This window comes from Kogia breviceps, chromosome X (assembly GCF_026419965.1).
Source record: "Kogia breviceps isolate mKogBre1 chromosome X, mKogBre1 haplotype 1, whole genome shotgun sequence".
In the NCBI taxonomy this organism is placed as follows: domain Eukaryota; kingdom Metazoa; phylum Chordata; class Mammalia; order Artiodactyla; family Physeteridae; genus Kogia; species Kogia breviceps.
This window is the reverse complement of record NC_081330.1, coordinates 60,937,671-61,226,028: the sequence shown is the minus strand read 5'-3', so window position 1 is coordinate 61,226,028 and position 288,358 is coordinate 60,937,671. Positions and strand designations below refer to the sequence as shown.

The window sequence follows — 288,358 nt, the reverse complement described above, 5'->3', positions numbered from 1 at the left end:
GATAATATTCTCACAATTTTCCAGCTTTTATTTCTGTCTATCACCCTGACTTCTGGGTCAGTTTTGTGTCAAAAATGGCTGCTTCTGAAACATGAGCTCTGTCGATTGGAATTTTAGTTCTACTTCTGGTGTTGGTTAGGACAGTACAAGTGCTCTGAAGTCTGAGGGCATATAATTTATCCTTGTTAAATCCAGATAACTCGAACTGGCAAGACAGAGACAATTTTGCCTTCAATAAGTTAGCAAGGGTTTACAAAGAACGAGTTGGGCCAAACTAACCTCATTTTCTTTTTTGATAGTGTGAATAGTCTGAAAGATTAGATGAATACCTTATAGCTAGCATATCTGAATTGAACAAAACATCATCTTCCTGTTGTTAGGACAAAGTGTGGCCTGAAGTAATAGGAGGATTTATAGTTAGGTAACCAACCATTCCACCAAATGTATTAATTAATTAGTTGTTGACAATAGTAGAAAGTTATAGGCTCTCCTATTTTATCCACATTGCTATCAGGGCCCCAAAATGAAAATAGAAGAGGAATTCTTTTTAAATTGGCAGATGACAAAACTGGAAGGGAGAGCACATGAGTGTGATGCCAATCTGAAAGGATGGATAAAATCTAGCCACATGAAATGGAAGAAGTAATTAATGCAAAATATCTTAGTTTATGAAATTATCTATACAAGGAGAACTGCCTTAACAGCAGTATCAATATAGTGGTCACTGGAAGGTTTTTTTGTTGTTGATCGTGAGCACAATAAGCTGTTGGAAAAAAAATCCAGGAACAGAAAACACCACCACCAATAGACAAAGCTAATGCAATTTAAAACAAAGTTAATGTCATTTAAAACAGTACAGTCCAGATCAAGCTCTTACACAGTTCTCTGAATGGAGCATACCATATACACTGTGTAAATATTTGAGGGAGGGCACATTTGAAGAATCAGGACATTGACAAACTGTATGTAAACAAAGGTAGGAAACCATCCTTAAGGAAGAAACTGGAGAGCTGAGAGTTGGGGAAGGGGATTGTGCACCCAGTAGCAACTTTCAAAAGTTTTAAGGTCTGAGAAATAAAGACTGATTTATTCTCATTTTGATTAGCTAATATCTAAATCATCATTAATAGCACTGTCAGTGTTTTAATAACTGAAACATGAGACCCATGTGAGGTAATGTAAATCAGATTCTTCCAGAGTGTAAGTCACTACTTGCTTATATACATGATGTACTTTTGAGATTTTCTCTTATTCTTTCAGATATTATTATTGTATGCTCTCATTTAGTTTTAAACAATAGTGACATAGTTCAGGAGCTAGAGGGATTCAAAGTTAGGGCAACTACCAAATTGACTTCTATAGTTAGGGAGTTGCTTGATTCTGGAGAGAAGCTGAGCTATACCTGTAGTTATGGATAGATAGAAGGGCCATATCACAATTATGAATGAGAAGAAAAGTAGGTAGGTAGTCTTTCTAGGTATGTCTGTGCTCAATAACTTGCTTAAAGGTAGGGTCATCCCTAGGATATTGAGAGCCCTAGGGGAATCACGTGTTGTTCTCCCTCTCTCAACATTTGTGTTACAAGAAATAACAAGGAGTCTGAGAGTGAAAGAGTAGTCACTTAGTGGTCAGCCTCAGGGCGCATGTATGAAGGAGAGGAAAGGAAGCCACACCTGGCTGCTGTAACTTGGAGCAGCAGGTGGGGGTGGCTGCAGAGGGGGAATGGGATGTTTATGTGTTTGCATACATATGCTTCAGGTCTTTTAGTATCAGTTGATGAAATGCCTCCCTTACTTTCTATCTGCCCACAGGGGTACCTAAAACTTACAACTCCATGAAGATCAGCACCGCTTGTCATATTCTAGGAACAGTTCTGCCTACTGACTAGGGGAGAGAAAATGTCCATTTTTCAGCTCACCTTAACAACCAGAACAATGCTTGAAGATAATGATTCAAAGAGAGATTACCTGCTTAATCTCTGAGTCTCTCTGTTTCTGAATGCCAATACTGGTGTCCTATAGAGCAGCAACCACACATCAAATGGCTGGCTGTGATCAAAAGACAGCCTAGTGGTCCTCATAAGGGGTGTATAAGACCTGCCTGTTTATTTCCAGTGTTCTGCAGGAAGAAAAGTCAATGTTTGGCGAGGTTATCAGCTTGAATAGCAGAAATAAACATTTTCTGAAAAATGGAAGAATAAAAGAAAGCAATAACCAGCAACTGTCTGTTAGAAAAGAGATTAGAAAATGGCTGCTAAAGAAAGCAAAGTTGAATTCTGGAAAGCTCTTTGAGTGTACTGAGAAAAAGGAGCCCCAGTCCCCAGAAATAACCAGTGACAAGTTAATCCTTCACTCTGGGGATTCCACGCTTGTTCTAAGAACACTCTTGAAAAACTACTCACCACAGAGAAATTGGACTTTGATAGGCATCCAGAGGCAGCCAGCCTAATTTGGTGGGAGGGCACAGGACAGGGAAGCGGGAGCCTAGTTTTTTTAGTTCCAACTCTGTCACTGACTTGTTTTGTGACCTTGAGCAAGTTCCTTCACCTCTAATACCGGATCTAACCACCTCACAGATGTAGTAGAACACAATGAAATCACAGAGGTGGAAGCACTTTGCAAAGCAAAGAGCACTGTACAAGTGTGAGGGATTATTATCCAAATAGATTTCATGCCAGCCCTTCTGGTATCACCCTCGAGGCCTCCTCAGCTTTGGCACAGGATCCCCAAATCCCTGGTTGTTCCCACCAAGTCCTACCTGGCTTGGGAACAGAAGTTTTCACCACCCCTCCCACCCAGCCTTCTCTTGCCAGCTTCCTCCTTAATGATGCCAGCTGAATTTAACTATTCTTTATCAGCTTCAGTCTCTCCTAGAGAGGTCCAGTCCTCCTCAGGAAAAGACTCCATCTTCTATAACACCAACAACTCTTCAGGCGCAAACTACCTATGTGGTAGGTGTGAAGCAGGGGAGAAAGAAAGCTGGAGCACTCTCCAGGGGAGAAATCTGTGATTTGAGTGAAACTTGCTTGAGAAGCTCTCAGTGCCCAGAACACACACACACACACACACACACACACACACACACACACACAATCTTAATGAAAGGCTCAGGCTGTTCATATACCATAGTAATCAGAAATCTTACCTGATTGCTGCTCTCTGATCCTGAGCCTGTGCTGTTCACTCTGTCTGCCTTCTCTCTACCACCTGTGAAGATTCTAATTCAATGCTGCCCATTTATATGCTCCTGGGAGTGGCAGGACTCCAGGAATCTCTGTCCTCACCAATTGTAAGTCAGAATTCCCAAAATTTTGACCATGTCCAATTTAAACCTGTTTATGTAGACATTCCATCAGTGTTGTCAGCTTCCTAACTGAAGGCAGGACTTGGCCTCAAAATCAAGAAGCTGCTGTCTCATGCCTGCTGTCAGACCCTGTACCTGGGTTCCCCAGTTCCCACAGACAATTCCTCTGGAGAACAAGTCTCACACACAGGCAACATGAGGAGAATAAGAGAGAAGTCAAGTCCTACAGAACAAGGGGCTTAAGTGTATAATGGATCCAAAGGGAAAAACTAAGGTCAGAGACCCGGGTGTCGTATTAAAACAGAGGGAATAGGATACGGACAAAGTTAAAATAGGCAGTGTGTTTAATGCTTACAGATCCAGGCTTGGCACAAGAGCACATACCAAAGAAGGGTCCTAATACTCAAGCAGAATTTGGTAACTTGACATCCTAACTAGCATGAACAGAAGTGGAATCTAAAGATAAAACACAGGGGGAAAACAGGGTACAAACTGAGTCTAATAATAGTGCCCTAAGCTCTGATACACTCAAATAGGTCCCCACAGTACAGAAGCCATAATATGTCTGAAATTCTTAGGCTGGGAGTACCAATTTTCAGTATCTCATCTGGTATAGAAAAGCAAGAACTCTAGAGAAGGAAGTAGGGCTATATAAGGATTCAGAATTTAAGCTCAAGCAGGGTACAGGGTTCTGGGGTATTATACTGGGTCTAACTAAATCTTTGGACAAATGCCCTACCTAGATAAAATATAAAGATTGCCTTTCTGGTTTGAAGATTAGGGTATCCCAACCCATATTCAGTCTTGGATGGCTTGTAGGCAAAATACTTCTCTTTCTATCTCTTGGTGCTCTCTATTGCTTCTTGATCATTTACCTTCATACTTATTCCAAGTTCAGACTAGTTTGTCACAGAATATAACTCAGGACTTGGGATAGTATGCCAGGAAAGAGGTCTGCTATGATAAGTCTACTCTTCACCACATGTCAATGGCCATAGGGGACAAGAACGGGAAGGGAAATAGTATTAACTCTTGGCAGGACTTGTGATGGTAAAACTCGTCCCTGCCAGAGGTGTCTCGGGACTATATCTGATGTAGACCAGCCTTCTCATTCAGAAAAACAACTATACGTATCCCTGTTCTCCATGGAAATTAGAACTGATGAAAGCATTTGGCAAAGTAGGGGCCAGGTTGTAGCAAAATACCATGCCAAGGGCTGAAGGTGTGAAATGGTGACCATATGTTGGAATAGATTGTGTAAAGAGAATCACAGGAGAAAAACTAAATTTGTTCTCAAGTGGCTCCATTTAAAATAACACCCACACGAAGCTTTCCTTGTAGAAGCTGGCATAGTGCCTACTTAGCACAGAGCCTGGCACATTGTATTGTAGGCACCCAATAAATGGTTTTGATTGAATAGAATTATAAATTACTCACTAAAACAGCCAGGCAAAACTTTCCAAGCTCTTTAATCACAGCTGTTAAGAGGATGTAAAGTTGTAGTAAAATTCCTCATATATTGAATCAACTACTTTGAGAAGTTATTTTACATAGCTGAAGTTTTATTTTTATCCTCTCATTATTTAAATTCCTCAGTTATGTACAACTATTTCCTTGGGTCTAATGGGAAAAACTATCTAAGACCCACTGAGATTAGTGGGCAATGGAAGAAAGAGGAAGACAACCAAAGATAGGAAGGAATCCAAGCTTCTTAGAGTGGAAGAGAACTATGCCTCACCTTGCTAATGTAACTATAAAAGCATATTCTTGCAAAAAACAATGGCTAAGGGAAAAAAAGCGGTGGGAATATATTCATGGAATTTTTTTTTTTTTTTTTTTTTTTGGCCATGCCGTGCAGCTTGCAGGATCTTAGTTCCCTGACCAGGGTTTAAACCCCGGTCACTGCAGTGAAAGCGCCGAGTCTTAACCACTGGACCTTAAGGGAATTCCCTTCATGGATTTTTTTTTTTTTTTTTTCGGTATACGGGCCTCTCACTGTTGTGGCCTCTCCCGTTGCGGAGCACAGGCTCCGGACGCGCAGGCTCAGCGACCATGGCTCACGGGCCCGGCCGCTCCGCGGCATGTGGGATCTTCCCGGACCGGGGCACGAACCCACGTCCCCTGCATCAGCAGGCGGACTCTCAACCACTGCGGCACCAGGGAAGCCCCCCTTCATGGATTTTTAAAGTCAACAATTACTTCTCTAAACTCTCTTGATTATATTCAATATAAGCTCCTCTCCCAATCAAGACTATTCTAATTCTTCTTTTAAAATTTTACTGAAGTATAGTTGATTTATAATCAACTGTATAGCAAAGTGATTCAGTTATGCATATATATCCTTTTCCATATTCTTTTCCATTATGGTTTATCACAGGATATTGAATATAGTTCCCTGTGCTATATAGTAGGACCTTGTTGTTTATATTTCTTATATATAATAGTTTGTGTCTCCTAATCCCAAACCCCAATCCTTCCTTCCCCCACCCGCCTTCCCCCTTGGCAACCACAAGTCTGTTCTCTATGTTCTGTGAGTCAGTTTCTATTTTGTAGATATGTTCATTTGTGTCGTATTTTAGATACCACATATAAATGATATCATATGGTATTTGTCTTTCTCTCTCTGACTTACTTCACTTAGTATGATAATCTCTAGGTCCATCCATGTTGCTGCAAATGGCATTATTTCAATCTTTTTTATGGCTGAGTAATATTCCATTGTGAAGATATATATATATATATATATATATATATATATATATATATATATATACACACCACATCTTATCTACCCATTCATCTATCAATGGACATGGACATTTAGGTTGTTTCCATGTCTTGGTTAACAATATTCTAATTGTTTAGTATGCTCTGCCCCATAAAATAAAATAAGATATTGGACAGATGTACAGGCCTAAATTAAGGCATAGGCTGGTTATGAAGGAAAGCAGATTCCAGAGGCTTAGAGGCCTGAAAGTTGTCAAGAGGATGAAAGATGTGTAAGGTCAATTAGCTTTCATCTGAGAGCAGCATCTATTTGTTTCTGGTTGATTTTAACCTATTTGCTGGGGGTGGTTGTACAGGTGTAGATCACAGCCAGAAGAAATTATGAAGATTATTGGTGAATTCTGCCCGTACTAGCAAACCAGTGTGAGAGATAATAGAACACTCCTGTCTCTTTTTACCAGGTCCCTTCTCTGAGAGGGAAAATAGTAGTCATTAAACATCTTATCCTGCAACCTAGTGCCACCTCTTGGGGCCTATCTCTTGGCTGAGCTCACTCTTTGTATTTCCCCAAGTTTGCTGCCTTTCCCATCCTCCAGTTCCTCTTCCACTGACTGTTTTACTGTTTCTCCCCTTTCTGCATAGCCCTCTGCCCCTAATTTCTTGCCTTTTCCTTGGCTCCCTGGGATATGTTGGCCTCACAGAGGTATCGCCAATCACTTTCTTTAAAGTCATTTTAAACCAAGATCTTTCAGGATGCCCTTGGCCCATATTTCATTTATAAACTGATAAATATCAAGTTGACAGGAAAGACTGGACACAATCAAAATCAAATCCAAATGTTGAGAAAAATTTTCCACCTTCTCATTTAGTATTTTTCTAGTTTCTTAGTAGTATTTTTCTTTATTCTAATTGTGAATTATGCAGATTTATTTGAAGGACATTTCTTCTTCTGTATTTTATCTACTATATATTTTAAAATGTTGAACACTAACAATGTTCTAAGTAATAATAACAACATTGAATACTATAATTCAGTTGTATTGGGGAGGACTTGAGGATGTCTCAAAGAAACTCTTGATAAAGAAGCAGCCTAGGGTAGAGGAAACAGCACTGAACTAGTAGTTGAGATCTCCATTCTAGTCCCAGATGCATCATTTAATTCCTGTGTAACTTTAGGCAAGTTACTTTCCTTTCCCAGCATAACAACAGCAACAATGATAACAGTTTATGTGTATTGCCTATTTACTATCTGCCAAGCAATGAAAGAAGCACTTTAGATGCCCTATTCTATTTAATCCTTACAACAACCCTACAAGATAGAAGCTATTATAATTAATATTTGTAGTTTAGGTAACAGAAGCTCAGAGAAGTTGAGAAAATTGCCCAAAGTTTCACATAGCCTAAGACTATGGATGTTTTCAGAACCAAAGTTCAAGCAGCTAGTAAGTATCAGAACCATGATTCAAACTCAGGTACATCTGACTCCTTAGTTCACACTTTTAACCAGTAGGAAATGCTGCTGCTTTACAACATTTTTTGGAGCCTTAGCTTCCACATTCATAAAAATAAGGGGATTGGGTTGATTTCTAAAGTCCCCTGTAGCTCTAACAAGTTAAGAGTCTCCTATCAAAGGAATATTGAAATCTCCAGTGGCAGCTAAAATAGCAGCTAAAAGCCAAAAACCCCACATCAGTTCTTTCCCTTACATTGTATGAAAGGGCCATGGCATGCCAATGCTTTTCTTAGTGATGTTGAGAAGAAGGAGGAATGTTTTGAGTCATAGGTCAAGGGAGGGAAGAGCCTAGCCTTTCCATCAGGAAACCGAAAAACTGGGAGAAATGTGCCACTTTTCAGTTCAGATATAAAACATTTGCCAGGGGATAAATAAATATTCTCTTCCAAGAGTGAAGGAGACCAACCCTGCACAAATTGGTAACCAGTAACAATGTAGCAAACAGCCTCTGAATCTACTGAGAATTCAGCCAAAGGCTTGGCTTTCAAGGAGGGGAAGCCTTGATATATTAATTTCAGTGTCATAAATAACAAATTACTACCAGGGAGTAATATTCCAGAAGAGAAATTCATGCCTTTGGTTGACATACCAAAAAGGCGTGGAGCACTGGAGACCAAGAGTTATTCTGGGAGTTATTCTCCCTCTACATTCTCTTCCTTTAAGATCTTGCCCACTAACATGGCTTCAACTATCATATCTATGTGGACGACTCCCAAATCTATATCTGCAGCCCTATCCTATCACACTAACTCCAAATCTGTATCACAGCTGCCTCCTGGACATTTCCACAGAGACATTTAGATGCCACTTCAAACCCATCAAACGTCAGATTTATCACCTTCTGTTCCAAGCCAGTTCCCAATAAAGTGGGAAATATGTTTTGACATCTATAAGGACAAGTACAAATATAAAGTATTGTTTTTCTCATTTAGGGTCAAGGACAACATTGTTTACCCAGGTACCTAGGCCTGGGACTTTGGAGTACTTCTCCAAATCCAGGCACTTACTAAATCTAGGAGATTCTTCCCTTGTGAGATCTCTTGTATCTGTTTCTTCCTTTCCATTCTCAAAATCGTTACCTCTAGACTGATGAATTCTAAATCTTTATCTCTCACCTTACATAAATGAATGTAAATATGTAAAGTACCTGGCATACAGTGGTGATCAGACAGTGTTAGATGCACTTTTAAGTACTAGACATACTCAACTTAGATGTCTATCTGGCACCTCAAACTCAACATACTCTTGACTGAATGAATTTCCTTCCCTAAACCAGCTTCTCCTGATTTCCTAGTGTCAGTTATTGACATCATAATCTATTCACTCAAGTCAGAAAACTGAGGGTGAGTTTTCTTTGAATTTGTTCCCTCTCTTGGTACCTACATGTAATTTCTCATAATGTCTTATCAGTAGTCTCTGGTATTTCTTTCAATATGTACCCTTTTTTATATCTTCATAGGCACTGGCCTAAACAAAGATCTTTTAAGATCTGGATTTAGCTCAACAACTTACTGTGAGATCTTGGGCAAATTATTTAACTTCCTTGAATCTCAGTTTCTTCCTCCGTAAACATGGAGTTGTTTTCTGGATTAAATGAGATTATTGTATGTATAGTTTTGATAATAGAGTTACCTCTGAAAAATATATTCCCTTTCCCCCTCACAATTTTCCTCTTCTTAAAGTTGTTTAAAGTGTAAAGTTAGGCAGCTGATTTGAGATCTCAATGTAGGCATTTATAGTTACAAACATCCATCTGAGCACTGCTTTTGCTGTATCCAGTAAATTTTGTTATTTGAATTTCCTTTTCATTAATCTCAAAGTATTTTCTACTTTCCCTAGGATTTCTTCTTTAACCCAGTGGTTGTTTAAGAATATATTGTTAATGAAAAAAAAAAGAAAGAAAGAATGTATTGTTAATTTCACATATTTGTGAATTTTCATTTTCCTTTTGTTATTGGTTTCTAGCTTCAGCCCACTGTTGAGGGAGAAGATACTTTGTATGATTCCAATCTTTTAAAATTTATTAAGACTTCTTTTGTGGCCTAACCTATGGCCTAGGGAAAATGTTCAATCTGCACTTGAGGAGAATGCACAGTCTGTTGTTAGGCAGACTGTTTTGTATATGTCTATTGTGTTTAGTTGGATTATAGAGTTGTTCAAGTCCTCTATTTCCTTATTGATTTTCTGTCTAGATATTCTATCCATTACTGAAAGTGTGAAATTGAAGTCTCCAGCTATTCTTATAGAACTGTCTATTTCTCCCCTCCAGTCTGTCAATTTTTACTTCATATATTTTTAATCTGTTATTAGATGCATAAATGTTTATAGTTGTTATATCTTCTAGTTGTACTGAACCAAACCTTTTATTAATATATAATGCCCTTCTTTGTCTCGTGTAACTGTTCAGATTTAAAAGCAATTTTTACTATATGGTTCAAAAGGATACATGTACCCCAATGTTCATTGCAGAAGTATTTACAATAGCCAAAACATAGAAGCAACCTAAATGCCCATCGACAGATGAATGGATAAAGAAGATGTGGTACATATATACAATGGAATATTACTCAGCCATAAACAAGAACAAAATAATGCCATTTACAGCCTAGAGATTGTCATACCTCAGTATGACATACCTCAGATGTAAGTCAGACACAGAAAGACAAATATCATATGATATCACTTATATGTGGAATCCAAAAAAGTGGGTACAAATTAACTTATTTATACAACAGAAGTGGAGTCATGGATATAGAAAACAAACTTATGATTACCAGGGGGGTAAGTCAGGGGAGAGATAAATTGGGAGACTGGGATTGATATATACACACTACTATATATAAAATAGATAAGTAATAAGAACCTGCTGTATAGCACAGGGAACTCTACTCAATACTCTGCAAGGCCTATATGGAAAAATAATCTAAAAAACAAATAGTGGATATAAGTATATGTATAACTGATTCACTTTGCTGTACACCTGAAACTAACACAACATTGTAAATCAACTATGCTCCAATATGAAATTTTTAAAAATCTTTAAAAATATATTTCTCCTGTTACTTAGGTTATTAATTATAAACAGATATGTTAAAAGCTAAAATATTCCCCTGAATAAATTAATAACTTCATGACAACATTAAAAAAAAGAAGTGGTATATATATACAATGAAATATTACTCAGCCATTAAAAAAATGAAATAATGTCATTTGCAGCAACATGGATGGACCTGGAGATGATCATACTAAGTGAAGTAAGTCAGACAGAGAAATACAAATATCATATGATATTGCTTATATGCAGAATCTAAAATAATTAATACAAAAGAACTTATTTACAAAACAGAAACAGACTCAAAGACTTAGAGAATGAACTTATGGTTGCCAAGGGGAAAGGGTTGGGGGGAGGGATAGATTGGTAGTTTGGGATTGACAAGTACACATTACTATATTTAAAATAGATAACCAACAAGGTCCTACTGTATAGCACAGGGAACTCTGTTCAATACTCTGTAATAATCTAAATGGGAAATGAATTTGAAAAAGAATAGATACACATATATGTATAACTGAATCACTCTGCTGTACACCTGAAATTAATTCAACATTGTTAACCAACTATATTCCAATATAAAATGAAAATTTGTTAAAAAGTCATTTTTTTCTAATATTATTATAGCTATCCCAGCTACCTTTTGGTTACTGTTTGCATGGAATATCTTTTTCCATCCTTCTTTTTCAACCTATTTGTGTATTTAGGTGTAAAGTGAGTAATTTGTAAGCAGCATATAGTCGGATTTTGGTTTATGTCCATTCTGTCAGTCTCTGTCTTTTAATTGGTGAGTTTAATCCATTTACATTTAAAGTGATTACTGATAAAGAAGGACTTACTTCTGTCATTTTGCTATTTAACATATACCTTATATCTTTTTTGTTCCTCTATTCTTCCAATATTGGTTTTTTCTTTGTCTTGGTTAATTTCTTTTAGTGTAACATTTTGATTTCCCCTTTATTTTATTTTCTACATGTTTTAGTTATGTTCTTAGTAGTTGCCATGGAGATTACAGTTAACATTCTAAATTTATAACAATCTAATTTGAAATGACACAAAATTATCTTCAAGAACCATACCTTAACTCTGCTCCTATCCAGTTCCATCCCTCCCTTTATGTTGTTATTGTCAAAAATTAAATCTTTTTACTTTGTGTGCTCATTATCATAGATTTATAATTATAATTTTATGCATTTGTTTTTATAAATCATATAAAAAACAAAAAGAGAAGTTACAAACCAAAACTACAATGATGCTAGCTTTTATTTTTACCTATGTACCTACCTTTACTGGAGATCTTTATTTCTTGATATGACTATGAGTTACCATATAGTTTCCTTTCCTTTCAGCCTGAAGGACTCCCTTTAGCATTTATTGTAGGGGAGGACTACTAGCAACAAACTCCATTAGCTTTTCTTTATCTGAAAATGTTTTAATTTCTGCTTCATTTTTGAAGGACAGTTTTCCTGGGCATAAAATTCTTGGTTGACATATGACCAAGCAATTCCATTCCTAGGATTATATTCAAAAGAATTGAAAGCAGGGACTTGAGCAAGTATCTGTAAATAGTTGAGAAAACAAATTGAGACCCCAAAACATCATTTAAGAACTAATGTAAAGAGCAAGGAACTCAGTAGAATTGTTAAAAATCAAATTAATAAAATGAAGAAAAATTCTGGGGTAGTCACGGTGAATGAAAAGGATAAAGACAAATTAAACTAATTAGTTACAAAATAATACAGTTGGGATCAAAGATAATCTAAAATAATAATGCTGAAACAGAATAACTTCTATTCTACAATAAAAACAGAGAACATATTAGAAGATAAAACAGCTGAAAAATTTCCTGAAATAATCGAAGAACTACATTTGCAAATCTAAAGACTTTACTCTGTGTTCAAGGTGAATCTGACAGATATTGACTGGAATCAAGTCCTATCCTGATTATATTATTAAACAAGGATAAAGATGGCAACCAGGCACAGAAAGCAAGTCATATACACAAGGGGGGAAAAAATTTGTTGACATGGTACTTCTCCAGAGATACAGCTAATGCCAGAAAAAAATGGAAAAGAATAAAGTGTTCTAAAAGACATTCTGGTACAAGAATACCAGCAAAGTTTAAATGTAAATCTAACAGGCATACATTCTAAAGCATGAAAGAACTCAGACTATATAACTAGCATGATAACTTTTTTTAGAGGGGGAGAACTACCAAATGATAAAGTATTTCATTAAAGTAAAAAATCCTACCAAAAGATGAATGGCTGGTCAACTGAAAGAAGAGTGGAGAATCTGTAGGAATAGGACTAGTAGTAAACAGTTATTCCATTTAATCATATATATATATATATATATATATATATATATATAATATATATCCATTCATCTATTAATAGGCAGTTTACTTCCAAATCCTGGTATTGTTGGTAATGCTGCAATGAACATAGGGGTGCATATAACTTTTTGAATTAGTGTTTTTGTTTTGTTTGGATAAATACCCAGAAGTGGAATTGCTGAATCATCTTAGTAGTTACATTTTTAATTTTTTGATGTAACTCCATACTGTTTTCCATAGTGGCTGTGCCAATTTACATTCCCACCAACAGTGTAGGAGGGTTCTCTTTTCTCCACACCCTCTCCAGCATTTGTTATTTGTAGGCTTTTTAGTGATGGACATTCTGACTGGTGTGAGGTGATATCTCACGTGGTTTTGATTTGCATTCCCTGTTGAGTAGGGATGTTGAGCATTTCTTCATGTGTCTGTTGGCCATCTTCATGTCTTCTTTGGAAAAAGCTCTATTAGGTCCTCTGCCTATTTTTTAATTGTATTTTTTGGTGTTTTTGATATTGAGTTATATGAGATATTTATATATTTTAGATATTAACCCATTATCTGTTATATCATTTGCAAATATCTTCTCCAAGTCAGTTGGTTGCCTTTTTGTTTTGTTGATGGTTTCCTTCTCTGTGTAAAGGATTTCTTCCCATTGGGAGCTTCAAGAACAGTGAAGCATGAGATAAATCCTGTTTTGCCACTTTACTAACTATATGACCTTGTGTATATCACTTCCTCTCTGGAAGCAGACCTCAATTTTCCTATCTCTGAGGATATTCTTGAGATTTGTGAATCTCTGATACCTATAGGCCCACTTTTTCAGCAAAGCTGAATCTAGGACAAAGCTTCCTAATTGGTAACTACTAGACATCAATTTCCAGGCCTAATACTTGGCAAAAGTATGAAGTTAGCAAAGCTTATCTCTGAGATTCTTCTGTCTTCCTAATTCTGTGGGCACTTCTAATTTTGCTGCTTGTTTCAATTTCTCCCCCACTTCTTCCAACAGCTAACCTATAGTTCCTCAAAGGTTATCTGATAATAGTTTAAATGCTGAAGGTGGGGAAGTGGGAAGGGATTAGGGAATCATTTATGGAGAGTCACACTTTTGAAGTGTGACTATTTGGGGCAAAGAGAGTAGTCCATTTTGCTGGACACACAGGGTAGATTTCTGGGGGAGAAAGGTTAGATTGAGATCAGTTTGTGTGGGGCTTTATACCTCATGGTTGTGGCATTTGAAATTAATTTGATTGATAGTGGGGAGCCTTTGAAGGTTTTGTACTCGGGGTGACTTGAACAGGATGAAGCACAGTTCTCTAAAAAGCCTCAGTTAAAATGCAAATTATGTTCCCTGGGAGGGTAATGCATTAGTTCATTAGCACTTATTAACACCTTAGAGAGAGATTTCGTATGGAGGACCAAAGTGCCCTGAGGGACTGGGTCACAAGCACAAAACAGAGCAATATTGATTAGGAAGAAAAAAGGAGTAAACAAGTTTCAGAGAACAAGTAGTACCTGAATGTACATTGTAAGGTGGCCCTGGGCAGATGGAAGGCAGCAGGTAAACAGCACTAGGCCTGGGGTGAGAAGACATAAGGGCACCAAGAGTTGGGGTGCCAGGCTAGGTCCTGGGTCCATGTATAATGATCTGAAGACAGCTTCTGGCCCAGAAACAACTGTCTTTTCTGCTAGCTGGAAATCATACCATGAGAGATTCATTCTATAGTATCTGGAAACGCATTTATTTAAAGATACTTTGAGACCCCTAAGAAAACTCAAATACCACCAGGTAACAACACCTAGTACACATTTTTGGGCCCTTAGTTTCATCACGTCTCACAATCTCTCTTTTCACATCTGTAAAATGGAGATAGTGATGTTTTGCCTTGCTCATATATTTGAGATGAGAGAATCAGATGAGATGATAGATGATATAGAATGTTGTAAATGATAAAATGCTAGACCAGTATAAGAAAGGTTGAGTATTTTTTTACAGTTTTCCTTTTTCCCCACAGTTCTAGGCAGAGAGCTGGACATTTTCACATATGTACTTATTAAGATTGAATTGAAGTGAATTGCTGTAATTTAATATATTTTCACAAGGATTATATAAAGCTAAAAATCTTTAACAACAACAACAAAGACAAAAAAGCCCAATTTTAGGAAAAATAGTCCATGATCAATCTTAGATTCTGGAAGATATATTGCTTGAGAGAGAGCAATTATTTACCTTTACTTTTGTTGTAGCCTCTGCAAGATTTATGACTAGGCTGCTGAAGTCCAAGTTTGCTTTAGACTATCACACTTCCTAATTAAATGCAGGTTTAGAGTACTACTCTATGCTATTTAACTTTTTTTAATGTAGGGTTTGTTATTTTATTATTATTATTTATTTATTTATTTATTTTTGGCTGTCTTGGGTCTGTTTCTGTGTGAGGGCTTTCTCCAATTGCGGCAAGCATGGGCCACTCTTCATAGCGGTGTGGGGGCCTCTCACTATCGTGGCCTCTCTTGTTGCAGAGCACAGACTCCAGATGCACAGGCTCAGTAGTTGTGGCTCATGGGCCTAGTAGCTCCTCGGCATGTGGGATCTTCCCAGAACATGGTTCAAACCCGTGTCCCCTGCATTGGCAGGCAGATTCTCAAGCACTGCGCCACCAGGGAAGCCCACTATTTAACTTATAAAAAGTGATCTAGTACAATTTGTTTATTGAAGCTATTTTTGTATTTAATTTTAATATGAGAAAGTAGATAATTATTTTGCTCTAAATGCTTTATATCAGTAGTTATTGATTTCACCTTATCTGGATATATTCTTACTGAAGCTCTTTGATCATTCCAAGACTTTGTTTAAATTCAAAGGGAAAGTGTTAAAAGTCTTTAAATATAAAAACGTATTTTCCTGATCTTGAAGTCATGGTTAATCTTATAGGGCCTAGGTCCTGGTATTTCAAAGCACTCTGCAATGGGTTTGAAATTCTTCTACCTCTTAATCTTTCTCCTGGTCCTCTGCCTCCTTAACTACATACCAATCTGGCTGCACAACCCCAACACCAATGAACCCTTTAAATTGATATAGGTCAGTGAAAGGACATAAGTGTAAGGGAAAAATAAGATTTACCTATGGAAATCTCAGTTTTCAGAAGAGCAAATAATAAAATTTGAGTTAGCAGACCTGAGCTCTAGTCCTGCTCCAGATATTTACTATATTCAGCAAGTCACTTTCCCTTTCAGGACCATAGTTCCTCTATAACTAAAATGATTTACTGAGCTAGAAGATACCTAAAGTCTCTTCTACCTCCATCAATTGAATTTCCATGCATGAGAATATAGAATACAATTCTTCCCATTGGACTAGGTGAGTGATGTCAAAGGACATGCACATGCTAATTATTTCATTATGTTACATGGCTCTTTTAGCAAAAAATACTTGTCTAAGTACTCTCCTTGTTGTCAACTTTAGATACTGCACAAGGCCTTTCAGAGTACTTGGATTTATGTTATCTCATCACCCACACAGCAACATCTCAAAAAGTGTAACCTGGGGTTATCCTCATTAGAATCACCTGGAATGCATGTTCTACGGTTCCATTCCAACCTGCTGTAAATAATAGTATCCTGGGTCAGTGAGGACTTGGAATCTTCACCTTATCAGTGTCCTCAGCTGATTCTAATGTCCACTAAAGTTTGAGAATCATGGGATACAAAGTTAGAGTCATTCAAGAATATGTCAGATACAGGGAGAAGCAGAATAATCGTGCCTTGAAAACAGTGCTTGCTGAGGTGGGAAGAGTGTGGGTGAGGAGGTAGCACACTCTGTATGAGAAAAACAAATGCCTGCTTATATAAAAGAACATTAAAAACAATTGAAGAATATAGTAAGCTTGAAACTAAGCACAACATTACATGAGAATGAATCTTCAGAGGGGAAAAGTGAAATGAGAACATTTAACATTTTAAAAAATCACTCAAGTTAAAGATATTACACTTGTAGAGAGTACTGATAGTAACATCTTTAAGGTGTCCTGATTTTATTAAGGGGACTACTCACTACTTTTCCCCAGAGACCAGGAATGTGGCACTGGAATGTTAGAATTTTCCCTTTGGAAAGTGGGATTTCCCTGGATGCTTTAATAGCCAAATCATCAGGGGCTTCTCTGTACCGTGAAGTGCCAAGGTTGTCAGGAGAAATAATGGAAAGAGAACTAGAGGAAAAAGAAAATGTGAGAAAGAATATGGAAAATGACAGATGAGTTAGGGAAAGGAACTAATCAAAGAGAGAAAATTTATAGGAAGAGAAAGAGAAGGCTAAGCCATGTAAAATATTGAATAGAGACTGGGATTGAACAAAGCTGGAAAGGAGAAAGAGGAAAACTAGGTAAATGGTTTTCTGAGGAGAACTCTAATTTGTCATATGAAAGGAAAAATAGTTTGATTCTGTACCTGAGCTGGAATAGGGCCCACTGAAGGCCTTTTTGCCCATACAAGTGACTTTCTCCTTGAAGTTGAAAGCTGGTTTCAAGGTTGTTCCTGCCTTAAAACATCTTTAAGAACTGGTCTTTTTTCTTTTTTAAGAGAAACATTCAGAGGCCTTTGCACATGGTTGGTCATATATTAATTTGCCAAACAGACAAATCCTTAGAGATGGGTAACAGTGTTAGCCTGAGGTACAGTGATAGGCTCTATCTTGTGATTTGAGGTTAAAGGGTTCCCACTCAGAACCTTATTCTCCACTAGCCTGGTCTGAAATTCCCAGGAAAGAGTCACTCCAGTTCATTAGCTTTGTCTCAATAGTCTGTTAAAATGCAGATATCATTCCTGGAAGAGGTAACATATTAACCAGTTCATACCATTAACATTTATTAGTTTTCTCAGATTAGCTCTAGCAGGTTTGCTTGGAGCAAGGCCTGAAGGGAATGGGATAAATCCACAGAAGTTTAGATTTTTGAGGTGTTTTTTTTTTTTTTTTTGGTGGGAAGGTAGTTAGAAGGGCAGGATGGTATTGGGTAAAAATGCCATTGGTAATTTGATAGGGATTGCATTGAATCTGTAGACTGCTTTGGGTAGTATAGTCAATTTCACAATATTGATTCTTCCAATCCAAGAACATGTTATATCTCTCCATCTGTTGGTATCATCTTTAATTTCCTCATCAGTGTCTTATAGTTTTCTGCATACAGGTCTTTTGTCTCCCTAGGTAGGTTTATTCCTAGGTATTTTATTCTTTTTGTTGCTATGGTAAATGGGAATGTTTCCTTAATTTCCCTTTCAGATTTTTTATCATTAGTGTATAGGAATGCAAGAGAACTTTGTATCCTGCAACTTTACCAAATTCATTGATTAGCTCTAGTAGTTTTCTGGTGACTTCTTTAGAATTCTCTATGTATAGTATCATGTTATCAGTTTTACTTCTTCTTTTCCAATTTATATTGCTTTTATTTATTTTTCTTCTCTGATTTCCATGGCTAGGACTTCCAAAACTATGTTGAATAATGGTAGCAAGAGTGGATATCCTTGTCTTGTTCCTGATCTTAGAGGAAATGCTTTCAGTTTTTCACCATTGAGAATGATGTTTGCTGTGGGTTTGCTGTATATGGCCTTTATTATGTTGAAGTAAGTTCCCTCTATGCCCACTTTCTGAAGACTTTTTATCCTAAATGAGTATTGAATTTTCTCAAAAGCTTTTTCTGCATCTATTGAGATGATCATATGGTTTTAATTCTTCAATTTGTTAATATGGTGTATCACATTGTTGATTTGCACATATTTAAGAATCATTGCATTCCTGGGATAAATCCCACTTGATCATGGTGTATGATCCTTTTAATGTGTTGTTGGATTCTGCTTGCTAATATTTTGTTGATGATTTTTGCATCTATATTCATCAGTGATATTGGTCTCTAATTTTCTTTTTTTGTAGTATCTTTGTCTGGTTTTGGTATCAGGGTGATGGTGACCTCATAGAATGAGTTTGGGAGTGTTCCTTCCTCTGCAATTTTTTGGGGGAGTTTGAGAAGGATGAGTGTTAGCTCTTCACTAAATGTTTGATAGAATTCAACTGTGAAGCCATCTGGTCCTGGGCTTTTGTTTGTTGGAAGATGTTTAATCAGAGTTTCCATTTCATTACTTGTGATTTGTCTGTTCATAATTTCTATTTCTTCTTGGTTCAGTTTTGGAAGGTTATACTTTTCTAAGAAATTGTCCATTTCTTCTGGTTTGTCCATTTTATTAGCATAGAGTTGCTTGTAGTAGTTTCTTCGGATGCTTTGTATTTCTGCAGTGTCCATTGTAACTTCTTCATTTTCCTTTCTAATTTTATTGATTTGAGTCCTCTCCCTCTTTTTCTTGATGAGTCTGGCTCATGGTTTATTAATTTTGTTTATCTTCTCAAAGAACCAGCTTTTAGTTTTATTGATTTTTGCTATTGTTTTCTTTGTTTCTATTTCATTTATTTCTGCTCTGATCTTTATGATTTCTTTCCTTCTGCTAAATTTGGGTTTTCTTTGTTCTTCTTTCTCTAAGTGCTTTAGGTGTAAGGTTAGATTGTTTATCTGAGATTTTTCTTGTTTCTTGAGGTAGGCTTATATAGCTATAATCTTCTCTTAGCAGTTCTCTTAGAACTGCTTTTGCTGCATCCCATAGGTTTTGGATCATCGTGTTTACATTGTCATTTGTCTTTAGGTATTTTTTAATTTCCTCTTTGATTTCTTCAGTGATCTCTTGGTTATTTAGTAATGTGTTCTTTAGCCTCCATGTCTTTGTGTTTTTTCATGTTTTTTCCCTGTTATTCATTTCTAATCTCATACAATTGTCATCAGAAAAGATGTTTGATATAATTTCAATTTTCTGAAATTTACTGTGGCTTGACTTGTGACCCAAGCTGTGATCAGCCCTGGAGAATGTTCCATGCACACTTGAGAAGAAAGTGTAATCTACTGTTTTGGGATGGAATGTCCTATAAATATTAATTAAATCTATCTGGTCTATTGTGTCATTTAAAGCTTCTGTTTCCTTATTTATTTTCATTTTGGATGATCTGTCCATTGGTGTAAGTGAGGTGTTAAAGTCCCCCACTATTACTGTGGTACTGTTGATTTCCTCTTTTAGAGCTGTTAGCAGTTGCCTTATGTATTGAGGTGCTCCTATGTTGGATGAATATATATTAATAATTGTTATATCTTCTTCTTGGATTGATCCTTTGATCATTATGTAATGTCCTTCATTGTGTCTTGTAACATTCTTTATTTTAAAGTTTAATTTATCTGATATAAGTAATGCTAATCCAACTTTCTTTTGATTTCCATTTGCATGGAATATCTTTTTCCATCCCCTAATTTTCGGTCTGAATGTGTCCCGAGGTCTGAAGTGGGTCTCTTGTAGACAGCATATATATGGGTCCTGTTTTTGTATCCATTCATCAAGCCTGTGTCTTTTGTTTGGAGCATTTAATCCATTCACGTTTAAGGTAATTATTGATATGTATGTTCCTATCACCATTTTCTTAATTGTTTTGGTTCTGTTTTTGAGGGTCTTTTTCTTCTCTTGTGTTTCCCACTTAGAGAAGTTCCTTTAGCATTTGTTGTAGAGCTGGTTTGGTGGTGCTGAATTCTCTTAGCTTTTGCCTGTCAGTAAAGCTTTTGATTTCTCCATCGAATCTGAATGAGATCCTTGCCAGGTCGAGTAATCTTGGTTGTGGGTTATTCCCTTTCATCACTTTAAATATATAAATTCACTCCCTTCGGCCTTGTAGAGTTTCTACTGAGAAAGCAGCTGTTAACCTTATGGGAGTTCTCTTGCATGTTATTTGTTGTTTTTCCTTTGCTGATTTTAATAATTTTTTTTGTCTTTAATTTTTGCCAATTTGATTACTATGTGTCTTGGTGTGTTTCTTCTTCAGTTTATCCTGTAGGGACTGGCTGTGCTTACTGGACTTGGGTGGCTATATCCTTTCCCATGTTAGGGAAGTTTTTGACTATAAACTCTTCTAATATTTTCTTGGGCCCTTTTTCTCTCTCTTCTCCTTCTGGGACCCCTGTAATGCGAATGTTGTTGTGTTTAATGTTGTCCCAGAGGTCTCTTAGGTTGTCTTCATTTCTTTTCATTCTTTTTTCTTTATTCTGTTCCTCAACAGTGAATTCCACCATTCTGTCTTCCAGGTCACTTACCAGTTCTTCTGCCTCAGTTATTCTGATATTGATTCCTTCTAGTGTAGTTTTCATTCCAGTTATTGTATTGTTCATCTCTGTTTGTTTGTTCTTTAATTCCTCTAGGTCTTTATTAAACATTTCTTGCATCTTGTCAATCTTTGTCCCCATTCTTTTTCCGAGGCCCTGGATCATCTTCACTATCATTATTTTGAATTATTTTTCTGGATTTTGCCTATCTCCATTTCCTTTAGCTGTTTTTCTGTGGTTTTATCTTGTTCCTTTGTCTGGTACATAGCTCTCTGCCTTTTCATCTTGTTTATCTTTCTGTGAATGTGGTTTTTGTTCCACAGGCTGCAGCATTGTAATTCTTCTTGTTTCTGCTGTCTGCCCTCTGGTGGATGAGGTTATCTAAGAGGCTTGTGCAAGCTTCCTGATGGGAGGGACTGGTGGTGGGTAGAGCTGACTGTTGCTCTGGTGGGCATAGCTCAGTAAAACTTTAATCCACTTGACTGCTGGTGGGTGGGGCTGGGTTCCCTCTCTGTTGGTTGTTTGGCCTGGGGCAACCCAACACTGGAGACTCCCTGGGCTCTTTGATGGGGCTAATGTTGGACTCTGGGAGGGCTTATGCTAAAGTGTACTTCCCAGAAGTTCTGCTGCCAATGTCTTTGTCCTCATGGTGAGCCACAGTCAACCACTGCCTCTGCAGGAGACCTCCAGCACTAGTATGTAGGTCTGGTTCTGTGTCCCCTGTATTTACTGCTCCTTCCCCTGCATCCCGATACACGCACTACTTTGTGTGTGCCCTCCAAGAGTGGAGTCTGTTTCCCCCAGTTCTGTCAATGTCCTGCAATCAAATCCCAGTATCCTTCAAAGTCTCATTCTCTAGGAATTCCTCCTCTCGTTGCCAGACCCCCAGGTTTGGAAGCCTGGTGTGGGGCTCAAAACCTTCACTTCAGTGGGTGGACTTCTGTGGTATTAGTGTTCTCCAGTCTGTGATTCACCCACCCATTAGTTATGGGATTTGATTTTACTGTGATTGAATCCCTCCTATCATCTCATTGTGGTTTCCACTTTGTCTTTGGATGTGGGGTATCTTTTTTGGTGAATTCGAGTGTCTTTCTGTCAATGATTGTCCAGCAGCTAGTTGTGATTCTGGTGCTCTCACAAGAGGTCGTGAAAGCACATCCTTCTACCTTGTATATCTTCTTTGAAGAAATATCTATTCAGTTCCTTTGCCAATTTTTAATTCAATTATTTGGGATGTTGTTTTTGAGTTGTAGGATTTCTTTGTACATTCTAGATATTAACCTCTTATCAGATATGATTTTCAATTATTTTCTTTCATTCCACACGTTGCCTTTTCACTTTGTTGATTGTTTCCTTTGTTATGCAGATATTTTAAAGTTTGATGTAGTCCTATTTTTCTTATTTTGTTGCCTGTGGTTTTGCTGTCTTAGCCAAGAAATCGTTGACAATGCCAATGTCCCAAAGCGTTTTTCCTGTGTTTTCTTCTAGGAACTTTATAGTTTAAGATTTTAATTTTAAGTCTTTATTCCATTTGGAGTTAATTTTTTACATTATGTAAGAGAAAGGTCCACCTTCCTTCTTTGCATATGGATATCTTATTTTCTCAACACCATTTACTGAAGAGACTGTCTTTTCCCCCATTGTGTGTTCTTGGCGCCATTGTCAAAGACTAGCTGACTACACAAGGGTTTATTTCTGGACTGTCTATTCTGTTCCATTGTTCTATGTGTCTGTCTCTATGCCAGTACCACACTGTTTTGATTACTGTAGATTTGCATATTTTGAAACCAGGAAGTATGAGACCACCAAATTTTTGAGTTTTCTTTTTTTAGATTGTTTTGGCAATTTGGATTCTTTGAGATTCCATATAAATTATAGAAATTTTTTTCCTCTATTTCAGCAATAATGCCATTGAGATTTTGCCAGGGATTGCACTGAATCTGCAGATTTCTTTAGGTAGTATGGACCAGAAATTTATTTAGGTAGTATGGACCAGAATACTATGGATATTTCTATAATATTTAATAGATAGATGGTGTAAATGTTGGTAACCATTGTTAAATACTGTTATATATGTTATTTTCCTCTTTTTACATGTGAAAAGTCTGGAAAATGGGAGGTAGGTTTGACTACATTTTAAACAGTGAGAAATAATTCTGCCTTCTAGTTCTTTGGAGAACTAGACCACACTACCTCAGTATTCCCTTTCCTGTCTTTAAGCAATAAGAAATAATGATTCTGCTCTGTACCTTCATAAAGAATACAAGGAGGTGATGTACATGAACCTCAGTCAAGAGATTGAAATCATGGATAGGTTAGCTCTCAGCCGGTTTGTGTGAACTATGGTAGAATACCTTTTATGCTAGCCAGCAGTGACTCCAGTAATATGATATCAGGGGACTATTGACTGGAAATGATCGTATTGAAGATTTGACGCTTGAACTGATATGGATACATAGCAGATATTGAAAAATACAGCCATAAAATACAATGACATCATATTAAGGAGCTGGTATAAATTTATATTTTGTAAATGAAGAAAATAAGGCCACTCTGAGGTTAGATGACTCATACAAAGTCATGTTAAAAATGGAAAGCTAGGGACTTCCCTGGAGGCACAGTGGTTAAGAATCTGCCTGCCAATGCAGGGGACATGGTTCAATCCCTGGCCCGGGAAGATCCCACATGCTGTGGAGCAACTAAGCCCATGCACCACAACTGCTGAGCCTGCACTCTAGAGCCCACGAGCCACAACTACTGAGCCCATGTGCCACAACTACTGAAGCTTCGCACACTTGGAGCCTGTGCTCCACAACGAGAGAAGCCACTGCAATGAGAAACCTAAGCACTGCAGCAAAGAGTAGCCCCCACTCACCACAACTAGAGAAAGTCCACACACAGCAACAAAGACCTAACACAGCCAAAAATAAATAAAATATCTTTTAGAAAATGGAAAGCTATGCTTGGAATAAAATCTGAAGTTCATAATCCCCTGATATAAACTGCAACCATTAATTCTTTAAAATATATTTCTTTTTCTGTCTATAATGAAATATATTGTCTATAATGTGCTCACTAGAAAGATTCCCTGAAGATATTAAAGCTGAGCCTACTTGATATCAAAATAACCAATCGATTCTGTCAGCTGGGTAAAAAGAATCTGTCAAACTAGTTGGCTGTATGACTCAATCAGCTGAGGAAAGCGGGCAACCTTTAAAAAGGCCAGCAAAATGAGCAAAATGATGGTGAGTGATTGATCACTGTTCTATCTTTGGAAGCCTAAAGTTTTATATCCCATTCATCTCAAGCATTGGATGAGGCTTAATTTGTGAAATTTAAACGAATGATACTGTTGTTCTCCTTAATGTTTTTTTTTTTTTTTTTTTTTTTAATCTGCATTCACTACAAGGTGGCAGCACAGCCATACAGATACATTCACATTGCTTCTCCAGAGGTTATAAATATTCAAGGTCACATTTTCTAAGACCTCCTCTGGGATTTCACTTCCTGTGTGTGTAAAATTTCTACTTGCACTTTAACTAGGTGTGAAAAGGTCAGGCACATTTCCAGTATAACTTTCAGGCTGACCTTTAGTGCAAAGTCCATCTGACTTTCTGAGAACAACTTAGAAAATTGCATTTTCTTTGAAAATAAGGTCAGAGTATGGGTGGGGTGTGTAAGGGAAAAGTTTTTCCTCCCGTCTTCTAGGTTCTTTTGGTTGGCTTAAGAATTAAACTGACATGAGACAGATTAAGAGGAGGAAATCACACAAAATTTTAATAACATGTATACATGGGAGAGATGTAGGAAAACAGAGTAACTCACCAAAATGACTGAAGCACTCACCTTAAATACCATCCTCAGCTAAAGACAAAAGGGGATGTTGAGAGTAAGGAGTCAGTTATGGAATGCCACCAGGCAAAAAAGCACAGTAAACAAGGGTAAGTTTGTTATTCAGATTTGTCCTTGTTTTTTCTGATAGATTTCTAGAGGTTTGGTCATTTTCCTCTTCCTGGTACAGAGAGGGAGACATGCTTACTAATGGAGATTTTTCTTATAAGTGTAAACATTGCTTACAAAACTGTAACTCCTACTTGGTTTTCAGAGCTTTTTCCCATGTGCTTGCTGTTTCGTAGAAAATAACCAGCTTAAAATAATTAATATGCCAAGAACACATATTTTGGGGTGGCAAATTCTACTCTCCTACAGGTGGAAGTGTTCAGGGAACTTCCAAGGAAAGGCAATTCCTTGTGCCTAGGCTCCTAGTGCTAGTGTTTGAACTAATAATCTACTGTTAAGGAAAGGTGAAAAACACAACTAACCATCACAGACTTAGCTTTTACATTGTTCACTACTCTTTTAGTGAAAAGAAATTTGTACTTCATTTTTATTTCTGTTCCCTCATGATAATTGTATGGCTTATAAAATTAGGATTAATTATTGTGTTAAACTAAAGAGAAATAACATTAAAGAGTATCATGAAGACTCAAAGACGGAGAGTACCATATCCAGTGAGAAGAAATTAAGAAAAGCTTCATGGGAAAAAATGGTGATTAAGACAAACTTTGAGATGCAGTTGGAGAGAATGGACTTGAGGGAGGGTGAGTAGGGTAAGCTGGGATGAAGTGAGAGAGTGTCATGGACTTATATATACTACCAAATGTAAAATAGATAGCTAGTGGGCAGCCCCATAGCACAGGGAGATCAGCTCGGTGCTTTGTGACCACCTAGATGAGTTGGATAGGGAGGGTGGAGGGAGACGCAAGAGGGAAGAGTTATGGGGATATATGTATATGTATAGCTGGTTCAGTTTGCTATAAAGCAGAAACTAACACACCATTGTAAAGCAATTATACTCCAATAAAGATGTTAAATAAATAAATAAAGACAAACTTCGAAAAATTAGTAGAATTCTAATTGATGGAGATGGAAAATGATGGGGCTGGTGCTTTCCAAAGAGAAAAAAATGGCATAAACGAGGAACAAAAGCATGAACAACATTAAGGGGTCAATTTTGGCCAAATGGAAGTTTCATGTGAGGAAGAATTCGGAGGCAAGACTGGAATGTTAGAACTAATTAACTTTCTATGGAAAATACTTTGTTCAGTAAGATACTACAGTAATTAGCAAAGAAAGTAGATCTTTATTGTAATATTTAAATTTTGGAGGATTTTTTTTTCCTTTGGCTGCATCACTTATAGCAATATGATGACCTATGGACAAACATTCACCCAACTAATTTTGTGAATCAAGCCTTTAATAGACTACCCTCCACCCCCTACCTTTGCCCCAAGAGTTGCACTTTTAAGGAGCTTCAACTAGCTAGCCAACATCCTTGCCTGAGTGGCAATGCTAAAGTTTTAGTGATATAAAATCTTTAGCAGTAATTAGTGAGAATGTATGGCAGAACAAGCTCTGGATAGACAAAGACAAAAGAGATCTGCTAAAGTTTGGAAGGGGGCACCAAAAATTGATTTGCAAATTTCTCAATATTGTCATAAATTTACTTGAATTTGTTGCAGGAAGGGGGACCCCGTCCAGGTCCTGAGAGTGATCTCTTGTCTAACACTCAGAAATGAATTGTCTGAGGAGACACATGTACTGACAAAGCAAGAAACTTTTTTGGGAAGGGGCACCTGGGTCGAGAGCAGAAGGGTAAGGGAACCCAGGAGGACTGCTCTGCCATGTGGCTCGCAATCTCCAGTTTTATTGTGATGGGGTTAGTTTCTGGGTTGTCTCTGGCCAATCATTCTGACTCAGGGTCTTTCCTGGTGGTGCATGCATCTCACAGCCAAGATGGATTACAGTGAGAAGGATTCTGGGCGGTTGGTAGGACATATGGGCTGGCGTCTCCTCTCTCCTTTTGACTTTTCCTGAATTTTTCCAGTTGGTGGCAGCTTGTCAGTTCCACATTCCTTACCAGGACCTCCTGTTGTTAAGATAACTCATGCAAGTGGCTACTATCTTGCCTGGCCAGGGTGGGCAGTTTCAGTCAGTGGTTCCCCTAACAAATTTACTGGTAAATCTTATGAAGACCCATGAAGTTCAATATATTATATTATCAATTAGTTATTTTTTACATTTTAAATGAACCCCTGAATAAAATATTAGTGTTAGAAGTGACTTTTTAAGATCATCCAGACCAGTGATTACCAAATGTGAGACCTGTCCTGATCTATTAGTTTTCTATGAGAAATATAAAAACAAATTCAGTTGTTCATAAACCTGAATTTAAGTAACTTTGAGAATTATATTTTCCTATAATTTCACTCTTATTAATCTTATTAATTTTGTTAAAGTATCTTTTATGTGTTGAATTAATGGTAACAATAATATAAATTAAATGTTTACTATGTTCCACGTGCTATTCTAAACACTTTACATATATTAATTCATTTAATCCTCACAATAACCCTATGAGGTAAGTACCATTTTGTTCCTAGTTTCTTGATGATGGCAATAGTAGATGGTAGAGTATTTTTTAAAAATTATCTTCTAAAGTATCTTTATTGGTAAGATAAAAATTAAGCAACCCCAACTTTGCACCCCACCTTTTTATTAGGTCTGAAAAATACAAAGAGAGAATAAATTATTTAAAAATTAAAGAAATTGAGGCCCCAAAAGAAGAAGAAAATTGCCCAAGAGCAAATAGCTAACCAATAGCAGAGGTCAGGACTAGCACTCAGATATTCTTTCACCTAGACTAGCCCTTTTTTCCTAATACCCTAAGTTGCCTTGCAAGGGAACTTTACAACTTTGTTCATGAACATGTTGAAAATGATAACGTTTGACTTTTTCCTACTGCACAACTCTGAGATGCTTTCCCCTGCCTCTTATAACAGTTAATTTAAATCCAGGCCCTTAAGCAAAATGTCAAAATGGAACCCCTTGGATTCTTAGTCAACTGTCATCTCCCTGTAGGAGAATCAAGGATCTTTCATTCTTCGATCCTCCCTTAACACACACAGCTGTACAGTGGGTATTTCTAATCATGATGTCACACCTGTCACTCCTCAGGTCCTGAAAATGTTCTACTCTGCCTTGAGTCAAAATAGCTTTTATGCTTTTGGAATTTCCTGCTGCAAAAGAGCTCTCTGCCTGGGGCTCTGACCTTCAGGGGATTGTGTAAGACACATATTATTAGTCCAGCTTTCCCCTGGGTCTGGTGTATTGAGAGACTTAGTTGAGAGTACTTTGTCCTCTGCTTTCTCGCCACCTGCATGCTTCACATATACACTTTTGTATTTATTTCTGATTTGGGGAAAGTCAGGACAACCTTGTCATCTGTTTGAGTTTACTAAACTTATGGCCACACCTGCTTCCTAAAAAATGTTTTTCTGGGTTATATTTATTTCTTTCTTTTAAGAATTAAATATAATTTCCTTTTAGAGAATGTCATGCTGCCCCTGGAGATAATTTGCCTCCCCAGGGCTGAGATGCCCAACTGTGTTACTTTGAACCTATTACAGGAACAGTGGAAAGAAATGAATAACATATTGACTATGGTGCTGTTTAATTTGTTTAAAGTGGCTCCCAGTTTCTGATTTACCATCTCAAAAACTGATTTGTAGCCAATATATAAAGCAGAAAATCCTATTCATAGGATATCATCTGAATTATGAATACTTTCCCTGGCTGAGAATGGCTAGAACCATCTACAAAGCAGCTACATGAGATAAAGATTAAAAGTCCCATACCTCATGGTTGTTCTCATAATTCTCGGTTTGTTCCCATCCATAAAGATGACTAAATAGCAGAATTCAGAGTGGGGTGGGTTTGAAAAAACTAAATAATGAATATTATGTTGGAAATTATTTTAGCAATCCTAGGGGAGATCGCAAGGGGATATATGTATGGGGAGGGTGGGGATAATTCAAGAAAAACTCATATTAGTAACTCTTCTCCTCACTGAATCTAGCCACATGTTAAAAAATGAGGTTGATATGTTTGTACTTTGCATTAAGCTATACCCACGGACTATAGAATGGGAACCTGGCTGTAGTGTCCTTGTTGTTAGCACTATCCAGATGGTTCCCTACTATACTGGGCAGCCTTATGCATAGAGTGAAATAGATGGCCAGCTCCATGCAGTGATATGAAGAGCAGTAAGAGGCAGCCCATCCCCAAAGTGTTGCCCCTTCCTTAGCTTGCTACTTCTATCAACAAAGGATTAAAAGCCCTTGTTAGAATATAAATGTTACCCAAAATGGGCAGGGGATTAGAGATTTACTAATTACAATCATTAGTCTCAACCATCTCAACTAGTTTTTCCTTGAGCAGGATTCTGAGAAATTGTTACAGAGGACAGGCAAATATTGGTGGTTGGAGGGAAAGGAACTGACAGTAGTGGTAAGTAGGAAGAGAAAATTGGAAATGAGTTTTTTTTTTTTTTTCCCCAGGCATTTCTGTCAGTGGAAAAGAACTGAAGTAGATGTCATGGAAAATTTGGAGATCTACAAAAACAAGAATGGTAACATAAGACTTTAATCTTGACCTTCTTTACCATATCTGTCCTCAATTTACCTTCTTGGACATACTAATTTAGGGGATACATGCACATCAGCCTAGAAGTCAGGATTTCCTGATGCTCTGGCTGTGATCCTGATCATAAAGAAGCTGCTCCTAAATGGGAGAGTTACAGAGCTAGCTGCTTTTTCCCCCTTCTTTAATAACCCATTAACAATGGAAACCTCAACGTTTCTTCTGCTGAGAAAGGACAAGTTCTGCTTCCATCCCCATCATCTCTTTGTTCTTTTCTAATTGTTATTCACCCCCAGCTTGGTTTCTTGGGATCAAACTTAAATGGACTTAACCTTGACTTTAGGCATGACTGAGGCTGGTTCCACTGAACTCTGAATCTTAAGATTTACCAGCAGACTGCTTAGAAGTCCAAAAGGGTCTCTAGGCCTCCCTTTGACCCTGCAGGTCTAGTGAGCAGTAAGATGAGAAGATCTCTAAGCCTCCATTGCCTCCTTCTCACAATTGTCTGAGCTATGTGCACAAATTTTACCTACACTCATGAAGATAATACGGAGGTTTTTACAGGGAGGAACAAATTGTCTGATGGGCCTTCAGAGAAGACAGAGTCAGTTTCATGTGTAAGGAGTAGAAAGTATTAATTCCCAGCCTCTGACCTAATTCCCTCACTCTCCTCTTGTGCTCTGTCCTGGCTTCTTGCCTTCTGAGGAAATTATTATTTTAGCAAATGCATTTTTAGAATTCATGTCATCTCTTCAAAAAGGAAAGCACGTGAGTCTGAGGGAAGGGTGTGTAGGATGGTTATGAAGGCTTTACCTGAAAAGATACAAATGACAGGATAATTTTGCTTTCTGTTGATTGTTTTGTTTCAGACTAAGGAATGATTCATCAACCAATTATAGCCAGAAGAAATGAACATATGAGTGGGCTTACATGAGAATAGAACTTCAGCCCCATCAAAGTTAGCTAATAGCTGGCTACTTGCTGGCTGTCACAGAGCACCCTGAAACTGTGTCTCTCTGCCCAATCTTCAATATAAAACTTCATAAGGAAAATAGGAGAGGCATAGGAAAAGGAGGACAAAATTGCCATATGACTAGATTCTGGGGGTTATAGGAATCAGGAGAATTCCTGTATCTGCATGGTAATGTATCTGGCTGATATCACAATGCTTATTTATAAGTTTCACAATGTTAGAGCAGATAGAATACTAAAATTGGAAGTACGAGCTCTGAGTCCTAGTTCTACTGCTGTTACTAACTGTGTGAATCCTTAGAAGAAAAAGCCTCTTCATTTTCTCCAGCACCAAAATGAGGTAGCTGGGTAAGAAGACCTCTAAGGTACCTTCCAAATCTAGTGTATTGTGGATATGAGCCTACAGTTTTCATGAGCAATCAAAAACTATAATAATCAAACAATATCCCAATAAGGTGACCCAGAACAAAATGTACAAATGTGTTGTGTTGGAGCCATTGAATTGTCTTTGAATTTTCTTTCTTCTTCTGAAGTTTATTCATGCTATTCTCTTAACCTTATATATACTTTACCACAATACCCCCAAATGTGCTTGTCAAAATCCTGCCCTCCTTTGAAGCCTAGCCCAAAGATTATTTTCCCAATTGCATTTTCTCTGATACTCTAAACCAGGAAATAAGCTCTCCATCTTCTGAGTGCCCGTAACACGTGATCTGCCTTTCTCTTATAACAGTATCCACAGCTCTTCATCTTGGTTGAATATGTTTTTTTTTTTTCTATTACCATGAGACGTGAGACTAGATCTTACTTATTTTAGTGTCTTCCACATTTTCCAGTACCTATAATATGGGATGTGTTCAATACATGATAAATTGAATCTCTTCAAGCCAATATTAAGGAGTATCTTGTCTCTCTGAAATGTGATAGCAAGTTAATAAAAGAACAAAATTATCTGCCGTGTTCAGAAATATGAACCGATTTTTAAGTGTTATTTTAACTTTGCATTTTACAACAATTTCAGACTTATAGAAACAGTTGCAAAGAATTATCAAGTACCCTTCATCAAATTCATCATACATAACCATAGCATGACTATCAAAATCAGGAAATTAACAATGATCCAATGGTAGTATCTAATATACAGACCTTATTTAAATTTCACCAATGGCCTCACTAATGTGCTTTGTGTGATCCAGCATCTAATTCAAAAACACATCTTACGTCCAATCATCTCACCTTGGAACAGCTTCAGCCTGCCCTTACAAGCCCTGCCAACAAATTTCTTTTCATTATTTTTAAAGAGTTTTCCCCAATGGTACCTTCAAGATGGCACAGGAGTAAGACGTGGAGATCACTTTCCTCCCCACAAATACATCAGAAATACATCTACATGTGGAACAACTCCTATAGAACACCTACTGAAGTCTAGCAGAAGACCTCAGGCTTCCTAAAAGGCAAGAAACTCCCTCATGTACCTGGGTAGGGCAAAAGAAAAATGAAAAAACAGAGACAAAAAATAGGGATGGGACCTGCACCCCTGGGAGAGAGCTGTGAAGCAGGAAGAGTTTCCACACACTAGGAAGCCCCTTCCCTGGTGGAGACAGGGGGGGTGGCAATGGGGGAAGCTTCAGAGCCATGGAGGACAGCACAGCAAAGGGGTGCAGAGGGAAAAGTGGAGAGATTACCACACAGAGAATAGGTGCCGACCAGCACTCACCAGCCTGAGAGGCTTGTCTGCTCACCAACAAGGGCAGATGGAGTCTGGGAGCTGTGGTTCCAGCTTGGGAGGTCAGATCGCAGGGAGAGGACTGGGGTTAGCTGCATGAACACAGCCTGAAGGAGGTTAGTGCACCACAGCTAGCCGGGAGGGAGTGCAGGAAAAAGTCTGGAACTGCCTAAGAAGCAAGAGATCATTGTTTCAGGGTGCACAAGGAGACGGGATTCAGAGAACTGCTGAAAGGAGTTCCAAATATGGGCACGAGCTGCAGTTATCAGCACAGACACCAGAAACTGGCATGAAACTCTAAGGCTGCTAATGCAACCACCAAGAAGCCTGTGTGGAAGCACAGGTCACAATCCACACCTACCCTCCCAAGAGCCTGTGCACTCCGTGACTGCCAGAGTCCTGTGATCCAGGGACAACTTCCTCAGGAGAACACACAGCCTGCCACAGGCTGTTGCAACATCAGGGTGGCCTTTGCCACCACAGGCTCACCCCACATTCCATACACCTCCCTCCTTCTCGCCTGAATGAGCCAAGACCCCTACTCAACTGCTACTTTAACCCCATCCTGTCTGGGCAGGGAACAGATGCCCTCAGGTGACCTATACGCAGAAGCAGGGCCAAATCCAAAGCTGAACCCCAGGAGCTGTGTGAACAGAGAAGAGAAAGGGAATTTTCTCCCAGCAGCCTCAGGGGCAGCAGATTAAATCTCTACAATCAAGTTGATATGCCCTGTATCTGTGGAATAGCTGAATAGACAATGAATCATCCCAAAATTGAGGTGGTGGACTTTAGGAGCAACTATAGACTTGGGGTTTGTTTTCTGCATCTGAATTGTTTCTGATTTTAAGTTTATTTTAGTTTAGTAATTAGAGTTTATTATCATTGGTAGATTTGTTTCTTGATTTGGTTAACTTCTTCCTCCTGTTTTTTTTCTTATATAGAGATATATATATTTTTCCTTTTTCCCTTTTTGTGACTATGTATGTGTATGCTTCTTTATGTGATTTTGTCTGTATAGCTTTGCATTTACCATTTGTCCTAGTGTTCTGTCTGTCCGTTTTTTTATTTGTTTGCTGGTTTTTTAGTATAGTTTTTAGCACTTGTTATCATTGGTTGTTTGTTTTTGGTTTCATTGCTCACTTTTTTCTTTCTTATTTTTTCTTTCTTTTATTACTTTTTAATTTAAAATTTTTAATAATTATTTTTTATTTTAATAACTTTATTTTATTTTATTTTTTTCTTCCTTTCTTTTTTTCTCTCTTTTTCTCTGAGTGTGTGGCTGACAGGTTTTTGGTGCTCTGGTCAGGTGTCAGGCCTGTGCCTCTGAGGTGGGAGAGCTGAGTTCAGGACCTTGGTCCACCAGAGACGTCCTGGCTCCATGTAACATTAAACGTCAAAAGCTCTCCCAGAGATCTCCATCTCAACACTAAGACCCAGCTCCACTCAACGACCAGCAAGCTACAGTGTTGGACACCCTATGCCAAACAGCTAGCAAAACAGGAACACAAGCTCACCCATTAATAGAGAGGCTGCCTAAAATAATAAAAAGTCACAGACACCCCAAAACACACCAATGGATGTGGTCCTTCCATCAGAAAGATAAGATCCAGACTCATCCATGAAAACACAGGCACTAGTCCCATCCACAGGAAGCCTACACAATGCACTGAACCAACCTCAACCACTGGGGAAGACACCAAAAATAACAGGAACTATGAACCTGTAGCCTGCAAAAACGAGACCCCAACACAGTAAGTTAGGCAAAATAAGAATACAGAGAAACACACAGCAGATGAACGAGCAAGGTAAAACCCCACCAGACCAAATAAATGAAGAGGAAATAGACAGTATACCTGAAATAGAATTCAGAATAATTATCGTAATGATAATCCAAAATCTAGGAAATAGAACAGAGAAAATACAAGAAATATTTAACAAGAGCCTAGAAGAATTAAAGAGCAAACAAGCAATGATGAACACCACAATAAATGAAATTAAAAATTCTCTACAAGGAATCAATAGCAGAATAACTGAGGCAGAAGAATGGATAAGTGAGTTGGAAGATAAAGGGGAAATAACTACTGCAGAGCAGAATAAAGAAAAAAGAATAAAAACAATTGTGCACAAACTCAGAGACCTCTGGGACAAAATTAAATGCACCAACATTTGAATTATAAGCATCGCAGAAGAGGAAGAGAAAAATAAAGGGACTGAGAAAATATTTGAAGAGATTATGGTTGAAAACTTCCCTAATATGACAAAGGAAATAGTCAATCAAGTACAGAAAGCACAGAGAGTCCCATACAGTATAAATCCAAGGAGAAACATGCCAAGACACATATTTATCAAACTATCAAAAATTAAATACAAAGAAAAAATATTAAAAGCAGCAAAGGAAAATCAACAAATAACATACAAGGGTATCCCCATAAGGTTAACAGCTGATCTTTCAGCAGAAACTCTGCAAGCCAGAAGGGAGTGGCAAGACATATTTAAAGTGAAGAAATGGAAAAACTTACAACCAAGATTACTCTACCCATCAAGGATCTCATTCAGATTCGACAGAGAAATTATAACCTTGACAAACAAGCAAAAGTTAAGAGAATTCAGCAACACCAAACCAGCTCTACAACAAATGCTAAAGGCACTTCTCTAGGCAGGAAACACAAGAGAAGGAAAAGACCTACAATAACAAATCCCCCAAAATTAACAAAATGGTAATAGGAAGATACATATTGATAATTACCTTAAATATAAATGGAATGAATGCTCCAACCAAAAGACATAGACTGGCTGAATGGATACAAAAGCAAGACACATATATATGCTGTCTACAAGAGACCCACTTCAGAGCTAGGGACACATACAGACTGAAAGTGAGGGGATGGAAAAAGATATTACATGCAAATGGAAATCAGAAGAAAGCTGGAGTAGCAATTCTCATACCAGACAAAATAGACTTTAAAATAAAAACTATTACAACAGACAAAGAAGCACACTACATAATTATCAAAGGATCAATCCAAGAAGAACATATAACAATTATAAATATGTATGCACCCAACATAGGAGCACCTCAATACCTAAGGCAAATGCTAATAGCCATAAAAGGGGAAAGAGAGAGTAACACAGTAATAGTAGGAGACTTTAACACCGCACTTTCACCTACGGCCAGATCATCCAAAATGGAAATAAATAAGAAACAGAGGCTTTAAATGATATATTAAATGAGATGGACCTAATTGATATTTACAGGACATTCCATCCAAAAACAACAGAATAGTTTCTTCTCAAGTGCTCATGGGATATTCTCCAGGATAGGCCATATCTAGGGTCACAAATCAAGCCTTGGTTAATTTAAGAAAATTTAAACCATATTAAGCATCTCTACTGACCACAACACTATGAGACTAGATAACGATTAAATTAAAAAAAAACTGTAAGAAACACAGACACATGGAGGATAAACAATGCACTACTTAATAACCAAGTGATCACTTAAGAAATCAAAGATGAAATCAAAAAACACCTAGAAACAAATGACAATGAAAGCACAACGACCCAAAACCTATGCGATGAAGCAAAATCTGTTCTAAGAGGGAAGGTTATAACAATACAATCGTAAATCAAGAAACAAGAAACATCTCAAATAAACAATCTAACCTTCCACCTAAAGCAATAAGAGAAAGAAGAACAAAGAAAACCCAAAGTTAGCAGAAGGAAAGAAATCATTAAGATTAGATCAGAAATAGTTGAAAAAGGAATGGAGGAAATGATAGCAAAGATCAACAGAACTAAAATCTGGTTCTTTGGGAAAATAAACAAAAGTGATAAACCATTAGACAGACTCATCAAGAAAAAATAGGGAGAAGACTCAAGTCAACAGAATTAGAAATGAAAAAGCAGAAATAACAACTGACACTGCAGAAATACAAAGAATCATGAGAGATTACTACAAGCAACTCTATACCAATAAAATGGACAACCTGGAAGAAATATACAAATTCTTAGAAAAGCACAAACTTTGGAGACTGAACCAGGAAGAAATAGAAAATATAAACAGACCAATCACAAGCACTGTAATTGAGACTGTGATTAAAATCTTCCAACCCACAACAGCCCAAGGACAGATGGCTTCACAGGCAAATTCTATTGAACTTTTACAGAAGAGCTAATATGTATCCTTCTCAAAATCTTCCAAACTCTAGCAGAGGGAGGAACACTCCCAAACTCATTCTACGAGGCCACCATAGCCCTGATACCAAAACCAGAAAAAGATGTCACAAAGGAAGAAAACTAGAGGCCAATATCACTGATGAACATAGGTGCAAATATCCTCAACAAAATACTAGCAAACAGAACCCAACAGCACATTAAAAGGATCATACACCATGATCTGGTGGGGTTTATCCCAGGAAGGCAAGGATTCTACAATATATGCCAACCAATCAATGTAATGCACCATATTATCAAATTGAAGGAGAAAAACCCATATGATCATATCAATAGATGCAAAAAAGTCTTTCAACAAAATTCAGCACCCATTTATGATAAAAACCCTCCAGAAGGTAAGCATAGAGGGAACTTATCTCAACATAATAAAGGCCATATATGACAAACCCACAGCCAGCATCATTCTCAATGGTGAAAAAGAGAAACCATTTCCTCTAAGATCAGGAACAAGACCAGGTTGTCCACTCTCACCACGATTATTCAACATAGTTTTTGAAGTTTTAGCCACAGCAGTCAGAGAAGAAAAAGAAATAAAAGGAATCCAAATCACAAAAGAAGAAATAAAGCTGATACTGTTTGCAGATGACATGATACTATACCCAGAGAATCCTATAGATGCTATTAGAAAACTACTAGAAGTAATCAATGAATTTGGTAAAGTAGCAGGATACAAAGTTAATGTACAGAAATATCTTGCATTCCTATACACTAATGATGAAAAATCTGAAAGGGAAATTAAGGAAACATTCCAATTTACAACTGCAACAAAAAGAATAAAAAACCTAGGAATAAACCTACCTAAGGAGACAAAAGACCTGTATGCAGAAAACTATAAGACACTGATGACAGGAATGAAAGATGATACAAAGAGAAGGAGAGATATACCATGTTCTTGGATTGGAGGAATCAACATTGTGTAAATGGCTATTCTACCCAAAGCAATCTACATGTTCACTGCAATCTCTATCAAACTACCAATGGCATTTTTCACAGAACTAGAAAAAATTTTTCACAGTCTGTATGGAAACACAAAAGACCCCAAATAGCCAAAGTAATCTTGAAAAACAAAAATGGAGCTGGAGGAATCAGGCTCCTGGATTTCAGACTATGTTTCAAAGCTACACTAAACAAGACAGTATGGTGCTGGCACAAAAACAGGAATATAGATAAATGGAACAGGATAGAAAAACCAGAGATTAACCCATGCACATATGGTCACCTTATTTTTGATAAAAGAGGCAAGAATATACAATGAAGAAAAGACAGTCTCTTCAGTAATTGGGGCTGGGAAAACTGGAGAGCTACATGTAAAATAATGAAATTAAAACCCTCCCTAACAACATGTACAAAAATAAACTCATAATGGATTAAATACCTAAATGTAAGGCCAGAAACTATCAAACTCTTAGAGGAAAACATAGGTGGAACACTCTATGACATACATCACAGTTAGATCCCTTTTGACCCCCCTCCTAGAGAAATGAAAATAAAAACAAAAATGAATAAATTGGACCTAATGAAACTTAAAAGCTTTTCCACTGTAAAGGAAACCATAAACAAGACCAAAAGACAACCCTGAGAATGCGAGAATATATTTGCAAATGAGCAACTGACAAAGGATTAATCTTCAAAATACACAAGCAGCTCATGCTGCTCATTATCAAAACAACAAACAACCCAATCCAAAAATGGGCAGAACACCTACATAGACATTTCTCTAAAGAAGATATACAGATTGCCATGAAAGGGTGCTCAACATCACTAATCACTAGAGAAATGCAAATCTAAACTACAATGAGCTGTCACCTTACACCCATCAGAATGGCCATCATCAATAAATCTACAAACAGGGGAGCGAGAAGATGGTGGAAGAGTAAGATGCAGGGATCACCTTCCTCCTTACAGATACATCAGAAATACATCTACATGTGGAACTTCTCCTATAGAACACGCACTGAACACTGGCAGAAGACCTCAGACCTCCCAAAAGGCAAGAAACTCCCCACGTACCTGGGTAGGGCAAAAGAAAAAAGAATAAACAAAGACAAAAGAATAGGGAAGGGACCTGGACCAGTGGGAGGGAGCTGTGAAGGAGGAAAGGTTCCCACAAACTAGAAGCCCCTTCACAGGGGGAGACTGCGGGTGGCAGAGGGGGGAAGCTTCAGAGCCGCAGAGGAGAGTGCAGCAACAGGGGTGTGGAGGGGGAAGTGGAGAGATACCTGCACAGAGGATCCAGAGGATCGGTGTGCCGACCAGCACTCACCAGCCCAAGAGGCTAGCCTGCTCACCCACCGGGGTGGGCGGGGCTGGGAGCTGAGCCTCAGGCTTCAGTCAGATCCCAGGGAAAGGTCTGGAGTTGGCAGAGTGAAAATAGTCTGAAGGGGTTAGTGCACCACGGCTAGCCAGGAGGGAGTCCAGTTGAAGTCTGGAGCTGCCGAAGAGGCAAGAGACCTTTTCTTCCCTCTTTGCCTCCTGGTATGCGAGGAGAGGGGTTTAAGTGTGCCGCTTAAAGTAGCTCCAGAAACGGGCGCAGAGCTACCGAAGAGACAAGAGACTTTTTCTTGCCTCTTCGCTTCCTGGGGTGCGAGGAGAGGGGATTAAGGGCACCGCGCAAAGGAGCTCCAGAAACTGGCGTGAACCGTGGCTGTCAGCATGGACAACAGAAACGGGAGTGGGATGCTAGGGTTGCTACTGCCGCCACCCAGAGGCCTGTGTGCGAGCACATGTCACTCTCCACACCGCCCCTCCCGGGAGCCTGTGCAGCCCACCACTGCTGGGGTCCCTGGATCCAGGGACAGCTTCCCTGGGAAAATGCACGGTGCGCCTCGGGCCAGTGCAGAATCATGCTGGCCTCTGACATCGCAGGCTTGCCCCACATCCGTGCCCCTCCACCCCCGGCCTGTGCCAGAGCCACCGAATCAGCTGCTTCTTTAACCCCGTCCTGTCTGAGCGAAGGGCAGACAAGCTCGGACGGCCGACATGCAGAGGAGGGGACAAGTCCAAAGCTGAACCCCAGGAGCTGTGTGAACAAAGAGGAGAGGGGGAGGTCTCTCCCAGCAGCCTCAGAAGCAGCGGATTAAAGCTCCAAATTCAATTTGAGGTGCACTGCATTTGTGGAAAATGTGAATAGACAGCGAAATATCCCAAGTTGAGGAGGTGGACTTTGGGAGCAAGATATACTATTATTTTCCCCTTCTTTCTTTTTGTGAGTGTGTATGTGTGTGCTGCTGTGTGAGATTTTGTCTGTATAGCTTTGTTTTCACCATTTGACCTAGGGTTAGACCGACCCTTTTTTGTTTGTTTGTTTGTTTGTTTCTTTAATAGAAATTTTTCTTCTTAATAATTATTTTTATTTTAATAACTATATTTATCATACTTCATTTTGTCTTCTCCCTTTCTTTCTTCCTTTCTTCCCTCCTTTATTTCCTACTTCCCTCCTTCCTTCCTTCCTTCCTTTCTCCCTTCCTTCCTCCCTTCCTTCCTTTCTTCCTTCCTCCCTTCCTTTCTTCCTCCTTCCCTTCCTTTCTTCCTTCCTTCTTTCCCTCCCTTCCTCCTTCCTTCCTTTCTTTCTTTTCTATTTTTTTCTCCCTTTTATTTTGAGCCATGTGGATTAAAGGCTCTTGGCACTCCAGCCAGGTGTCAAGGCTGTGCCTCTGAGTTGGGAGAACCAACCTTAGGACACTGGTCCACCAGAGACCTCCCAGCTCCACGTAATATCAAATGGCAAAAATCTCCCAGAGATCTCCATCTCAACACCAAGATCCAGCTTCACTCAAGGACCAGCAACGAACAGTGCTGAACACCCTATGCCCAACAAAGAGCAAGACAGGTCTACAGCCCCATCCATTAGCAGGAGGCTGCCTAAAATCATAAAAAGGCTACCAACATCCCCATACACACCACAAGACATGGATCTGCCCACCAGAAAGACAAGATCCAGCCTCATCCACCAGAACAGAAGCACTAGTACCCCCAAACAGGAAACCTGCTCAACCCACTGAACCAACCTCAGTCACTGGGGACAACCACCAAAAACAACGGGAACTACGAACCTGCAGCCTGCAAAAAGGAGACCCCAAACACAGTAAGATAAGCAAAATGAGAAGACAGAAAAACACAAAGCAGATGAAGGAGCAAGATAAAAACACACCAGACCTAACAAATGAAGAGGAAATAGGCAGTCTACCTGAAAAAGAATTCAGAATAATGATAGTAAAGATGATTCAAAACCTTGGAAATAGAATAGACAAATTGCAAGAAACAGTTAACAAGGACCTAGAAGAAATAAAGAGGAAGCAAGTAACGATGAGCGACACAATAAATGAAATGAAAAATACTCTAGATGGGATCAATAGCAGAATAACTGAGTGAGAAGGACGAATAAGTGACCTGGAAGATAAAATAGTGGAAATAACCTCTGCAGAGGAGAAGAAAGAAAAAAGAATGAAAAGAACTGAGGACAGTCTCAGAGACCTCTGGGACAACATTAAACGCACCAACATTAGAATTATAGGGGTCCCAGAAGAAGAAGAGAAAAAGAAAGGGACTGAGAAAATATTTGAAGAGATTATAGTTGAAAACTTCCCTAATATAGGAAAGGAAATAGTCAATCAAGTCCAGGAAGCACAGAGAGTCCCATACAGGAGAAACCCAAGGATAAACATGCCAAGACACATAATAATCAAACTGTCAAAAATTAAATACAAAGAAAACATATTAAAAGGACCAAGGGAAAAACAACAAATAACACACAAGGGAATCCCCATAAGGTTAACATCTCATCTTTCAGCAGAAACTCTACAAGCCAGAAGGGAGTGGCAGGACATATTTAAAGTGATGAAGGAAAAAAAACCTACAACCAAGATTACTCTACCCAGCAAGGATCTCATTCAGATTTGTTGGGGAAATTAAAACCTTTACAGACAAGCAAGAGCTGAGAGAGTTCAGCACCACCAAACCAGGTTTACAACAAATGCTAAAGGAACTTCTCTAAGCAAGAAACACAAGAGAAGTAAAAGACCTGCAAGAACAACCTGAAACAATTAAGTAAATGGTAATAGGAACAGACATATCAATAATTACCGTAAATGTAAATGGCTTAAATGCTCCCACCAAAGGACGCAGACTGGCTGAATGGATACAACAACAAGACCCATATATATGCTGTCTACAAGAGATGCACTTCAGACCTAGGGACACTTACAGACTGAAAGTGAGGGGATGGAAAAAGATATTCCATGCAAATGGAAATCAGAAGAAAGCTGGTGTAGCAATTCTCATGTCAGACAACATAGACTTTAAAATAAAAACTATTACAAGAGACAAAGAAAGACACTACATAATGATCAAGGGATTGATCCATGAAGAAGATATAACAATTGTAAATATTTATGCACCCAACATAGGAGCACCTCAATACATACGGCAAATGCTAACAGCCATAAAAGGGGAAATCTACAGTAACACAATCATAGTAGGAGACTTTAACACCCCACTGTCACCAATGGACAGACCATCCAAAATGAAAATAACTAAGGAAACACAAGCTTTAAATGATACATTATACAAGATGGATTTACTTGATATTTATAGGACATTCCATCCGAAAACAACAGAATACACATTTTTCTCAAGTGCTCATGAAAGTTTCTCCAGGATAGATCATATCTTGGGTCACAAATCTAGCCTTGGCAAATTTAAGAAAATTGAAATCGTATCAAGTATCTTTTCTGACCACATCACTGTGAGACTAGATATCAATTACAGGAAAAGATCTGTAAAAAATACAAACACATGGAGGCTAAACAATACACTAATTAATAACATAGTGATCACTGAAGAAATCAAAGAAGATATCAAAAAGTACTTAGAAACAAATGAAAATGGAGACACGATGACCCAAAACCTATGGGATACAGCAAAAGCAGTTCTAAGAGGGAAGTTTATAGCAATACAATCATACCTTAAGAAACAGGAAACATCTCGAATAAACAACCTTACTTTGCACCTAAAGCAATTAGAGAAGGAAGAACAAAAAACCCCGAAATTTAGCAGAAGGAAAGAAATGCTAAAGAATAGATCAGAAATAAATGAAAAAGAAATGATGGAAACAATAGCAAAAATCAATAAGAGTAAAAGCTGGTTATTTGAGAAGATAAATAAAATTGATAAACCATTAGACAGACTCATCAAGAAAAAAAGGGAGAAGACTCAAATCAATAGAATTAGAAATGAAAAAGGAGAAGTAACAACTGACTCTGCAGAAATACAAAAGATTATTAGAGATTACTACAAGCAACTCTATGCCAATAAAATGGACAACCTGGAAGAAATGGACAAATTCTTAGAACTGCACAAGCTGCAGAGACTGAACCAGGAAGAAATAAAAAAAATATGAACAGACCAATCACAAGCACTGAAATTGAAACTGTGATTCAAAATCTTCCAACAAACAAAAGCCCAGGAATAGATGGCTTCACAGGCGAATTCTATCAAACATTTAGAGGAGAGCTAACACCTATCCTTCTCAAACTCTGCAAAAAGGTAGCAGAGGGAGGAACACTCCCAAACTCATTCTATGAAGCCACAATCACCCTGACACCAAAACCAGACAAAGACGTCACAAAGAAAGAAAACTACAGGCCAATATCACTGATGAACATAGATGCAAAAATACTCAACAAAATACTAGCAAACAGAATCCAACAGCACATGAAAAGCATCATATACCATGATCAAATGGGGTTTATTCCAGGAATGCAAGGATTCTTCAATATACGCAAATCAAAAAACATGATACACCATATCAACAAACTGAAGGAGAAAAACCATATGATCATCTCAATAGATGCAGAGAAAGCTTTTGACAAAATTCAACACCCATTTATGATAAAAACCCTGCAGAAAGTAGGCATAGAGGGAACGTTCCTCAACATAATAAAGGCCATATATGACAAACCCACAGCCAACATCCTCATCAATGGTGAAAAACTGAAACCGTTTCCGCTAAGATCAGGAACAGGACAAGGTTGCCCACTCTCACCTCTCTCATTTACCCTAGTTTTGGAAGTTATAGCCAGAGCAATCAGAGAAAAAAAAGAAATAAAAAGAATCCAAATAGGAAAAGAAGAAGTAAAGCGGTCACTGTTTGCAAATGACATGACACTATACATAGAGAATCCTAAGGATGCTACCAGAAAACTACTAGAACTAATCAATGAATTTGGTAAAGTAGCAGGATACAAAATTAATGCACAGAAATCTCTGGCATTCTTATACACTAATGATGAAAAATCTGAGAGTGAAATTAAGAAACCACTCCCATTTACAATTACAACAAAAAGAATAAAATATCTAGGAATAAACCTACCTAAGGAGACAAAAGACTTGTATGCATTAAAATATAAGGCACTGATGAAAGAAATTAAAGATGATACAAATAGGTGGAGAGATATACCATGTTCTTGGATTGGAAGAATCAACATTGTGAAAATGACTCTATTACCCAAAGCAATCTATAGATTCAATGCAATCCCTATCAAATTACCCCTGGCATTTTTTCCAGAACTAGAACAAAAAAATTTACAATTTGTATGGAAACACAAAATACCCCAAATAGCCAAAGCAATCTTGAGAAAGAAAAATTCAGCTGGAGGAATCAGGCTTCCTGACTTCAGACTCTACTACAAGGCTACAGTAATCAAGACAGTATGGTGCTGGCACAAAAACAGAAATATAGATCAATGGAACAGGATAGAAAGCCCAGAGATAAACCCACACACATATGGTCACCTTATCTTTGATAAAGGAGAGAAGGATATACAGTGGAGAAAAGACAGCCTCTTCAATAAGTTGTGCTGGGAAAACTGGACAGCTACCTGTAGAAGTATGAAATTAGAACACTCCCTAATACCATACACAAAAATAAACTCAAAATGGGGTAAAGACCTAAATGTAAGGCAAGACACTATCAAACTCTTAGAGGAAAACATAGGCAGAACACTCTCTGACATAAATCACAGCAAGATCCTTTTTGACCCTTCTCCTAGAGAAATGGAAATAAAAACAAAAGTAAACAAATGGGATCTAATGAAACTTAAAAGCTTGCACAGCAACGTATACTATAAACAAGACCAAAAGACAACCCTCAGAATGGGAGAAAAAATTTTCAAATGAAGCAACTGACGAAGGTTTAATATCCAAAATTTATAAGCAACTCAGGCAGCTCAATAACCAAAAAACAAACAACCCAATCCAAAAATAGGCAGAAGAACTAAATAGACATTTCTCCAAAGAAGATATACAGATTGCCAACAAACACATGAAAGAATGCTCAACATCATTAATCATTAGAGAAATGCAAATCAAAACTACAATGAGATATCATCTCACACTGGCCAGATTGGCCATCATCAAAAACTCTAGAAAGAGGGTGTGGAGAAAAGGGAACACTCTTGCACTGCTGGTGGGAATGTAAATTGATACAGCCACTATGGAAAACAGTATGGAGGTTCCTTAAAATCTATAAATAGAACTACCATACAACTCTGCAATCCCACTACGGGACATATACCCTGAGAAAACCATAATTCAAAAAGAGTCATGTACCAAAATATTTATTGCAGCTCTATTTATGATAGCCAGGACATGGAAGCAACCTAAGTGTCCATCAACAGATGAATGGATAAAGAAGATGTGGCACATATATACAATGGAATATTACTCAGCCATAAAAAGAAATGAAACTGAGTTATTTGTAATGAGGTGGATAGACCTGGAGTCTGTCATACAGAGTGAAGTAAGTCAAAAGGAGAAAAACAAATACCGTATGCTAACACATATATATGGTATCTAAGAAAAAAATGTCATGGAGTGATTAGTGGTAGGATGGGAATAAAACACAGACTTACTAGAGCATGGACATGAGGATATGGGGAGCGTGTAGGGTAAGCTCTGCCGATGTGAGAGAGTGGCAGGGACATATACACACTTCCAAATATAAATTAGATAGCTAGTGGGAAGCTACAGCATAGCACAGGGAGTTCGCCTCTGTGCTTTGTGACCACCTAGAGGGGTGGGATAGGGAGGCTGGGAGGGAGGGTGACGCAAGAGGGAAGAGATATGGGAACATATGTATATGTATAACTGATTTACTTTGTTGTAAAGGAGAAACTAACACACTATTGTAAAACAGTTATACTCAAATAAAGATTTAAAAAATATCTACATACAATAAATGCTTGAGATGGTGTGGAGAAAGGGCACCCTCTTGCACTGTTGGTGGGAATGTAAATTGATACAGCCACTGTGGAGCACAATATGGAAGTTCCTTGAAAATCTAAAAATAGAACTACCATATGACCCAGCAATCCCACTACTGGGCATATACCCTGAGAAAACCATAATTCAAAAGAGTCATGTACCACAGTGTTCCTTGCATCTCTATTTACAATAGCCAGGACATGGAAGCAACCTATGTCCACAGACAGATGAATGGATTAAGAAGATATGGCAGATATATACAAAGAAATGTTACTCAGCCATAAAAAGTAATGAAATTGAGTTATTTGTGGTGAGGTGTATGGACCTAGAGACTGTCATACTGAGTGAAGTAAGTCAGAGAGGGAAAAACAAATACCATATGCTAACATATATTTGGAATTTAAAAAAATTGTTCTGAAGGACCTAGGTGCAGGACAGGTATAAAGATGCAGATGTAGAGAATGGACTTGAGGACACAGGGAGGGGGAAGCCTAACCTGGGACGAAGTGAGAGAGTAGTATTGACAAATATACACTACCAAATGTAAAATAAATAGCTATATACACTGCCAAATGTAAAATAGCTAGTGGGAAGCAGCCACATAGCACAGGGAGATCAGCTCTGTGCTTTGTGACCACCTAGAGGGGTGGGATAGGGAGGGTGGGAGGAAGATGCAGGAGGGAGGAGATATGTGGATATATGTATATGTATAGCTGATTTACTTTGTTATACAGCAGAAAATAACCCACCATTGTAAAGCAATTATACTCCAATAAAGATGTTAATAGGAAAAGAGGACACATGTTCCATTTGTAGTTGTCATGTCTCATAAGTCTCTTTTAAACTGGAATCTGCCTTAGTCTTTCATTGTCTTTATGAGCCTTGAAACCTTTAAAAAGTACTGACAGTTTTTTTGTAGAATGGTCCTCAATTGAGGACCTCACTTTCCTTGGAAAGAGAATATTATATTCTTGCATGACTGGGGACATTTGTGAAGTTTAAATTCATGAAGAACAATTAGCATAGTGCTTTGCACAGGAAATCATGTGTGTTTGTTAGCTGTTATTGTTATTGTAATAATTTAGTATCAATCTTGCTGGTAAGCTGATTACCATGTAGATGAGTGACAGAGCAAGGAAACTCCTCATATTGTTTTCCTGTGAACCCAGAAAGGGACTTAACAGTTAGCCCACTGCATGTAAAGGAGAGAATAGAGTCCACAACACATGGGACATTTGTCTATGCAATTCATGCAGTCAAGGTGGAGGCTTTCCCCAATCTTATTTTCCTATACTAATCCTATTGTAAAATATACCATTCTTATCCTTATGTTATCAATTGGACTTAAAAAATAATCTATGCAATAAAATATAAAGTCCAGAAATAGACTGAAACTACTTTATGTATATATAGGATTGTGGATAATGAGAGCCAGGCTTCTCATTGTGAGAGAAATAAATTACAAATAAGAAAAGGGGGAGGGCTAGAATGAACCTTGTGTTGGATTGGAACTGGTGATGAAATTCAGAGACATCAAAATGAATTCATGTTTTGTTTAATGTGTATACAGATGGATAGATACTGAAATAATTATAGATCTGTGTGCCAAGGAGGACCTAGAAGCAATGAACCCCAGTAGCAATGAGTATACCTAGTTTTCAGATCTTGATTTCTAATTACCTTTCTCTAATAAAAGGAGCCGAGACTACATGGAGAAATTCCTGATTCCAGGGCTGGGGCAGGGAATATAAAAAATGAGTGTGTAGCATCTTGTTGTCCCAGAAAGTAATGAAGTGCTCAATAAAGGAAGAGGGCATGTGAACGGTACAGAGGAGCCAGGCTGAAGGAGATCCCAATGGCCCAAACTAGAATAATCTGAGCAACGAAATAAATAATGACACTATTGGATTATAACACATAGCATAAAATAAATATTCCTCTGCCCATACTTAAGTAAATAAATGATTGGATAAATAAATAAATAAATGAGAAAGAAGTAACTCTTCCTTTTAGATGAATTTCAATCAATACATGTAGAAGAAATGATGGAAATTTAAAAAATCACTTAGGCAAACATCACAATAATAATTGTTGCAAGCAAGAATCTTAGATGGACGTTAAAATCAATGGGCAAAAGTATAATGAGAAACAGAATATCTGCATAATTTCAAAGTACCTCTCCCACAATATATTATTAGTTAGAAGGGGGTGGATAGTACCTATACAGTGTAGAAATCTCTCAGACACCACCTTAACCAAATGATCAAAGTTAACATGACCAGTGTAAGACATATGATGAATTGAGAAGGATATGTCACCTCTGTGGTGTTCATACAAAAATACATCTCAACCTAATCATGAGCAGGTTATGAAAAACAGATAAAGACAGAGGAACTGTCACAGCCCATAGGAGACACAGAAGACATGACAACTAAGTGGAATGTGGGATCCTCCTGGAGAAGAAAAAGTGTATTCTTATACAAACTGATAGAATTCTTAAACGGTCCATAGATTAGTATGTATGTATTGTACAATAAATAGTATTGTTTCAACATTAATTTCTTAGTTTTTCTAAACAAATATCTTTCATTCAATAAAACCCAGAATCTTTTGGTTTCCTATGTGAATATTTTCCATTCAAAATTCAGTAAACAGATTTCTCTTTTCATAGGGCATAAAAATTTTCCAAAACAGATTAATTGAAAATGGAATTATTTTGAAGGACTGTTGATTGAAAACTCCCAAGTGAGTAAAACTTAATCTAATACACTGATCTGGGGCCAATAGTACTTTTTTGGATAGTGTATTAGAAATTGATGACTTTAACATCACTAAAAATTATCACATAAAATGTACCATCACTATGGTTTAGATCTTATGTTAAACAGCAATACTACATTACACACAATATTTCACAATCTAGATAAATGTTTTATTGTGATTATACTTTTTAGTGGGGCCCTCAGCAGTGAGAGCATAGAGTCCTAGCCACTGGACAGTCAAGGAATTCCCTGATTATACTTTTAATTTTTTTGAATTTTTATGGTATCAAGTCTACTAAGGAATGAATCATTTATATTTCAGGGGAAGAAATCTGTTGATTGTCTACTTAAGAAGAGAGTAAAGAAGGTTTAGAAAGCAAATTTCTAATCTTCAAATGTCAGCCATCTCAGGCTTTGAGATTTCTACGGCAGGGTAGGTATTATTTACTGGTGTAGTCCAGAAGTATTATTGGTATCATTGCCTACAGGTCTTAGGAATCACATAAAAAATTCTGGTAAAACCAATGTCAGTCCTTGTGGGAAACTGTCAATGACAACAATGTGCAATGGGTGATGTGTGAACACATTCAAATTTGGTTGACAAAAAATATATACCTTAGAGTAATGTGTGATTAGGAATTAGAAACAAACAAAACTTAGAGAAAAACATTGATAAGCTATGCCAAAATACTTACCTGCTGTCTCATGTTCAAAACAAGAGTGCTGAATCAGTTATATGCTAACAACATGGGTGATAATTTAATTACTGAATTAAGTTTAATTTACCTTAAATTAGATAAATTAATAAATTGCCTGTTCAACAATCATTCCAAAACCCTACAAGTAAAGAAAGAAAACCTAGAGAAGCTTTAAGATGGCAGAAGAGTAAGACACGGAGATCACTTTCCTCTCCACAAATACATCAGAAATACATTCACATGTGGAACAGATCCTATAGAACACCTACAGAATGCTGGCAGAAGACCTCAGACCTACCAAAAGTCAAGAAACTCCCCACATACATGGGTAGGGCAAAAGAAAAAGGAAAAAACAGAGACAAAAGAATAGGAAAGGGACGTGCACCTGTGGAAGGGAGCTGTGAAGGAGGAAAGGTGTCCACACACTAGGAAGCCCCTTCACAGGCAGAGACTGTGGGTGGCAGAGGGGGAAAACTTCAGAGCCATGGAGGAGGGCACAGCAACAGGGGTGCAGGGGGCAAAGCGGAGACATTCCTGCACAGAGGATCAGTGCCAACCAGCACTCACCAGCACAAGAAGCTTGTCTGCTCACCTGCCGAGGTGGGCAGGGGCTGGGAGCTGAGGTTCGGGATTCAGTTGGATCACAGGGAGAGGACTGGGGTTGGCTGCATGAACACAGCCTGAAGGGGTCTAGTGCACCAGAGCTAGCTGGGAGGGAGTCCAGGGAAAATAGTTTGGACCTGCTGAAGAGCCAAGAGACTTTTTCTTCCCTCTGTTTCCTGGTGCGTGAAAGAGGGGATTAAGAGCACTTCTTAAAGGAGCTCCAGAGATGGGCATGAGATGCTAAGGCTGCTGCTGCCACCACCAAGAAGCCTGTGTGTGAGCACAGGTCACTATCCACACCTCCCTTCCCAAGAGCCTATGCAGCCTGCCACTGCCAGGGTCCCGTGAAATAGGGAAAACTTCCCCGGGAGAATGCACGGTGTGCCTCAGGCTGGTACAACGTCATGCTGGCCTCTGCCACTGCAGGCTCGCCCCACATCCATACCCCTCCCTCCCACAGGCCCGAGTGAGGCAGAGTCCGTGAATCAGCTGCTCCTTTAACCTCGTTCTGTCTGAGTGAAGAAAAGATGCCCTCAGGTGACCTACACACAGAGGCAGGTCCAGATCCAAAGCTGAACACCAGAGGCTGTGCAAACAAAGAAGAAAAAGGGAAATTTCTCCCAGCAGCTTAAGGAGCAGAGGATTAAATCTCAACAATCAGCTTGATGTACCCTGCATCTGTGGAATACCTGAATAGACAACGAATCATTCCAATTTGAGGAAGTGGACTTTGGGAGCAAAGATTTATTTTTCCCCCTTTTTCTCTTTTTTGTGAGTGTGTATGTGTATGCTTCTGTATGTGATTTTGTCTGTATAGCTTTGTTTTACCATTTATCCTAGGGTTCTATTGATCCATTTTTGGTTTTTTGGGTTTTTTTTTTTACTTTAAAAATTATTTTCTTAATAATTATTTTTTATTTTAATAAATTTATTTTATTTTACTTTATTTTATCTTCTTTCTTTCTTTCATTCTATTTTTTCTCCCTTTTATTCTGAGCCATGTGGATGAAAGGCTCATGATGCTCCAGCCAGGCATCAGAGCTGTGCTTCTGAGGTAGGAGAGCCAACTTCAGGACACTGGTCCACAAGAGACCTCACAGCTCCATAGAAAATCAAACAGCAAAAATATCCCAGAGATCTCCATCTCGATTCCAAGACCCATTTTCACTGAACAACCAGCAAGCTAAAGTGCTGGACACCCTATGCCAAACAACTAGCAAGACAGGAACACAACCCAACCCATTAGCAGAGAGGATGCCTAAAGACATAATAAGACCACAGACACCCCAAAACACACCACCAGATGTAGACCTGCCCACCAGAAAGACAAGATCCAGCCTAATCCACCAGAACTCAGGCACTAGTGCCCTCCACCAGGAAGCCTACACAACCCACTGAACCAACCTTAGCCACTGCAGACAGATACCCCAAAAAAAGGAAATTATGAAACTGCTGCCTGCGAAAAGAAAACCCCAAACACAGCAAGTTAAGCAAAATGAGAAGACAGAGAAACACACAACAAATGAAGGGGCAAGGAAAAAACCCACCAGACCTAACAAATGAAGAGGAAATAGGCAGTCTACCTGAAAAAGAATTCAGACAAATGATAGTACACATTATCCAAAATCTTGGAAAAAAATGAAGAAAATACAAGAAACATTTAACAAGGACCTAGAAGAACTAGAGAGCAAAAAAAAAAAAAAAAAAGAAGAACAAAATAAATGAAATTTAAAATTCTCAAGAAGGGATCAATAGCACAATAACTGAGGCAGAAGGACGGATAAGTGACCTGGAAGATAAATAGTGGAAATAACTACTGCAGAGCATAATAAAGAAATAAGAATTAAAAGAACTGAGGACAGTATCAGAGACATCTGGGACAACATTAAACACACCAACATTCAAACTATAGGGGTCCCAGAAGAAGAGAAAAAGAAAGGGACTGAGAAAATATTTGAAGAGATTATAGTTGTAAACTTCCCTAATATGGGAAAGGAAATAGTTAATCAATTCCAGGAAGCACAGACAGTCCCAAATAGGATAAATCAAAGGAGAAACACACCAAGACATATTAATCAAACTATCAAAAATTAAATACAAAGAAAAATATTAAAAGCAGCAAGGGATAAACAACAAATAACACACAAGGGAATCCCCATCATGTTAACAGCTGATCTTTCAGCAGAAACTCTGCAAGCCAGAAGGGAGTGGCAGGACATATTTGAAGTGATGAAGGAGAACAACCTACAACCAAGAATACTCTACCCAGCAAGGACCTCATTCAGATTTGATGGAGAAATTAAAATCTTTACAGAAAGCCAAAGCTGAGAGAGTTCAGCACCACCAAACCAGCTTTACAGCAAATGCTAAAGGAACTTCTCTAAGCAAGAAACACAAGAGAAGTGAAAGACCTACAATAACAAACCCAAAGCAATTAAGAAAATGGGAATAGGAACAAATATATAGATAATTACCTTCAATGTAAATTGATTAAATGCTCCAACCAAAAGACATAGACTGGCTGAATGGATACAAAAACAAGATGTGTATATATGCTACCTACATGAGACCCACTTAAGACCTAGGGACACATACCGACTAAAAGTGAGGGGATGGAAAAAGATATTCCATACAAATGGAAATCAAAAGAAACCACGTGTAGCAATACTCATATCAGACAAAATAGACTTTAAAATAAAGTCGATTACAAGAGACAAAGAAGGACACTACATAATGATCAAGGGATTGATCCAAGATTAAGATATAATAATTGTAAATTTCTATACACCCAACATAGGAGCACCTCAATACATAAGGCACTTACTAACAGACATAAAAGGGGAAATCGACAGTAACACAGTCAGAGTAGGGGACTTTAACACCCCACTTTCACAAATGGATAGATCATCCAAAATGAAAATAATAAGGAAACAAAACCTTTAAATGATACATTAAACAAGGTGGGCTTAATTGATATTTATAAGACATTCCATCCAAAAACAACAGAATACACAATCATCTCAAGTGCTCATAGAACATTCTCCAGGATAGATCATATCTTGGGTTACAAATCAATCCTTGGTAAATTTAAGAAAATTGAAATCATATCAAATATCTCTTCTGACTACAATGCTATGAGACTAGACATCAATTACAGGAAAATATCTGTAAAAAATACAAGCACATGGTGGCTAAATAATACACTACTTAATAACCAAGAAATCACTGAAGAAATCAAAGAAGAAATCAAAAAATACCTAGAAACAAATGACAATGAAAACACAATGACCCAAAACCTAAGGGATGAAGCAAAAGCAGTTCTAAGAGGGAACTTTATAGCAATACAATCTTACCTTAAGGAACAAGAAACCTCTCAAATCAACAACCTAACCTTATACCTAAAGCAATTACAGAAAGTACAAAAAATCCCCAAAGTTAGCAGAAGGAAAGAAATCATAAAGATTAAATCAGAAATAAATGAAAAAGAAATGAAGGAAACCATAGCAAAGATCAATAAAACTAAAAGCTGGGTCTTTGAGAAGATAAACAAAATTGATAAACCATTACCCAGACTCATCAAGAAAAAAAGAGAGAAGACTCAAATAAATGGAATTAGAAATGAAAAAGAACAATTAACAACTGACAGTGCGGAAATACAAAGGATCATGAGAAATTACTACAAGCAACTCTATGCCAACAAAATGGACAACCTGGAAGAAATTGACAAATTCTTAGAAATACACAACCTGCCAAGACTGAACCAGGAAGAAATAGAAAATATGAACAGACCAATCACAAGCACTGAAATTGAAACTGTGATTAAAATCTTCCAACATACAAAAGCCCAGGACCAGATGGGTCCACAGGGGAATTCTATCAAACATTTAGAGAAAAGCTAACACCTATCCTTCTCAAACTCTTCCAAAAGATAGCAGAGGGAGGAACACTCCCAAACTCATTCTATGAGGCCACCATCACGCTGATACCAAAACCAGACAAAGATGTCACAAAGAAAGAAAATGGGAGGACAGTATCACTGATGAGCAAAGATGCAAATATCCTCTTCAAAATACTAGCAAAATGAATCCAAGAGTACATTAAAAGGATCATACACCATGATAAAGTGGGGTTTATCCAAGGAACACAAGAATTCTTCAGTATACACAAATCAATTAATGTGATACACCATAGTAACAAATTAAGGGTGAAAAACCATATTATCATCTCAATAGACGCACAGAAAGCTTTTGACATAATTTAACACCCATTTATTATAAAAATCCTCCAGAAAGTAGGAATACAGGGAACTTTCCACAAAATAATAAAGGCCGTATATGACAAACCCACAGACAACATCATCCTCAATGGTGAAAAACTGAAACCATTTCCACTAAGATCAGGAACAAGACAAGGTGGTCCACTCTCACCACTATTACTCAACATAGTTTTGGAAATTTTAGCTACAGCAATCAGAGAAGAAAAGGAAATATAAGGAATCCCAATCAGAAAAGAAGAAATCAGCCTGTCACTGTTTGCAGGTGACATGATACTATACATAGAGAATCCTAAAGATGCTACCAGAAAACTACTAGAGCTAATCAATGAATTTGGTAAAGTAGCTGAAAAAAAATTGATGCACAGAAATCTCTAGCATTCCTATACACTAATGATGAAAAATCTGAAAGTGAAATTCAGAAAACACTGCCATTTACCATTGCAACACAAAGAATAATACATCTGGGAATAAATCTACCTAAGGAGACAAATGTCCTGTATTCAGAAAATTATAAGACACTGATGAAAGAAAGTAAAGATGATACAAATAGATGGAGATATATACCATGTTCTTGGATTGGAAGAATTGACATTTTGAAAATGACTCTACTACCCAAAGCAATTTGCAGATTCAATGCAAGCCCTATCAAACTACCACTGGCATACTTCACAGAACAAGAACAAAAAAATTCACAATTTGTATGAAAACACAAAACACCCCAAATAGCCAAAGCAATCTTGAGAAAGAAAAACAGAGCTGGAGAAATCAGGCTCCCTGACTTCACACTATATTACAAAGCTACAGTAATCAAGACAGTATAGTACTGGCACAAAAACAGAAATATTGATCAATGGAACAGGATAGACAGCACAGAGATAAACTCACACACATATGGTCACCTTATCTTTGAAAAAGGAGGCAAGAATATACACTGGAGAAAAGACAAACTCTTCAATAAGTGGTGCTGAGAAAACTGGACAGGTACATGTAAAACTATGAGATTAGAACACTCCCTACCAGCATAGAGAAAAATCCCCAAATGGATTAAAGACCTAAATTTAAGGCCAGCGACTATCAAACTCTTAGAGGAAAACATAGGCAGCACACTGTATGACATAAATCACAGCAAGCTCCTTTTTGACCCACCTCCTAGAGAAATGGATATAAAAACAAAAATAAACAAATGGGACATAATGAAACTTAAAAGCTTTTACACAGCAAAGGAAACCATAAACAAGACCCAAAGACAAACCTCAGAATGGGAGAAAATATTTGCAAATGAAGCAACTGACAATGGATTAATATCCAAAATTTACAAGCAGTCCATGCAGCACAATAAGAAAAAAACAAACAACCCAATCCAAAAATGGGAAGAAGACCTAAATAGACATTTCTCCAAAGAAGATATACAGATTGCCAACAAATATATGAAAGAATGCTCAACATCATTAATCATTAGAGAAATGCAAATCAAACTATAATGAGATATCGTCTCACACTGGTCAGAATGGTCATCATCAAAACATCTAGAAACAATAAATGCTCGAAAGGGTGTGGAGAAAAGGAAACACTCTTGCACTGCTGGTGGGAATGTAAATTGATACAGCCACTATGGAGAACAGTATGGATATTCTTTAGAAAGCTACATATGGAACTACCATATGACCCAGCAATCCCATTACTGGGCATATACTCTGAGAAAACCATAATTCAAAAAGAGTCATGTACCAAAATGTTCATTGCAGCTCTTTTTACAATAGCCAGGAGATGGAAGCAACCTAAATGTCCATCATCAGATGAATGGATAAAGAAGATGTGCTGCATATATACAATGGAATATTACTCAGCCATAAAAAGAAACAAAATTGAGTTATTTGTAGTGAGGTGGATGGACCTAGAATCTGTCATACAGAGTGAAGTAAGTCAGAAAGAGAAAAACAAATACTGTATGCTAATACATATATATGGAATCTAAGAAAGAAAAAAAAAAGTCATGAAGATCCTAGGGGTAAGATGGGAATAAAGACACAGACCTAGTAGAGAATGGACTTGAGGATATGGGGAGGTTGAATGGTAAGCTGTGACAAAGTGAGAGAGTGGCATAGGCATATATACACTACCAAACGTAAAATAGATAGCTAGTGGGAAGCAGCTGCATAGCACAGGGAGATCAGTTGGGTTCTTGTGATCACTTAGAGGGATAGGATAGGGAGAGTGGGAGGGAGGGAGATGCAAGAGAGAAGATATCTGGGAACATATGTATATGTATAACTGATTCACTTTGTTATAAATCAGAAACTAACACACCATTGTAAAGCAATTATACTCCAATATAGATGTTAAAAAAATTCTACAAACAATAAATGCTGGAGAGGGTGTGGAGAAAAGGGAACCCTCTTGCAGTGTTGGTGGGAATGTAGATTAATACAGCCACTATGGAGAACAGTATAGAGGTTCCTTAAAAAAACTAAAAATAGGACTACCATATGACCCAGCAATCCCACTACTGGGCATATACCCTGAGAAAACCATAATTCAAAAATTGTTGGACCAAAATGTTCTTTGCAGCTCTATTTAAAATAGCCAGGACAAAAAAGCAACCTAAGGGTCCATCAACATTTGAATGGATAAAGAAGACTTGGCACTTGCATACAATGGAATATTACTCAGCCATAAATGGAAACGAAATTGAATTATTTGTAGTGAGTTGGAGGGACCTAGAGTCTGTCATACAGAGTGAAGTAAGTCAGAAAGAGAAAAACAACTACTGTATGCTAACACATATATATGGAATCTAAGATGAAAGAAAAAAAAAAAAGGTCATGAAGAACCTAGGGTCAAGATGGGAATAAAGACACAGACCTAGTAGAGAATGGACTTGAGGATATGGGGAGGGGGAATTGTAAGCTGTGACAATGTGAGAGAGTGACATGGACATATATACACTACCAGACATAAAATAGGTAGCTAATAGGGAGCAGTCACATAGCACAGGGAGATCAGCTTGGTGCTTTGTGTCCACCTAGAGTGGTGTGATAGGGAGTGTGGGAGGGAGGGAGACGCAAGAGGGAATATATCTGGGAACCTATGTATATGTATAACTGATTCACTTTGTTATAAAGCAGAAACTAACACACCATTGTAAAGCAATTATACTCCAATAAAGATGTTAAAGGAGAGAAAAAAGAAAAGAAAAAAAGAAAGATAACCTAAATGTAAAATGTTATTTTTTTTCAGAATAATTTTCTCCCATAACTAAGAAGGGTACTAGCTGGTCAAGAGCTATGATCACCAACTGAACTAGCTAACTGCAGCAGTTAATGAGACATATAAACATATTGCCATTGGGACCACACTTGAGAAATCTGGAAAATCTGTTGCTCTCTACTTTCTGAACTTTTCCTTCTCTTGGCCGTATCCCTTTTTCACTCCCCTCCCCCATTACCCACAGGTCAGCTTCCAAGTGCTTTTTTATATGTCCCTTTCCCTATTTGAAGATGCCTTCCACTTTTTTCATGTTCCTGAGAATTTGCCTGGCACATGGTAGACACTGTTTTATTGAATGAATAAACAGATATTGGAGCATTAGTAGTTTAATTGAGGAAGACATTTTGGGAATAATTGTGCTTTCTCACCGTACCCTTAAATCACACCGTAAAGGATCCTCCTTCTTCTTATTAGTACAGATCTTAAAATCAGAAGAAGCATAAGTGGATTTAGAGTCCCTTAATTTTATTTTGACTTTCCAATGGCAAATTTCCTTTGACACCACAGACTAGATCAGAGATAGATTTGTGGAGAGAAAAGGTGTTTTGCTGACTTTGGTTCATAGTTCTGTTGACTGAAAAAAAATGCACAATCTAAAAGTTGAGAATCATGTTTTATTTGGGGCATTACTGAGGACCGTAGCCTGGGACACAGCTACTCAGATATCTCTGAGAAACTATTCTAAAGAGGTAATGGAGGATACTATATATATACACACACAATTTATTTATTTATTTATTTCCGTTTTTTGCTGGGAAAAATAAAGTGTAGTCGAACGTCAAAAGATTACTGCTAATAACAAAAAACAGACCTCTCAAGTTAATGATTTTAGTGCTGTTCTATGTATGGGAAGATGCGAGAGTATGGGCTCACTGAAATTATTCCTTTGATATGCATCTTAAGTATCTAGGACCAGAATCTTATTTTTCTACATTCTGAATTCCCCTCAGGGTACACTGTTGGGGGCTGCTGCAGTGGCTGATGGCTTTATGGCCACAACATCCTTTGTTTACCAAAATGGCAGGTAACATTTTGTGTCCACAGTTCAGATGTAAAACAAAACTCATTTGGAAGAGTGGTGACATGATAACAGATATTAACACTTCTTCATAGTCTCAAAATTTATTTGTTGGTATATCCATTCCACTGACTTAGTTTATTGTTTATCTGGCCTGAGTTAGGACAGTGAAAGACTTCAATCCATCTGACAAGTATGTCAGTTACAGCAGGAAATGCAATTTCCAACTCTCAGGGGAAGTCACACTTTGTTGTAATGACTAAAGCAATGAGAAAGAAGCAGATAGACTTGGGGTGCCTATGGAAATAGCAATGTGAGGCCAGTGACTCACACATCATAGTGGAGAGGGGTGTGTGCGTGAATATCATTGATATATTTTCTTCTGTTCAGAACTCCATTTCAAGGTAAGTCACTTGAAAACCAATGAAATGGTTGAACACAAGCCACCTTGGACCTCAATGTACAGTGCTTCTCAAAATGGCCACAGCTCTCTTTAGAGGAGTTGGAAAGGATATTCTTCACACTTTGATTCCTTGAGTTAAATATTTGGCTGACTTCTGGCACAAGTATCAGGTGAGGAAATGTTATACTCAGGGCCCTTCCACTTCTGTATGCAACCCATACTAAATCACTGGGTAAGGCATATCAATAGGCAGATGCCTGAGTGATATCATTTGGGAGGTTTCTTCTTTTTAATGGGAATCATAGATACCTCTAAAAATTAAGAAAATTAATACTAGTAACCTACCTAGGAGTCAGAAACTTCATGCAAAAGAAGTAGAGGGGTGTCTTACAGAACATGGGAATTCCAGAGGGTTTCTCACTCCAGATAAGAATCCCTGCCCAAGTAACTGGCTTGAGTCCATAGGGAGGTTTCTCCTCCCCCTTTTGTGGTTTTCCCTGTGCTCTACTCCCTGCTGGTGGTGCTTCTCCTACTCAGCTTCCATATCTACCTTAGAATTAGATAAGCTGGAAACCAGAACTCACTCTTACTTTTACTGCTACCCCTAGCTAGATTTTCCAGATAATTCCAGTTTCATGTATCCTGATTTATCTTGAGATGGTATTTGGTTGTTAAAAAAACACCTTAAGAAGAGGATTTGTTAAATTAGACACAGTTGTACTCCTGGGAACAGCAACACATTAAGCCACCCACACCTTAGGGGTATTTGTTTGCTAAATGACCAGAGGGAAGGTGGTATTAAAAGAAGTAAGAATTAGCTGGGGTAAAAGGTACAAGTGGCACTTGACAAATCCACAGTTTTGCTTAGGGCTGGCTTTGCTCTCTACCCTTCTACCCTTCTTAATTCCATCCCTTTGTTTCATAACCACCCCCCACCCCCATGGAGGTGTCTAACACATCTTCCTATGCATTTCTACCTTGGTTTCCATCCCTAGTTTTCAAACTTTGTAGGGTTCCCCAACCCCCACTAAACTCTGCAGATCCTGACAATGAAGTCCTTGATAATAGCTAATCTGATTATTCTAACTAAAGTGCTAATGGCTTAAGTGTTCTCTCTCCCTGATAGAGGGTTTGTATGCCAATGGATGCGTTTAATGACTTTACTGAAACCTGGGATGCTACCAATATTGCGTCCAGGCCACACTGTGTGCCAGTGGGGAAAGTAGATATTATTGAGACCCTACCCTTGCTAGTCTACTTTAACAACCATAAAAGAAGCAGTAAATGAGGTGGAGGAGGTGGTGAACAAGTGGAGGTGATGATGGTAATAATAAGAGCTACCATCTATATTGAATTGCTATATGTCAGATACTTGTACATGCAAACCTATAAGGGAAATACTAATTTAATTGACATTTTACAAATGAGGAAACTGAGGCACAGATATTAAGTGGTCGTGTCATAGTTCAAACCAAGACAATCTAGCTCCAGAGTACTTGAACACTTGCCCTTAAACATTATGTTATACTGTTTCTTCCTCTTTCTGTTTTTTTTTTTTTTTTTTTTTTTTTGGCTGCACCTCACGGCTTGTGGGATCTTAGTTCCCTGACCAGGGTTCCAACCTGGGCCCTCGGCAGTGAAAGCACAGAGTCCTAGCCACTGGACCTCCAGGGAATTCCTGACCATTATGTTACACTGTTTCTTGACATGTGAATTAGAGTTTATATATTTATTATCCTCACAAGAGCTCCACAAGGGAGCTATTTTAACGCCCATTTTACCAATGAGAAAAACAAGGCTTAGAAAGGTTTACTAACTAATTTGAGGTCAGATAGCTAGGAAGTAGTATTTTTGATGTTTGAACCCATGTCTGCAGTTCTAAAGTCCATACTCTCTACCATGATGGCACACTGCATCTGTAGGCACTCAGGAGACTTGCTTTGCATCTAGATTTTGCCTCTAAATCACTGTGGTACCCTGGCCAAGTCACCTTGTCAATTTTAAAATGAGAGGGTTGGGCTGAATGATCTCTAGTAACCTTCCAACTCATCTCTGTAGGCAATAGGTCTTTGCCCTCCGTGTTGTAACAGAGGATTGAAGATTACTAAACTTTTGCTTACTTCTCATGAATTCAGTGGAGGACATTGTACTTAGGTATCAATAAATGTCGAAAACACATCCTTTTTCTGCTAAGTTACTATAAGGGCTAGGAGGGTTTTACTGCACATCTGTAAATATGTATATGTATATATAGTTTAGTGAGAATGAGGTTTTCTATCCTATGATACCACTTTCATATGATGGTCAAGGCATTTCTTCTATGTTCAATAGCTCGTGGTAAATCATCAACAGATTGAAAATTTGTGAACCTTTTCTCTTCTTGACTGCCTGCACAGGGAGAGACATTACTTCTCATCAAACCCATTCTCTGAAAGAAAGTTGAATCTTCAAAAACTCATACTTTCTTTCCAGTTATTAAACACTATGTATAGACACTTGACACTATGAGAATGCAGTTCCTTCACTAATACAAAACCAATGTGTGATTCATTGGGCTTTTACCAACAGACAGACCAGCCAGCAAGTTATTATTTAAGTCTTTCACTTGTTTCGCACTCCCAATCAGAGTGCTTTTTAACAGTAAGTACACTAGGAACTCAACTTTACCAGGGACTAAAGGCCCTATATCACATTGTGAAACAAAAATCCCAGAATGCTAGCCTCCGAAGGAGTTTTGATATTATCTAGTCCATCCCCCTTATCTTAACAAATGAGAAAACTGAGCTCCAGAGAGGTCTTACCAAGTGTTTGGTCTTCAGAGCTTTTTCTCCCCCCACCCCATCTTCCCATCCCAAAATATCTTCTTGTGTCTATACCTTTTTCCAACACTTTCCTCCACCCTATATATCCAGTCCATGAATACTGGTTTCTGAGGATCCCATCTCATACCTCCTCCTTCAGTTTCTCCTGGACTTCACCATCCCTTCCCAGGTCAACCTTAGATGGAATATTAGAAAAACCCTGTTCAAATTATCAAATTCCTATCAAATTGTCAATGGCATTTTTTTATGGAACTAGAGCAAAAAATCTTAAAACTTGTATGGAGACACAGAAGACCCTGAATAGCCAAAACAGTCTTGAGGGAAAAAAGCGGAGCTGGAGGAATCAGGCTCCCTGACTTCAGACTATACTGTAAAGCTACATTAATCAAGATTGGCACAAAGCTAGATTAATGGTACTGGCACAAAAACAGAAACACTGATCAATGGAACAAGATAAAAAGCCCAGAGACAAACCTACACAGCTATGGTCAACTAATGTATGACAAAGGAGGCAAGGATATACAATGGAGAAAAGACAGTCTCTTCAATAAATGGTGCTGGGTAAACTGTACAGCTACATGTAAAAGAATGAAATTATAACCCTCCCTAACACCATACAGGAAAATAAAGTCAAAATGGATTAAAGACCTAAATGTAAGGCCAGACACTATAAATCTCTTAGAGGAAAACATAGTCAGAACACCCTATCACATACACCACCTCAAGATCCTTTTTGACCCACCTGCTAGAGTAATGGAAATAGAAACAAAAATAAGTAAATGGGACCTAATGAAACTTAAAAGCTTTTGTCCAGCAAAGGAAACCATAAACAAAACGAAACTACAACCCCCAGAATGGGAGAAAATATTTGCAAATGAATCAATGGACACAGTATTAATCTCCAAAATATATAAACAGCTCATGCAGCTCAATATTAAAGAAACAAAGAACTCACTCCAAAAAAGGGCAGAAGACCTAAATAGACATTTCTCCAAAGAAGACATACAGATGGCCAAGAAGCACATGAAAATCTGCTCAACGTCTCTAATTATTAGATAAATGCAAATCAAAACTACAATGAGGTATCACCTCACACCAGTTAGAATGGGCATCATCAGAAAATCTACAAACAACAAATGCTGCAGAGATTGTGGAGAAAAGGGAATCCTCTTGCACTGTTGGTGCAAGACAAGACACTGTCTTGTCTTGCACTGTTGGTGGGAATGTAAATTGATACAGCCAATATGGAGAACAGTATGGAGATTCCTTAAAAAACTAAAAATATAATTACTATATGATCCACCAATCTCACTACTGGGCTTGTACCCTGAGAAAACCATAATTCAAAAAGACACATGCACCCCAATGTTCACTGCAGCACTATTTACAATAGCCAGGTCATGGAAGCAACCTAAATGTCCATCGACAGATGAATGGATAAAGAAAAAGTGGTGTATATATGTATATATATATATATACACACAATGGAATATTACTCAGCGATAAAAAGGAACTAAATTGGGTCATTTGTAGAGACGTGGATGGATCTGGTGACTGTCATACAGAGTGAAGTAAGTCAGAAAGAGAAAAACAAATATCGTATATTAACGCATATATGTTGAACCTAGAAAAATGGTACAGATGAACTGGTTTGCAGGGCAGAAAATGAGACCCAGATGTAGAGAACAAGTGTATGGACACCAAACAGGGAAAGCGGTTGGGTGGTGGGTGTAGTGGTTTGATGATTTGGATGATTGGGATTGACATGTACATGCTGATGTGTATACAATTGATGACTAATAAGAACCTGCTGTATAAAAAAATAAAATTCAAAAATTAGAAAAAAGAAAATATACAAATGGCCAACAAACATATAAAAAGCTGTTGAAAATCATTAATCATTAGAGAAATTTAAATCAAAGTCATAATGAGATATCACCTCACACCCATTAGTATCGTCATTTTCAAAAAAAACAAAATAAGTGTCATGAGATTGTAGAGAATTGGGAACTCTTGTGTACTGCTGGTGTGAACATAAAATGGTGCAGCCACTATGGAAAACAGTACAGAAGTACTCTAAAAACTAAAAATATAATTACCATATGATCCAGCAATCCCATTTCTGGATATATATCCAAAATAATTGAAAGCAGGATCTCAAATAGGTATTTGCACATTTGTGTTCATTGGAGCATTATTCACAATACTCAAGGGGTGGAAGCAACACAAATATCCATCGACAGTTAAATGGATAAAGAAAATGTGGTATATATGTACAATGGAATATTATTCAGCCTTTAAAAAGAAGGAAATCCTTTCCGATGCTACAATATGTATGATCCTTGAAGATATGCTGAGTGAAATAATCCAGTTACAAAAGAACAAATACTGAATGATTCCATTTAAATGAGATATCTTGAATAGGCAAAATCATCAAAACAGAATGTAGAATAGTAGTTTCTAGGTGTTAAGGTGAGGGGAAAATTGGGAGTTGTTTTTCAATCAGTATAGAGTTTCAATTTTTCAAGATAAGGAAGTTCTAAAGGTCTGTTACATAGCAATGTGAATATAGTTAACACTTTACTAAACTGTCTACTTAAAAATGGTTAAGATGGTAAATTGTATATTTTCTGTCTTTTTACCACAATTTAAAAAATATTCTAGAAAGAATGATAAACTTATTTAAAAATAAAATTTATGAATAATTAAATGAAAAATCATTTTCATGAGATGTCATACTATATGCTCCCCAAATCATTTTAATTAATACTTTAAAGTTTCACATCTTCGGATGGAGATCAAGATGGCTTAGTAAGAGGACGTGGGGCTCATTTCTCTCACAAACACATAAAAATACATCTACATGTGGAACAATTCGCACAAAAAGCTAACTGGAAACTGGCAGAAGGTCTCCTCTATGACCAAAGCTGCAAGAGAGACCCCCACATAACCAAGTAGGATGGAAAAAGAAAAGGCATCAGTGCCCCTGGGAGAGATCTGTAAGGAAGGAAAGGTCCACAAAGGCAGACACTCACCCTTGGGAGACCCATTGCCTACTGAGAAATCCACTGGGACAAATAGGGGTTCTGGAAAAGCCTAGACTCTACTCAGGAGGAGCACATGTGCTGGCTTGCTAACAACCAGGGTGGAGAGAGACTTGCACTTGCAGCTGCCGCCTCCCTCCAATTCCCAATCTAAAGGGACAAACACCTTGGCCCACTCCACACCACAGACTGAAATGAGATCAGGGCAGAGTTGGTCTAGTTGTGCAGAGACAGACAAGGGCACCTGGGGTGTGATCCAGTGGGAACTGTAAAGTCCATTGTCAGTGCACACAGAGTGGGGGCAGGTCTGACTATGGTGAACATTGTCAGTGCCTGCACAGGGCAGCACCATAGGAATGTGCAGTGGTTGGGCACTGAATCTTGGGCAGACAGGCCCTGGGAGAGGACTTGACCTAACTACATGGAGAAAGTCCAGAGGGTCTGGAATGTCAACTCATGGTTCATGTCTTGGAGGGATCCTTCCACTCCCCAACTCAGCTTGGCCCTGGATCAGGGGCTGACAGGTGCTGGGAGAAGTCTGCCACAGAGACAGCCCAGGTCTCAGGCGGCAGCATGGCTACCTCAATTCCTGTAACCATAATGCCCCCACCCCAGCACCAGCCTATTTCACACCAAAGTCTTGCACCAGGTCTGGGACAAACACAACAGAGAAAGGGACGCAACCTTGGGCTGCTTCTTGGGGGAACCTTGGATGCCTTCCTGGGAAGTGCATTGGTGCACTGTGACCACAGAGGCCTTACTTGCTTCAGTAGTCACCTCCTTTAAGGCAAGTCATGCTCTCAAGGGCAATGGAGCCTGATCAAGCCCCACCCTCAGGGGTTCTACTCCAACAACTGTGGAGCAGACCACACTCCTGATAGTATGGTGGCAGTTTCAGAGCAAAGAGTAGGCCCCACCTCACATCCAGCATAGACTATGGACACCATAACACCAATCACAGCCCCTATCAAGGGGATAATGGCCAGCATACCCTGAGGAAAGATGTGGCTAGCATCTGTACTAAAACCAGCCCTTGCGCCAAAACTATTGGACACACACAGTCTACACAGGGAGGCTCCCACATAAAAACACTCCTTCAAGACCACAGTAGATAACGATTTCTCCTAAATTCATAGAGATCTGTCTATGAAGAAGAAGGAAGGAAATAATAAAGACCAGAGAGGAAATAAATAAAATAGAGATTTAAAAATAGGAAAGATCAATAAAACCAAGAGCTGTTTTTTTGAAAATATAAACAAAATTGATAAATATTTAGACAGGCTCACCAAGAAGAGAGAGGACCGAAATAAATAAAATAAGAAATGAAAGGGAGGAATAATACAAATACCATAGAAATACAATAAATCATAAGAGAATATTATGAACAGTTATATGCCAACAAATTGGACAACCTAGAAGAAATGGACAAGTTTCTAGAAACATAGAGCCTGTCAAAACTGAGTCAAAAAGAAACAGATAATTTGAAGGACTGAACAGTTTCACTGGGGAATTCTACCAAACATAAAGAGAAGAACTTATACCTAGCCTTCTCAAACTATTCCAAAAAATTTAAGAGGAGGCAATACTCTCAAGTTCATTCTATGAAACCACTATCACCCTGATACCAAAATCAGATAAAGACACTAAAAAAAAGAAAATTACTGGACAATATCTTTGATGAATATAGATGCAAAAATCCTCAACAAAATACTATCAAACCGAATCCAGAAATATATAAAAAGGATCATACACCATGATCAAGTTGGATTCATTCCATTGTCACAAGGATGATTCAACATATGCAAATCAGTCAACATGGTACACCACATTAATAAAAGGAAGAACAAAAACCACATGCTCATCTCAATAGTCACAGAATTTTGTTAACAAAATTCAGCACCCATTTATGATAACTCTCACCAAAGTGGGTACAGAGTGAACATATCTCAACATTATAAAAGTCATTTATGACAAACTCACAGCCAAAATAATACTCAAAGTTGAAAAACTGAAAGCCTTCCTGCTAAGGATGCCCACTCTCACCACTTCTATTCAACATAGTATTGGAAGTCCTAGCCAGAGCAATCAGACAAAAAAAGAAATAAAAGTTATCCAATTTGAAAGGGAAGAGGTAAACAAATACCCATGACATTTTTCACAGAACTAGAACAAATAATCCTAAAATTTATATAGAACTACAAAAGACCCAGAATTGCCAAAAGCAATCCTGAAGAAAAGGAAGAAAGCTGAAGGAATAACCCTTCTAGATTTAAGACTATACTACAATGCTATAGAAATCAAAACAACATGGTATTGGCACAAAACTGACATATAGATCAATGGAAATTAATAAAGAGCCCAGAAATAAACCCATGTACCTATGGTCAATTAATTTACAACAAAGGAGGCAAGAATATATAATGGAGAAAAGACAGGCACTTAAACAAGTGGTGATGGGAAACCTGTACAGTTACATGTAAATCAATGAAATTAGAACACTCGCTCACACCATATACAGAAATAAACTCAAAATGTTTTAATGACCTAAATATAAGACATTGACACCATACGACTCCTAGAAAAGAACATAGGCAAGACATTCTTTGACATAAATCATAGCAATATTTTCTTGGATCAGTCTCCCAGGGGGAAAAATAAATAAATAAAAGCAAAAATAAACAAATGGGACCTAATCAAACTTAAAAGCTTTTGCACAGCAAAGGAAACCACACACACAAAAAGAAAAGATAACCAATGGAATGGGAGAAATTATTTGCAAAAGAAGCAGTTGACCTGTGGTTAATATCCAAAATATACAAACATGACTCAATATCAAAAGAACAAACAACCTAATCAAAAAATGGGGTGGAAGACCTAAATAGACATTCCTCCAAAGAACACATACAGATAATCAGCATGCACATGAAAAGATGCTCAACATCACGAATTATCAGAGAAATGCAAATCAAAACCACAATGAGGTATCACCTCACACTCGTCAGAATGGCTATCATCAACAAATTTACACAGAATGCTAGAGTGGGATTAGAGAAAAGGGAACCCTTCTACACTGTTGGTAGGAATGTAAATTGGTTCAGCCACTATGGAAAACAGTACAGAGGTTCCTTAGTAAAGTAAAAATAGAGCTATCATATGATCCAGCAATCCCACTCTTGGCTATCTATCTGGAAAAAGATGAAAACTCTAATTCGAAAGATACATGCACCCCAATGTTCATAGTAGCGCTATTTATAATATCCAAGACATGGAAACAATCCAAATGTACATCAACAGACTTGGCTTAAGAAGATGTGGTATACACACACACACATACACACACACAATGGAATATCACTCAGCCATAAAAAGCATGAAATATTGCTATTTGCAGCAGCATAAATTGACCTAGAGATGATTATACTTAGTGAAGTAAGTCAGACAGAGAAATACAAATATGATATGATAGTACTTATATGCAGAATCTAAAAATAATACAAATGAATTTGTATATAAAAGTGAAACAGACTCACAGACATAAAAAACAAACTTATAGTTACCAAAGAGGTAAAAAGAGGGGTGGAGGGGTAAATTAGGGGTATGGGACTTACAGATACAAACTACTATACATAAAATAGATAAGCAACAAGGATTTACTATATAACACAGGGAACTATATTCAGTATCTTGTAATAATCTATAATGGAAAATTATCTGAAAAAAACCTGAATTACTTTGCTGTATACCTGAAACTATTACAATATTATAAATTAACTATACTTCAATTAAAAAAGAAAAAAAAGGTTCACATCTTTGTACACATTTCTAAGATACTGTATTTCAATCTTTAAAGCATGACTTAATTGTAACATTTGGCTTAGTCATATGATCTGTGTAAAACTATTTTATTACAGTAAATTACTGCAGTCAAAGAAGGAAGTGCAGCTCATTCAAATTTCTTCATCTTGTATTCTCAAATTTATAGTTATGCAGTCTCACTCTAAACATTATTATATTGGTCTCCTGACTCTAGCAACACAGGAGCTTTATTGTAATCAGGAGGTTCTCAGGAGTCTCAAAGGGTCATGTCATAGCAATTCACCTCTGAGTCCCCTCTACATTTTTCTTTAAGATGATAGGATACAGAAGATTACATTACAACTCTAAGATGCTATCATTTTATGCCCTCTCAACTCCTTGTATATAATTCAGCCATATGGAGGCAACACCCTTGTAAAACTGAAATAATCATTTGAAAATGAAGTGTCAACTTATTATAAATTATTGGAATTGTACAGTCAAATGAGTGGTGCTCCCTTCAAACTAATAACTTTGAGAGCTATGCGTTTTGTTCTAATGGTGCTACCTTTGCTCTAAACAATGCAAGAACTTCTCTTTTGGAGCTTCCAACGGAGCAAATTTATGAGCAACATGAGCAAATCAGTCCTACCACTTTATAGTCATGCCTCGTATAATGTGTGGAACAAAATGGCAGGACTGTTTCTCTCAGTGGGAACTCATCTGTGATTACATCCTTGCTACCATTATAAGTGAGGGAAAATTCAGACCTGGCTTAAATGCCCAACTATTTCCGAAGACTTTGTCTGATTCTCCTCAGTCAGAGGCAAACCCTCCCTCCTCTGAACTGCCAGAGTACCTCGTTGATACCTTCCTCAGGACACTGAGGTCATATTATTTTTGGTTACAGTTAATTCTACACCTTTCCCTCTTTTAAATAAAACTCCTTAGGAACATGTCTTATTTAGCTTTATATATCTCTCACAGAGTAGGCTATCAACAAATATTTCTTGAATGAATAAATGAATGAAAGACCCAAAGGGAACCATTTTTTGACATTGAATAAAAAATAAAGAAAAAAAAACCTTTCTGGGCCTCATCTATGAAATGGGAACAGTAACAATCACATCTAGTCCACAAGCATGTTGTGAAGACCAGATCAGAAAAACTGAAAAAATGCTTTGAAATAGCTAAATACTATAAAAAATGTAAGTTATTGTTATTAATTCATTTTTTTGTAAAAATGAAACCATTCAATACTTTCAGCACATATTTATTGGCATTGCAGAGAAATAAAGATGAATCTCACATCTTCACTGCTTGTAAGGCGTTTCCAACCTTCTTCGTAGCACTTTATCACTCCCTGAATTATATATTGATTATTTTTTTGTCTCTTCCACTAGAATGAAAGCTTTAAAAAGATAGAGATGCTGTCTATCATGTTTAATGCTGTATCCCCAGTAAATGTTGAATGAGTGAATGAATGAATGGCTATACCTAGGAGAGAATATAGTACTTTAGTCAGTATTCAACAAATATTTACTGAGTTCCTACTATGAGTAAGACACCAGAGGATCCAAAGGTGAAAAGGAAATGTTCGGACATCTAACATAGAAGGCAGAGTGTGAACAGAAAGTTGATAGAGTTATAAGCAAAGTTCTGTGTGACTCTAAAAGATTTCATGGAGTTGGCATTTAATCTGGACCTTGAAGCATGGGCAGAATTTGGGCCACTGGAGATGAGGTGAAAATATTTTAAGCAAAAGTAGTCTCATGAGCAAAGCATGAAAGGTAGGAAGGTTTAGGTACATTTGGGAAATCCAGATAGTTCAATATAACTGGAGCATAGTATCCAGAGGAAGTGAAAATGGTTGAATCCATACTGGGGAGGGCTTTGAATACCAGAATAATTCAGCTAAACAATATTCCTGTTTGAAGAAAGAGGAGTTTTGTACAGTATTGCTGGGAAGCATGGGTTAGACTTGATGACTTAGAAGTTCAGTTTGGACCCATTATTTCCTGACTTTTTAATGCTGTTGCCAGGGTTAAGTTATTTTACTTTAAAATCCAATTATAACAAAAGTTAGGGTCCGAGAGTTTGGTGTTATTCAAAGATATTTTCTGACCCTGTAGAAAACAGTTTTGACATGTTTGGAGAATCCCTTTTTTTGTTTTTGTTTTTGTTTTTTTGCCAGCAATGGAAAATCTCAGATAAAACAGAGAACAGCAGAAGCAAGACATTTCCTTTTGTTGTGTGGTCTTCATAACTTTGACCAGAGACTTACTTGTATTTTATCGTGTTTTAATTTCCACAAATCAGTACAAATCAAATAGTATCAAACTGGCTAAGAAAATGTAAATAATATTTTGAGCAAATGCTTTCCAAAGACTAATGATCAGAAGAAATATGTAAGAACGTGGTCACTAGAGTCAGTCTCAGCTGATTACCCAATTTCAAGGATAGTACCAATGCCTTCTTAGAGGAATATATGTGAACGTGAGAACAGTTCTCTTCTTTAGCAGATCTCAATAGTGAGATTTTTATGTCTTCATTCTAGTTTCACTTCATTTTCACACACACTCCGGTCTATAAAACATTTGGGAATGGGAGTTGTTGCTTTATTTGTCTCCCACTGAACATTTAAATAAATGAAAATGCAAACCAAATCATTGCTTTAAATAGTCTCCTCCTTGTACACCCACTCTTATGTAGAATTGAGTCCTTGATGTCTGCCATCTTTATCCATCCATCCATTCATCTATCTGTGCATCTATCCATTAAAAAAAGCATTTACAGATCACTGGCCGGGGGAGAAGATGGCGGAAGAGTAAGACGCAGGGATCACCTTCCTCCTCACAGATACATCAGAAATACATCTACACGTGGAACTTCTCCTATAGAACACCCACCGAATGCTGGCAGAAGACCTCAGACGTCCCAAAAGGCAAGAAACTCCCCACGTACCTGGGTAGGGCAAAAGAAAAAAGAATAAACAGAGACAAAAGAATAGGGACGGGACCTGCACCAGTGGGAGGGAGCCGTGAAGGAGGAAAGGTTCCTACACACTAGAAGCCCCTTCACGGGCGGAGATTGCGGGTGGCAGAGGGGGAAGCTTCAGAGCCGCGGAGGAGAGCGCAGCAACAGGGTGAGGAGGGCAAAGCGGAGAGATTCCTCAGAGGATCCGTGCCGATCAGCACTCACCAGCCCAAGAGGCTTGTCTGCTCACCGCCGGGGCGGGCGGGGCGGGGCTGGGAATTGAGTCTCAGGCGGTTCCCAGGGAAAGGTCTGGAGTTGGCAGAGTGAAAACAGCCTGAAGGGGTTAGTGCACCACGGCTGGCCGGGAGGGAGTTCGGGGGAAGTCTGGAGCTGCCGAAGAGGCAAGAGACCTTTTCTTCCCTCTTTACCTCCTGCTGCATGAGGAGAGGGGTTTAAGTGCGCTGCTTAAAGGAGTTCCAGAAACGGGCGCGGAGCTGCCGAAGAGACAAGAGACTTTTTCTTGCCTCTTCGCTTCCTGGTGCACAAGGAAAGGGAATTAAGGGCACCACATAAAGGAGCTCCAGAAACGGGTGCGAGCTGCGGCTGTCAGCACGGACAACAGAGACAGGTGTGGGACGCTAGGGTTGCTACCACCGCCACCAAGAGGCCTGTGTGCGAGCACAGGTCACTCTCCACACTGGCCCTCCTGGGAGCCTGTGCAGCCCGTCACCGCCGGGGTCCCAGGATCCAGGGACTGCTTCCCCGTTAACTGCTGCTCCATTAACGCTGCTCCTTTGACCCCGCCCTCTCTGAGCGAAGGGCAGACGCCCTCGGACGACCTGCGCAACAGAGGCGGGGCCAGGTCCAGGACTGTGCCCCAGGAGCTGTGCAAACAAAGAGAGGGGGAGGTCCATCCCAGCTGCCTCAGAAACAGCAGGTTAAAGCTCCACAGTCAGCCTGAAGTGCCCTGCATCTGTGGAAAACCTGAATAGACAGCGAAATATCCCAGGTTGAGGAGGTGGACTTTGGGAGCAAGATATACTATTATTTTCCCCTTTTTTTCTTTTTGTGAGTGTGTATGTGTGTGCTACTGTGTGAGAGTTTGTTTGTGTAGCTTTGTTTTCACCATTTGTCCTGGGGTTAGACCGACCCCCCCCTTTTTTTTTCTTTTTTTCTTTAATAGACATTTTTCTTCTTAATAATTATTTTTTTATTTTAATAACTGTATTTTACCCTACTTTATTTTCTTTCTTTCTTTCTTCCTTTCTTCCCTCCTTTCTTTCCTATTTCACTCCTTCCTCCCTTCCTTCCTTTATTCCCTCCTTCCTTCCTCCCTTCCTTTCTTCCTCCCTCCCTTCATTTCTTTATTCCCTCCTTCCTTCCTCCCTTCCTTTCTTCCTCCCTCCCTTCCTTTCTTTCTTCCTTCCCTCCCTTCCTCCTTCCTTCTTTCCTTTCTTGCCTTTCTGTTTTTTTTTTCTCCCTTTTGTTCTGAGCCATGTGGATTAAAGGCTCTTGGCACTACAGCCAGGTGTCAAGACTGTGTCTCTGAGGTGGGAGAACTAACCTCAGGACACTGGTCCAAAAGAGACCTCTCAGCTCCATGTAATATCAAATGGCGAAAATCTCCCAGAGATCTCCATCTCAACACCAAGACCCAGCTTCACTCAAGGACTAGCAACAAACAGTGCTAGACACCCTATACCCAACAAAGAGCGAGACAGGTCTACAGTCCCATTCATTAGCAGAGAGGCTGCCTAGAATGATAGTAAGGCTAGCAAGATCCCTATACACGCCACTAGACGTGGACCTGCCAGCCAGGGAGACGGGATCCAGCCTCATCCAACAGAACAGGGGCACTGGTCCCCCTAACCAGGAAACCTGCTCAACCCACTAAACCAACCTCAGCCACTGGGGACAGCCACCAAAAATAGATAGAACTACGAACCTGCAGCCTGAAAAAGGGAGACCCCAAACACAGTAAGATAAGCAACATGAGAAGACAGAAAAACACACAGCAGATGAAGGAGCAAGATAAAAACACACCAGACCTAACAAATGAAGAGGTAATAGCCAGTCTACCTGAAAGAGAATTCAGAAAAATGATGGTGAAGATGATTCAAAATCTTGGAAATAGAATACACAAATTGCAAGAAACAGTTAACAAGGACCTAGAAGAAATAAAGAGGAAGCAAGTGACGATGAGCAACACAATAAATGAAATGAAAAATACTCTAGATTGGATCAGTAGCAGAATAACTGGGGCAGAAGGACGGATAAATGACCTGGAAGATAAAATAGTGGAAATAACTACTGCAGAGCAGAAGAAAGAAAAAAGAATGAAAAGAACTGAGGACAGTCTCAGAGATCTCTGGGACAACATTAAACGCACCAACATTCGAATCATAGGGGTTCCAGAAGAAGAAGAGAAAAAGAAAGGGACTGAGAAAATATTTGAAGAGATTATAGTTGAAAACTTCCCTAATATAGGAAAGGAAATAGTCAATCAAGTCCAGGAAGCACAGAGAGTCCCATACAGGATAAACCCAAGAATAAACACGCCGAGACACATAAAAATCAAACGGTCAAAAATTAAATACAAAGAAAACATATTAAAAGGAGCAAGGGAAAAACAACAAATAACAAACAAGGGCATCCCCATAAGGCTAACATCTGATCTTTCAGCAGAAACTCTGCAAGCCAGAAGGGAGTGGCAAGACATATGTAAAGTGATGAAGGAAAAAAAACCTACAACCAAGATTACTCTACCCAGCAAGGATCTCATTCAGATTTGATGGAGAAATTAAAACCTTTACAGACAAGCAAAAGCTGAGAGAGTTCAGCACCACCAAACCAGCTTTACAGCAAATGCTAAAGGAACTTCTCTAAGCAAGAAACATAAGAGAAGGAAAAGACCTGCAAGAACAACCTGAAACAATTAAGTAAATGGTAATAGGAACATACATATCAATAATTACCTTAAATGTAAATGGTTTAATGCTCCCACCAAAAGACACAGACTGGGTGAATGGATACAAACACAGGACTCATATATATGCTGTCTACAGGAGACCCACTTCAGACCTAGGGACACTTACAGGCTGAAAGTGAGGGGATGGAAAAAGATATTCCATGCAAATGGAAATCAGAAGAAAGCTGGTGTAGCAATTCTCATATCAGACAAAATAGACTTTAAAATAAAAACTATTACAATAGACAAAGAAGGACACTACATAATGATCAAGGGATCGATCCATGAAGAAGATATAACAATTGTAAATATTTATGCACCCAACATAGGCGCACCTCAATACATAAGGCAAATACTAACAGCCATAAAAGGGGAAATCGACAGTAACACAATCATAGTAGGGGACTTTAACACCCCACTGTCACCAATGGACAGATCATCCAAAATGAAAATAAATAAGGAAACACAAGCTTTAAATGATACATTACACAAAATGGATTTACTTGATATTTATAGGACATTCCATCCAAAAACAACAGAATACACATTTTTCTCAAGTGCCCATGGAACATTCTCCAGGATAGATCATATCTTGGGTCACAAATCTAGCCTTGGCAAATTTAAGAAAATTGAAATCCTATCAAGTATCTTTTCTGACCACAACGCTGTGAGACTAGATATCAACTACAGGAAAAGATCTGTAAAAAATAGAAACACATGGAGGCTAAACAATACACTACTTAATAATGAAGTGATCACTGAAGAAATCAAAGAGGATATCAAAAAGTACTTAGAAACAAATAACAATGGAGACACGACGACCGAAAACCTATGGGATAAAGCAAAAGCCGTTGTAAGAGGGAAGTTTATAGCAATACAATCATACCTTAAGAAACAGGAAGCATCTCGAATAAAAAACCTAACTTTGCACATAAAGCAATTAGAGAAGGAAGAACAAAAAAAACCCCAAAATTAGCAGAAGGAAAGAAATTATAAAGATCAGATCTGAAATAAATGAAAAAGAAATGAAGGAAACAATAGCAAAGATCAATAAAAGTAAAAGCTGGTTCTTTGAGAAGATAAATAAAATTGATAAACCATTAGCCAGACTCATCAAGAAAAAAAGGGAGAAGACTCAAATCAATAGAATTAGAAATGAAAAAGGAGATGTAACAACTGACACTGCAGAAATACAAAAGATTATTAGAGATTACTACAAGCAACTCTATACCAATGAAATGGACAACCTGGAAGAAATGGACAAATTCTTAGAAATGCACAACCTGCCAAGACTGAACCAGGAAGAAATAGAAAATATGAACAGACCAATCACAAGCACTGAAATTGAAACTGTGATTAAAAATCTTCCAGCAAACAAAAGCCCAGGACCAGATGGCTTCACAGGCGAATTCTATCAAACATTTAGAGAAGAGCTAACACCTATCCTCCTCAAACTCTTCCAAGAGATAGCAGAGGGAGGAACACTCCCAAACTCATTCTATGAGGCCACCATCACCCTGATACCAAAACCAGACAAAGACGTCACAAAGAAAGAAAACTATAGACTAATATACTGATGGACATAGATGCAACAATCCTCAACAAAATAGTAGCAAACAGAATCCAACAGCACATTAAAAGGATCATACATCATGATCAAGTGGGGTTTATCCCAGGAATGCAAGGATTCTTCAATATATGCAAATCAAACAACGTGATACACCATATCAACAAACTGCAGGAGAAAAACCATATGATCATCTCAATAGATGCAGAGAAACTTTTGACAAAATTGAACACCTATTTATGATAAAAACCCTGCAGAAAGTAGGCATAGAGGGAACTTTTCTCAACAAAATAAGGGCCATATATGACAAACCCACAGCCAGCATTATTCTCAATGGTGAAAAAGTGAAACCATTTCCACTAAGATCAGGAACAAGACAAGGTTGCCCACTCTCACCACTCTTATTCAATGTAGTTTTGGAAGTTCTAGCCACAGCAATCAGAGAAAATAAAGAAATAAAAAGAATCCAAATAGGAAAAGAAGTAAAGCTGTCATTGTTTGCAGTTGACATGATACTATACATAGAGAATACTAAGGATGCTACCAGAAAACTACTAGAGCTAATCAATGAATTTGGTAAAGTAGCAGGATACAAAATTAATGCACAGAAATCTCTGGCATTCTTTTACATTAATGATGAAAAATCTGAGAGGGAAATTAAGAAAACACTCCCATTTACCATTGCATCAAAAAGAATAAAATATCTAGGAATAAGCGTACCTAAGGAGACAAAAGACTTGTATGCAGAAAACTATAAGACACTGATGAAAGAAATTAAAGATGATACAAATAGGTGGAGAAATATACCATGTTCTTGGATTGGAAGAATCAACATTTTGAAAATGACTCTATTACCCAAAGCAATCTACAGATTCAATGCAATCCCTCTCAAATTACCACTGGCATTTTTTACAGAACTAGAACAAAGAATTTCACAATTTGTATGGAAACACAAAAGACCCCGAATAGCAAAAGCAATCTTGAGAACGAAAAATGGAACTGGAGGAATCAGGCTCCCTGACTTCAGACTATGCTACAAGGCCACAGTAATCAAGACAGTATGGTACTGGCACAAAAACAGAAATATAGATCAATGGAACAGGATAGAAAGCCCAGAGATAAACCCACACACATATGGTCACCTTATCTTTGATAAAGGAGGGAAGGAAACACAGTGGAGAAAAGACAGCCTCTTCAATAAGTGGTGCTGGGAAAACTGGACAGCTACCTGTAGAAGTATGAAATTAGAACACTCCCTAACGCCATACACAAAAATAAACTCAAAATGGGTTAAAGACCTAAATGTAAGGCCAGACACTATCAAACTCTTAGAGGAAAACACAGGCAGAACACTCTCTGACATAAATCACAGCAAGATCCTTTTTGACCCATCTCCTAGAGAAATGGAAATAAAAACAAAAGTAAACAAATGGGATATAATGAAACTTAAAAGCTTTTGCACAGCAAAGGATACCATAAACAAGACCAAAAGACAACCCTCAGAATGGGAGAAAATATTTGCAAATGAAGCAACTGACAAAGGATTAATATCCAAAATTTATAAGCAACTCAGGCAGCTCAATAACAAAAAAACAAACAACCCAATCCAAAAATAGGCAGAAGAACTAAATAGACATTTCTCCAAAGAAGATATACAGATTGCCAACAAACACATGAAAGAATGCTCAACATCATTAATCATTAGAGAAATGCAAATCAAAACTACAATGAGATATCATCTCACTCCGGTCAGATTGGCCATCATCCAAAACTCTAGAAACAATAAATGCTGGAGAGGGTGTGGAGAAAAGGGAACACTCTTGCACTGCTGGTGGGAATGTAAATTGATATAGCCACTATGGAGAACAGTATGGAGGTTCCTTAAAAAACTACAAATAGAACTACCATATGACCCAGCAATCCCACTACTGGGCATATACCCTGAGAAAACCATAATTCAAATAGAGTCATGTACCAAAATGTTTATAGCAGCTCTATTTATGATAGCCAGGACATGGAAGCAACCTAAGTGTCCATCAACAGATGAATGGATAAGGAAGATGTGGCACATATATACAATGGAATATTACTCAGCCATAAAAAGAAATGAAACTGAGTTATTTGTAATGAGGTGGATAGATTTGGAGTCTGTCATACAGAGTGAAGTAAGTCAGAAGGATAAAAACAAATACCGTATGCTAACACATATATATGGAATCTAAAAAAAAAATGTCATGAAGAGATTAGTGGTAGGATGGGAATAAAACACAGACCTACTAGAGCATGGACTTGAGGATATGGGGAGGGGGAAGGGTAAGCTGTGACGATGTGTGAGAGTGGCAGGGACCTATACACAGTACCAAATGTAAATTAGATAGCTAGTGGGAAGCTGCAGCATAGCACAGGGAGTTCACCTCTGTGCTTTGTGACCACCTAGAGGGGTGGGATAGGGAGGGTGGGAGGGAGGGTGACCCAAGAGGGAAGAGTTATGGGAACATATGTATATGTATAACTGATTCACTTTGTTGTAAAGGAGAAACTAACACACTATTGTAAAACAGTTATACTCAAATAAATATGTTAAAAATAAAGCATTTACAGATTAGGTACATTTTCAGATACCACGTCAGGTAATATGTGTTCTGTGCTTTCTCTTAACAGAGGTAACTTACATTTATTTTCAGTATACCCACATGTAAAATCAAGAATGGGTATAGAAAGTAAACATATTAACCTATAGATGGATCTATTTAAAAACTTTTAAACATTTAACAATATACTGATTTATTTTAAATTCCCAGTAACTGAATGGATTACTTCAAGAGAAATGTCCCTTTTAAAGTCAGCTTGCTTGAGGAGTTGTAGTTAATCATTGAATTGAATCTTTCTTTCTCTCTTTAAGGAAGTGCAAGAATCTAAGTGTTAGAATGAACTGTGCAATCTGATCATTAAAAGGCTCATTTACTTCATTCTGTATGATAGACTCTAGGTCCATCCACCTCACTGCAAATACCTCAATTTCATTTCTTTTTATGGCTGAGTAATATTCCATTGTATATATGTGCCACATCTTCTTTATCCATTCATCTGTTGATGGACACTTAGGTTGCTTCCATGTCCTAGCTATCATAAATAGAGCTGCGATGCACATTGTGGTACATGACTCTTTTTGAATTATGGTTTTCTCAGGGTATATGCCCAGTAGTGGGATTGCTGGGTTGTATGGTAGTTCTATTTCTAGTTTTTTAAGGAACCAAGTCAGAAAGAGAAAAACAAATACTGTATTCTAACACATATATATGGAATCTAAAAGAAAAAAAAAAGGTTCTGAAGACCCTAGGGGCAGGACAAGAATAAAGACGCAGATGTGGAGAGTGGACTTGAAGACAAGGGGAGGGGGAAGGGTAAGCAGGGATGAAGTGAGAGAGTGGCATGGACTTATGTATACTACCAAATGTAAAATAGATAGCTAGTGGGAAGCAGCTGCATATAGCACAGGGAGATCAGCTAGATGCTTTGTGACCACCTAGAGGGATGGGATAGGGAGGGTGGGAGGGAGACGCAAGAGGGAAGAGATATGGAGATATGTGTATATGTATAGCTGATTCACTTTGTTATAAAGCAGAAACTAACAAACCATTGTAAAGCAATTATACTCTAATAAAGATGTTTTAAAAAAGGTTCATTTACCTACTATTCTCCAATGAGGAAAATCTATTATATTTGTTCTTAAATATATAGTGTGATTTTTTTGTTGGTTTTTAACTGACACAGTGATGATCAATAAAAAGAGCACTGAATTTAGAGTGAGAATTTTGGGTTTAATTTTCACTTCTATAATTTATTAGTCATATGACCAGAGGCAAATCATTTATGAGTCTCAATTTCTTTATTGAAAATATGAAAAATAAAGCTGCCTTGTCTACCTCATGAGGTTGTTATGAGAATCAAAAGAAATAATGGATATGAACACCCTTGTTAATCTGCCAAAGGCTCTTTAGCTATAAAAAGGAATTTTTTTCTTCTTCAGCATGCATATCCAGAAGGATCAATCTGTATTGGTTAAAGTTAAGCTGTTGGAAATTTTCAAAGAATTGTTGTAGAAACCTAAGGAGAAGAGAGATATTTCAAGTTAAGGGCAAAAACAAAACAAAACAAAAAAAACCCTGCAAACCCCCCTTATTTACATCAATGCATTAAGCAGGCTCAAGGTCATCCATATTTCCTTCTGGATGGTCTTTTTTATTCCTCTAATCCCCAATTCATCTATTTTGCTTTGAGTTTAAAACATGCCTGAGTAGTAGAGCTGTCCCTAAGGGATGGTGGTTATTACTCCAGGCCTCAGGATTTGTGTGTGTGTGGTGGAGAGCTCACTCTAGAAACTAGGAAGTGACTAAGAGAGGCAGACTATAGAGAAGAAGATGATGACTCCCTTAGATGATATTTAAACAAACAAACAAAAAAATAGAGGCCTAAGTCCAGTCCATAAACGTTCACACTAAAGTGAATAGACTGAAAGAGACATAAGGATAAAGATGGTTCCTGTCTTGCTAATAATTGTCTTAATGAGTGGCACATTGTAAATGTTTTATAAATATTTGTTCACTGACCTTCATCTTATAACAAAGGGAAGGACTTTCCAACTGTAACTAACCCTCCCACAAAGCCTTCTAAATTTGTACATTTTTTGTGCCTTCTTTTCTGTTTAATGACTAATTTAATCTAAATATAAATGTCTGAGGAAGAGCAAGGGGTAAAGCACAAGTATTGTCCTAGGGTTCCCAATCAAAATGCTTTTATACAAATGCTTTTGACCTGTTCCATTTCTGATCTGGACCAGTTCACCTCCTACTGGGAGGTAGGTGAACTGGGAACATCCCAGTTCCCCTACTCCTGGGATGTCACCATATTGATACCAAACTTAGTGTGTACTACTACCCAGTTCTCCCTCCTACCCCTCCTTGTTACCTGAATGAGACCTCAATAAGTTTCCAATCTGTGCACTTTCCCTCTGACATGGGACACTACACCCAGGAAAGGTCTTTCCTGGCATTGACGGACAGAAGCTGCTGAAACTGGAAAACCTGACTCTTGATGAGTGATACTTTCAGAGAAAGATCATGATCAAAATAGGGAAATGTAAAAACTAATAAGTAGAAACATCAATTAAAATAGAGTTGGGAGGTTAGAAAGGGGTGCTCTCAAGCCCTATGATGATAGCAGAACCCAACAGGAGGAAGAAAGTCTCCCTCTTCTTGCCTGGTAAGAGCTCAGCCAGTGAGGGACTGTAACAACTCATCCAATGAAAGGCACTATACTTTGAATTATCAATTCCTCCAATGGACTTTCTGTTTAACACAGCCATCCCAACTTCCTTTTCCCCTTTTTAAAAACGTTCTCCTTTGCTTGCTTTGTGGGGATTTGCATGTGGCTTGCCATGGTTGCAGACTCCAAATTGCAATTATTTGCTAATCCCAAATAAGCCCACTTTTGCTGGAGAAATAACTGACAGTCTATTTGTTTAAGATCAACGTTACAAAACAGTGTCTCCTCTGGCCTGGTGAATTTTAAAATGGTGTCCCTTTTAGGCTGCCTTCCATTCTGAGGTTGCAAGTCTTAACAAGGGGTGCACAAATTGCATTTCAGCACCCATTTTATCCCTTGCCTGGGTACATAGGTACAATGTGGAAACTGTACAATAATATGCACCATCACTACTCCCAATATTATCACTATCTCTTAGAGATAGTCCATACTCTTCTAGAAACAGCTCTGATAACTACTAATTACTGATAATAGTTTAATTTTCTTCTTTATTAGTAATTTCATAATCTTGTGGTTTAGCCTGCATAATAAAAGTATTGAAAATTTACTCTTTACTCTTTATTCCTTTTTGGGAATAGTCATGTTCTTAAAACCTCCATCTTTCTAAAGGCAATTTGCACACTGTATAAGGTCTATTTTATATTAAACTTTCTGCAACTGTGTAGAAAGTTCAAGTACAGTTGTAATCAATGATAGGTTGTTTTATAACACAGACATAGGGGAAGGCATAATTAATGTCTCCTGAAAATAGAAGACTTCGTTCTTTTTTTGTTTTAAGACCAATTGTTAAGAATTCAGGAAACAGAATATTTCTTTGCTCAGCAATTTAGAGATTTTTAAGGGATGTAAGTGACTATAGTTGGCCATTCCTAAACATGTTATTAGTTGTGCAGATCTCCAAATTTCAATAGGATGCTAATTTGAATAAAGTAAAATATGTGAGAGCTTCTTTAGTATGGTTTCAATATTTTAGTTTTCCTAGTATGTAGCTCAGGCTTCTTTAACTGTATAGAAATCCAGAGCAATGCCATTAGTAGCTCTACATTACTCCTGACTGATTATATTGCAACTGGCATTTTCTTTCTTTCCAGATGCAACAATCTCAGATATTCTACAGGAGAGTGACCAGGTTGGCTTTGAGTTTGGTAATGCTTATTGGATTCAAGTATTTACAGGGATTTTACATACAAAATGGAGAATTGCTCTGTGTCAATTAGGAGGGCAAAATTTGGATTGATATGTAGAAGTTATAAAAAGTCTGAATTTAATTCTTTAGAATGCTTGAAGGATGTCACAATGGAATAGACTGTATTTTTAAGGAGAGATCACTAGAAATGTCCAAGTAGAATCTGGAGGACTATATGCCAGTGATATTTCAAAGGATCTTTGTTGGCTTAAAAATTGATCTGGTGTTGTTTAAAGTGTCTTTCTAGTCTGAGGCTCTATATTGAAATTGACCCAGTGGATTTTGTCCATAGGATTAGTATTTTTAGAATAAGATATCACTATCAACAAGCATATTTGAGTGACTATTGTATATAGAGTACTGTATTCATTCTTAAAATTAGATATATGGTCACCACAATTTTTTGATTAGATATTGGTGAAAGACAAAACCTCCAGCCCTTAAGATAAAATGTGAGAAAGTCTGCTTTCTAAACATTGCATATTGTGATTCCATTTTGTTTCTGGCAAGTGTAAAACACACACACACACACACACACACACACACACACACACACACACACACAAAAGAACTACTAACTCTGGGAATAGGTAACCTCAAGTAGCCACTTAGCATGTAATTGTTTGGTAGAAAGGGTATAAGACAGTGAACACAAGATTCCTGGGTTCTATCCTGGCTCCTGAGTTCTTATGTAACTCTTGGACCTTGGACAACTTACTTTCCTCATGATAAAAAAGTTCAATTATATTCAGTCTTAAAATATTTCTGTGCTACTGTTAGGCTTTGGAGTGCTATGGAGACTCAAGAATATCCAAACTCTACCACACCAATCACCCTTTCCTCACTGTGAGGTCACTGAAAGAGAAACAATGGTAAATGAGAAAGTAAAGTGTGACTGTATTATTAACTGGGTTTGTAAAAACCTAGTGCTGAGATTAGTATAAAAATGATTGGAAAACAAGTTTAGACTGGGAACTTAACAGGGGTCTTTTTCCTGAGCCCAAATCAGTCAGATCAGCCACCAACTGGCTGCATAGTATAGCATATTGAAAAGACGTGCTTGAGAAGAGGTGAACAGGCATCAGTGGACCATGCCTTTTGACATTCTTAAGTTAATGGAAGGAGGAGGTAAAAAAGGTCCAGAGAGAGAGAGAGACAGAGACACCAACATTAATGATATTTTCACACATAGTTGTCCCACCCACTAGAAACAGGTGACCCAATTATTTTCCTAGAATCTGATCCATCAGTTGGTGCCATTCCTATTTGTGGATTGTTGTTATGTGTGTTATGTGTGTGTATGTGTGTTGCTATAGATAGACTCTTACTGTGACCTCAGAGGCCTACATCTTCCTTAGAAGCCTACATCTATTGTCATCAAGACATGGTTTTAGGGTGTGCACTAGGCACCGGTTGTTCTGCTCTAACATAGAATCCTTTCTAATTTTCTGAAAACCCCAGACAGGTATTGATTCATGAACAACCAAGTCAGTCTGTGGCCACTGCTGTGGTAGTAAGGGTATGGGGTAGTCACTTCTTATTCTATGATGAAGGAACTAAAATTTTCAAGGCTATGGAAGACTTCAGTGTAAGAAAATAACTTAAAGTGTAGACTTTTTATATATGCAAAGACCACGGCTGATACAGATCAATGAAGTCCTTAAAATTATGAAGATTATTAATGAGTAACAGCAAAGCACAGAACAATGAAACTATGTATAGTCATTACTTAAAACTTTACTACAGAGTTTCTCCAAGTGTGAGCTTAGGGCCACTACGTCACAATCACTTGGGTAAATGACAAGGTTAAAATAAAGTAAAAAATCAAAACAAACAAACATCAACAACAAAACCCCAAACAAACCAAAACCCCAAGTCTCAGGTTTCTAGAATCTCTGGCTATGAGGCCTAAGAACTTGCATTTTAAACAACTCCTTCCCCAATGATTCTTATGCAATTTTAACTTTGAGAACCATTGTTTTAAAGAGGTAGTTTAGAATCAGTAAAATAAGGTACTATTCTATAATCTAGTATGATGAAAAACATACTGATCTGGGTAGGAGGAGACCTAGAGTCTAGTTCTAGCTTTGTCTTTTATCATCTGTGAGATCTTGGCTAAGTGATGTCATATCTATGAGCCCCATTTTCCTTCTTTTAACAGTGAGAGATTTGATCCATAGAAACTCTAAGGTCTTCAGCCCTAACATTGTATGAATCTACACAGAGGGACATTACATTAATTGAACTTGCTCTGGGAGGTCATAGAACCCAGCACGCAGCACAATTCCTGGTACATAATATGGATTCAATATCAATAATGTGAATGAAAACAGAAAATATAAACATGTTCAAACTGGAATTGAATAAGTTCTTAGGTGACATATATGTAATGAACAATGTCTTAATGAAAGCTAGGAAGATGTTTGGGAGCTATCTTTAAACCCGTGAAGACAAATCATGTATTTTTCCCCACATCATCTTTTGGTGACCATCAGGGATGAATTCTTGGTTGGATCCAATCAACTCAAACTTACCCTCTTACACAAAGCTTCTTTTGACAACTGCCCCTGATTCAGGTCCCCTCCAAACAACTCCTCCCTAACCTCTTAGTAACCACACCATGACATTTAACACTCAATTGTAAGTTGCCTTGTATGTTACATTTTATCTGTTTAAGCATAATTTTTAAAAGTACACCAAGCTCCTGGAAGCAAGTGAAAATACTCCTTTCCATATGGCCCCCAGAGCCTATAAAATGTTGAATATATAGGCAATCAATGAGTATTAATATATGGTAATCTTTTTTTCTGTATTGCTTTGTAAGTTTTAAAGTGCTTTTAAAACTAGTTCATGATTTTCACAACCACTGTGAGAGGCAATCAGAACACATATTATTTCCATTTCATAGATGAAGAAATTTAGGCTTAAAGAATTTACAGCTTGAGCAAAATCACATAACCAGTGATCTTTCTTTTCTACCACACTACAATATATCTTACTGGAGAAAAGAGAGTCTGGGACATAGGTTTTAAGATCCAGGGACTTTCCATCTCAAGAATTTCAGCCCCTTCTACTAAAAATGTTGGTATTAGAAAAATACCAAAAAGAGTGGGGGGATAAAAGCCCAGAATATTATGAGTTTCAAATTAGGATGAGGAGGAACATTAATTATTGGATAAGTAGCTTTATTACATTTTGACCTTGATATTGTCTTGGTTCTAAGGTTTTCTAAATTCCTTTACCTAGGCTTTTTTTTCTCCTTCCTGGTTTCCAGCAAGCATTTGTATCCAGATGGGTCAATGTATCTTATCCTAGTGAACCTGAGGTCTCTTTCTTCTTATGTCTGAAATTTTGTTATTGCTGTTGTTGCCGGTTTTCCAGTTAAGATGTGTGTTAATACTTTAAAAATGAAATATGAATATAAAAATTGATAAGGCCATATAATAAAATAAATCCATTGAAACATTTATCTAATTTCTCCAGCACCTATATTAATAGATTTAGTAAAAGAGCCTTGCATCTAGTAACCAAACTTAGGGAAGGTAAACAGCCCTTTCCTCTGACCCAGTGTGCCAGTGAAGATACAGGTTGTACAATCCTTGACACAGGGGTGAACTAAGTACTTTCAAATGGCATTTGATTAGAAAGAATGACCCTTCCTTAGAAAGCAAAATGTGTGCCCATGAATAGACTGGAAGGAAACCTGCCTGTAAATATAGAACATGTAGTTAGAAAAACCATAATGTGTTTTCAAATGATAAATAACATGTGCTTGAACATAACAAGTTAATGTATTCCAGAACCAGTAATAACTGGCTAGAATTCACTTTTTTTTTTCTATTGCTCTAAAAAATTCCCTTGGGCCAGCTTGTGGTCTAAGTCCTGCACCTACCCCAATCCCCGGTAACCACTAATCTGATTTCTGTTTCTATAGTTTTTTCTTTCCCAAAATTTCATATAAATGGAATGATACAGTATGTCGCCTTTTGTGTCTGGTTTCTTTTTACTTAGCATAATGTCTTTGAGTTTCATCCAAGTTGTTGTATATATCAGTGATTTGTTCCTTGATTCACTTGATTAGAAACTGAAAACAAACCACAAAAAAGCAAGTAATCTAAAATTTCTGCAGATAATTTCAAAAATTGTCAGAAATTCACCTGCATACACATACACATTAAGCTGGAGACCAGCACTTGGTGTATAAACAGTCAAATGAATGTTTAAAGAAATATCATTTTCCACGAGTTTGGCCCATGTAAGATTATAAAACTGTATACATACAGATAACAGATCGATGAAGGTGGATGAAATATGTTATATGACATCAATATTTTATTCAGTGCAAGATAAGTCTGATTTGCCCCAGTTCCCATGGCAGCTCTTTGATAGAGAGGAAGAGCTATTAACTCTTTAAGGCAGTAAGAAGAATACTGACGGCACTACCAATAAACTATGCCATCCTTTGAATGTGACATCCCTGCTGGTAAGAAACCAAATATAGGTGAAATTGTTTTGAACTGTGTTTTGATTCTCCTAGATATTTGTTTTGAGCCATTTTTGTCCAGGGTAAAATTGGTAGTTGGATATTATATTTGGATCCTCTCAATTTCCTTTCTGTAAGTAATAATAATAGCATTGGCTAACATTTACTGAGGACTTACTGTGTGCTAGGCACTGTGCTAAGCATTTTATGGTAGGTCATCATATTCCTCACAAAAACAACATGAGATAGGTATTATCATTATTCATATTTTAAAAAGAAACTTAAACACAGAGAGTTCAAATAACTTATCCAAAATCACAGAGCCAGTAAGTATAACACTCAGATTTGACCCCATGACTTAACTGCTACAATATTCTATCCTAACACTGCACTATAATACTCTACCTACATTTAACCTTCTATATTTTAGAGCCTAGAATTCCCTCTTTCCTGCCCACCAGACACTTAGTGCCCTCCATTGTTATGCTTCCCTCAAGACTTCTAGAGGTTCTAGAGGTACTTATCCCTCTCTGGTTTTAACTACCCACCTCCCCAGCTATCCTTCTCTCAGTGCCTTGATCTTCTTCACCCAATGTCATAAAGAATGCAACTGATTATAAAAGAGGAAATCGACAGTAACACAATAATAGTGGGGGACTTTAACACCTCACTTACACAAATGGGCAGATCATCCAAAATGAAAATAAATAAGGAAACACAAGCTTTAAATGACACAATAGACCAGATAGATTTAATTGATATGTATAGGACATTCCATCCAAAAACAGCAGATTACACTTTCTTCTCAAGTGCACACAGAACATTCTCCAGGATAGATCAAATCTTGGGTCACAAATCAGACCTCAATAAATTTAAGAAAACTGAAATCATATCAAGGATCTTTTCTGACCACAACGCTATGAGATTAGAAATGAATAACAGGGAAAAAACACAAATTCATGGAGGCTAAACAATACGTTATTAAATAAACAAGAGATCACAGAAGAAATCAAAGAGGAAATAAAAAAAAAATACCTAGAGACAAATGACAATGCAAACACGACAATCCGAAACCTATGGGATGCAGCAAAAGCAGTTCTAAGAGGGAAGTTTATAGCTATACAATCCTACCTCAAGAAACAGGAAAAATCTCAAGTAAAAATTCTAACCTTACACCTAAAGGAACTAGAGAAAGAAGAGCAAACAAAAAACAAAGTTAGCAGGAGGAAAGAAATCATAAAGATCGGAGCAGAAATAAAAGAAATAGAAACAAAGAAAACAACAGCAAAGATCAATAAAACGAAAAGCTGGTTCTTTAAGAAGATAAACAAAATTGATAAACCAATAGCCAGACTCATCAAGAAAAAGAGGGAGAGGACTCAAATCAATAAAATTAGAAATGAAAAAGGAGAAGTTACAATAGACACTGCAGAAATACAAAGCATCCTAAGAGACTACTACAAGCAACACTATGCCAATAAAATGGACAACCTGGAAGAAATGGACAAATTCTTAGAGAGGTAAAACCTTCCAAGACTGAACCAGGAAGAAACAGAAAATATGAACAGATGAATCACAAGTAACAAAATTGAAACTGTGATTAAAAATCTTCCAACAAATAGAAGTCCAGAACCAGATGGCTTCGCAGGTGAATTATATCAAACATTTAGAGAAGAGCTAACACCCATCTTTCTCAAACTCTTCCAAAAAATTGCAGAGGAAGGAACATTCCCAAACTGATTCTATGAGGCCACCATCACCCTGATATCAAAACCAGACAAAGATACTACAAAAAACGAAAATTACAGACCAATATCACTGATGAATATAGATGCAAAAATCCTCAACAAAATACTAGTAAACAGAATCCAACAACACATTAAAAGGATCATACACCATGATCAAGTGGGATTTATCCCAGGGATGCAAGGATTCCTCAGTATAGGCAAATCATCAATGTGATACACCATATTAACAAATTGAAGAATAAAATGATCATCTCAATAGATGCAGAAAAAGCTTTTGACAAAATTCAACACACATTTATGATAAACTCTCCAGAAATTGGGCATAGAGGGTACCTACCTCAGCATAATAAAGACAATATATGGCAAACCCACAGCAAACGTCATTCTCAATTGTAAAAAATTGAAAGCATTTCCTCTAAGATCAGGAATGAGACAAGGATGTCCACTCTCACCACTATTATTCAACAAAGTTTTGGAAGTCCTAGCCATGGAAATCAGCGAATAAAAAGAAATAAAAACAAAACAAGTTGGAAAAGAAGACGTAAAACTGTCACTATTTGCAGATGACATGATACTATACATAGAGAATCCTAAAAATGTCAGCAGAAAACTACTAGAGCTAATCAATGAATTTGGTAATGTTGCAGGATACAAAATTAATGCACAGAAATCTATTGCATTCCTATACACTAATGATGAAAAATCTGAAAGAGAAATTATTGAAACACACCCGTTTACTATTGCAACAAAAAGAATAAAACACCTAGGAATAAACCTACCTAGGGAAACAAAAGACCTGTATGCAGAAAACTATAAGACACTGATGAAAGAAATTAAAGATGATACCAACAGATGGAGAGATATCCCATGTTCTTGGATTGGAAGAATCAATATTGTGAAAATGACTATACTACCCAAAGCAATCTACAGATTCAATGCAATCCCTATCAAACCACCAATGGCATATTTTATGGAACAAGAACAAATCATCTTAAAATTTGTATGGAGACACAAAAGACCTCAAATAGCCAAAGTGGTTTTAAGGGGCGAAAAAGGAGCTTGAGGAATCAGACTCTCTGATTTCAGACTATACTACAAAGTTATAATAATCAAGACAGTATGGTACTGGCACAAAAATAGAAATATATATCAATGGAACAAGATAGAAAGCCCAGAGAAAAACCCACGCATATATGGTCACCTTATCTTTGATAAAAGAGGCAAGAATATACAGTGGAGAAAAGACAGCCTCTTCAATAAGTGGTTCTGGGAAAACTGGACAGCTACATGTAAAAGAATGAAATTAGAACACTCCCTAACACCATACACAAAAGTAAACTCAAAATGGATTCAAGAACTAAATGTAAGACCGGACGCTCTAAAACTCTTAGAGGAAAACATAGGAAGAGCACTCTTTGACATAAATCACAGCAAGATCTTTTCTGATCCACCTCCTAGAGTAATGGAAATAAAAACAAAAATAAACAAATGGGACCTAATGAAACTTCAAAGCTTTTGCACAGCAAAGGAAACCATAAACAAGATGAAAAGACAGCCCTCAGAATGGGAGAAAATATTCACAAATGAATCAACGGACAAAGGATTAATCTCCAAAATATATAAACAGCTCATGCAGCTCAATATTAAAGAAACAAAGAACCCAATCCAAAAATGGTTAGAAGACCTAAAAAGACATTTCTCCAAAGAAGACATACAGATGTCCAAGAAGCACATGAAAAGCTTCTCAACATCACTTATTATTAGAGAAATGCAAATCAAAACTACAATGAGGTATCACCTCACACCATTTAGAAAGGGCATCATCAAAAAATATACAATCAACAAATGCTCTAGAGGTTGTGGAGTAAAGTGAACCCTCTTGCCCTGTTGGTGGGAATGTAAATTGATACAGCCACTATGGAGAAGAGTATGGAGGTACCTTGAAAAACTAAAAATAGAATTACCATAAGATCCAGCAATCCCACTACTGGGCATATACCCAGAGAAAACCATAATTCAAAAAGACACATGCATCCCAATGTTCATTGCAGCACTATTTACAATAGCCACATCGTGGAAGCAACCTAAATGTCCATCGCCAGATGAGTGGATAAAGAAGATGTGGTACATATATACAATGAAATATTACTCAGCCAAAAAAGGAATGAAATTGAGTCATTTTTTGAGACGTGGGTGGATCTAGAGACTGTCATAAAGAGTGAAATAAGTCAGAAAGAGAAAAACAAATATAGTATATTAATGCATGTATGTGGAACCTAGAAAAATGGTACAGATGAACCAGTTTGCAGGGCAGAAGTTGAGACTCAGATTTAGAGAACAAACGTATGGACACCAAGAGGGGAAAACTGCGGTCAGGTGGGGAGGTTGGTGTGCTGAATTGGGCGATTGGGGCTGACATGTATACACTGATGTGTATAAAATTGATGACTAATAAGAACCTGCAAGAGGGAAGAGATATGGGAACATATGTATATGTATAACTGATTCACTTTGTTATAAAGCAGAATCTAACACACCATTGTAAAGCAATTATACTCCAATAAAGATGTTAAAGAAAAAAAGAATCTGCAGTATAAAAAGACAAACAATCAAAAAAACAACAACTAATACTAAACTTTCTTTGGGTTATTTGTATGGAAATATGTTAATATAAATATTTCAGACATTACATGAAATTTCTAAAAATCTTATATGTTCTGGTATGTTATAAGTTATAATTCCAGTTATTACTTTAAAATGTATATCTCAGAAATAACTAAATTTCCTTGTCAATTGCATCATTATGAACTTTCATCAAATCTTTAACCGTGGTCATTTTTAAGTCTTTTGTCATTTACTGACAGTTCTTGGTGTACTCTGATGCTTTTGCAAAAATGTTTCTCTAAAAGGGTCTCATCTTCAAGGAATTCATGGAAAAGACTGACAAGTACATGTTTCTGGTAACTGACTCTACTGCTGAACTGAATGAATAAGCATTTTCAGAACTCTAATGGAAAACTGATGAATTCATAACAGTGCTAACAAAAAATCAAGATTAGAAGAAAAATTAATTACATGGGACTGAGTGAACTAATGAGGATGATTATAATTTTTGTGACTTTCTGTTTGAATAAAAAAAATTCCACAAAGACTCAGAGGCAAAAAATATACAAATCAATTTTCACTTCAAAGTAAAGGAGCTGTTACATTGGAGGATTACTGTACTGAATGTCAATATTATGACATAGTATGAGTGTGTTTCGTGTTTGGTAATTGAAATCATTTTTGCTTTTGTGTGGTCATCCATTTACAATGTTTGGTGTCAGTTTATCTCTTGTAAAAATAAAATACAGTGTGTGTGTGTGAAAAAAATTATTATAATTTTGTGCATCAATTATACCTCAATAAAGCTGAAAAAAAGAACAGGAGAATCTGGAAAAAATTAAAAAAGAATGCAGCTGATTAGGCAAATGCTATTATGGTATGAATATCTTATAGATCCCCTTATCTTTGTCAAAGATGATCACATTTTATACCAAATTATTCTCAATAAATTACTACCAATAAACTTCCAGAAGAGGCATGAGAGGTGAGTAGACAAGAGAACCTTCCCAACATCCATTATTTTATACCATTTAATCCACATATACGGTTGACTATATCCACCCACATCTTCCCCCGGGCTCTCTGTGACTACTAGTAGACTGCAAGACAAGGTTTGAACATGGTGACCCTGTAGCAGAAGGTTTTTTCCCTTTGTATAAACTAACTGATCTGAATGGAGATCAAACCTGTGACCTGGGTCTCAGAACTGTGCTAACAAGTTATTGATACCAGTTCTGACATTATTGAAGCACTGCATTGAATGGTCTCCTAACAGCTTGAAAGAATTAATAAGCCTCCCTACAGATGTAACTTTTAAATAGGGAGTGACCTGTGTACTGGGAAAGATTAGAGTTTCACATGGCCTAGATTACAGAGGAGGTACTTGATTATGACAGTCTTGGTATACATTGTAATATATCATAAAATGGAGATATAAATATTGATTCCTATTTCACGACAAAATCCAGAATTGGCAACATTTTCCAAACTTCCAAAACTGGCTGAAGTAGAACACTGTAATAAAAAGAAACAGTCTTACTCTTTAGGGAAAAATTGGAATTACATTCCAACTGATTTCAAAAAATTATTACTCCAAGTGCATATTGGTGTACACAGTATGAGACCTTTCATACCTAAAAATGATTTTGTTTTATTTTTCAAGTTTAGAGTAGTTTACTAGTATAGGTAATAGAAACATTACCTAGGTAGAAGTATCAAGGAGAAGTACCTTGTAACTCACAGCCAAAATATAGCTACATTATTATTGTAAAAGTAGATTAGTAGGGCTTCCCTGGTGGCGCAGTGGTTGAGAGTCCGCCTGCTGATGCAGGGGACGCGGGTTCGTGCCCCGGTCCAGGAAGATCCCACATGCCGCGGAGCGGCTGGTCCCGTGAGCCATGGCAGCTGAGCCTGTGTGTCCGGAGCCTGTGCTCTGCAACGGGAGAGGCCACAACAGTGAGAGGCTCATGTACAAAAAGTAGATTAGTAGCATAATTTGTTTTAAATCTAAGTTAAAAAATATAGTATTTATGTAAAGCAGCTACTTGTTAATTCTCTAGAATAAATGTATTTTCATTAGTAGAAGGTTTGATTTTTTCCTGTATAAATTAAAATAAAAATCACCTTTAGGTCCAAATGTAATTGAGACTAAAATATCTTGGTGACAAATGGTCACATTGGAAAATGCTCTCAATACATTGTTAAGAGAAAAAGCAGGACACATAACTGCATAATCAGTATAATCTCACTATTGCTGAATGTATATGCACAAGAAATGACTTAAATATACTTAGATGAATTATATATAGTGAGATGATAACAATGATTATTATTGGGTAGTGGGATTGCAAGTGTTTTTCTCTTTATATTAGCTGCATTTTCTAAAATGTCTGCAAAGAACATCTATTACTTTTGTAATATGATATAAACAAGAAATATTTTAAAAAACTAGTCTCGGGCTTCCCTGGTGGTGCAGTGGTTGAGAATCCGCCTGCCGATGCAGGGGACACGGGTTCGTGCCCCGGTCTGGGAAGATCCCACATGCCGCGGAGCGGCTGGGCTCATGAGCCACGGCTGTTGAGCCTGCGCGTCCGGAGCCTGTGCTCCGCAATGGGAGAGGCCACAACAGTGAGAGGCCCGCGTACCACAAAAAAAAAAAAAAAAAAAAAAAAAAAAAAAAAACTAGTCTCAAAGAGTGTGAAAAACATCATTCAATTTTATGGACATACTCATCCATTGACTTGTCTTTCTAATACATTTGTAATGATTCCCATTCATTTTTATAAAAGCAAAGGATTTCACCACCTTAAGTCAATGATTTTGCAGACCTGAGAAAGACTTGGGTCATTTGAAGTGCATTTTGTCCTTCCAACATTCCTGAAAATATATCAACTGGGAAGGAAAACTGCTGATGTGCTATTTGATGCTCATCCCATGCCCTCCCACATTTGATAACATGAAAAGTTTTAATTGGTATAAGACTTTAACCAAAAAAGTATGGGTGTATTTCACCCAAACTAGAAACATGTTCAACGGGTGTCAAAAAGAGAGCCAGAAGTTAGATGCAACCACTGACACTTAAAAAAATCTGTTGTAAAAATAACATTCTTTGTTTATACTGTGGAGATTTACTTGCTGTTTTTACCGTTTGAATCTGTTGTCTATTACTGAATATTCACTCTATTCCAGTGGTGTTGGGGTAATTCTTTTTATGTAAAGTCAATTAAAGATGATACACATGTCAACTTGGAAATCAACCAAATTTCCACTTGAGGACTCCATGTTCTCCCTTTTTTGACTCCAAATACCTTATTATTCTCTGAATTTTTTGGTCTTTTAATCAGAACCTTGTTTTGGGGGGGAAAAATATCTGTAAAAGGGGAACAATGATTAAAACGCAAAGACTTAGAAAAATAAACATTACAAGAAAGAGATGCCTTTATTAGTTGGAAATCATTTATTGCCTCTAAAAAAGTTTAAATAAAAACACTACAAAATTTCACATTATACAGTCTGATGTGGTTTTAACATGATAGTATGTTTCAGAGGTAGTGCCAGTAAAATGGGACACACGATTACTAAAAGTAATTAACAAGTTAATGCAAAATAAAATTTAAATGTGGAGAAATATATACTCAGTATACACTTTAATGGAACAATCATAATATATTTCCATGAAAATATCACTTTATTCTCTTTTATCCCTTAGCAAATCTGTTCTTAATAAAGGTTTGTTTGGGGCAATGGTATGTTGACTGTAGGCTCACAAGTTAGTAGGAGCCTCCATTATAACATCACAGAGCATAGCTTAGTGAAGAGCATGATACAGTGCTGTCTGCCAAGGATAACATCAACTTCAAAGATAAACCCATTTATTCATCATCTAAACACCATGGTACTGATAACTCCCTTAAAAGGCTAATCTTTCAGAATTTGGCATTTTTAGGATCAGAATGAAAATCTAATATTAAAAAAAAATAAGCAATATTCCCTGTATACCATCACTGCAATATGGAGGAAGGACAGGAGTTAGAGTTTTCAGAATTCTTCTTAAATATGATCAGAAGCTATCAGGCTAAGGTGAGGAAACTTCTTGGAAATGGGCTGAATGCTCCCTCCTCCCTAAAAAAGGGCAACAAAGTCAATCTTAGAGCCTAGAACTCTTTTAAATACACCACTTATGGTTTCTCCTGCAAACTTACATACTGCTGACTGTGAAAGTGTCTTAAAATAGATGTTACTGTCTTTTGAGGAATTATCTCTTGGACATCTTTTGAGGTCTTGGTAGTATACAGAGCTTAGGATGTAATTGGGCTGCAGCCTTTTCTTCTCCAAAAATAACAAACATTTCTGGCACAAGATTTCAATGGTAGTACAAAATTCCTTCTGTTGATAACTGATGTTACAACAAAACATCCCTAGGTTCCATGAAGAGGCTGATGTCCTTTCAGTGTTTTCCTTGCGTGTGCTAATTTTCCTATTCTCCAGGGTAACTGCAGTTCTCATTTTCTTGGGACTAATTTTAGCTTGGCTGAAATAAGAAAGGTACTTCAGGTTTTTTATTTTTAATACACATTTTGAAAGGTAAGTGCTCTCTTTTTTTTTTTTTTTTTTTTGGTGGAGCCATTGGGAGCTCAGAGTCTTAACCACTGGACTGACAGGGAAGTCCTGGTAACTGCTTTACTGCTTTTAGATACACATTCCTTGTTTAGAAACAGGCCAAAAGCAGACATCAAAGGATAGTTAAAAGAAAAGGAAAAAAAACATTTTCATGTTGGCATCTGTCTTTGTGAGAGATAGTATGGCTTCAGATAGTATGTTCTGTTTTATTATTGTGTCAAGGCCCTAAAGAAAGAAACACTAGTTGTTTTTCTCCTCCCAGTCATGATGATGTTCACAAAAGGAGTCCATAAACTGATATTTTCCTGCTCTAAAATATCTCAAAATCAATTCCAATCTATACATGTGAAAATATATTTTCTTCAAATTAGATTTTTAATACTTGACCTTGGCATCATTTTCAAAATCTATGTTGTATAATTTCATTCTGCCAATTTTGATTTTTTTTTCTGGATACATCTATTTCCTTTGGTTCCTGCTAAAGAAAAACTGTATTTCATTTTAGAAATGTATTACATTCAATGATAGTAAAAGGAATAATTTTAGGGCTGAAACACAAATGTCAAGACAAAAGAATTCCTAAGTGTACTGTTATGATTTATGCAGTTTCTATTTTAATGGAACTTTAAACAGAGACAAGGGAATTATCTATGCCATACCTAGTAAAATCCTTAAATCTATTAAAATTTCTACTTAAATAATTGTATTTATATCCCTGAAAAAGTGAAAAGAAATAATTTATTTTGAAGTTTATGGCTTGCTGAGGAGTAGAAATCCAATGTCCCTATTGCAGGAGTTCAATGAATATTTTTTGATTTATTGACTAATTGCTGAAGTGTGACAAGCGTAATCCATAGAGTTGAAAGATGTAGCAGAGAATCACCTATCTTTACTTAGTAACAAGAACTCAATAATAAGGGGCTTAAATTGAAGCAGGAGAAATTAGAGTTTAAAGATAAACTCAACAGCTAGTAGAAAGGATCCTAAGAGAGACCTGAAGGTCTGGAATTTATTCATGTTACCTCAAGAAATGGTTTCTTTATTTGCTGTATATAGTAGAGACTCTTTATCTCATAAGGGAATTAGTGTGACTGATAAATTTAAACGTAATATCCAAGGTTCTGTTACTCAGCCCTCTTTTCTCTGAATGGAATTTGTCTTGACAACAAGGAGTAATAAAAATTGTTTATGAAGAACCATACAGCTCTCAGCTAAAAGGGAGCATACCTAACCACTGAAATATTTCTGCTAACAAAGAACCATAACAGTAGCATGGCAGCAATATTAAATCAAACAAATAGCTAACAAAGTGAATGATTATCAATGAACCTTACCTATTTGTGTGTGTGGGAGGGGACATTTCAAGGTCAAAGACATTCATGACTGCATTTTTGTATTCATAAATTGGTACCTGTGAATTCCAAGATCAAAATTGATTTTACTCACAAATTACAAAAATATCTGACATAGAAGCGTGATGGCCAAAAGAGCCATCTAGTTACTTCATTAATCTTTTAGGTATAGATAGTAATTTAATCATGTGATACAATGCCACACTGCCAACTCACAAATATATGATACTGTGTGCTCATGGAGAAAGTAGCATTTTCCCTTCTATGGGTCATGGTAATGCCATCTGGCACCCTGGAAGGGAAGGTATGCAAAAAATTGTCTATAGTGTGGTGCTATCTGGTAGCTACTAATAGAACAACTGGGTAGCATGCCCATTTTAGGAGTGTACTCATAGAACAGTATCCAGGAATTTCAGAGGACTGTGATTTACAACCAAAGTAGTATAATTCTTTTTGGATATAATCCTTGGCTGATGACTCTGTACAAGTCTCTCATGGAAATGAGGTAAATTTTGTGGCAAATTTAAGTGACTAGATAAAAAAAAAAAAACACAAAGAAAACTCAGTGGCTTACCTTGACTTCTTGTTTCATAAAGTGTAAGAACTGAAGAAATATTATGGTGATGGTGATAAACTTGTAATATTTGTGCAACATTTCGTCTAACCCAGTTATATAAATTTACTAGTAGAATGTGAATCTTATCAATATTTGTCATTTGCAGCAATGAAGAGCTCCCATTAAGATTAATCTTTTACAACACTTTGTTCTATACACTTAATAATTTATTTGACTTCATGTTCATGAATTACTTTTCCATAATGCTTCCCCCCAAAAAATACTTGGGTTACATAATGGAAGAATACCAATAATTTACAATTATATAATAGTAATCACTTCAATTTTCAGTCATTAACTTAAGTCAAATTCTCATAGGGGTTTACAAATAAGTCCCAAGATTCATCCAGGTTAAAACATTTTTAAGGTTTTGTTTTCAATTTTCAGTCCACTTTCCTGTATAAAGGTGTATATGGATGACAGGAAAAGGAGAGAGGAAGAAAGAAGACATAATGGCTACAAAAACAAGACTAATCAAGCTTCAGTAACTTGATAAGCTATGTTGAAATATCTTTGTTTTTGTGTCTCTGGTCAAAACTTTTACTAAAACTAAGATTCTTCTATAAAACCAAAAAGACTTTTCAGAAATTAGACATTATGCATTTCAGAGCTAAACTGCTCAAAATTAAATACATTTTTCCCAGAGTTCCATCAGTCTTGAAAAAAAAAACTCTCAAACAATGCTTTTAAATTTTACATACATATTTTTGCTCCACAGTCATTATATCTTGTTAATCCTTCAGTATACGTTGTTCGACAATATCTTTTTCCAACTGCAGAATTTCGGGGCAACAGAATGCAACTATCTTAAAATGCATACCTGTTAGGTAGCCAAAAGGCTGTATCATATATCCTCCCCCCACCCAATCACAAACTGTCTGAGGCATTTTTCTCTGATAAAGAAGACACACTGAATGAGGTATCATCAGGCTCCGGTGAGGCATGATTGAAATCCATCTCTTCTAATTCAGGAGGTAAATCTGACAGCAGTGCCTGAGTTAGAAAAATCAATTGTCTTGAATTAGTATGTGGATATATTTTTTTTCCAATTTTATAGTTGTGGTCCTTTCACATTGATTTATTCTTACAGATTTAAATAAAGGAGCATTTCTCTTTCAAGACCTTATACAATATCTTACCTAAGAGAAAAATTCTTCATACGCTATTAAGGAAGTAACAAAATACTAGATCTTGAGAGTGTAGATTATATAAAGTGGAACCCTGGACAAAAGGGAAATAAGGAGAGAAATGAGCAACTATTCTGAACCAAATGCTTTGAAGTATTTGAGATAAGTGATTTTCATACTAGTTTTGAGTGTTCACTGATCACTGCTAAAGGGCTTTAAAATTATATTCCTTATTAAAATAGTCCTGCTCGGTTATGCTGTGTCCTTCAGACTAAAACACATTTCACAAAAGACTATTTTGTACTTCAGTGGGAGAAAACACTTAGCAGTTAGGGGAAAAGTTCAGCTATTCTACTTTAGATTAAACTTGAACAACTTAAAAGTCCAAGTTATTTTTTTTTCTTTTCTTAGGCCATGCCCATATCTACAGATGGCTAAGCATTCACCAAGACACTGCTGAACAAGTGAATTTGGCTGTGTAATGATGTATCTAGAGGGCTGCTCATTTTTCTGATGGAGTAATTAGGATAAGCCAAGAGCCATGAACTAAACTTTGCCATGGTGTAATTGTTTCATCTGGAGTTGCAGAACATGCATTCATACTAGAGAAGTAAATAATTAATCAAGTTTTATCTGGTTGGTAGTGCTGATGCTCATTTGACCATCAGAAATTGCAAATTAAATGATTAATTTGCTGCTCCTAATACCAAAAATAAAGTATCATATCCCAGCAGCTTTTAGACAACGTTACTTGTAGTGTGGGCTTTGGGTGCAGCAGTAAACAAAGATCAAGGGAACAGGAACAAATATAAGCTTGCCAGTACCCAAATACAGAACAGAAAAACAGGGCATGTTAGAGAACATATGAAATCCACTGTTGAAATAAGACATTACTCTCCTATTCTCTTTATTAAAAGAAGTGACAGATATAAATCCTATAGTCTTTGTCTTAGAGCAAAGAGGAAAGATTAGAGCTTTCTGTCAGGCTGCAAAAGGAAAGACTAACTCCTTCTGAACAAAAATGTATTATTTATTTTATGCTATTAAATAGTCCATGAACTTCTTGATGAAACTGAGAGTACTGTTTACAAAACAGTCACCTAAAGGTACTACATACTCTCTAAGGTTTCTAGATTGCAGTCATAGGACACAGAGCCATTTTCTTCTAGATCAGTTGTTTACCACTAACCCAAGTCTAGGTGAAACAAAGACTTTGCTGATAGTTGTTGAGCATAGTTTATGAGAAATACATCACTGGATTCATTTCATTTTGCAAGTGTGAAGAAGCCGCATTAAAGAGGGCAAAGTGTTCCAATTAACATAGCTTAGAGTACTGGAAAGTCAAAGTAGATGAGCAGAGTTAATGACATTCTAAATTCTAGTGGGGAAACCTTCAAATCAAAGAAGCACTACTTTTTATTTCTTTCTCATTGCACATAATGTAGTTGACTAAAATGATTGTAGTATGAAATAGGAAAACTTTAATATCTGAGGTAGTACAAGGCACAACTAATGCATGAAGTCCACTTTAAAATTCTCCTTTTCAGTATCTTTCTGGATTGCAACATTGACACACTGAACAAATCTTCAGATTATGTCAGTTGCTAGAACTGTCTTCTTCATAGACCAAAGTGAACACAATGAGCTTTCTTCACTCCACGTTCTTCATCAGTCAGAGCCTGACCTAGTGTCACTCTTCCTAAGAGATTAAGGCATTTCCCAAATGTATCATCAGTCTCTATAATACTTATTCTAGGCCCTAGGGTGTTAATGCCGAGTTCCATAATGTTAATCATTCTTATCCTCCTTGCAAAGTGGAGAAATCGAAGTTCAAGAAAGGCAATTGACCTGGCTAGAATCACATAGCAAATTATCAAGGGAAGAAAGACCATAACTAATGACTTAGCACAGTTCTGGGAACATTATTTTAAAATGGTTATTGATTAAAAAAATATTTGGATAATCTAATATTTCAGTCAGACATTATCATATATTTTTAAATCCTGGACTACTTCATTGGAGCAAACTATTCTGTGGACCACTCATCTCACTCAACTTACCAAAATCAAGATTAATAGAAAAACAGACTTTTTAAATGAGAAACCAGTGACAATATGGTTCTCTTTTATTAGGCAGAATAAAAATCAATTCCTTCCAGAAATAACCCTTTAAGTATTTCATAGTATAAAGATCAGTAGTTTAAGAGATGACCTGGATAACTTTTGTGGACTACTATAGGTGTCTTCTATATTTTTAGATCATATTTTGAGATCCATTATACCCAATCTCAACTATGAAAATCAGTAGTTTCTATTTGGGAGCTGATTATATAGGCCATGATTTTCAGTACAATTTTTGTATAACTGTCTCTCTTTCCCCTCAGCCAATGTTTTGTTCATATCTTAATTCATCAGCCTTTTATCAGAGGAAAAGTACAAGAAAAAGAGAAAAATAAAATGTACCATAGGTACTTTTCTTACTTGTAAGTGGTTTTGGGGAAAGAATAAAACCAGGTTAGAATTAGAAAATAAAGTGCAGTTTGTGTGCCATGCGTTGATATCAAGAGACATAAACAACTGCTAAGAAACTGACCATTCCAAACCATGCTACAACTTTTGGGACCAGGACCACACTCCAAGTTACTCCCATAGTTGGACCTAATTCTGCTTTCTTTTCTTTTTTAACATTTATTTAATTAAAATTTACAGTTCCTTTGGGACAATGTTCAAGTGGAATGTACATACATACACTACCAAATATAAAACCAATAGCTAGTGGGAAGCAGCCGCATAGCACAAGGAGATCAGCTCGGTGCTTTGTGACCACATAGAGGGGTGGGATAGGGAGGGTGGAAGGGAGGGAGATGCAAGAGGGAAGAGATATAAGGATATATGTATATGTATAGCTGATTCAATTTTGTTATAAAGCAGAAACTAACACACCACTCTAAAGCAATTATACTCCAATAAAGATGTTAAAAAACCAAAACCAAAAAACTACCACCTTATTTATTTAAAATCTGTAGTTTTGGTTCTAAAAAACAAATACATTATCAATATGCTATGGAATATGCATAACTCACATAATAAAGCAAAATGCTTAAATAAAACTGGCAAAGGTAACTGAAAACTACTGTCTTGGGATGTTTGTGTATGTACAGCATAGGGGGAGCACAATTCATGAAACTGGACACATAATGTGCATGCTGGTTTAAGCCTCATGAGTAAATTCTTTTAATGTTTAAATTTTGTGGTTCAGTACTTTGGTGAAATATATAACGATATTTTCTTATAAAAATGGAGAATTGTTGGATGCTAAGACACTAATCTTTTTCCCTAGAGATAATCGGTTAAGCTGCATATGTGTAGTCTTGCTTGAATATAAGGGATAAATATTTGTACTCCAGCTGAATAAAAAACTCTGAGACAGCTTAATTAAGGGTTACCTGTGTGACATACTACTTACATTGAATTTCTCTGATAAATAATCAACATGGTAGTATACAACTCAGAGGCAAATTTGGTATCTTTTAGTATTAAATGAAATATTTAACATAATTCTATATTCCTTTTTAGCAAGATTAATAAATTATTTCACAAATTTTAACTGAAAAAATGAGACAGAAAATGTGCTTTGGGAGGAATTTGTAAACAAAAATGCACAGCAACAAACAAAAGATGTTGCATTTCATCTTTGGGGTAGAGCAGGGGTCCCCAACCCCTAGGCTGGTCCTTGACATGTTAGGAACTGGACCACACAGCAGGAGGTGAGCAGTGGGTGCGAGAGGGAAGCTTCATCTGCCGCTCATCTCCCCATTGCTCGCATTACCACCTGAGCCATGCCCACCACCACCACCTGGTCCGTGGAAAAATTGTCTTCTGTGAAACCAATCCCTGGTGCCAAAATGGTTGGGGACCGCTGGGGTAGAGGAATCAAACACTCTTGTTAAATTGGGAAAAGTGAATTCTGTACTGTGGTCACAATGAATTTCACAAAGTAATCTCACATTTTTTTTAGTGATGAGCAACATATCATGAAATAAAAGGTATCCAAACACCTGTGAACTCTAGTAGGGGTTGGAAGGTAACTGAAATCCAGAAGAGAGGCAAATGCCTCACTTCTTTCATTCACAAAAGGTCCCAAAATATGTGCCTCTCCAGTTAGTGTAGCCCCATCTCTACAAACATTTTGAGAATTTCTTTAAAACTAATTAAATGAAATGATATGACCAAGATGGGGAATACAGTCAATAATTATGTAGAAAATATTTTAAATGTTTTCCCTACTTAATGGTGGCTTGGAATTAACAAAGTATGTTAATCGGTTATTTTGATTTTCCACTAAAGTAGCACACAAAATCTGAGTATTTTTCCTCAATAAAACTGTGCTTTAAAAAAATTCACAAAGCAACAAATCCCTCCTTGATGCCAAGTAGGAATGTGGTATAAAAACCAAAAATATGTAGAACCCAAGTGTGACATGCTACTTTTCAACATGATATATTACAGCTTACTATTCTCTTCTGTCACTTACCTGCTGTTGTTCCTTATCGTCAGCTTTTATAGCTAGTATCAAGCTTCTTACAAACGTCTGAAGTTTAAAATATTTTTGCTTTTGAATCTCTAGCTCATTTTCAATGAATCTGACTTCTTCATTCTGAAGGAGAAAACATCAAATAATACAATTACTCTATGCAAACCTAGGACTGTACATGTTTGATGTACAATAAAATTTTTGAAAAGCAATCAACTTAGAGAGACAATAAAGAAGATAACATTTTAGCATAAAGGAATATAAAGCACAGAAGTAAGTTATCCTTTTATTCAAAGGCTGCATTTTAAGCAAATCACCAACAGAAAATAATCTACAAGGTCAAAAATCCAATCAAGTAAATTCCAGTAAGAGTAAAATCAAGAAACAGTTCTCCTCTTGGAAAGACTCCTCCTACATTAAACCTAATTAGCATTTGGATTAGGATTAATAATAGAGCTCAATTAACCCCAAGTAAAGAGCAATAGCAGATGCAGTAATGCTGAATGTACCATTCACAAAGCCAAATACTGAGGTTATTATTTTGTACCAAGAAAGGACTCAAATTTTTAATAAGACTGTCTTAAGTAGTTTGCTGAGGCCCCCACCTTTATGTAAGAGTTTGTTATTTAGAAAATATCTCCAAATTTGCCACTGTGTACCACTGATTTGAAACCCAGTCTCCACTATTTTTCCTAGTTGTGTAGGAAAAGAATAATAGACTAGGTTCTGGGAGGATTTTAGTGCCGGGTCTACTGATAATTGTGTAAACTTGGGCAGGCCAATTAACCTGTGATTCTATTTACTCATTAATAAAATGGATATGAAACTAGCAGTCTTTGGGAATTCTAGCTTTAGGGTTACAAGGCTCAAATAAGATAATGGGCATGAAATTGCTCTGAATAGATTTACTATTCAAGCTACAATAGTCAAGAAAGTATGGTATTGTCAAAAGGGTGGACATATAGATCAATGGACAGAACAGAGAGTCCAGAAACATTTATTATATATTACTTTATACATATATAATACATACATGCATATATATATATATATATATATATATATATATATATACACACATACATATTTGGTTGATTTTTGATGAAGATGCTGAGGTAATTCAATGGACAAAGAAAGAACAGTCTTTCAAAAAACAGTGATTGAACAATTATAAATCCATACCCCCTCCAAAAATGATTATTAACCCTTACCTCACTCCATATACAAAATTTAATAAGAAATGGATCATAAGCCTAAATGTAGAACCTAAAACTATAAAACTTCTAGAGGAAAACAGAGGAAAAAAAAATCTTTACGTCCTTGGGTTAGGCACAGATTTTTCAATAGGACACAAAAAGCATGAAACTTAAAAGAAGGATTTCATTAAAAAACCCCCCAAAACACAACCTTTGTTTTTCAAAAGACACTTAAGAAAATAAAAATACATGCTACATATCAGGAGAAAAAATTTGTAAATCACATATCTTATAAAGGACTTGTATTCAGAATACATAAAGAGCTCTTATAGCACAAATATAGGACCAGCAACCTAATAAAAAGCAGGCAAAATATTTGAACATACACTTTATCAAAGAAGAAATGTGAATGGCCAATAAATATGTGAAAAATGCTTAATATTGTTTATCATTAAGGGAATGCAAATTAAAATCACAATGAGATACTACTACCAACATACTACAATGGCTAATGTTAAAGAGACTGACAATAGCAAGTGCTGATGAGAATGTGGAGCAATTAGAAGTCTCAGACTTTGCTGGTGGGAGTATAAAGCAGTACAGCAACTTTGGAAAATGTTTTGGCAGTTTCTTATAAAATGAAACATACTCTTTTTTACCATCTGACTCAGCGATCCTACTCTTAAGTATTTACCCAAGGGAAACGAAAACACATGTCCACAAAAAGACAGACATGAATATTCATAGCAGCTTTATTCATTATAGCCCCAAACTAGAAGTAACATAAGTGTTCATCAGCAGATGAATAACAAATTGTGTTCATGGTTACACAACTGTGTCCAATTGTCAAAACTAAATGAATGAAAAGGTGAATTTTATTGTATGTAACTTATATATAAAAAACCTGATTAAAAATTTATTACCCAGCCCTCTTGCCAAAAACTTGAAAATAAGCTGTGCGTAGTCTCTGCAACCAGGGAATCTGTCTCAAAGAGCATAGCAGGACCTTTAACAACATTTGCTCAAAAAGCTGCATAAAATACATTAAAATTAGTTAATTCTATGGGCATTCTTGTTTCAATTGAGAAGATACAGTTGTATCAATCATATTCTATCTATGAATATATTTACTGCATCAATTATTTTATCAGCTCAGTTTAGAACTTATTTTACCTAATAAAACTGCTTCCTTTTCAGACCATTTAATATCAAGTGAATGATCTGCAAATGATAAGTCAAGCTAAATTCCTTGTTCAAAGGCACTCTACAGTAATCTAAATTATAAGTAAGCATTATAATAAAATTCCACGTGCTCCTGCTATAATACACTTGACTAATTCTAAGCTTTTTGTATTTTTAGTATGCATTGTCAGAACAGCAGTATTAGTAAAGTGCTGACCAGGAAGTCTTTGTGAATACAGGAGATGTCTATCATCATTATCATAGTGTCGTTTGAAATTGCAGTCCTTTTGAGCTACACTAACAGTCCATTAGAAAACATTTTAAAAACAGTAATTCACATTTGCAAAAGTCAGGAAGCATCTTTTGGTATGCAGATCTCTAACTTCTCATGCAAATATTCCTCCTCCTCAGTATTTATGCAATGTTTTTTAAACATAAACAGCTTTAAGATAATTTAATATTTCAGACATTTTCTTCTTGGAGCTGCTTTTTGCAAGCCTATTAAACACTTCCTAGATTACAGGCAGTAATTTATGTGTACTTTCAAGATTTTGCTAAGCAAATGGTTTGCAAGAGGAACTAGTAAGATAACATCAGTCACTGCATTTCACGAAAAAAGGCCTAGCTCATTTTTCTTTTAAAAATCTTCCCTACATTCCCACTAAGCTTTGTCAATTCTCCAAGATAACTGTAGGGAGCACTCAAGGCTTCATATGGACCAGGACTTTGATCTCTGAGCAGGCTACTGATGGATGCCAAACTTGAGGTGTTATTTTATGATATAGCTACTCATGCCTCAGAAACTCAGCTCATCAACTTGTCTTATAAGCATTTGGGGTTAGTTAGAACTCCTAGAAATATGGATTTCTAGCAAATATCTCAGTCAGAAACTCCACTATGCCCACACTGAATATTGATGTTTGCATAGTAGTAATTACCAAACACACATAAAAAACATTCTTTCATTTTGCTACAGTGAATCCCAAGAACAACGAGAGATTGTTCAATTTAGTGTGGGGGGAAAAAGTTATAATAATCCAGCTGCAGATCTTAATTGATTTTATATAAATGAGCACTTGCATAATATTAAAAGTATTTCCAAGGATAAATTAATTTATTCACTCACTCAGGAACTAGTTACTGGACACCTATGTTAGGCACTAGACCAGGTAACATATACATGAATAAAATAAGTATCTACAAGAAGCTTATGATGAATATATTCAAGAAACCAGCAAGGTGATTTTGATCCCAAAACAAAGAACACTAGCATGTGTGGGCAAATAGACTAAAACAATGTTCTCTCAAGGAAGATTAAATTTCCAAACTGGTAAGTCTATTTTATTTACTTATTTATTTATTTCTCTGGCTGCACTACATGACATGCAGGATCTTAGTTCCCTGGCCAGGGATCGAACCTGTGTCCCCTGCACTGGGAGTGCAGAGTCCTAACCACTGGACAGCCAGGGAAGTCCCTGGTAAGGGTTTTTTTTTTTTTTTTTTTTTGGCAGTACGCGGGCCTCTCACTGTTGTGGCCTCTCCCGTTGCGGGGCACAGGCTCCGGACATGCAGGCCCAGCTGCCATGGCTCACGGGCCCAGCCGCTCCGCGGCATGTGGGATCCTCCCAGACGGGGGCACAAACCCGTATCCCCTGCATCGGCAGGCGGACTCTCAACCACTGCGCCACCAGGGAAGCCCAGTAAGGCTATTTTAAATCAACTTACTGAAATCAGCAATGAGAACTGCTATGTGAGGTTTCACTTACACTTACTTCAGAATTAAGGTAACAAAATTCACTGATGAAGTGAACCGAAATATCTTAAATAATGATTATAAAGAGACATTTTCTATATAGGTGCTAACTTTTGAGAGTTAAATAAAAGTTCATGTAGGATGGTGATGTTTTATAAAAGATACCCTTAATAAGGTAGCGAAAGACCCCTTGTTCCCACAGCATTTACCAAAATGGAAAACACTGGATCATTAAATGTCCTTTAGAAGTCAACGAAAATGATAATTGAAATTTCTGGGCTGGATACTCCGGCCTGCCCAGGTCTTCAGCTTGAAACCTTCTCAAGTGGGCTGGTGCCCCGGAGGGGAAAGGTCCTGGAAAGAATCCTCTGAGCTCTGGGCCCAGCCCTATCTGAATTGTTTGAGTATACTAAGTGGAGCACACTTAACAGTTGTGCAATCCAGTCCGCTTGTCTGTAGTTTACATAGCCTGTGCCAAGTGGTGGCTTGCAGAGCCATTTCAATTCTGAACTGGGCATTTAGAAATATTATATGACCATGTAGGAGAGATTAGAAGGATCTCCTGTACTTCAGAACCAGCAACTTTATCATTTTATTAGTTGAAAATACAGTTTAAATATAGGATTATATTGTGCTCTTTGACCACTTAGCAAATAAATTTCAAAAACTAATTTCCTTCTGTGTTTACAATGTTCAATATTTTAAAGTCTGACATGTTATGAACATTTGGAAAACAGAATCTGTTGAATGACATAACTTTCAATTATAGTAAAACTGAAAAGATTTTTGAGAAAATGACAGCTGTTGTCTTTTCTGATTAAATGTTATTTATTGTTAACGTCTTAAGATTACTAGTCTCTGCTTTGAAGATGTATGATATTCAAGAAAATAACTTTTGTGCATGAAAGGAATGAACCTGTTGCCAAATTTCAGAAGACCCCAAATTACCTAGTAAGACAGGATATTGATTAACAAAGGGAAAACAATTACACATCTATGCAGAAAACATATAGACTGATAGCTTATGTCAAAATTTAAAAAAAAAAAAACAAAATTATGTATGGCACACTGTCAAAGTAAGTCAGTTCAGTAACAAGTGACATTAAGGAAAGGTAATTTCTATTCATATTCATTCAGTATTTGCTTTGGGGATTGTTTTTAAACTTCTAAAACAGGTATATTATTATATTCAAAAAAAAGTCTTCGGAAATGGAAATTCAAGATAAAATTAGCAAGGGACACTGGAAAAAATATCCCCTTTACCATCATTTAAAAATGAACATGGGCTTTAAAAAAAACATTGTCATACATTTCACATTAACCACCACTATGCCTCATCTTGCCATACACCATCAATAATTACTCCTGCTCAGCAAACTGTGCTTAAAACCATAACCACTAAACCAGCCAGCATTAATTAAAATGTCCAGCACTCTGACTGATATCCAAGTGCCTGAGAGAGTCAATGCAGAGTCCCAGTATACCTAATTTATCAAATGGAAGTGAAATAAACCAGTACATAGGTACTGTAAAAGTCTGCCTCCTTTAGTACCTTCTCTTAAAAAATTCAGAATCTGAAAATACTTTTACCTTATAATCCAAGAGAGAATTCACTTGTTCTACTTCAGAATTACTTATCATGTCACTTTCTTCATCATCAATAATTTCTATTTTCTGTAACATAAGTAAAGAAGTTTTCCTAAATATATATCTGATCATCACTATACTCAATCATGTATAGAGCATATATACATTCAATATTCAGTTTTAGTGATGGGGTTATCTAGTCTAGGTTATCCAGAATAACTCTAACTGACTGGCTCCTCAGCTTTACACCCAGTATGTGTCTGAGCCACCTCCCTTAGTAACAGAAAATTATTGTAATACTATTTAAAACAGAAAAAAACACTTTCACAATATCCCTGAAAAAATAGGCATTCGAACTCTGCTTAAATAGTGCCCTCTAGAAAGGGAGCATGATTCCTATAAAGGTAGTCTATTTAATGATAACCAAATTTAATTGGTTGGAAGGGCTTTCTTTTTTAAGTTTCCATATATCTCTTTGCAACTTCTAATGTAAAATATCAACATACGACATGTATTGCAAAGTCAAATACAGTTTTTACAAAATTCACTTATTTACGGCACTCCATTAGTTATACAATTGAAAGCAGACATTTATAATGTAATGGCAAAAAGAGCAGGATGATTTGTTTCCTTCACTAGACAGTAAGAAGGAGAAGAGAGCAAGAACAAGAGACACACTAAACTGCCCTTAGCTTTAGAATTAAGGTACAACATAATTAGTACAGTATCTCGCACACAGTAGGTACTAATTAAATATTTGTCAAAAGAATGAACAAAACAGCTTGGCACTGACGGAAAAAAAAAATGACCAATAAGCTCCAACCATGGAGGCAAGGCAAGTTCTCTAATCATAGAACCTTTTTTTAAAAAAAGCAAAAGTAAAACGAAAAAACAAAATCTGCTTTAATTTTTCTTTTGCATATGAAAATCACAGTTAAGGAAAAACACTTTTAAACATTTAAATCCTGCCAACCCAAAAGAAAATTTAAAAAAGAGAAAAGCTAAGCTAGAGTTAGTCACTAGGCAGTCTTTTAAGAACAATCACATTAATAGCAACATGTCATAGGCAGAATTTGAAATCAAATTTCCTACCCAGCAATAGATATGGTGATTAAAAATCACAAATGAACTGGGAATGATTATATTTGATATATTGCCTATGAGGATATGATACCATAACAGCGTTTGTGACCTGCAGGCTTCTGAGTCAGGAGGACAGCTGCAATGAAATTGCTTTCTACTGCTGCCTGGAGATGAATCTAATGTTTTGTTTTCTATTATAATCACTATAAACTTGGGGTTTAATCATGTCAGCTCTCACCAGAATGCAGATTTGATATCTTTTTAGATGTTGTTTTTTAGATTTTTCTATTTGGATTGGTTCTGGGAAAAAAGAGTTAAGTAATCCAGGGAGGAAGGCCCCAAGGGCCACTGTATATATTTGCACATATAAATAGGTCTTGTATGTCTTTGTGATTTGTCACCCATGAATAATTGGGGACACTCAAAAGTTTTAGGCAGAGGAGATCAACTTTTGAAAGTTTGGAGTTTTGTTTCTGAAAATCAATTGCTCTTGAAAAATTAGGTGCCTAAGTGACTGTGAGTCATCCCATGCCATGACTCCATTCATTATCTTCAAATGTCTGCCACAGGGGAGATCCAATGCTGAGAAATTCAGACTAAAAATAAGCATGTCTTTAGGTGAAAAGAGTTCCAATTTGTAAATAATTGTATATAATTTGTAATAGTATTACTCAAATTTGGAGCAAAGGAGATTATTACTTGGTGGAATTAAGAATATTAGCACAATTAATAATTGCTGAAAACAATTATTACTAGCTATCTAATGAAAACACAACTTTGACTCAGAATAAAAGTATGTTTTCCTATACGCCCATTGAATTTACTGTTAGAAGGGTCAAATATAAACTTAAATCATGACTGAAATCAGCAAAATGCAATCCTAAACTACACTCAGTATGTGGAAAACACTTATAAATTGTCGATATCTAACAAAAAAAGAACAAAACTGTATTTTATGTGCTCAACTTTTATTAAGGAGATGTGACAGAATTATAGTGTCAGATAAATGATGTTTGTGATGGGAGCCAGGGTAAATCTTAAAGATACAGCCATTTTGTAACAGAAAAATCCATTATAGGGACCATTTGTAAAGTTTGCAATCAAGCACAAAACACTGATTCAAAAGCAAAAGCAGGGACTTCCCTGGGGGTCCAGTGGATAAGACTCTGCGCTCCCAATGCAGGGGACATGGGTTTGATTCCCTGGTCAGGGAACTAAGATCCCACATCCCACATGCCACACGGCTTGGGCAAAAAAAAAAAAAAAAAAAAAAAAAAGGAACAAAAAAAAAAACAATGACATTTGCCTTTATGTCTGACTTTAGGTTAATACCATCTTGATTTCTGTATTATTTGATGGAATCACAATATAAACAGATGCTGCTAATACAGCTGCTTAGAGAAGATCTCTATATATCAATGTTTACATTTTCACAAAACTCAGTTTAATCCGCGTGTAAGCTGTGTCTGCTTGCTATTCAGTTTTTTTTTTTTTTTTTTTTTTTTTTTTTTTTTTTGCGGTACGCGGGCCTCTCACTGTTGTGGCCTCTCCCGTTGCGGAGCACAGGCTCCGGACGCGCAGGCCCAGCGGCCATGGCTCACGGGCCCAGCCGCTCCGCGGCACGTGGGATCCTCCCGGACCGGGGCACGAACCGCGTCCCCTGCATCAGCTGGCGGACTCTCAACCAGTGCGCCACAAGGGAAGCCCCAATTGCTGCAATTTTTAAGATGACTAGCAGAGTCCAATTTAACTAAAAAGAAGAAAAGTTTCCAAACACTGTATAGATAGGTATGGTCTGAACAAAGAACACAAGAATCGAATCCTTGGATACAAGTCCTAGAACTAAGAAAGCCTTCCTCCATGGTCTCAGGCTAAACTTTTTTAAATCTGCCATCTGTCAAATGAGAAGAAATCTGCTCTTTGCTAAATGTGTTGAAGCAAAATAACTTGTTATGTATAAAATGTCACATGTGTAAGCATTAGGTTTTTACATTTTCAAAGCTCCTAAATTAAAAAATGGTACCAATGACATTGCTTTAAATTTCATTTATTAAACCCTATAAGATATATCAATGCATTGGTAACAGGTCCATTTTGGTTTGTGAAGTGGAGCAAGACTTTATTCTGACAATGCTGATATTGTCATCAACTGGAAACAAATCCTTGGAATCCATCATGTAATGAGGAAAGAATTTCAAAACGTACATACCACATTATCTGCGGATACCGTATGGTGGTTCTCCTCCTTATGAGCCCTTGCCTTATTTAGAACAACTTCACTGGACTCCTCTACAGAAACAAAGAAGGCCATGATTTCATTTTTCATTCCTTAAAACTTTATTGAGAATGCTTTTTTCAAAATCACTTAAATAATTTCTCTATTGCAAAAAGACACAAATGGCAATTCTACTTCTAACAATGTATTCTAAGGAAATAAGTGTAGTTGGATTTGAATTTAAGGATGGTCATCACTGTGCTGTTTATATTTTTTTAAAATGAAGTAACCTATATGCTTAACAATGAAGGCTTGGATAAATCATGTAGGGCTTATCCTTAAAATAAATACTAGAAAGCCACTAAAAATGAAGTAGAAGAATAGTTGATAATAAAGAGAATATTCATGATCTATTGGAAAGAGAAAAACTGAAGGTGACAAAATCTACTCTGTAGGTACACTGTGATCTTAATTTTGTAAAAGAAAAAAGGATACATTTTCATGGAGAAAAGAAAGACTGACGTTATTTTTTTTTTTTTTTTTCAGTACGTGGGCCTCTCACTGTTGTGGCCTCTCCCGTTGCAGAGCACAGGCTCCGGACGCTCAGGCTCAGCGGCCATGGCTCACGGGCCCAGCCACTCCGCGGCATGTGGGATCTTCCCAGACCCGGGCACGAACCCGTGTCCCCTGCATCGGCAGGCGGATTCTCAACCACTGCGCCACCAGGGAAGCCCAGACTGACGTTATTTACAGCAAAACATTGCCATTATTATTTCTGTTTGAAATTACAGGCAACTTTTATTACTCTTCATTTTGTCTAATTTACTTGCTTTAATAATTCTTATTTTCTTTCATTTGCTTATTTATATTTAAATATTTTCTACAATAAACATGTATTGCTCATTTTAATAAGAAAAAAGTGATACAAATAATGTTCAAATACATGATATAAAGCTATAAATAAATTTTCAATTTTGTAAAAAGGGATGTGTATATGAGTGTACACACATACACAATCCTGTATATATGCAGAGAAAACACTGGCATAAATATTCTCTCACTCCCACTTCAAGAGAGGATATCACTGAGGGGTAGGATTATTTCTAACTTTTTCATTGTATGCTCCATTATTTTATATAATCAATATGTATTCCTTTTATAATCAAAATTTAGTATTCTGATACTGTAGGGGGAGTTGCCAAGATGGCAGAGTAGGAAGACCCTGAGCTCACCTCCTCCTATGGGCACACCAAAATTGCAACTATTTCAGAGCAACTATCCATGAGAGCAACATGAAGACTAGCAGGAAAGAATCTTTACTGCTAGACATATAATGAAGGAGCCATAAGTAGAGGGGTAGGAGGGGCAAAGACACAGTATAGTGAAGACACATATACCTGGGGAAGGTGACCCACAAACAGGAGGATACTTATAATTGCAGAGGTTCTCCTCAAGGAACAAGGGATTGAAGCCCCACATCAGGCTCCTCAGCCCAGGGGTCCTGCACTGGGAAGATGAGCCACCTGGAAAGTTTGGCTTTGAAGGGCAGCAGGGCTTACTTTCAGGAGAGCCAGAGGGATGTGGGAAAAAGACTCCACTCTTAAAGGGCACACAAAAAATCTCACACCCTCCAAGATCCAGGGCAGAATCAGTAATTTGAAAGGAGCCTGGGTCAGATGTACTTGCTGATCTTGGAGAGCCTCCTGGAGAAGCAGGAGGCAATTAAAACTCATCTTGGAGACACAGATACTGGCAGTAGCCACTTGAGAGAGTTCATTCCACCATAAGGACACTGGTGCTGGTAAGCACTACTTTGGAATCCCCCCTCTAGCTTATTAGTGCTTAAGACCCACCCTGCCCACCAACTGGTGGGCACCAGTAGTGGGATGCCCCAGGCCAAACAGCTAGCCAGGAAGGGACACAGCCTCACCCATGAGCAGACTGACTGCCTTAGGATCTCCTAAGATCCCAGCTGCTCCAGGACCTGACTACATCCACCAGAGTGCCCAGGACCTGGCCCAGGTCACCAGTGCACCTGTGCTAGCCCCAGGACTCCCAGGGCCCTATAGCCAGAGACTGTGGGACACAACTCTGTCCATCAGTGAGTGGCACTGTCACCACTTTTATTCAACATAGTATTGGAAGTCCTAGACATAGCAATCAGATAAGAAAAATAAATAAAAGACAACTAAATTGGAAAGGAACAAGGAAAACTGTTACTGTTTGCAGATGATATGACACTATACATAGAAAATACTAAAGATACCACTAAAAACTACTAGAACTCATCAATGAATTTGGTAAAGTTGCAGGATAGCAAATTAATATGCAGAAATCTGTTGTGTTTCTATACACTAACAGTGAACTACCAGAAAGAGAATTTATGAAAACAATCCCATTCACAATCACATCAAAAATAATAAATTACCAAGGAATACATCTAACTAAGGAGGCAAAAGATCTGTACTCTGAAAATTATAAGATACTGAGGAAAGAAATTTAAGATGACAAAACAGATGTAAAGAAATTCTGCATTCGTGGGTTGGAAGAATTAATATTGTTAAAAGAACCATACTACCCAAAGCAATCTACAGATTCAATGCATTCCCTACCAAAATACCAATGGCATTTTTCAAAGAACTAGAAACAATAATTCTAAAATTTGTATGGAAACACAAAAGACCCCGAATAGCTGAAATAATCTTAAGAAAGAAGAAAAAAACAAGAGGTAACATGCTCCCTGATTTCATACTATACTACAAAGCTACAGTAATCAACGGTAAGATTCTAGCACAAAAATAGATACATAGATCAACAGAACCAAGCAGAGAGCCCAGAAATGAAACCACACTTATAAGGGCAATTAATCTATGACCAGGGAGGCAAGAATATACAATAGGGAAAGTAAAACTTCTTCAATAAATAGTGTTTAAAAAACTAGTCAGCTATATAGAAAAGCATGAAAACAGACTACTTTCTCACACCATATACAAAAACTCAAAACAGATGAAAGGTTTAACTGTAAGACCTGATATTATAAAACTTCTAGAAGAAAACATAGGTAATAAGTTATTTGACATCAGTCTTAGCAGTATTTTTTTGGATATATATATATCCTCAGTCAAGGAAAACAAAAGCAAAAATGAACAAACGAGACTACATCAAACTGAAAAGCTTTTGCACAGTAAAGGAAACTGTCAACAAAACGAAAAGGCCACCTACTGAATGGGAGAAAATATTTGCAAAGGATGTATCCAATAAGGGGTTAAGATCCAAATATACAAAGATCTCATACAACTCAGTATCAAAAATACAAACAATCCAAGTAAAAAATGATTAGAGGACCTGAATAGACATTTTTTTCAAAGAAGACATACAGATGACCAACAGGAAAAGATGCTCAACATCACTAATCATCAGGTAAATGCAAATCAAAACCATGGTGAGATATCACTTCACATCTGTCAGAATGCCTATTATCAAAAAGGCAAGAAATAACAACTGTTGGCGAGGATGGGGAGAAAAGGGAACCCTCATGTACTGTTAGTGGGAATGTACATTGGTGCTGGCAGATACTATGGAAAACAGCATGGAGACTCCTCAAAAATTAAAAATAAAACTACCATATGATCTAGCAATTCCACTTCTGGGTATTCACCAAAGAAAATGAGGACACTAATTTTAAAAGATATATGCACCCCTATGTTCATTGCAGCATTGCTTACAATAGCCAATAAATGGAAGCAACTTAAGTGCCCATTGATAGATGAATGGATAAAAAAAATCTGGCACACACACACACACACACACACACACACACACACACAGTGGAATATTACTCAGCCATAAAAAGAATGAAATCTTGCCATTTGCAAAAACATGGATGGGCCTAGAGGGTATTATGCTAAATGAAATAAGTCAAACAGTGAATGACAAATACTGTGTGATTTCACTTACATGTAGAATCTAAAAAACAAAACAGATGAACAAACTAATCCAAAAGAAATAGAGTCATAGATACAGGGAACAAACAATTGGTTGTCAGATGGTGTGGGGTGGGGACAGGAGAGAAATAGTTGAGGAAGATTAATTGGTAGAAACTTTCAATTACAAAATAAATTAGTTACAGGTATGAAATTTACAGTGTGGGGAATTACAGTCAATAATTATGTAATATCTTTGTAGTGACAGATGACAACTATACTTGTCATGGTGAATGTTTTGAAGTGTATAGAAATATTGAATCACTATTTTTTATATCAGGAATTAACAAAGCATTGTAGGTCAATTATACTTCAGAAACAAACAAGCTCATACAAAAAGAGATCAGATTTGTGGCTGCCAGAGGCAGGAGGTGGGTGGATGGGAAATTGGATGAAGGTGGTCAAAAGGTACAAACTTCCAGTTATGAGACAAATAAATACTAGGGATGTAATGCACAACATGATAAAGGTAATTAACACTGCTGTGTGTTATAAATGAAAATTGTTAAGATAGTAAATCCTAAGAGCTCTCATCAGAAGGAAAAATTTTTTTTTCTATTTTTTTAATGTTGTTTTCTATATGAGGTGAGGGATTTTTACTAAAACTTTTGTGGTAATCATTTGATGATGTATGTAAGTCAAATTAAACTTATACTGTGCTGTAGGTCAATTATATCTCAACAAAACTGGAAACAAGAAGTTTTCATACTGTAAGTATGAATGAGTAGTCAAACCTGGCTGTCATACTAATAAAACAGCAATGAATTTTTTTAAAAACCTCAATAGTTTAAAAATGAGAAAATAAAAAAGAAAAGAAAAATTAACTCAGAAAAATCAGTGTACTAAAAAGTTCTGTGTGCTGAGCTAGGGGAAGTGGCTAATTCACAGCATAGTATGTCTACAAGGTAATCCTCTGTCTTAAGATTTCCCCTACCTCTATCCCTTAGAAAAATAGGGCTAATGTTTCTCCCTTTTCTTTCTGCACAGCCATGTCATAGATTATTTGGATAAATACTAGTGGAAGTTCTCAGCCCCTCGGTAATGAACAATTTATTTCACCATAGAAAGCAGAACAAAAATAGTTATCAGTTCTCCTAAGATTTTTTGAGTCAATTCTTTCCCATGGAAAGGCATATAAGGGTGCCATGTATGAACATGGGAAATGACTAGGAGGAAAACATTGCTCATTCAGGAACTCACATATGAGTGCACTGAGAATTAAAGATATTCAGGGAAGTTTTACCAGAGTTTTAATGCAAAGTCCACTAAAAATTCAATTGATTTTTTTCTATAAAAGAGTGGTTGCTGACCCTCCTACACTGTGGGTGGGAATGTAAATTGGTACAGCCACTATGGAGAACAGTATGGAGGTTCCTTAAAAAACTAAAAATAGAGCTACCATATGACCCTGCAATCACACTCCTGGGCATATATCAGGAGAAAAACATGGTCCAAAAGGATACATGCACCCCAAGGTTCATTGCAGCACTGTTTACAATAGCCAAGACATGGAAGCAGCCTTAATGTCCATTGACAGAGGAATGGATAAAGAAGATGTGGTACATATATACAATGGAATATTACTCAGCCATAAAAAGAGAATGAAATAATGCCATTTGCAGCAACATGGATGCACCTAGAGATTTTCATACTGAGTGAAGTAAGTCAGACAGAGAAAGAGAAATATCATATGATATCGCTTATATGTGGAAACTAAAAAGAAACGATAAAAATGAACATATTTACAAAACAGAAACAGACTCACAGACTTAGAGAATGAACTTACGGTTACCAGTGGGAGAAGGGTGGAGGGAAGGGATAGTTAGGGAGTTCGGGATTGACATGTACACACTGCTATATTTAAAAAGGATAACCAACAAGGACCTACTATATAGCACAGGGATCTCTGCTCAATGTTATGTGGCAGTCTGGATGGAAGGGGCGTCTGGGGGAGAATGGATACATGTATATGTATGGCTGAGTCACTTTACTGTGCAACTGAAACTATCACAACATTGTTAATCGGCTATACTCCAATATAAAACAAAATGTTAAAAAAAGTGGTTCCTAGATAGAGGAAATTTTATTAATTTTTATGACATTTCAAATCACTGCATTTCAAGTCCTGTGAAATCAGCAACTAAATGAAATGAAGGAAGGGAAAATTGTCATCAGATTTAGCTGCAGAGCTGGTATTAGTACTGGTGCCCTCAGAATAGGAGTTATATTGCTCATCAACAGATCTTTACTGGTATCATTCCTTAGAGGTTTGCTTTACATTTCTGTTCTCACTTGTTCATACCTTGGTACATAGTTCTGCTTTACCAGCAACAGATTCATCCATCATTTGATTCTTGTATAAGATGCATATAAAAACAGTTTTGAGGATTTCTAAGATAAAAAGCTATGAAATGATACAGCTGAATAAGGCATGTTTTCTTTTGCTTACAGATAGCTTTCACACTTGTAAAAGTTTGAAAGCTAAATACTGTCAATATGTCTGGTTATTATTCAACAAAAGCAGCTCTCTTAATTGGAAAATAAATAAGTAGAATTACTAATCAGTGAAAACTCTAGAGGGCACTTTATGTGGTGGCTGCATGCTCACACTAAGTAACTACGCAGAATTATCTTTCATGTGCATATCTACATACATAATAGGTACAGATGAAAAGAGGCTTTGTTACAAAATTTAATGAATTTAACGTTATAGATGTTTTTTCTATACTTTAGACAGTTCACTTCTCAGGATAGTATAAATCTTTAAAGTTGCTCAACCATGAATATATTTTGGTAGACACAAAACTTGAAATTAAGGAGATGAGTCATCTATTACATTTGCTAGTTTGCAGTTGGGTGTGGGCGGTGAATCCAGGTAGCCTTTACTTTTTTTTTTTTTTTTTTTCGTGGGACGCGGGCCTCTCACCGCTGTGGCCTCTCCCACTGCAGAGCACAGGCTCTGGATGCGCAGGCTCCGTGGTCACGGCCCACGGGCCCAGCTGCTCCACAGCATGTGTGATCCTCCCGGACCGGGGCACGAACCAGTGTCCTCTGCATCGGCAGGCGGACCCTCAACAACTGCGCCACCAGGGAAGCCCCAGGTAGCCTTTTCTTTATCAATCCCAACCACATATCCTTTCACTTCACTTCCACACATGGAAAGGCAAAGGAAATGGGAGAAGTTAAGGTGGGAAGTAGGAGGAAATTAGAGGTAAGTCAGAAGCTCTGTATCAGGGGAGTACCTACTCTCCCAGAAGCAAAAGAATGGACTTGAAACCGCTCAAAGATCAACAGCACTTTTTCGTGACTTTGGCTAACCCTGCCTTTTACTGTGTTTTAAAAAATAATCCTTGTTTATGCTTGTAAAGTTATTTTCTAGAATATTTTAAAGTGATTTTAATTGTTTTTTGACATGTAAAATGTGAGCCCTTATTTAAAGACATTTTTTTCTTCTTAGACATTTAAAAGATTCTAACCCTATTGAATCAACAGCTGTATTATAACGACCCTGAGTTTCAAGTTGTTAGTTTTTTGAAATAGTATGGGAAGCTACTCTGATTATCTTGCCTCCATATCTCTAAGATGTAATCAATGGAAACTCAAAGTAAACATACATTCGACTACATTTTCATAACTGAAAGAGAATATGGTCAGTATATTTTAAAGATATTATATTAATCTAGGCCGGATGATACAATTCACGTAATTGTCACAAAAGAATCACACAGTTAAATCAGATTAGTATTCTCCATCAGTAAAATGAGGATGATAACAGGACAGCACTAGTAGGAAACCATACAGAAAAAGACTCTTTTCAGTATTTGAAAATTATTTTATGCTTGTATTTTGCAATTCCTGATGAGAATGAAAAGGTTACCATGCAGCTGTGAAAAATAAGCCACCAAGAGGCATCCTAGGCAATCTCACTTCGCATCAAGTGTTTTTTGATTCATGCATCAAATTCTCTCTCATTTTTCTCATTAGATCTTGATTACTATGTCAGCTGTCTAGAGAGCATGCTATTAAATGACAAAGAATGCTAGTGTAGGAGCAGTGGTCCATTAGCAACCTTAAAATTAACTCACTTTTTTCCCATTAACTACTTTATTTTTAAAAATTCCCTTTTAGGTGGGGAAGATGGAGTTGGGGAATGAAACTCCCCTTAAGTGCTTATGTAATTTCCTTTTATCAGAATATTTCCTCACAGCTCTCTGACCCACCCATAGAAACACACAAATCCCTGCTTCCCCACTATCCCTCAAATAGCTGCCAGTCATCATTCTCTAAGGATCTGTTTAGAATCACAGAAAATATTTGTACACAAAAGCTGCACATAATTAATGTATAAAATTTGGTGAATTTGAACTTGTATGTACTTTTGTTACCATCACCACAATCCAGGTAATAAATGTATCCATCACTTCCAAAAGTTTCCTTGTGTCCCTTTTTTTTGTGTTACAAATGCTTAACATGATTTACCCTCTTAAGTTTTTAAGTATACAATCACTTATTTCTAACTGCAGGCACTGAGTTGTTCAGCAGTTCTCTGGAACTTACTCCTCTTCTGTAACTGTAACTTTATATCCATTGAACAATAGCTCCCCATATCCCTCTCCCTCCACTCCCTCATACCACTGTTCTATCATCCACTCATATAAAGCTTTAACCATTTTAGATAACTTATATGAGAGGAATTTCTACCCAACCTCTATGAGACCATTGAAATAATGATGCCTCTTCTTTCTGAAATATTTTTCTTTCCTTGGTTTTGGTAATAACATACTATCCTGATTCTCCTATATCTGAATGTTCTTTCAGTGGCTCCTTTTTCTCCTCCAGAAATCTGGATATTTCTCAACACACTGTCCTTTTCTATCTTCCTTTCTTGTTTTCCATTTTCTCACCTAACTAAATTATCTATTTCTATGGCTAGACATTTTATTTTTGGCCTCGATGTGGGTGACTTCAATATTTCTTCTTATATCTTACCCCTTCTTCTGAGCTCCAGACCCATATTATCCAAGGGTCTGCTGGACAGCTCCACATGGATGCCCTGCCCTCATTTAAAACTCAGCACATGCAAAACTGCATTCATCTTCCCACATTATCCTATCCATTTAGTGCAGTAACAATAAAAATCTTAAATGAATTTGGGGAGGGGTATTGGGTAAAGGTATGAACTAAGTTCATCTAGAAGAATCAGTGCACTACAAGAGCTAAGAATGAGAGCCTTGCCAGATCTTCATATATCTTATAAAACTACAGTTATAAACAATCAGATCAATCTAACATAATAGGAAATCCAGAATTTAATCCATGTGTGTATGCATACATACGTGAATTTGTGTCTATCTATCTCTCTATTTCTCTATCATCTACCTATCTATCTATCTATCTATATATCTATCTATCTTTGATTTAAAAAAGCTACACAAACTCACTGGAAAAATGCTGACTTATTCAACAAATAGTGTAGGGACATTTGGTTAGTCATTTGGAAAAAAAATTAGGTATTATCTTCACGTATCTTAAAGCAAAACAATTTCTAGGTGCGATAAATATCATGTTGTAAAAATGAAACCATAGGATACATGAAGCAAATATGGGGTATGTTTACATAATTGTAGTACAAGGAAGAATTTTGTAATCCTGTCACCAAAGTCACAAACCATAAAGGAAAGAATTGGTATATTTAACAATATAAAAATTACAAACAAAAGTTCTGACATTTGAAAACCCCATAAACAAATTTAGAAGAAAATATAGCGTGAATACCCTGATCGATAAAATAAAAACAAACAAAATGGGCCAATGTAAAATTATCTCTCTATTACAGATGCAACCCCCCCACTATATGTTATATGATTCATTTATATGAAATGTCCAGAAAAGACAAATTTATATAGTCAGACATCAGATCTGTGGTTGCCTAGGTTTGGAGGTGGTAGTGGGTACTGGCTGAAAATGGGCTCAAGGAAATTTTTTGAAGTGGTGAAAATATTCTATAATTGATTTTAGTGATTTGAAGAGATTATTCTAAATTTTGATTTTAGTGATGGTGATGGTTGTACAACTCTATAAACTTTACTAAAAATCATTGAATTCTACTTCTGCAATGGATGAATTTTATTCTATGTAAATTAAACCTCAATAAAAGTGTTCATAAAAAAGGTGTCAGGAGAGGACTCTTTCTGTGCTTGAAGTCAAATGAAAAATACTTCTCACAGACAAATGGTATAATTACATGTTATTATTTGAATTCTCATTTAGGGAAGCACTGAGAAGTATTATAAAGATGATCCGGCCTAATTCCCTTATTTCACAGATGAGAAAACTAAAGCCTGATGAATTAAATACTTTGTCTGAAGTCACATAATCAGCTAGTGGAAGATCTAGGACTTGTACCCAGGTTGTCCAACTACTAGTGTGGTATTTGTCACATTATACCATACTGTCTTTGATTACAATGCATTTAAGTTGCTCTAACCCAAATTGACTAGAATTCCAATAAAATTAAAATTGTCATATATTATAATTTATGGATTGTAATAACCAATATTTCGAATCATGGAGATCATTATTGTGGTAGATGAGTGTCACTTTTTGTGATGACTATGTGGGAGACTGCTTAGGTGGAAGCATTAAAAGTCAAAAAGGTAAAATACAAGTGTTGGTGAGGATATGGAAAAAAGGGGTAGAGCCATTATGAAAAACAGAATGAAAGTTCCTCAAAAAATTAAAAATGAAACTACCATGTGATTCAGCGATTCCTCTTCTGGGTATATATCCAAAGGAAATGAAATCAGTACCTCAAAGAGGTATCTGTGGTTCCATGTTCACTGCAGCATTCGTCACAGTAGTCAAGGTATGGAAACAACCTAAGTGTCCATTAACAGATGAATGGATAAAGAAACCGTGGTATACATATACAATGGAATGTTAGTCTTTAAAAAAAATCCTGCTATTTGTGACTGTTTGGATGAACCTAGAGGACATTATGTTAGCTGAAATAAGCCAAACACAGAAAGAAAAGCATTGCATGATCTCACATGTGGAATCAAAAACAGTCAAATACAAAGAAGCAGAGAGTAGAATGGTAGGTACCAGGGTAAGGAGGTGAGGAAAATGGGGAAATATTGGTCAAAGGTTACAAAATTGCAATTACATAGGATGAATAAGTCTAGATAACTAATGTAGAGCATGATGACTAAAGTTTACAATACAGTTGACCCTTGAACAACGTGGGGGTTACAGGCACCACACCCCCTGCACAGTTAAAAATCCAAGTATAAATCGTTTTTTCTTTTTTTCTTTTTGGTACGTGGGCCTCTCACTGTTGTGGCCTCTCCTGTTGCAGAGCACAGGCTCTGGACGTGCAGGCTCAGTGGCCATGGCTCACGGGCCCAGCCGCTCCGTGGCATGTGGGATCCTCCCGGACCAGGCCACGAACCCGCGTCTCCTGCATCGGCAGGCGGACTCTCAACTACTGCGCCACCAGGGAAGCCCAAGTATAAATTTTGACTCCTCCAAAATTTAACTACTAATAGCCTACTGTTGACCAGAAGCCTTACTAATAACATAAACAGTTGATTAACACATATTTTGTATGTTAGACATATATTACATATATTTTATGCATTCATGACATGTCCTTTTCTTAACTTTTTTGATATTTCTAGGCTACACGGTTTGTCTGCAAGTTTTTCTAAATTGTTGCAAATCTCCAAAAATTTTTCCAATGTATTTATTGAAAGTGAACCAGTGCAGTTCACACCCATGTTGTTTAAGGGTCAACTGTACTATATTGTATGCTGGAAATTTGCTTTGGGAGTAGAGTTCAGGTGCTCTCACCACACACACACACACACAAAGGTAACTATGTGAGGAGATGGATATGTTAATTAGCTTGACTGTAGTAATCATTTCACTGTGTACATGTATATCTAAATATGTTGCACACTTTAAATATATACAACTATTATTTTAAAATAGAATAAAAATGTCTATTCTTTTCAAATGTTTAACCAAATGTTTTGAGGACTTTAGATTTGAAGTGCGGTAAGGTGAAAAGCAAGTAAAAAAGCATCAAATTCACAAAAGATATCATTAGGAGGTGGAGCATATAAAATACCTTGCGAGCTTCCTTCAGACAGACAGATGGATACTTCATCATTTCTGTCATTATCCTCTCCTACTTCAGCACCAGCTTCCTCTCCTGGTGTGAGTGCAGATAAAGAACCTGATTTGGGTTGCTCAGAAAAATCAGCAGGGCCTCCTCTTGGAGGTGGAACTTCAATCCCCATTAAACGATATTTCCTTCTTCGATTCCCAATCCAAGTCTTTATAAGAGAAATAGAAGAGAAAGTTTTTGTAAAAATAGAAACTTTAGCAGTTCTAGCCATTAAAATAATGAATGGATACTGCATAAAATATGATTAAAAAGAATAAATAGGTACCTAGAATAATGTAGTTTTTTTATTACTCAGTAAGCTAAAATAAAAGTAATTGCTTTTATTTTAAAATACCTTATTAGAAGAAATATTTATCTAAATACTCAGACTTTCAAGCAACATGCAGCCTGTCACAGAACACTTTTTTGTTTTTGTTTTTTCTGGTGAAAATTATCCACCAAATATTTCAAAAGAAACATGAATTGGTTCTTTTCTGAAAGGGACCAGACATGCAGCTCTAACTATAGTTCATGTCCCATTTCCAATCTTGCTCTTTGTATGTGAAACTGTGCCTTCTAGTAACTTTGTTTGGCTCCATAATGACTACCTGGGTATTTTAAGTATTCTAAAATTGCATTTTATTAGATTTGGAACCAATTTTTTAACCTTTTTATAGTAAAATAAATTTTGAGTTATAGGAAGTTGCAAAAACTGCTCTTCTTCACTCAGTTTCCTACAATTTACATTTTACATAATTATAGCACCATAACAGAAAAAGGAAATTGATATTGTACAATATATGTGTACAATTCTATGTTCCTTTATCACACCATTCTTCTCCCTACCACCATCTTCAACCCCTGGCAACCACCAATCTGTTTTCCACATCCGTAATTGTGTCATTTTGAGAATGTTATATAAACGGAGTCATACAGCATGTGACTTCAAAAATTTCAAAACTTTGGATTTTCTCATTCAGCTTAATTTCCTGGAAATTTATTAATGTCACATATATCAATAGTCCATTCATTTTTATTGCTAAGTAGTCTTCCATGATACTTATGTACCATTTTGTTTCTGTTTCTTTGCAATGTTTTTTTAACCCTTCACTTGTTGGAGGACACTTGGGTTGTTTCTAATTTTTGGCTATTATACACAGCTAAAAAGCTTCTATGAACAGTCAAGTACAGGTTTTTGGGCTGATGTAAGTTTTCATTTCTCTAAGATAAATGCCCAAGAATGCAACTGCTGGGTCAAATGGTAATTATATGTTTAATTTTAAAAGAAACTGCCAAATTGTTTCCATAAAAGTTGTGCCATTTTATATTTCTACCAGCAATGTATGAGAGATCCAGTTTCTTGGCATTCTTTCCAGGACTTCGTATTATAAGTAATTCTTTTTTTTTAGCTGTTCTCATTGGTGCATGTAGCAATAGATCATTAAGTTCTTAATTTAATTTCCCCAATGGCTAGTGATGTTGAAAATAATTTCATGTGCTTTTTGCCACCCATATATCAGTGAAATGTCTTTTCATGTCTCCTGTCCATTTTGTAATTGTTGTTTTTCTTTAATATTAAGTTTTGAAAGTACTTTGTATATTATAGATATGAATTTTTGTCAGATATGTGGTTTTGCAAAATGTTCTCCCATTCTGTAGCAGATATGAGTTCTTTGTCAGATATGTGATTTGCAAATATATTTTCCTCATCTGTAGCTTGTATTTTCATCATCCTGGTCTTTTGCAGCACAAAAGTTTTTTTTTTAAATTTCGATGAAGTCCAAGCTACTGCTTTTTTCTTTTATGGATTATGCTTTTAGTCCTATTCCTAAGAATTCTTCACCAAGCCCTAGGCCACAAAGATTTTCTCCTATGTTATCTAAAATTTTTATAATTTTATTTTTTACATTTAAATCACTGATCCATTATGAATTCACTTGTATAAGGTGTGAGATTTACATCAAGGTTAATTTATGTTTACCTATAGATATCCAATTGTTCCAGCACCATTTCTTGAAAAGACTTCCTCCATTGAATTGCTTTTGCACCTTTGTCAAAAATCAACTAAGTTGGCCATGGTTGTGCAGGACTATTTCTGGGCTCTCCATTCTGTTCCAATGATCTATACATCTTTTCACCCTGCCAATACCACAGTCTTGGTTACTGTAGTTATATAATAAGTCTCAAAATTGGGTAGATGGATTTCTTCCACTTTATTCTTTTTGTCAAGAACTGTTTTAGCTATACTAGCATATTTCCTTTCCATGTGAATTTTAGAATTATCTTGTCTACATCAACAAACAATCTTGCTGGAATTTTATAGGAATTATGTTAAACCGGAATATCAATTTGGGGGGAATTTACATTTTTACCATGTCGAGTCTTCCAGTACATGAACACAGAATGTCTCTCCATTTATTTAGAATTTCTTTTATTTCTTTCATCAGTGTTTTGTAGTTTTCAGCATACAAGTCCTGTACATGTTTTGTTAGAGTTACATGTAAGTATTTGATTTTTTGAGTGATTGCAAATAATTTATTAATATCTTAAATTTCAATTTCTTTTTTTTAAACACCTTTATTGGAGTATAACTGTTTTACAATGGTGTGTTAGTTTCTACTTTACAACAAAGTGAATCAGTTATACATATACATATGTTCCCATATCTCTTCCCTCTTGCGTCTCCCTCCCTCCCACCCTCCCTATCCCACCCTTCTAGGTGGTCACAAAGCACCGAGCTGATCTCCCTGTGCTATGTGGCTGCTTCCCACTAGCTATCTATTTTACATTTGGTAGTGTATATATGTCCATGCCACTCTCTCACTTCATCATTTTTACTATATAGACATGCAATTGATTTTTATATGATGACCTTGTATCCAGAGACTTTGGTGAATTCACTTATTAGTTGTAAGAGTTTTTTGTAGGTTCTTTAGGATTTTCTACACAGCTAATCATGTGTATCTTTTATTTCCTTTTCTCAATTTATTGTGCTGGTTAGAACTTCTACTACTATATTGAATAAAGGTGGTTAGAGTGGACATCTTGTTTCTGGTCTCAGAGGGAAAGCATTCTACTTTTCACCATTAAAGTATGATGTTAGCTGTAGGTTTGGGGTGCTTGTAGATTCTTTTTTGGAGAGATTTTTTTGAATTCAATTTCCTTAATAGTTATAGGGCAACCTAAATGTCCATTGACAGATGAATGAATAAACATGTGGTATATACATACAATGGAATATTACTCAGCCATAAAAAAGAATGAAATAATGCCATTTTCAGCAACACAGATGGGCCTAGAGACTATCGTATTAAGTGAAGTCAGACAGAGAAAGACAAATATCATATGATATCACTTATATGTGGAATCTAAAAAAAGATACAAATGAACTTATTTACAAAACAGAAATAAGACTCACAGACATAGAAAACAAACTTATTACCAAAGGGGCTAGTGGGGTGGGGGAAGAGGTAAATTAGGAGTTTGGGATTAACATATATACACTATTATATATAAAATAGATAACAAACAAGGATCTATTGTATAGCACAGGGTACTATATTCAATATCTTGTAATAACCTATAACGGAAAAGAATCTGAAACAGAGTATATATATACATATATGTGTATATACATGTAACTGAATCACTTTGCTGTACACCTGAAACTAACACAACATTGTAAACTAACTATACTTCAATTAAAAAATGGTTAACTATAAATAAATGAATGTATATATTTTTATGTTATTCCTTAGGTCCTGTGGCCCTAGCAGATGTAAGTTCTTTCCACCATTCACAGTCTTCTTATATTTGTTTTATATATAATGTCCAGGGATTTTAGTTGTATTTAGTGGGAAGGATAGGGAAAATTATGTCTACTCCAACATTTTTTGGAAGCCACAGTCTAAAACCAATTTTATTCTCAAGTTTCTCATGAATTTTTCAAAAAGCTCATTTTATATGATTAGAGTTTGTAACCTTTATAATTTTGCCATATGACTCTACAAAGTAGAATTGCCACACCAATCTACAAAGTGGAAGAAGAATTCTTAAAACCTGTGTATTCTCTTTTAGTGTAGAAAGTCATTCAATAGCATTTCATAATTTCAGATCTAAATTTGATTATGGTACCCTTTCTTTGTATACCAAGTAGAATTGCTTCTATACAACAAGGTCCACTTAAATACAAAGCCACCCTAGATATTCTCTAATGTAAATAAAAAACATGAATAAAGTTAACTTTTACGTGGTAGGATTTTGCAAAAAAAATGCAGGGCAAAACAGAAGAATTATTCAGTTAGTCCAAGAAGATTAATTCTTCTTTATAATTTTTTGGAGGGCATTTTCTCTTCAAATTCAGGATATGTAGTACCTTTGATGTATTTAGCATTCAATGCTAAATGTGAAACCTGAAACACATGGATTGCTTTGTAGGCTCCCAGGTGAAAATTACCTGGTAGAAAAGGAAAATAGTTATGGATATTAATTTTCCTAGCTTTGCTAAATTGTCCCATAGGAGAAACACTATTTTAAAGAGTATAGTTCCATTTCAATTTCCCAGTGTATGGTCTCATTGAGAATAAGCTACTAGACTTCAGAAAAAGTAAAGAATTTCAACTTCTTACTAAAGTTCCATTAAATTGTCATGTACTTTCTCTATTTCCTGTCTTTGAATACTGATGTTTATCAAATACTGATGCTTCTTTTTCACAATAATCTTAGACACAGATGCTTGGGAAAATGATGGTGTGGGCAGAAGAAGAATGATACCAGTTTTCTTAGGATGTGTTTGGCTTCCTTTGTGTCATAAAGGCTTGGGAAGAGAAAAGAAAACAGAAACCAATGTCCATTGATTTTCAACTTCTTTTTTCACCCTTCTTGGGAGAAATGAGTGATTATATACTGTATAATGATAAAGGTAAAATAATATGTGAACATTGGGACTATATGGGAATTTATTACATACTAGGGCTGACATAGTTCCTCTGGATATTTCTCAAAACTGGAAGCCACCAGGAAAATAATTCAGTATACAAACATAATGGGTTTATTACATTTTCAAAGAATCATAGATGATGGAAGGGATCGTAGAAGCCAACTAGTCTAAACTTCCATTTAAGGTAAAAGTTCCTTCTTCAGCATTATAGGTGGATGGCTATTCAGTGTTTGCTTGAAAATTTCAGGAATATGGAACATAATACTTTGCAAGGTTCCTCAGTCCAGTTTTTGGATAGCTTTGTTTTTCTTTTTTTCCAAAAATGTTCTTCCTAAAACTGAATCAGTATCTATTGTCTTATTAATTCTAGGCATTAGTTCCAGTTTTTCACTCTGGATCCACCTTACTCCAAATAGCCTCTTCTACATTCCAGCTATCAATTATATAAAGAGTATTTATTCTTATTTTTGGCTGTGCCATGTGGCTTGCAGAATCTCAGTTCCTCGACCAGGGATTGAACACAGGCCACAGCAGTGAAAGCACCAAATTCTAATCACTAGACCACCAGGGAATTCAAGTATTTATTTCTTTGTTTCAACATAAATATCCCTAATTTTGTATAATACAGTTTTTCAACCATTTTATATGACCCATGGCCAAGTTATTTTATCACTCTGGGACTCAGATTCCTTAACTGAGGAAACTGGAAATTGAGGTAATTGGTTTCCAAATCTTTAGTCTCCTGGATAAACTTTATCCCTCCAGAGTTGCTCATAAATTTATAGAATAAGTATCTTCTATAACCATTTATAGAATAAGTATCTTCTATAACCATAACTCCTATGTATTGACAGCTCAAATATATTGGCTATTTAAAATGAGGACTCTCAGGCCCTATAAGCTTCTAAGTACATTTCTATTAAAATAATAAAAAAACCCAATATTCCAAACTGACATTAGTTTAAATGTATATTATTATATATTTGTATTCTGTGTGCTATAAATAGAGGGAACACCTTTCTGTTAAACATTCATTCGTTCAAAGGAAACCGTCTTACAGTGTTGGTGGGAATGTAAATTGATGCAACCACTATGAAAAACAGTATAGAGGTTTCTCCAAAAACTAAAAATAGAACTACCATATGACACAGAAATTCTACTCTTGTACATATCCAAAAAAAATAATAATAAAAACACTAATTCAAAAAATACATGGGGCTTCCCTGGTGGTGCAGTGGTTGAGAATCCGCCTGCCAATGCAGGAGACACGGGTTCATGCCCTGGTCCGGGAAGATCCCACATGCCGCGGAGCGGCTGGGCCCGTGAGCCATAGCCGCTGAGCCTGCGCGTCCGCAGCCTGTGCTCCGCAATGGGAGAGGCCACAACAGTGAGAGGCTCGCATACGGAAAAAAAAAAAAAAAAAAAAAAAAAAAATACATGCACTCCAATGTTCTTAGCAGGATTATTTACAATTGCCAAGATAAGGAAGAAACCTAAGTGTCCATCAACAGATGAATGGATGAAGAAGATGTGGTACACACACACACACACAAACACACACACACACACACACACACACACACACACACACACACTGCAATACTACTCAGCCATAAAAAGAACAAAAATTTTGCAATTTGCAGCAACATGGATGGACTTGGAGGGCATTATGCTAAGTGAAATAAGTCAGACTGAGAAAGACAGATATGTATGTTATCACTTATATATGGAATCTAAAAACTACAACAAATTAGTGACTATAACAAAAAAGAAGCAGACTCACAGATACAAAGAAGAAACTAATGATTACCAGTGGTGGGGAGGGGAAGGGCAATATGGAGATGGGGCAGTGGGAGGTACAAACAGTTGGGTGAAAGACAGGCTACTAGGACGTACTGTATAACACAGGGAATATAGCCAGTGTTTTGTAATAACTGTAAATGGAGTGTAACCTTTAAAATAGTACAAAAAATTCATTCTTTCATTCCACAAGTATTACTGAACATCAAGTACATACCAAGCACTGTTCTAGTGCTGGGGATAGAGTAGTGAACAAGCAGGCCTGATATATACCCTTGTGGAGCTTGAATTTACAATCCAGAAGATGTATATACAATAAACAAATATACAAGAAAAATACAAATCATAAAATTTGACCAATTATTATGGAGAGAAAGAACCAACTAGAATATTTAGCCACAATGACATACTGTAGTGAAGTGAAATCTTTTTAAAATGTGTCTATCATCAGAATTACTGGGGGAAAGGAAATATATAGATTCCAAGGTCCTTCCCTGAAAATCCTGATTAGTAGGCCTGGGATGGGGTGATCTGTATATTTTTTTAACATATTTATTGGAGTATAATTGCTTTACAATGGTGTGTTAGTTTCTGATGTATAACAAAGTAAATCAGTTATACATGTACATATATCCCAATTTCTCCTCCCTCTTGGGTCTCCCTCCCAACCTCCCTATCCCACCCCTCTTGGTGGGCACAAAGCACTGAGCTGATCTCCCTGTGCCATGCAGCTGCTTCCCACTAGCTACCTATTTTACATTTGGTAGTGTATATATGTCCAAGCCACTCTCTCACTTTGGCCCAGCTTACATTTCCCACTCCCTGTGTCTTCAAGTCGATTCTCTACATCTGTGTATTTATTCGTGTCTGAACCTAGGTTCTTCAGACCTTTTTTTAGATTCCATAAATATGTGTTAGCATAAGGTATTTGTTTTTCTCTTTCTGACTGACTTCACTCTGTATGACAGTCTCTAGGTCCATCCACCTCACTGCAAAAAATTCAATTTCCTTTCTTTATGTGGCTGCATAATATTCCATTGTATATATGTGCCACATCTTCTTTATCCATTCATCTGTTGATGGACACTTAGGTTGCTTCCATGTCCTGATTATTGTAAATAGTGCTGCAATGAACATTGTGGTACATGACTCTTTTTGAATTATGGTTTCTCAGGGTATATGACCAGCAGTGGGATTGCTGGGTCATATTGTAGCTCTATTTTTAGTTTTTTAAGGAACCTCCATACTGTTCTCAATAGTGGCTGTATCAATTTATAGTCCCACCAACAATGTAAGAGGGTTCGCTTTTCTCCACACCCTCTCCAGAATTTATTGCTTGTAGATATTTTAACTATGGCCATTCTGACTGTTGTGAGGTGATATCTCATTTTAGCTTTGATTTGCATTTCTCTAATGATTAGTGATGTTGAGCATCCTTTCATGTGTTTGTTGGCAATCTGTATATCTTCCTTGGAGAAATGTCTATTTAGGTCTTCTGCCCATTTTTGGATTGGGTTTTTTGTTCTTTTGATATTGAGCTGCATGAGCTGCTTGTATATTTTGGAGATTAATCCTTTGTCAGTTGCTTTGTTTGCAAATATTTTCTCCCATTCTGAGGGTTGTCTTTTTGTCTTCTTTATAGTTTCATTTGCTGTGCAAAAGCTTTTAAGTTTCATTAGGTCCCATTTGGTTATTTTCACTTTTATTTCCATTTCTCTAGGAGGTGGGTCAAAAAGGATATTGCTGTGATTTATGTCATAGAGTGTTTTGCCTATGTTTTCTGCTAAGAATTTGATAGTGTCTGTTCTTACATTTAGGTCTTTAATCCATTTTGAGTTTATTTTTGTGTATGGTGTTAGGGAGTGTTCTAATTTCAATTTTTTACATGTAGCTGTCAATGTTTCCCAGCACCACTTATTGAAGGTCTGTCTTTTCCCCATTGAATATTCTTGCCTCCTTTATCAAACATAAGGTGACCACAGGTGTGTGGGTTTATATCTGGGCTTTCTATTCTGTTCCATTGATCTATATTTTTGTTTTTGTGCCAGTTCCATACTGTCTTGATTACTGCAGCTTTGTAATATAGTCTGAAGTCTAGGAGCCTGATTCCTCCAGCTCCATTTTTCTTTCTCAAGATTGTTTTGGCTATTTGGGATCTTTTGTGTTTCCATACAAATTCTGAAATTTTTTGTTCTAGTTCTGTGACAATGCCATTGGTAGTTTGAAAGGGATTGCACTGAATTTGTAGATTGCTTTGGGTACTAGAATCATTTTCACAATATTGATTGTTCGAATCCAAGAACATGGTGTATCTCTCCATTTGTTTCAATAATCTTTAATTTCTGTCATCAGTGTCATATTTTCTGCATACAGGTCTTTTTTCTCCATCTTCTGGTTTATTCCTAAGTATTTTATTCTTTTGGTTGTCATGATAAATGGGAGTGTTTCTTTAACTTCTCTTTCAGATTTTTCATCATTAGTATATAGAAATGCAAGAGATTTCTGTGCATTAATTTTGTATCCTGCTACATTATCAAATTCATTGATTAGCTCTAGTAATTTTCTGATAGCATCTTTAGGATTCTCTAGTTATAGTGTCATGTCATCTGCAAACAGTGACAGCTTTACTTCTTCTTTTCCGATTTGGATTACTTTTATTTCTTTTTCTTCTCTGATTGCAGTGGCTTAAACTCTGAAATCTATGTTGATTAATAGTAGTGAGAGTGTCTTCTTCCTCATCTTCGTGGAAATGGTTTCAGTTTTTCACCATTAAGAATGATGCTGGCTGTGGGTTTGTCATATATGGGGCTTTTATTATGTTGAGGTAAGTTCCTCTACGCCTACTTTCTGGAGGGTTTTTATCATAAATGGGTGTTGAGTTTTGTCGAAAGCTTTTTCTACATCTATTGAAATGATCATATGGTTTTTACAGTTTATCAATGTGGTGTATCACATTGATTGACTTGTGTATATTGAAGAGTCCTTGCATCCCTGGGATAAATCCCACTTGATCATGGTGTGTGATCCCTTTAATGTGCTGTTGGATTCTGTTTGCTAGTAATTAGTTGAGGATTTGTGCATCTCTGTTCATCAGTGATATTGGCTTGTAATTTTCTTTTTTTTGTGAGGTCTTTTTCTGGTTTTGGCATCAGGGTGATGGTGGCCTCATAGAATGTGTTTGTGAGTGTTTCTCCCTATGCTATATCTTGGAAGAGTTTGGGAAGGATAGCTGTTAGCTCTTTTCTAAATGTTTTATAGAATTCATCTGTGAAGCCATCTGGTTCTGGGCTTTTGTTTGTTTGAAGATTTTTAATAATTTTTTCAATTTCAGTGCTTGTGATTGGCCTGTTTATATTTTCTATTTCTTCCTGGTTCAGTCTCAGAAGGTTGTGCTTTAATAAGAATTTGTCCAATTTTTCCAGGTTGTCCATTTTATTGGCATATAGTTGCTTGTAGAAATCTGTCAGGATCCTTTGTATTTCTTTTTTGTTTTTTTTTTGAAATTTTGACTTTTATTTATTTTTTATACAGCAGGTTCTTATTAGTCATCAGTTATATACACATTAAGGTGTACATGTCAAACCCAGTTGCCCAATTCACCACCACCCCCGCACCACCACCCCCGCCATGCTGCTTCCCCCATTAGTGTTCATAGGTTTCTTCTCTACATCTGTGTCTCAGTTTCTGCCCGGCAAAGTGGTTCGTCCATACCATTTTTCTAGGTTCCATATATATGCGTTAATATGTGATTTTTTTTTTCTCTTGATGAATTACTTCACTCTGTATGACAGTCTCTAGATCCATCCATATCTCAACAAATAACCCAATTTCATTTCTTTTTATGGCTGAGTAATATTCCATTGTATATATGTACCACATCTTCTTTATCCACTCATCTGTCGATGGGCATTTAGGTTGCTTCCATGACCTGGCTATTGTAAATAGTGCTGCAATGAACATTGGGATGCATGTGTCTTTTTGAATTATGGTTTTCTCTGGGTATATGCCCAGTAGTGGGATTGCTGGATCATATGGTAATCCAATTTTAATTTTTCAAGGTACCTCCATACTGTTCTCCATAGTGGCTGTATCAATTTACATTCCCACCAACAGGGCAACAGGGTTCCCTTTTCTCCACACCCTCTGCAAAATTTGTTGTTCGTAAACTTTCTGATGATGCCCATTCTAACTGATGTGAGGTGATACCTCGTTTTAGTTTTGATTTGCAGTTTTCTAGTAATTAGTGATGTTGAGGAGCTTTTCATGTGCTTCTTGGACATCTGTATGTCTTCTTTGGAGAAATGTCTATTTAGGTCTTCTGCCCATTTACTGATCGGGTTGTTTGTTTTTTAAATATTGAGCTTCATGAGCTGTTTATATATTTTGGATATTAATCCTTATTCCATTGATTCATTTGCAAATATTTTCTCCCATTCTGGGGGTTGTCTTTTAATCTTGTTTATGGTTTCCTTGCTGTGCAAAAGCTTTGAAGTTTCATTAGGTCCCATTTGTTTATTTTATTTTTTTCCCTTACTCTAGGAGGTGGATCAAAAAAGTCATTGCTGTGATTTATGTCAAAGAGTGTTCTGCCTATGTTTTCCTCTAAGAGTTTTATAGTGTCTGTTCTTACATTTATGTCTTTAATCCATTTTGAGTTTATGTTTGTGTATGGTGTTAAGGAGTGTTCTAATTTCATTCTTTTACATGTAGTTGTCCAGTTTTCCCAGCACCATTTATTGAAGAGACTGTCTTTTCTCCATTGTATATCCTTGCCTCCTTTGTCATTAGTTGACCATAACTGCATGGGTTTATCTCTGGGCTTTCTATTTTGTTCCGTTGATCTATATTTCTGTTTTTGTGCCAGTACCATATTGTCTTGATTACTGTAGCTTTGTAGTATAGTCTGAAGTCAGGAAATCTGATTCATCCAGCTCTGCTTTTTTCCCTCAAGCGTGCTTTGGCTATTTGAGGTCTTTTGTGTCTCCACACAAATTTTCAGATTTTTTGTTCTAATTCTGTAAAATATGCCTTTGGTTATTTGATAGGGATGGCATTGAATCTGTAGATTGCTTTGGGTAGTATAGTCATTTTCACAATATTGATTCTTCCAATCCAAGAACATGGGATATCTCTCCATCTGTTGGTATCATCTTTAATATCTTTCATCAGTGTCTTATAGTTTTCTGCATACAGGTCTTTTGTCTCCCTAGGTAGGTTTTTACCTAGGTATTTTTTTCTTTTTGTTGCAATGGTAAATGAGAGTGTCTCAGTAATTTCTCTTTCAGATTTTTCATCATTAATTTATACGAATTCAAGATATTTCTGTGCATTAATTTTGTATCCTGCAACATTACCAAATTCATGGATTAGCTCTAGTAAGTTTCTGGTGGCATCTTTAGGATGCTCTATGTATAGTATCATGTCATCTGCATACAGTGACAGCTTTACTTCTTCTTTTCCAATTTGTATTCCTTTTATTTCTTGTCCTTGTCTGATTGCCATGGCTAGGACTTATAAAACTATGTTGAATAATAGTGGTGAGAGTGGACATCCTTGTCTTTTTCCTGATCTTAGAGGAAATGCTTTCAGTTTTTCACCATTGAGAATGTTGTTTGTTGTGGGTTTGTCATTTGTGGCCTTTATTATGTTGAAGTAGGTTCCCTCTATGCCCACTTTCTGGAGAGTTTTCTTTTTTTTTATCATAAATGGGTGTTGAATTTTGTCAAAAGCTTTTTCTGTATCTATTGAGAAGATCATATGGTTTTTATTCTTCAGTTTGTTAATATGGTGTATCACATTGATTGACTTCTGTATATTGAAGAATCATTGCATTCCTGGGATAAATCTCATTTGATCATGGTGTATGATCCTTTTAACATGTTGTTGGATTCTGTTTGCTAGTATTTTGCTCAGGATTTTTCCATCTATATTCATCAGTGATATTGGTCTGTATTTTTTTAAAATTATATTTTTCTTGTTTTGGTATCAGGGTGATTGTGGCCTCATAAAATGAGTTTTGGAGTGTTCCTTCCTCTACAATATTTGGAAGAGTTTGGGAAGGATGGGTGCTAGCTCATCCCTAAATATTTTACAGAATGCACCTGTGAAGCCATCTGGTCCTGGACTTTTGTTTGCTGGAAGATTTTTCATCACAGCTTCAATTTCATTACTTGTGATTTCTCTGTTCATATTTTCTGTTTCTTCCTGGTTCAGTCTTGGAAGGGTATACCTTTCTAAGAATTTGTCCATTTCTTCCAGCTTTTCCATCTTATTGGCATAGAGTTGCTTGTAGTAGTCTCTTAGAATGCTTTGTATTTCTGTGGTGTCTGTTATAACTTCTCCGTTCTCATTTTTAATTTTATTGATTTGAGTCCTCTCTCTCTTTTTATTGATTAGACTGCCTAATGGTTTATCAATTTGGTTTAACTTATCAAAGAACCAGCTTTTAGATTTATTGATCTCTGCTAATGTTTTCTTTGTTTCTATTTCATTTATTTCTGCTCTGATCTTTATGATTTGTTTCATTCTGCTAACGTTTGTTATTCTTTGTTCTTCTTTCTCTACTTCATTTAGGTGTTACATTAGATTGTTTATTTGAGATTTTTCTTGTTACTTGAGGCAGGTTTGTATAGCTATAACTTCCCTCTTAGAACTGCTTTTGTTGTGTCCCATAGGTTTTGGATCATCTGTTTTTCATTGCCTTTTGTCTCTAGGTATTTTTTGATTTCCTCTTTGATTTCTTCAATTGTCTCTTTGTTATTTAGTAACGTATTGTTTAGCCTCCACGTGTTTGTTTTTTTTTTATGCTTTTTCCCTGTAATTCATTTCTAATCTCATAGCATTGTGGTCAGAAAAGACACTTGATATGATTTCAATTTTCTGAAATTTACTGAGGCTTGATTTGTGACCCAGGATTTGATCTATCCTGAAGAATGTTCCATGTGCACTTGAGAACGAAGTGTAATCTGTTGTTTTTGGATGGAATGTCCTATAAATATCAATTAAATCTATCTTGTCTATTGTGTCTTTTAAAGCTTCTGTTTCCTTATTTATTTTCATTTTGGATGATCTGTTCATTTGTGTAAGTGGGGTGTTAAAGTCCCCCACTATTATTGTGCTACTGTCGATTTCCTCTTTTATAGCTGTTAGCAGCTGCCTCATGTATTGAGGTGCTCCTATGTTGGGTGCATATATATTTATAATTGTTACATCTTTTTCTTGGATTGATCCCTTGATCATTATGTAGTGTCCTTCCTTGTCTCTTGTAACATTCTTTATTTTAAAGTCTTTTGTTTCTGATATGAGTATTGCCACTCCATCTTTCTTTTGATTTCCATTTGTATGGAATATCTTTTTCCATCCCCTCAGTTTCAGTTTGTATGTGTCATTAGGTTTGAAGTGGGTCTCTTGTAGACAGCATATAGATGGGTCTTGTTTTTCTGTCCATTCAGCCAGCCTGTGTCTTTTGGTTGGAGCATATTATCCATTCATGTTTAAGGTAATTATTGATATGTATGTTCCTATGGCCATTTTCTTATTTGTTTTGGGTTTGTTTTTGTAGGTCTTTTTCTTCTCTTGTGTTCCCCACTTAGAGTAGTTCCTTCAGCATTTGTTGTAGAGATGGTTTGGTTCTGCTGAATTCTCTTAGCTTTTTCTTGTCTGTAAAGTTTTGGATTTCTCCATCGAATCTGAATGAGATCCTTGCTGGGTAGAGTAATCTTGGTTGTAGGTTCTTCCCTTTCATCACTTTAAGTATATCATACCCCTCCCTTCTGGCTTGTACAGTTTCTGCTGAGAAAGCAACTGCTAACCTTATGGGAGTTCCCTTGTCATTTTGCCCTTACTGCTTTCAATAATTTTTCTTTGTCTTTAATTTTTTCCAATTTGATTCCTATTTGTCTCAGCATGTTTCTCCTTGGGTTTATCCTGTGTGGGACTCTCTGTGCTTCTTGGAGTTGGATGGCTGTTTTCTTTCCCATGTTGGGGAAGTTTTTGACTGTAATCTCTTCAATATTTTTTTGAGTCCTTTCTCTCTCTCTTCTCCTTCTGGGACCCCTATAATGTGAATGTTGTTGCATTTAATGTTGTCCCAGAGGTCTCTTGGCTGTCTTCATTTTTTTTTTTCTTTTTCTGTTCTGCAGCAGTGAATTCTACCATTCTGTCTTCCAGGTCACTTATCCATTCTTCTGCCTTAGTTTTTCTGCTATTGATTCATTTTAGTGCAGTTTTCATTTCATCTATTGTATTGTTCATCTTTGTTTGTTTGTTCTTTAATTCTTCTAGGTCTTTATAAAAAAGTGAAATAAGTCAGAAGGAGAAAAACAAATACCATATGCTAACACATATATATGGACTCTAAGAAAAAAATGTCATGAAGAGATTAGTGGTAGGATGGGAATAAAACACAGACCTACTAGAGCATGGACTTGAGGATAAGGGGAGGGGGAAGGGTAAGCTGTGACGAAGTGAGAGAGTGGCAGGGACATATATACACTACCAAATGTAAATTAGATAGCTAGTGAGAAGCTGCCGCATAGCACAGGGAGATCAACTCTGTGCTTTGTGACCACCTAGAGGGGTGGGATAGGGAGGGTGGGAGAGAGTGTGACACAAGAGGGAAGAGATATGGGAACATAAGTATATGTATAACTGATTCACTTTGTTGTAAAGGAAAAACTAACACACTATTGTAAAACAGTTATACTCCAATAAAGATGTTAAAAAAAAATTCTTGCATCTTCTCGATCTTTGCCTCCATTCATTTTCTGAGGTCCTGGATCATCTTCACTATCGTTATTCTGAAATCATTTTCTGGATGGTTGCCTATCTCTTATTCTGAAATCATTTTCTGGATGGTTGCCTATCTCCACTTCATTTTGTTGTTTTTCTGGGGTTTTGTCTTTTTCCTTCATCTGGTACATAGCCCTCTGCCTTTTCATCTTTTCTATCTTTCAGTTAATGTGATTTTTTTCCACAGGCTGCAGGATTGTAGTTCTTCTTGCTTCTGCTATCTGCCCTCTGGTGGATGAGGCTATCTAAGAGGCTTGTGCAAGTTCCCGGATGGGAGGGACCTGTGGTGGGTAGACCTGGCTGTTGCTCTGGTGGGCAGAGCTCAGTAAAACTTTAATCTGCTTGACTGCTGATGGGTGGGGCTGGTTTCCCTCCCTGTTGGTTGTTTGGACTGAGGCAACACAACACCAGAGCCTACCTGGGCTCTTTGGTGGGACCAATGGTGGACTCTGGGAGGGCTCCTGCCAAGGAATACTTTCTAGAACTTCTGCTGCCAGTGTCTTTGTCCTCATGGTGAGCCACAGCCACCCAATGCCGCTGCAGGAGACCCTCCAACACTAGCTGATAGGTCTGGTTCAGTCTCCCCTGGGGTCACTGCTCCTTCCCCTGAATCCCGATGCACACACTACTTCATGTGTGTCCTTCAAGAGTCGAGTCTCTGTTTCTCCCAATCCTGTCAGAGTCCTGCAATCAAATCCCACTAGACTTCAAAGTATGATTTTCTAGGAAATCCTCCTTCTGTTGCTGGATCCCCAGGTTGGGAAGCCTGACATTGTGCTCAGTACCTTCACTCCAGTGGGTGGACTTCTGTGGTGTAAGTGTTCTCCAGTTTATGAGTCACCCACCCAGCAGCTATGGGATTTGAGTTTATTGTAATTGCGCCCCCCTGCCATCTCATTGTGGCTTCTCCTTTGTCTTTGGATGAGGGATATCTTTTGTGGTGTGTTCTAGTGTCTTCCTGTTGATGATTGTTCAGAAGTTAGTTGTGATTCTGGTGTTCTTGCAAGAGGGAGTGAGAGCACGTCCTTCTACTCTGCCACCTTGCTTCCAAATCTTGATAATTTGTAGTTCTAGAGAGTCAGTTGTTTCTTCTCCTTTTTCATTTCTAATTCTACTGATTTGAGTCTTCTCCCTTTCTTTCTTGATGAGTATTGCTAATGGTTTATCAATCTTGTTTATCTTCTCAAGGAACTAGCTTTTAGTTTCATTGATCTTTGCTCTCGTTTCTTTCATTTCTTTATCATTTGTTTCTGACCTGATCTTTATGATTCCTTTCCTTCTGCTAACTTTCGGATTTTTTTGTTCTTTCTCTCATTGCTTTAGGTGTAAGTTTAGGTTGTTTATTTGAGATTTTTCTTGCTTCTGTAGGTAAGATGTATTGCTATGAACTTCCCTCTTAGCACTAATTTTGCTGCATCCCATAGGTTTTGGGTCGCTGTTTTCACTGTCATTTGTTTCTAGGGATTTTTTGATTTCCTCTTTGATATCTTTAGTGACCTCTTGTTTGTTTAGTAGTGTATTGTTTAGCCTTTATATGTTTGTATTTTTTACAGATTTTTCCCTGTAATTGATATCTAGTCTCAATGTGTTGTGGTCAGAAAACATACTTGGAATGATTTCAATTTTCTTAAATTTATCAAGGATTGATTTGAGACCCAAGATATGATCTACCTGGAAAATGTTCCATGAACACTTGAGGAGAAAGTGCACTCAGTTGTTTTTGGATGGAATGTCCTATAAATATCAATTAGGACCATCTTTTTTTTAACATCTTTATTGGAGTATAACTGTTTTACAATAGTGTGTTAGTTTCTCCTTTACAACAAAGTGAATCAGTTATACATATACATATGTTCCCATATCTCTTCCCTCTTGCGTCACCCTCCCTCCCACCCTCCCTATCCCACCCCTCTAGGTGGTCACAAAGCACAGAGGGGATCTCCCTGTGCTATGCAGCAGCTTACCACTAGCTATCTAATTTACATTTGGTAGTGTGTATATGTCCCTGCCACTCTCACTTTGTCACAGCTTATCCTTCTCCCTTCTTTTTTAATGTATCATTTAAAGCTTGTGTTTCCTTATATATCTTCATTTTGGATGATCTGTTCATTGGTTAAAATGGGATGTTAAAGTCCCCTACTATGATTGTGTTACTGCTGATTTCCTGTTTTATGGTTGCTAGTATTTGCCCTAGGTATTGAGGTCCTCGCACATTGGGTGCATAAATATTTACAATTGTTATATCTTCTTCTTGGATTGACCCCTTCATCATTATGTAGTGTCCTTCTTTGTCTCTTGTAATAGTCTTTATTTTAAAGTCTATTTTGTCTAATATGAGAATTGCTATTCCAGCTCTCTTTTGATTTCCATTTGCATGGAATATCTTTTTCCATACCCTCACTTTCAGTCTGTATGTGTCCCTGGGTCTGAAGTAAGTCTCTTGTAGACAGCATATATATGGGTCTTGCTTTTGTATCCATTCAGCCAGTCTATACCTTTTGGTTGGAGCATTTAATCCATTTACATTTAAGGTAGTTGTCGATATTCATCTTCCTATATACCATTTTCTTAATTGTTTTGGGTTGTTATGGTAGGTATTTCCCTTCTCTTGTGTTTCCTGCCTAGAGAAGTTACTTTAGCATTTGTTGTAAAGCTGGTTTGGTGCTGCTGAATTCTCTTAACCTTTGCTTTTTTGTCAAGATTTTAGTTTCTTTGTTGAATCTGAATGAGATCTTTGATGAGTAGAGTAATCTTGGCTGTAGGTTTTTCCCTTTCTTCACTTTAAATATGTCCTTCCACTCCCTTGTGGCTTGCAGAATTTCTGCTGAAAGATCAGGTGTTAACCTTATGGAGATTCCCTTGTATATTATTTGTTGTTTTTCCCTTGCTGCTTTTAATATTTTTTCTTTGTATTTAACCATTGATAGTTTGATTAATATGTGTCTTGGCGTGTTTCTCCTTGGATTTATCCTGTATAGGACTGTCTTCACTTCCTGGACTTGACTGACTATTTCCTTTGCCATATTAGGGAAGTTTTCTACTATAATTTCTTCAAACATTTTCTCTTTCCCTTTCTTTTTCTCTTTTTCTTCTGGGACCCCTATAATTCAAATGTTGGTGTGTTTAATGTTGTCCCAGAGGTCTCTAAGACTGTCCTCAATTCCTTTGATTCTTTCTTTCTTTATTCCACTCTGCAGTAGCTATTTCCACTATTTCATCTTCCAGTTCACTTATCCGTTATTCTGCCTCAGTTATTTTGCTATTGATTCCTTCTCAAGAATTTTTAATTCCATTTATTGTGTTCTTCATCATTGTTTGTTTGCTCTTTAGTTCTTCTAGCTCCTTGTTAAATGTTTCTTGTATTTTCTCTGTTCCATTTCTAAGATTTTCTATCATCTTTACTATCATTACTCTGAATTCTATTTCAGGTAGACTGCCTATTTCCTCTTCATTTGTTTGGTCTGATGGATTTTTACCTTACTCCTTCATCTGCTGTGTGTTTCTCTGTATTCTCCTTTTGCTTAACTTATTGTGTTGGGGTCTCCTTTTTGCAGACTGAAGCTTCATATTTCCCATTGTTTTTGGTGTCTGCTCCCAGTGGTTGAGGTTGGTTCAGTGGTTTGTGTCGGCTTCCTGTGGAGGAGATTGATGCCTCTGTTCTTGTGGATGAGGCTGGATCTTTTCTTGCTTGTGGCAGGACCACATCCAGTGTTTTGTTTTGGGGGCGTCTGTGACCTTTTTATGATTTTAGGCAGCCTCTCTGTTAATGGGTGGGCTTGTATTCCTGTTTTGCTAGTTGTTTTACATAGGGTGTCCAACACTGTATTTTATTGGTTGTTGAGTGGAGCTGGGTCTTAGCTTTGAGATGGTGATTTCTGTGAGAGCTTTCATTAGTTCATAGTATGTGGATATGGGAGGTCTCTGTTGAACCAATGTCCTGAAATTGGCTCTCCCACCTCAGTGGCACAGGCCTTACACCTGGATGGAGAACCAAGACCATGTCAGCCACAAGGCTCAGAAAAAAAGGGAGAAAAAAAGAAAGGAAGAAAAAAATTAAATTAAATTAAAATGTTATTAAAATAAAAACTAATTATTTATTTAAAAATATTATAAGGTAATAAAAAAGGAAAAACAAAGATAAAACGAAGAGAGCAACCAATCCAAAAAACAAACTAGCAATGTAACAAATGCTAAAAACTATACTAAAAATCAAACAAAGAAACACAACAAATGGACAGACAGAACCCTAGGACAAATGGTAAAAGCAAAGCTATGCAGACAAATCACACAAAGAAGCATACACATACACCATCACAAAAAGAGAAAAAGGAAAACAAAATCTATATATAAGAGAAAATAAAGGTGTAAGAGGGCAACCAAATCAATAAACAAATCTACCAATGATAATATACTCTAAATACTAAACTAAAATTAACTTAAAATCAGAAACAAATTAGATGCAAAAGGCCAACCCCAAATCTACAGTTTCTTCCAAAATTCACCACCTCAATTTTGGGATCATTTGTTATGTAGTCAGATATTCCACAGATGCAGGCTACATCAATTGATTATGGACATTTAATCCACTGTTCCTGAGGCTGCTGGGAGAAATTCCCCTTTCTCTTCTTTGTTTGCACAGCTCCTGAGGTTTGGCTTTGGGTTTTGCCCTGCCTCTGTGTGTAGGTCACCTGAGGGTGTCTGTTTTTTACCCAGACAAGATGGTGTTAAAGTTGCAGGTGTTTAGGCATCTCTGGCTTGCTCAGCCCGGGAGGAGGCAGGGGTACGGAATGCAGGTTGGACCTGTGGTGGCAGAGGCTGGCATGATGTTGCAACAGCTTAAGGTGCACCGTGTGTTCTTCTGGGGAAGTTGCCCCTGGATCATGGGACCCTGGTAGTGGCGGACTGCACAGACTCCTGGGAGGGGAGGTTTGTATAGTGACCTGTGCTCACACACAGGCTTCTTGGTGGCTACAGCAGCAGCCTTAGCATTTTATGGCCGTCTTTGGTGTCTGTGCTGATAGGCTGCTCGTGCCCATCTCTGGAGCTCATTTAGGCAGTGCTCTGAATCTCCTCTCCTCGAGCACCCTGAAACAACTGTCTCTTGCCTCTTAGGCAGGTCCAGATTTTCTTCCAGACTCCCTCCCAGCTAGCTGTGGTGCACTAGCCCCCGTCAGTCTGTGTTCACACAGTCCTCTGCCTGGGATCTGACCTCCAAAGCCAGAGCCTCAGCTCCCAGCCCACACCTGCCCTGGCGGGTGAGCAGACAAGCCTCTCAGGCTGGTGAGTGCTGGTCAGTACTGATCCTCTGTGTGGGAATCTCTTTGTTTTGCCCTCTGCACCCCTGTTGCTGTACTCTCCTCCATGGCTCCAAAGCCTCCCCCCTGCCAACCTCCTGTCTCCACCACTGAAGGGGTTTCCTAGTGTATGGAAACTTTTCCTCCTTCACAGCTCCCTGTCAGATGTGCAGGTCCCATTCTATTCTTTTGCCTCTGTTTTTCCTCTTTTGTTTTGCCCTACCTAGGTACATGGGGAATTTCTTGCCTTTTGGGAAGTCTGAGGTCTTCTGCCAGCATTCAGGAGGTGTTATGTTGGAGTTGTTCCACATGTAGATGTATTTTTGATGTATTTGTGGGAAGGAAGGTGATCTCCACGTCTTATTCCTCCACTATCTTGAAGGTCCCCCCACCTTCCTTTTTGAGTCTTGTTAATCAGTATATTTTTCCTTTTTACACTCTGACATATGCCCCATCAAGCATGTATAACTGTTGCCCTCAGAGAAGCTCATGTAGAAAAATATGTACAGGGTGATACATTAAGTAAGAGAGAAACATGCTGCACCTTAGGAAATGATCAATTCCAATTTCAGTACTTGCCAGAGGCTTTAGCTTTAACAAGATTCTGTATTTTTAAGAAATATGCAAAGTAATTCTTATGGCAAGGCATAGACTGGTGAAATGGAAATGAAAATAATGGTAGACTGGTAATAAAGAGATCTGGCCTCTAATCACTGACCAGCTGTGTGACCTTCAGTGAGCCATACCCCCATCTATTTACACTTTTCTTATATAAAATAAGAGTATGTTATTCAGTCTCAAGATGCCCACCAGCTTTAAGTCAATCTCCGTGTTATATAATAGAGAGTTTACAATTTGTTTTCCATACACATTGGTGGTGGAGGGTTATATTTAATGCAAAAACAAGCTAAAAACAGTATAAGTGCAAAGCATTCTTCTATTTAAACTCATTTCAAATTTAGCCATGATCCTTGGAAAATAAACATAATCTAAAATGTAAAAACATACATCTGTTTTCCATGAAATTTACTTGTCTTTCAAAATGTATTTTAAACATTCAAACATGTACTGTTTATATAAATATTTGACCATACAAGAGTTTGTTTTTACATATGTCCACTACAATGAAAACACAGATGGAAAGGACAGGAATTAAACTGAATTGCAGAGAGATAGGGGAGGGAAAAAACTTTTATGGGTGACTTATGGTGCTTTACACTTATTATCCACATACATTATCTCAAAACAACCCTCTGTTGTATTATGTCCATTTACTGTTAACTGAAGCACAAAGACTTTAAAAAATTTGACCATGCTAAATTGCAAATTCTGAAGGAGAACTGCATTTTTCTCATGGCATCGTGAAGAGTTCTGGCACATAATAGGTGTTTGGTTTACCTTTCATGAATGAATAAGTCACTAAATAATAGGCATGAACCTGGGAAAACATTCCACATTAAAGAAATGTATGTACATAATATTCAATGAAATTAAAGGGAAAATATACCAAATTTGCTTCCTAGAATTTTTTAGAAGTATAATATATAACAAGGAAACATGAATCTAAAATTTCGACATTATTCCACAAGTAATGGCTAACTAGACATCTTGAGACAAAGTTCATTTTGGTGATCAATAACTAGAAGGTCTATTAAACTTTAAAACATCTACATAGTTTTTACCACAATCTCAGGAATATATTTATGTGGCAAACATATTATCATTTGCAGTTTATCTAATATTACAAAAGAGGTCCTATTACAACACATAACCTTTTCAAAGTTTTTTTCTGCTGTGGGCATGCTGCATTTTGGAAAACCACTAAAATTAAAAAGATAGTAAGCAGTTCACTATTCTTTCCTCTAGTAGACATTTTAACAAGCCATAAGCAAGAAGAAAATGGTAATAGTTCTTTCTTTTTCTTTATATTAGTATTTTCTATGGGGATAAAGATTTCTGCACAGTATCCATGGCTTTGACCATTTTTTTCACCTCAGTTATGCCTAAAACTCCTTTATATCAAATAGAATCCTAGTGAGGAACCCTGTGGTTATCTTATCTTTCATTTTGGAAGACTATGTTTTTAGTAATACTCTGTCTCTGTGTCCTCTCTCCTGCAATATGGGGTCTCAAGGAACCCTTACAACAGTCCATGGAGCCTGAAAGCTGCTGTCATGGCAAATGGAGTTTATTAGTATCAGTGGCAGATTGAATAAGAACAAAAATGAAAAATACTCGGTAAAAAAGTTGGAAGATAAATTTGAAGATATCTTACTGAAAGTATAGCAAAAGAACAAACAGATTGAATATGGAACTCTCAGGGTAACAGTTGTGCTCCAAGTGCAGAGTAACCAATTCAGGTTGGAGCAGATCAGAAGTTCCAGGAAAATTTCTTTAAGATGATAAAATCGATGCACTACCAAATGTGTATGAATGTATTGAAAGGAGGTATGTACAACTGGGGAAGGTTTTGAGGATAAATTAGTAGAAGTACCTAGAAAATTAAGCAAGCAAACATACAAAAACCAAAACCTATGTAAATAAAGAACTCCAAGGAAATAATATAATAGTATGCAGAAAAGGACTAAAAATAATATTATACTATACAAGTCAAATGTGTAAAGCATTTACATAGTCATAATAATGTTAACACCGAATATCAAACTAACCAAAATTATGGAATAATTATATTGTGAGGATAAGAAGAGAAGTATGCATGCAGGTAAAAGGATCAATAAAGAGATTTTTGTTGTTGTTGTTGTTGTTGTTGTACGCAGGCCTCTCACTGCTGTGGCCTCTCCCACCCACTGCGGAGCACAGGCTCCAGACCCGCAGGCTCAGCGGCCATGGCTCACGGGCCCAACCGCTCCGCGGCATGTGAGATTTTCCTGGACCGGGGCACGAATCCATATTCCCTGCATCGGCAGGCGGACTCTCAACCACTGTGCCACCAGGTAAGCCCAAGAGATCTTGAAAGTGTTAGAAAAAATGCCTTGCATTTCATAGTCAAAAATCAATCAACAATACCTAACACTGAAAAATCAAGAAGTAGTTATATAAACAGATAGATGAGATAGCTAGGTGTTCCCCAATATCTTTCTCCCTCTTCCAATAATAACTGAAAGTTTAGCTGGGCACATGACTCCCTACAATATAAATACATTTGCATCTTCCCTTGTAGTTAGGTATGACCATGTGACTAATCTTTAGCCAATGGGATTTAAATGAATGTGTCTTGTGGCAGTTTCTGGGAATCTCTTTTAAAAGATAGCTAGTACACACTTTTTGTCCCTTCTTTCTCCCCATCTCTGTCATGCTTCCTGGACTGTAAATGCCATAATTTTGGACCTTGAGGACCAGGGCTACATCATAGGGATGGCAGAATGGAAGATGGAAGGCATTAGAGTCTCTTGAGGACTTCACAAGGCAGAATGGCCATGCCAGCACTGGAATTGAAATATCTTGTTTAAGCCACTGCTATTTTGTGTCTTTTTGTTATTCACAGCAAAATCTAATTCTAATTAATATACCACATTATTTGGATGGTGGTAAATACCAAAGGAATCATCTAAAAGAGTAGAAAGTAGTTGACTCTGGCTATCGGGAAATGGTAGGAGGAGAGGAGTAAAGAATGCTGGTTTTGTAGCAAGTTCTAAAGAACTTAACTCCTTAAGCTATGTGCATATATAACTGATTTAAAGAAACATTAAAAACAACAATGACAACAAAAACACATGCTCTGTATTTCCCTAATTGTGGCTTTTGCTTAGGCTCCTCATACTATGATGCCACTCCAATTCCTCTTCAGTCATTTATATTATTTTGTCACCCCTTTTGCTAGACTTTAAGCTCCTTAGAAATAGGACAAGTGTCGAATGCATTTCTAGTTCCCTGTTCGTATATATAACACATAGCATGCTCAGTAAATACAGGATTTTATTTGATTTCTCATCTGAATCCTAAAAAAATAAAAAAGCATGGCTCTGGACAGGGCAGTATTTATTTTGAGAATATTATTTATTTTGAGAAATGTGCTCTATGATTTCTCCCTATATTTCTCCCTCTTTCTTCATGTATATATGAGAAAATACTTTATTTCTTTCTCTGGACGAGTTCTGCATTTTGTCTTTTTTCTTTAATAGTACTTCACTCTTGATTTTCTCTAACAATCCTCCAGTGTGAGCTGAATCCTACTTATACTTGCTCACAAGAGCAAATTGTTAGCATCTCTTTTGAACTCTGCATTGAATGAGCCATGGAATCAGCCATGGCAGGAATCTTTATATCATAGAAATCAACAAATGTTATAAATCAGGGCTTTTTTTTTCTTTAAAAAGCTGATTGTTAAATACCAGCACATTTATGCCACTATCTAAATCTTTTTTTTTTTTTTTTTTTTTTTTTTTGCGGTATGCGGGCCTCTCACTGTTGTGGCCTCTCCCGTTGCGGAGCACAGGCTCCGGACGCGCAGGCTCAGCGGCCATGGCTCACGGGCTTAGTTGCTGCGCGGCATGTGGGATCTTCCCGGACCAGGGCACGAACCCGTGTCTCCTGCATCGGCAGGCGGATTCTCAACCACTGCGCCACCAGGGAAGCCCTAAATCTTATACAAGTATCTTTTAAATGGAATGTAAACTACAGTTCCCACGACTGATCAATATAATTTTTCAATCTATCATTCATTATATAATATGTGAGATGTACAGTACTCCTCCATTATCTGAGTGAATGTCTGAAACCAGGGATAGTATCAAACGCTATATATACTATTTTTTTTCTATACACACACTTACAATAAAGTTTAATTTATAAACTAGGCACAGTAAGAGAATATCCGAGTTGCCAGCATCACTACTCTTGAGATTTGGGGCAATTATTAAGTAAAATAAGGGTTACTTGAACACAAGCACTGAGATACCATGACAGTCAATCTGATAACTTAGATGGTTACTAAGTGACTAATGGGTGGGTAGTATATACAGCATGAATACGCTGGAGAAAGGGATGATTCACATCCTAGGATGGAGCAGGAGGATACAAGATCTATCATGCTACTCCAAACAGAGCACAAATGAAAACTTATGAGTTGTTTATTTCTGGAATTTTCCATTTAGTATTTTCAGACTGCAATTGAGCACAGGTAACTGAAATTGCAGAAAACAAAACCACAGATAAGGGGGAAGTACTGTATTTCAGATCACCTCATGCAATTTTATGAGACTGATGTGCTGCCAGCTGCTCTAAGAGGGCAGATATATCATGCAATTTTAAAAACAGTGTTACCGAGATATATTTAACATGCCATACAACTCACTCATTTAATGTGTACAGTGAAAAGATTTTTAACATATTCACAGAGTTGTGCAACAATTACCACTAGCTAATTCCAGAACATTTTCATCATGCCAAAAACAAACCCTATACCCATTAGCAGTCACTCCCCATTCCTCCTTCCCCCCAGCCCCTGGCAACCACTAATCTACCCTCTGTCTCTATAGATGTGCCTATTCTGGACATTTCATATAAATGGAATTACAAAATATGCATTATTTTGTGACTGGCTTCTTTCACTTGGCATAATGTTTTCAAGATTCATCTATTTTGTAGCATGTTTCAGTATTGCATTCCTTTATATGGCTCTATAATATTCCACTATATGCATATATCACATTTTGTCTATTCATTCACTTGATGAACATTTTTCCCACTTTTTGCTATTATGAATAATGCTGTTATGAAAATCCATGTATAAGTTTTCTTTAAACAACAAATATTTGTCTAGATCAAGGCACCAGTAAACCTGGTGTCTGGCTAGAGTCTACTTCCTGGCTTGTAGACAGCCAACTTCTCCGTGTGTCCTCACAGGGCCAAGAGAGAGAAAGAGAGATGTGGCTCTTTTCATTATGGCATTAATCCCATCTTGAGGTCCTCAGTCTCAGGAACTAATTTAACCTAATTAACTTACAAAGGCCCCACCTCCAAATATCAACATATTGTGGATTAGGGTTTCAACATCTGAATTTGGAAGTGACACAAACAATAAGTCCACAGTAGTAATATTTACCGAATATTCACTAATAAAAGACAAAACTGGCAATGTGATTTCTACTTTTTTCACTGAGATCACACTGCATAAGATAAAGTTAAATTTGAAGATTCAATGAAAGGAACAGCTTATTTGTGAACTACCCAGACAAGTGTGATAATTTCTGCTAAGATTAAAAATTTTCATATCAATAAAAATGATTATTTTATACACTTTTCTAACATGAATCAATGTGCAGATTGTAGCAGTAATCACCAGTTCTATATACAAGGATTTCAAATATTACAAGAAAAATTTGAAGGATACTTTGTTGATATTCATAAGCTTAGAGTTTCTTTTCAATTTATAGTATTCCTTTTTGATTTTCATGTTAATAATGGTAAGCTGACACAAGAATTGGCAGTTTTATCTAATTTGAATAGATACAATTTTGAAATTGATAAACTTTTGCTTCAAAGTCAAATCAAATTTTCTTTAAAAAGATGAATCGATATTCACACTCAAGAGAGCTTTACCTCATTCTGTATAAGGTAGCCTCATGAGATGCATCCAATTTTCTCTCCATAAAAACTCATCACTGTTACATTATCGGTACTTGAACTCTGCAGCTACCTCCAGCAAGGGTGGCAAGGGTGTCTTATTGTGTGTGTTTCTTATAATCAGAAAGAATAACATCATCAAGTTCAAAACTTTTATTCCTGGAGGCCATTAAAGTTCATCTTTTTGTTTTCATGAGGCATCACCCTCAAGTGTGTTCTGGGGAGCACTGATTCCTGGGGGTACAAATAGGTGTTAAGAGGAAAAAGAAGAATTGTTTTGGGAACAAATAGACTGGAGAAACACTTGGTTGTGGAAAGTTAATAAATTTCATTACAGCAGAACTTCACAGAGCCTTGGAGTATGTTGATACTTATACTAATCTCCTGGGGGCATGGGGAAGGTATAGTATTAAGTGTAGTATTAAGTGTTTTCCTAAGTAATTTGGAACTGGCTCCCTGAAGGGACCAGTGATCCTTAGAACATATTCACTTCTCATTTCTTTCACCCCAGTGAAGCAGGTAATTTGTTCTCTCTCTCTCTCTTTAAAAGCTGTGAACACTGAATTTTAGAGAGTGACACCGAAAGTTACCCCATTAGTTACTGGTTGAACTGTGAATGCTGTCACCTTAATATTAAAGTGTTAATTGAAATTCCACCTTGTATTATATATAGAATTAAGAATTTCTGACCATTATGAATAATGTCTCTTAACATAGATGAATATTTTTATTGTTTCTTTGGTCCCTAGTTTATGTTTGTAGTACCATAGAACCACTTGAAGTAATAGGATATAGCAACTTTCTGCCAATTCTCAAAACAAGTTAATGTTAATAATGTAACATGTAGTAGAGAGGCCATTAGTGGAGAATGCCAAAGCCTCCAAATAAAGCAAATATACTGTCTTTTAAAAATTATATGACAGAAGAATATCTCTCATTATTACATGATGGCCAAGTTTTGTAGTGGAAGTTCCCCATTGTTAGAAGCCCTTGTAATAATCTTTCATTAAGACTAAAGATAATGTTAATTTTACAGGACACACTTCTTTTATTTAAAAATTGAAGTATAGTTGATTTACAATGTTGTGTTAATTTCTGCTGTATATCAAAGTGATTCAGTTATATATATATATATATATATATATATATATATATATATGTATATATGCACATTCTTTTTTATATTCTTTTCCACTATGGTTTATCACAGGATATTGAATACAGCTCCCTGTGCAATACAATAAGACCTTGTTGTTTATCTTTCTGTATATAATAGTTTGCATCCACTAACACCAAACTCCCACTCCATCCCTCCCCCATCCCCCACCATTGACAACTACAGGTCTGTTCTGTATGTCTGTGAGTCTGTTTCTGTTTTGTAGGTAGGTTCACTTGGTGAGGACACACTTCTTAAATAACAAAACCAAGGACCTTGTGTCTCTCTTTGGAAACGAAGGGTAATGTTCTATTTTGTCAATATTGATCAATAAAATATTATTATAGAAACACAGAGAGTTCTAGCTAGATCCTTCTAAAGGAGTCTGGTGATTTCCCAGGGACTTTTGAATAGTCATTTTTAGAAGATCACGAAGTTTGATTCAACAATACCCCAGTGCTGGTGCATTGATATTGCTGACTAATTATTGGCGGATCTAGTTATCCTTTCTTTTCTTTATATGATAGACATTATACCAGTTAGTGATTTTCTTTTGGAATTCACAAAGCTCAAGTGGTAATGTAAGGTCCAGAACTGACCTGCTTATAACTTCAGTGAATGATTTACTGTCCATGTGTCTTATTTTCAGTAATCAGGCAACATCAGATACCATTATGTACTAAAACTTGTATAAAAATATTGTTGGATAAAAAGAAAGTACCATTTCATGGTTGCTTTCCTCTTGTATGATGTATCTCTTCAAATAGAGCAAGAACTAAGATTTACATTTTCATTCTAGCCCTATGGTGACTAGAATAGTAAATGATATCCTATATATTTGATTAATGCTTGATATATCAGTTAGTTTTAATTATTTATTAGCAAAATTTGTATCTGAAAGGTGTGACCTTGTTCTTCTATACCTCATAGGACTATTTCATCGCAAATATGAAGTCACTTAAAGCAATGACCCCTTAACTGATGTCCCTGTGTAATGTCAGTCTTTTGAAAAAAGTGTTCTGTAGTCATATATGTTGAAATGATGTTTCATAATTCTACACCTCTCTCTTCAAGCACATTTTGAAAGCTCTGAATGAACTGTATTATCTGCAATAAAGAAACAAGCTACTCTGTCTGAATAACAAAAAAAAATTATGAATTGATGTTATCAATGTAGATGTAAACACTAAAGGAAATACCTTTTTTTTTTTCACTTGATGCAAATATTAGAAACATCTTAAGTATGTTTGCAACAACTTAGTCATGTGACTCTACAGTCAGGAAGTATCCTTGGGGGGATTGGTTCCAAGACCCATCGGGGATACCAAAATCCACAGATACTCAAGTCCCATAGTTGGCCCTCCATACGAGAGATTAGAGTATAAGTTTTTTTTTCACTGTTGTGGCCTCTCCCATTGCGGAGCACAGGCTGCGGACGCGCAGGCTCAGCAGCCATGGCTCACGGGTCCAGCCGCTCCGCGGCATGTGGGATCTTCCCGGACCAGGGCACGAACCCGTGTCTCCTGCATCGGCAGGCGGATTCTCAACCACTGCGCCACCAGGGAAGCCCCGAGTATAAGTTTTTGAGTGGCCATACTTTTCATTTCTTTTGAGTGTATACCTAAGAATGGAATAGCTGTCATATGATAACTCTATGTTAAACATTTTGAGGACTGTTTTCCAAAGTGGTTAAAACATTTTATATTTTCACCAGAAGTGTATAATGGTTCCAAATGCTCCACATCCTGGCCAACACTTATTACCTGTCTTTCTTATTATAGCCATCATAGTGGGTGTTAAGAGGTATCTCATTTGGGTTTTGATTTCCATAATGACAAATGATGTTGAACATATTTTAGTGTATTTATTGGCCAATTGTACATCTTCTTTGGAAAAATGACTATTCTAATCTATTACCCATTTTTAAGTTGCATTATTATTGCCCATTTTTAAATTGCATTATTATTGATATGTAAGAGTTATTTACAGATTCTGGGTAAGATCATTATCAGATATATGATTTGAACATATTTCCTCCCATTCTGTGGGTTATCTTTTTCACTTTATTGATGGCATTGTTTAAAGCATCTCAAACAATTTTTTAACTTAATTTTTATTGGAGTATAGTTGATTTATAATGTTGTGTTAGTTTCAGGTATACAACAAAGTCAATCAGTTATACATATATCCATTCTTTTTCAGATTCTTTTCCCAGAGAGGTTATTACAGAATATTGAGTAAAGTTCCCTGTGTTACAGAGTAAGTCCTTTTTAGTTATCAATTTTATATATAGTAGTGTGTATATGTTAATCACAATCTCCTAATTTATCACTTCCTGCCACATTTTCCCTTTGGTAACCATAAGTTTGATTTCAAGATCTGTGAGTCTGTTTCTCTTTTGTATATAAGTCCATTTGTATCATTTTAAAAATTAGATTCCACATATAAGTAATATCATATGCTATTTGTCTTTCTCTGTCTGACTTACTTCACTTAGTATGATAATCTCTAGGTCCATTCATGTTGCTGCAAATGGCATTATTTCATTCTCTTTTTATGGCTGAGTAATATTCCATTGTATATATGTACCACATCTTCTTTATCCATTCCTCTGTTGATGGACATTTAGGTTGCTTCCATGTCTTGGCTACTGTAAATAGTGCTGCAGTGAACATTGGAGTGTATGTATCTTGAATTTTGGTTTTCTCTGGATATATGCCCAGGAGTGCTGGATCATATGGTAGCTCTATAGTTTTATTTTATTTTTTTTGTGGTACGCAGACCTCTCACTGTTGTGGCCTCTCCCGTTGCAGAGCACAGGCTCCGGACATGCAGGTTCAGTGGCCATGACTCATGGGTCTAGCTGCTCCACGTCATGTGAGATCTTTCCAGACTGGGGCATGAACCCATATCCCCTGCATTGGCAGGCGGACTCTCAACCACTGTGCCACCAAGGAAGCCCTATATTTAGTTTTTAAAAAACTTCCATACTGTTCTCCATAATGGTTGTACCAATTTACATTCCCACTAACAGTGTAGGAGGGTCCCCTTTTCTCTACACTCTCTCCAGTATTTACTGTTTGTAGATTTTTTGATGATGGCCATTCTGACCAGTGTGAGGTATTTTTCAGAGAACTAGAGCAAAAATATTTAGAATTTGAATAGAAACACAGAAGACCCCAAATAGCCAAAATGATCTTGAGAAAGAAAAATGGAGCTGAAGGAATCAGGCTGACTTCAGACTCTACTACGAAGCTACAGTAACCAAAACAGTAATCAAAGCAGCACGGTACTGACACAAAAACAGATACATAAATCAATGGAACAGGACAGAAAGTCCAGAGATAAATCCATTCACCTATGGTTAACTAAGCTATGACTAAGGAGGCAAGAATATACAATGGAGAAAAGATAATCTCTTCAATAAGTAGTGCTGGAAAACTGGACAGCTACATGTAAAACAATGAAAATAGAACAACACTCCCTAACACCATACACAAAAATAAACCCTAAATGGATTAAAGACCTAAATGTAAGGGCAGGCACTATAAAACTCTTAGAGGAAAACATAGGCAGAACACTCTTTGACATAAATCACAGCAAAATCTCTTTTGACCTACCTCCTAGAGAAATGGAAATAAAAACAAAAATAAACAAATGGGACCTAATGAAACTTAAAAGGTTTTTCACAGCAAAGGAAACCATAAACAAAATGAAAACACAACTCTCAGAATGGGAGAAAATATTTGCAAATGAAGTGACTGACAAGGGATTAATCTCCAAAATATATGAACAGCTCATGCAGCTCAATATGAAAAAAAAAAAACAACTAAAAAATGGGCAGAATCTCTAAATATACGTTTCTCCAAAGAAGACATACAGATGGCCAAAAAGCACATTAAAAGATGCTCAACATCACTAATTAGAGAAACTCAAACCATAAAACTTTTTAAGACTTTCATTTATGACACTCATCAACCACAACATGAAAATTATTGAAAATGCCTTACCCGAACTATTTCACAGTCAACATTCAATTCAGTTGCAACTGCTTCAATTTTCTCTCTACAAACAGAGCCAAGGCTGGTCATGCCATTGTCCCAGTACTTTTTAAGGGTGGCTAAGTCTTGGTCACTGAACTGAGTGCGGTCTTGTAGCTGTAAAAAACATTTTTAAAAATTAGAATACTCAAAGGAAGAATATTAAATCATCAGAGTGATATGTGTTAGGTTACTTTCAACACATAAATTAATTTCACAATTCTTACTGTGTGTTCCCCCTTCCTGAAATGGGCATTATCGTGGTATTTATTACTATGACATGAAAGTGTGCTAGAATAAAATGAGTAAAAAAATTTACCTGATAACAATTAAGCAATGTTGACTTAAAATGGTTGTAGTCACACAAATAATACATACTAATTGTAGAAAATACAGATATATTTAAAAAGAAGAGAATTTAAATCACTAACAATCCTGGAAATTACACTTGTTAATTCTAATATATGTTCTTTCAAACTTTTTTCTATATTACATATATTCACATTCACGCTACATATATTTTAAAAATACCAGAGTCAGGATCATGTCACAGTGTTGTCTTTTGATAAATTAATCTAGATTTACCATAGATAGGCTCCTACTAATGTTATAATTAATTAAAAGACTAAATAAGAGAAATGTAATAAGATATGTAATAAGATAATGTTGTTTTAAAAGAACAATCATATTTATGGCTTCAGAAAGTTTCAGAATAAACCCATCCTTTTTATTCTTAGGGTTTTTTTTAAACCAATGAACTATGGACTTTATATATTGTTTGAATTCAATGAATCCTGGAGGCATCCCTAGGAAATAAATTAGAAGCATTATAGAATAATGACCTCTATTTGTGAATAAGGAGGCATGAAAAGAAAGGTCAAAGGACTTATTCAACAGGGCACAGAGAGACCATAGCAGAGCTAGAAGTAGAAATATATCTGATTATTTTCTAGTAGCTTTATCCCTATGGTGTCTCCAATTATCTCAAGCGGTGGTAAAAAATATGAAAATTAACTTTAATTAAAAATATAGGGACTTCCCTGCTGGTGCAGTGGTTAACAATCTGCCTGCCAATTCAGGGGACAAGGGTTCGAGCCCTGGTCTGGGAGGATCTCACATGCCGTGGAGCAACTAAGTCTGTGAGCCACAACTACTGAGCCCGTGTGCCACTCTACTGCAGCCTCTGTGCCTAGAGTCTGTGCTCCGCAACAAAGAGAAGCCACTGTAATAATAAGCCCGCACACCTCAACCACAACAAAGAGTAGCTCCCACTTGCCACAACTAGAGAAAGCCCGTGCACAACAACGGAGACCCAATGCAGTCAAAAAATAAATAAATTTATTAAAAAATATATATATATATATATACGCTGTTGAGGGGATATATGTATACATATAGCTGATTCACTGTTATACAGCAAAAACTAACACACCATTGTAAAGCAATTATACTGCAGTAAAGATGTTTAAAAATAAAAAGGAAAACAAAAGAAAAATGCTGACATGTGGAAGAAGTTCTGCAAGAATATATAATAACCAAGTATATATAGGGAAAACAGAAGATTTTCACTTTCTAAGTTCAATATTGTTTTAAAAATTTAATAGGAAACTTTATGACCAAAATTTTAAATAAAAATAAATATTGAAAACAAAATATGTATATCTATATCTATCTATCTATCTACTGCAAAAACCTGTATGTGTGTTTATAATGAAACAATGTGGTGAGAGCGAGAATGAGAGAGAGAGAAAGCCTGTGAGACTGAATGAATTGAGGACAAAAGTAGCAAATCATGATGGCATGAGATGTGAGGTTCTGTTGCTGCCTTCTACCTAAGAATAAATTATCTGGTCCCACAGAGATGTTAGACTTCAAAGCCTTCCTAGACATAAACTGCTTTCAATGTTTCCTTCCTACTGAAATTTAAAATGGAACCCTCTCCTAAATTAGATACAGGTAACAACAGAAAATAATGTACACAATATATAAACCATGACTTAAATAAAAGTTATCATAACTAAAATTGATACAATACTAAACAAGAGGTGCAAATTTGTTTTAAAGCTACAATCTTTGAAAAGAAATTTTAGCTATCAGGAGGAAAAACAATATATGAATTCTCAGTTTACCACCAAGAAAGTGAAGTTAGATTATACAATTAGCATGTGTCTTTTCATAAGACATAGAGTACAGTTTTTCTTTGAGTGTGTGTCAATCAATTTCCTTACCACCTAGATCTGTTCTCCCCCCAGTTAAAAAAAAAAAAAACCTGATAAGTAACATTTATTACAAGTACTGGTACTAAATTACATGTTTCCAATAAAAGATCAAAACATGCCATCCAAGTTTTTTTTAATCAGGTGAAATAACCCTCAAGTTATAATATTTATAACATAAAAATCTCATTAGATGTCCCTCCTATATTGATTGTACAATAGTTGTAGAGCTAAAATTCTCAAAGCAAAACTAAGAGCAAAATAAATGGTAGTAAGTTTCTAGGTAGATTCAAATAATTCTTCACAGGCAGCATAAATATTCCCATATTTTTCCATTGAACCAAATTCTCCACTATAAGCTAGCCTACATTATTGTCAAACTGGAAGGAATAATGAACAGAATACTGAACACACTGAGCCAATTAATTTGTAATTCATTTAGAGAACATCCAAATCTGATTCATCCCTTAAATTGAACTAAATAAAAGCTGGTTTGATTTGTTAGAAATGTCCTGCATTAGCAATGTTGAAGGCAACTTATTATGACAACGCCTGATAAGTAGAAGCTTATGGGGGAAAGGGCAATTATTTTTAAAGCTCCTAAGAGCATATTTTAACTAAGAAAATAAATAAGGTAATAAAAATCAATTAACATTAATACTGAATACTCATTTACTGAAGAAAAAAATGTGGACACTTAAAGGAGAAGGTGAATTCTTCCCTGAGGAGCCTGAAGTTGAAATCAGTTTTGTCTCTCTATTGAAATCTAAAGCCACTTTCACTTTACAAGACATCCCTCAGCCTTAACTGCTGACTTAAGTGAGGGAGACATATTAGTCAATTATCTTGCTGATTTTGTGAAGAGTAACATTCCAGTAACCCTGGAAATCTAGGTGAAAGCTGAGGTTTGGCCCATGTGAGAAGACAATTGCTTTGATTTCACCTGGATTATATTGTAACACAATAGAAAAAAAACCTTCTGGCCTCTTCACCAGCCTCAAGGACACTTCTAGGAATTTAGTTCTTTTATTTTTCTCTTAAAAATAAGACTAAGTGACAAAACTCTGATATTGGGGAGCAGAGTTTCTTGTTTTAAGTATGTATCTTAGTTAAATGTGGAACTGAATTATATATTTGTACTTAGAAGTAACCGTTTTGAAGTGACAACTATTAAAAAATTTCTAGCTCAATTAGCACTTCCTTCACCTTACTCCCTCAGTTTTCCATATGCTGTGCACTATTCTGCCTTATCCCAATCATCAGTCCAGATATTAACCCATGCTGTTGAAATTTCAAACTTGTTTTGTGAAAGCTTGTTCATTTTTCCACTAGACAATGGGCTGCTTAATAGCAGGTATCATGCCTTTTTACTTTTATTTTCATTGTAAAAATAAAAGTAATTATGCACTTGATTTTTAAAAAGTCAAACAATTAGAAAGGTATAAAATGAGCTACAGTCTCTCTCCTTCCTTAGTTACAAACTCCCAATCCTGACACCAAAGGCAACCACTGTCAGTAGTTTCCTGGGTAACTCTCCAGGGTAAAAATGCATATACACTCAGAAAAAATTTGATGACACAATAACTTAATTTTTTTCACTTCGTATATCTTGAAGACCTTTCTATATCATCACATACAGATATACTTCAGTCTTTTTAACTGCTACATTGTGCTCCATCATATGGACACTATACGATTTACTTATGTACTTGTTATCTAATATTTTCTAATTATATTATCTAATTTAGTTATCTAATGGTGAACATTTAGGTGGTTTTCAGGTTATTGTTATTAAAATAAATGCTGAAATGGACATTCTGGTACCTATATCCTGCTTTATATTTACAATTATGTATGATGGGAAATTCCAAGCCATATGTTTGTATCACTTCCACTTCTTCCAGTTGACAAGGAAGGGATTCCTGCTTAGAGTTATGGGGATTGATAAACAACTCATTCCCATCACTAGACAGATGAAATCAACAGTAGTGCATTAGTCACATATACTCACAGCCTATAAGAGGAGAATACTGTATGCCATGCAGGGCCATAGGGTAATTCTACTTGGAAACAGAATGAACAAGCAGAGACTGTGATGTAACCCCTAGGCATGGTGAAATCTCTGTTTCCCACTGGAGAATGTGATTGACTTGTTTGAATCATTATGTGGGCTAGCAGGGAACTGAAGCTTGCTATTCAGGGATAAGCAGCCACTGTGCCTGGTCCCTATGCTAAGGAGAGTTGTTTGAATATGGTACTTTATCTTCAGGAACACGATGGTAAGGGGAACTTGTGATTGGGCCATCATTCAAGACCCTCTCAGCTTTCCCCAGATGTCAAGACACATATAATATGGGGACGTAATTTTAGGTCTTATACCACAAAATGGAATTGGTTGGCCAAAGAGTATGTGCATTTAATTTTCTTTTTTTTAAATATAGACAAATTGCCTGGACAAAGGCTGAAATGTATGATAGTCCTTATTTTCCTATATCTTTATCAATGCTAGGTATTATCCAACTTTATAATTTTTGCTAGTTTAGTGAAAAATGGTATCGTGCTGTTTTGATTTATATTTCTTTAAGAAAGACCAAGTGTTTTTATATGCTTATTGGCCTTATTTTTCTGAGAAATGCTTTTCTTTCTTATTATTTTTAAAAAATTTGTATACCCTTAGTGACCAGAACTGTGCTAAACATATGTTAGATATCTGTTTTGTAAACAATGATATTTTTAATCATATAAATACATTTTCTATGATTAGCAATGCATTACCCTTTTAAACTGTATGATTTTTAAAAATGTATGCTTTAGAGATATATTATTCCATTCAATTTACTTATTGATATAGTACCTACCCCCAGTGAAAATGTCTTCTTACCTATAAGAGATTGAATATGGGGTCCTCATAAAGAATACTCTTTCGTGACTTCTGGGTGAAAATTTAATTTAACTAATTTTTTTCCAAATTGTGATAAAACACACTAATATAAGATGTACCATTTTAACTATTTTTAAGTGTACAATTCAGTAGTGTTAAATACATTCACATTGTTGTGCAACCAATCTCCAAAATTTTTCATAGCCATTAAACAACAACTCCCATTTCCTCATCTCTCCAGCCACTGGCAACCAGCATTCTACTTTCTGTTTCTATGAGTTTGAATACTACAGATAGCATATCAAAGTGGAACAATACAGTACTGGTCTTTTTGTAGCTGATTTATTTCACTTAGCATAATTTTCTCAAGGTTCACCCATGTTGTAGCATGTGTCAGAATTTCCTCTCTTTTTAAGAATGAATAATATTCCCTTTCATGTGTATATCACATTTGTTTATCAATATATCTGCTGATGGACATTTGGGTTGCTTCCACATTTTAGCTATTGTGAAAAAAGCTACTACAAATGTTGGTGTTCAGATATCTGTCTGAGTCCCTCCTTTTAACTCTTTGGGGTATACACCCAGAAATTGAATGTCGGGATCATATGGTAATCGTATTTTTAATTTTGGAGGAACCATCATAGCACTTTCCATAGTGACTGTACCATTTTACATTCCCATCAACAGTGGACAAGTGTTCTACTTTCTCCATATGTTCATGAACACTTGTTAGCTTAATTTTTTAATAGTTACCAAGCTAATGGGTATGAGGTGATATTTCATTGTGGTTTTTATTTACATTTTCCTGTGATGTTGGGCATTTTTTATATACTTGTTACCCATTTTTAAATTTTATTTGGCAAAGGTCTACAGAAGTCTTTTGCCCATTTTTAAAAAATATTTATTGGAGTATAATTGCTTTACAATGGTGTGTTAGTTTCTGTTTTATAACAAAGTGAATCAGTTATATGTATACATATATTCATATATCTCTTCCCTCTTGCATCGCCCTACCCCACACCCACCCTATCCCACCCCAGGTAGGTCAAAAAGCACATAGCTGATCTCCCTGTGCTATGCAGCTGCTTCCCACTAGCTATCTCTTTTACATTTGGTAGTCTATATATGTCCATGACACTCTCTCACTTGTCCCAGCTTACCCTTCCTCATCATATCCTCAAGTCCATTCTGTAGTAGGTCTGAGTCTTTTTTCCCATCTTGCCTGTAGGTTCTTCATGACCATTCTTTTTTTTGTTCTTTTTAGATTCCATATATATGTGTTAGCATACGGTATTTGTTTTTCTCTTTCTGACTTAATTCACTCTGTATAACAGATTCTAGGTCCATCCACCTCACTAAAAATAACTATTTCAGTTATTTTTCTGGCTGAGTAATATTCCATTGTATATATGTGCCACATCCTCTTTATCCATTCATGTATCAGTGGATACTTAGGTTGCTTTCATGTCCTGGCTATTGTAAATAGAGCTGCAATGAACATTGTGGTACATGTCTCCTTTTGAATTGTGGTTTTCTCAGGGTAAATGTCTAGTAGTGGGATTGCTGGGCCATATTGTAGCTCTATTTTTAGTTTTTTAAGGAACCTCCATACTGTTCTCCATAGTGGCTGTATCAATTTACATTACCACCAGCAGTGCAAGAGTGTTCCCTTTTCTCCACACCCTCTCCAGCATTTATTGTTTCTAGATTTTTTATGATGGCCATTCTGACTGGTGTGAGATGATATCTCATTGTAGTTTTGAGTTGCATTTCTCTAATGATTAATGATGTTGAGCATTCTTTCATGTGTTTGTTGGCAATCTGTATATCTTCTTTGGAGAAATGTCTATTTAGGTCTTCTGCCCATTTTTGGATTGGGTCGTTTGTTTTTTTTTTGATATTGACCTGCATGAGCTGCTTATAAATTTTGGAGATTAACCATTTGTCAGTTGCTTCATTTGCAAATATATTTTCCCATTCTGAGGGTTGTCTTTTGGTCTTATTTATAGTTTCCTTTGCTGTGCAAAAGCTTTTAAGTTTCATTAGGTCCCATTTGCTTATTTTTGTTTTTATTTCCATTTCTCTAGTAGATGGGTCAAAAAGGATCTTGCTGTGATTTACGTCATAGGGTGTTCTGCCTATGTTTTCCTCTAAGAGTTTGATAATGTCTGACCTTACATTTAGGTCTTTAATCCATTTTGAGTTTCTTTTGTGTATGGTGTTAGGGAGTGTTCTAATTTCATACTTCTACAGGTAGCTGTCCAGTTTTCCCAGCACCACTTTTTGAAGAGGCTGTCTTTTCTCCACTGTATATCCTTCCCTCCTTTATCAAAGATAAGGTGACCATATGTTTTTGGGTTTATCTCTGGGCTTTCTATCCTGTTCCAATGATCTATATTTCTGTTTTTGTGTGAGTATAATACTGTCTTGATTACTGTAGCTTGGTAGTATAGTCTGAAGTCACAGAGCCTGATTCTTCCAGCTCCGTTTTTCTTTCTCAAGATTGCTTTGGCTATTCGGGGTCTTTTGTGTTTCCAAACAAATTGTGAAATTTTTTTGTGCTAGTTCTGTGAAAAATGCCAGTGGTAGTTTGATAGGGACTGCATGGAACCTGTAGATTGCTTTGGGTAGTAGAGTCATTTTCACAATGTTGATTCTTCCAGTCCAAGAACATGGTATATCTCTCCATCTATTTGTATCTTCTTCAATTTCTTTCATCAATGTTTTATAATTTTCTGCATACAGGACTTTTGTCTCCTTAGGTAGGTTTATTCCTAGATATTTTATTCTTCTTGTTGCAATGGTAAATGGGAGTTTTTCTTAATTTCACTTTCAGATTTTTCATCATTAGTGCATAGGAATGCCAGAGATTTCAGTGCATTAATTTTGTATCCTGCTACTTTATCAAATTCATTGATTAGCTCTAGTAATTTTCTGATAGCATCTTTAGGATTCTCTAGTTATAGTGTCATGTCATCTGCAAACAGTGACAGCTTTACTTCTTCTTTTCCAATTTGGATTCCTTTTATTTATTTTTCTTCTCTGATTGCTGTGGCTAAAAATTCCATAACTCGGTTGAATAATGGTGGTGAGAGTTGGCAACCTTGTCTCCTTCCTGATCTTAGTGGAAATGGTTTCAGTTTTTCACCATTGAGGATGATGTTGGCTGTGGGTTTGTCATATATGGCCTTTATTATGTTGAGTGAAGTTATTATCTTTGCTCTATGCCTACTTTCAAAAGGTTTTTTTATCATAAATGGTATTGAATTTGTTGAAAGCTTTCTCTGAATCTATTGAGATGGTCATATGGATTTTCTCCTTCAATTTGTTAATATGGTGTATCACACTGATTGATTTGCATATATTGAAGAATCCTTGCATTCCTGGGATAAACCCCACTTGATTATGGTGTATGATTCTTTTAATGTGCTTTTGGATTCTGTTTGCCAGTATTTTGTTGAGAATTTTTGCATCTATGTTCATCAGTGATATTGGTCTGTAGTTTTCTTTTTTCTGATAACTTTGTCTGGTTTTGGTATCACGGTGATGGTGGCCTCATAGAATGAATTTTGAAGTATTCCACCATCTGGAATATGAAGGAACTCTTTTGGAAGAGTTTGAGAAGGATAGGTGTTAGCTCTTCTCTAAATATTTGATAGAATTTGCCTGTGAAGCCATCTGGTCCTGGGCTTTTGTTTGTTGGAAGATTTTTTTTGTGTGTGTGTGTGTATGTGTGTGTGTGTGTGGTATGCGGGCCTCTCCCTGTTTGGCCTCGCCCATTGTGGAGCACACTCTCCGGAACAAAGGTTCAGTGGCCAGTGCTCACTGGCCCAGCCTCTCTGTGGTATGTGGGATCCTACCGGACCGGGGCACGAACCCGTGTCCCCTGCATCAGCGGGCGGACTCACAACCACTGCACCACCAGGGAAGCCTTGTTGGAAGATTTTTTATCACAATCTCAGTTTCACTGATTGTGATTGGTCTGTTCACATTTTCTATTTCTTCCTGGTTCCGCTTTGGAAGGTTGTGTATTTCTAAGAATTTTTCCATTTCTTCCAGGTGTCTATTTTATTGGCATATACTTGCTTGTAGTAATCTCTCATAATCCTTTGTATTTCTGCAGTGTCAGTTGTTACTTCTCCATTTTCCCTTCTAATTCTACTGATTTCAGTCTTCTCCTTTTTTTTCTTGATGAGTCTGGCTAATGGTTTATCAATTTTGTTTATTTTCCAAAGGACAAGCTTTTAGTTTTATTTATCTTTAGTATCATTTCCTTCATTTCTTTTTCATTTATTTCTGATCTGATCTTTATGATTTCTTTCATTCTGCTGACTTCTGGGGTTTTTGTTCTTCTTTGTCTGATTGTTTTAGGTTTAAGGTTAGGTTGTTTATTTGAGATGTTTCTTGTTTCTTGAGGTAGGATTATATTGCTATAAACTTCCCTCTTAGAACTGCTTTTGCTGCATCCTATAGATTTGTGTCATTGTGTTTCCAATGCCAATTTTTTCTAGGCATGTTTTGATTTCCTCTTTGATTTCTTAAGTGATCTCTCGGTTATTTAGTAGTGTATTGTTTAACCTCCATGTGTTTGTATTTTTTACAGATTTTTTTCTGTAATTGACATCTAATCTCATAGCACTGTGGTTGAAAAATATACCTGATACAATTTCAATTTTCTTAAATTTACCAAGGTTTCATTTGTGACCAAAGATATGATCTATCATGGAGAATGTTCCATGAGCACATGAGAAGAATATGTATTCTGTTGTTTTTGGATGGAATGTCCTATAAATATGAATTAAGTCCATCTTGTTTAATTTATTATTTAAACCTTGTGTTTCCTTATTTATTTTCATTTTGGATGATCTGTCCATTGGTGAAAGTGGGGTTTTAAATTCCCCTTATATGATTGTGTTACTGTCAATTTCCCTTTTTATGGCTTTTAGCATTTGCTTTATGTATTGAGGTGAACCTATGTTGGGGGCATAAATGTTTACAATTATTATGTCTTCTTCTTGGATTGATCCCTTCATCATTATGTAGTGTCCTTCTTTGTCTCTTGTAATAGTCTTTGTTTTAAAATCTATTGTGTCTGGTATGAGAATTGCTACTCCAGCTTTCTTTTGATTTCCATTTGAATTGAATACATTTTTCCATCTGCTCACTTTCAGTCTGTATGTGTCCCTACATCTGAAGTGCGTCTCTTGTAGACAGCATATATATGGGTCTTGTTTTTGCATCCATTCAGCCAGTCTATGTGTTTTGTTGGAGCATTTAATACATTTACATTAAGGTAATTATCGATATGTATGTTCCTATTACCATTTTCTTAACTTTTGTGTTTGTTTTTGTAGGTCTTTTCCTTCTCTTGTGTTTCCTGCCTAGAGAAGTGCTTTTAGCATTTTTTGTAAAGCTGGTTTGGTGGTGCTGAATTCTATTAGCTTTTGCTTGTCTATAAACGTTTTAATTTCTCCATGAAATCTGAGTGAGATCTTTGCAGGGTAGAGTATTCTTGGTTGTAAGTTTTTCTCCTTCATCACTATAAATATGTCCTGCCACTCCCTTGTGGCTTGCAGAGTTCCTGCTGAAAAATCACTGTTAAGCTTATGTAGATTCCCTTGTATGTTATTTGTTGTTTTTCCCTTGCTGCTTTTAATATTTTTTATTTGTATTTAATTTTTGATAGTTTGATTAATATGTGTCTTGGCATGTTTCTCCTTGGATTTATATTGTGTGGAACTCTATGTGTTTCCTGGACTTTAACTATTTCATTTCCCATATTTGGGAATTTTTCAACTATAATCTCTTCATATAGTTTCTCAGTCCCTTTCTTTTTCTCTTCTTCTTCTGGGACCCCTGTAATTTGAGTGTTGTTGTGTTTAATGTTGTCCCAGAAGTCTTTGAGACTGTCCTCAATCTTTTCATTCTTTTTTCTTTATTCTGCTTTGCAGTAGTTATTTCCACTTTTTTATCTTCCAGGTCACTTACCCGTTCTTCTGCCTGAGTTATTATGCTATTCATCTTTTCTAAAGAATTTTTAATTTCGTTTATTGTGTTGTTCATCACTGTTTGTTTGCTGTTTAGTTCTTCTAGGTCCTTGTTAAGCGTTTTTTGTATTATCTCCATTCTATTTCCAAGATTTTGGATCATCTTTACTATCATTCTGAATTCTTTTTCAGGTAGACTGCCTATTTCCTCTTCATTTGTTAGGTCTGGTGAGCTTTTGCCTTGCTCCTTCATTTGCTGTGTTTCTCTGTCTTCTCATTTTGGTTAACTTACTGTGTTTGAGGTCTCCTTTTTGCAGGCTGCAGTTTCGTAGTTCCTGTTGTTTTTGGTGTCTGTCCCCAGTGGCTAAGATTGGTTCAGGGGGTTGTGTAGGCTTCCTGTTGGAGGGGAGTTGTGTTTGTGTTCTGGTGGGAGAGGCTGGATCTTGTATTTCTGGTGGGCAGGTCCACATCTGGTGGTGTCTTTTGGGGTGTCTGTGGCCTTATTATGATTTTAGGCAGCCTCTCTGCTAATGGGTGTGGTTGTGTTCCTGTCTTGCTTGTTGTTTGGCAAAGGGTTTCCAGCACTGTAGGTTGCTGGTCATTGAGTGGGGCTGGGTCTTTGTCATTTAGATGGAGATTTTTGCCATTTGATATTACATGAAGCTGGGAGATCTCTTGTGGCCCAGTGTCCTTAACTTGGCTCTCCCTCTTCAGAGGCACAGCCCTGATGCCTGGCTGGAGTACCAAGAGCATGTCATCCACACGGCTCAGAATAAAAGGGAGAAAAAGACAGAAAGAAAGAAAGAAGAAATAAAATAAAATAAAATGAAAGTTAAATAAAATAAAATGTTATTAACATAAAAAATTTAAAAAATAATTATAAAAAAATTGTTTTTAAATAATAAAAAAAGAAAGAGAGAAAGAAGAGAGCAACCAAACCTAAAAACAAATCCACCAATGGTAACAAGTGTTAAAAACTATACTAAAAAGAAAAAAACAAAACACAGACAGACAGAACTCTAGGACAAATGGTAAAAGCAAAGCTATACAGACAAAATCACACACAGTAGCACACACATACACACTCACAAAAAGAAAAAGTGAAAAAATATATATATATCTTTGTTCCCAAAGTCCACCTCCTAAATTTGGGATGATTCGTTGTTTATTCAGGTATTCCACAGATGCAGGGTACATCAAGTTGATAGTGGAGGTTTAATCTGCTGCTCATGATGCTGCTGGGAGAAATTTCCCTTTCTCCTCTTTGTTCACACAGCTCCTGGGGTTCAGCTTTGATTTGGAACTGCCTCTGTGTGAAGGTCACCTGAGGGCGTCTGTTCTTCACTCAGGATGGGGTTAAAGGAGTAGCTCCTTTGGGTGCTCTGGCTCACTTAGGCTGGGGTGGAGGCAGGGGTATGGAATGCAGGGCAAGTCTGTGGCAGCAGAGGCCAGCATTACTTTGCAGCAGCGTGAGGCATGCCGTGTGTTCTCCCGGGGAAGTTGTCCCTGGATCATGGGACGCTGGAAGTAGTGGGCTGCTCAGGCTCCCGGGAGGGGCAGTGTGGATAGTGACCTGTGCTTGCACACAAGGTTCTTGGTGTCTGCAGCAGCAACCTTCGAGTCTCATTCCCATCTCTGAGGTCCGTGCTGATAGGCACAGCTCATGCCCATCTCTGGAGTTCCTTTAAGTGGCGCTCTTAATCCCCTCTCCTTGTGCACCAGGAAACAAAGAGGCAAGAAAAAGTCCCTTGCCTCTTTGGCAGCTCCATACTTTTTCCCTGACTCCCTCCCGGCTAGCTGTGGTGTGCTAGACCCTTCAGGCTGTGTTCAGGCTGCCAACACCAGTCCTCTCCCTGGGATCTGAACTCTGAAGCCTGAGCCTCAGCTCGCAACCCACCGGCCACGCCAGTGGGTGAGCAGACAAGCCTCTCGGGCTGGTGAGTGCTGGTCGGCACTGATCCTTAGTGCAACAATCTTTCTGCTTTGCCCTCTGCACCCCTGTTGCTGCAGTCTCCTCCATGGCTCTGAAGCTTCCCTCCTCCACCACCCACAGTTTCCGCCTGCAAAGGGGCTTCTAGTGTGTGGAAACCTTTCCTCCTTCACAGCTCCCTCCCACTGGTGCAGGTCCCATCCCTATTCTTTTGTCTCTGTTTTTTCTTTTCTCTTTTGCCCTACCCAGGTACGTGGGGATTTTCTTGCCTTTTGGGAGGTCTGAGGTCTTCTGCCAGCGTTCACTAAGTGTTCTGTAGGTGTTGTTCCAAATGTAGATATATTTCGGATGTATTTTTGGGGAGGAAGGTGATCTCTGTGTCTTACTCTTCCACCATCTTGAAGCTCCTTCCCTTACTCTTTTTTTAATCATGTTATTTGTTTTTCTGTTTTTGAGTTGTAGGAGTTCTTTGTATATCGCTAATATTAACACCTTATCAGATAAGAGATTTATCTTTTAAGTTCTCATATTTTTTAATCCTTGAATTTCTGAGATATATTCCTGTGTTGATTAATTTTATGTGTCAACTGACTTGGCCATAGGGTGCCCGGACATTTGGTCAAACATTATTATGAGTGTATTTGTGATGGTGTTTCAAGATAAGATTAACATTTCAATCAGTAGATTGAATTAAGCAGATCACCCTCCCTACTTTGGGTGGGCCTCATCCAATCAAATGAAGACATGAATAGAATAAAAACACTGAGTAAGAGGGTACTCCTTCTGCCTGATTGCTTGAGCTAGAACATTGGTCTTTTCTAGCCTTTCGACTCAGACTGAAACATCAGCACTTCTTGGGACTGGAGCCTGATGGCTTACAGACTGGACCTTGCACTATCAGCTGTCCTGATTCTCAAGTCTTAGGACTTCGACTGGAACTACACTCTGGCTTTCTTAGGTCTCTAGCTTGCTGACTGCAGATCTTGGGACATCTTAAGCCTCCATAATTGTGTGAGCCAATCCCTTATAATTTCTCTCTCTCTCTCTCTCTCTCTCTCTCTCTCTATATATATATATATATATATATATATATACATATATATATATGTATATATATATATACATGTATATGTATATATATATATACATATATATATACACACACACACACACATATATATAATTCTCTCTTCCCTCATATAAATATACATACACATATATACATACATACATCTTATTGGTTCTGTTTCTCTGGAGAACTCTGACTAATCTTTTTATAAACCTAAGGCCACTTGTACTTTAATCTTAGAAGAACATCCTTCAACTTTACACTCTAGGTGTCTGGGCATAGGGTATCTTGAATCTTTAGTCCTAGGAATACCGTCATCTAAATCCTTGACTCAATATACTTCAAAAGCCACCACATATAAGAACTTACTGTCATTTTTGGTTTCACTCTTTTAAAAAGATCAATAGCCAGCTCTAGAATTTAAAGTGACAGTGTCCAGCTGACATTTTTCTTGTCTCACGTACAGTTTCAATCACAATCTTCTGCTACAGGAACACCATACAAAATGTATCAGGCAGAAACAGAAAACTTCTTTATATTGATGAGCAGATGTAAAGCAAAAAACCCTTATTATCATAGGTAAGTTTAAAAACATTGAATGCAGATAACTAGACTTTTAAAGAATTCCCTGGAGAAACTGACTCATCCTCTTTGGAAAGAATCAAATAAGGGTTTTTTTCTCTAAACTTAGCAGGCAGTAGTCTCAATACAAAATAAAGGAATTGCTGGCAACCCTCTACATACAAGAGCAAAGTTTCTGAGAATCTACACAACAAAATCTCACATCACTTCAACATGTTTACAAAACTTCTCTAGCAACAAAAATTAAAAGCCAGAGGCAGCAGAGATTCCGATTTTGATGTGCATATAGTAGGGGCTTAGATATGGCAACAAGTAGTGAGCAGTAATTTTACTCCTTAGTGCAAAATAGTGGGAATCAAGAAAGTCCTGGATTTTAATCTTAACTTTGTCTCTTCCTATCTGTGGGCAAGTGACTTAATCTCTGAGGCTTAGTTTCCTTATCTGGAAATGGGAATAATACTACCTACCTCATAGGATTGCTAAAAAGATTAAAAGAGAAAACCCATATAAAACAAAACATGCTCATAGAGGGACCCAATAAACGTTAGTATCCCACTGGCATCTACTCCGCCCCCCCCACATCTACCTCTGTCCTAAACAGGAAGAAAATACAAGGTGATATTAGTGGGAGGCTAATTTAAAAGAAGAATCACATATACCTGAGGGAATAACCTGCTATTTTAGAAAACAAAACAAAACAAAAAACAGCTGTAGCTGGGCATGCTTGGAATTTTCCCCAGCTTCTTTGTGAAGGGCATCTCATCCTGCCTACTTTTGTCTTCTTCTAAAAATTATATATGTTCAAGACAGAGGATGTAGCTTTTTTGTTTGTTTTTTGTTTTTTTTTTTTTTTTACTATTTATATTTTAGTCACAGTTCCCAGGGAACACAGATGTCACTTGGATGATATCTAGCATGTGAAGAAGGTCTGATTTCCTGTCTTGCCAGTATCACATCACCATTCAGAAGGTCTTCTAGAGATCCCCCTGTGATGGCTGCTCAGGTTCACATTTGATACTGCCAGCTATTATGTGCTGTCTGAGGAACTTTCTCTGTTGACTAAATTAAATATTGGAAGCCCAATATTTGGGAGTCCTGAAGCAAAGTTCTGGACCTAAAAGGCAAACTGTTGCAGGATCCTTCTGCAATATTGCACTTGGTCATCTGTTCATTGCCACTACTTCTGTTGCTTACTTCCTATAGTTCTTATACATTGGTTATATTTCTCCATTATTAATTTAGTAATTAATAAAATTAGGAAAAAATTTAAAAATAAATCAAAATAGGAAAGCCACATCAAAGGATACAAATGAACTTATGTACAAAACAGAAATAGAGTTACAGATGTAGAAAACAAACTTATGGTTATGTAAGCGTGGGGGTGGGGAGGATAAATTGGAAGATTGGGATTGACATATACACATTACTATATATAAAATAGATAACTAATAGGGACCTACTGTATAGCACAGGGAACTCTACTCAATACTCTGTAATGGCCTATCTGGGAAAATAATCTAAAAAAGAGTGGATATATGTATATGTATAACTGATTCACTTTGCTGTACACTTGAAACAAACACACTATTGTAAGTCAACTATACTCCAATAAATTTTTTTTTAATGTAATTTGAGAGGAGTCTCTTATTGATACAATAGAATAAACCTGTAGACATCTTGGAATGTTCAGATCTAATAAAACAGCAGTCACTAGGACAGAAAGGAGAGTACAGGATCTTAGAATTAGACATAAAGTGGGTAAGCATAGTAGCAAATCAGGTAGTTCAGCACTGAGGAAAACTTACATAATTTTTCCTTACATATGTCTCACAATCTTAATCCAGTAGCAGAAAGTGCTGTTAAATTTTTCAGTGTTAAAAAAGTCCATTTTTGGCATCATATATGGATATTAAGTTACGCACATCCATACTTAATATGCAATTTTAAGAGATCAAATGACAGTAACCTTTTGCATAACCTTAAGTGAGAAGAAAGATCAGTGGTAAACCTTCTACTTGATGGGAAATTTTTTCAGACAGTCAATTAACATTATTGGGTGTCTACTGCATAATACATAAGCATACAGGTTTACTGTTTATAAGTTTACATTTGCTGTCACTAAAACTCATGTGTGGCTGAGGATTCTGTAATATAAATTTGAACCCCAGTATACTTTTGCCACTTAAATTATTCTGTTCTTTAATTTCACTGCATTGTACAGGTTCTATTTTGTTCTCACATTCTCTTTTAAAAAATATTTTTATCTTACTGAACTAAGGTATAACACAGACATAAAAATGAGAATTATTCTTGTAAAATGTAATTAAACTCCAAACAGTGTATCAGAAGGTATGACTTTTCAGTCAGTGTTCTTACCTGAGAATGGGAAAGCTTTTGCAATGAGTATAAAACAAATATAATCATAAAAATTAAGATGTTTCATTTGCAGCATGTGAGAGACAAGACAGTTTAATTTAATAAAATATCTATACAGCAGAAAATTATCCTGCCACCCACACTACTATCCTAAAACCTCAGGTGAAAGAAAAAAGTCCATAATTACTTTTACAACTGTATTTAAAATATTTATACCTTTAAATGACAGCATTAATATAATGTTATTAAATTGCCCAAACTTAGACCTACTTTTCTTGCCTTAAAGTATGCTATTTAAAAATAACTTATTCATAAAGGCTGATGTTTTGAACAGATTAAAACAAAACAAAAACAAGTATATAAGCATTTTCTAAAGAATAAGGCCTAATTTAGGGGAAAACTATGTCTTACCAGCCAGGATGTCCCTAAGCTACTCAAGTGTGAAAGAATGAAGAACAGAGCTATTCTGAAGACTTGCACAATAGATTAAGAATCCAAATTCATTTGACTGGTGCATTTTTTATTGAAAACATTTATTTTTTAAAAAATTATTTATTTTTTACATGGAGTTGAAATCAATTGATAGCCAGTTAAAGATGATATAAATTTTTAACAATTTTTTGAAATGGAAGTATAATTACAATGTTGTGTTAGTTTCAGGTGTACAGCAAAGTGATTCAGTTATACATATATATATTATTTTTCAGATTCCTTTCCATTATGGGTTATTACAAGATACTAAATATAGTTCCCTGTGCTATACAGTAGGTCACTGTTTTTATCTATTTTTTATTTTTATTATCTTTATTATTTTAAAATTTTATTTTATATTGGAGTATATTTCATTTACAATTTTTTGTTAGCTTCAGGTGTATAGCAAAGTGATTCAGTTATACATATACATATATCTATTCTTGTTCAAATTCTTTTCCCATTTAGGTTATTACAGAATGTTGAGTAGAGTTCCCTGAGTAGAGTTACAGTAGGTCATTGTTGATTTTCTATTTTATATATGGTAGTGTGTATATATTAATTCAAAACACCTAATTTATTTCTCTCCCCATGCCCTCCCACTGCCCCCTGCGATTCCCTTTAATGACCATATGTTTGGAAAATCTTGCTTTTAAAAGGGCTTCGATCCATGTTTAGAAACACCAGAATCTAGTAGGTAATGTGGCTAAGCAAAAAGATTTAGTTTCTGAATCTTGACACTTGGAACATGATAGCTAAATAGCATGTATATTAAAAATCCAAATTACAAAGTGTGTTTGAATCACTTAGAAACTTTATCTTAAAAAAAGCAAAATAATTATTTAAATAGTTTTGATAACCAAATTAGGTTGTGACCATTTTGAAAATATGAACAATTATATACATTTCAAAAGGGGTATATACAAGATTAAAAGATAGCTTTCTTCTCAATTCTGGCCCTTCCTAATCTATCTGTAGAATGATGCCATCACCAATACAGGAAGAAAAGCTTTTGGGACTGCAGACTTACACTAGCAAATGTTTAGAAGTAACATGAATGTTTACAGATGACTGAAATTAAGTCACCCAAAGGGAGAAGAGACTTTTCTTAGGTGATTTTATAATATCGCACATGAATTTTGAAACCTGATTTCATACATGATAACATAAACCATAAATAAAGAAATCTGCACCCAATCCAGATCTAAAAACAACTTCCAAAAGAATGTATATTAGTTTATTGCTTTTTGTTGTAAAGTTGAAAAAAACTTATTTCAAGTCTACTGTAATTTTATATTAAGATGCATTATATGCAGTTTTCACTGTTAACTTCAGTAATAAATACTAAAAATGTTAAAAGTCATCAAGACCATATGTTTGGCTACATTTACCTGCTACTGTTGTTATTATTTTGTTAATATTACATTGTGTGCCTAGAAGCATCAACCATCCCAATCTCTATTCACACATGCATGTAGTTCTAAAGCATATAGTCCTACGGAGTCTTAAAATAATCTGCTGTTGATAAGTGTAATAAAAATTTCTACTTCTTCCAGTAAATTGTTAACCTGTGATTGATGTTAACTAAAATTATTGTGGTTAAAATTTCATACTATATGCATATCAAATCATTATGTTGTACATATGCTTCAACATGTACATATTATGCTTGGATGAATGCACTGTTCTATGCCAATTATGTCTCAATAAAACTGGGAAAATAAAATAAAAAATAAATGTCATTAAGGCTATAATTTATATCCAGTTTTACTCTGTCCTATGTTAAATAAGCTTTTACAGAAAAAAATTTAAAAAGTTAATTCCTGTTTCCAATATTGTAGCTTAGTAGTCTCTGTTGTGCTGCACTTGTAATGGTATAAATTTTTTATCATATTCCAAATATTTGCTTAACTTTTAACTATAACCTACTAGAGGGCACAGATTGTAAGACTTAGCTTTTCTTTGTATAATGCTTAGCATAGATTTAAGAGCATAATTCAGGGGCATGTGGCTCATATAACTGCAGAGAAAGAGATATCTAGCAATTCCCCAGTCCAGGCTGGACAATTTCAAAATTATCCAAGATAAATAAGTATCAGTATTCATCTATTGTTATCCAGTGTACAAAAGGAGGATCTATGCAAGTAACCAGGATATTTTAATTTGTGGAAACTTTTTCAATCCAAAGTAATTAAATTATAAGTAAAATAATAAAAGGATTAGCTTAATTATTTTTCATACAAACATCTTCTTGCATAGGAAAATAGTTTAGAGAGGTAGTCAGAAGATATTCATAACTTTATCATGCTTATCAATAAAGTATTCCAGTGGAGACTTGTCTTAAGACTTTATTCTATAATGTGGATAAGTGTTCCTGATTAAAGCAGATAAATGTAGAACTTGAGAACTACTCTTCAATGAATTTAACTTGAAAGGCTGAAATATTGTGATGTAAAATGCAGGCATTATGCATATCTCTACAGACTTCTGAGGGATGGGAAATGGAATCATACAGTGTAAAGCCTTTTCAAATTGGCTGCTTCTCTTAACAATATATGTTTAAGATTCATCAATGTCTTTGCATGACTTCATTGATCATTCCTTATTATCACTGAATAATATTCCAATTCTATTCAGTGTACCAGTTTGTTTATCCCTTTGCTTATTGAAGGGCATCTTTGTTGCTTCCAGTTTTTGGTGAGTATGAATAAAGCTGCTATAAGCATTTGCATTAAGGATTTGAGTAGAAATAAAATTTCAAATCAGTTGGGTAAATACCTAGGAGCGTGACTGATGGATCATATGGTAAGACTGTGTTTAGCTTTGAAAGAAACTGCCAGACTGTCTTCCAAAGTGGTTGTACTATTTTACATTCCCACCATCAATAAATGAGCGTTCCTGTTGCTCCTCATCAGAAATTCCTATCTTAGCATTTTGAATTTAGACATTCTAATGGACGTATAACTTTTAACCTAAAACATACAATCGAAAATCACATGGAATTTTCACACAAAACACACTGGTACTTTGCAAAGTCATCTTTGTGTGAATTTTTCCCCAATAACCTTTAAAATTATAATTTTATATTTGAGCTTAAACATGTGTTTATGATAAAATTTATGCTTGCTTAGAAAATATTCTAAAAAGTCTGGAACATTTGCTCCAATATGACTTTGGGAGAAATCAAAGTAACTAACTCATTTTATCTATAACCTTAGAATGAACTATTTGCTACTTGCATACAGAAAATGCTAGACTCTGGTCAAGCTTTTCAGTAAATTTGATTCTGAAACATTAAGCGATTGTAATCTAAATAAGCAAATTAAGAAACACTGATAGATAAAATAAGTGTTAAATAGAATGTCCTTTGTACTTTATGTAACACTAAAAAAGGGGTGGGGGATATGGATGAAGCTTGTCAAAAGGTACACACTTCCAGATATAAGATAAATAAGTATTGGAAAGTAATGTACAACCTGATGACTATAGTTAACACTGCTATATAGTATATTTGAAAGTTGTTAAGAGAGTAGATCCTAAGAGTTGTCATCACAAGAAATTTTTTTTCTTTTTTATTATATCTATATAAGATGATGGATATTGACTAAACTTACTGTGATAATCATTTCACAATATATATAAGTCAAATCATGCTGCACACTTTAAACTTATAACAGTGCTGTATGACAATTATATCTCAATAAAACTAAAAAGCTGAAATTTCTTTTGCTGACATTGAGACAGCCAATTCGAAAACAAAACTGAAAAATAAACAAAAATAAAACAAAAAAATCCAGAAGAATATATTGCAGAATTATCATTTGGGAGCTATAGCAACACCAGAAGAAAATCCAGGTCCCTACTCCATATTAACAAACAACAAAGAGGAATCAGTGCCCGAAAGAGATTTCAAGTTCTAAGTAAGACCAAAATCAGATTTAGTACAGATCTTAGTTTTTACTAATTTGGATATATTGCAACAGACTTGACACCAAGTATAGAAATTTGAGTTATCTAATAGCTCAACAGTAAACCACAAAGTATAGGCTTAGTAACTAACTTCTTAAGTAACATTTTTTTTTGGTATATACAGCCAGATAACGAATGTCCTCCAAGAGACATACACAATGTCTGTAAATTAAACTCTTTAAATTTAGACTCCATTACAATTAAAAAACAAACCAATATATTTGTAGGTAGGTAGTTTAAAATGTTTATCATGAAAACATGATATATTAAAGTCTCACAGATGTTTTATATGATACCCACTCAACAGAAGGTGGATGTAGTTTACCAGGTTCACACTTAATACTGTCAGAAAAAAAAGAGTACACATTAATTTAGAATAGGGAAAAGACAGAAAGGAAAAGGGGCTGTGATACTTTAAAGTATCTCTGGGGACTTCCCTAGTGGTGCAGTGGTTAAGAATCCGCCTGCCAATACTGGGGGTTTGGGTTCGAGCCCTGGCCCTGGAAGATCCCACGTGCCGTGGAGCAACGAAGCCCACGTGCCACAACTATTGAGCCTGCACTCTAGATCCCGTGAGCCACAACTACTGAGCCCTCGTGGGCAGCAATGAAGACTCAACACAACCATAAAGAAATAAATAAAAAGAGTTTTATTTAAAAAAAAACTAATGTATCTCTGAATAAATCAGACTGGTAATCTTATTTTTAAAAACTCATAATTCTTATTTTTTGGCTAACCCTTTAAAAAGAGAGCCTACCTTAATTAACTGGCAAGTAACTGTTCTGACCATCTAATTCCTGAATAAAAAAGAATGGATTAATCTAGTTGTTTCTTTGACCATAAAAATTATCTGAATTATAAAAATACTTTTAAAAATACACAACTTTGTGTTGTTAAAAGTATACATAGCTCTTGTGATTCTTATTACATACAATTCCTACTATTTTCCCAATACCATAGCTGTGTCACAGCTATAGTATATTTAAGCAATGGTATGAGTCAACAAATTTAGAAACAATCAGCACAGTTTTTGAAAAATCATCAAATTGATTATTGTCCAGTAACTGACTGATCGATTAAGTCAAAATAGCAGATCTAAGGTCCTCAGATAAAGAATACTGTAATGTAATACATTATCCATTCATTTCAACATGCTTACAGGTAAAGGCTCAGAACTTTTGAAAGTATTATAGGTGATAGAAGAGAGGCTTGTTGGGAAAACTGGATAAACAGAAATTGAAGGCTAAGTGGAATTAAAGACTGAAATGTGTGGTACAAACAGTAAGTGCTATGGAATTTCAGACGAAAGAGAGCTAGTAGGTGGTCACTGGGGAGGATTGTGAGTTGAGGCTTGAGGCATGAGTAACAGTTGACTAGAGAGAGATAATAGAGGAAGTGAGAAAGTGAAAGTGTAGGTGAGAATACCAGAGAACACAATAGATTTGTTCAAGTGACAAAAGGAGACAACAGCCTCCACTGAAAAATATATTTAAACAGGCAAGGTGGAACCAAAAAATAGCGAGCTCTAATGCTAGAATAAGTTTTATTAGATTCCACAGGCAATGAGGAGACACAGTAGCTGCATCAACAGAAGAGGGACATGAAAGAAACTATATAAATGCTAAACAAGATTATAGAAACCAAACTGGGGTAACATATTTCAAATATCACAAGGGAAAGGAATATAACTATGAATTCCAAATCAAAGCAAAGACTGATATATATTATTAAATAATGGACAAATAATTCATATATAAGTAATAGACTATATTTTTTAAATTGCTACATTTCATAACAGTTAACTCTAAAGAAATTCCACAATAGTGTTGCTGAGACTGCAAAAACAAAATACCTTTTGAATAATGGAACAGTCAAGTATAAACATGCATACACACTGCAGTAAATATTCTTTCACTGCAATGAGGACTATTTACTACTGCAGTCTGTCCATCCCACCCCTAAACCCTTGCAATTATCCCTACTCTGCTTCCTTTATTCTACATAGTACTTAAAACCTTCTGACATACAATTTATTTGCTGATTTTATTTGTTTACCGTATATGTCCCCTGACTACAAAATGAGCTCCACAAAGGCAAGGATCTTTGTCTGTATGGTTCCTAATATATGTCAAACGCTTACATCAATTCCTGGAACAGAGTAGGAACTTCAAATAAAAATATTTGTTAAATGAATAATTGAATGAATGGATGAATATGGGAATTTTATTAAAATGAATTATAATCTATTGCATTCTCAGTTTAAAGAAGCAAGATATAAAGAGTTGTTTAAAAATAGGTGAAAAGGAGAAAGCAGGAGGTACGTAAATATTTATGTTTAACTACCTTTATTTTCCAAGTTTCTTGAATAATTACTTTGATTTGAGTGAGAGGTTGAAAGATGAGGTGTGTGAAGTAGAAAGAATAAGAATTAACTATAACTTGACAGGAGATGTTTTCCTTCATTGAAAGGGCATATCACTTATTTTCTCAATATAGAAGGGTAATTAAATAGGCAGAGAATGAGGCGTACACTTGTTCCACTGGGTTTTGTGTTGTAAAAAAAAATCTATCTTTGCATACATATTATATGAAAATTTTAATGGAATAATAATCATTGAATTGAGATTTTACTTGTACTGATTTTACATAAATATGAAGGGGAAAATTTAGTTTAAAATTTTGTTTATAGGCAATATTCTAAAAATAAAAAGCTATAAAACAACAAGAATTATAAGATTTTATATCAAACTCCATCTATCAATGATCTATTCTTTTTAGAAAAACTTAATTCCCATCCAGAAATTTAGATGACCAAGGTCATTCAACTTTCAAAAATATAAATATTCACAACGAGTCCACCTTATTTTCCTTAAAGTTCTAAATATTTTACATGAGAAAAATTTCAACCTCTGACTCTGATAGACCAGACAAGTATCTTCTTTTTTGACATAGTTTTCACATTTTAAATGCGTCTACATACAAGTTAGTAACTTTTAAAAGGTCCACCTAAACAGATATGGAAAAAAGAAGAAATGCTTCTTAAGAGTAACTATGTGAATTAAAAATGTCTTTCCACTATATTTTTATTTGTATTCCATGGTTAGTTGTTGCACATGTACTATGACTTCTTCAAAGACAGTCTGATGACTGAAGTGGCTGATTGATTTGTGATATTGTCCTATTGCTTTCTTATTTTGGAGCTATGCATTGAGGGTCTGACAGGCTTTATATTTTTACAGAAGTATTAGAGAATGCTATTAATCTATTTGGAAAATATATTTTTTCTTCTCTTGGTGCCAACTTAGTTTGAAGCATAAACTACAATCCTTTTTAATAAGCTGGACTCTAATCCCGGAACCATAGTTAGTAAACCTAAAAAATACATTCAAATACAACATACACCATTATTGAGCACTTTTAAATTTATTTCATTTAAACCTCAAAATAACCATGAGTGGTACATATTATTATCTTGATTTTTACAGATTTGGGAATTGATGTCTAGAGCAGTTAAATAATTTGCTTAAGGTTACACAAATAGTAAGTTGTGGGACATGGTTTTAAATCTAAAAAGCCTACAGTGTTAACCACAGACCACATGCATACATGAATCCATGAATCCCATGTTCAAGTGACCTTTGTAAATTTAATATTTAAATGACCCCTGCCTAGGTGACTAACTTTAAAAACATTTCAGATTCTATCTGGTCAGCAGTGTAGGTCCAGCATATGACAGATGGCTTATTGCAACAAATATAACTCATACAAAAATAATTACTAAGCTACAGACTGTGGCCAAGATCAACAAGGTTCATATTCTCATGGAGTTTAAAATCTGGTGGTGGAAAAAAAACCCACAAGCAAACAGATAAATGTGCTACATTGGGTTAATATTTTGTGCAAGAAGAAAATTAAATAGAGTAGTAGGATAAAGAGCAACTTGGGCTAGAGAGGAGTTTTTAGATAGAGTGATAAAGGAAAACCTCTCCCAAAAGAGGTGACATTTGAGCTGTGCCCTGAATAGTGAGACACATATACTACATACATAAATACATATCTATATAAAATATCTATATACAGTTATATCTCTAGACATAGGTGTTATTAAAAAGTTCTCAGAGCTTCACTTTTACATGTTCAAGATATGAGACAATTACACCAAAATTAATAGCAAAGTAGGCTAAACAAATGGCCACTAAATAATACTCTCTTACTACTGTCATGCATTCATGAGCATTTTACAAGTTTAGTTTAGTATTTAGATTTATGGTTTTAACTCAGAAGGTTACCTTCCTATTTATCAAATTAAACTATTGATTTACAAGTTTATTTCATTTGAAACTAAGTAAGAAAAAAACACTCAAATAAAAAATTTTAGAGGCATGTAAAGGGTCATTTCTCAACAGTGTTTCTATCATTATTTTTTACAATTTTTATTTTATTGTTGTAAGGACACTTAAGATGAGATCTAAATGTAGCTTTGTAATATATCTTGAAAAGTGGAAGTGTAAGGCCTTCAAGTCTGTCCTTTTTAACACTATTTTGGCTTAGTCCTTTGTGGTTCCACATGAATTTTAGAATATTTTTTCTTACTTCTGTAAAAAGTGCCATTGACATTTTGACAGGGATTGCACTGAATCTGTAGATTACTTTGGGTAGTATGGACCTTTTAACATTAAGTCTTCCAATCCATGAACATGGGTTGTTTTTTTCATTTGTTTGTGTCTTTAATTTCTTAATTAATGTTTTGTAGTTTTCAGTGTACAGGCATATCTCGTTTCACTGCACTTCACTTTATTGCACTTTGTGGATACTGGTTTTTTTGTTTGTTTTACAAATAGACGGTTTGTAGAAATCCTGCATCGAGCAAATCTATTGGTGCCATTTTTCCAACAGCATTTGCCTATATCATGTCTGTGTCACAATTCGGTAATTTTCGCAATATTTTAAACTCTTTTATTATTATTATATTTCGTATAGTGTGATCAGTAATCCTTGATGTTACTATTGTGAAAAGATTACAACTCACTGAAGGCTCAGATGATGGCTAGCTATTTTTAACAATAAAGTGTTTTTAATTAAGGTATGTCCATTGTTTTTTAGACATAATGCTAGTGCACACTTAATATAGACTACAGCATAGCATAAACATGACTTTTATATGCACTGGAAAATGAAAAAATTTGTGTGACTCACTTTATTGCAATATTTGCTTTATTGTGGTAATCTGGAACTGAACCCAAAATATTTCTGAGACATGCCTGTACATCTTTTACCTCCTTAGTTAAGTTTATTCCTAAGTATTTTATTCCTTTTGATGCTATCGCAAATGGGATTATTTCCCCAATTTCTTTTTCAGAAAAAAGTGTATAAAAACACAGCAGATTTTTGTATCCTGCAACCTTACTGAATTCAGTCATTAGTCTTAATGGGGTCTTTTGTAGCATTATTTATGGTTTTCTGTGTATAAGATCATGTCATCAGCAAAGGGAGATCATTTTACTTTTTCCTTTCCAATTTAGATGCCTTTTATTTCATCTTGCCTAATTGCTCTGGCTAGGAATTCCAGTACTATGTTGAATAGAAGTAGTGAGAGTGAGCATCCTTGCCTTGTTCCTGATTATAGAGGAAAGCTTTCCATTTTTCCCCATTGAGTATGGTGTTAGTTCTTGGCTCTTCATATATGAGCTTTATCATATTGAGGTCCTATCCTTCTATTCCTAGTTTGCTGAAGGTTTTTATCATGAAATGGTGTTGAATTTTATCAAATGCTTTTTCTGCATCTATTGAGATGATCATGTGAGTATCCTATGTTATTTTAATATATTGCGTTACATTAATTGATTTTCACATGTTGAAATATCCTTGCATCCCTGGGATATATCCAACTTGGTCATGATGTATGATCTTTTTAACATGCTATTGAGTTCAATATTCTAGTATATGTTCAAGGAGTTTTGCATCTATATTCATCAGGAATATTGGTTTGTAGTTTTCTTATAGTGTTTTGTTTAAGTTTTTAAAATTTAATTAATAAATAAATTTATTTATTTTTGGCCACATTGGGTCTTCCCTGCTGCGTGTGGGCTTTCTCTAATTGCAGCAAGTGGGGGCTACTCTTCATTGTGGTGCACGGGCTTCTCATTGTGAGGGTTTCTCTTGTTCCAGAGCACGGGTTCTAGGCACACAGGCTTCAGTAGTTGTGGTCCACAGGCTTCAGTAGATGTGGCATGTGAGCTTCAGTAGTTGTGGCATGTGGGCTCACTAGTTGTGGCTTGCAGTCTCTGGAGTGCAGGTTCAGTAGTTGTGGTGCATGGGCTTAGTTGCTCCACAGCATGTGGGATCCTCCCAGACCAGGGCTTGAACCCATGTCCCCTGCATTGGCAGGTGGATTCCTAAGCACTGTACCACCAGGCAAGTCCCTCTTATAGTGTTTCTGGCTTTGGTATCATGGTAATGTTAGCCCCTAAAAATGAGTTTGGGTGTGTTATCTCCTTTGTTTCTGTAGCTCCCAGAGGTTTAGTATATGCTGTGTCTCATCAGGACTCTGAGACAAGTGAGATAGAAGCCAGTTCTTCAGATAGCACCTGGAAAAGTTAGGATATTGGATGTTTGGTACACGTCTTTCCTTACTCAGGAAGAAGCTGTGAGCTGAGAGTTTCCTCCCAATTGTATGATTCTGTGCCAGGGATGGGGATTATGATGAGAAGGTATCTCCAATTTTCTTACCAGTTTAACGTGGCTAGTTTCATACTTGCCCTGAGTGCAGGAGCCTCTAACTTGTGTCTTGATTTCTCACAAAAGGAACTGAACTGTGTATTACTGTTGAATCGTGATGTCATGTGGGGAAGGAGAGTCTTGCTGACACCATTCCCATCATTTTTTTAAAGAGAGTAAGACTAGAGTTTCAAAGGCTTAGTTTAATATTATTTTATGTGACTCTTATTGCTCTTTTTTTCTGAGGGGAACACATTGTATTTTTGGTGGTTTTAAATTGTATTACATGTTTAAAACATGGTGCTCTCATGCTTTCACTGGATTTCTTAGAAATCCTGAAATTACATTATTAGCAGAATTGAAAATATATTGCAATTAACTTAAGTGAGTAGAGCACTAAGTACCAATCTGTATTTTGTAAGTTCTCCTTTCTGCTGAAAATTACTATATGAGAAAATATTTTAAGAAAATTTCAGTGTATAGATAGAAGTGACAGAAAATTAGAGAGGATTTAATTGAAATTGTAAATAAATCATGTAGCTTCCATCGACCTGTAGCCTTTTGGGAAAAAAGTCATTTAAAAAGTTTGGTGGAATTAATTTTCACAATATGGCTCAGTTATTGCTAGACAATGGAGTCTGATCAGTGTACCACCAACCTCTAGAACCAGGACAGTGTTTTGGCTCATCATAAGAATCACTGAGCCATTTATTAATACTATTTCCAGGTTTTCCTCTAGAGCTTCTGATTCAGTATATCTTGGGTAGTATCCAGACATTTATTTTTAACTGGTCACCATTACCCCAATGTACAAACTCCAATGATTCTTATGATCAGGCAAGGTTGGGAAACACATACTGACTGGACGAATCTTCATGTTACTAACTTTTCTCCATGCTTGCCCTTCATTCCAGGGGCTGAAGAGAATAAAGTTGCCATTAGAATCCACTTGCAATGACTTACTTAAAAGATTATACTTCCGTATCTTTCCAAAACTGACTGAAACAGATAATTAACTACATTCATCCTTCCACTTTCCTTTTAGTCAGACCCTGCTGTAGCCATGTTGAGACTCCAAAGAAACTGAAAAAAAAAGGTGTTCTTACTCAAAAACAAAACAAAATGAAAAACAAAAAGCTGAGGACTTCTGCTGAAAACTAACAGTAGCTTTTCCCCTTTCTGGATGCTATTTTGAGGCAAAATACTAAAGACAGTGGAACTACAAGTTACAAAAGACTTCAGTTCTAATCTAAATTCAATCATTTACTAAATATAGTCTTTTCAAGTAACTTAACCATCTTGAATTTAGCTTTTTCATCTATAAAGTCTAAATAGAAATGCCTGCCCTATCTACCTCTCTACATTTTTGCAAGGATTAGTTAGAATGAGATAATCTAAGTAAAATGCCTTTGAACTATAAAATACTATACATATGCTAATATTATTTTTACTATTGAAGAGCCACAACCTAATATGAGTAGTATTAACATACATAGTTTGTTATAATAAGAACAATCAGAACCATTTGTAGTTTTCAAAAGTCAAAAAGACACTAACCAGATTTTAAAAATTCTATAGTAATTCCCTAATTCATATAGACTTACCTTGATTCCACAAGTGGCAGCATACACTCATACAGTCTGGTTATACAAAAAACTAAGGCAAATCAAAATTCCTAATTTCTTTTGCATTGGTAATTACACTACATTTTCTCAGTTCCAAATGCACTCTTCTATACCATGTTTTTGATGGGGCTCGGCAAAGTATATTTCTGCTTACCAAATGTCTTTGAATGAGATTCTGACAATAGAGAGTAGTAGAAGGAGACTGGAAGGCTGAAGAAGAGAGGATGGTCCTTACTGTTTTGCTTCCTATTCCTATCAGTATCACCCAAGGGACAACCCTTCGTCCTGACATTGGTTGTTGGTAATAGTCGCAGTTGGTTCCTGTTTTGCTGCACTACCAGAATCAACCTCATTGTGACCCCAGAGGTACCAGCATTAGCTGGCAGTGTACCAAACTCAGAAATGAGTCCCATCTCAGCAAACCACTCCTCTTATTTTGTAGTTTCTGAAAATACAAACTTCTCTTTGTTTTCTAGCCCAAGGGGTGATAGTTACCTTCCTGAATTTAACACTCTTGTTGCTTCACAGTTTCCTTTTTGCTTTTTAAAATCCTCTAAAACCTGTCTAAACAATTTATCATATTAAATTCTTCTGGTGAGTTTTCTGTTTTCCTGCTTGGACCCTTATTGATACTAACCATCCATTTAACAATCAGTTGCACAAAGATGACTTTTCAGGATGGTGTGCATGGACAGTAACTGTAATTTGAATAGAATGTTAAACATAGTGTGCATAATGATGTCAAGATATATACTAGTGAGATAGAAAAAAAAAAAGCAGTCACTGTCATCCAAAATTAAACTGATGTTCAGAGCTAGACCACAATATTATTACATGCTGGTCTGGCACTCACAGTCAGGCTATTTTGTTCTCTTGTTGAACACACTGTTTAATTTAACAGACTACAATCTAAAACAAGATTACTCAGAGACTATGATAAGATGAAACAAAACAAGGCTTCTTCATAATTTTGCCTCAACAGACAAAACCAAGTTTGCAATGCCACACGCAAGATACCCTATCACAGAATTGTTCCCACTTTCTCACAGCATCCAATCTAGAGCAAATCCTCACTTTCTTATACCCTCCCTTAAATCACCCAACCAAAGCCCAAATCCTCCAGTAAGTTATTTCTAACAACTTCTTACTGTGATGTGTCATGGTTCTCCATGGTATGTGTTCTCCTTTGCTGCAACAAGTAATAAACACAACTTATTTATTGGTTTATTCTTAGTGGGTTTCACCGAGGGACATTGACACTGGTAAAATTTTCCTTGGAAGTGGGTGAGAGAATTTTCAGAGGCAATGGTTATATTCCATTGTGTGTATAAAATGTGCTTCCAGAAGAAGCTAGAAAGTGACCAACATGGGTGTTTGTCACAATGGCATTTTATATTTGATTATGTAATTATTTCATGAATACCTCTCTTCTTATTAAATTTAGGTCATTAGCTCCATGAGAGCAGGGAAAACATCTGTTTTTTTCTCACCATTGTATCCCTAAGATCAAGCACAATGTCTGGCACATTGTGGACCTGTGTAGTACAATAGAAATACAATATGAGACACATATGTAGGCTTACATTTTCTAGTAGGAACATTAAACAAATGAAAAACTGATGGTAAAATTAATTTTAATAATATACTTTAACTCAATATATTCAAAATTTTATTTAAACATGTAATTAGTATAAAAATTGAGATTTTTACATATTATTTTTACTGTACAAAATCTTTGAAATCATGTGTATTTTACATTTATAGTACATGTCAGTTTGAATGTTAAATTTTCATCATACAAACTTGATCTATATGTAAATTTCATAAGATTTACAGTTGAAAAAGAAGATTCAATTACCTATGTTTTCTAATAACTTAATTGTTATTTTTTCAAAGCTTTATTGAGGTATAATTAACAAAAACTAAATTACACATATTTAAATTGTACAATTGGATGTTTTGATATGTGTATATGCTCAAGAAACAATCTTGGACTAACATACCCATCATCCTTAAACGTTTCCTAATGCCCCCTTTCAATCAATTTGCTGTACCTTTTGCCCTCTTACCTTACCATGCAACCACTGATCTGCTTCCTGTTTGCATTTTCAATAATTTTATATAGATGGAAGCATACAGTATGTACTCTTTTTTTCATCTGGTTTCTTTCACTCAGGCTGATTATTTTGAGATTCATTCATGTTGATGTATGCATCAATAGTTCATTTTTTTATTGTTGAGTACTATTTCCCTATATGAACAAAAAAAATTTGTTTATCCATTCACCTGTTAATGAACATTTAGTTTGTTTCTAATTTTAGACTATTATAAATAAAGCTGTTATAAACATTCATGTACAAATCCTTGTATGGATATGTGCTATCCCTCCTCTTGGGTAAATACTTATCAGAATAGCTGGATCATGGGGTAGGTGTATGTTTAGCTTTTAAAGAAACTGCCAAAGTGTTTTCCAGAGTGGTTGTACCATTTCACATTCCCACCAACAACATTTGATTGTTCCTTTATCTTCATATCTTTGCCAATATTTGTTATTGTCAGTTTTATAGTATTTTATTTTCTATTCCTTCACATCCTTACCAAAACTTGGTATGATTACAAAATTTTAGCTATTATAATGGGTGGTCATATTGTGGTTTAAATTTACATTTATCTTATGACTAATGTTGAGCACCTTTCATGGTCTTATTGGCTATCTCCATATCTTCTTTGGTGAAGTGTCTTTCAAATATTTTGCCCATTTTTTATTGGGTTGTGTTCCCTTATTATTGAATTTTGAGAATTATTTCTATATCCTGGACACAGGTCCTTTATCAGCTGTACCATTTGTAATTATTTTCTCCCTACCTATGGTTTGCCTTTCATTCTCTTAATGGTATCTCTTCATAAAAACAACTATACTACAGTATTATGACATAATATAAACAGATTTTCAACTGTAAATCTTATGAAATTTACATATAGATCAAGTTTGTATGATTAAAATTTAACATTCAAACTGACATGTACTATAAATGTAAAATACACATGATTTCAAAGATTTTGTACAGTAAAAATAATATGTAAAAATCTCAATTTTTATACTAATTACATGTTTAAATAAAATTTTGAATATGTTGAGTTAAAGTATACAGTTCAATGATTTTTAGTGACTTCACTTAGTGGTGAAAACATCATCATATATCAGTTTTAGAACATTGTAATCTCTGTAATATATCTCTCATGTCTATTTCAAGATATTCCATATTCCTATCCCCAACCTCAGGCAACTATTCATCTATTTCCTGTCTCTATGAATTTGTCTTTGGACATTTCATATAAATAGAATCATATAATATGTGGTCTCTCTGTCTAGCTTCTGTCACAGTGCATAATCTTTTTGAGGTTCATCTATGATGCATCACGTGTCACTAGTTAATTCATTTTTATTACTGAATTGTATTACATTGTATGGATATACTGTACTTTGTCTATCCATTTACAAGTTGATGGGCTTTTAGGTTGCTTCCAATTGTTCGCTATTATTAAGGCTGTTACATCAACTGCTGAACATATGCATGCAATCCTACATGTAGAAGTGTTTTTGTTTCTCTTTGGCAGATACTGATGAGTGGAATTTCTGGGTTGTATGGTAGTTTATGCTTGACGTTTTCAGAAACTACCAAACTGTTTTCCAAAGTGGCTGTAGCATTTTACATTCTCACCATCAATATATGATTGCTCCTTTATCTTAATATCTTTGCCAATATTTGTATTGTAGAGAGTGTGAAATACCTTATTTTGGTTTTAATAGGCATTTCCTGAATGACATATGAATTTGAGCATCTGCTCATATATTTATTAAAAATTCATGTATCTGCTTTGTTGAAATATCTGTTCATATCTTTTGTCCATTTTATGATCAGATTGTTTGCCTTTGTAAGAGTTTTTTGTATATTCTGGATCAAGTCTTTTAATGGATAAGTGATTTGTAAGTATTTCCATCTAGGCTGTTGCTTGTCTTTTCATTTTCTTCATGGTGTCTTTTGAAATGCTAAAGTTTTGAATTTTGTTGAGATCCAATTTATTCATTTTTAAATTTTACACACTATACTTCGTTGAACAGACTATCTTTCTCCTGCACAATGAATTGTCATAACATCTTTGTATAAAATCAATTGACTATAAATATAACAACTTATTTCTGCACTCTCAATTCTGTTCCATTGTTCCAAAGCTATCTACCATACAATAACTTGAGCTATCTTTCTAAAAGTCTACTCATGTCTTTTTTTTTTTTACTTTTGAAATCCTATAATAGTTTCCCTTCTAAGGAAAAGTTACATCAAAATCTCCTGCATGTTAAAATGCAGATTTATGGGTCCTATACAGACCAACTGAATGAGCTTCTTTGAGAAAACACAATTTTAATGAAATTCTGTTATATTAATATTTTAAGTTTCACAACAGTTGTAGCAGAAAGCCAGAAAATAGTATTGTTAAAATATTAGTTACTCATCTCTTCTAAATATTGAAATACACAAATAATAAATAGTAATGTAAATTATTTAACTTTGATTGAGAAGTTTATATCAATCATGATTCAATTCTATGATCAAATTAACTGGGCTTATTACATGTAGAAAAAGTATGATATTTTATGAAATATCTTTAAATTTTTTTTAAACTATAAAACCCTGCTCAAAGATTATACAATGTGATGATTACTGCATTTTATTTAAGGTTACCTTTTTAGTATATATAAATATTATAATCTCAAAATATGTTCTTTGAGATTAATTAACTTATTGAAGTTCAGTTTTGCCAACTTTACAAATATCATAACAACTTTCTCAATGGCATTCTTACTAACGAGACGGGGAAACCCATTTGCTGCTTTAAATGAAAGATTACTTACTGCTCTTTTTCTAGAACACCCTGTAATCCAAGGCACAGTAAGGTTTCCTGAAATCTGTGGAAACAACAAATGGAATCTCAGTAAGGTATGCATTGACACTATTGGAATGCTGATCAACACCAAAGAATTCATACAAGATGTCAAGATAGGTCTGCATCAGAGCATATCTCCCATGTGGACAATGCTGTTACCTTATTGAAAGCAAGAGATTTAAAAGGCTTTCCTTTGTGGGAAAATTCAAGAAGTAGTGCAGTTCCTCTGAAAATTTAAGAAAATTTTGAAGACATTTTTTGGGCATGGAAGTACCCGGTTTGGAAGGTTTGGAAATCTATGGACAATAAAATTATTATAATAAAAATGCAGTGTTCTGTGGAATAAATGTTACAATAATTAAATAATTAACTATAGCCATCATACTGTGTATTAGCTCTCTAGGTTTATTCATCTTACATAACTGCAAGTCCCTTTTTACATAGAAACTACTAAGGTGAATAGCTAGTAACACATTATTACATCAGCATTGCCGCTCAAGGAGATAGATGCTACTCTCATAGGATTCTGGGAAGTGTTTAAAGAGATCAAGGTGTTTCTGTGAGTTATGGCTCAGGTTAGTCTGGACTTAACCATACCTTTTCCTGGGACACACAAGAATTGGGGAGTATTCCAAACTCTCCCCTTGCCCTCTCCTTCCTTTCCAAACATGTGCTTCCTGAGAGACTGACAAGTTAAATCAGCCTTGCTAAGTGGTAGTGGTGGTGGGAATGTAGTATTCAATCAAACATTTATTGGTTTTGATAAATTATATTCAGTGATGGACAATTAATTTGTATTATGCTTACTGATAAGAAGTGATGATCAAACAGTCAAAGTAAATAGTAGAGTAATATCCTTAATTATTCAAATTTCAGGTAAAAGAATACTGTCCCTGGCCACCAGACCTGCCATTTTACTTTGAGTTCAAAATGCATCAATATGCTAGGGACAGGCTAAAAATGATATAAACTCCAAATAATAGTTGTAAGGAAAATTTTACTAAAGTTAAAATCCCATTACAGTAAAATGACAATTAACTAGAATCTTTGAGGTTCATGAGAAGGTTTGAATAATTGATTTTTTAAAATGGTGAACAAGAGTGAAAAGAAAATTTCTACATAAAAAATCTTTAAAAAGTATACTTTCTTGTCCTCCCACTAATACTTGGTATATGATACAATGTTTGCAAAGTAAATAGATTGCTAGTCTCAATGAAGGAGGTAAATCTGCTAAAATAATCACATAATATACTCTTGAAAGAATAGAGATATCCAGCTATTTTGGAATATTTGTGCACATACTTCCATCTATTAGTGAGGATTATTTTAAAACTGATTATGTAAAGTTGCTAGAGAAAACATGTTAAACCAAATGAATTGTAACCCCCCCATAAACTAGTAACTAATAAAAAGTTAATATGAAACCATAAAAATGATACAAATAATAAACATGATAATTGAATTTCTTTAAACATGGACCTTATACATTTTAAGAATATAAAATGTGGTTTCTTGATTAAGTCAGTTGTATGTAACCAAGAAAATGGAAAACTCCTATAAGCACCTTAACATACAAATATTATAAATTCCATGTGATTTGGGAAGAGATGAAGTTTCATTTTTTTGTTTTATAATTCTGTGGCACCAGTTACATGATACTCAAATGCTATATTCAACTACTCTCTATTATTTACTTTAAATATATTATTCAGTTCCTTATGTTTCTGCTAAAACTTAAGAATGACCAAGCATAGTAGCTAAATTTGTAGGCTTTTTTGAATCATAGTACTGTATAAATGTTTCCCTCAAATTTGGAACGTTTTCTTCGGTGCAAGAGTGATGACAAGGTTTTCCCCTCACCAGAAGCTATAAAATACAGTATTTCAAATGAGTAGGAAAATATAATTCTCATTTAAGTGATATTTAAGTTCCAAACACACTTTTCAACACCCTGGCTTGTAAAATTGCAAAATGAATCTACAAGACAAGATTAATTTAACAAACATATTAGAATTTACATATCCAAATTAGTAATTTGTGTTTCAAAATAAAAACCTTTGGAAGTTAAAAAGTCATTTCAATGATGTTGCTATTGTTGAAAGTACTTTGGGAACATTTCTTTTGGAGTTGTTAGTTCATGACTCACCTAGATATTCTGTCTCATTCATATTCTCTTCGTTTTAACTGAAAATATAACAGCTCAGATTGAACATCCATATTATTCACTAAATGTGTCTCAGAATAAATTCTATTTTCCAAAATCAAATTTTCCCTGAAATGATGAAGATTTGTCACCACTGAAAGCATTTAAAAGAAGCCCACAGGTCCTTAAAGCAATTGTAAAAGAACTTCAAAAACTTTTTGACCAATTGAACATTATTGAAATATGTATAGATAACTTTCCAAGGTAACTAATTTAAATTCTTTTCAAATATTTATCAGGCATCTCTGTACTAGGTGCTGTTTTAGGTGCTACAGGAAATAAAAAGATGGGTAAAACATAATTTCCTGGAGGGCAAGAACTAGGATCTTAGAGGGAAAGATAAGACAGGTACATGAATGACTGTAATACAAAGATAAATATGATAAGTGCCACAAGGAAGGTACCACACATGAAGTGATATAGGAGTTAAAGACACAGCAAAATTACATCGACTTGAGGATTTATATCTCAGCTGAACCTTAAAAGTTGAGCAGAATCTAGATAGAAATAAAAGAGCATTCCAGGGGTAAAGAATGGCATGAATACTGTGGAATAAAAGGATAGGGTGTGTTTGGGAATGGTGAATTCAGCTAGAACAAGAAAGGGAGTTAGGGTCTTTGTGGAGGCCATGAATGCCAAGGTACATTTATATCTAATTCTGTAGAAAATGGAGAGTCATTGAAAGTTTTTAAGCAGATGAGTTATATGGTCAGAATTGTACTTTTATACATTAGAATGATTAATGTGACTAAATGTGTATAGTGAATTGAATAAGTATGGAAACTTTCACAATAATTTAGGCAAGAGGTAATCTAGGCTTGGAACTAGGTTAAAGGAGGTAGGAATTGAGAAGAGAAATATAAAACATATATCTAAAGAAAGGTCTTGTGCATGAGATAGAAGATAACTAGATAGTCTGGAGATTACTGGAATAGTCTTTTTATGGCCATCATAAAACTGCCTCCACAAATGGCTGTCCTCCTCAAACTAATGGAGAGTTGCAGAGTCACAACTTTGAATGTGAATGCAAGGAAGTGCCTAATGTTGGAAATCTGCTTCTCTTGGCTAAAAATAGATACACTAAAGTATGCAACACACTAATTTGGATGTAAACTGGAGTCACATCATATGGATAGTTAAGATTTGTGAATCCAGCTATAACACTTACCTTTCTCATGGAAAATTATACTTAAAATTGATACCATATATAAGAATATTAATTATACATTTTATACACACATTATTATACATGGTTATACATTCACAGGAAAGCATGCATATAGTTACTTTTGTGGATGATTTAAGGAATTTTTAAAAGAATTTTTACTATATTTCATTTTATACAATTTAGACCCTACATATGACTCTGTTGTAATATTTCTTCTAGACTATGAGATTCTTAAGGGCAAAGTATCATGTTTAAAACAATTTAGTCTAATTATTTTTATATAGTAACACAGAGAATATACACAAAAAAGCATTTGTTTAATTTCAAAAATCATTGTTAGAAAGACAATTCTACACATATCATAGGTATTGTATTTTTAAAACTTCAGAGCAGTTCATGGGTCTAACAAAGCTCCTATCTGAAATATACTATATTTTATATAAGCCAGGAAAATTTAGTATATTATTAATTAACATATGCTTAAAGAGAATTTGATTATCTGAAACACTCAGACAATAACCATGTCTCTCAGCCAAGTTCATCAATAAGTGATTCATAAATTAATGTTTTAGCTTTCCATCACTTGTTTTGGTATCAGCTGAGCATTAAAACCTATCAAGCATTCTGCTTTAATCAGCAAGGCTTCCTAGATGTCTCTCAATTATGAGTTATAGAGCATAGAGGACACTGCTGGGCGTGTGGTAGGCAATTAATAAATATATGCTGATTGAATGATTGAAATAACTTGTGCCTTTATTATTAACTAGCTTCACTTGCCATAATTCAACAAAGGCCAAGAGTGGAAATATACAAGAGACCATTATATAAGGTAGGCAGTTGGGAGGAAGGGAGTAAGTTGTTTCTGGTTGAGAACCATGTGTTCTGGAGCAAAGAAGAAAAGAAGTACTGGCTTATTTAAAAATATTTCCCCCTCTTCTCTCTACCAAGTCTAGAAAAGCTTTCAGAAACTAAATAAGCTTACAAGTGAAATTTTAATATTATTACTTTTGGCTAAGGAATTAACACCCTTTTTTAAGCATATGGAGTTTTCTTATATTAAATCATACGAAATTAGTGTTTAGAAAAGTTTACTAGCCTGACAAATTCTGGCAGTAGACAACCAAGATGCCATTTGTTTTTTTTCTATATAATTTTACTAGATAAAAATTCACAAACCATAAGAGATTAAGATCAGGGAAACTGGAATTCTGAGACATTTCAATGGAATTATAAAAAGTACACATACATGGCATAACAAGCCTGATTTCACCAAACTGATTCTAGAGAGATACTGGCTGTTAAAAATAATGGAAGGATATAAGTAAAAGAATATAAATTATTATGTGGAATGATTAAGTTCTGATGCCAAGGACCTGGGGAGTTTACAATTACAAATCTGGATACCCTGAAATTATACTCTCAAAAATATTTAAAAATATTATATCAATGTTACTCATGTAAAAAAAAACCTGAGAAAATATAAAAATTCTTTACTAAATTTAGAAAATAAAGTGTCAAATGTTAGATTTAAGTTCTACATATATTTTTACAATTGAAATTAAATGTTTTATTACATGTATACACAGAGATCAGTTCCTTAAAAAACAGCAAAAGATTTATAGCTCTTATCAAGCTACAATCCTTGCTGGGCTGGACTAGCATTCTTAACATGAATCATGGTTTCATGTCTTTGTTTTTGCACATGGATCCTTGTTGAACCAAAACATAGGCATTTAAAAGAAATCAAACACCCTGGTTGTTTGTTACACTAATACTATATGTACTGATATACTTACTCCGTAATTTAAAAGACAAACAGCAGAGACAGCAGCAAGATGAAAGACTAAGCAGACCTAGAGTCTCATCCCTCTTCCCTGGAAACATCAAGTTTAAAACTAGAGACTGACAAGAATAACATCATAGTAGAAATTAGTCAAAGATTTTACAGCAACCAAGCAAATAAACAACCAAGAAAAAGCCATACTAAAAATGTAGGACATTTCACAGCATTTTAAAAAGTGTCACACTCTCTTCCTTGTGTAGCATGACATGGATCAGGGAAAGTGTTGGCCTTGTCACCAGTCCCCTTATGTGAACCAAAGAGAACAGAGTAGACAGAATTTACAACATTTTAACCTGGCTTTGGGCTGCTTGAGAGATTCATCTCTTTAGCTCCTAACTTGGAGCTCACATAGCCAAAAGTGGCATGATGCAGATCTCAGGATAGGAGAAGTAGCAGGAAGCATCAGGCAAGACTCCAGAAAATGGCAAGAAGACTACAGACCCACATACACCTGGAGAAAGAGATTACTGATTGATGAATATACTAGACCATCTAAGGTTCTAGGATAAGCAAAAATGAGAATCTTCCAGAAATAAAGATATTTAAAAGTAGCTGTATAAAGAGGGGAATCAGTACAAAGCATGCACACAGGACCAGGGGAGACACATGCCCAGGAAAGGCCTACAAAGACCTTAGGCCATTACACCAGTCTAATAAGTGAAGGTCTTCAACTGTGCAGACCCAGACTGCAAAGACTGGGAGAGGTGGTGGTTTATTCAAATGCCCAATTTTTTAAAAAATCACAAAATATACAGAGAAATAAGAAAATATCAGTCATTCAAAAGAACAAAATAAATGTCCAGAAAATGTCCCTGAAGAAACATGAACATTGGATTTATTACAGAAATATTTTAAAACAATTATATTGAATCTGCTCAAAGAACTAAAGAAAAACATAAAGAAATAAAAGAAATAAGGGTGACAATATATGTACAAAATGAGAACATCAGAAATAGATATTATAAAAGGAACCAAACAGAAATTTTAGAGCTGAAAATACTATAACTGAATGGAAAAATTCAGAAGGAGTTCAACAGAAGAAAAAAGAGGTGGAAGAAAGGATCAGTGAACTTGAAGAGAGGTCATTTCATATTATGAAGTTTGAGGAGCAAAAAAGGAAAAGTAATTCTTATCAATAAAATGTGAACAGGGCCTAAGAGACTAATGGGACATCAAAAGCAGACCAATATATGCATTATAGAAGTCCCAGAAGGAAGAGAGAAAGGCAAAGAGACAGAAAGATGATTTGAATAAATACCTGAAAACTTCCCAAATTTGAGAAAAGCCACTGATATAAAAATCCAAGCAGTTGAACTCCAAGTAGGATACATACAAAAAATTCCACACAGATACACATTATAATCAAACTGTCAAAAAACAAAAACAATGAAAGAATACTGGAAGCAGCAAAAGTGACTCATCACATACAGAGGATTCTCAATAAGATTATATAAGGATTTCATAGCAGAAAGCTTGCAGGTAAGAAGTTGGATGATATATTTAAAGTGGTAAAAGAAAAAATTATCAGCTGAGAATTATATATCTAGGAAACTGTCCTTCAAAAATGAAGGAGAGGTCTCCCCTGGTGGCGCAGTGGTTGAGAATCCGCCTGCCGATGCAGGGGACGCGGGTTCGTGCCCCAGTCTGGGAAGATCCCACATGCCACGGAGCGGCTGGGCCCGTGAGCCATGGCCGCTGAGCCTGCGCATCCGGAGCCTGTGCTCCGCAACGGGAGAGACCACAACAGTGAGAGGCCCACGTATCACAAAAAAAAAAAAAAAAAAAAAAAAAAAGGAGAAATTAAGACATTTCTAGATAAATATAAGTTGAGTGAGTTTATTACCACTAAATCTGCTCTGCAAGAAATGCTAAAGGGAGTCCTTCAAGTTGAAATGAAAGGACACTAGACATTAAATTGAAGCCATATGAGATTATAAATTTCTCCACTAAAGGTAAATACACGGACAAATATAAAAACAAGTATTAATGTAATGTTTGGTTTGTAACTCCACTTTTCATTTTTCTACAGGAATTTAAAGATGAAGGCATAAAATAATTATAGATCTGTGTTAATGGGTACACAATAAATAAAAATGTAAGTTGTGATATCAGTAAAATGGTAGGACAGAACTGTAAAGGATTAAAGATTTATATGCAATTGAAGTTGTTACTATCAATTTAAAATAGATTGTTATAACTTTAAGAAATTATATGTAACCCCCATGGTAAACACACAGAAAATATGTATAAATATATACAAAAGGAAATGAGAAAGGAACCAAAAAGAGTTATTATAAAAAAGGTAGTTAAACAGGAAGGAAGGTAGTAATGAAGGAAACGAGGGACAAAAATATTTAAGGCATTCAGAAGATAAGTAACATAATGGCAATAGTAAGTCCTTCACTATCAGTAATTACTTCAAATGTAATTGGATTGACGTTCCCAATTAAAAGATAGATTAGAAGAATGGATTAAAAAAAAAGGATCCAACCATAGGCTGTCTACAACAGACTCACTATAGATCTATGGAACATTACCTTACACCATATACAGAATTAGCTCAAATGGGACAAAGGCTTAAACATAAGAGCTAAAACTGTAAAGTTTTTAGAAGAAAATAGAACAGCTTCCTGATATTGGATTTGGCAATGATTTCTTATATATGACACCAAAAGCATAAGAACAAAATAAAAACTAGATAAATTGAACTAGATCAAAATTAAACACTTTTGTGAATCAAAAGGATACTATCAGTAGAACAAAAAGGCAACCAAAGAAATGGCAGAAAATATTTGTAAATCATATATCCAATAAGGAGTTAATATACAGAATATATAAAGAACAATTACAATCTACAATACAGAAGCAATCTGATTTTAAAAAGGCAAAGGAAGATCAAATTAAAGGAAAGAATGGAGTAGGGAAGAAATGAAAGTATTAGAAGATAAAAAAATACAAGAGAATGGAAGAAAAACAATAGAAAAATCAATGAAAACAAATTGTTTTAAAAGAGCAATACATTTAAAAAACTTCAGGCAGATTGACTGTAGTATGTTGACTGGTGACTGTCAAAAAGATATGTCCATGTCTTAACCACTGGAATCTGTGAATGTGACTTTATTTGGAATAAGGGTCTTTGAAGATGTAATTAAGTTAATGATCTTGAGATGTGATCATCCCAGATTATTCAGGTGGATTCTAAATCCAAGGACTAGTGTCCTTACAAGACAAAGAAGAGAAGAGATGAGAAGGGGTCATGTGGAGATGGAGGCATAGATTGGAATTATGCAGTTACAAGTGAAAGAATACCTGGAGCCACAAGAAATTGAAAGAGGCAAGGAAGTATTCCCCCCTTGAGCCATCAGAGGGAGTACGACCCTGAGGGCACCTTGATTGCAGATTTCTTGACCCAAGAATGGTGAGAGAATAAGTTTCTACTGAAGTAAGCCACTCAATTTGTGGTTATTTGCTATAGAAACCGTAGGAAATTAATACACTAACCAAAGGAAAAGGAAAGAGAAATGAGGAACACAAATTACTAAAATTAGGAATGAAAGAAGGCACTCTCTACCAAACTTACAAACATGTAAAACATGAAAAGGGAATACTATGAAAAACCTTATGCCAACAAACTAGATAACTTACTGCAAATAGATGTCTAGAAAGACCTAAAATCCCCAAAGTGATCCAAGAATAAATATAAAATCTGAATGGGCTTAAACAAGTAAAAACTTTGTAAAACCAAAATCTCCAACAAAACAGTCCCAGCCAGGATGGCTTGATTGGTGAATTCTACCAAGCATTTAAAGAATTAATAACAATTATTTACAAACTAATCCAAAAATCAGGAGAGAACACTTCACAACTCATTCTATGAGGTCAGTATTGCCCTGATATCAAACCAAAGTTTTATAACAAAGGAAGCTATAAGCCAATATATCTTATGAATATACCCCCAGAAATCTTCAACAAAATAGTAGCAAACAAAATCCAGCAACATGTAAAAAGGATTTACACCATGTTTAAGGGAAATTTATCACAGGAATGCAAGGTTGACTGAACATCTAAAAATCAATTAGCATAATATATCATATTCCTAGAATAATGGACAAAAATCACATGATAACCTCAATGGGCATATAAAAAATCATTTAAAAAAGATTATTCACAATGACCCAGTGGAGTTTATCCCAAGAGTTTATGGTTGGTTCAACATATAAAAACTATTCTGGAGTGAAGCCACTAAGATGGGACATAGGTCTTTCCTGACTTTGCTCCCTCTCACAAGAAAAAATAACAACTATTACTGGACAAGATATCACAGAGAAAATCTTAGAACAGTGCTGTGAGGATGGAGCAGCCCCTTGCACCACAGAGAACAAGACAGACCACATTAGAATGGTAAGAGGAATAGCTACATGCTGACCATATTGCCCCTCCCCCAAGCTGTCATAGCACTACACCAAGAGGTTTCCTCTGAGTCTACAGTTCTTCCAGTGGAAAGACATGACTCAGGGTAGACATCCAGCACCCCCTGCATTGTGGGTCACTTCTTGGGATTCCACACTGTTGTCTATCCCACAGAGATTATGGGGGAATTTGTGGGGCTTGAATACCATGAATCTGATTGTGATGGAAGAAAAGGGAGAGGCTAGCAACAACCAGTACTTGCATCTTTGTAGACCAAGTTCCTACCTGGAGCACCCAAATAGGGGTCCCAAACAGTGGCTTTGCTCATCTGCAAAGCCAAGTAGATGGCATAGTCTGACCAGGGAACTTGACAGGGTGCAGTTCTGCCTGATTTTTGTCCTCAAAGGAAGAGCATTCCAGTCCTGGAGCCTGGTCTTCCCTGACTCAGGCAGAGTAGCTGAGTCATAGCCCAATCCACTCTTGAGCATAGGTCCCAGCCCCATCTGATCAGAAAGGCTGGTTAGAAGACGTGAAAGCTACACAGCCTGACAACACTCAAGCAGAGTATGGCAGGCAGAACTGATCATCCACAGAGAAAACCTAGGGGCACCGTTCAGCCAGAAGACTTGGGGAGGGGGTTAGCTGATTCAAGATGACAAATAAAGAGTCTTGCCCAGCTTGGAGTCAGTTTACCTGTTCTGCCCAGGCAGGGGAGCTAATTCTAGCTCCACCCTTTGCTGGGTATTGCTCCAGGCCCCTCAAGACAAGAGACCCTGATCCAGAATACCTGAGAGCCTTCTTGGGGCCGGCCCTCCTGTTCTGCCAAGGCAGGGGAGCTAGTTAACAAGCCTGCTCACTGCTGAGTGTACCTCTCTGTCCTGCCCAACAAGAAAGCCTGGCCAAAACACCTGGAGAGCCCAACAGTTCTCGAGTGGAGAGTGCAGCAGGCAGAGTTGATCACCAACAGAGCAAAGCCAATGGCCCCATTCAGCCAGGGAACTTGACAGAGTGGGTTACCTTGAGTAAAGACTAAAATCAGAGCTTTAACAGCTTTGGAGCTGTTTCTCCAGCTACCCACAGGTAGGGAAGCGAACTCATAGTCCTGTTCATGGCTGAATACAGCTCTCAGTCTGCTCAATCAAGGAAATTAATGAGAGTACACAGAAAGCTACACAGCTAATTCAACAACCCCGTGTACAGTGGCATTCAAAGAGAGCACAGCCCATGGCTTCCCCATCTGCAAAGCAAAATCACAGGCCTCATCTGACCAGGGAATTCAGTGCACACTCTGGCATGATTCTGTTCCCCAAAGAATGAGCTGTATGGGCCCTTGGTGCTGTCCTGACCTGCCAGGGCAGAGAATCAAATTCATAGCCTCACCAACTACTGAGTATAGTACCTAGATCTGACTATCTAGTAAGCCTGTCCAGAGAATACAGACAACTGCAGAGCTGTTATATCTTACAGCCTCACTTGGGTAGGAAACCAAGCCAGCAGTACTATACGAGCATTCTTGGCCAGCTGCATCCCACCCAAACAAAAAGCTTGGTCAGTGGCCTCACCTAAAAATAGACCCTGATAGCAAGCCCCACCACCTGTCCAAGGATATAACCAGCAGACATATCCAGAAACCCAACCTGAGCTAACTGGTGAAGAACTGTCTCTGCCAAAGAGAACCTGTAAAGTCTGAAAGACACAACTTACTCAAATGTGCAGATACCAAAGAATATAGGGTGATAAAATACCAGGTAAACACAATACCTCCAAAGGGAACTAATGAAACTCTAATAACTGTGCTAAAGACATGGAAATCTTTGATTTTTCATACAAAGAATTCAGAATAATGTTCTTAGAGAAGTTTAGTGTACTACAGAAACACATGTACAAATGAAATTAGGAAAACAGAACATAAACAAAATGAGTTACAAAGAAACAGAAACAATAAGAAAACAACAACAACAATAAACCTTAGAGATGCAAATTATCGTGACTGAAGAATTCAATAGAGAGCTTCAAAGGAAGACTTGGTCACACAAAAGAAAGATTCAGTGACCTAGAAGACCAGGAAGACATTTTAAATTATCCAGTCAGAGAAGCAAAAACAAAAAATAATTTAAAAGAATGAAGAAAGCCCAAAGAATTTATAGGACACAATAAAAAACAATATATTATGGGAATTCCAGGAGATTTTGAAAGTAGCAAAAGAGAAGAGAGAAGTTATATACAAGGAAACCCCCATAAGACTAAAGGCAGTTTTCTCAACAGAAACTTCAGCCTAGAAAAGAATGGGATGATATATTCAAAATATTGAAAGAAATAAGCTGTCAGCCAAGAATTCTATATCTGACAATGCTATCCTTCAGTAATGAAGAAAAAAATATTTTCTTGAATAAACAAAAGCTAAGGGATTTCACTAGACCTACCTTAGAAATAAATGATAGGGGGAGTTCTGTGAGTGGAAGTTAAAAGACACTAATTAACATCATAAAAATGTACAAAGGTAGCATAAAACTCACTGCAAGTGGTAAAGATATAGTCAAAGTTAGTTTCTGTAATATGGTAATAGTAGTGCATAATTCACATACAACTGTAGTTTAAAAGTTAAAAAATAGAGACAGTAAAAATTAACCATAACTATAAAAATGTGTTACTGGTTGTGTAATATAAAACTATGTAAAGTATAATGTCTATAGCCTAAAATGTCAGTTGGAGGAGAATTAAAAGTGTAAAGTGCAGCCATTCTGGAAAACAGTATGGAGGTTCCTAAAAAACTAAAAATAGAACTAACACTCCTGTGTGTATATCCAAAGAAAATGAAAATGCTAATTTGAAAAGATACATGCACCCCAATGTTCATAGCAGCATTATTTACATTAGCCAAGTTATGGAAACAACCTAAGTATCCATCAACAGATGAATGGAAAAAGAAAATGTGGATGGAATGGAATATTAAAATGGAATATTACTCAGCCATAAAGAATAAAAGTCTGCCATTTGTAACAGCATGGATGGACCTAGAGAGTATTATGTTTAATGAAATGTCAGAAAGAGAAAGACAAATAATCTATGTCATCACGTATATGTGGAATATAAAAAATAAAACAAATGAATATATATAACAAAACAGAAACACGTTCATAGATAAAAAAGCAAACTAGTGGTTATCAGTGGCGAAAGGAAAGGAGATACAGGCAAAATAAGGGTATGAGATTAAGAGATACAAACTACTATGCATAAAACAGATAAGGAACAGGGATATATTGTATAGCACAGAGAAATATAACAATTATTTTGTAATAAATTTAAATGGAGTACACTCTATAGAAATAGTTAATCATGATGTACACCTGAAACTAATATAATACTGTAAATGATCTATATTTCAATAAAAAGTATAAAGTTTAGGAATGCTATTGAAGTTAGGTTGTTATCAATTAAAAATAGGGTGTTATAATTTTAAGATGTTTTATGTAAGTCTTATAGTAACCAGAATGGAAAAATCATGTAGTAATCACAAAAAAGAACATAATAAATCAAGGCATACTGATACCAAAAGACATCAAAACAGACATTAATGAAAACATCAGGATAAGAAATAAGGAACAATGGATCTACAAAGCAGCCAGAAAATAATTAGCAATTGGCAATAGTAAGTCCTTACTTATCAATAATGAATTTAAATGTAAATGGATTAAATTTCCAATCAAAAGAAACAGAATGGCTGAAAGGATGAAAGAACAAGATCCACTGATAGCTTACAAGACCCTCAGTTTAGCCTTAGATACACACATAGACTTACAGTGAAGGGATGGGAAAAGACATTTCAAGCAAATGGTAAACAAAAGAAAGCAGGAGTAGCTATACTTATAATAGGAAAAGTAGACTTTAAAATGAAATTGGTAAAAGGGAAAATGGAAGTCATTATATAATGATAAAGGGTTCAATCTATCAAGAAACTATAATGATAATAAATATGTATGCACCCAACTTTGGAGCACCTAAATATATAAATCAAACACTAACATAAGTAAAGGAAGGGATAAACAGCAATGCAAGAATAGTTGAGGACTTTAATACCCCACTTTCAAAAAGGAATAGGTCATTCAGGAAGAATATCAATAAAGAAGCAGAGGATTTAACCAATACTGTAGACAAAATGGTTTTAACAAACCTATACAGAATATTTCATTTGATAACAGAAATAAGCCAAAGCATTTATGGTCAACTAATAATTGGTAAGGGATCCAAGAGTACACAATGGAGAAAAGACAGTCTAATAAATGGTGCTGGGAAAATTGGATTTCACATGCAAAAGAATGAAACTAGACTCCTATCTACCACACTGACAATTAACTGAAAATGGTCTTAAATGTAAAACCAATAGCCATAAGACCCCTATAAGAAAATAGGAAAAATTCTCCTGACATGGATCTTGGCAATGATTTTTTATATATGACACCCAAAGCACAAGCAACAAAATAAAAAATAAACAAGTGGGACTACATCAAACCTAAAAGTTGCTACACAGCAAAAGAATTATCCACAAAGTGAAAAGGCAAACTATGGAGTGGGAAAAAAAAAATGTTTGTAAACCATATAGCTGAGAAGGGGTTAATAGCCCAAGTGTATAAAGAATACATACAACTTAATAGCCTAAACCCAAGTAACCCAATTAAGAAGTGGGCAAAGGACCTGAGTAGGCATTTCTCCAAAGAAGATATATAAAAGGCCACCAGGTACATTAAAAAAATGCTCAACTTCACTAGTCATTAGGGAAATGCAAATTAAAACCACAACAAGATATCACCTCAAGTCTATAAGAATGGCCATCATCAAAAAGCAAGAGCTAACCAAATGCTGGGGTGGATGTGGAAAAAAGGGAACACTTGTGGAGTGCTGGAGAGATTGTAAATGGATACAGCCTCTATAGAAAACAGTATGGAGTTTCCTCAAAAAATTAAGAATAGAACTACCATATGATCCAGCAATTCCACTTATGGGAAAATGTCCAAAGGAAATGAAAACACTAAAATGAAAAGACACTTTTAACCCATGTTCATAGCAGTAGTATTTACAGTAGCAAAGATATGAAAATTACTGGCTCATCTAAGACCTAAGGTGGCGGCGTTTGCATAGGGTGTAATTGCTGCAGGCATACCAGATGTGGAAATGTGGCCAAAGGATGACTCTACTAAGGAATGCTCAGGAACTTACTGATATTTGTGTTGTGATTTTTAAAAACTTTAAACAGTACAGTTGAAGCTCCCTCTTCACCACATGCCACAATCTCTGTGCATTGAAGGCAGAGACCACGGTGGCCTCTGTAAGGTCACTCTGCCCCAGAGCTGCTGGCTGGAGCCCCAGCCTCAGCCGCAGCACCACCACCTCAGCCAGAGCCACCTCGTGCACTGCACGGCCACCAAAGGCAGAGTGAGAGCAACTTAATGCTGGGAGGGAGACCCCAAAGGGGCCGCAGCACAGGAGTCTGAGTCCTGGCCACTGTAGGACTTACCCGAGGACTTCGACTGGGCCCCTCAGGCGATGCACCAGCTGAGTGTCGTGTGCCTTCTGGAGCCCATCCTGCCTTGTGTCACTGACCCAGTTGCCCAGTTGACAGAATGAGGTGAAGTCTGAAAATTGCTCAGCAAGATCAGGCATAGCAAGGGCCTCTTTTCTTGTGGTTTCACTTGCCAGTGACGACTATCTTGATAATTGTGTGTGGCTGACAGGGTCTTGGTGCTCCAGCTTGCTGTCAGGCTGGAGCCTCTGGGGTTGGATAGCTGAGTTCAGTACACTGAACAATGAGAGACCTCCTGGCCCCACAAAATATCATTCAGCAAGAGCTCTCCCAGAGATATCTGTCTCAAAGCTAAGACTCAGTTCCACACCACAGCCAGCAATCTCCAGTGCTGGATACACCATGCCAAACAACTAGCAAGACAGGAACACAAACCTACCCATTTTCAGAGATGCTACCTAAAATCATACTAAGTTCATAGACATACCAAAACACACCACCAGACGCGGTCCTGCCAAAAGAAAGACAAGATCCAGCCCCACACACCAGAACACAGGCACCAGTCCCCTTCACCATGAAGCCTACACAACCCACTGAACCAACCTCACCCACTGGGGGCAGACACCAAAAACAACAGGAAATACAAACATGCAACCTGCAGAAAGGAGACCCCCAAACACAGTAAGTTAAACAAAATGAGAAGACAGAGAAATACACAGGAGATGAAGGAGCAAGGAAAAAAACCCACCAGACAAAATAAATGAAGAGGAAGTAGGCAGTTTACCTGAAAAATAATTCAGAGTAATGACAGTAAAGATGATCCAAATTCTTGGAAAAAGAATGGAGAAAATACAAGAAACATTTAACAAGGACCTAGAAGAACTAAACAGCAAACAATGATGAACAACACAATAAGTGAAATAAAAAAAAAATCTCTAGAAGGAATCAAGAGCAGAAAAACAGAAGCAGAAGAACGGATAAGTGACATGGAAGAAAAAAGAGTGGAAATAAATACTGCAGAGCAGAATAAAAGAAAAGAATGAGAAGAATTGAGGTCAGTCTCAGAGACCTCTGGGGCAACATTAAATGCACCAACATTCGAATTATAGGGGCCCCAGAAGAAGAGAAAAAGAAAGGAACTGAGAAAATATTTGAAGAGATTATAGATTAAAACTTCTGGGCTTCCCTGGTGGCACAGTGGTTGAGAATCCGCCTGCCGATGCAGGGGACACGGGTTCGTGCCCCGGTCTGCGAAGATCCCACATGCCGTGGAGCGGCTGGGCCCGTGAGCCATGGCCGCTGAGCCTGCTCGTCCGGAGCCTGTGCTCCGCAATGGGAGAGGCCACAACAGTGAGAGGCCCGCATACCACAAAAAAAAAAAAAAAAAAAAAAAAAAAAAAAAACTTCTGGGCTTCCCTGGTGGCACAGTGGTTGAGAATCCGCCTGCCGATGCAGGGGACACGGGTTCGTGCCCCGGTCTGCGAAGATCCCACATGCCGTGGAGCGGCTGGGCCCGTGAGCCATGGCCGCTGAGCCTGCTCGTCCGGAGCCTGTGCTCCGCAATGGGAGAGGCCACAACAGTGAGAGGCCCGCCTAGCACCAAAAAAAAAAAAAAAAAACTTCCCTAACCTGGGAAAGGAAATAGTCAATCAAGTCCAGGAAGCACAGAGACTCCCATACAGGATAAATCTCAGGATAAACACAGCAAGACATATATTAATAAAACTATCAAAAATTAAATACAAAGAAAGAATATTAAAAGCAGCAAGGGAAAATAACAAATAACATATAATGGAATCCACCAGAAAAAGTAGTGAAGTGGTAAATTGGGAAAGACAAGTAAAGAGGTAGGAGAAAACTGACAAAATAGACTCATTTCGCCAACATTACGAAATTGAAGTGGTGAGGACATGGAAGCAACCTAAATGTTCATCGACAAATGAATGGATAAAGAAGATGTGGCACATATATACAATGGAATATTACTCAGCCATAAAACAAAATGAATTGAGTTATTTGCAGTGAGGTAGATGCACCTGGAGTCTGTCATACAGAGTGAAGTGAGTCAGAAAGAGAAAAACAAATATTGTATGGTAATACATATATATGGAATATTAAAAAAATATATTCTGATGAAGCTAGGGACAGGAGAAGAATAAAGACACAGACTTAGAAAATGGACCTGAAGACATGGCATGGGGTGGGGAAAGGGTAAGTTGGGATGAAGTAAGAAAGTAGCATGGACAGATATACACTACCAAATATAAAATAGATAGCTAGTGGGAAGCAGCTGCATAGCACAGAGAGATCAGATCAGTGCTTTGTGACTACCTAGAGGGTTGGAATAGGGAGGGTTGGAGGGAGACACAAGAGGGAGGGGATATGGTGATATATGTATATACATATATTAATCACTTTGTTAATTTGTTAGCAGAAACTAACACACATTGTAAAGCAATTATACTACAAAAAAGATGTTAAAAAATAAATAAATTACAGATTTGTTTCTAAAAAAAACAGAAAATAACCTAACTGTCCATTGATGGATGAATGGGTAAAGCAGGTGTGGTATATATATATACCATATATACCACAGAATATTATTCAGCCATAGAAAAACAAGGAAACCATATAATTTGTAACACCTTGTAGGTACCTTGAAGGCATTATGCTAAGTGAAATGTCAGAGAATGAAATACTGTATAATCTCACTTATATGTGGAACTAAAAAAAAAATCACCAAATTCATAGAAAAAGAGATCAGACTTGTGTTTACCAAAGTTGGAATGTGGGAGGAGGGAGAAATGGAGAAAGGTGGTCAAAAGTTACAAATTTTCAGTTATAAGATAAATAAATACTAAGGATGTAATGTACAATATTATGATGATAGCTAACATTGATGTATTATAAAGATGGAAGTTGATAGTCGTAAGAGTTGTCATCATAAGAAATATTTTTATTCTATTTATATAAGAATATGGATGTTAGCTGAACCTATTATGATAATCATTTCACAATATATGTAAATCAAACCATCATGTTCTAAGACTTAAACTTATACAGTGATGTGTGTCCCTTAAAAAACTAAATAATTTAACTTGCTTCATTTTAAATTAACAAATGTTTTTATCTTGAATGGGTGCCAAGTTTTGTTAAATGTTTTTTTCTGTCTCTATTGAGATGTTCACATGATTCTTTTTTTCATTTTATTAATGTGTGGTAACCATATGTTGATTAACACCAACATATTGATGTTAAATACATTGAATATGTTGAACATAGGATAAGATGAATATAAATGTTGAATATGTTGAACAAGGATATGCTGAAGTATCCTTGCATCCCAGGGATAATTCCCACTTGATTATGGTGAATCATAATTTTAATATACTGCTGAATTCAGGTTTCTATTATTTTATTGATAATTTTGCATTTATATTCAACTGGGATATTGGCCTGCAGCTTTCTTTTCCAGGAGTATCCTTTTTCTGGTTTTAGTATCAGGACAACACTGGTTTCTTAAAATGAGTTTGGGGATTTTCTCTACTCTTTGATTTTTTTGGAAGAGTTTGAGACAGATTGGGGTTAATGCTTCTTTTAATGTTAGGTAAAATTTACTGGAGAAGCCAAATGGTCCTGGGCCTTTATTCATTGAGAGCTTTTTGATTACTGATTTAATCATTTTATTAGTAATTGATCTTTTCAGATTTCTATCTCTTCCTGATTCAGTCTTGTCAAGTTGTATGTTTATAAGAATTTTTCCATTTCTTCTACATTGTGCAATTTTTTTGTGTATACTTGTTCATAGTAGCCTCATGATCCTTTGTATTTCTGTGATATCAATAGTAATGTTTCCTTTTTCATTTATAATTTTGTTGATTTGGTTCCTCTCTCTTTTATCCTTGTGTAGTCTAGCTAAAGGTTTCTCAAATTTGTTTGATTTTTCAAAGAACTATCTCTTGATTTTTAAAATATTTCCTATTTTTCCTGTTCTCTATTTCATTTATTTCTGATCTTATATTGATTATTTCTTTCCATCTACTACCTTTTGGCTCTGTTTTTTTTTTTTTTTTCTTTTTCTAGTTCCTTGAGGCATAGAATTATATTCTTTACTTGCAATCTTAATTGCTTCTTAATATGTAGACATTTATTGCTATGAATTTCCCTCTTAGAACTGCTTTTGCTGAATCCCACAAGTGCTAGTATGTTGTGTTTCCATTTTAGTTTGTCTTGAGAAACTTATTTCCCTTTTATTACTTCTCTGATTCTTTGGTTATTCAGGAGAGTTGTTTAATTTCATTTTGTTGTTAAATTTTCCAGTTTTCCTCTTGTTATTGATTTCTAGTTTCATGCCATTGTGGTCAGAGAATACTTGGTATGATGTAAATCTTCTTCAATGTGCTAAGACTTGTTTTGTGGCCTAACATATGGTCTATCCTAGAAAATGTTCTATGTGTGCTTGAGAAGAATGTGTACTCTACTGTTGTTAGAATGTTCTGTATATGTCTGTTAGGTTTATTTGGTATAGTATTGTTCATGTGCACTGTTTCCTTATTGTTTCTCTCTCTGGATGCTATATCCATTGTTGAGGCATAAAGTTAGGCATAAAGTACCTAACTATTATTTTATTACTGTTTATTGCTTCTTTAGCTCTCTTAGTTTTTCCCTTATATATTTAGATGCTCTAATGTTGGGTTCATACATATTTACAACTGTTCTATCTTCTTGATGGATTGACTCTTTTATCATTATATGACCTCCTTTGTCTCCTTTTACCATTTTCATTTTAAAGTCTATTTTGTTTGATATAAGTATTGCTACCCATGCTTTCTTTTGGTTACCATTTTCTTGAAATGTCTTTTCTCCATCCATTCTCTGTTAATCTATGTGTGTCTTTAAGCCTAAAGTGAGCCTCTTGTAGGCAGCATATGATTGGATCTTGTTCTTTCATTCATTCAGACATTCCATGTCTTTTGATTGAAGAATTTATTGTTTATATTCAAAATAATTATTAATAGGTAAGCACTTACTATTGCCATTTTCAAAGTTGTTTTCTGAATACGTTGTAGATCTGTTATACCTTGTATTTTATCCTGCTGTTTTTGTGTGTGTGTGTTTTTGTCTCTTTTGATACCAGGGTGCTTTGAATTCTTTACCATGTTCTTTTGTTTAATTACTTCAGGATTTACCCTTGTGTTGAACATGAGGCTTACATAAAATATCTTAAATATATAATACCTTATTTTAAACTGATAAACTTAAGTTTAATAGAATTTCTTAATTTTACACTTTTAATTCTCCTTCCCTTTACATTTCATATGGTTATTCTTGTTACAATTTACAAGTTGTTTAATTTTGTGTAACTAATAACATAGTATTGCAGTTATGTTTACTTTGGCTATTTTTTTTAACTTTTAAACTAGTTGTAAGTAAATGATGCACTGCTATTACCATATTGCAGACTAAAACTATGACTATTTATTTAATATTGCCAGTGAGATTTATGCTACCTTTTTATGTATGTTCTTAATTAGTGTCTTTTTACTTCTACTCAAAGAACTCTAGCATTTCTTGTAAGGCAGGTATTGTGGTAATGAACTCTGCTGGCTTTCATTTGTTCTGGAAAGGTCTTTATCCCTCTTTTGTTTCAGATGGACATCTTTGCTGGTATAGAATTCTTGGTTGACTTATTTTATTTCAATATTTTGAATATGTCATCCAAGTCTCTCCAGGCCTGAACAGTTTTTGTTGAAAAATCCACCAATTGTTGCATGAGTATTCTTTTTTATGTAACTACTCTCTTTTTTTTGTGCTCTAAAATTATATCTTTGCCTTTGACTTCTGTGAATTGAATCATAATGTCTCTTACTGTGGTCCTATTCAGATTCAACCTGTTTGAGATTCTTTGGACCTCATGCCTCTGGTTGTCCTTTCCTCTCCCCAGGCTTGAGAAATTTTGAACCATTATTTCTATGAATATATTTTTTGTCCCTTTCTCTTTCCCTTATCCTTCTGGAATTCTCATGATTTGAATATTTCACTTTTCATCATGTCCCATAATTCCCATCAGCTTTCTTCACTCTTTTTCATTCTTTTTTCTTTTTGCTCCTCTGGGTAATTTCCATTGTCCTGTCCTCCAGGTCATTGAATGTTTCTTTTTCATCTTCAAATCTATTTTTTAACCTCTACTGAATTTTTCAGTTCATTTATTTTATTTTTCCACTCTAGGATTTCTGGTTTTTTTTAATGGTTTTATTTCCTCATTGAACTTGTTTTGTTTATACATTGTTTCCCTTATTTCATTAAGTTGTTTCTCTGTGGTTTTTTGTAGTACACTAAACTTCCTTAAGATGATCACTGAATTATTTCTGACAGTTCATAGGTCTTTATTTCTTTAGGGTCAGTTAATGGAGCTATATTATTTTCCTTTGGTGATATCACATTTACCTAATTTTTTAGTGATCCTTGATTCCTTAAGATGGTATCTGTGCATTTGAGTAAGTAGTTTCCTCTCTCAGACTTTAAAGTTTCTCTTTGGCAGAGATAGTTCTTCACCCATCAACTCAGGTTGGATTTCTGGGCATGTCTGCTGGTAATGTCCTTGAGCAAGTGGGACTTTCATCCGGGTCTATTTTTGGGCAAGATCACTGTCCAAGAGCTCTGAGGACAGAGATAGGGGTGTGTGCCACTGGTTCAGAATAGTTGGATAGAACCACTGGCTTGGTTTCATGCCTATGTGAGGATATAGAAAGTGCTCTGCAGTTGCTTGGACTCTTTGTTCAGGTTAACTAGGTGTTTAGGGCTGGGATTTATATTCCAGTGTAAGCATGGCTATGAATTTGATTCCCTGCCTTGACAGGGGAGCAGAAAAGGCCCCATGATTTGCATATCACCTTGCTTGAGGACCAAAATCAGGCAAGACGATGTTCTGATTTCTGTGGCCATACAAGCCTTCAGATTTTCTTCTGCAGATGGAGAAAGCCATGGCTGTGCTCTCTACTAAAGTTCCACTGTAAGCAGGCTGTTGGATGGGCTATATACCTTCTCATGTGCACTGGGTTAGGTTCCCTCTTCAGTTGGAATGAAGGTTATATTCAGAAATGAGTGGGGATGTGAGTTATTTCCCTGCCTAGGCTAAGCAAAAGAATCATCTCCAAGGTCAGAAAGCCTCTTTGTTTTTTGTATTAACCAAAGCCAACCCATACCCCAAGTTCCCTTACTGAACAGGATCACTGATGTTGTTCTGCCAATTATTGGATCTATCTGCCCACCTCTTAGCTCAAGTGTTGCTGAGCCTCACAGCTTCCAAGAGTTGTCACCAGCCCTTCTGGTCAGATGGGGCCAGAAGGCACTCTCCACAGCAGGTAGGTCAGCAAAACTCCTCTTTGAGAATCCAAATCAGGCAGATCTTTACCCCACTATGTTCTATGGTCAGAATACAGCCCCAACTTGGTTCCACAGATGAGCAGAGCTGCTGGGTGGGATTACTATTTGGTCCTTCATATGAGCAAAGCTGCTGGTTGGGATTACTATATAGTAAATATACTATCATATTTGCAAGTATGAATGAAGTCTTCTAAGATCTGTGTGTTGGTTTTTGCAAGCCCCTCCCCACATCACAGTCAGATTCCCAGTGGTCGAGCCTCACAGATTCCCCTGAGAACATCCATGTTGCAGAGTAGTTGCTCCTGCAAAGTGCTGAACAATGCTGGGGGTGGGCTGGTTGTCCCCCTATTTTCTCTCTTCCCACTGGAGGAACCAAAGGCTCAGCCAAGACCTGTCCACATGGTTCTGTGCTGGCCTGGGTGAGACACAATGCAGGCAATATGTAGCTCCTTTTCTTGCCCTTCTAATGTAGTCTGTCTTGGTCTCTGTGGTGCAACAGGATGTTTCATCCTTATCCCCATGTTCAAGGATTCTCTCATTAGTGTCTTAATCTTGAGTTGCTAGCTGTTGTTAGCTGTCAATTCTTGTTAGTTGTTTTTGTTGTAAGAGGAAGTTAAGTCAGAAACAACCTATGTTGCCATATGGGTGACATCAGAATCCTCATGATGAAAACTTTTAGCAAATTAGATATAGAAGGAGCACACTTAAACATAAAGAGGCCATATATGAAAAACCCACAGCTAACATACTCAATGATGAAAGGTTGAAAGCCTTACTTTTCAGATCAGGAATAAGACAAGTGTGTTGACTCTCATCACTCTTATTCAAGCTAGTACTGGAAGTCCTAGCCAGAGTAATAGGGCAAGAAAAAGAAATAAAAGACATCACAAGTGGAAAGGAAGAAATAAAATTGGCTCTATTTTCACATGACAAAATTTTATGTATAGAAAATCCTAGAGTTCACCAAAAAACTGTTTGAGCTAATCCACGAATTCAGTAAAGTAGACTGAGACAGCATTAACATATAAAAATCAGTAACATTTCTATACACTAACAATTGAATTATCTGAAAAAGAAAATAATCCCATTTACAATAGCATCAAAACAATAAAATACTTAGGAATATATTAAACCAAGGAGGTGAAAGATGTCTACTCTGAAAACTACAGGACATTAATGAAAGAAATAGAAGACACAAATAAGCAAAACAGTATCCTGTGTTCATGGATTGGAAAAATTAATATTGTTAAAATGTCAGTACTACCCAAATCCATCTATAGATTCAATGCCATCCCTATCAAGATTCCAATGGCATTTTTTATAGAAGTAGAAAATAATCTCAAAATTCATGTGGAACCACAACAGACTCCAAATAGCCAAAACAATTCAGAGAAAGAGCAAGGCAGGAGGCATCACACTCCCTGATTTCAAGCTATATTAAAAAGCTACAGTAATCACTATGGAAAACAAGATGGAGGATACTCAAAAAATTAAAAATAGAACTATCATATGATCTAGCAATTCCACTTCTGGGTATTCTGCTGAGTAAAACAAAAACATTATTTCAAAAATATATATGCACCCCAATGTTCATTGCAGCATTATCTGCAATAGCCAAGGTATGGAAGCTACCTAAGTGCCCATCAATAGATGATTGAATAAAGATAAATCTCTCTCTCTCTCTCTCTCTCTCTCTCTCTCTCTCTCTCTCTCTCTCTCTCTCTCTCTCTCACACACACACACACACACACACACACACACACACACAGAGAGGAATATTACTCAACCATAAAAAAGAATGAAATCTTGCCATCTGTGACATGGATGGACCTAGAGGACATTATGCTAAGTGAAATAAGTCAGACAGAGAAAGACAAATATCACATGATTTCACTTATATGTGGAATCTAAAAAACAAAACAAATGAACAAACATAACAAAACAGAAACAGAGCCATAGAGACAGAGAACAAACAGGTGGTTGCTGGGGGGTGTGGGGAATGAGTGAAATAGGTGAGAGTTAAGAGGTACAAATTTCCAGTTGCAAAATAAATGAGTCATGGGGAAGAAATTTTCAGCTTGGGGAATATAGTCAAAAATAATGTAATATCTTTGTATGGTGACATGGTAACTAGACTTATCATGGTGATCATTTTGTAATGTATGGACATATCAACTCACTATGTTTTATACCTGGAACTCACATAGTGCTGTAGGTCAATTATACTTCCACAAACAAATAAACAAGCTCATAGAAAGAGATCAGATTTGTGGTTACCAGAGTCAGGGAAGGGGAGAAGAAGAATTGGATGAAGGTGGTCAAAAAGGTGCCAACTTCCAGTTATAAGATAAATAAGAACTAGGGATATAATGTACAACATGATTAATATAATTAATACTGCTGTATGCTATATATGAAAGTTGTTAAGAGAATAAATCCTGAGTTCTCATCACAAGGAAAAACACTTTGTTCTTTTTTTAAAAATCTGTGACTATATGATATGATGGTAATCATTTCATGATGTATGTAAGTCAAAACATTAAGCTGTACACATTTAAACTTATATGATACTGTATGTCAATTTTATCTCAATAAAACTGGAAGGAAAAAAAAAGCGATAGTAATCAAAACAGTGTGGTACTGGTATAAATCAGACACATAGACCAATGGAGCAGAATCAAAAGCTCAGAAATGAACCAATTCATATATGTTCAACTAATATTTAACTATGAAGCCAAGATCACTCGGTGGAGAAAAGACAATCTCTTCAATAAATGATGCTGGGAAAACTGGAGATTCACATGCAAAAGAATGAAACTAGATCACTATCTTACATCACCCACAAAAATTAAGTGAGAATGGATTAAGGACTTAAATATAAGACTAGAAACCATAAGACCCCTAGAAGAAAACAGAAAAACAATCTCCTTGACATGGATCTTGGCAATGATTTTTTTGTATATGACACCTAAAGCACAAGCAACAAAATCAAAAATAGACAAGTGGAACTACATCAAACTAAAAAGCTTCTGCACAGCAAAAGAAATGATTGATAAAATGTAAGGACAATCTATGGAATTAGAAAAAATATTTGCAAACCATGTACCTGGTTAGGGGTTAATATCCAAAATATATAAAAAATTCATACAACTCAATAGCAAAAAACAAATAATCCAATTAAAATATCAATAGATATTTCCCAAAGAAGATAAATGAATAGCCAGCAGGTATATGGAATGTGCTCAGCATCACTAATCATAAGTTAAATGCAAATTAATCTCACAATGAGATATCACCTCATGCTTGTTATAATGCCTATATAAAAAAGACAAGAGATTAAAAATGTTGTCAAAGATGTGGATAAAAGCAAAAACTTGCACACTGTTGGTGGGATTGTAAATTGGTACTGGCACTACGCAAAACAGTATTAAGGATACTCAATAATTTAAAAATAAAACTACTATATAATCAAGCAATTTCACTTCTGGGAATATATCTAATGGAAATGAAAACACTAACTTGAAACAATATTTTCACCCTCATATTCATAGCAGCATTATTCACAATAGCCAAGATATGGAAACAACCTAAGTGTCCATCAACAGATTAATGGATAAAGAAGTTGTGAAATATATATAGAATTGAATATTATTCAGCCATAAAAAAGAATGAAATCCTGCCATTGGCAGTAATATGAAAGGACCTCAAGGGCATTATGCTACAAGAAATAACTCAGACAGAGAAAGACAATTAGTTGTATGATCTTATATGTGGGATCTAAAACAAAGGAACAGACCAAAAAAATCAGCCTCATAGAAAAGGAGATCTGATTTGCAGTTCCCAGAGGCAGGGAGTGGGGGTGTGGGAATTGGACAAAGGTGATCAAAAGGTACAAAGTTCCACTTATAAGATAAATAAGTACTAGGGATATAATGTACAGTGTCATAACTATAGTGAACACAGCTGCTGTATGTTATATTTGAAAGTTGTTGAGAAAGTAGTTCCCAAGAGTTCTCATCACAAGGAAAGAAAGATTTTTTTTCTTTTTCCTTTTAAAAAATATACATTAGATAATGGATGTTAACTAAACTTATTGCTTAGTAATAATTTCATGATATATGTAAATGAAATCATTATGCTGAACACTTTAAATTTACACAGAACTGTATGTCAATTATATCTTAGTAAAACTGAAAAAAAGATAGGCAAAATAAATACCAAAAAAATAAAATGAAAAGAAAAAAATTAATGTAATGCTCCATATTAATATAAAATAAATGGAAAAATGCACATGAATATACCTCTTCAGATGCAGAAATAGCATTTGACAAAAATCCAACACATTTTCATGATGAAAGCACTCTAAACCAGGAATAAAAGGGGTCTTTTATTCTTTATCATCCTGATAAAGACCATCTACAAAAACACTGCTGGTAACACCATATTTAATTGTGAGACACTGAATTTTTTCCATTTAAGATTAAGAAGAAGAGAAGGATGTGTTACCACTTCTACTTAGCATTGGATTGGAGGTTCTAGTAATCAGTCAAGAAAAAGAAAATGCAGTAAGTTTTTACACAAGTAAAACTATTTGTGCTTGTAGATGGCATGATTTTACATAAATAAAACCCTAAGAAATCCACTAGCATCTAATATAACTAATATATTAGTTCAGTACTTTTTCAGGATACAAGATCAATGTACAAAAATCAATGAACAATCCAACAATTAAATTAAGAAAGAAATTCCATTTAAAATAACGTTAAAAGTTATATACTTATATATAAATTTAACAAAATAAGTGCAAGAAAACTGAAAAGTACAACACATTGTTAAAAGAAATTAAAGAAGATCTAATAAGTGGAAAGGCATACCATGTTCATGGACCAGAAGACATAGTATTATTAATACGGCAAAACTTCCCAAATTGATCTACAGATCGAATATGATCTCTATCAAAATTTCATCTGTTGTTTTTGCAGAAATTGATAATCTGATCTTAAAATTCATATGCAAATTAAGGGAATAGTTAAAATAATTTAGATAAAATAGTAGACATTTGGAGGACACACACTTCACAATTTCAAAACTTACTACAAATGTACAGTAATACAAACAGTGTTGTATCAGCATAAGAAGAAACATATATTTCAATAAAATAGAACTGAGAGTCCAGAAATAAACTCTTCCATATGATTAATTGATTTAGAGAAGGATGACAAGACCATTCAGTGGGGTAAGTATAATCTTTTAAACAAATGATGATGGGACAGCTGGATATTTATATGCAAAATAATCAAGGTGAACTCCTACCTCATATCATACACAAAAACAAGCTCAAAACAGCTGAAATGTCTACATATAAGAGATACAAGTATAAAATTCTTAGAAGAAAACATGAGTCAGTCTTTGTTATTTTGGCTTAGATAATAGGTTCTTAGATACAACACCAAAAGCACAAGTAATGACAGAAAAAAATAGATAAATTGGACTTCATCAAAATTAAAATTTATGTTTGAACAATACCCTCAAGAAAGTGAAAAGGAAGCATATGGAGTGAAAGAAAATATTTGCAAGTCATATATCTGATAAGGACTAGTACAGAGAATATGAAGATCTAAACACAACTCAAAGAACAATTTACAAAAAGGCCAAATTCTCTGAATAGACATTTCTCCAAATAAGATATTTGAATGGCCAATAAGCACATGAAAAGGGAGTTAACACTGTTAGCTGTTAGGGAAATGCAAATCAAGATCTCCCTGAGATATTTCACACCCATGCTACTGGCTATAATCAAATGACTGACATGACAAGTGTTGGTCAGCATGTGGAGAAATTAGAATTCTTTTACATTGATGGTTGGATTGTAAAGAGATACACCACTTGGGAAAAAATTTTGGCATTTCCTCAAAACTTTAAGCATAAAATTACAATGTGAACTAGAAATGCACTCCTAGATACATACCCAAGAGATATGAAAACATATTTCCACACAGAAATTTGTATATGAATGTTCATAGCAGCAGTATTCATAATAGACAATATGTAAACAACTCAAATGTCTATCAACTAATGAATGGATGAACAATTTATGCTATATATACACAATGGAATATTATAGAGCAATGTAAAAGAATGAAGTGCTGAAACATACTATAGCATGGACCTGGAAAACATTATGCTAACTGAAAGAAGCCAGTCATAAACAAACCATTATATTGTATTATTCCACTCATAATAAAATTCAGAATAGGTAAATCCATAGAGAAAGATTAATGGTTGTCTAGTACTGGGATGGGGGATTTGTTGTGTTAATCAGTATGTAGGGTTTTTTTTTTGCGGTACACAGGCCTCTCACTGTTGTGGCCTCTCCTGTTGCAGAGCACAGGCTCCGGAAGCACAGGCTCAGTGGCCATGGCTCATGGGCCCAGCCGCTCCATGGCATGTGGGATCCTCCCAGACTGGGGCATGAACCTGTGTCCCCTGCATCGGCAGGCGGACTAGCAACCACTGCGCCACCAGGGAAGACCCTGTAGTTATTTTTGAAGTAACAAAATGTTCTAAAATTCGATTGTGGTACTGCTTGAACAGAGCTGTGAATATATTAAAAAACTATTTAATTGTACACTTCTTATGTGTGACTGCTGTACTATGTGAATTATATCGTAATAAAGTCATTTAAAAATGATCCATGTTAACTACTCCTATTCAACACAGATTACTATTGCTTTTTTAAAGTTGACTATTTGCCTGAGAGTTATTTTAGCAAAGTCAATCTTACTGGCCCTCACTTTCCTCAGGTCAAAATACTATTTTTATTGGTTTAGAATGTCAGGATGTTTAAAGTTTTTACAACTATTAAATTTCCATGTTTATTTAAAAAATGAACTTAAGCACACAAATAATGAATAAATTTGGAGGGTACTACCAAAGTACTTCCACTGGTGGGGGATACATTGTACTTATTTAGTAGCTTTTAAAGAAAACTCAAAGTGCTCTAGGTCTATTAACTTCTAAGTTCTTAAGAAGTTCACAAGAGTTGGGAATGCAGTTAATTTTTAAGTAACAATAATAATTACAACAAAATCCTGAATGTATAGCACTTGTTTTCCAAATACCCCAATATCTTCACATAGATTATCATCAATTATTAATCTGTAATCAACACAGCACTCAAGATGGACTGACATAGACGTAATATGAAAAGTGAAAGGCACTTTGGAGACCAATACAGTTGCAATCTAGCTCCAAAGGAGTGAGGTCATCCCATGGAGTTTTTGAAATAGAACTGGGCTATAGTATCCTGGTATAGTTACCTCCTGACAGTTTCGTTATCATCACTTCAGCTCTTAATATGGTATTCCAAAGTGACTCCAAAACAGAGCTGATTTCAACTCTTTAGCATCCTCATGGATTTCCTCAGTTTGTACTCAGTCAACTATATAGCTTGCAACTAGACTATACTCTAGGAATAGGACCTCTGCTTGAAGATATCTGACACAACAGAGAGAAGAGGCAGATGTCTCTGTTATATTATAGTCCCAGCATCAGAAACTAAAGAGAATTGCTTGCTTGCTTATAGTTTCATAGATAGAAAGTTGACAAGATGGTCATAGGTTTTATTTTTCTAAGTCCAGATCTACTAATAATATAGCTTGGTAATAGAGTGTCATCAAAATCTTGGAGGATAACTACCATGGACTGAAAGTTTGGGTCGCAGCTGAATTCATATGTTGAAGCCTAATCCCCAATGTAATGGCAATTGGAGGTGGGGCTTTTGGGAGGTGATTAGGTTGTGAGAATGGAGCCCTCATGAATGGGATTAGTGTCCTTATGAAAGAGACCCCAGAGGGCTCCCTTACTACTTCTGACACATGAAGACTCAGTGAGAAGATAGCCATCTATGAATTAGGAAGCAGACACTCACCAGACACTAAATAGGTGAGCACCTTGATCTTGGGTTTCCCAGACTCTAGAACTGTGAGAAATAAATGTTTGTTGGGTTTCAAGTCACCCAGCCTATGATATTTTTGTAATAGAAGCCCAAATGGATGAAAACATTAGTCTTCATGGACTACACTTCCCCAGGCTACCTTGGTTCCCTAAAATCTCTACTAATTAAAATAAAGGTGGGGCATGAAACTAATATAATATTGTATCAACTATACTTCAATTTAAAAATATATAAATAAAAACAAACAAAAAAGAAAGGTGGAGCGAAGTGATGCCCCAAGAGTTCTATACAAAGACTCTGCCATACTGTCTCAGGTCAAGTTGGAGGAGGTCTGTTATAATATAAACAGAAATATATGGGCTTTTAATGCACAGATTATGGTGAGGTTGAAAGCTGATCACCAATCTTCTTTCAGCCAGCACTACAGTTATTTCTTCCTCAATCACACTGTGATAACTGTGGGCTGTGCAATATTTTACTTGAAATGGAATGTAAAGAAGACCTGGACTAGCAGAGTTTCATTAAATTTCCAACTATGATGTCATAAGTACAAGAAAGTTTATGTGACAGGGAATGTATAAGGAGGCTTGCAAGGATTGTGTTATTTCATCTATAGCATTCCTGTGAAGCATATATTATTAAATGCATTATACAAATTAGGAAACTGTTACCCAGAGAGGTTATGACACTTGCCTGAGGTCACACAAATAGAAAGTAGCAGAGCCTAGATTTGAAACCAGGTCTGTCGGGCTCTAAGCCCATGCTCTAAATTATGTCAGATTGTCTTTCTTTAAAGAGATTACTTTTCCAAAAATATATTGCTAAGTTTTATTCCATTTAAAAGGTTATTTTATATAAAATAAATTTAATTTCTTTAAAAGTTCTGTCAGGAAAAAAGATAAAGACTGTAAAAAGGTCTTTTTTTAGGTTAAATTATCCTTTAGGGAGCAATCGGTTTATGAAAATTTAAAACTTAAACTTTGCACTCTCAAGCCTCCAAATATTCTAATAAAGTAGAAATTGTTAGCCTGCATGGTAAAGCAGAAAAAAAAAAACCCACATGATATATTTCTGAGTTAAAATCCTGGTTCTGTCATGTATTGGCTGTATGATTCTAGACAAGATATTAAAACATGGATAAAATGCTTATATAACCAGATTGCCATGAAGATTAAATGAGATCAGGTATATAAATTTACTGATGGTGCCTAGTACATGCAAGGCCCTCAACAAATCATAAATGTTATTATTATTACAATTATTAGGAACAACACCACTGAAGGGGTAAAAAGTACAACAGAGGTGAATGAAAAGGAGCATTGGGGAGGATCTTAAAGGTGTGGTTCAATGTTACTTTAAGCATGCTTTAGGAAAGAGCAAACACAGAAAAATGTAAAGATCCCTAATAGGAAATGTCTACTAATGATGATGATGGAGTACTCTTCTGTTAGAAATAGGTGCCAGAGGGATACTTCCTATACTCATTGCTTTTCATTTTGTAGCAGGGAGCTATAAGATAAAAGGAGTCAAGAGAAGTTGGTTCCTTATATTGGTTGATAATAGCTTGGAAGCATTTTAAATACAGATAAAAAATACTGTGGTTGAACAAATTAAAGAGTCTAGCTAGCAGCAAGAAGAAATGGCAAACATTCCTGCTTCGCTATTCAAATTCTCTAAAGCAGATATTTTCAGAAAGAAGATCTATGGCCTTAAGAGATATTCTGAGGTAGGTTTATACCTCACTGTTGAGATTATTTGAAGCATATCTAAACAACTGAATATGTGAAACAGTAAAGGAATAAAGCTTATTTTTTGCACAGGTCTAAAATTGCTTTAATTCTTACTTTGAATGTGTATCTTCCCTCTAAACATTTTAAAAAAGACAATTTGATTAACGTTGCACTTTATGTTTTCTTTTGTTTGTTTGTTTGTTTTGCGGTACGTGAGCCTCTCACTGCGGTGGCCTCTCCTGCTGCGGACCACAGGCTCTGGACGCGCAGGCTCAGCGGCCATGGCTCAGGGGCCCAGCCGCTCCGCGGCATGTGGGATCTTCCTGGACCGGCGCACGAACCCGTGTCCCCTGCATCAGCAGGCGGACTCTCAACCACTGCGGCACCAGGGAAGCCCGCACTTAATGTTTTAATAAAGCATTTACTTTTAGAAAAAAACAACTGGCTGAGTTACTGCAGGCTCTGACTTCTCAATCATTGTCGCCTAGAGAAATGATTGACTTGCCTGACTATGTACCCAGGGAAAGCACCACTCATCTAGTGACATCTTCCCAAACTGCAAGTAAAAGTCATAACAGAAATAATCTATGTTCAAGAGGATGAGTCTAGCCAGTTCATTCCTATTTTAGTGATAGGAAATGCCATGTTTCCCATAAGGCTATTATTTCCTGAAGAAAACCATTTGAAATGTCAGGAGATAGTTGCCATGTTATAAAAATTATTATATTCCATGAAAAAAAAAAGGACTCACCATTTTAAAATGTGACAAAGAAAGAACAAGATTCTTTAAAGAGTTGACCCCAAACCACTATTTAGAAGCAAACAAATCAAAGTACTTCAAAATATGAGTTAAATGACCCAGATCTCAAGTCTAATTGATTACCAACACAATTTTTTTACACCAAACAAACTTTTATAAAACCTTTATAAAATAAACATACACATTACCTGGTAATTGTTTTGGTTTTGTGATAACCTCAATTGGTTTGATGATGCAAAATGTGAAGAAAAATTACTCCGTGATGGATTTGTATTACTGTACATTGTAGTAGATGCTGTATGTAATGAAGTCCGTGGTGTCAGATGGTATTCTCTGTTTTGATACAGTACATTGTCTGACAAGTCTCTAATATTCACTATTTGTGAATTTGGCATATTTCTTCCTGGTCCGGGCAAAACTGTACTTTGGTTCTCAGCTCGAAGGGAGCTGCCACTTTCATAAAATCTTGAGTAGCTTGGTATCTGTGCTCCCATCAATGCCAACTCTTCCTCTCTGGCATACTCATCATCAGCATCTCCAGTCTCCATTGCAATGGACAAACAAGTTCCTTCTGTTGAACTAGGAGGCTTCTGTGGAGCATTTCCTCCAAGAATTCTCTGGGGGTAATCACTAACTGCCAATGAAAATACTTCACGGATTTCCAAGTTTTGTGTTCTGCAGTAAGGGTCTCTAATAGGTGGTTTTTGCCCGCATAAGTTATGTGATGCTAGACCCATGTGTTCAGGCTTATATGATCTTTGAATTCCGACTGGTTCAATTTTGCAAGGTTGGTGGCACACAGATGACTTTTGTGGTATCGTCAACTCAGGGGCTTGCATTGAAGAGCTTCCATAGTGTTTTTTTGTGTGATTGTATACAGAGTTTCCAGCATTTAGCACACTTGTCTGTCTTGACAAAATAATTGTTTTCTCACCTAAGAGCAGAGAGGCATTTTTACAGTGTGCTACCTGTCTTTGAACAGGAATGTGCAACTGAAACTCAGTATCATTTTTACTGGCTGTTTTCTGACTAGGGATTTTATGTGCTTCTGTAATTTGTGTATTTGTATGTTTGGTTGTCCCTTGCCTACTTGATGAACTGGCTGGACTGTATATACCAGTTACAATGACATCATTATTGGGTGATGTCCAAGAAGACTGTTGGCTTGAGGGTGGAGCAATATTAACCACATTTCTGACTGTAACGTCTGGAGCTGCCAAAGGAGTACCAGAAACAGTTCCTGTTGTTGCTGCTCCTGATTCAGAATTCTTACTACTCATTTTTCTTCTCTTATTGCCAACCCACGTCTGGAAGGATAAAAAAATGATATTATGGAAAAGTTCTTAACCAAAAAACAAGAAAAACCAATTTTTATGTGATAAATTATATTCTCATTTGTCATAAAGTCAAGGCCTATACAAATTTAAAAGAAAAAATATACAATAAAAGAAAAAGTAACTAAAGTATAAGGTCAGAGATAATCAGGGACCAGCACATAATAAATATCTAGGAACTTTGATAGGAGAATTGTATTATTGTTCTTCTTCTCCTCAAAACCCATCCAATTAATATGTAGCAAGAATTCTAAAATGTTTATATCCCTTGACCTAGTAAATTCATTTCTGGGAATTTATCCTAAATGTAATCCTAGATGTATACAAAGTTTATATGCAAAGATGTTCATCATATTTATGTATAATAGTGAAAAATTGGAAACATACTAGAGGTAGGATGTTTAATGACATTGGAAAATGCTCATAGTATTGTTAAAGAAATATACACTAGGAATCTTCAGATTTAACAACTTCTATGAATATATCATAATTTGGTTAATTTAATATTGCTAGGTATTTAGATTACTTTTAGAAATATTCACTATTATAAACCATATAGCAATACACTTCACTGTGCATGCATCTTTGTACTATTGGTCCATTAGAATGCCATCTTTAGAAGGAAAATTGCTGGGCTTTTTGATATTTTCAAACTGCCCTCCAATGTATAAGAGTTCTGGTTTCCCCACATCTTCAACAACACTTTGCATTATCTTTTTGTAGTCTCTATTAGCCCAGGAGTTAAGAAAAGGTATATAATTGCTGTTTTGATTTGAGTTTCTATGGTTACTATATTACTTTGATAGAGTTGCTTACTAATTACCTCTACTAATTTTTTATATTAGGGTATTTGTCATTTTTAATTGATTTATAAGAGCAATTTCCTACTAGAAGTAGCAGCACTTTGTTACAAGTTGCAAATATTTTTCCCAGTTTGTCATTAATTTGTGGTAGTTATTTGCTTCTTTATGTTTTTCTTGATTTACCAAATCTTATACAGTGAACATGTATTACTTTTATAAACCAAAAATTAATAAAAATAATACCAGTTGTTGGCATTTAGAATTTGATAAGAAATATGTATTTTTATGTAAGTAATTTATTATAATAATCTTAGTATTATTATACTGAATCATGATTCTTCTTAAAATATGCAATAAGAAATATTATTTTCCATAAAATTATTAGTAAACTTTATAATTATTTCAAAATGCATACCATATTATAAACCACCAAACATTAATCTATTAAGAATTTCAAAAAATAAATAAGTGAATACATTAAATGAACTAGCCTTGCACGAACACGGTGCAGAGTGTATTTGGTTAATTTTGTGTGATGTGCTTTTGAAAACCACATAAATTATCCAATTTTCAATGTATATTTATATTATATACAACATTAAATGTCATAATACTATAAATAAAAGCTAACATGTATTGAATCCCCATTATGTGTTTTCATATATATTAGTTCCTTTGTTAGGTATTATTTTCTAATTGTATAAATGAAGAAACTGATTTTCAGAAATATTAACTAGATTGTGGAAAGATATCCTGTCAGCTACTGGCAGAGCAAGGAATCAAAATCAATTTAACTTGACCTCAAAGAACATTCTCCTTCCACTATGGTGAGAAACTCCTGAAATGGAGTTGGCCATTTCAGTTGGCCATTTTACTTTTATAATTAGTACTTATCTAATAAAATGTTCCAGAAACTGAGATGCTCCATTTTGCTTCATATGAGGCTGTGGGAATTTAAAACTCACTCTTATTTAGCTTTACTAAACAGCAGAGGTGAGAATTATAAGCAGAGGGACAAATGAATATAAATGTCACAAGAGAAGGAGGCAGGGGAGAAAAACTAAAAGGTTCTAAAGTATATACCCGAGAGAAATATTTAGAAAGAAATGTTATGTGGCTGCTTCCCACTAGCTGGATATATGTATATGTGTAGCTGATTCACTTTGTTATACAGCAGAAACTAACACACCGATGTAAAGCAATTATACTCCAATAAAGATGTTTTTTAAAAAAGAGAAATGTTTGGGGATATATATAATTTCAATTTATGGTTCAAAAAAGTGAATATTACAGGTATTCAAAATAAGTCACTGTGTTATGGTTTTTCAAATAAAAATATGCATTGGAAGCATGATGTATTTGTAATTTCAACATTTTAAAACTTTCAATAGGAAAGCATAGTGAATTGGTAAAATTTAAACTCAAGATCTACTACATCTGGAGGGCAACTCGGGGCAAGATTTCTAAGAAAACAAACAACCTACCAAGTTCTCATCAAAATACCTACCTTAACACAGGAATTTTAAGTGATCTTAGTGCACTGCAAATCTATGGCTTACTTTTATAGTTTTATAGCTCATATATATAGTTACTTATATAGTTTACTAGATATCTATATAATGTACCCATAAAAAAGTAAAATGCAAAAGAATATCACATGAATATGAAACTCAGCTATCTAACATCTTCACTTGTGCAGAATGCAGCCAATATAGATGTCACAAGACCCATGTACTTTACTGAAAAGACAACACTTGATCTTAAAACACACTTTACCTTATTTTACACATAATTTTACCAAACCTGGTATCTTAATCTACAGTAAATTAAAAAAAAACAAAACAGGAGGGGGCTTTCTTAATAGTGATTGCTGTTGAAAGCACCTTGATAGCACCAAAACTAAAAATGTTCATTAAATATTACTCACTAAAAAGAAGAAGAAAGAAAAATTAAAAGAGAATTGTTGTGAGAAATCATTAAATGGTCTGGGGTTCTTTTGTAAAGGAGAAAGTCACTCCATATACCTTACCATGTTGTAAGCATTATTATTCTATAACACAGTACAATAATTGATTTCCATAGTAAAACTCTGAGTCAAAAAGTAAAGGTTCAGTTATTTTCAATAGTCTCTATTGAAGTAAAGTAGGAAAGTATATAGTTACAAAATATATTTTATTAAAATGTTGAAAATAAAGAAGATTCATTACCTAAGGGTTACCAGTAACTGAATTAAATTTTACCAAAAGTCATTCAGTTACAGGATCCAAAATTTACCAATGCCTATAGGATATAAATTTCTCATTCCAAATGTTTCATTGGTGAGAGAGAAAAAAATGGGTCAATCAAATTGATATGATGAGCATTTGGGGTTTGGAACTAATAAAGTAATACTACATATAAAAAAAAGAAAGGCAATAAATTTGGGTCACCAATCCTTGGTGTCCATTAAATTCTTTTTCAGTCCTTTTTTAGAAAGTCAATGTCTCCAAACTTTTCCTTTTTCTATTCCTCCTTTGTTTTCCTGTTCCTTTACCCCTATATATATATATATATATATATATATATATATATATATATATATATATATATATAGCATGGATGTTTTAACCTTTTAAGTTCTTTTTACATTGGGATCAAGTTCTTAGTACAGTGATATTTTAGTTCTTTTGAAAAAAAAACACAATAAATACTATATTAAAATAATAAAGGAAGATCTCTTTGAAGTAGAACATGTAGACCTAGAAAAATATTAGGCTGAAATACTATATTAAAAATAATAAAGGAATAATGGGTCTATAAACAACTCCCCTCTCCTCTGGCTGGAAAAGCTGCCAAAACTGTGTTGAAATTTAGATTAGAAAGACTGAATTTCTGCAGAATTTATACTCTCCTAGAATAGAGAGAATGAATCTGTTTTACACCATCCCTTATAACTTAAATAAATTTTACTTGTAAACTTACGTTCTAGAAAGTTTATTTCTTTCATTTCCATTACTTGTTACAGATTTCACACTATTTCGAGCAAGATATAAACCTTTGTGTTTCAACACTCTCAATATTCAAGTACAATCAAGTAAATTATTAGGGGGAAGATTGCAATAGCAAATTGTAAATATGAAAGGTCACAGTCCACAAATCAGCTGCCTAAGAAGACTTTTCATTTTAAAGTAATGGTAAAATAAGAGAGAAGAAAAGAAAGAAGTTATTGCAGAAAAAAATGAGTTTGTACTTATAAAATGGAAAACTCATCAACTTGAAATATTACACATTTTAAAATAATTTTTCTAAGGCAATTAAATTTTTTCTCGAGGTTTTATTAAAGGTATTGTAAATAAGGAATTTAGAGCTATCAACAGGAGATATTTCTAGTTCTTACAAAAATCTGAGTATGATAGTTGATCTCAGCAAACAAGAAACAGATACATTGGATATTTCCCTCCTAGAACTTGTGGCATAATTCCCTATTTGAAGGTGAATATATCCTTCAGTCTTTAAAAAACAGATTTTCCAAAGAATTCTTCTTATCAAGAGATTTTTTTATTTTGGGGGTCTTTAAAAGTTCCTCCAACAGAAAAATAAACCTAAAAAGAAATCCTTTCTCTTACCAACTTAGCCTAATGAATGACAAGGATGGGAAAGCTGCTAATCTTTGAAACCCTAAGGTTTCACTCCAGGGGGATTTGTAGCTCGTTCAGACAATCATGAAAGGACCTATGCACCCACTATGAAATCTGTGACTAGTTCTGTTAGGTTTATCTCTTGCCTCCTCTCTATCACCTTCTCACTGCCTTTCCCAAATGTGTAGCAGGTCTAATTTTTACAGCTGAATAACAATGGTTGTGATAAAGGAAATTTTCCTCCCTAGGGATTCCTTGTCCCTTACTTGCTAACCCATTAAAGTGCATACATTTTACTTCGAAGGAGGAAGAGCTATTCATAAAAATGATAGGTTTTCCTAAAAAGACAAAAATACTAAATTCATAAATGCCTGCTGAAAAAATTTAAACACAACAAGAAAATATGCTAACTCCCTTGGTAAATGCCTGTTTTACTAATATCAGTTTGGAGAGTTATATCTGGATAAATTCTAGGTTTAAACCAAGCATGAGATCAGCAACTAATCTTAAAGGTACCTATTAGTTCAAAGGACTGGGATTTTTAAAAGATATGTTTAAAATGCAAAGGTTTTAGTGCTTTCAAGGTATTTATAGAAAAAAATACATACTAAATGATTAGCTATTTATTAAAAAATAGTAATTTTATACCAGGGAAATGAAGCTGTTTATAGTTAGTGACTTCACACCCTGATAGTTTTTCTCACATTAAGCAATTATGACTTGTAATACAAAGCTACAAATTCAAGAGTTTAAGACCTCAATACTTACCCTGACTACACTGTAGTCCAGCTTAGTCTCCTGTGCACACTGTAATATGAGCTGAAAGCAATTTTTACTTTGATTTGTCATTCCATTTTCATAATAACGCTGTAAAATCCTTTGTTGTTCTACAGTAAATACAGAACGTAGATTCATCTAAAAATAAAAGAAGATACTCTGAAAATTTGAATAAAAATTGGGTTTGTGTAGAATTTGCACGTTTTTGTTTTTTGATACAATTTCAATGCTTTCAAGCTGCAAGATTTCTTTAAGTGAAATAATCCCAGTAATGGGCAATAATTTGTGTGCTAAAGGGAGATAGGTTCTCAATGAATATTATGCATAATGCGAACCCTTATTGAATTTGTTCAGAAAAAGCATCAACTTTAAAGACAAAAAAAAAAAAAAAAAGCAGAAAGCCCTTATCTGGTTAGTGTCAGTGCATGGAGAAAAAAAGCTTATTTCACCGAAATAAATATTTATGGCTAGTAAAGCCAGAGATTGTGGTATGGTAGTAGCCATAGGTGGTCAATTATCAAGAGGGACACTCACTGTTCTTTGTCAAGCAAGGCATCTGGCTTATGTCTTACAGCCAAAAGCTGGGCTCTGAAACAAAAGGGTACGTTTATTTTTTTCTTTTTCTGGGATAAAGGGGTGCATTTTATACATTAAGTCAAAATCTCTCTTTAAAGCTTAAAAATAAACAGGAAGTTTTAGTGACTGAAAGTGTATTTGCTTTAGGCAATACTAACCAAAATAATTATTTTTAATAGCTGTAGTATATAAATCAAAATTAAAAATAATGTATAGTTTACTAAAATATACCAAGTACTTTTAATCGACAACAACATAATTAGACAATAGAAATTTTAAAAACACATTGCTCTTCTTGCCAATAGGCAACATGTTTAATATTAAGGGAAAACAACTCTATGAATCTCACAAATAAGAAGCAGGTCATACTCTTCATAAAGGAGATGAATTCTAGTAGTGCATTTTATAAAGAAGAACACAAAATTAGATAAAGGCAATTTCAGGTTCCTCTTAAAAACTGTCACACTAAAATTGTTATTCCTATAATCTGACAGAAAGAAAACCCTTTGCAAGGAATGAATCACTTCAAAATTAAGAAAACATTGACAACTAAAACAATATAAGCCAAACCAAACAGAAATCATTCTAGTATACTGGGTATGGAAACAACTAAGTACATTGACATGGAAATAAAAAATAATTTCTATTTTTTGAACAATAAAGCAGTTTCATAAAGAAATTAAAGACAGTCACATAGCCATCCAGTGAAATCTGTACACGAATTGTTTCTTGACCATGCAAATGTTTTCCTATATAATGTTAAGAGATCTGGTGAGAGAAAATCACATGTGAGAGAGGGCATGAACATTCGGAAACAAATAACTCCACTTTATGAAGGGGATCTCATTCAAGTACAACAATGTAGAAATTTAAACCTCTTATCTGCAACCTGACCAAATTTTCAAGGATGTTTGGGCCAGAGGGTAGGGATGATATTCATCAAAACAATATTACTATCATGTTTGCCAGTTTTCAGAGCAATTTGGTGTTCCCTTTCCTAAGTGGTTCAGCTACAGTCAGGAGAGGAGCCAGAAGATGAAGGTCAAATACCTGAAATACCTCATCTGTTGTGGATTAAGAAGCAAGGTATTGGATTGGTATTCCAGTACTTTGGAATGAGATCTGAGGAGTGTGGTAAATTTCAGTTCACTAATGCATAATACAGGTAATGGCTCTGATTCTTCTCTGTAGGGCTGTAACTACCATAAAAAAGCCTAGAGTACAAGATATGGCTGATCCCCAAGTGTATCACTATATCTGCCTTACTGTTGCTCCAGTATGATATGAAACTTAAAAAGCATGGCAGATTAGTTATCTTGGTCTATGGAGTGGCAAGTTATTGAATGACTGCACAGCCAAAGTTTTTTTTTTTTTTTTTTTTTCAGTACGCGGGCCTCTCACTGTTGTGGCCTCTCCCGTTGCGGAGCACAGGCTCCGGACGCACGGGGTCAGTGGCCATGGCTCACGGGCCCAGCCACTCTGCGGCATGTGGGATCTTCCCGGACCAGGGCACGAACCCGTGTCCCCTGCATCGGCAGGCGGACTCTCAACCACTGCGCCACCAAGCAAGCCCCATAAATTTATTTATTTATTTATATTTTTTATTTTTGGTTGCATTGAGTCTTTGTTGCTGCATGTGGGCTTTCTCTAGTTGCGGAGCACGGGCTCTAGGTGCATGGGCTTCAGCAGTTGTGGCTCAAGGGCTTTCGAGCACAGGCTCAGTAGTTGTGGCGCACAGGCTTAGTTACTCCACGGCAGGTGGGATCTTCCCGGGCCAGGGCTCGAACCCGTGTCCCCGGCATTGGCAGGCAGATTCTTAACCACTGCACCACCAGGGAAGTCCTCACAGCCAAAGTTTTTAATTGTTTGCACAAAAATCAGGGAAAAAAAAAGTTGTAAAAACTTCCATTTTAAAAGTTGGGTTGTTGGGCTTCCCTGGTGGCACAGTGGTTGAGAATCCGCCTGCCGATGCAGGGGACACGGGTTCGTGCCCCGGTCCGGGAAGATCCCACATGCCGCAGAGCGGCTGGGCCCGTGAGCCATGGCCGCTGAGCCTGTGCGTCCGGAGCCTGCGCTCCACAATGGGAGAGGCCACAACAGTGAGAGGCCCGCGTACCCCGCCCCCCAAAAAAAAATAAAAAAAATAAAAATGTTGGGTTGTTATTTATGTGGAAGATAAAATGACAATCCATTGGATTCATAGAAATTGAGGTCTACTGTATTGGGGTAGGGAAGGTAACTAACTGAACTAGGGGATTAAATATTGAAATAACAAGTCATTTAGCTTTACCTCATGATTTCCTCGTCTAATTCTCTTTGCATCGTACTACCCACTGAGCACATGCCAGCCCACAAGGAATAAGACAACCTGTGTCCTACTCTCAACTCCACTGGAGACTATTTGGTAAATCACTTAATTTCTATGAGCATTCATTTCCTAGTTTGTAAAATTCTGGATTATATGACTTGTTTTACTTACCAGACTGTATTGTTAAAAATAATTTAAGATATGTGAACTCATTTTTATTAAATTATTTTTCAGCCGCACCTGGCGGCTTGTGGGATCTTAGTTCCCCAACCAGGGATGGAAACTGTGCCCCCTGCAGTGGAAGCATGGGGTCCTAACCACTGGACTGCCAGGGAATTCTCATTTTTCTAAAGTTTTAAAGCATGTTATAGTTGTAACATATTTATTTATTTTTTGCGGTACGCGGACCTCTGACTGTTGTGGCCTCTCCCGTTGCGGAGCACAGGCTCTGGATGCACAGGCTCAGCGGCCATGGCTCACGGGCCCAGCCGCTCCGCGGCATGTGGGATCTTCCCGGACCGGGGCACGAATCCATGTTCCCTGAATTGGCAGGCGGACTCTCAACCACTGCGCCACCAGGGAAGCCCACATATTTATATTTTTAAGGATAACTAGGCCCTTCAGTTTATCTATCATATTCAGATATGGAATTTCTTAGGCTCTTCTCAGCTTTAAGATTTGATGTTTTAATGAAGACCCTGAGCCATTGAGAAAAGATTAAATTATGCTCAGTATGTTCTATCAAACAAGCAGAGAAATGAGTGAAGTATTTTAGATGTATTGCTTTGGAAATACTTGAAAAATACAGCTTTGAGGAATGAAATAGCTAAAATATAGCTAAGGCTCTATTTTTACATTGGAATATTTCAGATAAATTCCTATGTAACACTGTCCTTATATATCTGATATCATACTTAAAACCAGCTCTAATAATGCCCTAATAATGTTTTAAGTGGCTAAATCATTTGAAAAGTACCCCAAAATTTTACTCATTAAGGACTCATTCTTGGAAAACCTGGTTTTAAAAACGGAATGAGGGCTTCCCTGGTGGCGCAGTGGTTGAGAGTCCGCCTGCCGATGCAGGGGGCGCGGGTTCGTGCCCCGGTCCGGGAAGATCCCACGTGCCGCGGAGCGGCTGGGCCCGTGAGCCATGGCCGCTGGGCCTGCGCGTCCGAAGTCTGTGCTCCGCCACGGGGGAGAGGCCACGACAGTGAGAGGCCCGCGTACCACAAAAAAAAAAAAAAAAAAAAAAAAAAAATGGAATGAGTCCATAAAATCATCACCAATTCAAATAGAATACATTCTTGCCAACACTAAAATTTGAATTTTGGGTAAGCCATCGACTTTCTTGTTTGTATGTTTACAAAGAGTTGAGCTTAGGTTAATATAATAACTTGAATATCTTTATCTTGGCCAACATGTCTCTATTAACATTGTCCTTTTAATCCATTATTATTATTCACTTTTAAATTTACATACGGTAAAAATCACTATTTTTCATGTATGGTTTTATAAGTTAAAACAAACATATGTAGTCATGAAACCACCATCACAATTAAGGTACAGAATGGTTCTATCATTCTGAAAAAAAAAACCTTTATGCTGCTTATTTATAATCAATCTCTCTAGCCACCCAGCCTCTGACAATCCCTGTTCTGTTCCTATTATTTTGCTTTTATAGAATGCCATATAAATGGAATAAAACAGTATGTATTTTTTCTGAGACTAGCTTCTTTCATTTAGCATAATGTATTTGAGATTCATTTGTGTTGTCTGTATCAATAATTTGCTCCCTTTTCTTGCAGAGTAGCATTCCATTGTAAGAATACACCACAGTTTATCCATTCATCCATTGAAGGACATGTGGGCTGTTTTAAGTTCTTAGCTACTACGAATCAAACTGTTAAAAACATTTATGTGAAGGTTTCTGTCTGCAAATAAGTTTCCATTTCTCTTGAGTAAATACCTAGGAGTTGGACTGCTGGGTCATATGGTAAATGTATACTTAACTTTATAAATTAAGTATAAACCCTTTTCAAAAGTGGCTGTACAAATTTGTTTTTGCACCAACATTCTATGAAAGTTTCAGTTCTTTCATTTCCTTACCAGAATTATTATCATATATTTCTAAAAAAATAGTCATTCTAATAGTTGTGTAATTGTGTATTATTATTGTGGTTTTAATTTGTATTTCCCTAGTGATAATGATATTGAGCATCTTTTGTTATTCTTATTTGTCATTCATACATCTCTATAGAAGTGTCCAAATATTTTGCATATTTTTAAATTGGATTGTTTGTTTCCTATTATTTAACTTTTAGGGTTCATTACATATTCTGGAAGAGAAATATAATTTTCAAATATTTTCTCCTCGCTTGTGCCTTGTTTTTATTTATTAACAGTGTATTTCACAGAGCATTTTTTAAATTTTGATGAAGCCCAATTTATCACTGCTCTTTAGTTTTATGGATTGTGCTTTTAGTGCCATACCTTAGAAATCTTTGTCTAGCACAAGGTCACAGAAACTTTTTCCTATGTTTTCTTTTAGTAGCTTTATATTTGTGCATTTCACATTTAAGTTTAGGATCCATTTGTAGTTGATTTTTGTGTAAGGTGTGAAGTACAGGTCAAAGTATTGTGGGGTTTTTTTGCATATGGATATCCAATTGTTCCAGTACCATTAATTGAAAACAACTTTTTATTGAATTGCTTTTTCATCTTTGTTAAGAATCACTTGACCGTATATGTGTGGCTTTTTCTGAACACTCTTTTCTGTTCCATTGATTTATGTGTCAATTCTTTCATTAAAACCACACTATCTTAACTACTGTAGCTTTATCATGACTGTTCAATCAGGAAGTGTGAGCCTTCTAATACTGCACTTAAAAAAATCAATTTAGCTATTCTACATCCTTTACATTCTCATATGAATTTTAGAATCAGATTGTTGGTACCAACAAAAAATTCTGCTGGGATTGGATTGAATCTATAGATCAGTTTAGGGACAATTGCTGTGTCTTCCAAATCATGAATATGATATACTTCTCTCTAATTATTTAGATCTTGTTTGATTTCTTTCCTCAGAGTTTCATAGTTTTCAGTATACAGATTCAGTACATAGTCTGTTAAATTTATACCTGTGTATTTCTTTTATTTTTTATTTATTCATTTATTTTTTGTGGTACGCGGACCTCAAACTATTGTGGTCCCTCCCGTTGCGGAGCACAGGCTCTGGACACACAGGCTCAGCGGCCATGGCTCATGGGCCCAGCCGCTCCACGGCACATGGGATCCTCCCTGACCGGGGCACGAACCCGCGTCTCCTGCATCGGCAGGCGGGCCCCCAACCACTGCGCCACAAGGGAAGTGCCTGTGTATTTCTTATGTGTGTGTGGTTTTTTTGAAGGGGGAGGAGGCTATTGTAAATGGTATTTTTAAAATCATGATTACTATAGTTTAAAATGATGTAGTGTATACTTGAAATTTGCTAAGAGAGTAGATCTTAAGTGTTCTCACTACACCAAAAAGAAACAGAACTAAGTGAGGTGATGGATATCACATATGCATTACCTTGATTGTACTAATCATTTCATAATACATATATATATATATCAAACCATCATATTGTACACCTTAAATATATACAATTTTCATTTGTGAATTATATCTCAATAGAGCTGGAAATTAAAAATATTTCCAATTGTTCATTGCTAGGATATCAACATACAATTTATTTTGGTATATTCACTTTGCTAAATTCATTGATTGGTTCCAGCAGCTTTTTTGTTGACTGTCTAGAATTTTCTAAACAATTATGTCATCCACAGAGAAGGGCTTGTTTCTTCTTTTCCAATACATTTGCCTTTTCTTTTTTTTTTTTTTAAAACATCATTATTGGAATGTAATTGCTTTACAATGGTATGTTAGTTTCTGCTGTATAACAAAGTGAATCAGCTATATATATACATATATACCCATATCTCCTCCCTCTTGCATCTCCCTCCCACCCTCCTTATCCCAATCCTCTAGGTGGTGGCAAAGCACCGAGCTGATCTCCCTCTGCTATGTGGCTACTTCCCACTAGCAATCTATTTTACATTTGGCAGTGTATATATGTCCATGCCACTCTCTCACTTTGTCCCAGCTTACCCTTCCCCATCCCCATGTCCTCAAGTCCATTCTCTACATCTTTGTCTTTATTCGTGTCCTGCCCCTAGGTTTTTCAGAACCACTTTTTTTTTTAGATTCTATACATATTTGTTAGCATACAGTATTTGTTATTCTCTTTCTCACTTACTTCACTCTGTATGACAGACTCTAGGTCGATCAACCTCACTACAAATAACTCAATTTCATTTCTTTTATGGCTGAGTAATATTCCATTGTATATATGTGCCACACCTTCTTTATCCATTAATCTGTTGATGGACACTTAGGTTGCTTCCATGTGATGGCTATTGTAAATAGAACTGCAATGAACAGTGTGGTACATGACTCTTTCTGAATTATGGTTTTCTCAGGGTATATGCCCAGTAGTGGGAATGCTGGGTCGTATGGTAGTTCTATTTTGAGTTTTTAAAGGAACTTCCATACTGTTCTCCATAGTGGCTGTATCAATTTACATTCCCACCAACAGTGCAAGACGGTTCCCTTTTCTCCACACTCTCTCCAGAATTTATTATTTCTAGAGTTTTTGATGATGGCCATTCTGACTGGTGTGAGGTGATACCTCATTGTAGTTTTGAGTTACATTTCTCTAATGATTAGTGATGTTGAGCATCATTTCATGTGTTTGTTGGCACTTTGTACATCTTCGTTGGAGAAATGTCTATTTAGGTCTTCTGCCCATTTTTGGATTGGGTTGTTGTGCTTTTTGATATTGAGCTACATGAGCTGCTTGTAAATTTTGGAGATTAATCCTCTGTCAGCTGCTTCATTTGCAAATATTTTCTCCCATTCTGAGGGTCGTCTTTTCGTCTTGTTTATGTTTTTCTTTGCTGTGCAAAAGATTTTAAGTTTCATTTGTTTATTTTTGTTTTTATTTCCATTTCTCTAGGAGGTGGGTCAAATAGGATCTGTGTCTGGCCTTACATTTACATCTTTAATCCATTTTGAGTTTATTTTTGTGTATGGTGTTAGGGAGTGTTCTACTTTAATTCTTTGACATGTAGCTGTCCAGTTTTCCCAGCACCACATATCGAAGAGGCTGTCTTTTCTCCATTGTATATTCTTGCTTCCTTTATCAAAAATAAGTTGACCATATTTGCATGGGTTTATCTCTGGGCTTTCTATCCTGTTCCATTGATCTATATTTCTGTAGGTACTGGTGTTTTATTTCTTTATTGCACTGGCTAAGACCTATAGTATAATGTTTTAATCAGAGCTGTGAGAGTGGACGTTTGCTCCTGGTTCTCAATTTTAGAAGAAAAGCGTTCAGTCTTTCACCATTGAGTGTTACATCAGCTGTAGGTTTTTCACATGCTTTACAAGTTTAAGGAAGTTTCCTTTTATTTCTATTAAACTGAGAGTTTTTATTATTATTACTATTACTATCATCATTATAATGAATGGATATTGAATTTTGTCAAATACTTTTTCCTGCATGTATTGAGATAATTGTATAGATTTTGTTCTTTAACCTTTTGATATGGTAAATTATGCTGGTTGATTTTCAAGTGTTGGATGAGTATTTTGTTCTTGGAATAAACCCCAGTTGGTTGTGATGTATTATTCTTTTTATATATTTATTTCATTTGGAAATATATTGTTGAAAATTTTTGAGTCTGCATTCATGAGGGATGTTTGTGATTTTCTTTTCTTGTATTGTATTTGGTTTGGTAAAGGCAATGAGTTAGGAAGTGTTCCTTCTGCTTATATGCTCTGAAATAGTTTACATAGAATTATTATTTTTTCATTAAATATTTGTTAGAAATCACCAGTGAAGCCATCTGAGCATGGAATTTTCTTTGTTGGAAAGTTTTAAGTTATGCATTACATTTCTGTATTATTCAGATAATCCATTTCTTCTTGAGTGAGTTTGGGCAGTTTGTGTCTTTCAAAGAATTGGTCTATGTTATCTAAGTTGCTGAATTTAAAGGTGTAAAGTTTCTTATATACTATTCCTTTATCATCCATTTAATATTTATAGGGTCTATTGTGATGTATTTTTCCTTCTTGATATTGGCAATTTGTTTCTTTTTTTCTTGGTCAGTTGACAAGAGGCTTATCACTTTTATTGATCTTCTGAAATAATTAGTTTTTGGTTTCATTGACTTTGTCTATTGGTTTTCTGTCTTCATTTACATTGACTCCTGCTCTTATCATTACTATTCCCTTCATTCTGCTTATTTGGACTTAATTTGCTCTTCATTTTTCTAGTTTCTTAAGGTGGGAACTTAGATTATTGATCTTTGACCTTTCTTCTTTTCTAAATGTAAGCAATTAATGCTATAAATTTACTTCTAAGTACTGCTTTTGGCTGCATTCTACAAATTTTGATAGGTTGGATTTTTTAACAGCCTTATTGATGTATATCTCATGTACATACAGCTGCACAATATTTAATGTCTACAATTTGATGAGTTTGGCCTTATACAAAAACTAGTGAAACCATCACCATAATCAAAGTAATCAGCATATCCAACACCTCCCAGAGTTTCCTTGTGTCCCATTGTTTATTTGTTCTGTAATAAGAACACAACATGAGATCAACCCTGTTAACAAATTTTGAAGTGCACAATACTGTATTGTTAACTATAGGTATTATGTTCTACAACAAGTGGCTAGATTTTTTTCATTTGGCATAACTGAAACTATCTACCCACCGAATAACAATTTCCCATTTCCCTCACCCTCCATCCTGGCAACCACCATTGCATTCTCTGCTTCTGTCTATTTTAGATAGCACACATAAGTGGAATCATATGCTATTTGTCCTATGACTAGCTTATTTCACTTAGAATAGTGTCCTCCAGTTTCAACCATATAGTTGCAAATGGCAGAATTTCCTTCTCTTTAAAGACTGAATAACATCCCATTGTATGTCTATATTACATTTTCTTTATCTGTCGATGGACACTTGGCTATTTCCATATTGTGGCTATTGTGAATAGTGCAGAAATAAACATGGGCATGCAGATATTTCTTCAAGATCCTGATTCCAATACTTTTGGATAGTTGTCCCTTGCTATCTGTGGGGGATTGGCTTCAGGACCCCCCACAGATACCAAAATCCAAGGATGCTCAAGTCCATTACAGTTGGCCTCTGTATCCACCTATCCATGTGTTCCACATCCATGGAAACAAAGGGATGACTATATACCCAGATGTGGGATTGCTGGATCATATGGTAGTTCAATTTTTAACCTTTTGGAGGAATCTCCATGTTGTTTGCAATAGCTGCTGAACATTAATTTACACTCCCACCAACAATGTACAGGGGTTCCAATTTCTCCACAGCTTTGCCAACACTTTTTCTCTTTTAGTTTTTTAATAATAAGCATCCCAACAGGTGTGAACACCACACACACAAAAATCAACTCAAAATAAAGACTTAAACATAAGACCCCAAACTGTAAAACTCCTAGAAGAAATCAGACAGAAAAAGCTTCTGGACTTTGGTCTTGGCAATGATTTCTCAGATATGTCACCAAAAGCACAGGCAACAAAAGCAAAAATGGACAAGTGAGACTACATCATATTAAAAATATTCTGCAAAGCAAAGGACAGTCAACAATCAACTACAGTAAAATAAAAAAAGGCAACCTACAGAATGAAATAAAATATTTGATACCATATATCTGATTAGGGTTAATTTCCAAAATATACAAGAAACTCCTAAAACTCAATAGCAAAATAACTAATTATCCAATTAAAATGGGCAAGGGGCTTGAACAGACATTGCTCTGAAGAAGACAAACAAATGGTCAACAGGTATTTGAAAGATGCTCAACATCATTAATTATCAGGGAAATGCAAATAAAAACTATCATGACACAGGGTGTGTTTTAATTGTCATTCAGTTCAAAATATTAATTTTCCTGTTTATTGTTTAAAATATTTAAGTATTTTCCAGATATCTTTATTATCGATTTCTAGTTTAGTGTGGTTATGAATAGAGAACATACCTTATTTCAACTGTTTTAAATTTTTTAAAGTTTATGGCACAGGCAGAATATGGTTTATTTTTAACAATGTTCCATGAACATTTGAAAGGAATGTATCTTTGGCTATTGTTAGGTAGATAGTTCTAATAATGTCAATTAGGTCACGTTGCTTAATAGTGTTGTTCAGATCTTCTGTATCTTTACTGATTTCCTGATTACTTGTTCTATCAATTACTGAAAGAGGAAAGGTGTAGTCCCCAAGTATAATTGTGCACTTGTCTATTTCAACTTTTAATTGTATCGGTTTTGCTTTATGTATTTTGAAAATCTGTTGTTAGATGCATACACAACTAATATTGTTACATATTTTGGTGAATTGATACTTTATTCATTATGTAATACCCCCTCTTTATTCCTCATACTATTCCTTGTTCTGTATTTTAATTTGTCTGACACTAATGAATATACTTCAGCTTTGTTTTGAATAACCTGTCATAGTATATAATTTTCTTTCATTTTATTTTAATTTATGTCTTTATATATAAAGTAGGTTTCCTATAAGTAGGATAGAGTTGGGCTTCAAAAACCCAATATGACACTATGTGTATGACAGTATGACAGTTAGTGAGTTTAGATCACTTATATTTAACGTAATTACTAATATGGATGGATTTGGGTGCACCATTTTATTAGTTGTTTTCTGTTTGTCCTTCTGATTTTTTGTTTTGCTGTTCCCCTTTCTCCAACTTCTTTTTTATTATTTTAATATGTCTTTGTAATGTTTTAATTCATTGGCTTTTGGGCTACATTTCTTTCCATATTTTGAAGTGGTTTTTCCACTGACTTTTTTTCCATGTTTTGTCATGAGAAACCCATGGTCATTTCCAAATCTTTGTTTCCCTAGGTATTTTGTTTTTCTCCAGGTTTTTTCAACACTATATCTTTGATTTTTAGCAATTTGATTATATTGTGTATGGGCATGATTTCCTTTGAGTTTAACTTGTTTCAAGGGATCTCGAACCTATAAATTTTTATCTTTCTTAAGTGTTTTGTAGAATTCACTAGTGTAGTAATTTGGGCTTGGAGATTTCTTAAAAGAAATATTTTTAATCACAAATTCAAGTTCTTTAATAAAGTGCTTAGTTATTTATTTCTTCTCAAACAAGCTTTGATGATTTCTATCTTTCAAAAAATATATACATTTACTTTAAGTTGTTTACTTTATAGGTGTAAAGTTAATAGTCCATTAGTATATTTTTAAATGTCTGACAGTCTGTAGTGATATCCTTTCTCTCATTCCTGATATTGGTAATTTGTGTCTTCTCTCTTTTTTGTGTACAGCCTTTTCTCAAATATCCAGGTTTTGGTTTCATTGCATTTCTCTATTTTTTTAAATTGAAGTATAGTTGATTTACTATATTGTGTTAGTTTCAGGTGTACAGCATAGTGATTCAGGAATTTTTGCAGCTTATATTCCATTATAAGTTATAAGATACTGGGTCTAATTCCCTGTGCTATACAGTATATCCTTGTTGCTTGTCTGTTTTATATATAGTAGTTTGTATCTGTTACTGTTTTCTATTTCATTTATTTCTGCTCTTACTATTTACTTCTTTCTGCTTGCTTTGGGCTTAATTTGCTTTTCTAGTTATAGTTTGTTAAAGTGAAGCTCAAGTGACAGAGTTTCAAGCTTTCTACTTTTCTACTACAAGTGTTTAATGCTCTAAATGAACTCTAAGTGCTGATTTAACTGTATTCCACATATTTTGATATGTTGCAATTTCATTTTCACTGATTACACAGTGCTTTCTAATTTCCCTTGTGGGCTCTCCTTTGACCCATTGGTTACTTACAACTGTGTTATTTACTTTCCAACTATTTGGGGATTTCCCAGATATCTTTGATTTATTGATTTTTAGTTTAATTCCTTTATGATCAGAGAACATCCCTCATATGACTTCAACTTTTTAACTTTTGATGGTTTGTTTTATGGCCCAAAATATGGTCCATGTTGATCAATTTTCTATGTGCTTCTGGCAATAATGTGTACTCTGCTCTCTTTGGATAGAGTCAATTAGGTTGAGTAGGTTGAAAGTGTTGTTCAAGTCTTAAACAGTTATTAATTTTCTCTCCACTTACTTTAGCAATTACTGAGAGAAGCTGTTAACATTTCTAATTGTATACTAGTCTGCTTCTCATGTCTCTTTTACCAGTTTTTGATTAATATATTTTGGAGCTCTGTTATTATGTACATAAATATTTAGGATTTTTATGTTCTCTTAATTAATTGATCCCCTTATCAATATGAGTGATGTTCTTTACCACTGATATTTTTTTCTCTGAAAACTTCTTTATCTGATATGAATATAGTCAACTTTATTTAGATTCATGGTATATATTTTTTCATTTATTTATGTTTAACCTATCTATTTCTTTATTCTTAGGTGGGTTAGTTGTAGACATTTATAGATGAGTTAAAGTCTAATGTGACAATACCTGCCTTTTAACTGGTATGTTTAGAACATTTTGCAATTAATATAATTATTGATATGGTTGGGCTTAGATACAATCTGTTTTCCATTTGCCTCATATGTTTTTGTTCCTTTATTTCATTTTTCCTATTTTGATCTTAATTAAACATTATTTATAATTCTATTTTATCTTCTTGGTTAGCTCATCACTTTTTGTCATGTTATTTTAACAGTTGTTTTAGTGACCATGGTATACACCTTTAATTTATTATCAAGATAATTTATCATAATATTATATATACTACTTCACATATAATAGAAGAATCTTACAATAGTATACCTGTATTTCTGTCCCACTGTCTTTTGTGCTATTGTTGTCATACATTTTGCTTTTACATATGTTATAAAACTTCCAATAAATGGTTATTTTAAAAAAGTAAACAGTTATCATTGAAAGTGATTTTCAAAAATTAAAAATCATACATATTTACCTACATATTTTTTACTTCCATTGTGTAGGTCCAAAGTTCTTTTTTTTTTTTTTTTTTTTTTTTTGGTGGTACACGGGCCTCTTACTGCTGTGGCCTCTCCTGCTGTGGAGCACAGGCTCCAGATGCGCAGGCTCAGCAGACATGGCTTATGGGCCCAGCTGCTCTGCGGCATGTGGGATCCTCCCGGACCAGGGCACGAACCCACGTCCCCTGCATCGGCAGGGGGACTCCCAAACACCGCACCACCAGGGAAGCCCCCAATGTTCTTTTTTTTAGGTGCAAATGCAATGAGCTTTACTGTAGTAATGCTCTTCATTTTCTTTAATTCTTTACAGGCTACATACAAAACAGAAACCTAATAATGAAGAAAAATTAATTTCAATTTGGAATCATTTTACTTCTGTCTGAAAGATTTCCTTGAACATTTTTGGTAGTGTTTTCTGCTGTCAGTGCATTTTTTTCTTTAGAATGAGTAAGAAAACCTTTGTTTTGCTTTGATATTTTTATATAGAACTCTAGGTTAACAGATTTTTAAAAATCTTTCAGTGCTTTAAACATGTCATTCCATTGTCTTCTGGCTGGCATTGTTTTCAACAAGATGCCTCCTCTCATTCTAATGTTTGTTCCCCTGTACATAAAGGTGACTTTTTTACCCCTGGATACTTTTAAGTTTTCTTTTTTCTCTGGATTTCAGCAGTTAGATTAGGAGATGCCTTGGAGCCATTTCCTTTATCTTTCTTCTTCTCAGAATTTGTTAAGCTTCTTGACTATGTGGGTTCATAGTTTTCATCAAATTTGGAAAATTTTCAACTGTTAATTAAAAATAATTTTCTTCACCTTCTAGGACTCAAAAAAATGTATATTACATTGAGTGATATTGTCCCACAGCTCATTGTTGGTACATTCATTTTTTTTTCCCATAGTTTTACTTTTGTCTCTAGAATTTCAATTTGGATCGTTTAATAAATCTTCCATTTCTTTCCTCATCAGGCTTGTGCTTTCCTCTACCTTCTTAAACATAGAGAATACAGTTTTAATAGCTGGCTTTACATTCTCTACTAATTCTAAAATCTATTATTTTTCATTCTGTTTTTTAAATTGTTTCTTCACCACACTATGAGCTGTATTTTCTTGTTTCTTTGCATGCTTTTTGTAGTTTTTCATTTAATGGCAGATATTGCTAATGATGCTCTTGGATACTGGATGTTTCTATATTCTTTAAATATTTTGGAACTTTGTTCTGGGATATATTTAAATTACTTGGAAATTGATTCATCTGAGGTTTGCTTTGCTAGGCATATCCAACAATGCCTTTAGTCAAGGGCTAATTTGTCTCATTATTAAAGTAATACCTTTCTGAGGACCTTCCTAGATATTCCATGAAATACAGTTTTCCAGCTTGGTGGTTGAAAACCTAAACTATTCCTGGTCTTATATGAGCTCTGAGGATTGTTTGCCTGATCCTTTCTAGTGGTTCTTTCCCCATCTGCAATAATTTTCTCACTCACTGGAGTTGATCAGTATGCAGCCAAAGATTCAAGGGGCCCCTCTACAAATCTCCAGAGCTCTATCTCTGTGCGGTTTTCTCCTGTGAGCGTTCTCCCCTCCAGTACTCTATACCTCAAATTTTAGTCACCCTGTCCTCTGTGAACTCTGAATTCTGTCTCCTCAACTCAGACAGACTTCCAGGCTGTTTGGTTCCCTTTCCCTTGGTTCTGGTCTGGATATTTTTTTCCAGGCAGTGAGCTGGGACATTCACAGGGCTTATCTTATTTGCTTCCCTTCTCTCAAAATATCATGGTCCTGTGCTACTTTTTGTCAAATGTCCCAAATCCACTGTTTCATACATATTTTTGCTGTTTTTTGTTTGCTTGTTTCTAGATATTTAAAATGAGAGGGTAAATCCTGTTCTTGTTACTTCATCATAGCTATAAGCAGAAGTTCAGGTGGCCTTTTGGAGTGGTGGAGTGGGAAGACTATGTTAGGAGTCAGGACATCTCTGTTCCTATTAAGCTTCACTACTTGCTAGTTTTGTGACCTTTACAAAGATAATTGACATCTTGGGCCTCAGTTTCATCTGGAAAATAAAGTTATAAAATCTGTCCTACTCTTCTTCACATGATGAATTATTTTAATTAAAATACTTGGTAAACTATAATGTGCTATGCAAAAGTTATTTTTGTTAATTGTAAACATTTATGTAACCAACTTGTCATTTCTACTAGTAATAAATAATTTAACATATACCAACATATACCACTCCCACATCATGTGTATATAAACCTCAAATAAAGGAAACATACATTAATATATTCTCATGGCAAAAGGAAGACAGATCCTGACCATCTTCTATGTAATGAGAGTTTGATCTTTTAAAGTTTTGGAGAATGAAAGAATTAAGCACAACACCAATGGGCATGGTGTCCATGTATGTAGGTGCCTCTGAATAATTTTTTAATGTAATATTTAGCAAAAGCTTCATTAAATATACAATAACGAACTGACACTTTGAACTTAATGAAATTTGAATACGTGCAAAAGAATTGCTATAGTGGATTTCCCTGGTGGCACAGTGGTTAAGAATCTGCCTGCCAATGCAGGGGACACGGGTTCAAGCCCTGGTCTGGGAAGACTCTACATGCCACGGAGCAAGTAACCCTGTGTGCCACAAATACTGAGCCTGTGCTCTAGAGCCCTCAAACCAGAACTACTGAGCCCACGTTCCACAACTACTGAATCCCGTGCACCTAAAGCCCATGCTCCGCAACAAGAGAAGCCACTGCAATGAGAAGCCTGCACAGTGCAACAAAGAGTAGCCCCTGATTGCTGCAACTAGAGAAAGCCCACACACAGCAACAAAGACCCAATGCAGCCAATAAATAAATAAATAAATAACTTTATTTTTTTAAAGAATTTATGGTAAATCTGTTTTCAGAAGCTGTCACTTTAATGTATCATTTACATTTAATGATCCTCATCTTTACAAGTAGCAGTTCTATTTAGTTATTTTATAATTAACTTGCCAGAATTTGCAAATATTGCAAAAAATAAATTTCAACATTTTCTAAGCATAAAGTCAAGTAACAGGTATTGCATCTATTCAAATACTATGAAAGGATATTCATTATTTTTTTTATTGGGCTATAACTACTGAAATGCATTGCACACATCTCTTATCTTCCATTTTAGAGGTATAACTGGCCTCTACCACTTAAGTGGAAATATGAAACAAAACAGTTTAACTACAACCCAGAAAACTTTCTCAGGTCACAAAGAAATTGTACACTGACCTCACTTTAAAAAACACTTAAGAATTCTATATAATTAATGTTCATATTTTCCAGCTACATGAAAGCTAAATATATATTCATAATGACATGGGCACAAATTCCAAGATAATATTATATATAAATTTTCCATATAAATAGATGAAAAGATACATCTACAGTGACATATATCTCTACAGCCACATGTCTAATGTCTAAATTCAAAGATGATGAATGTTCAAAAACAATCACTGGCAAGTAGATATGCTAATCTCAGATTTTTTCATAAATTATAATAATTTGTTAGCTTTTAATGACACTTGCTTTTATCACAAAGTGGTAATGTTAAAATAATAAAATACTTTTAAACTACAAATACCTTATACACTCAGATGTCAAAACTCATAACAAAATAAGAAAGATCAATTTCAAACAGATAATCAGTTGGACAAGAAAAGAATAAACAGGTCCTCAATCGGATAATTGATTTCCTGTTGTCTTTAGCTCTGCTTTCACACAATCCCACATGCATACACTCAAACAGAATAAATGACAATTAATGACCAGTGATATATAGCATCTCCTGATGAGTTAAACACTACCTTGATCCATATATATTTGTGACTAAATTGTTTCTTTTTATATTTCTAGCCCCAAGCAAATCGTACAAGTAAATCATTTCTGTATTTCACTAGTTCATGACAGTGATTCCACTGCCATAAGCACTGACCCCTAACATTCTTCAATCAGCATTCTAATATCTTTAAATATAGGTTGCATTTTAATTTACTATTGAGGGTGGCTCTATAAAATTTCTCATAGCTGCACATTGCAAAAGTGATTGTTAATAAATTACTCATTATATCAAAATAATATATATGTCTCTTTAATTTCACCATACTGTGAATTTATCCTTATTATTTCTCTCTTAACTTTTTTCTATCATCCACACAACTCCCTCCTACTCTATCCTACCTCTTCTCTCACTCCCAGCAAGAATTTCCATTGGTAACTAAAATTTGTTTTTAAAATGTTAAAGCCATATTTATTCCCTTAAACTAGATATTATTTTGGTGTTTTATGAGTCAGATTTACATAGTATATGTTAAAATTTAAGGGTAGTTTTACCTAGAAGCAAAGAGATGGACTATTTGACTCTCATATTTTCCATTCCTGATTTTATTGCAAAAATTTTTGGGGAAAAAGTATATATCCTGTTCTTTGGGAGTTGGAGGAAGATTTCTCAAAGCACCCCATCTGGTGGTAAGTAGGTAACAGTATATAATTTCACACATGTATAGTGTTGAACCAACACACACTCATATCTAATTCATCAAATAGTGGAAGCATAAATTTATCCCTACAAATACTTTTAATAGACTAATGGTTTAAAAGCCTCAGGGAGTGCAACTATAATCTGATAGTCACAGGTAAAGTCTTTTCTTTCTTCTTCCTTTAAAAGAGGGAAAAAAATCAAAAACAAAATCTTTCCTATATTGTCCAAATCCGCCTTTGGGTCTCTGTCTGAGGAACTCTGTCTTAAGGTACTCAACTCATTCCATCAAATGTATTTTAATTGTGATTTATGACTATAAAAGAGAAGTTTTTTCATTATACCTGGTGGAAAGGCTCTGTGTGTAAGTGAACACATGCAGATTGTGGGGTTTTCTTTACAAGATTATCAGTGAAATAAAATCCTCAAATTTAAAATTTTTCATAAAACTTGCAGACCTCTGAGAACACATCTTTGGACCCCTAGGGGTCTGCAGACCTCAGTTTTTAGAGACACCGCCCTATGTTAGGCCTATGACATTAAGATAGAAAACATATGTTATTACCAAATCATAGACTTATATATGTTTGAAGAATGGGATAAACAGTGACCCCTAATGTTTTTGTCAGCACTGCACTTCTCCTGCCTAGTCATGTTTTTCACTTGGATATGAGGCCCAAAAGGAGAGATTGTTACATAACAAATGTGCTTCTGTGTATTTTATCACAATGCTATTCATTGGTGTTAGTCAGATCAGATCTGAACACATGGACTATACTATCCAAGGTTTAATCATGACCATATTCAACAATTGTTATTTTACCACTAATATTTAATTCAGGTAACCAGATAACCATTTGCAAAAATATTCTCAAGGCTATTTAGAAACTGTAGCTTCACTTGTGAATTGTCAGAACACATATTGCTTCAGTATACTTTGCAGTAGTGAGAAGTCGGAGCAAAACTTTTTGCAAAATAATCCTTTCCTCTCCAAGTCACTGCTCTCAAAAGCAGCCAATATATGTGAATTACCACAGATATTTTAATTAATCACTTAAAATTTTATTTATTAAGCATATATTTGTACGTAGAGAGCTATTAATATACTGTGTTCTGAACCTAAGTCTTAAACCAATTTCAAAGGAGTCAAGAGAGTCAAAAGAACAAAGGTGTTTCTCAATAATATCTTTATTACTTCTCTTTAAAGTTGAAGGTTAGGAAGTGGGTGATGAATGGCAGGGATGGTAGTTATTAAAATACTGTTTCCTGAAGAGAACATTAACACAATTTTACCTGCACTTAATACTTTATATTAATATATGGATTTAATAACTTCTTAAAATTTAATTAATAAATAGTATCATAGAATTTTAAAGCTAAAGATATCCTTAGGTATTATGAAGATCATGCCCTCATTTCAAAGTTGAATAAACTGAGGGCCAGAGATGAGATGTATTTCAGAACTTCTTTTATGAAAAATGTCTATGGTGTATTATAAACTCTTTGATGCCTATTCCACTTTATTCAACACCTAGAATAATAAAGAACACAAACTTAATAAATAAGTGCTTCTGAGGATGATATCAACTTAAATATCAACTAAAGGACTACCCTGACTATATTAGTTTGCTAGAGCTGCTATAACAAAGTACCAAAAACATGGTGGCTTAAACAGAAGTTTATTGTCTTGCAGTTCTAAAGACTAGAAGTCTGAGATCAAGGTGTTGGTAGGGTTGGTTCCTTCTGAGGATGAGGGAAGGATGGGTTGTAGGCCTCTCTTGTAAATGTCCATCTTCATGTTTAGATGGCATTCTCCCTGAACACTGACCAATTACTTATCCCAATAACAAGATGAGAGACTGGCTTTCTTTATCAGCCAAAAAGGCCATCAATTCCTGTGCCGACCCTTACCCCGCTGCACCTCGAGGTATCTATATCCTCATTCCTGGAACCTGTGAATATGTTAGACTCCATGGGAAAAGTGAATGAAGGTTGCAGGAGGAATTAAGGCTGCTAATCAGTTGACCTTAAAATAAAGAGATTATCCTAGATTATTTTAGTGGGCCCAGTGTAGTCACAATTATCTTTAAATGTGGAAGATGGAAGCAGAAGAGTGTCACAGTGATGCAATGTGAAAGATGTGATCAGACATTGCTGACTTTGAAGATTAAAGAGGGCCACATGCCAAGGAGTGTGGATAGCCTCTAGAAGCTAGAAAAGATAAGGAAACAGATTCTTCCCTAGAGCTTCCAGAAAGGAAAGCCCTGACGACACTTTGATTTTCACCATGTGAGACCTGTTTCAGACCTCTAACCACCAGAACTGTAAGATAATACACGTGTTGTTTAAAGCCATGTGTTTGTGGTAATTTATTACAGGAGCAAATAGGAAACTAATACAGTCCCTCTTGAAGGTATTAGCAGCAGTGACCCCAATAAATCCATACTCTTCTGTAACACTGTTGACATGTCAAGTAATTAGGATAAATATCATTTTAATGGTAAGGTCATTACTATCAACAAAATAAGTGGGTTCAGTCACTCTTAACAATTTTACCCATCACATAGGTGTAGCTATCTTCTCAAAGAGACAATGTTGACTCCAGAATGGAGCAAAACTGATGTATATTAGCCAGATAATACTTTGATTACATATTACTTTACACATGTGAAAACAAACAAAAGGAAATTCAGAATTTTCTATAACTACCAGCTCTTAAAAAGTTTAAGTTGTAGAGGAATTCATATTTCACTTTGTATCAGTGTTTCTCAGACTCTTAAGTGCATATGAATCACCCAGAGATCTTATTAAAATGCAGATTCTGATTCAGTAGGTCTTGGGTGGAGCCAGAGATTCTGCAGTTTCTAAGAAGTCCCCAGGTGATGCCCATATTGTTACTCCATGGAACATAGTTTGAATTGCAAGGATTTAATAGACACAGATGCAGCAAACCCTACCAGATCAGTAAACTGGCTCCAAATCACAACCAATACTGAGTTCAAAAGTAGTTTCTCTCTACATTAAGTATTACTAGTTGGGAAAAGGCGGGGAAAAAAAGACCTTTAGCATCTCTTAAGCATTCATTGGTGATAAAAGTGAGCCTCTAGGTTCTAATTAAAATGCTTGACTGATTATTTTAATAACTTACATACATATTCAAAAATAACTTCATGTTGTCTTAGAATAGTGGGGATGAGTAAAGGCTGAGCATTCTATACCTAATGTAATACTTCCCATTAATGTAGAATATATTTCTTCTTCCACATTTTACAATTCCTCAGATCTCTTCCAATTGTTTCTCTGTTGAGGAGATTTCAACACAATAAACGATTGGTGGAGAATGGGTCTGAGATAATTACTTTCCTAAATGGCATAGCTATTTCATCCATGAAGCACACTGTAGGTAGACCAAGCTAACCAAGTAAAAAAGTATAATATATAAAGAAATATATTAAAGCAATATATTAGTGTTGGAGAAAACTTATGATCTATCCTTTCACAAAACCCCATGAAGAAACGCTTTCACCATTGCTTGGTACTTGACAATAGAAAAAATAGTGTATGGGTCTACATGCCTTCTTCACCGAAGCCACTGGAGTCAAAACAAGGATCCTTTTCTCTTAAAAGTCATCCTATCTGTTAAAAATTTTCATTTCCACTGATAGAGAAAGGAAAATGTCATAGGCATTACAGACTCACAAAGAGAGTAATTCAGGGAGAAATTTTACACACAAACAAACACAATTTTTGAAAACAAATGAAGAAGGGCCTCATTCTAGCTCTCCAACTTATAACCTAGTAGTTAAGAATGAAGCCTCTAGAATGACACTTGCTTTGAAGTACTGGCTCTGCCACTTACTCCTTGTATGACCCTGGACAAGCACCATGCTTGTCTACCTGAGAAAAGTGCCTACCCAGGGCATGTAAGTCATATGTTTCCATGGCTGTTTTAAGAACCATAAAATAAATTTCCCCCAACCCCAAGGGAAGAGAGGCTAAGAAAATGTTTTCCTCAATTTTTGCCACACTAACAAATAACACATTTAAAGATTCTAAGGATCAACCCAATTGGACATAAGTCTCATATAAAACAACAGGAGATCAAGAAGGTAAGACAGCTCTGCTGTTATAGATTCCTTTACAGATGTCAGATGTAAAGTATAGCATTTGATTGACAATATAATGTCAATTGTTCAGTTGCCATGTACCTAGATCTCTGGTTAATACAGGCAATTTTACTACTAGTTGGCATAAGGATGATTCCATTTGCACAGACAAGTTTCAGTTTATTGTCTTGAAATTTTATGCAGGCTAGAAAGGTCTCAGGGTGTCAGTGACAGTTTCTGAATATACTAACCCCTCCAGTCCCCTTTGTATGCAGAATATATCTCTCTAGAATTTTCATTGCTTACTTCCAAATCACTATGCCTAGATATAGTGTACTCAGTGCAAGTATAAGACACCACCAATTTCATGTTTAGCTAACTGACTCCACTGTAAAATCAAAATCAACAATTCAAATATTTTTATCTTGTTGGGGATTAACTACATAAAATATAATTCCCTCTGGGAATACAATTTTAAAAGCAGAATTAATTAAATATATATATTTAAAATATTCATAGTTTACTTACAATAGTCTATGACAATAATTTTCAAATTTACAGAACATAATACCTTTTTGGACTGCTTTTCATCCATGTTCCTAAACCTCAAACCTTGATGTGATATTGGGATGGTGCCTCAAAGTGAAGCAGCAGTCCAAGTGAAATCTGTATAATGCCTCTCTATTAAACCACAATCACTTTCTTTCAAATAAAACTGAGCTCCATAGAACAATGCAGTTTGAAGCCCAAGGGGTAGGGAAGTGACAACTGATAGATATATTATAAAATAGCAATTATGGCAGCCATCACATGATTAGCTCTGATTCAAGATGAAAACTATCAGTGACAGTCAATGTAAAGCAGCAAATGCAAGACATCCTGCAATAAAAAGAGTGAATAATTAGTGGATTTAAGAGAAGCTGCATAATTAAATGTTATCAAAGAGAAATATAGACAATGGAAAATGTCTTAGTATTTTTCAAACTGAGAAAATTACAGACAGAACCACTTCTGGGATAATGTTCCCTTGGTCTTATTTATGAGGACAGAACATATTTGCAGGCTACCCAATATATAGAGATGTCTGTTTTTCTATATTGCATTTTCTTTGAATCATATTGAGGTTTATTCAATCACTGGAGGGTCCCTTGCTTGATTAATGATGAATAAGTTTTCACACATATACAGTTCTTTCTATAACTGTATTACTTTGTTTCCCAAGAACTTGGAAAACACAGACCATACATAGCTGTAGATATTTCAAGTAGTCATCCAGATGCTTTGGATAAAGAAGTATATGGGAGATGGCATGGTCCCAGCTCTTAAGAACAGGTTTAAAATCCAGTTGAGGAGTCTAGTCTAACACACACATACATACACACACACAATAAAAATTAAAAATAAGAAGACAGTATAAGGCAGGCTATAAGAAACTGACAAATATAAGAACTGATGTAGGAGTTCTAGAAAAGGTGAGCTTAATAATGGTTGGATTAGACTTGGAAGGTACTTACAGAGGTGTGCAACTTAAGTTTAGCTTCCAAAGTGGGTAAGATGTGAATAGGAAAAGAGAGAGCATCTTAGGTGAAGGGAGTGGTAGTGGTACAAGGAGCAAAGTTCTGGAGGTAAATTGTTCTGGCGACATTAGGGGGAGTTGTGCACTGAGAAATAAACTAAGATAAGGTTCCTGTGGTATAATAAAGTCAGATTACAAAGCTCTTTGCAATCCAAGTGTAATGGGTTTGGAACAATCGAAAATAAGAAGCCAATAATATTTTGGTGAAGAAAAATGACTTGATGAAGGAAGTGATCAAGCCATTTGTCTGACCGGATGAATTAGAAGGCTGGCTAGGAGGCTCCTGGCATGACTGGATGGGTGGTAATGAGAGTTTAGACTGTAAAATAAGGGAAAAATGGTAAGAGAGGCTTTCAAAGGAAAACTCACCAGGACTTGATAATCCTTTAACTATAAGAAATGGAGAAAAATCCAGATTCCTCTGTAAAATAGGAGTTCATGATCAGACAGTGGAGCATAAGTATTAACACTACTATACAATTTCTCAGCCAAGGACAGACAGGAAGGACGTTCCTCATGGTAGCCGAGTGATATAGCCCCTCCCAATGAAGGGGAGTTGTACAGGATGTCTCAAAATAGGATTTGACCTTGGTTCTAACAGAGACACAGAGGAAGAAGGAAGGACTTAGCGTCAAACCTGAAACCGAGACCAAAGCTTTAAAAGAAACCTTTCCAAGAAGGAAAAAAAAAAAAAAAAAAAAAGACAAGAAAGGAAAATTTTTTACTCTGAGTCTCTCCAAAGAGTTTGTTTCAAAAATCACTGAGCGGCAGGCCAAATCAGAGTTCCTTGAAGACTAAAAGTTGGATTCACTAGAATAATCAGTGTTTCTATTCTCCAAATGGTTTCTCATCTCAATAATTTCTATTCCAAACTCCTATCTGAGTTCTTTCCATTATTCTAAACCTGATAACTGTAGATTAAGAATTTGCCTTCTTAAATTTTTCAGGCCCACTCTGGGGCTGCATATGGTCATTAGGCCAGATTCAAAGTAACTGGCAGATTCTTTCCATCAACTAGAGCTTGAAACATCACAAGGCCAACTTACCAACCCTTCGCATATTCTGCCCCAGACAGGCCTCAGCCCAACCCCCTCCAGCGAAACGGAAAAGGCGCATGCGCAAACGCAAACTCCACGCCTATACTCCTCGCCACGAACTCCGCCCTACCACCCCCATCTCCCCGCAGAGGTTGTTATTGCGCAGGCGCAGCACCTCCAGCGCGTTTGAGTAGGGCTGTGAGAAATCTGCAGTCCAGTGAAATCTAGAAGTGTTAGAATTCACTCCCCCTCCTTTCTTCGGAGGCAGAGGCGCCACTTCCTCCTACTCAGGGGCCAGAAGCGCATTCCAAACGTCGCACTCTCTCGGAGCAAGGTCCTTCGCTCTCTGCCAGTGTCTACTGTATCCCTATTCTCATTTCGTTTTTAATCTCACGCTGCCGCCAGGCTTCACTCGGAGGATAGAGGCAGTTGGCTCCCCCAAAGCCGCACCAGTTTGTTGGCAGCCTCTTTAGGCCTCTGCACCTCCGTGCCCCCCACTGCACAGAGCATTAGCTAGGTGCCTTGCTCGCCCTCATTCGCCCTTCACACCTACCCATGCTGGGTGCTTACCTCGGGCGTGGTGCGGTGACGGGAGGGATCAGAGGATCCCAGATCAAGCCAGGGCTGGGGCAGGCGTATTCAGCGAGATTTTTCCTGGGTCTCCACTGCCTCCTCAGACAATGAAATCAGCGTGTCCGATCATCAATTCTCATCATGATCGTGACGTCACAAAAGACAGCGGCCAATGGGAGCCGAGATCAGCTCCGGACAGTCCCTGGCCTCAGCCCAGAACCCAAGAGTGGGGAGGGGGGAGGAGAAATAGCTGCCTGCCGTGGAGCTGCCTCTTCCCCGTGCATATCAGCTGCATCCAAAGCCAGGCCTCTCTGTACCTCTCCCTTCCTGAGTAGAAATGAACGTCCAGCATCTTTGTGAATATAGTAGTTATATGCCAGCCATTTGAGCAGGTGCTGCCTGGTCTTCCGACTTAAGATTCGCTTGCAGCAGAATTGTTGCACGCTGCCAAAATCAAATGATCACATACAGAAATATAGTTTTTTTGTTGTCAGTGTTCAATTGACAAATGTATATTCAGTGTTACGGAAATCATGAAGGTGTCCATTGAGCCTTTAGAATTTGTTGATAAGAGTGAGTGTACTGTTTTATGTCTCCAGTTGACTCTGGCGACTGAAGAAATTTAAATTATTGCTTCTGTTCACCTAACCTTAATATCTGTTCTGCTGGAAGTTACTTGAGTAATCACCATTACACCATTACAGGAAAAAAAACCCAAGCCATATGTTACATCAGTTAACACACTTGATACACTCCCAAAATATGTTGGATGTCATGAGAGATGTAGAATTCATTGGTCCTCTGCTATTATAGAACTTATAAAATCATTCAGAAGATGTGACTAGCACATATTAAACTTTCACAACGATATAATAAAGTACGTGATCATGTGCTCAGTCATGTAGTCATAAACTACAGACAAGAGTTACATCGTTAATGATTGAAAACATCAGTGAGGTGAGGATAGCTGGGAAACATTCTATGTTGTAATTGAAATTTGAGCTATTTCTTGAATGATGGATAAGAGAGGATGGAAAACACTGTCTTAAAGAGGAAGAAATGGACAAAAGTAGGAAAGTATATATATATATATATATATATATATATATATATATATATATATATATATATATATAGTTGAGGACTAGTGGGAGATAGGATAGACTGATACTAAAAGCCTTTGAAAGTAGGCAGAGAACTTTGATTTTATTAAAAACCACCAAAGGCCTTAGGGCAGGGTACATCAGACCTCTCTAGTCGATTATTTATAGAGCAGCTTGAGTGTTTTTTTTTTTTTTAAACAGAAGTCAGATCATGCCCAGCTCCAGATTATTCAATGGCTTCCATTCACATATACTACAAAATACAAATTAGCCCCAAGGTCTTAAATGATCTGGCTTTTCCCATCTCTCTCACCTAATTTCGTGCCACTCTGACAGTAACTCACTTTCCAATCACACCAGCCTTTTCTCCATTTCTCAAACAAATTAAATTCATGACCACATCAGGGCCCTTGCACTATTGTTCCCTCTGATCTTTGTAAGATTCAGTTCCTCACTTGATTCACATCTCTCCTCAAATATAACCTCTTTAAAATATATCAATTTAATGTAACTTCTTTAAAAAGTAACTTCTTTAATTTTTTTAATGTTTCCAGAATTGCTCCTTTATTTTGACAGAGTCTTAACATACTGAGGAAATAGGCTTGTTGATGCCCCAGAGGACAAATAGGAAAATACAACCCATTAGAAATATCTTAAATAACAAGTAACAGATATGTTTTTCCCACATGAGAAAAAAATATTCTATCTGATTCTTTTTGTCTTAACTAACTGTTCGTAGTGTCAAACGGCTACAGAGACAACCTCTTGGATATATTTTCATACTAACCCCATGCTTATGAAATCAATCTTATGGATTTAATTCACTGACCAGCTAATTTTTACTCTTTTCCTGAATTCATCTGAAGAAAAGAATGCCATTCCAAAGAATAGCACAGCTGATTTTTTGCAGACCATTTATATCTTAAAAAAATTAAACACCTTTATCGAAGTATAATTGCTTTACAATGGTGTGTTAGTTTCTGCTTTATAACAAAGTGAATTAGCTATACATATACATATATGCCCATATCTCTTCCCTCTTGCATCTCCCTCCCTCCCTCCATTCCTATCCCACCCCTCCAGGTGGTCACAAAGCACCGAGCTGATCTCCCTGTGCTATGTGGCTGCTTCCCATTATCTATCTATTTTACATTTGGTAGTATATATAAGTCCATGCCAATCTCTCACTTCGTCCCAGCTTACCCTTCCCCCTCCCCGTGTCATCCAGTCCATTCTCTACCTCTGTGTCTTTATTCCTGTCCTGCCCCTAGGTTCTTCCGAACCTTTTTTTTTTTAGATTCCATATATATGTGTTAGCATACAGTATTTGTTTTTCTCTTTCTGACTTACTTCGCTCTGTATGACAGACTCTAGGTCCATCCACCTCACTACAAATAACTCAATTTCATTTCTTTTTATGGCTGAGTAATATTCCATTGTATATATGTGCCACATCTTCTTTACCCATTCATCTATCGATGGACACATATGTTGCTTCCATGTCCTGCGTATTGTAAATAGAGCTGCAATGAACATTGTGGTACATGACTCTTTTTGAATTATGGTTTTCTCAGGGTGTATGCTCAGTAGTGGGATTGCTGGGTCGTATGGTAGTTCTATTTTGAGTTTTTTAAGGAAACTCTACACTGTTCTTCATAGTGGCTGTACCAACTAACATGCCCACCAACAGTGAAAGAGGGTTCCCTCTTCTCCACACCCTCTCCAGCATTTATGGTTTGCAGATTAAAAAGTAACTTCTTTAAAACTTAAAGAGGTTACACAGTAACCATATTTCAAATTGTGATCCTCTCAACGCTCCCTATACCTACTTATACCCTTCACTTTTTAATATTTCCTTATAGCACTTATTACTAATATACTCTATATTTTTAGTTATTGAAAATATAAGGTCCATGAAAGTGGGCTTTTCTGTCTGTTTTATTATTATATACCTGGCATCTAGAATAGTCCTGGACACAAAGTAGACAAATCAGTAAGCACGTTTTGAATGAATGACTGAAAAAAATTTTTTCAAGAGGTTGGTCAGTCATCAATTTGCAGTTTGAATCAGATTGAGGATAGGCTGTAGTGAGAGAGGTCTGTTAGATAATTGTAGTAGTAATTCAGGTTCTAGATGACGTGTTGAGATCAGGATGTTAAGAGAATAAATAAAGAGAAATAATTGAAGTTGAGACATTTCAAAGAAGGAATGATAAGTGTGAAAGTGAAGAATTCAGAGATGACCAACGTATGATGGATTAACATATTCATTAAGTACCTACTGCATACCTTGAACTGAGGTGATCTGACAGAAAAAGAAGGGCAGCTTCCTTACCCTTGAAAAATGTGTAGCCCAAATGACAAGAGAAGACACATATGAAACCAGAGTACAAAAAGAGGTAATTAAATTCATCTATTGATCATTCTTCTTTTCCCCTCACACTCCATATTCAAGCCACCAGTATGCTGTACCTTTAAAAATATGCTCCAAAGATGAGCACTCCTCACTTCCACCATTACTACTACAACAGTCACTTCTAGCTCAAACCAATACAAAAGCATCGTACATGATTACCTATCATCTTCTATTGTCCTTCTTTAATATTGATACTTATTTTTAACATCAGTTAAAATATTCTTTACAAAGTTGAATCAGATCATATCATTCCCCAGCTTAAAGCCCTCCAAATGTTTCCCATTAGATTAATGATAAAGTTCTAAATCCTTGTTATGCCTTATTTTCCACCACTTTTTTCTGCCCTAGTTCACTATGTTACACTGGCCTTTGCCTCCACCCCACTTCCCTCTTTCTGGAAAGCCAGTTCCATCATTATAGATGTTACAATTGTGCCTTCTTTGAAAACTCTTTCCTCAGATCTCCACATAGCACACTTCAATTTAAAATAGCATACCCTCTATGACATAACTCACAGCAAGATCCTTTTTGACCCACCTCCTAGGGAAATGGAAATAAAAACAAAAATAAACAAATGGGACCTAATGAAACTTAAAAGCTTTTGCACAGCAAAGGAAACCATAAACGAGATGAAAAGACAACCCTCAGAATGGGAGAAAATATTTGCAAATGAAGCAACTGACAAATGATTAATCTCCAAAATTTCAAGCAGTTCATGCAGCTCAATAACAAAAAAACAAACAACCCAATCCAAAAATGGGCAAAAGCCCTAACTAGACATTTCTCCAAAGAAGATATACAGATTGCCAAAAAACACATGAAAGGATGCTCAACATCACTAATCATTAGAGAAATGCAAATCAAAACAACAATGACAACAACAATGAGGTATCAACTCACAACAGTCAGAATGGCCATCATCAAAAAATCTACAAACAATAAATTTTGGAGAGGGTGTGGAGAAAAGGGAACCCCCTTGCACTGTTCGTGGACATGTAAGTTGATGCAACCACTATGGAGAACAGTATGAAGGTTCCTTAAAAAACTCAAAATAGAACTACCATATGACACAGAAATCCCACTACTGGGCATATACCCTGAGGAAACCATAATTCAAAAAGAGTCTTGTACCACAATGTTCATTGCAGCTCTATTTACAATACCCAGGACATGGAAGAAACCTAAGTGCCATCAACAGATGAATGGATAAAGAAGATGTGGCACATATATACAATGGAATATTACTCAGCCATAAAAAGAAATGAAATTGAGTTATTTGTAGTGAGGTGGATGGACCTAGAGTCTGTCATACAGAGCGAAGTAAGTCAGAAAGAGAAAAACAAATACTGTATGCTAACACATATATATGCAATCTAAAAAAAAAAAAAAGGTTCGGAAGAACCTAGGGGCAGGACAGGAATAAAGACACAGAGGTAGAGAATGGACTGGATGACACGGGGAAGGGGAATGGTAAGCTGGGATGAAGTGAGAGAGTGGCATGCACTTACATACACTACCGAATGTAAAATAGATAGATAGTGGGAAGCAGCCACATAACACAGGGAGATCAGCTTGGTGCTTTGTGTCCACCTAGAAGTATTCGAGGGAGACACAAGAGGGAGGGGATATAGGGATAAATGTGTATGTATAGCTGATTTACTGTGTTATAAAGCAGAAACTAGCACAACATTGTAAAGCAATTATACTCCAATAAAGATGTTAATAAATAAATAAATAAAATAACATCCCCACATCACTCTCTATCTCCTCTATCCTCCTGCTGTGCTTTTTTCTTACATCACTGTAGGAAATCTTATAATTTGCTTACTTTCTCCTTTTGCTTTTCCCCAAAGGGGTAGGGATTTTATCTTTTTTATTTACTGTTATAGCTCCAGTACCCAGAACCATACCTGGGATGTAGTAGGCACTCAATGAGCCTTTTATTTTTCAATGAATGGATGTAGGAAAGCATAGATTGTATGCTGTAATCTATGCTAGAGCAATAAATATTCAGAAATCAGAGATGTCTCTAGTATCATGGCTTAAGTATATATACCTACCCTGTTCACAATATATTAATTAACTCCATGTTTTTTGAATTTTTAGGTGAAAACAATCTGGGAGGAATAATTAAAGCATATATATTAACGAAGATTTCAAAGATTGCAAAAGACTCAACATACAAATGGAACAAGATCAAGTTTAACAGGGCCCAACAGTAAGTCTTATATTTGTGTTTACAAAAATCAGTTGCAGAAGTACAGGATGGGCAATAAATACCTAAAGTGGGAAATAATTTATTTCATAATTTTATAAATTCAATATGAGCTAGTATACCATAGATGTTAAGCAAGATAATTGAGACAAACTGCATTAAGAAAAAGCATCTAAAGCAAGGAAGTTCTACTACCCTCTACCTTGATCAGACCACATTTGCTCTTTTCAGTTGATTGCCCCTCATTTTAAAAGAAACATTCACAAACAACTGTGTATAGAGAAGAGAAATCAGGAATGATGAGGCACCTAAAAAATATATGATATGAGGCAAGGCTCCAGAAACTGAGGTTGCTTAATTTAAAGAGGGGAAGATCTGGAGAGAATATAACTATCTTCAAATACTTGAAAGACTACTGGGGAAAAACATATGTGATTTATTGTGTGGTTCTCCAGAAGGCAAAACCAAGGCCAAAACAGACAACTAACAGGGAGACAAGTTTCAGCTTACGTTCAACCATTCAAAAATGATAGGGACTGCTTTTTAAAGTCAAAAGGCCTCAGTCATTGGAAATGTTCAAGCATAATGAATATCAATCAGGAATGAAGGATTACTTATATTGAGTGACTACTAAAGTTCATTCCAACATAGACTTTACTGACTTCTGCATCATGTCATATAGGAATTAAGAAAATACCTTAAAGGTAGAAGTGGATTGGTGGAGTTGAATGGGAGGAAATTTCCAGGTTGGAATACCACTAATAAAAGGCAAAAAATTTACTATTCTTCAGTAAGTAGAATCTAAATAAAACATTTCACAGTGTATTTTACGTCAGTATAGGGCTGCATACACCCAAGAAAGTGCTTTCAACTTTCATTTTTCCTGTTTAAACTTTTCCCACTAGTAAGCAATTCATTTAACAGTTCATTTTAACCAAAGCAACGATTTATTGATACAGGTGAAACTTGCCTGTATAAGTCCAGAACACAGTTCTAAACAATATGGCTTGCTAGGTTAAAAAAACTAATTTCTAAGCTATTTCAAATTAGGTTAATTTATCTGATCAAGTTGATTGTCATTAATCAGAAGCTCAATGCTTTGTTTCTAGATTGCTCAGGTTCTTTATGTCTCTTTCACTTTTTGCTGCGCAACTTTTAGGCATTTTGTAGTTTACAGACATCTCCAATAGAAGTTGTGCACCAAAAATTGATGAGGAAATTAAAATAAAGTGTTGTCCTTTAAAACTTTCTTCATTCAAAGCGTGAAGGAAATAATTTAAAAATCAAAATGAAATGTTAAATGTATAGGTTCTCACAGTGCACCATTCCCACATTGTAGCAGTCGCTGTCAGTTGCCCACCCATCCACATCCCCTCCTGCCTCCCTCCCTCCCATTCCTTGTTAACAGGACAGGCAGGTTTGAACCTGCAGGAATAACTAATAATTGATCTCCAGTGTGTCTCAACAGATGCTTATTAAAAGCCTTTTAGGATCTCTGGTTCCCACTCATTAAATGACAATAGCCATTGTTGATAACTAAAAATTCCCTCACCACACTCCCCTACATTTTCAAACTCCTGTTACTCCTTTTTGCCAAATATTCACTTTCCCAAATTCTCTTGCAGCCAGTGATGACCACATGGTCTGGCTAATAAGAAGTAAGGGGAATAAAGTTCCACTAATAAAAAATAAAATTCTGCCTTGTCCTGTTCTCTTTCTGCATTGAATATAATGGTGTGGGATGTCATGTTTGCAATGCAACAGCCATATTTAGACCCTGAGTGTATTCATTTTCTAGGGATGCTGTAACAATTTACCACAAACACAGTGACTTAAAACAACAGAAATTAATTTTCTCACTGTTCGGAGGCCAGAAGTCTTCAATCAAGTCCACAGGGTTGGTTCCATCTAGAGGCTCTAAGGTAGAATCCATTCCATGCCTCTCTCTTAGCTTCTGCTAGTTGTTGGCAATGCTTGGAGTTATTTGGATTGCAGACACTTTACTCTAATATCTGCTTCTATCTTCACAGCACCTTTATCTGTGTTTCTCCTCCCCTTCTCTTCTAAGGACACTTGTCATTGGATTTAGGGCCTATCCTAATTAATCCAGGATGACCTTATCTAGAGATCCTTAACTTAATTGTATCTGCAAAGACTCTTTATCCAAATAAGGTCACTTTCATATGTTCTGAGTGGACATACCTTTCGGGAGAGCACCATTTCACCTACCACAATGAGTAAGACATCTAGGATAGAAACTCAACATGTGAGAATGCCAGAGAAGAAAGTTAGAAAGATTGGGGTTTTTGATGCTATTATATACTCTGATGGTTTTTGAGCCACTCATACAAGCCTGGAATTTCTCACCTCAATTAATCAAGAAGTTTTGGAATAAGAGCTAACAGTTCTTCCTCAGACACATATGCCCGAGATTTCCCAGCAGTTCATTTGCTGCTTTTACTTAACAATCAATTTAGTGGAACCTGGCAAATTCAGCAATAAGACAGGGAAATTCAATTTAATGTAAATGATCACTTTTTGTTGACTAGAGAGGATATAAGAAACAGGAAAAATGAGGGCACTGTATCATTGTGTTGCCTTATTTTGACTGGAAATGCTTAATTTCACTTATTCATGGTAGAATTTTATAGGAAAGTGGCTAATATGCTCTAGGAAGCTGCATTAAGGGAACACACAGGGAGCCAAATGGCAGCCTGTGAGCTCACAGTCCTCCACACAAAACCCTTCCCAGGGGTGAGATATGGAAAACAGGAAGGAAGAGTTGAGTCCTTCTTGCAGTCAGGTAGCTGGCATTTTCTGTGTTAATCCTTTTAAAATTAGCCAAGTAGCATATATATTTTCTTTGTCTTTTTAATTTTTAATTTCTTTATATACGTCTTAAAATATGTAGAATTTTCTCCAGATGCATAAATGTAATCGTATGTGGTTCCTCTTTGTTTTTCTTTTCCTTTTATTATTAGCACCCCCTTCCCTCTCTTGTCTTCCCTTTACCACCAGGTTTCTACCGCCAATCTACTTGCTCCCGGAGCCAATGGTTACAACCTGGTGTGTGTCCATATCTTTCTCTATCTACACACATACTGGGTGAAGCCATAGCCAGGCTTACCCACGGAAAGCTCCTAAGTGAATATAAATGGTAAAGGCCTGGATCCTGCAAATGCAGGAAGTCACACAACCTGAGGTTCAGGCACCAAAAAGGGAGCTCCTTCAGTGTGGACTAGCAAGTTTCAGCTCCCAGGCCCTGGGCAGTGAGCCTGGCAGACAGGGCTTGTGGAGGAGCAGGATTGCTGACTGATGTGTGTGTGGTATAAGCAGATGCTGGCAGGCCTTCCTGCCTGGGGTAGAAAGCAAAAGCCCAGGAAGGCAACCTCCTCATCTGGCTGGAGCCCTCTGCAGGAAGAGAAGTAGGTGACAACAAAAAACCACCCTCTTTCAGATGTTCCCTTTGTCTGGGTTGTTCTCATATACTTTTTAGGTTCAATGGAGATTGTGTGTAGGACTAACAGCATTTAAAGGTTTCATTCTGCCATCTTTGAACCCAGTTTAGGTCTTCCCAGTTTCAGGCATAAGGCCTAAATCAAGAGTATTTTTAAAATTAGTTTATATATCGAAAATTGGGTTAGAATATAATATGCATTCTTCTGTATCTTCCCTTTTCTCACTTAAGCAATTCTCTCTGATGCAACTGGCATGGCACCCGTGCATCCTTCTGCTATTGCATAATATTCCATGGCGTGTGTATTCCATTCTTGTCCATTAGTGTCCTCACCATTTCCAGTTTTTCTGGAACGTTTAGTGGAAAACCCCTGAGAATCATTAGCGTGTCCTCTTCTGCTATAATAATTCTGTAAATGACCTCTGCAGGATAATAAATTTCTACTTTGTACTTTACTTATTAAGGTAGCTTATATAGAAAAAGTATTAATGAAACTTGTTCACCTAGAAAATGTCCAAAATGAAACTGATTTCTGAGCTCCACTGTGGTTTTTGAGATATGATATATTATTAATATTCCTGTTTGTTTCTACTTAAACTCAGCATATTTTCCCTGGATCATCACCTGGGAACTTTTAGGAATGCACTTTTTGGGGCCCCATATGCAGATTCAGAAACTCTGGAAGTGGGGCCCAGCAAACAGTGTTTAGCAAGCCATACAGGAATTTCTTATGTATGAAAAAGTTTGGGATCCAGTATATTAAGATCTAAGTATGAGGGGGAATGATGGAGGCAATTTTATTCCACAAACATTTATTTAGCTCCTGTTATGTGTCAGCCACAGAGAATTTACTAAAACATGATTTTTTTTTCTCAAAATATTCAGAGTCTAGTACAGCAGTCATAGACTTAAAGAGAAAATGCAAAATAGTGAGATAGAGATGGGATGGACGTGGGGGTTGAGAGTGGATCTAGGAAAACTAGAACTATGAATATGAGTGATCAGCATTTGCAGCGTGGAGTTCTGTTTCTGACATGTCAACAGCTATATTCCTGATATTTCTCTGAATGTTTTTCCTTTTAGTCATGCTACTGATGTCAGAATAAAGTGAGGGACCAGAGCCTTAGTTATTCTAATTGAGCAGTTCTGCAAAGCAAACTGCTAAGAAAAAAAAGCCCATACCAAAAAACAATAAAACAAACAAACAAACAAAAAAAGTCAACATTTTTCCATCCATCCATAAAAGGTCCACTTATAAACATCTCTCTTTAGAGGGCACAATGAAATGGATTCCTTTTTTTCTCTATTTCCATATTGAAATTTGCTTGTAGCATCTTGCCAGATATCTAAGGCACCTACATAATTACATTGATTGACTTCTACAAGCAGCTTGAAACTTGTTTATATGGGAAAGGAAATATACTGTTTTATCAAGGTTAAACTGCCTTTCTTTAAATTTTAGAATGGTTCTCAACCATCTGGGGGATTAGGGATACTTTTGCTAATATGATATAGCCATGGATACTTTCCCCAGAAATATACATAAAAATTTGCATGACATTTATTGTGGGGGGAGACCATGGATTTCCTATAGATCATCTATGAACTTGCTGGCCTGGGTATATTATAGGAAATAACTTTCCTGTTATGTGCTTTGAGATGATCCACAAAGTGATTTATTTGGTAATGAGTGCTAGTAGTATTATTCTAGATAAATTGCCTGGAAAAGGATTAGTTATTTATTTAGCACTATGAAGTATGGGCAATCCCAGAATGCCTCAAATCATTTGACAAGCTTTTGAAAAACCACTCTGCACTAAAAATATAAAGAATTGAGGTGGCTATTTTTCAGGTAGATTGAATAAGGAAAAAACCTACCTCATTTTTCACATCATCTCGCCATCACTTTTTCTGGATAAGGAAAACAAAGTGAATTATCTAAGGTCAATGGATCAGTAATTTACTAAATGATATACTTTTGGTCAAATACAGTTGATGATCTTTTGAAAGTGACTATTAACAATCATGTCTTTTCTAGGGACTAGGTAATGGATGAAACTTGAAGAGCTAAGGATTGGTAAGGTGAATTAACGGATCTAAGCACTGTGCTGAAGCCAAGGTATAACCAATGGTCTGAAACTATGTGAATAAAACAAAGTGCACATAAAATGTCCAATAGTCAGAACAAGACAGTGAGGCCCAAGTTATAGGCAGTTAGAGAAAACATATCAGACATGTAGCAAAAGTCAGCAGGCAAAATTCTGGATCCAGAGGTGCCAAACTGGATTACAGAAATCAAGAACTCAGTTAAAGAAAATAAGCATCAGAAAGCAGGCAAAATATTGGAAAATCAGCATTAGGATCTATGTTGGCAGGCAAAAAGTTGGGCAGATTCAAATACAAAAGTCAAGTTAAAAAACAAACAAACAAACAAAGAACCCAGAGACCAAAAGACAAAGAAGATAAACTCAGGCCAGGCCAGTTTGCTTTAATAAACAATCAAGAAAGTGAGTGGTCAGGAGCCAAGGTAAATCAAGAAATGGCAGCCATAGAAGCTTAAAAGTCGTAGCTTCTGGCAGTCGGATTCTGACAATACAAACCAAAGGAAGGGGCTTCCCTGGTGGCGCAGTGGTTGGGGGTCCGCCTGCCGATGCAGGGGACGCGGGTTCGTGTCCCAGTCCAGGAGGATCCCACGTGCCACGGAGTGGCTGGGCCCGTGAGCCATGGCCGCTGGGCCTGCGCGTCCGGAGCCTGTGCTCTGCAGCGGGAGAGGCCACAGCAGTGAGAGGCCCACGTACGGCAAAAAAAAAAAAAAAAAAAAAAAAAGGAAAATATGAACTGTTTTGGATGTCAGATACGAATTTGTTTCCATTAGAGTAAATTTTCTAATGACACACAGAAAATTTCTTTGGTAAAGAAATTTTTCATGATTCCTTTTGAAAATTTACACTATTTTATACAACTGGCTTCCATTATATAGACTGCATGAAAATGATATATCATTTTATAAGCTTGCCTTAAGAAGTTTATTTTTATTTTTTTGTTTTTACTGAAATAAGGTTGATTTACAATATTATATTAGTTGCAAGTTTACAGCATAGTGATTCAATATTTTTATAGATTATACTCCAATTAAAGTTATTATAAAATAAAGGCTATATTTCCCTGTGTTATACAATATATCTTTGTTGCTTACCTGTTGTATACATAATAGATTGTGTCTCTTAATCCCATATCCCTATCTTGCCTCTCCCCATTCCCTATCCCCACTGGTAACCACTAGTTTGTTCTCTATATCTGTGAGTCTGTTTCTGGTTTGTTATATATATTTCTTTGTTTTATTTTTTAGATTCTACATATAACGGATAACATAGAGTATTTGTCTTTCCCTGACTTATTTCACTAAGCAATACTCTCTAGGTCCATCCACACTGTTGCAAATGGGAGAATTTCACTCTTTGTTATGGCTGAATAGTATTTCACTGTATATATATGTCATATCTTCTACCATTCATCTGTTGATGGACACTTAGGTTGTTTCCATATTTTGGCAATTGCAGATAATGCTGCTATGAACACTGGGGTGCATGTATCTTCAAATTAGTGTTTTCATTTTCTTTGAATCTATACCAACGAGTGGAATTGTGGAATCATATGGTAGTTCCATCTTTAGTTTTTCAGGAAACTCCATAAAATTTTCCATAGTTGCTGCACCAATTTATCAATTAGATACCATTTGTTCAGTTTAGCTATTATTTATTTTGCCTTAGGAGACAGATCCAAAAAAATATTGATACAATTTATGTTAAAGTGTGTTCTGCTTATGTTCTCTTCTAAGATTTTTGTAGTTTCCAGTTTTATATTTAGACCTTTAATCCACTTTGAGTTTATTTTTGTACAAGGTGTGAAGAAGTGTTCTAGCATCATTCTTTTACAGGTAACTGTTCAGTTTTCCCAACACTACTTATTGAAGATACAGTCTTTTCTCTATTGCATATTCCTGTCTCCTTTGTGGTAGAATAATTGACCTTAAGTGTGTAGGTTTATTTCTAGATATTTTATTCTTTTTATTGCAATGGTAAATGGGAGTGTTTTCTTAATTTCACTCTCAGATTGTTCATCATTAGTGCATAAGAATGCCAGAGACTTTTGTGCATTAATATTGTGTCCTGCTACTTTACCAAATTCATTGATTAGCTCTAGTAGTTTTCTGGTAGCATCCTTAGGATTCTCTATGTATAGTATCATGTCATCTGCAAACAGTGACAGCTTTACTTCTTCTTTTCCTATTTGGATTCATTTTATTTCTTTTTCTTCTCTGATTGCTGTGGCTAGAACTTCCAAAACTATGTTGAATAAGAGTGGTGAGAGTGGGCAACCTTGCCTTCTTCCTGATCTTAGTGGAAATGGTTTCAGTTTTTCACCATTGAGGACGATGTTGGTTGTGGGTTTGTCATATATTGCCTTTATTATATTGAGGAAAGTTCCCTCTATGCCTACTTTCTGCAGGGTTTTTTTTTTTTACCATAAATGGGTGTTGAATTTTGTCAAAAGCTTTCTCTGCATCTATTGAGATGATCATATGGTTTTCCTCCTACAGTTTGTTGATATGGTGTATCACGTTGACTGATTTGTGTATATTAAAGAATCCTTGCATTCCTGGAATAAACCTCACTTGATCATGGTGTATGATGCTTTTAATGTGCTGTTGGATTCTGTTTGCTAGTATTTTGTTGAGGATTTTTGCATCTATGTTCATCAGTGATATTGGCCTGTAGTTTTCTGTCTTTGTGACGTCCTTGTCTGCTTTGGTATCAGGGTGATGGAGGCCTCACAGAATGAGTTTGGGAGTGTTTCTCCTTCTGCTATATTTTGGAAGAGTTTGAGAAGGATAAGTGTTAGCTTTTCTCTAAATGTTTGAAAGATTTCGCCTGTGAAGCCATCTGGTCCAGGGTTTTTTTTGTTGGAAGACTTTTAATCAAAGTTTCAATTACGGTGCTTGTGACTGGTCTGTTCATGTTTTCTATTTCTTCCTGGTTCAGTCTCAGCAGGTTGTGCATTTCTAAGAATTTGTCCATTTCGTCCAGGTTTTCCATTTTATTGGCATAGAGTTGCTTGTAGTAATCTCTCATAATCTTTTGTATTTCTGCAGTGTCAATGTTACTTCTCCTTTTCATTTCTAATTCAATGGATTTGAGTCTTCTCCCCTTTTTTTTTTTTTTGATGAGTCTGGCTAGTGGTTTATCAATTTTGTTTATCTTCTCAAAGAAGCAGCTTTTAGTTTTATTGATCTTTGCTATTGTTTCCTTCATTTCTTTTTCATTTATTTCTGATCTGATCTTTATGATTTCTTTCCTTCTGCTATATTTGGTGTGTTTTTTTGTTCTTCTATCTCTAATTGCTTTAGATACAAAGTTAGGTTGTTTATTTGAAATGTATCCTGTTTCTTAAAGTAGGATTCTATTGCTATAAACTCCCCTCTTTAAGGAGACAAAAGACTTGTATGCAGAAAATTATAAGACACTGATGAAAGAAATTAGAGATAATACAAATAGATGGAGACATATACCATGTTCTTGGGTTGGAAGAATCAACATTGTGAAAATCACTCTACTGCCTAAAGCAATCTACAGATTCAATACAATCCCTATCAAGCTACCACTGGCATTTATTACAGAACTAGAACAATAAATTTCACAATTTGTATGGAAACACAAAAGACCCCGAATAGCCAAAGCAATCTTGAGAATGAAAAATGGAGCTGGAGGTATCAGGCTCCCTGAATTCAGACTATACTACAAAGCTACAGTAATCAAGACAGTATGGTACTAGCACAAAAACAGAAATATAGATCAATGTAACAGGATAGAAAACACAGAGATAAACCCACACACATATGGTCACCTTATCTTTGATAAAGGAGGCAAGAGTATACAGTGGAGTAAAGACAGCCTCTTCAATAAGTGGTGCTGGGAAAACTGGACAGGTACATGTAAAAGTATGATATTAGAACACTCACTAATACCATACACAAAAATAAACTCAAAATGGGTTAAAGACCTAAATGTAAGGCCAGACACTATCAGACTCTTAGAGGAAAACATATGCAGAACACTCTGTGACATAAATCACAGCAAGATCCTTTTTGACCCACCTCCATGCAAATGGAAATAAAACAAAAATAAACAAATGGGACCTAATGAAACTTACAAGTTTTTGTACAGCAAATGAAACTGTAAAGAAGACAAAAAGACAAACCTCAGAATGGGAGAAAATATTTGCAAATGAAGCAACTGACAAACGATTAATCTCCAAAATTTACAAGCAGCTCATGCAGCTCAATAACAAAAAAACAAACAAACCAATCCAAAATGGGCAGAAGACCTAAATAGACATTTCTCCAAAGAAGATTTGCAGATTGCCAACAAATATATGAATGAATGCTCAACATCATTAATCATTAGAGAGATGCTAATCAAAACTACAATGAGATATCATCTCACACCAGTCAGAATGGCCATCATCAAAAAATCTAGAAACAATAAATGCTGGAGAGGGTGTGGAGAAAAGGGAACACTCTTGCACTGTTGCTGGGAATGTAAATGTATACAACCACTATGGAGAACAGTATGGAGGTTCCTTAAAAAACTATAAATAGAACTACCATACGACCTGGCAATCCCACTACTGGGCATATACCCTGAGAAAACCGTAATTCAAAAAGAGTCATGTATCAAAATGTTCGTTCTATCTCTATTTACAATAGCCAGAACATGGAAGAAAATTAAGTGTCCATCAACAGATGAATGGATTAAGAAGATGTGGCACATATATACAATGGAATATTACTCAGCCATAAAAAGAAATGAAATTGAGTTATTTGTAGTGAGGTGGATGGACTTGTAGTCTGTCATACAGAGTGAAGTAAGTCAGAAGGAGAATAACAAATATCATATGCTAACACATATATATGGAATCTAAGAAAAAAAATTAATGAAGAACCTAGGGGTAGCACAGGAATGAAACACAGACCTACTAGAGCATGGACTTGAGGATATGGGGAGGGGGAAGAGTAAGTTGTGACGAAGTGAGAGAGTGGCATGGACATATATACACTACCAAACATAGGGTGGATAGCTAGTGGGAAGAAACTGCATGGCACAGGGAGATCACCTAGGTGGTTTTTGACCTCCTAGATGGGTGGGATAGAGAGGGTTGGAGGGAGGGAGATGCAAGAGGGAAGAGATATGGGAACGTATGTATATGTATAACTGATTCACTTTGTTGTAAAGCAAAAACTAACACACCATTGTAAAGTAATTATACTCCAATAAAGATGTTTAAAAAAAAGTGTTTGGGTTTACCCACCCCTGCAATGGAAGTGTGGTGTCTTAACCACTGGACTTCCAGGGAAGTCCTGAGGAAGTTTATTTTTAATATTTTTCCTTCAATAGAAATCCTCAGTCTCCTTCCCATCTGTGTTGTGTTGTTTAGATTAACATCTCTGTTGAGTACTGTAATTGAGATTAATGTTTTTCTTTCTTTTGGCTGTGCCCAGTCTTCGATGCTGCATGTGGGCTTTTCTCCAGTTGTGACAAGTAGGAGATACTCTTCATTGCTGCATGCAGGCTTCTCATTGTGGTGGCTCCTCTCTTTGCAGAGCACAGGCTTTAGGAGCATGGGTTTCAGTAGTTGTGGCTTGTGGCCTCTAGAGTTCAGACTCAGTATTTGTGGCACACGGGCTTAGTTGCTCCATGGCATGTTGGATCTTCCTGGATCAGGGCTCGAACCCATGTCCTCTGCATTGGCAAGCGAATTCTTAACCACTGTGCCACCAGGGAACTCCCGAGTTTAATTTTTCATCACCACAAATTTATTTGGTGAAACAATGCATAGCACAGGAAATGTAATTAGCTTGTTTGAGTTATGCTGTAATAACATCTATTTTTTTCCAAGCTGGTATGATGCATGAGAGCCTTCTATAGGTTCTAAAAATCTAAATTTACAGTGTTAGCTGTAAGATATCTAATTAGGATTTAGCATTTTAATATGCTAACAGCCATTTTCTTAACATTTATCATATGCAATTTGCAATCTAACCTTAGGTTATGCATAGTTGGTGCTTATGGTAGCTTGCCTCTATTTTGTTCTTCACAGCCAAAGCTTTTTATATTTTATTTAGAGACATTAAAGAATACCTAACTTTTTAAGAGGTATAGCACGTTTAAAGATTGGAAGACTCAGTATTGTAAAGATGTCATTTCTCCCCAAATTGATGTACAGATGCAATGTAATTACAGTGTAAAAAATGCAATTTTTAAAAAGATCTTGTAGGAAGATGGCGGAAGAGTAAGACGCGGAGGTCACCTTCCTCATCAGAAATACATCTACACATGGAACTTTTCCTATAGAACACCCACCGAACGCTGGCAGAAGACCTCAGACCTCCCAAAAGGCAAAAAACTCCCCACGTACCTGGGTAGGGCAAAAGAAAAAAGAATAAACAGAGACAAAGAGTAGGGACAGGACCTGCACCAGTGGGAGGGAGCCGTGAAGGAGGAAAGATTCCCACACACTAGAAGCCCCTTCATGAGCGGAGACTGCTGGTGGCAGAGGGGGAAGCTCCGGAGCCCTGGAGGAGAGCGCAGCAACAGGGCGCGGAGGGCAAAGTGGAGAGATTCCCGCAGAGGATTGGTGCTGACCTGCACTCACCAGCCGGAGTGGCTTCTCTGCTCACTGGCCGGGGCGGGCGGGGGCCAGGAGCTGAGGCTCGGGCTTCAGTCAGATCCCAGGGAAAGGTCTGGAGTTGGCAGAGTGAAAACAGCCTGAAGGGGTTAGTGCACCACAGCTAGCAGGGAGGGAGTCCGGTTGAAGTCTGGAGCTGCCAAAGAGGCAAGAGACGTTTTCTTCCCTCTTTGTTTCCTGTTGCGCGAGGAGAGGGGTTTAAGTGCGCTGCTTAAAGGAGCTCCAGAAACGGGCGTGGAGCTGCCGAAGAGACAGGAGACTTCTTCTTGCCTCTTTGCTTCCTGGGGTGCGAGGAGAGGGGATTAAGGGCACCGAGTAAAGGAGCTGCAGAAACAAGTGAGAGCCACGGCTGTCGGCAAGGACAGTAGAGATGGGTGTGGGACGCTAGGGTTGCTGCTGCTGCCACCAAGAGGCCTGTGTGCGAGCACAGGTCACTCTCCACACCGCCCCTTCTGGGAGTCTGGGCAGCCCACCACTGCCGGGGTCCCGGGATCCAGGGACAGCTGGTGCAATGGCACGCCGGCCTCTGTCGCCTGAGGCTCACCCCGCATGCATGCCCCTCCCTCCCCCTGGCCTGGGCCTGAGCCCCCGAATCAGCTGCTCCTTTAACCCCGTCCTGTCTGAACGAAGGGCAGACGCCCTCAGACAACATGCACACAGAGGCGGGGCCAAATCCAAAGCTGAACCCAAGGAGCTCTGCAAACAAAGAAAAAAGAGGGAGGTGTCTCCCAGCAGCCTCAGAAGCAGCAGATTAAAGCTCCACAATCAACTTGAAGTGCCCTGCATCTGTGGAAAACCTGAATAGACAGCGAAATATCCCAAGTTGAGGAGGTGAAATTTGGGAGCAAGATATACTATTATTTTCCCTTTTTTTTCTTTTTGTGAGTGTGTATGTGTGTGCTGCTGTGTGAGATTTTGTCTGTATAGCTTTGTTTTCACCATTTGTCCTAGGGTTAGACTGACTTTTTTGTTTTTGTTTATTTTATAGAAATTTTTTTTCTTAATAATTTTTATTTTAATAACTATATTTTATCCTACTTTATTTTTTCTTCTCTTTTTCTTCCTCCCTTACTTCCCTCCTTCCTTCCTTCCATCCTCCCTTCCTTCCTCCCTTCCTTCCCTCCTTTCTTCCTCCCTTTCTTCCTCCCTTTCTTCCTTCCTTCCTTTCTTGCTTTCTTCCTTCCTTCATTTCTTTCTTCCTTCCTTCTTTTCATCCTTCCTCCCTTCCTTTTTTCCTTCCTATCTTCCTTTCTTCCTTCCTTCCATCCCTCCCTCCTTCGCTCCAGCCTTCCTTCCTTCCTTCCTTCCCTCCTTTCTTTCCTTTCTATTTTTTCTCCCTTTTATTTTGAGCCATGTGAATTAAAGGCTCTTGACACTCCAGCCAGTAGTCAGGACTGGGAGGGTTGGGAGAACCAACCTCAGGACACTGGTCCACAAGAGACCTCCCAGCTCTACACAATATCAAATGGCGAAAATCTCCCAGAGATCTCCATCTCAACACCAAGATCCAGCTTCACTCAAGGACCAGCAATGAAAAGTGCTGGACACCCTATGCCCAACAAAGAGCAAGACAGGTCTACAGCCCCATCCATTAGCAGAGAGGCTGCCTAAAATCATAATAAGGCTAACGACAACCCAAAACACACCACCAGACGTGGACCTGCCCATCAGAAAGACAAGATCCAGCCTCATCCACCAGAACAGAGGCAATAGTCCCCTCAACCAGGAAACTTACTCAACCCACTGAACTAACCTTAGCCACTGGGGAAAGCCACAAAAAACAACGGGAACTACGAACCTGCAGCCTGTAAAAAGGAGACCCCAAACACAGTAAGATAAGCAAAATGAGAACACAGAAAAACACACAGCAGTTGAAGGAGCAAGATAATAACACAGCAGACCTAACAAATGAAGAAGAAATAGGCAATCTATCTGAAAAATAATTCAGAATAATGATAGTAAAGATGATTCAAAATCTTGGAAATAGAATAGACAAATTGCAAGAAACAGTTAACAAGGACCTAGAAGAAATAAAGAGGAAGAAAGCAACGATGAGCAACACAATAAATGAAATGAAAAATACTCTAGATGGGATCAATAGCAGAATAACTGAGGCAGAAGGGCGGATAAGTGACCTGGAAGATAAAATAGTGGAAATAACTACTGCAAAACAGAAGAAAGAAAAAAGAATGAAAAGAACTGAGGACAGTCTCAGAGACTTCTGGGACAACATTAAATGCACCAATATTCGAATTATAGGGGTGCCAGAAGAAGAGAAAAAGAAAGGGACTGAGAAAATATTTGAAGAGATTATAGTTGAAAACTTCCCTAATATAGGAAAGTAAATAGTCAATCAAGTCCAGGAAGCACAGAGAGTCCCATACAGGAGAAACCCAAGAATAAACATGCCAAGACATATAATAATCAAACTGTCAAAAATTAAATACAAAGAAACATATTAAAATGAGCAAGGGAAAAACAACAAGTAACACACAAGGGAATCCCCATAAGGTTAACATCTGATCTTTCAGCAGAAACCCTACAAGCCAGAAGGGAGTGGCAGGACATATTCAAAATGATGAAGGAAAAAAACCTACAACCAAGATTACTCTACCCAGCAAAGATCTCATTCAGATTTGATGGAGAAATCAAAACCTTTACAGACAAGCAAAAGCTGAGAGAGTTCAGCACCACCAAACCATCTTTACAACAAATGCTAAAGGAACTTCTCTAGGCAAGAATCACAAGAGAAGGAAAAGACCTACAAGAACAACCTGAAACAATTAAGAAAATGGTAATAGGAACATACATATCAATAATTACCTTAAATGTAAATGGATTAAATGCTCCCACCAAAAGACACAGACTGGCTGAATGGATATAAAAACAAGACCTGCTGCCTACAAGAGACCCACTTCAGACCTAGGAACACATACAGAGTGACAGTGAGGGGATGGAAAAAGATATTCCATGCAAATGAAAATCAGAAAAAAGCTGGAGTAGCAATTTTCATATCAAAAAATAGACTTTAAAATAAAAACCAGGGCTTCCCTGGTGGCGCAGTGGTTGACAGTCCGCCAGCTGATGCAGGGGACACGGGTTCGTGCCCTGGTCTGGGAAGATCCCACATGCCGCGGAGCTGCTGGGCCCATGAGCCATGGTCACTGAGCCTGCATGTCCGGAGCCTGTGCTCCACAGCGGGAGAGGCCACAATAGTCAGAGACCCACGTACCACCAAAAAAATTAAATTAAAAAATAAATAAATAAATAAAAACCATTACAAGAGACAAAGAAGGATACAACATAATGATCAAGTGATCGATCAATGAAGAAGATATAACAATTGTAAATATGTATGCACCCAACATAGGAACACCTCAATACATAAGGCAAACACTAACAGCCATAAAAGGGGAGATCAACATTAACACAATCATAGTAGGGGACATTAACACCCCACTTTCACCAAAGGACAGATCACCCAAAATGAAAATAAATAAGGAAACACAAGCTTTAAATAATACGTTACACAAGATGGACTTAATTGATATTTATAAGACATTCCATCCAAAAACAACAGAATACACATTTTTATCAAGTGCTCATGGAATGTTTTCCAGGATACATCATATATTGGGTCACAAATCTAGCCTTGGCAAATTTAAGAAAATTGAAATCGTGTCAAGTATCTTTTCTGACCGTACCGCTATGAGACTAGATATCAACTACAGGAAAAGATCTGTACAAAATACAAACACATGGAGGCTAAACAATACACTACTTAATAATGAACTGAATACTGAAGAAATCAAAGAGGAAATCAAAAAATATTTAGAAACAAATGACAATGGAGACATGATGACCCAAAACCTATGGGATACAGCAAAAACAGTTCTAAGAGGGAAGTTTATAGCAACACAATCATAACTTAAGAAACAGGAAACATCTTGAATAAACAACCTAACTTTGCATCTAAAGCAATTAGAGAAAGAAGAACAAAAATACCCCAAATTTGGCAGAAGGAAAGAAATCATAAAGATCAGATCAGAAATAAATGAAAAATAAATGAAGGAAACAAATAGCAAAGATCAATAAAACGAAAAGCTGGTTCTTTGAGAAGATAAATAAAATTGATAAACCATTAGCCAGACTCATCAAGAAAAAATGGGAGAAGACTCAAATCAATAGAAATAGAAATGAAAAAGGAGATGTAACAACTGACACTGCAGAAATACAAAAGATTATTAGAGATTACCAGAAGCAACTGTATGCCAATAAAATGGACAACCTGGAAGAAATGGACAAATTCTTAGAAATGCACAACCTGCCGAGACTGAACCAGGAAGAAATAGAAAATGTGAGCAGACCAATCACAAGCACTGAAATTGAAACTGTGATTAAAAATCTTCCAACAAACAAAAGCCCAGGACCAGATGGCTTCACAGGTGAATTCTATCAAACATTTAGAGAAGAGCTAACACCTATCCTTCTCAAACTCTTCCAAAAGATAGCAGAGTGAGGAACACTCCCATACTCATTCTATGAGGCCACCATCACCCTGATACCAAAACCAGACAAAGACGTCACAAAGAAAGGAAACTACAGGCCAATATCACTGATGAACATAGATGCTAAAATCCTCAACAAAATACTAGCAAACATAATGCAACAGCACATTAAAAGGATCATACACCATGTTCAAGTGCGGTTAATTCCAGGAATGCAAGGATTCTTCAATATATGCAAATCAATCAACGTGATACACCATATCAACAAACTGAAGGAGAAAAACCACATGATCATCTCATTAGATGCAGAGAAAGCTTTTGACAAAATTCAACACCCATTTGTGATAAAAACCCTGCAGAAAGTAGGCATAGACAGAACTTTCCTCAATATAATAAAGGCCATATATGACAAACCCACAGCCAACATTATTCTCAATGGTGAAAAACTGAAACCACTTCCACTAAGATCAGGAACAAGACAAGGTTGCCCACTCTCACCACTCTTTTTCAACATAGTTTTGGAAGATCTAGCCACAGCAATCAGAGAAAAAAAAGAAATAAAAAGAATCCAAATAGGAAAAGAAGAAGTAAAGTTGTCACTGTTTGCATATGACATGATACTATACATAGAGAATCCTAAGGATGCTACTAGAAAACTACTAGAACTAATCAATGAATTTGGTAAAGTAGCAGGACACAAAATTAATGCACAGAAATCTCTGGCATTCTTAAGCACTAATGATGAACAATCTGAGAGTGAAATTAAGAAAACACTCCCATTTACCACTGCAACAAAATGAATAAAATATCTAGGAATAAACCTACCTAAGGAGACAAAAGACTTGTATGCAGAAAACTATAAAACACTGATGAAAGAAATTAAAGATGATACAAATAGGTGGAGAAATATACCATGTTCTTGGATTGGAACCAGCAACATTGTGAAAATGACTCTACTAGCCAAATCAATCTACAGATTCAATGCAATCACTATCAAATTACCACTGTCATTTTTACAGAACTAGAACAAAAAATTTCACAATTTGTATGGAAACACAAAAGACCCCAGATAGCCAAAGCACTCTTGAGAATGAAAAATGGAACTGGAGGAGTCAGGCTCCCTGACTTCAGACTATACTACAAGGCCACAGTAATCAAGACTTTATGGTACTGGCACAAAAACAGAAATATAGATCAATGGAACCGGATAGAAAGCCCAGAGATAAACCCACACACATATGGTCACCTTATCTTTGATAAAGGAGGGAAGGATATACAGTGGAGAAAAGACAGCCTCTTCAATAAGTGGTGATGGGAAAACTGGACAGCAACAAGTAAAAGTAGGAAAGTAGAACACTCCCTAACACCACACACAAAAATAAACTCAAAATGGGTTAAAGACATAAATGTAAGGCCAGACACTATCAAACTCTTAGAGGAAAACATAGGCAGAACACTCTATGATATAAATCACAGAAAGATCCTTTTTGATCCATCTCCTAGAGAAATGGAAATAAAAACAAAAATAAACAAATGGGATCTAATGAAATTTAAAAGCTTTTACACAGCAAAGGATACCATAAACAAGACCAAAAGACAACCCTCAGAATGGGAGAAAATATTTGCAAATGAAGCAACTGACAGAGGATTAATATCCAAAATTTATAAGCAACTCATGCAGGTCAATAACAAAAAAAACAAACAACCCAATCCAAAAAAGGGCAGAAGAACTAAATAGACATTTCTCCAAAGAAGATATACAGATTGCCAACAAACACATGAAAGAATGCTCAACATCATTAATCATTAGAGAAATGCAAATCAAGACTACAATGAGATATCATCTCACACCGTTCAGAATGGCCATCATCAAAAAGTGTAGAAACAATAAATGCTGCAGAGGGTGTGGAGAAAAGGGAACACTCTTGCACTGCTGGTGGGAATGTAAAATGATACAGCCACTATGGAGAACAGTATGGAGGTTCCTTAAAAAACTACAAATAGAACTACCATATGACCCCACAATCCCACTACTAGGCATATACCCTGAGAAAACCATAATTCAAAAAGAGTCATGTACCAAAATATTCGCTCCATCTCTATTTACAATAACCAGAACATGGAAGCAACCTAAGTGTCCATCAGCAAATGAATGGATAAAGAAGATGTGGCACATATATACAATGGAATATTACTCAGCCATAAAAAGAAATGAAACTGTGTTATTTGTAATGAAGTAGATAAACCTGGAGTCTGTCATACAGGGTGAAGTAAGTCAGAAGGAGAATAACAAATATCATATGCTAACACATATATATGGAATCTAAGAAAAAAAATGTCATGAAGAGATTAGTGATAGGACGGGAATAAAACACAGACCTACTAGTGCATGGACTTGAGGATATGGGGAGGGAGAAGGGTAAGCGGTGACGATGTGAGAGAGTGGCAGGGACATATATACACTACCAAATGTAAATTAGATAGCTAGTGGGACGCTGCCGCGTAGCACAGGGAGTTCACCTCTGTGCTTTGTGACCACCTAGAGGGGTTGGGATAGGGAGGGTGGGCGGGAGGGTGATGCAAGAGGGAAGAGATATGGGAACATATGTATATGTATAACTGATTCACTTTGTTGTAAAGGAGAAACTAACACACAATTGTAAAACAGTTATACTCCAATAAAGATGTTAAAAAAAACAAAACAAAACAAGCAAACAAACAAAAAAAGAACTTGTAGAGTTGATTCTGGTATGTACATGTACATAGAAATGGCCAGGAACAACCAAGACACTCTTGAAGAAAAATGTTGGAGAAATTGTTCTACCAATTTTCAAGAATTATGTTAAAATTTACAGTAATCAAGATAGTATGGTACTGATTCTGGAAGTGACACATAACCTAGTTGAACAGAAAACAAACCAGAAAAAATTTCATGAATATATAGAAATTGCATATATGACAGTGCTGGCATTAAAGATTAGTGAGAAAGTTATAACTTTTCAATAAATGGTCTGAGATTCAAGGTATCCATGTTGATAAAAGTAAGTCAAATTCTGCCTCATAGCATACCAATAAATCCAACTGTGATTGGCGAAAACATAAAGGTTTTCAAAGACAGTACAAGCTCTTCATGATGTCAATGTAGGGAGGAACTTCTTAAATAAATAACAAAACTTATAGGATACAGTGAAAACAGGACTTAAAGGAAAACGTATACGTCTAAATGCATATGGTGAAAGAGAAGAAAGATCTACAATGAGTAACCTAACTCTACACCATCAGCAACTAGAAAAGATCAACTTTGAGAAGAGCAACAAAACTGACAAACTACATTTAGCTACATTGGCTAGGCAAAAGAGAAAGGGGGAGAGACAGAGAGAGAGAGAAAGAGAGAGAGGGAGAGAAGACTCAAATTATGAAATCAAAAATGAAAGTGAGGACATTACTGCTGATTTTACAGAAGTAAAAAAGGATTATAAGAGATTATTATGAACATTTCTACACCAACAAATTGGATAATTTAGATGACATGGACAACTCCCTAGAAACAAACAATCTACCAAAACTGATTCATGAAGAAAAAAGTCCGAATAAACCTATAACTACTAAGGAGGTTGAATCAGTAATCAAACACTTCCCAGTAAAGGAAAGGTCAGGACCAGATGGCATAATTGGTGAAATCTGCCAAATATTTAAGAACTACCACTAGTCCTTCTCAAATTATTCCAAAATACTGGAGAGAAGGGAACACTTCCTAACTCATTCTGTAAAGTCTGCTAACAAAGCCAGACAAAGGCACTACAAGAAATGAAAACTACAGACAAATATCCCTTATGAACACTGATGCAAAATGTCTCAACAAAATACTGGCAAAACAAATTTGGCATCATATTACAATGATTATACACCATGACCATGTGAGATTTATTCTTGGGATGTAAGGATGGTTAAACATATAACAATCAATCAATGGAATATACCACATTAATAAAATGAAGAAAAACAAGTGGTCATCTTAATTGATGCAGAAAAATTATTTGACTAAATGCAGCACCATTTATTGATAAAAATAATAGACTAGGAATAGTAAGAAAATTCTTCAAGATAATACAGGCCATATATGAAAAATCCACAGCTAATATCATAGGCAGTGGTAAAAGACTGAAAGCTTTCCCACAAGATCAGGAATAAGACAAGACTGCCTGCTTATGTCACTTCTATTCAATACAGTATTAGAAGTTTTATCTATAGAATTAAGGCAAGAAAAATACATAAAAGTTATCCAAATTTGAAAGAAGTAAAATTATTTTTGTTTATAGATGATGTGATCTTATATGTAGAAAATCCTAAAGATTTCTCAAAGAATTTTTAGAGCTAACAAGTGAATTCAGTACCGTTGCAGGATACAAAATCAGCACAAAAATCTATTGTATTTCTCTACATTAACAATGAACAGTTCATAAAGTAAAATAAGAAAATAAATCAATTTACAATAGCTTCAAAAAGAATAAATACTTAGCAAAAAATTTAACCAAGAAGGCAAAAGACTTGAATACTAAAGATTTTAAGCCATTACTGAAATAAAGAAGATATAAACAAATGGAAAGAATTTCATTTTCATGGATTGGAAGACTTAGTTAAGAAGACTATACTACCAAAGTAATCTACAGGTTCAATGCAATCCCTATCAAAAGTCTAATGACATTTTTTTGCAGATATAGAAAAACCTATCCTAACAGGCTGATGGAATCTCAGTGGGCCCAGAACAGCCAAACAATCTTGAAACAGAATAACGAAGTTGGTGGCCTCACACTTCCTGATTTCAAAAATAACTATAAAGCTACAGTAGTCAGAAGAGTGTAGTACTCATATAAAAACAGACATGCAAACCAATGGAATAGAATAGAGACCCCAGACAGAATCCCTTGCATATATGGTTATATAATTTTTGACAAGTGTACCAAGACCATTCAATGGGGAAAGGAGAGTCTTTTCAACAAATGGTTCTGGGAAAACTGGATATCCGCATGCAAAAGAATGAATTTTGACTCTTACAACATGTACAAAAATTAACTCAAAGTGGATCAAAGATCTAAACATAAGAGCTAAAGAAAACATCGGACTTGAATAAACATTTCTCCAGGGAAGATACACAAATGGCCAATAAGCAAATGAAAAGATGCTAAGCATCATTAGTCATTAGGGAAATACAATTGAAAAACCACGATGAGATACCACTTCAAACCCATTAGAGAAATAAGTGTTTGGGAGGATATGAAGAAATTGGAACTTTTGTGCTTTGCTGGTAGGAATGTAAAATGATGTACCAGCTGTGGAAATCAGTATGGTGGTTTCTCAAAAAGTTAAAAATAGAATTAACATATGTTCCAGTAATTCCACTTCAAGATATATACCAAAAAAAAATTGAAAGCAGGACTCAGGCAGATCATTGCACACCAATGTTCACAGCAGCATTATTCACAATAGCCAAAAGTCCAGCCAAAAGCCAACCCAATGTCCACTGAAGGATGAATGAATAAAAAATGTAATATATATACTATATATATATATATATATATATATATATTCATATACATGTATGTACATATATTTTGGTGTATACACATACACCAGGGAATATTACTCAGCCTTAAAAAGGAAGGAAATTCTGACACATGCTAAAACATGGATGAACCTTGAGGATATTATGCTATGACAAATATTATATGATGTTTTTATATGTGGTTCCTAGAGTAGGCAAATTCATAGAGACAGAAATTATAATAAAAGTTATCAAGGACTTAGGGGTGAGCAATAATAGGGAGTTATTGTTTAATGAGTACAGAATTTATTTTGGGAATGAGGAAAAAGTTCTGGATAGTTGTGATGGTTGCACAACTTTGTGAATGTACTTAATGCCACTGAAGTGTACATGTAAAATCTAAAAATGTCTAAAATGATTAATTTTATGTTCTGTATATTTGCCACCATGAAAAATAAATCATGATAGTTGTAATTAGTAATCACTGAGTATATGCCCTGTCATGTAGTATACTAAGAACTTTAATATATTACCTCCATTTTTTCCTCAAAAAATCTTAAGTGCATAGAAAGATATCATAAATGACTGGAAAAATGTAGGCTGAGAGAACATATATGTAATTCTATATTACTTACAGATACTTGTTATACATAAAAGTCCTACAACTCAATGTGGAATAAAACCCAATACAAACAATCAGAAGGCATTAATAGACTTTTCATAGAAGGGTAAGCATGAATATCCAATAAACATATTGCAATCCCTCTAAAGATTAAGGAAATGCATGCCAAACTGACAGTGAAACACAAGGTCACACCCATAATATTGGCAAAATTAGAAGTCTGATAATAACAAATGATGGGAAGAATGTGAGGCAACAAGAACTCATACAACTGTAGGAGTGCAAAATAATAGAAATATTTAATATTTGGCAATATGTAACAATGAGGGGACGAGGATAATGACATAAGGGTAAGAAATTTCAATTGTATAAATGATAGATTTAATAGTCTGAACAAGGTTGTTATTATTATCTATAAATTTTATGAGTCTGAAGTATTTTACTATTTAAAGAAAAAATGAATTGTTGAAAAAGTGGTATATGAAGATTTGGGTTCAGGAAATACCTTCTCTAATGTGACTAGTCTTCAGATACTCAAATATAATTACACTGACAGGAAAAATAATTTATATCTATATATCTATGTATCAAAATCCTTCCAACTCTCACAGCTCTCATAGCAAATTCAGTCATTAGAAGTAAAGCCAGAACCAGTTTCTGGATCCTGGAAATGTCTCTAATAAGTTTTCATGATAATTGATTTTCTACTTCCTTGACAGTTTCATACCAGCACCTGGACCATTAACAATATGTTAAACCTAATGGGAGGTATCTGTCATGAATTCCATTTAAAGAAATCAAGAAATATGCTACTCCCTTTAGAGCTCTAAATCCTTGGGATGTATAGGCAGTTACTGTTCACAGATTCTGCAGGTCCTAAAGGTTTAATCACTTGCTATATCCAAATTCAAATATTTTAGTCCAAAAAACTATTTTTCAATCTGCTAGCACAGCAGTTACTTAATTTAAACTCTTCAGGGTCTTGAACTTTAATTTCTGGCTAAGTTCTCCTGGCCTTTGACCTTTCAAACTCATCTGTAAACCACTCGGATCCCAACCTTAACAATAAGAGATGAGGCCTCAGGGCTCGTTCTGTCCTTTGTTTATAATTAACAACTTGCCAAATAAAAAAGGTTCTAGGCAACTAATTAAATTTTTATTGTGATAAGAGCACTTAACATATCTATATTTGGAAGTGTGCAATACAGTAACACTAACTATAGGCACAATGTGGTACAACAGATTTCTAGAATTTGTTCACCTTGTATAACTGAATCTTATACCCATAGAACTGGAACTCCCATTTTCCTCTCCCCTCAGTCCCTGGCAACTACCATTCTACTGTCTGTTTCTGATTTGAACTAGTTTATAGTCATTCTCATATAATGGATTCATGCAGTATTTGTCCTGTGGACTGGCTTATTTTATTTAGTATAATGTCTTCCATGTTCATCCAGGTCACATATGGCAGGATTTACCTCCTTTTAATAATATTCCATTGTATGTATATACCATATTTTATTTATCAATTCATCCTTCAATGGACATTTAGGTTGCGTCCATAGCTTGGTTATTGTGAATAATGCTGCAATGAACATGAGAGTGCAAATATCTCTTGAGATCCTGATTTCAATACTTTTGGATGTATGTCCAGAAGTGGAACTGCTGTATCATATTTTGGGAAAACCAAACATAAAATTATCTAAAAATGGATTAAAGAGTTAAATTAAGACCTGAAATTGTGAAAGTCCTAGAAAAAAAAACATAAGGGAAAAGCTTCATGATATGGTTCTAGGCAATGATTTATTGGATACGACACTAAGAGTACGAGCAACAACAGCAAAAATAGACAAGTGGGACTAAACCAAACGAAAAATCTTCTGCATGTCCAAGGAAATAATCAGCAGAATGAAAAGGAAACCTCTGGAATTGGAGAAAACATGTGTAGCATATATCTGATAAGGGGTTAACATCTAAAATATATAAGGAACCCCTACAACTCAATAGCAAAAAAGAAAAACAAGAAAGGAGAAAACTTCAAATTACTCAATTAAAAAATGGATAAAAGATTTGAATCGACATTTCTCTAAAGAAGACATGCAAATGGCCAACAGATAAATAAAAATATGTTCAATATAATTAATCATCAGGGAAATGCAAGTCGAAACCACTATGAGCTATCACCTCACATCTGTTAGAATGGCTATTATAAAAAAAAAAAAAAAAAAAAAAAAAAAAAAAAACTAAAGATAACAAGTGATGGCAAGATCAGGAGAAATTGGAACCTTATACACTGTTGGTGGGGATGTAAGTTGGTGTGCAGCTACTGTGGAAAACAGTATGGAG

At 36.1% G+C, this 288,358-nt stretch overlaps 1 protein-coding gene across 3 annotated transcripts; it reads right to left on the bottom strand.

Moving 5' to 3' along the window:
- Window positions 1-95,938: 95,938 nt before the first annotated feature.
- Window positions 95,939-257,542, bottom strand: HDX (highly divergent homeobox). Of its 3 annotated transcripts, XM_067022828.1 has the most exons (11): window positions 257,402-257,532; window positions 232,157-232,210; window positions 231,614-231,760; window positions 225,280-226,398; window positions 192,085-192,138; window positions 157,314-157,460; window positions 124,701-124,908; window positions 112,581-112,660; window positions 109,292-109,375; window positions 103,571-103,693; window positions 95,939-98,903 (listed from the first exon to the last, which is right to left on the bottom strand). In XM_067022828.1, exons 3-11 carry the CDS (start codon window positions 231,758-231,760, stop codon window positions 98,778-98,780), a joined length of 2,088 nt encoding a protein of 695 aa, XP_066878929.1. In that variant the 5' UTR covers window positions 232,157-232,210; window positions 257,402-257,532; the 3' UTR covers window positions 95,939-98,777. The 3 variants fall into 3 exon arrangements, with proteins under 3 accessions (XP_066878929.1, XP_058907246.1, XP_066878930.1); XM_059051263.2 differs by lacking the exon at window positions 232,157-232,210 and having other exon boundaries at window positions 257,402-257,542; XM_067022829.1 differs by lacking the exons at window positions 232,157-232,210; window positions 257,402-257,532 and adding an exon at window positions 256,841-256,854.
- Between the last annotated feature and the right edge of the window lie 30,816 nt (window positions 257,543-288,358).

What these genes read in the sequence shown, in the direction of transcription:
- HDX (XM_059051263.2), bottom strand. Translation starts at nt 231,760, where the DNA reads ATGAATCTACGTTCTGTATTTACTGTAGAACAACAAAGGATTTTACAG. An exon ending in TTGACTGTGAAATAGTTCGG is followed by an intron (nt 124,909 to 157,313) that starts GTAAGGCATTTT and finishes TCTCTTATAAAG; the next exon opens with ACTTGGATTGGGAATCGAAG. An exon ending in CGGTATCCGCAGATAATGTG is followed by an intron (nt 109,376 to 112,580) that starts GTATGTACGTTT and finishes CTTATGTTACAG; the next exon opens with AAAATAGAAATTATTGATGA.